Source organism: Apodemus sylvaticus, chromosome 2 (assembly GCF_947179515.1).
Source record: "Apodemus sylvaticus chromosome 2, mApoSyl1.1, whole genome shotgun sequence".
In the NCBI taxonomy this organism is placed as follows: Eukaryota; Metazoa; Chordata; class Mammalia; order Rodentia; family Muridae; genus Apodemus; species Apodemus sylvaticus.
The window spans coordinates 5139086-5417840 of record NC_067473.1 but is presented as its reverse complement, the minus strand read 5'-3'; the positions used below and the strand labels follow the sequence as shown (position 1 = coordinate 5417840).

At 52.4% G+C, this 278755-nt stretch overlaps 11 protein-coding genes and 1 pseudogene across 25 annotated transcripts; 5 read left to right on the top strand and 7 right to left on the bottom strand.

Moving 5' to 3' along the window:
- Positions 1-56264: 56264 nt before the first annotated feature.
- Kcnh2 (potassium voltage-gated channel subfamily H member 2) lies at positions 56265-88195 on the bottom strand. Of its 2 annotated transcripts, XM_052173041.1 has the most exons (15): positions 87733-88195; positions 84876-85106; positions 69248-69412; positions 68066-68515; positions 67327-67538; positions 62953-63381; positions 62108-62495; positions 61566-61765; positions 60939-61191; positions 59848-60041; positions 59452-59551; positions 58743-59021; positions 58443-58629; positions 58055-58232; positions 56265-56802 (listed from the first exon to the last, which is right to left on the bottom strand). In XM_052173041.1, exons 1-15 carry the CDS (start codon positions 87806-87808, stop codon positions 56653-56655), a joined length of 3492 nt encoding a protein of 1163 aa, XP_052029001.1. In that variant the 5' UTR covers positions 87809-88195; the 3' UTR covers positions 56265-56652. The 2 variants fall into 2 exon arrangements, with proteins under 2 accessions (XP_052029001.1, XP_052029002.1); XM_052173042.1 differs by lacking the exons at positions 67327-67538; positions 68066-68515; positions 69248-69412; positions 84876-85106; positions 87733-88195 and adding an exon at positions 65557-65988.
- Positions 88196-101327: 13132 nt separating this feature from the next.
- Nos3 (nitric oxide synthase 3) lies at positions 101328-121215 on the top strand. The gene is made up of 26 exons (XM_052173038.1): positions 101328-101532; positions 103226-103328; positions 103670-103818; positions 103947-104109; positions 105275-105366; positions 105447-105588; positions 106231-106370; positions 106480-106654; positions 107415-107516; positions 108096-108290; positions 108403-108476; positions 108635-108779; positions 109119-109223; positions 113777-113844; positions 114191-114307; positions 114402-114576; positions 116566-116698; positions 116808-116886; positions 117028-117215; positions 117663-117835; positions 118152-118362; positions 118442-118529; positions 119411-119532; positions 120150-120298; positions 120420-120614; positions 120708-121215. Exons 1-26 carry the CDS (start codon positions 101369-101371, stop codon positions 120867-120869), a joined length of 3609 nt encoding a protein of 1202 aa, XP_052028998.1. The 5' UTR covers positions 101328-101368; the 3' UTR covers positions 120870-121215.
- A 44-nt stretch (positions 121216-121259) lies between these two features.
- On the bottom strand, positions 121260-129219 carry Atg9b (autophagy related 9B). Its single transcript, XM_052173040.1, has 14 exons — positions 128670-129219; positions 128506-128549; positions 128285-128349; positions 127750-127911; positions 127065-127206; positions 124685-125439; positions 124383-124539; positions 123873-124052; positions 123210-123446; positions 122973-123106; positions 122724-122820; positions 122414-122537; positions 122193-122332; positions 121260-122039 (listed from the first exon to the last, which is right to left on the bottom strand). Exons 1-13 carry the CDS (start codon positions 129217-129219, stop codon positions 122208-122210), a joined length of 2772 nt encoding a protein of 923 aa, XP_052029000.1. The 3' UTR covers positions 121260-122039; positions 122193-122207.
- A 2493-nt stretch (positions 129220-131712) lies between these two features.
- On the top strand, positions 131713-146949 carry Abcb8 (ATP binding cassette subfamily B member 8). The gene is made up of 16 exons (XM_052173020.1): positions 131713-131889; positions 136612-136921; positions 137233-137388; positions 137468-137562; positions 137683-137788; positions 138459-138620; positions 138739-138824; positions 138933-139030; positions 139717-139822; positions 142656-142689; positions 143003-143139; positions 143302-143396; positions 143752-143885; positions 144380-144527; positions 145664-145914; positions 146446-146949. Exons 1-16 carry the CDS (start codon positions 131795-131797, stop codon positions 146593-146595), a joined length of 2163 nt encoding a protein of 720 aa, XP_052028980.1. The 5' UTR covers positions 131713-131794; the 3' UTR covers positions 146596-146949.
- Positions 146950-150737: 3788 nt separating this feature from the next.
- Asic3 (acid sensing ion channel subunit 3) lies at positions 150738-154719 on the top strand. Its single transcript, XM_052173028.1, has 11 exons — positions 150738-151274; positions 152406-152556; positions 152792-152919; positions 153073-153262; positions 153362-153418; positions 153517-153664; positions 153920-154011; positions 154087-154166; positions 154262-154333; positions 154461-154519; positions 154641-154719. The coding sequence occupies exons 1-11, from the start codon at positions 150738-150740 to the stop codon at positions 154717-154719; spliced, it is 1593 nt and encodes a 530-aa protein (XP_052028988.1).
- Positions 154720-156366: 1647 nt separating this feature from the next.
- Cdk5 (cyclin dependent kinase 5) lies at positions 156367-160852 on the bottom strand. The gene is made up of 12 exons (XM_052173037.1): positions 160720-160852; positions 160065-160153; positions 159921-159988; positions 159758-159818; positions 159597-159653; positions 158172-158267; positions 157946-158020; positions 157694-157790; positions 157448-157517; positions 156965-157025; positions 156781-156861; positions 156367-156643 (listed from the first exon to the last, which is right to left on the bottom strand). Exons 1-12 carry the CDS (start codon positions 160754-160756, stop codon positions 156557-156559), a joined length of 879 nt encoding a protein of 292 aa, XP_052028997.1. The 5' UTR covers positions 160757-160852; the 3' UTR covers positions 156367-156556.
- A 242-nt stretch (positions 160853-161094) lies between these two features.
- Positions 161095-178105, top strand: Slc4a2 (solute carrier family 4 member 2). 4 transcript variants are annotated; one of them, XM_052173010.1, is made up of 23 exons: positions 161095-161648; positions 164784-164897; positions 166670-166832; positions 166944-167188; positions 167274-167392; positions 168626-168858; positions 168951-169093; positions 170157-170337; positions 171473-171608; positions 171710-171875; positions 172005-172119; positions 172233-172417; positions 172539-172764; positions 172974-173189; positions 173270-173418; positions 173504-173698; positions 175917-176168; positions 176277-176366; positions 176434-176621; positions 176950-177203; positions 177293-177462; positions 177621-177794; positions 177887-178105. In XM_052173010.1, the coding sequence occupies exons 2-23, from the start codon at positions 164847-164849 to the stop codon at positions 177965-177967; spliced, it is 3732 nt and encodes a 1243-aa protein (XP_052028970.1). In that variant the 5' UTR covers positions 161095-161648; positions 164784-164846; the 3' UTR covers positions 177968-178105. The 4 variants fall into 4 exon arrangements, with proteins under 4 accessions (XP_052028970.1, XP_052028971.1, XP_052028972.1 ...); XM_052173011.1 differs by lacking the exon at positions 161095-161648 and adding an exon at positions 162548-162709 and having other exon boundaries at positions 171710-171863; XM_052173012.1 differs by lacking the exon at positions 161095-161648 and adding an exon at positions 162548-162709 and having other exon boundaries at positions 176455-176621.
- On the bottom strand, positions 175688-175788 carry LOC127679486 (uncharacterized; annotated as a pseudogene).
- A 91-nt stretch (positions 178106-178196) lies between the features above and the next one.
- Positions 178197-182281, bottom strand: Fastk (Fas activated serine/threonine kinase). Of its 4 annotated transcripts, none has more exons than XM_052173024.1 (10): positions 182096-182280; positions 180983-181393; positions 180396-180575; positions 180133-180272; positions 179329-179542; positions 179071-179230; positions 178884-178975; positions 178680-178815; positions 178488-178602; positions 178197-178413 (listed from the first exon to the last, which is right to left on the bottom strand). In XM_052173024.1, the coding sequence occupies exons 1-10, from the start codon at positions 182175-182177 to the stop codon at positions 178306-178308; spliced, it is 1638 nt and encodes a 545-aa protein (XP_052028984.1). In that variant the 5' UTR covers positions 182178-182280; the 3' UTR covers positions 178197-178305. The 4 variants fall into 4 exon arrangements, with proteins under 4 accessions (XP_052028984.1, XP_052028985.1, XP_052028986.1 ...); XM_052173025.1 differs by lacking the exon at positions 182096-182280 and adding an exon at positions 181559-182089; XM_052173026.1 differs by lacking the exon at positions 182096-182280 and adding an exon at positions 181841-182089.
- A 215-nt stretch (positions 182282-182496) lies between these two features.
- Positions 182497-185094, bottom strand: Tmub1 (transmembrane and ubiquitin like domain containing 1). Of its 3 annotated transcripts, none has more exons than XM_052173034.1 (3): positions 184982-185094; positions 183779-184194; positions 182497-183311 (listed from the first exon to the last, which is right to left on the bottom strand). In XM_052173034.1, the coding sequence occupies exons 2-3, from the start codon at positions 184162-184164 to the stop codon at positions 182960-182962; spliced, it is 738 nt and encodes a 245-aa protein (XP_052028994.1). In that variant the 5' UTR covers positions 184165-184194; positions 184982-185094; the 3' UTR covers positions 182497-182959. The 3 variants fall into 3 exon arrangements, with proteins under 3 accessions (XP_052028994.1, XP_052028996.1, XP_052028995.1); XM_052173036.1 differs by having other exon boundaries at positions 184972-185086; XM_052173035.1 differs by lacking the exon at positions 184982-185094 and adding an exon at positions 184491-184916.
- Positions 185095-189666: 4572 nt separating this feature from the next.
- Agap3 (ArfGAP with GTPase domain, ankyrin repeat and PH domain 3) lies at positions 189667-243348 on the top strand. 6 transcript variants are annotated; one of them, XM_052173013.1, is made up of 18 exons: positions 189670-190284; positions 215891-215949; positions 216320-216407; positions 216590-216675; positions 216755-216896; positions 217375-217509; positions 217646-217773; positions 219379-219537; positions 222984-223076; positions 228977-229081; positions 234178-234346; positions 238006-238170; positions 239392-239529; positions 240986-241140; positions 241245-241335; positions 241478-241700; positions 242346-242601; positions 242709-243348. In XM_052173013.1, the coding sequence occupies exons 1-18, from the start codon at positions 189957-189959 to the stop codon at positions 242913-242915; spliced, it is 2727 nt and encodes a 908-aa protein (XP_052028973.1). In that variant the 5' UTR covers positions 189670-189956; the 3' UTR covers positions 242916-243348. The 6 variants fall into 6 exon arrangements, with proteins under 6 accessions (XP_052028975.1, XP_052028973.1, XP_052028974.1 ...); XM_052173014.1 differs by lacking the exons at positions 238006-238170; positions 239392-239529 and having other exon boundaries at positions 189674-190284; XM_052173016.1 differs by lacking the exons at positions 189670-190284; positions 215891-215949; positions 216320-216407; ... (3 more) ...; positions 217646-217773; positions 219379-219537 and adding an exon at positions 219976-220097.
- Positions 243349-245540: 2192 nt separating this feature from the next.
- On the bottom strand, positions 245541-271512 carry Gbx1 (gastrulation brain homeobox 1). The gene is made up of 2 exons (XM_052173033.1): positions 270969-271512; positions 245541-246309 (listed from the first exon to the last, which is right to left on the bottom strand). The coding sequence occupies exons 1-2, from the start codon at positions 271495-271497 to the stop codon at positions 245759-245761; spliced, it is 1080 nt and encodes a 359-aa protein (XP_052028993.1). The 5' UTR covers positions 271498-271512; the 3' UTR covers positions 245541-245758.
- Between the last annotated feature and the right edge of the window lie 7243 nt (positions 271513-278755).

The window sequence follows — 278755 nt, the reverse complement described above, 5'->3', positions numbered from 1 at the left end:
CCTCCCTCAGATCTTTCCCCTTCGTCATCTCTTCTTCCTTTCTCCTCTCTCCCTCCCTCCCTCTTTTCCTTCCTCTCTTCCGATAGGAAAGGACACAGAGAGACACATATACAAAAGAAGTGCACGTAAAGATGGGGTGGTGAAAAGGCTCGGTCATTACGTGCACTTGCTGCTTTTACAGAAGGATCGAGGTTCCACTCCCGACATCACAGGCTCACAAATGCCTGTAACTCAAGTTCCAGGGGATGCAATGCACACCTTTTTGATGTCCTACGGCACCAGGCACATACGTGGTGTACACACATACATGCAGGTAACATACATGCAAATCAAATACATATAAAAATAATTTGTTTAAAGATGGAGACAGGCAAGCGCAGTAGCACCCTATTATCCCAACACTCAGAAGGCCGAAGCGGGGATTTAAGCCAAGCAGTAGCTATCTACTGAGCTCCTAGCTAAAAGAAAAATGAAAGTAAAAATGTCTTCCCCCTCAAAGCTCTGACAAGAAATTCCTGTTTCTATTCCTGCACCCAGTTTGGGCACCTTGAAATGATGCCCGCAGGAATCCAGTGTAATAATTCTAATACGTTAGATCAGATTAGTGGCTCGGCAGGAGTAGAGGCTGTGCTGTTAGGGGTTGCAGAGTGGACGGACATCAGGAGGCAGGTGTCAAGGTCCTTGGGCACCATGCAGTTCCAGGTCCCATGATGCCCCGGAAGGACTCAAGTAGAGCGACAGAGCCTAAGGGTGAGGTTGATCCCAGGACATTGGCAAATGTAGGAAAGGAAGGGACTGACCGGGAGAGCCCTGGAGCCCGGAGTCGGGCTACATGTGAAGCAAAGTGAAACTGAAGTGGGTGTCAGACACAAGGTTTCTGTGAGTTTGACAGGTTCATAGTCAAAAAGCAGAGGGAGGAAATGGGGGGATGGCCTGGTGGGCAATGGTAATTGTCACACAAGCTTGAGGACCTGAATTCTAGTCCCCAAGCATCTCCATAGAGATCTGGGTGGCCGTTTATGTCTGTGACCTCTGTACTGTGTGGGCGTAGAGACGAGGTCTGGGTAGCTGGTGTGGATGGCTGCTGGCCTAGATTCAGTGAGAGACTTTATCCCAAAGGGATGAACTAGCAAGAGCGACACGCTCAAGGTCCTCCTCTGGAGCGTTTGCGTGCATGGGTCTGGAGGAAAGAAGTCGCCGCACTTTAATGCAGACATGTGACCTTAGGGGACCTGGTCTCAGGATACAAAGGCGTCAAGGACAAACAGGCCAGGCATCCCAGGACTGACATCACAGCAGAGGAACAAACAGAGCAACGGACAGAAAGAGGGGGAGGTGCCCCCAAGGCCAGTGGTGCCCCAAGGTTACCAAGGGACATTGGAACCTTGTCTTCTGGTCTTGTCTGTCACAGCTGGAAGGGGACAGGAGGACCAGCTTCCATCCTGCTGCAGCAGGAAGGAGAGAGGCGTGGCCTGCAGAAGTCTGTCTCTGAAACAGAACAGGAGCCCGGAGGGGGAGGCTCCCGAGGTTAGAGTCTGAAGGCAGAGTCAAACACAGGTGACTGTGCATCACAGGAAGGTTGACTCGGTGCCCAGCAACCAAGAAAGACTGAGAGAGCTTTCCTTGGACTGCCCTGAACCTCCAAGGATTTGTGTAAACAGAGAAAAATCAATCACTTACTCCAGTTAAAGAAAGGTCCACCCATTCCTATCTGGGATACATGCCTGCCCCTCCCCTTTTATAAAGAAAAGCCCCAGACTGGGGGCCTATTAAGGCACAGGCTTGTTCAAGCCCTCTCTGCTCAGCCGCGTTCATAACCATGTCGCACCTGACAGCCCTCTGCCGCATAAAGCGCACCCTGTCCTCCCCCTCCCTCTCACCATCATTACTCTGTTTTGCTTAAGTCCTTTTTCCAGACTCAAAGGACCTGGACACTGTGTCACAGGTGACCTCCGGTATCATTTTAGTAGGCATACCCAGACCCAGTAACCCAGGTGGAAAGGGAGGGACAGAACAGCTCTGTCCCAGCTGACCCCAGGCTCTACTGCTCCTTAAGCAGGTTCAGGACCACCTGCCCCCAGACCAACTAGTCTCGGACAGGCACACCATCAGTGTGGAAACAAAGTCACACCAGTGGGTAAAGGCTCTGGGAGAAACTTCTGGCCATGTCCTTTGGGGTAACAGAGGGGAAAGGTCTTGGTCTGATGATGGCTCTGAATTGACAGCTCACAGGCCGCAGAGTGGGGGCGAGCAGGGGCAGAGACCTGGGTTACCTGGGACACATCTCTGTGTGTTTTTGGTTATAGACCAGAAGGCATTCCCCGGAGGGAGATCCTTGCTCAACACACAGCCACCCACCTGTGCCTCAACAGGAACAGAGACACTGTCCCCGGGACAGACACGCCAGTGTGCCACAAGCGTGGGAACACACGCTGAAAGAAACAGGGGGCAAGGCTACGCTATGAGAAGAGAGTGCCCTGCCTGCCCGCAGCCATCTTTGCAGAGATCCACAGACACCCCAGCCAGATGGCAGGGCAGGGGACGGAAGCAGGGGTGCGCCCTGCCCACCCACTCCCTGCAGCCCTGATCCACCCCAGCCCCATGTAGAGCAGAATGTGATTTTGTTTGTGGCTCCTCCGCTGCCAGGTGGAGATGCAAATATGAAAGCTGTTTTACATGAGGAAAAAGAAGCCATGTGGGCACGACCACCTGTTGCTTTAGAGGCCTCCGGGAGAGGGAAGGGAAGGAGGCTGTGACCGCCTGTCCTATGTTCGCCCAGACGGAAACCCTGGCTCAGCATCACCAGCAGGGATCGGGGCTCTGTACGAACCTTTCCTTGAGGGTGGAAACAGGAGTTCAAGCCCAACCTAACATGGAGACCCTAGCTCAAAACGCAAGGCAAACAAACATAAACTTGGTTATTTTAAGTACAAAACAAGATAGTGAATTTTGGAGCAAGGGCTGTGGATTGTCTGGGACCTAACTCCAGGGAAGGAGGACTGGACCCCGCAGCCTGTGGAAGGAGTCTGTCTCTACTAGGGCAGGAGGCTGACGCCGCCTAGCTCTGCATATTCACACAGGAGTCACATGATATCGGAGACCCCAACTTCTGTAGCAGGAAAATGTCTAGTTGACTTTCAAGTCCCCTCATTCCAGACTTGAAACGTATACTGCCTTGGTGGCAAATAGTTCCCCGTGTCCCAGGTTGGCTTCTCAGTGTCAGCTGAGACGGTGACCCTGTGGCCGCCCTGAGGCTTCCATCCAGGCCTTCCCAGCTCACCTTCTTCCTTGACAAACCACAGCATGGCAGGTTCTCAGGTTGTCCTTCCTGCAGATCCAGGCCCTCCTCCCACACACCCATGGAGAGGCCTTCGCACCACTAGCTTCTCTGATCACCAGTTTCTGCCCCGACTGGAAGATACAGAGTTGTCTCCTTGTTTCTCTCAGCTGTGCTTTCTCCAAGCGTCTCTGCCATCTTGTCTCTAAGGCTCGGAGCCACACTTAGACCAAAGCGTGGGTGGACTCAGGGCTGAGGGGGGCCTAGAACCCCGGGAGCATTAAGTGGCTCCCTTAACAAAGGGTCCCCCAAGGAGAAAACAACCCATCGCCTGCAGTGGCCAGTGCGGGTGGCAGCATGCGTGTCAGGTGTGGCGAGCCTCTCCGCCAACCTCTAAACCTTGAAGAAAAGTGGTGTGAACCATTACTGGCCATTTCGCGGTGTTTGTGTGGGACTCAGGCTACACCGGGCCCAATGGCAACGCCCCTTGCCTCAGTTTCCTAAGAGCTTAGATTACAGGCCTGAGCCACCATACCTAGTCCGGTTTCAGGCTTGTACCCAAGGACGCCAGAAGGAAGTATTAATAAGCTCGGCTACATTAAGGCCACTCCACCCACGGCTCAAACCGCCGCCAATCAATTCCGTATGAGCCGCTGCCGGGTCAGGCTCCCTGGGTGCTGATTTCCTGCTCCGGAGTCTCAGTGAGTCATCAGCCGCCTCCTCTCCACTTTAACTGTTGCTCTGAGACCTGAGTCTGCGAAGGGAGGTCACATGGCATCTTTATTTAGTAGCCGGTTCTCAACTGGCAGGAGGGGAAGGACAGCCAGACACTTCCTAGAAACAGCTGCCTCTCGATTTCCGGAGCTCACAGGAGCTAGGAAGCTCGATAGTGTCTCACATTCCCAGAGTCCATGTCAGGCCGCTGACATTCAAGACTTGGGGTGCTGACTAAAGGATGGGCTGGGGGCCGAGGCGCAAATTGCTGGACTTCCTGTGGGTGCCATGCGGCCACCAGATGGCGCCCAACACATCAAACTGCCAGCACCACCAGGCCGGGCTGGAGCCCTGTTAATCTCTCACAGATTAATGCAGAGGTGTTATGCCCCCAGGTGTGAGGCAGAAGCTTCACCAAATGCTGCAGAATTATCCTGCATTCATTTAGACCAAGTTCATGTGAATGTCACAAAAAAACTACATTAACAATGACTTTCACAGGGGACTTTTACTTACATGTAAAGGTGACCTTTACTTATATGTAAAACGCAGGTTTGGCTGGTATAGGTCTCCTCCCTCACAGCCTCCTAGACCAACATCTGAGCACCACACACCACATTTGAGAGGACAAAGGGCAGCAAGGTCCCACTAAAAGAATGAACAAGCACCTCTTGGGAAGATATCACATACCTATAATCTCAGTACTTGGGAGACTGAGGCAGGAGGATCACCACAAATTCAAAGCTACAACTGTGACCATGTTTTAAATAACAAGCAAGGAAGTCACTCTATAAATGATAGATTCTATCATCTATCTTAACTTAAAAAAGTTACAGTTCTGTACCTGAATTCTGTTAAATTTTAACTTGTAATACCATCTGAAAACTATCCTTTCAATTATGAGACTATAACTAGTCTTCAATCCAGTCAGAGATCTGAGAAGGAATTAAATATTATCTGAATATGTAGGACACACAAAGACATAGATTCCACACCTTACACAATTTGTAGAAACAGCTGACTGCCTAGACAGTCCCCAATATTCCTCATAACATTGGAGCACCAGTCTTCAGCCTTCTGGCCCAGAACCATCTGACAGACCTTAAGTGAAGCAGGAATTTAGAAAGAACAGCTCACCTTGTCTTGGCAGAGCTTAACAAGCAACTATCCTGCATCCAGTTGGTTCTTTTTGGGGCAGCATTTGTCTGCAGAATGAATTAAGGTATTTCTTACCCAGCGGCTAGCTTGCCGTAATTGATGCCACTCCCATTGGAGGTAGTGATGCTCAATATCTTCTTTGACGTGTGATGGGGGTACTGTCAGGAGCAGCCATGTCTTCTAGTCAAAATGTCTATTACAAATAAAATGATTTTAAATTCCATATCTCTGATGCTTTTGAAGACTATCTCTAGTATTATATATATATATATAGTATATATATATATAGTATTATATATTATATTATATATTGTGTATATGTTATATCTACAGTATATCCCCAAGTAATTTCAGGGTTCAGCTTGTGGAGGGAAAGAATGTAGGAAAGCACCAACATCCACCTCTCTGTTGAGACCACTGAAGATTCCTTGTGCCTGCCCACCAGTTTTCCTGAGGCCTGTAGCTCTCCACGTCTGAGGCCCTGCTCCCCTGCCTGCCTGTCTGTAATGATAACTCCTATGATTCGATGCTTTTTCCAGACTTGAGCATCGCCATCTGTCTCTGTGTCCCAGGAGAATCTCACCTTCAATGTGTCTAAGCCAACTCTCAGCCACATGCCAGTTCTGTGCTCCCTGAATGGAAAAGCCGTAATTGTTTCTTAGTTTTGTTTCATGCTGCTATGAATTTTTTTAAGTGAAAAAACGATTTATGGGAGAACTGGGTATATTTCAGCCCACAATTCAGGCTATAGCCCATTGTGTCAAGGAAATCAAGTACAAAACTAAGACACCTAGCTAGTCACAGCCACAGCCAAGAATGCCCTGTGCTCAGTTTGCTCTCTCCAGCCGTACAGCTCAGAATCTCCTGTTTAGGGAATGTCGACGCCCATGCTGGCAGGTCATCTGACACCAGCTAATGTAATTTCCCAAAACACATGCCATTCTTTGTGATGATACCTCATTAAGGCTTTTTTCCCCCAAAGGATCCTAGATAGTGTCAACTGGACAAAACTAACCATCGAAATGTCCCTGTTACCTGGCATAAGAACAAAAGCCAACCTGGGTACCCCTCACTCCTATATCTTCTTCCATCTTTGTCCTCTACACTACACCTTAAGAGTTAATAAGCACATTGTGAGAAACTAAAACAACACAAAAGACAAAGGTGTAGGCAGCACAGTTGGATGCATCCTTTCTGAGCATGCAGACACCTTGTCCATGTGGGATGGTGCTAAGCAGCAGGCGTCACCCTTGTCCACACAACAGAAATACTTACCCATTCAAAGTCCCAAAGCCGCAGGCGTGACCTCATCTCTTAGCAACTCCGCCTGAGTTTGAGCCTTCCTCAGTGTTCCTGGGGTCTGTGTTATCTTTCCTTTCCACAGTGTCCTGCTGCTCCTCATCCTAGGTCTGAAGACATCACAGGCCTGCCTCCACCAGACAGACCAGTCTCACTGTTGATCGCAGAGGGATCAATCCATGCCACCCTCCCAATGAAAGCCCCAGGGCTCCCCCAGCATCCTCGGGGAATAATGAAATCTAAATCCTTCACCAAGATTTATCAAGAGCTTCAGGAAAGGACCCATCTTTACATGCTCCCAAAAGCCATGCTGCGTGGGAACTGGTTTCCACATACCCCTTAAAACCACAGCCCATTAGCCTACAGTAGCTCTGTGGCAGTGGGTGGTGCTTGGAACTTGTAGTGTGTATTCTCTACTGCATCGTAAACTTTAAACCCCCCTTGACCTTGGCTTTGACCTTGACCTTCCACCACCAGAATGACAGGATGGGGGGAGGGGAGTGCAGAATACAGGCAGAAATGTCTGACCTTTGTGTGCTTACCTCTCTACTCACTCTCCACGACTCTAGGGTGAAAAGTACTTTATCCAGAAAATCACTGGCCTGTGGGCATAATGCTTTGTTCCCTGTGTGAAGTTTACCCTTGAGTTACTCAAATGCTGACTTCTTTACCCTCATATCTTCTTTCATTCCGGACACAGCATTGTCTCCTGTCTCAAGTTTGTGTAAACGGTTCTTATCATTTGCTCTCTATCTTGTCAATAAATGCTGATCACCCAATGGCTGGGCAGAATAGAGAATAGGGTGGGGAATCAATCCACCAGTGAGAGGAAAGAGAGGGAGGTTATGGTGTGCCCGGAGGATGGAGAGACGCGGGGGGAAAAAGTGTCTAGAGAGTCCAAAACAATATGCAAGGTAATGGGGGGGGGGGGGGAGGCCAGGTTAGCGCAGACACCCAAGGCACACAGCTATTGAGGTGCAGTTTAAATAAATCTCGGTTTCTCTGTTACGTTATTGGGAATTAGCATAAGGTAAATAAATACAGCCTCAGGATTAATTCACTGTTTATATTTTTATTAGTAATAATTCATTTACATTGGCCTATGCCTAGAGCCACTATGGGCTCTGGTAAAGTTCAGCTTTTCAAACTCACAGCCATCCTGAGACCACAAGTATGAAAATCTGGCCAAGATGTCTGTTTTCCAGCCACCTCAAACTGGTTTCCCCCTCGAGGCCTTTGCATGGCCGGATGAGGGCCCCCTGCCCTGGTCTTTTCATACACGATTTGCCCATCGGCACAAATATCCAGACCAAGTGAGATGGCTCAAGGAACAGAGGCGCTGTGGCCAAGCCTGAAGACCCGAGTTCAATCCCTGGGCCCCAGATGCTGAAAAAGGAAACCAATTCTCATGGACTGTTCTCTGACCTCCACACGTGTGCCATGGTGTACACAGATAAACCAAGGTAAAATTTAAATTACATTTACTCATTTTCCTCAGGGGCTTGCACTCGTGGCCTCAGGGGCTTGGCAACAAGCAACCATCACTGGCTGAACCACCTCCCCGGCCCAACGAAAGTTCTTTAATCCATGTGAGTCACGCCACTGTGGTTCCAGAGGGCTCAGTCCTTGTTTGCCTCATGTAGAACGTCATGGTAGCAGAAACGTGGGCAAAAGACATCTGCTCAGCCTTGTCTATCTCTGCCAGCTAGGCCCTAATTTCTAAAAGCCTCATAGCCTTCCAAAACAATATGCCCAGCATGAAAACCAGAGCCTGAGCATGAGCCTGTGGGGAACACTTCAATGTCAAAACCGAGCGCCACACCCTCGCCCCCAAAGCAGTGGTTCTTAACCTGTGGATTTTGACCCCTTTCGAAAACCTCTGTCTCCAAAAAATTAGCATTACTATTCACAACAGCAGCAAAATTACAGTCATGATGTAACAGTGAAAATAATCTTATGATTGGGGCTGGGGGTCAACAGAACATGAAGAACTGTATTGAAGGCTTGAAGCATTAGGGAGGTTGAAAGGGATCATGGGCCATCTCACAATGTCAATACATCCTGTTTACTTCAAGAATGCCCCCAACCTAAAAGTTTCAGAAGAAGGTGTCCAGAGAGCCCCCTGTTGTTAGAATGTGGACTGTGCCCCCACAGACTCCTATGCTTGGAAATGGTCCCTAGCGTTGGTGGCCCTGTTTTGGGTAGGTCATGGAGGGAAGCAATAGCACTACAATAAGTAAACGGCCCATCAAAGGTCATAGGTCCCACTTTGACCTCCTGGAGCCTGGACCTGCCAACTCTGACCCGTTTCTAGGCTCATTTTACTAAACCATCTCCTTTGCTGATGCCGCCACCTGCCTCTGTCCAGTACACTGAGGATTCCAGAGAGTCTGGAATCCTCAGCCTGTGCCCTCCAGTCTCAGATCTGCACCACGGCAGTGAAAGCTGAGCTAGGGCTTGGGGACACACCCTCAAAGGCCCATCCTCTTCCATCACCAGCGAAGGTGTCTTTTCAAAGCTCCGTGGCCTCCCAAGGAATCAGCGTCCAAAACCAGGAAGCAAACCTTCCATGCCTGAGCCTGGGGGGGACACTTACACCGTAATCGTGCAGCTGACACCTCTGCTACAGTCTTTCCCCACGGTGACCCCACCCCATGGCCAGGGCTGTGCACATCTCCACTGTCATCATCTGCGGTGCTTTAAGTCACATTTCTCCCGGTCCCTGGGTGCCTCCCCAAGACTGAGCATAGCTCTGTGATCCTTGTAACCCTCCTGGGTGTGCCTGCTGCTCTCATCTTTGCCCAGGTCTGCCCCTCCCTCCAAGACTGCAGACGCTGGGCTAGGACTCCTTTTGGTCTCTCTTCCTCCTTTCCCTGACACATAGACCCTGAGGGACTGCTGGCTCCTGTTCTGCCCCTTTCCAGCCTTCTCTCTGCACAGGCAGCTCTGAGGGCTGAGGGATCTCAGGTTTAGAGACACTTTTGGGAGGGGTCAAAGGAAGAGCAGCTCAAAGGCCCAAGTGGTAACCCAGGCCATGATGGGCTGTTCCCTCAATGTGCCCTTTACCTAAAACCTCATGTTTGCCTCCTGTTCACACACACACACACACACACACACACACACCATGTAGATGCCTCTACTACTCGGTATCTTCAGTGGACATGACTAAAATCCGCAGCCTGAATGAGGCTATAACACAAGAGCTGACAAGAAGACTTGTGGTTCTAGTGATGAAAGACCCCAAGACCCTGCCAAAGGGCTAGAACCCAGTGGGATGTCAGGAGGGGCTTGGTTGGGCCCTCCATCCACACTTGGCCTGAGCACGATGATTTCATTCACATCTGGACAAGATCTATCTCCTCGCTTGGAGCCCCTGAACACTGCAGGTCAAAATCCAAAGAGGCTGTCTCCGTCTTGGAAGGACAAGGGGCTCACCTGTCCTAGGATCCTGGATGGCAGGGGCAGGGGTGTCGGTGGGCGGGACTTGTAAGGATGACAGACTCACTTTTGAACCTATGACGGAGGAGGAAGGCTATGCTGGGACACTACAGAGCCCAAGCAGAGAAGCAGTAGAAGCTCCTCCCCACAGCTGCACACACCTCCTGTCTCCTGCCCTCCACATCTCTCATCTGTTTCGATCTCCCTGTCTCCCCGTCGTCTCTGCTTTAACCCCGAGTCTGCCTCTCCATCTTCTCCCTTTCCTTATGTCACAGTGTCTCGTTTTCTTGTCCTGTCGGTTAAGCCCTGTCTTTTTCTTAGACTTGGTGTCTCTCTCCAGCCCTGCATCCCTGTCTCTCTTCTCCCACTCCTCCTCTGCTGGTGCTCCCCTCTGCATCGCCCTCCTCCTTTCTCAGCCCTGTCTTTCCTTCAGTTCTGTGGCTATAGTTTATTCCCCTGTGTCACTTAAGATCCCCATGGCTACCCATGCCCAGAGATAAACAAAACACTGATCCTGAGGGGCCGGTCCTGTGCCAGACACACAGGCCCGTTAGGGGCATGCATTCCTGCCACTACAGCCAGACATTTGGCAGCCTTATCCCTTGATGAGTCACGGTGAGATTTTTGTTTCCATAAAAACATGTTTTAAAGATTTATGAAAGTAATACATTCATTGCAAGAAAATTTGGAAACACAGAAAAAGTATAAAAGAGGTCTTTTAAAAAAAAATCAGTAAGAATCCTCACATTCATTTATCTCCCTGAGGCTCTCATTCTGTAAGCTTCGAAATGTTTTACAACAAATGTTGGCCTCATCTGCATGTCCCGTTCCCTTCACCCCTTATCTGAGCATTTTCGTGGCCTTAAAGACTCCATGGAAAGTCTGTTTTCACCACACTGATGGCACTATTCCTTTTGTGGCTCCCCAGTACCAGCGCTGGGAGTCACCGTCCTGCCCTGTGCTTCCTCTGCCGATTGTGTCACTAACCCACGTGAGGCTTCCCTGGGGACCATCACTTTCCATGTTTTTCAAATGAGGACAGCAAGGGTTAAGGAAATTCAATAACTTATTCACGGTCATAGAGCTAGTAGGGGTCAGGTCCTAATTCAAACTCCAAAGCATTCTGAATCAGCAGATGTTCTCTACCTGCCACACCCACCTGTGCATCATGTGCCACAGCTGTGCCTAGAGGGTGTGCACACAATAGAAGGGTAGCAACCCTCTCTGCCTAGACTGCGCTGAGACCTTCCTCGATGGCGGAGAGGGGCTTCCTATAGTGACCTCTTTGCTAAACATCAGTATTTAGGCCACAGTGCTGTTCAAGTACTGAAGTACCAGCTCTCTGTAGGCTGGGGTCTGGGAGAAGGGCATCCCTTCATAATAAAATCCACACAAAATAATTCAGAAAACTAGAACATGACCAGAACCACCTCACTGACAACACTGTATACCAAACTTCTCCAGCAAAAACCACACCTAACAAAGGAACTCCAGAATCCTCTTCACCAGGGCTAACAGCATTGGATCTGGGCACAGCGGATCATAGTCTTAGAGGCTGCTACTCTGGAAGTCTCACAACAGTGAGGCCCCATTTCAGAATGCAAATCGTAAACTATAATGGGCACACACACACATACACACCGCTGTAGGCTTAGCTTGGTGACACAATGCTTGCTCAGGGTCTGTGAAGCCCTGAGTTCCATTCTCAGCACCAAAACACTAAGATGTGGGCAGAGAGATGCTTGTTTACATTGCTACTGTGTAACAAAGATCTAGAGACGGTAGCCAACATTACACAGCAAGAACAATGTAGAGAACTATGAACTGAGGGAAAGAGATTCAAAATGTCATTTGTGATCAAAGTGGAAATTTACACAGAAATTTGAACTATTAGAATTTCAATAAGGATGCTGGATATGTGTAACATCAACTTATAAAATCAATAGCACTTCCCCCACACCACAATAACCATTCATAAAACTGAAGAGAGAGAAATAATACCATTTCTGTGGCTACAGAGATGATCCAAGCATGAAGAGCTCTTGCTGCTTTCACAGAGGACCTGGGATCAATTCCCCACACTCACGTGGCTGGTCTCAGCTGTAGTTAGAATAATGTTTTTGTGTACTGTGTAAAGGTTATCCCTGTGTTGTTTAAATGCTGATTTCTCTGCCCTTGAATCGTGTTTCAATCCAGACATGGCACAGTAATGTTTATACCAAGAATCTCCTCTCTCAAGCTTGTGTAAACAGTTCTTCCATTTATTCTCTGCCTTGTCAATAAAAGCTGATCATTAAATGACTGGGCAGAAGAAAGACTAGGGAGGGACTTCCCACAGCCAAGGGAAGGAGAGAAGAGAGAGGGGGTGGGGTGGGGTGGGCAGATTGCACCACAAGGAAGGACTTAAGAAGTTCCTAAGAGCTCAGCTGGAGTCTGGAAGGCCATGTGCCATGGTGGGCTGTTGACTGGGAGGGAGCCAGATTAGTTTAGGGGATTAAGATAGATCAAGTGACTGCCCAGGTATTGAAGTGAAGCTTGAAAATAAATCTTGGTTCTGTGTGTTGTTATTGAGAAACTAGCTGAGTTAAAGGAAAATGGTTACCATATTAATTCACTATATAAATTTATATTAAAATTAACATTTACACTCAGCTATCCTAATTCTATCCTAATCCACACCCTCTTCTGGCCTTTGCATACCCTAGGCAAACACATGGTGCATACACATACATGCAGACAAAACATTCACACATATTAAATAAAAATAGGGGCAGGAGAAATGTCTCAGAAGTTAGGAACACTCTCTGTTCTCGCAGAAGACCCAGGTTCAGTTCCTAGCACCCACATGGTGGCTCACAGCTGTCCACAACTACAGTTCTAGGAGAACCAATGCCTCTTCTGAGCTCTGTGGGTACCAGCCACAAATGTGGTACACAGACATACATGTAGGCAAAACACACACACACACACACACACACACACACACACAGGCATATATACATATATATATATATATATATATATATATATATGCATGTATGTATTTATAAAATCTAAAAATTTACAATAAAAATACTTTTAAAAGATATAATTCCTGCTGGGTGGTGGTGGTGCATGCCTTTGATCCCAGCACTCAGGAGGCAGAAGAAAGCAGATCTCTGAGTTTGAGGCCAGCCTGGTCTACAGAGTTGAGTTTCAGGATAGCCATGGCTACACAGAGAAATGCTGTCTTTAAAAACCATAAATAAATAAATAAATAAATAAATAAATAAATAAACAAATAGATAAAAGACACTATTCTTAATGACAGCAAAAAAGAAAAAAACAAGATACAGTTAGTATTCTATGAAAGATACCATTACCCTCTATTAAAGGTGATGAAGGACTCTAAATAAATGAACTCATGTGGTTATATTTTTATGTAATTTCATACACTTGGTCATGTGAGGCAATTATAGAAATGTTGTTTCTAACTTGGCCTGGCAGCTGTGTCCATAATCCTGGCACTGGCTGCGGGAAACAGAGGAGTCTGGAAGTCAGTACAGTTATTTTTTCTGAATTTTGTAAAGATGGATGAAAGTTTCTACATGACTACTTTGATCATTAAAAAAGAAAAAAAAAGAACAAAGAAGAATTTTCCCACTAGACCATCAGTGTATTCCAAAGTCATAGTAATAAGCACCTTGCTATAATTATTATTATTGTTGGTGCCACAAGTCAAAGCAGACATAGGGCCTGTGCATGTCCAGAAACCTGGATTCCAGACAGGCGGTGGTGGCGCACGCCTGTAATCCCAGCACTCTGGAAGGCAGAGGCAGGTGGATTTCTGAGTTTGAGGCCAGCCTGGTCTACAGAGTGAGTTCCAGGACAGCCAGGGCTACACAGAGAAACCCTGTCTCAAAAAAACCAAATCCAAAAAACCAGAAACTTGGATTCCAACAAGAAAAGTCTCATACATCAGTTTTGGAGGGCAATATTTAGCAGATGGCTGCTGGGGAAACACATTCTTTATTTGGGGAGAAATGTGTTAGATCTACCACATGCTCTGGAGGACTCCAGGTGAGATACGGACCTAAGGTGAAAGATAATATTCAGCCAACAGAAACATATAATGATATATTTGATACCTGGAAATTAATTTGGGTGAGAATCCATAAACAACGGCTTATAAGGCTCAAGCCACATGACAAAAGAAATCCATTTTTAGCTTAAGAATTTTCAGTTCAGAGTTGGGTGTGGTGTACACATCTGTGTTCCCATCACTTATGAGACTGAGGCAATAAAGTTAAGTTTGAGACCAGCCTGGATTATGCAGCTAGACCTCATCTCAAGAAAACAAGAAGTTTCTGTCCGAAGAAGAGCACCACTGACAAAAATAAGCAACTGATGCCCAAATAGGAAAAATGTTTCCATCTTTTTGACCACTGTCCAGGCATCAACAAAAACACAAAGAAAAGGTAAAAGAGGCAAGGGGTGGGGGTTGGTGAAGGAACAGGACGCGTCACAGGAAAGAAGGATGAAGAGACAAGACCCACAGAGCCACTTGAAGCATACTACCCAGAAAACAAACTACATTAAAGTTCTTGAATCCCATCAGAGTTGAAAACCTGTGAGCGGTGTATAAGAGCCGGCTGTCATTCAAGGCTCCCCTAAAATCTTTCACACGTAGCTTCATTGTTGCCCCATCTTGGATAGTTCCCCTGCCCAAACCTCAAATTGAAATGTGATCACTACTAAGGTGGTGGCATTGGGAGGGGGAAGGGCTTCGGGAGGCCATCGGGACCTTGAGTTGAGTTAGCACCTTGCTCTCTATGGTGAATGAGTCGTTTCCTTCAAAGGACTGGGTTAATCTCCAGAAGAATGGCCGACAGAAAATGATGCCGCCCCTTGCTCCTGTCCCTTAGCATCATCCCTTCCCCTCAGCTTTCTGCTATAGTTGCAGCAGCTTGAGGCCTCAACAGAAACCAATCAGACGTCTGTGCCATGCTCTTTACCCAATCAGACATCTGTGCCATGTTCTATACCCAATCAGACGTCTGTGCCATGCTCTTTACCCAATCAGACGTCTGTGCCATGCTCTTTACCCAATCAGATGTCTGTGCCATGCTCTTTAACCAATCAGACGTCTGTGCCATGCTCTTTACCCAATCAGATGTCTGTGCCATGCTCTTTACCCAATCAGTCAGCTGTGCCATGCTCTTTAACCAATCAGTCAGCTGTACCATGCTCTTTAACCAATCAGACTTGACTTTTCGGCCTCCAAAACCATGATCCCAAATACTGCTCATTGTAAATCCCCCAGTCTCTAAGTGATTATGTTTCAGCCACAGAGATTAGGCTCAGCCAACAGTATGAATATTATCTTTCAAACAATGAATGGCGCTGGAGCCCATTTCCAAGCCTTGTTCTCACTACGGAGCAGACAGTGGATTTCGGCTCCGCTCCATGCACATCCCCACAATGCCTAGGTTTAGACCCCAGCTCTTTGGGGAAGAAGAAAAATGCAAAGCTCCCACAGTGGATGGTAACAGGCTTACCACACCTTTGGTGGAGGGAGCCGACTTGGCACGCCTTGGGAGCCAGTGGCTGTGTTAGCAGCCTTCGGACCACAGCAGAGGCTAGAGATAGCCAGCTCTGCTGGCAGACATTTCTGGAAGCTGCAGCTTAAATCTGCTTCTTCCTACCTGCCTGACTTGCCTGATTCCCTGAATAAATCATTTTTCTCTTTATCTCGGTTGAAGATATTCTGCAACTAACAGCACTGATCCTGCTGGATACTAAGAAGGATTTGTTTAGTCAGCAACTTACTACTGGACACCTACCAGATAGACAAACTGCCTGTCGCCTGAGAAAAGCCTTAGTTTGTGGAGACGGACAATACAGAAATAAGTACAGGCAGAGAGAGGGGACTGGTGTAGACATAGAGATAAAGGTTTAGAAATGCCCATCGTAAAAGCTAAAGGGGATCTGTCAAAGGTAACCTCAGCTGCTCCTTGGTCCCGAGGTCTTTGACAAGTGGACCTTAAGTCCCCTGCAGGACTCAAGGCGCTAAGGTTCTGAGGTAAATGGAGGTTTATGGTTTCCCAAACAGTGAGACAGCCTATATAGTTAGAGAGCCACACCAATCTGGCTCCCACCCACATAAGAACCCAGCTCATGCAAGTATGTACATGTGTGTGTGTGTGTGTGTGTGTGTGTGTGTGTGTGTGTGTACATGTGGCATGCACACTCTGCCACATGCCATGGGGTCAGAAACTGTCCTCACAAAGACACCTTGGAGTCATGCACCAAACTGAGCTCTTAAACTAGAAACGGGATTCCCCCTCACCACGGGTGACCCTGGAGGGTAATAGGGACTGAAATGGAAACTGAAGGGTTCTTTGGAGAGTCAGTTGTGTCAGTTGGTGTTTTTCTGGGGCAAACACATAAAGGAGTGTTTTCCTAAAGTGGACACAGGTGTGAAAGCCTAAGGCAGACCTGTGAAGGAACGTTTCACTGAAGCAGACACAGGAGAGAGAATGTTCTGCTAAAGCAAGCACGTGAAAGGACACGTGATGAAGGATTCATGGCCAATGACACGTATGTATTGGTCCACCTTACACTGTGTAGTTGATCTCCATTTGTCTGGGCTCCATAGAGAGAAACTCCTCTGGTGGTGTGCTGCGGCTTCTTGCCACGTCCATGAACTCAGGCTGATTGGCAGAGTGATGTCGTCTGAGACAGTCACACGGGCTGAGGCAGGACCTACTGAGGACACTTGATGTTTGGGGGGCATAAATAGGACTCAGCGGAAGGCGAAGGATACTGAGCCCGGCTTGCTGGTAGAGCTAACTGTGCAACGCTTGTGGGTCTCGCGTCTTGGCTGATCTCCACTTCTCTGAAAGAGGCACAGTTGAGAACTTCTCCTGGCATTCCTGTCGGCACTGGCTCCTCCCGATGACTCAAGCCAAGGCTGAGGCCTGGCTGTCTCTGCTAGGTCCTGCCACCTATCTACCACTGCTGATTCCTGTTTGCCCTCCCAACTCTACCAAACTGGACTGCTGGTGTATCCATGAAGTGTTTGCGGGTGGATGGAGCTGCTGCTGCTAGCCTGTGAGCTGAACTGCCTATTTCCAGACAACACAGATAGGAGTTGCTCCAAAGAACCTTTCTAAACAGGTCCACCTCCCCCATATCCTTTCTTTCCCACTGCCTCTGGTTGGTGGTAGGCTACAAGGAAAGTTAAAGTGTTTAAAAATCATCATTAAAAGTAGGAATTGAAACAATTAAAGTTACAATGGACTCTGCAGGAGGAGAAATGAAAACCACCAGAGGATACTGACAGCAGTGGGCAGAGACGAATCTAGGCCCAAGGAGGCTCTAATTTTATAGCGGTAACTAGAAATGTCAAGTAACTAGTAGGCCAGATGGAAACAGGTAGCAGTAATGTTTGCAGGAGAGGGGGAGGCAGAGTTGTTGGGAACAGTAGAGGGAGGCTGGCCTGGAGGCTAAACAGCATTCCCGGGAAGAATTTGTCTTTCAAAGGGACAGCATGTCCTGTCCTGGTGGATGTGGAAAAATTTACAGTCAACCCTGTCTTTCTTCTCGTGGGGGAAGGGCTGGCGTGCAGGTACATCAGGGAAGCAGCAAAGTGGTGAGCTGGCAGCCTCCGCAGCCATGCACTAATTAAATGTTGATTCCACCTGTCAATATATGGATTTCAAACCCATCACTGAGGCAGCCTGGTCCCTCACAGCTCAGGATGTCCTGGTCCCATCAGGTACTTAATGTGGTATTAAGTACCCCAGTGAGGAGGACAGGCACAGGATGTTCTTTGTTCTGACTCTGCTGTGGCAGTGGGGAGCTTTGCAGCTGGCTCCTTCACAGCCTCTCTTCTGGGAACACAGGGAGCAGCTACACTTCCCCTGATGAGGGCAGGGACATTGAAATCCATTGTCCTCCCTGTCAATCAAGTTGGGCAGAAAGGAGGAGCACAGCTTACTTAGACCAAGAGAGCAAAGCAGTACCTGGGTGGCATCAGTTTGCCACAAGGGTAGGGAGGTAGCAGTCAGAGCGCCTCAGCTTTCCAGAGTGTTCTTTCTCCACAGGGGGATGGATATCTAGAGGGGCACTTGTGGGGGGTCTGGGCACATGCAGCTTGGTTGGGAGAAAAAGGAAATTGTTTAAAAAAAAACTTGGTCCTTTATAGTCTGCCTTAATTAAAGCCCAAATGGGAAACTGAGTTTGAGTCCACCAAGAAGATAGTCTCCCTTGAGGTGCAGCACCGGGAGGTGGGAGTGTGGACACAAGGAATGTGAAGCAGGGACAGACGACAGCTCAGGTGCCAAGTGCTTGCCTAGCGTGCAGAGAGTCCTGGTCCCAACCCCAGGCCTGCAGAAACTGTGGCCGCTATGCCATGCCATGCTATGCTAAGCTATGCTATGCTGTGTTACATGTGGCTGTGGTGGTACATGCCTGTAATCCCAGAACTCTGGAGGTGAACACAAGAGAAATCAGGAGTTCAAAGTCATCCTCAGTTACATAGCAAGTTCAAAATCAGCCCCAGCTACAAGCCTATCTTTAAAAGTGTGAAAGAGCATATTGGCACATGCGTAGAGTCCTGGCACTGGGACGCTGAGGCAGGAGGATCACAAGTTTCAGACTAGCCCAGGAGCTAGAGCAAGGCCTTGTAGAAAGAAAAGGGGGAAGAGGTGCCAGCACTAGAATGTCGCCTGGCGGACACAGGAGAGGGAAGAGAAGACTGAACTCTGCTGGGCACCATCAGGAACCACTTGGAATCCCAAAGTCAGACTGTAGAAGGCCAAGTCAGCAGGGAATACCCACAGTTCAGCAGACAGGCACACATGCCAGGGGGGCAGCACAAGCTGGTGCATGTGTGAGACCAGCACACCTCTCTGACCCAATAATCCCATGCCCAGAATTTGCCCAGAGTTTGCTTTGTGGTGAGAGCCACAAAGCTCTCCAAGATGTTTCCCATAAGGCCCCACCAGGCCTATGTGCATTAACAAAATGGAGACACTGCTGACTGTTAAAAGCAATGAAGTAATGGTATCAATTAGCAATGCAGACCTAATGAGATCTGACAACAGGGTTCCCTGACAGTCACTGGAAAGGGTCCACAATGCAATCCAGTTTGTGAGAAAGGCATCACCTGCCTGACAAACCTCTGAGACCATTCTCCGGCAGTGATGCTTAGCCCCAGATAAATGGCTTAAGTGCTTTCCCTTTGTTCTCTAGATGTCATTGTTCTATTTCAGTTGTCACAAAGTATACAAGCTATACTCAAGAGCAGAAGAAAATGGAACCGTGTTCCCACCCAAGGCTGTCAAAGAACCCCGTGGAGGTGTTCCTGAGTTAACCAACTTCTAGGCTCGCTTTTCTCAGCTTTGCTAGCTCAGAAACTCCACGTGGTACCTGTGTGGATGAAGAATTTTCTCTGTTGCAAAAATAGAAAGCCCTGCCTGCCCTGGGTAGCAAGGATAATAGCTTAGTTGTCTACAGTGTTCACAAAAGGCGGCTCAGCGCTGGGACAGCTCTCCTGACAAGCAGGGAGCCAGGCCCCCCATCTTCTTCCATTGGCATCCTCTGTATGGCTTTCACCATTGCCACGGCTGCTCACTTCCAGTCTTCTCATCCGTGCTCTGTATACTAGCTATATGGACTAGGATGGCCTTGAACTCACAGAGAGCCATCCATATACAGCCTTCCATTATAGGGATTAAAGGTATGTTCCAGCACACACAGGCAATATCACTTTCTCTAGCAAGACTTAGACTTTGTTGTCCCAGGAATGAGAAAGAACACTATTCCCAAGGACTTTGACCTACATTGCATTGGCCCAAACTGTGGCCTGAGGTGACCTTAGCTGCAAGAGAGTCTAGCCCATGGGATTGTACTAACAAGCGAGGACAGAAAATGGACAGGAGTGGTAACTGTCCATAGTGCACAGCACCCGTGGGTGACCAAGCAGGGAACAGTTGACATTTCTCAACTTATTTAGACTGATATGTGAGCCAGCCCCTGGTATCACAATTCCCATTCCAGTCTCTGCAATTTTCACATTGGCTCCAACACATCCCCTCCCCTGAATTATCGTTCATCTGTTACTGTATAGTCAGCACAGGATTCAATGCAGGAACGTGGCTAATATTGAGGGACATTTCCCCGAGCTACCATGAGACCCCATGGCCCTCCCTGCCAAATGGTGAGTGCACTTGGTGACCTGACTACTCACATCACTAAAATTCAGTGTCCAGCTCTCCAGCCTGTACTGGGTGGATACTGTCAGTTTTCATCTCTCTGATGTCCATTTCGCAGGATCTCTGTCCCCAAGTCTTGTCACATTTCTCTTTCTTAAGGTCATCTCCTTGACTCATGTCTGGCCCAGAAGGCACCATCTCTTACCATTACCCCAAGTCTCATGCTCAAGCACCCCAAGACTTGTGGGGCTCATTTTTCCTCCCCCGCAGGGTTGCTTACCGCTTGAGCTCTGCAGACTCACTGAGGCCAGCAACTTGAGGACACTGCCAGGGCTGCTGGGCTGTTCCTTGTCAGCATCTCAGAATTATCTCCTTCAGCGTGAGACTGAGGTGCTGGGGGTGTCCTTCCTGAAGAGTGCGCCTGACCTGACATGTCTGAGTCACTGCCAGGGCTGGACTTACAGGGCTGATGGCAGCAGAAATTGGAAGAATGAATGAAGAAAAGTTGCAAGAAGACAGATTTAGCCCAAGAACAGACACTGTTCGGTAAAGCAGAGCCTACATCGGCCTCACAGGACCATTGTCCTAGGAAGTGGTGCAGAACCTTCAGGATTCACAGACTCATTGGAATAGTTATTGGTGTAGAGATTATGTTCACCACCAGCCTTCCTAGTACTTTAACACCTTGACCTCATCTTTTGCTCATCTACTTTAGAAATCTTTTGGAAGTAGCTTCCTAACAGCACGCTTACCGTCACGTTCCTGCCCTCTAGACAACCCCGGTCCTCCCCCAGCCCTCTCCTAATATTACTGCTGAGACAATGTCAGAATCCACCAAAGAGGTTGTTATGAGTTATCCATTCAAAGGATAATACAAAGGCAAAGTTATCATGCCGGGGGAGAGGCGTTGAAGAAGCTGGGGGAGGGTAGCAGAATACACGTGAGGTGAGGGGTAGGGGAGACGGCTGTGGAAGGCTTCAGGTGCAGATGGGAGCTCAGAGATGGGGAGAGGAAGAGTTAGGACTCATGTCAACCAAAATGAAATATGCATGAAAGCACCGTAAGGAAACCTGGAGCCTTATAAGCTAATTAAAAAATAGAATGTTTTAAGGTGGTATTGTGCTTGTGGACACATGAGTAAGCTCGTTCGTCTCCTCAGAATGCCTGTTAACTGCTTCTCTCCGCCTGTAGCAGCCACAGTTATGGACCACTCAGGAAGATGGCAGAGCCACCCGACACGAGAGTGTCTGTCCCTGCCAGGGGCGGACTGAGCTTCTGAGTTGTGGTACTTGTCTGCTGTGCAACTCACACTCCTCAATCAGGCGGGCACCGAGCTCCGACTGGAGGCTGCGAATGAGCAGAAGTGTGGGGCAGGGGAGTTGTCCCACTCACACTTGACAGATGCATGGTCGGCAACACAGCCAGCTCCTCAGAGCTCAGAGGGAGCACCAACCTGTCCATCTGCAAAGCGCGAGTCCACACCTTTCTGCGCAGGTCTCTCGCTCTAAGGGAAGGGCAAAGCTGGCTCTACCTACTGACCCTTCTTCCTTCCCCTTTGCCCAGCCTAGAGAACTCATTTCAGGATTTGCTTATATATGCAAAGCCCTCCAGTCACTAGTCTTCCGAACCAAGAGACACACCCAGAGACTCATCCCTTCACTCAGCTCATGACCTCATGGGGCTGAAAGTCTGTGGTTCCAAAAAAGGGTAACAGTGAGATTTATGTGAAACATATATAAAATGCTGTGTCATCAAAATAAGAGAAAGAACAGAATTGGAAACACAGAACGGTGACATGACAGTGTCACTCAAGCGCTTGCTCAGTATGTATAAGAGCCCACACAGGCTCTGATCTGAAAGGGATCTTAGAGGTTCAACCCACAACAGTTCGAGCAACTAAGTAATAATTGCACCAGATTATTAAGTAAACGGGCAAGTGCATAAAGTAGTCATTTAGCTGGGACGGTAGCCGGCACCTGTGGTCTCAGCACTTGGGACAGGGAAGCCAGAGGACCCTGAGTCGGCCTCGGCTACACAGTGAGACCCTGCCTAGAGGGGTGTTGTTGATGAGTGAGTGAAAATCATACCCAAATATTTCACCACAGTTTTTTCAGAGTTAATGAAGCAACAGCTCAAGCAAGAGCGAGTGAGGAAACAGGAGGGTTTGATACGTGAGCTGACGAGTTGCAGGAAGGAGTCAGAGAGAAACTAAAATTATCATAGAAACGAGGACAGCCCTGGGATGAGCAGTGGGGAGCACGGCTGGCTGGAGGGAGGGAGCTGCTCAGATCAGGAGAGCAGGCAGTGGGAGGAGCAAGCCAGAAGAAAGACACGCCCCACACAGCTTGCAGAGAGCTCAGGCAGACGGGATGAAGGCACTCACTTGCCTTCTCTGCAGAGACAACGATGTTCCACATGTTCCTTGGACACTCCTTTGCCCAACTCTTGCTAGTCCCTGTCATGAGGCAGTGTAGCCCAGGCTAGTCCCAACCCCTGCTTCAGCCCTTCAAGTGCTACGATTACAGATGTGAGTCACCACATCTGTAAAGTGGTTTCCTCCGCCCCTTTCTGTCGGTTTTTTATCTGCTTTCTACTATTTTTGAACAGGGTCACTGTGTACCTCTGGCTGGCCGATCAATTTGTAAAGATTCTAGAAGGTTCTAAATGGTATTTTTCAGGCTGTGTTCCAGACATCTTCAACTCTATAGCTTAGCTTTTTACCTCTTAAATATGTATTTTTAATAATTTTTGTTGTGGAAAATTTTAGATTTGAAGAGAAATATTGAAGATGTTACAGAGCTCTCTGAGCCCTTCATCCAGCTTCCCAGAGTCAGCATCATAAAGGACCAGGGCATCCGTCCAGAGAAAGAAACCAGCATGGTGCGGTACTATAAGGTACAGACAATTTGGATTTTGCCAATTTTCCACTGATGCTCCTCTGAGTCACACAGGACATCCGGGTCATCAAAACCCATTCGTTTCCCTCCTATAGCTGGTGATATATTTGTTTACCTCTTCTTCCTCTTGGTTTCTTTGCTCTCATGTTCTTTCCTATACATATAAAAACTCTTACTGAACAAGATTTCTGAGTCACAGAAGAGGATAGGGTTTGCGTGTATGTGTGTGTGTGTGTATGTGCTTGTCTGTGTGTGTCTGTGTGTGCATGTGTTTGTGTATGTGCATGCATGTGTGTGTCTATGTGTATGTATATGTTTGTGTGTATATGTATGTGTGTGCATGTATGTGTTTGTCTATGTGTGTCTATGTGCATGTGCATGTATGTATATGTTTGTGTGTGTGTCTATGTTTATGTGTGTTTGTATATATATATATATGTATGTGTCTATGTGTGTGTGTCTGTGTGTATGTGTCTATGTGTGTGTGTGCATGTGTGTTGTGTGTCTACGTGTGTGTCTGTGTGTGCCCATGTATGTGTGTGTGGGTATGTATGCTGTGTACACATGAGTGCAGGTGCCCACAAAGCACAGAAGGTGCTAGATCCCCAGAGCTGGAGTTATAGACAACTGTGAACTACCAGTGTGGATGCTGGGAACCAAACATCCCTCCTCCACAATAGCAGCGCTAACCACTGAGCAACCTCTCCAACCTCACCAGGAATTGGTTTTTGCATCCATCTAAGTCTTTAATCCTCAAATTAAACAAAGTTGCTATTTTTCAGAGATCTTGACACTTATGAAACCTCCCAGTTGGGTATTTGGTAAAATGTCCTTCAGCTGGCTTTTAGCTGGTATTGGGGATGTGCATTTTGGGAGGTTCCCTGCTGTAATGTGCCCTGGGGCTTGCTTGGAACCTAAGGCGTAGGCTAGTCCCAGGCAACAGCAACTTTGACCACTCAGCGGAGGGGGTACCATTAGGTTTCTCCATAAGAACATCAGTGCTTCCTGGTCCAAGCTCTGCCCTTTGGAAGCAGGTCCCTGAGTCTGGTCCAGACTTGGAGAACGACCCTGGAAGAGCTGGTGTCTGAATCTGCTGGAATCCCTGCTCTCGGTTGCGTTTAAGTATTTGATCATGTATTGGTTCATACCCATGTCTATTTACTTTATGCCTTAGCTTATAATCCAATGCTATCATTGTTTACTGTTGCTCAAGTTGTTCCTGCTTTAGACACCCAGCGTCCTTTCCAGTGGGATTCTGCCACCTTTTGACATTCCTCCGAGACGGTAGGAGTTTTGTTTTTTCCAGTTTTTCCTCAAGGCGTCCCTGATGAGCAGGCACGTGTGGTTTTGATACAGCTGCTGTGCTGGCCTCTCCCCCAGGGCCATGCTCACGGCCTGCCATTGCTTTCTCAAAGCTCCTGTGTTTTTCCTTTCACATACCGAGTGTGATCAGGAAGCATCTCACACAGAGCTTCTAGAAGAGGCAGGTTCTATTTCTGGACTGGGGTGCTGGTTGTACGGGTAAATTCAAGTTCCCAGAGACAGGCACATTCAGCAGTGAGAAACAGAACTATAGCAGCCAGAGTCGGGATGCAGGATAAAGAAAGAACAGAGATGAGAACTGGAGTGGTGCAGTCACTCTGCAGTGCTGTACCTGGCCCCTCACAACTGTGTGTGACTCAGTCACATGACTCCTGAGAGGTCACCAGACTAATCTAAGGACAGTCACATGGCCCTGGTAGGACACGGCACCCCCACTAGACTCTGGTTTGATTCTTTCAGTTCAAGAGCAATAGGGCTGCTATAATGAGATTCCCATCTCTACAGACTGTGAGTCCCTAGCTGCCTGTCACATTCTTGGTTTTTGGTTTTTTGATTGTTTGGTTGGTTGGTTTTATGGATTTGTTTTGGGGTTTTTTTTGTTTTGTTTTTTGGTTTTTTGATTTTTCTTTTTTGAAACAGGGTTTCTCTGTGTAGCCCTGGCTGTCCTAGAACTCACTCTGTAGACCAGGCTGGCCTCAAACTCATAAATCCGACTGCCTCTACCTCCCAAGTGCTGGGATTACAGGCGTGCGCCACCACCACCTGGCTTGCCTGTCACATTCTTAAAACCCAGAGAGATAGTATCAAAGGATAGGGCCAGTGTAGGGGCGAACAGAGACAAAGCAAAGTCTTCAGGACACCAGCTCAACATCCAACTCCAGTCAGACATCAAGCCAGTGAAGCCCTAGGCTCTTCCATTTTAACACCCAACAAATTGAGCCTTAGTACAAGCCAGGTTGAGCTGGGTTCTACAACTTGGAATACAAGACGTCTTGAGAGCAAAGCGTCCATTAATATGAGGAAGTGGGGAGATGAGCACAGCTGACCGTGAAGTAGAACAGTACTTTATAGAATGTACTAGGAGGAGAAGAAGGAAGCAAGAGCAGGGGGTAGCGTGGAAAGAGTGGGAGCGAGCTAAGAATAAAGGCAGGAAGTGGCAGGCCATCCCCGCACTCTCTCCAGACAGCCCCTTCGGGGTGGTGACATTTGGCACATCACGCAATCCTGAGTATTATCCATTGTTCCACTCTTTTATGTAAAAATTACTTCCTCCATTAGAAGTAATTTGGGGTGAGCTGGGCGGTGGTGGCACACGCTTGTAATCCCAACACTTGGAAGACAGAGGCAGGCGGATTTCTGAGTTCAAGACCAGCCTGGTCTACAGAGTGAGTTCCTGGACAGCCAGGTCTACACAGAGAAACCCTGTCTCGAAAAAAAAAAAAAAACAAATCCAAAAAAAAAAAAAAAGAAGAAGAAGTAATTTGGGGTCAATAAGACAGTAAACAGTCCATGAAAGTTGGTGAACCTATTTTTTTTTATTGAAAAAGGAAGTAAAAATGCTTTATGATAAAAATTAAAAGTTTACATGGAAAATATTTCAGATAAAATAGAAGAGATGCATAGAAAAACACGTTAAAATTGACAGTTTTCATGGAAAATTAAAGAGTAAAGGTTGGTGAACCTTCTGTAGGTAATAAAATGATTCCTGTACCTGTATTAGGAAGGAACTTATCTTCGTTATTTTTCTTTTGTTGTGAAGAAGCATCACGGCCGAGGCCATTTATAGAATAAGTAGTTTATTTGAGGCTTACAATTTCAGAGGATGAGTCGTGACCATCATGGTGGGGAATCACAGCAGCAGGCAAGCAGGCCTGGTGCTGGAGCAGTGTCTAAGAGCTCACATGTTGAAGTACAACTATGAGACAAAGAGAAGTAACTGGGCATGGTGTGGGCTTTGGAAATCTTAAATCTTGTCCTCAATAACATATCTTCTCTAACAAGACCACACCTCCTAATCCTTCCCAAACAGTTCCACCAGCTGGAGACCAAACACTCAAATACATGAGCTTGTGAGGCCATTCTCATTCAAATGAAAATGTTATAATGCTATGGTTTAAGCCTAATTACAATTTATCTCCATTAACTTTGGTGATCTCTAGCTAGTAAATAGCCTACCTCTTTGTCAGACCTAACATCCTGTTAAGTAGATACAAACTTTTGGAATGTATTAACTTAACAAAATCCTATCTGCCACCAATAGAAGGACCAGGAATAATCTCAGATAACATCTTAGGTCCTCAGTGGGAAATTCCCCCATCTTACTTTAACCAATCTCTCTGATGTTTCCACCAAAGTACATTTTAAATACCCTGATTCAGTTAGGGTGGTGGCTCACGGCTTTAATCCCAGCACTCAGGAGGCAGAGGCAGGCAGATCTCTGAGTTCAAGACCAGCCTGGTCTACAGAGTAGGTTCTAGGACAGCCAAAGCTTCACAGAGAAACCAGAAAAGCCCCAGTTCATAACATCCTTTGTTCTGTTACTGTAAAACTTCATGAGCCTGCTTCGTTGTCAGAACACACAGGGGCAGGATGACCTGGAACTGTGTTATCTGGGCCATGTCACTCAGGTTTTAGTTCCAGAATAAACTGTCTCTAACTTCTGTTGAACTGTGTTTATGCACTTATGACATTTACCTGATTACTGAGATCCTCCTCTGTACTAAGTGCTCACCTAGGACACAAAATCCATACAATTTCAAGGCCTACCAGATTCCTCCCTCAGGCTATGCTATCACCAATTGCCCATTTGTATCTTTCCCAGCTCTGAGCCTGGCCATATCTTTTCCATTGCCCATGAATTGCTACTGATCCACACTTCAAGCCATATCTTCTTCCAAGCAAGCACACTCCCATGCAGAGGAAGAAACAGCAGCAACTCTACCGTGAAAGATGCAGAATGCCTTGCGTGTGAGGCACACAGGCACGGTTAGGGCTTCCTGATCCTAGCTTGCAGACAACATGGATGGTCCTGGAATCGGCACGCTGGGTTTTTAAGAGGTTCCTTGTCAGTTCCTTTGTAGCACCAGTTCTTCAGTGTGGTTCTGGGAGGCAGACGCTGAGAAACAGATTCCAATTTTGAAGCAAGTTCCAAAACATCCAATTCTTCATCTTGAATTCCTTTTCTGATTTAAATTGCTATAGTTACTTCTATTGTCGGCAAGTTAGGTCTGCCTGAAACTTTTGCTAGAAAAGGGGATAGAAAAAAAGTAGACTAGGCAAAGCTATGTGCCACAGGAAGGGAGGAGGAAAGAGAAGGACTCTGGAAAACATGGACAGAAACAGAAATGTGAGGGAGATACAAGTGCACACACAAGGAAAGGGCATCTTCCCATGAACCCTGAAAGATGCAAATGAATTCTAAGAGGGCACTCAAGTGGAGACCTAGGAGTGGGATCCGGGAGCCAGGTGTGCACACCTGCAGTCCCAGCATCTGGAGACAAGAAGGGGCAGATCAAGAGCTCTAGGCCAGCCTGGGTTATATAGCAAGACCTGTTCCCCTCAAAAAAATGAAAGAAAAAGAGAAAAGGGGAAAGGAAGAGAAGGAAGGAGGGAAAGAGAGGGAAAGGGAGGGAAAGGAGGAGGGAGTAGGAGGAATGAGAAATTTCTCCCTGCATTGCTAGCCCACGGTCTAAGGTTGAAGGATGGCTTGATAATGAAACTGAAGGCTGATCTGCCACTAGGGTGATGGAAAGCTGGTAGGAGCTTAGTAGGAGACAAATGGAATGCTATTGAGAATTGTGGAAAGTGATCTGGCATAGGTGGAGAAGCATGACATCATAGATGGAGAAGCATGACATCATAGGTGGAGAAGCATGACATCATAGGTAGAGAAGCATGACATCATAGGTGAAGAAGCATGACATCATAGATGGAGAAGCATGGCATCATAGATGGAGAAGCATGACATCATAGGTGGAGAAACATGACATCATAGGTGGAGAAACATGACATCATAGGTGGAGAAGCATGGCATCATAGGTGGAGAAACATGGCATCATAGGCAGAGAAACATGACATCACAGGCAGAGAAACATGACATCATAGGTAGAGAAGCATGACATCCAAAGGATAAAGTGCTAGCTCTACCACTTAGGCTATTTTGGGTCCCAAAGACCAGAATGTCATTGGGAAATTCTCAACAGACTCCAAGTTCCTGGTAAAGCTTTTTTTTTCTTTTCTTTTTTTCTTTTTTTCTTTTTTTCTTTTTTTTTTGATTAAATATATTCATTTATATTTCAAATGTTACATCCTTTCCCAGTTCCCCCCTCCAAAACCTCCAACCCATCCTCTCACCCCTGCCTCCAAGAATTTGTCTCTCCACCCAACCCACTCCCACCTATCCCCCCTCGAATTCCCCATGCTGGGGCATCTATTGAGCCTTCATAGGACCAAGGACCTCTCCTCCCACTGATGCCCAACAAGGCATTCCTCTGCCACACTTTTGACTGAAATCATGTGTACCCCTTGGTTGATGGCTTAGTCCCTGGGAGCCCTGGGGAGTCTGACTGGCTGACATCATTGTTCTTCCCATAAAGCTGCAAACACCTTCAGCTCCTCCAGTCTGCCCTCCAACTCCTCCATTGGGGACCCTGCGCTCAGTCCAATCGTTGGCTGCTAGCATCTGCCTCTGTTTTTGTAAGGCTCCGGCAGGGCCCCTCCAAAAGACAACCATAACAGGCTCATTTTGGTACGAACTTCTTGTCATCCATAATAGTGTCAGGGTTTGGTGACTGTTTATAGGATGAATCCCCAGGTAGGACAGTCTCTGGGTGGTCTTTCCTTCAGTCTCTGCTCCACACTTTGTCTCCATAATTGCTCCTGTGAGTATTTTGTTCCCTTTCTCAAAGGAACCGAAGCAGCCCCCACTTTGGTCTTCCTTCTTCTTGAGCTTCACGTGGTCTGTGAATTGTAACTTGTTTATTCTGAGCTTTGGGGCTAATATCCACTTATTAGTGAGTGCATACCATGTATGTTCTTTTGTGATTGGGTACCTAACTCAGGATGACACTATCTAGTTCCATCCATTTGCCTAAGAATTTCATGAATTCATTGTTTTTAATAGCTGAATAGTACTCCATTTCATATATATACCACAATTTCTGTATCCATTCCTCTGTTGGACATCTGGGTTCTTTCTAGCTTCTGGCTATTATAAATAATACTGCTATGAACATAGTGGAGCATGTGTCCTTATTACATGTTGGGACATCTGCTGGGTATATGCCCAGGAGTGGTATAGCAGGGTCCTCAGGTAGTGCTATGTCTAATTTTCTGAAGAACTGCCAAACTGATTTCCAGAGTGGTTTTACCAGCTTGCAATCCCATCAGCAGTGGAGGAGTGTTCCTCCTTCTCCACATCCTCTCCAGCATCTGCTGTCCCCTGAGTTTTTCATCTTAGCCATTCTGACTGGTGTGAGATGGAATCTCAATGTTATTTTGATTGCATTTCCCTGATAACTAAGGATGCTGAACATTTCTTTAGGTGCTTCAGAGCCATTCGAGTTTCTTCAGTTGAGAATTCCCTGTTTAGCTCTGTACCCCATTTTAATAGGGTTATTTGACTCTCTAGAGTCTAACTTCTTGAGTTCTTTGTATGTATTGGATATTAGCCCTCTATCAGCTGTAGGATTGGTAAAGATATTTTCCCAATCTGTTGGTTGCTGTTTTGTCCTATTGACAGTGTCCTTTGCCTTACAGAAGCTATAGTAAAGCTTTTCTAAACCTTCAACAACGATGCATAAAGGTAAAGAGCCTATTGTTCAGGTACAGGGTCAGGACAGCTATGAAACTCAGCCCACATGCACTGGGAGTAAACTACTCTCAGCATGTAAAATGGATTGGTAGTTCAGTGTGTAGAGGGCTTAGTTGACACACCAGAGCACCTGCATTGCCCAGCTCTACCTAAAATGGGGTGGTAGAGGTGCACACACTTGTAATCTCATCCACTCCAGACTCGAACGCCAGAGGATAAAGAGCTGCTATCAGACTTACCCAGGCCCACCTGACTAAATTTCAAAAGCACATAAACCACCATCCACAAATAGTGCATTGGAATGGCTTTTGCAGCTTTTGTCAGTTGTTGTTCAAACGGACCAATGGGAAGGTTTGGCAATAGAACAAAGGAGGTGAGATTGTAATGATGCTATTTATAAGTCAGAAAACTTCCTTGGGATATTTCTAGACTATGGAGAACTTGGCAGACGCCCAACACAAGAGTGAGAACCTTGAACTATGTACGTGCAATTAATTAAAGAAGCAGAGCATCTACCCGTCCACCTGGCCTGGTGGACGTGACTGATTCACTTTGAGCTGCCAAGTAAGTGCCCATAGGCAGAGGATAATGACCACAGACGAAGGGCATTTATAACTCTTGGCACACGCTCTGACTCCTTGCTTCCTCCTCAACCTTCCAGAGGGTTTCAGACTTTCAGAAAGAAACTCATTTATAGGACTCAGTGATCAGAAAGAAGCTCTCCAGTTCTGCACATCCTGGTCTAGAGATAGCGGCTTCGCTCTGAAGGCTCCTCAGGTATATGGACTTCCTACGGGATGCCATAGAACTGTGCTCCCTCTGGGCCCAGTTTAGCTTCCAGCCTGAGGCAGCACCCATGAGACTAGTCCAAAGGACCAATTAGTCCAAGAACACAGTCAGACTTCAGGAAGAACCCAGAGCTGATAAAAGTGTTGTCACAATGTCCCTGGCACTAATGAGACACCCGAACCCGGCCTGATGCTGCACTTAAATTCCCTGGCATTCCTTGACCCACCTCTCTCCATGCATGAAAATCAACTCGGCATGGATCAAAGCCCCGACTGTAAAATGACAATCCATGACACTCTTAGGAGAAATTGTGACAAATCCTTCAAGACACTGGGCTGGACAAATACTTTTCCATAACACCCCAGAAGCACAGAGAACAAAAGTAAAAGTAGACAAATTGGAAGATAAAAAACTGAGAAGTTTTTGTACTGCAAAAGGAAAAGATGAGGGTGACAGGACAACCTGCAAAGTATCTCCAGACTGTTCACTGACAAGAGACTGAAATCCAGAGTCCACAGAATTAAAAATACTCAATAGAAAAGAAAATGATCTCATTTAGATGTCGATAAATTAAATAAGACCAGGAAACACAAATAGAACTACAGTAAGCTACCATCTCACCCCAACTACTGCATCAAAAGGACAAAGATAACCCATGCACTCGTGTATGTATTGGGTATTGGGGCTCAGTTCTCAGTATGGGAGTGTAAAGGGTGGTAGGCTTTTTAAGGGGTAAGACCTTGAGGAAAGTCCTTAGGTCAACTTGGTATGTCCTCTGAAAGGATTAAGGGGTTCTCTTAAGAATGAGTTATTGGACTATCACTATGTCTCAAGAGGTAAGGGTGCTTGCAGCACAAGGCTGGCAAGCTGAGTTCAAACCCCAGGACTTACAATAAAGGTGGAAAGAATAATGAACTCCACAAAGTTCTTCTCTGTCTTCCACATATACTCCACAGCACAAGCTCAGCCACACATATTACATACACAGCACGAAAAACAAGCTGTAGGCATGTCTCAGGGGTTAAGAGCACTTGCTGCTCTTGCAGAGGACCTGGGTTGAATTCCAGTACGCACGTGGCAGCTCACAACTATAGTGAACCATGCCACCAGACAGAAGAGCTGGTTCCGTTAGAGCAAAAGTTCAGAACCCAATAAAATTCTCAATCGAGGACAACAGAAGTTCAAACTAGCCCCTGGTCAGGTTCCCGTCCTGTAGCTCGTGACCACAACACCCCACTAGAAGGACCATGACAATCAGTGACTTAGGGAAAACACCTAAAGCCCTTCCCCATGCAAATAGGGGGGTCCCTAATTTCTCAGGATAATGAGAACATGTAGTCATAGATCCCACACTACCTCACAATGTTTGTAAGGTCCCAGTCCACAAGGAATAATGTGCTTGCTTCGTCTTACTGATTGCCTGAGGTGCCTGTCTTGTTGAGCTGTAGCGTTCCAGGGAAGAGCTTTTTCTCCCCAAACATTCATCACTAGGCCTCGGCCCCACGCAATAAGTCGCTGTGTGTCTTGCTGCATTGTGTGTTGCTCTGGCTTCCCCTCAGAGAGCTGCAACAGGTTGGTTGGTTTGGCCATGCCCAAGCCCCTTGAGACCTTTCAATCCTCCTACACCCAGGTTCACAAACCAACACACAGCCATCTGTAACTCCAGACCCTGGGGACACAACACCTTTTTCTGACCTCAGCAGGCACTACATGTGCAGTGCACAGACATATATACAGGCAAAACACCCATATACCATAGATAGATAGATAGATAGATAGATAGATAGATAGATAGATAGATAGATGAATTTTTGAAGAACAGAAAACAGGGCAGGGATGGTCAAGAGTCTACTCAGTGGTTAAGAGCCCTCACTGCTCTTGCAGAAAGCCCAAGTTTGGTTTCCAGCACCCACATGGAAAATTACAACCATCAATAACTCTAGTTCCAGGGAATTTGACACCCTCTTCTGGCCTCTGAAGGCATCAGCCACACATGTGATACACAGATATACATGCAGGCAGACATTCATACACATGAACTGAAAATAAATGTTAAAAAGACAGAGAAAGAATAACAAACTCCAGCACCATGGAGAATGTCTTCCACAGAGCAGGCTGCTGGGAGTCACAAGTCAGCATGACAGAAAACGATTGTGAGAGGGGTGAAGGGGTGACAACCCCAAAATACAGAGGGTATTGCAGACTCAAGTCATGGGTGAGAAGAAGAGAACCCCAAAGAATTCAAACTGTGTCAGAGGCACCTGCGTCCTCTGAGCCCCATAGGAAAAGCAAACAAACAAAAACAGCTTCTGTGTAACAAGCCAGAATGGTGAGTACAGGGCAGGTGGGGGCAAAGGAAGAGAGGGGAAGTGGGCCAGGCCTTGGTGAGCTGGAGGTGGGTTTCTGGAATCCTTCCTGGGAAAGACAGAGGTGCATGTCAGACAGTTCCCACAGCTCCCAGTCCTTCTGACCTCAGAGCACAGCCCTCTCCCATGAGTGGCAGAAAAGAGCCCAGCATGGGAGGAAAGTCCTGAAGAGTAGATGACATCCCCACAGACAAGAGAGCACATGAGAACACAAGCCCTGTCACCAAGGGAAGCCAGGGAGGAAGCTCCTGTCGCATCGCAAGTTAGAAGAAAGGAGACTATGGTAGGATCTGTGGGGGGATGTCACTCCTCTGTTAAATTTTTTCAAAACCTATTTTTTAATGGTTCTTAAATGCTTTAACCTCCCTTGTAGATCACCACCCACCAGAGGTAGTGGAAAAGGAAGGATATGAGGGAAGTGGATCTGTTTAGACATGACTCTTTGGAGTAACTCCCATCTGTGTTGTCAGGAAATCAACAGTTCAGTTCACAGGTCAGGACCGGCAGCTCGATCTATTCACAAACACTTCATGGATATATAGCAGTCCAGTTCAGTAGAGTCGGGATAGCAAACTCAAATCAGTAATGGTGGCACAACCTAACAGGAACAGCCAGGCCTTTACCTCAGCACAAGTCAGAAGGAGGGACCAGGGCCAACAGAAAATCCAGGAAAAGTTCTAAGTTGTGCCTCTCTCAGCAAAGCGAAGATCAGCAAAGGCATGAGACCAACAAGCATTGCACAGCTAGCTCTGCCAGCAAGCCTAGCTCAGCCTCTGTCACTCTCCACTGAGTCCTGTTTACACCCTCCACACATCACGTGTCCTCCATGGGTCTTGTCTCAGCACGTGCATCTGTCTCAGCTGACCTCACTCTGCCAATTAGTTCACAGAAGTGACAAAAAGCCATAGCACACCATCAGAAATTTTTTAGTGTGTTTCTCTCTATGGAGTTCCCAACAAATGGAGCTCAACTACACAGTGTAAGGTGGACCAATACATACATGTCATTAGCCAAGGATCCTTCATCACATGTCCTTTCACGTGCTTGCTTTAGCAAAACATCCTCTCTCCTGTGTCTGCTTCAGCAAAAGTTCCTTCATGAGTCTACTTTAGTCTTTCACCTGTGTCACTTCAGGAAAAAACGCTCCTTCACGTGTTTGCCCCAGCAAAACACCATGCAATACAACCAACTTTCCAAAAAACTCTTAAGTTCCCATTTCACCCATCAGAGGTGGGGTGGCTTTAAAGAGAGGAGATTAAATGAAAGGATGGTGGAGAAAGAAAAGGGGGCTCAGAGTAGAAAAAAAAGCAATGTTCTAGAAACAAAAATAAGATCAGAAGACATACAAGTGCACATAAACACATGGATTATAACATCTTTGGTCAAGTAAAAGGCAAAAACATTTCGAGCTGAGGCTGGAGGGTAGAGTGGAAAGTGAAAAGGATTTATGGGTAAGTAGCCAGAAATCAACTCAGAGGGTGGCATGTTCAATCCCAGGAGCCCCCACTGCACACGTAGTCACAAAGCACACTAATGATAAGAAGGGGGCTCCAAAACACCTCTGAAAACTGCACCTTAATGGGCATGCTTCATAGCAAGGCCAGACAACAAGGCCTATGTGCCCAGGGAAGCCCTAGACTTCAAATAGGAAAAACAAACAAACAAAAACCTTGCTCCTTGGGTCACGGAGACCACAGCTCTCACAAGTCAGCTCAACTATGGTCACGCATTATGCCAGAAGACAATGGGAGAAAACGGAAACCACAACAGCCTAGGTGGGAAGGACAGACGGATGTCAGTCATGAGTTCAGACTCATGTGAGCTCTTCCTGAAGAACCTGCTAGAAAACTGACTTCAGACAACAAACGTGACTGAGAGGGCATGAGCAGCAAACAGCAGTGAGCATGAAGCCACTGACAAAGACGTGTGAGGGAGACTGGGCAGGATCAAGGCGGAACATCGATGCCCAGAATCAAGAGACAGCTCTTGTAGTTGAGCACTTACTCTCAAGCACCAGGGTATGAGTGACATCCCAGGCATGGTGGCATTTGCGTGTAACCATAACACCACAACATCAGGACCAGAAGCAGGTGGATCACTGCTGCTCGCTAACCAGTCAGCCTAGCCTGACTGCTGAGCCCCAGGTCCCAGTGAGAGACACTAGGTGAATGGCTCCTGAGGAACTTGAGGTTGACCACTGAACTCTCCGTGTGAGTGCACACGAGAGACGCAACATTCTCAGAGAAGGGGCTAGAAAAAAGAACAAAGAACTAAGCCTGCTGATTACCACCAAAGGAGAAGAAGAAAGATTTGTGTTACTTCTGGGGGACACAGAGAGGAAGGGAGGAGAAGGGTTTACTTGCTAATTCTCACACTTCTGAGAAGGAAACAAACAGAAAATAGTCAAAATGTAGGGAGCTAACAGTACTGTCTGTATACAGGAATAAGACATGGGCTGGGGAGGGGTCTGCAGTTTAGAGCAGGGCTGCTCTTGCAGAGGACCCAGGTTCAATTCCTAGCACCCACATGGAGGACTCACAACTGTCCATAAATAGTGTCTGCTCTGGCTTCCATGGGCACCAGGCAGCCACGCAAAAAGTTAAAGTAAACAGATCTTTTATGACAAAATTATAAACCATCATAAATGCTGAAAGAGCAGAACTGAACCTGCAGACATTCATGATTGCAGATGTGCATCGCCCTATGTGTGATGACACCTGCGGCAGAGCTAAAGTCAGACATACAACATGTAAGTCATGCCAACCAACGTAACTGGTTCCAAATTCAAGAATCTAATCGTATGCTATATACCACATATTTCTAAAAACTGAGATTTACATAGGCAAAAATAAAAAGATTAATTTAAGGGGAAAGAACCTGAGGTCATGTGGGTAGAGAGGGAGGGAAGGCTCTTGGAGGAGTTGAGAAAGATGGAAGAAATCGATCAAGATACATTGTATGAAATTCTCAAAGAATTAATTAAAACATTATATAAACCAAAGGACATAAAATAAAAAACACAACCGAGGTGTGCAATAGGCAAAGAACAGGTAAAGAGAAGTTGTGTTGAGCCAGCATGATAGCTCAGGGTGCCTGTCCCCAAGCCCACCCACCTGAGCTCAATCCCTCAGACTTACAGATTCTCCTCTGACCTTCACACACACAGCAAACAACAAAATGTACTAAAAATATGTTAAAGCATGGCTACCATCATGACATCCAGCAAAGTGGAATTCAGACCAAGAAAAGGACACTGTCATGTCAATGACCGGCAAGTTGTGACGATTATTTAAGTGCTATGTGAGAACATGATGTCTGTCAGCAACCTTTGGAAGCAGAAAGCACGGTTGGAAAAACATAAAGAACACACATTAGAAACAGCAAATTTCACTCCAAGATCAATGAACCAAATGGCTGGCTGACTGGATGGATGAACTAGACAGACAGCAGATGTGAAGAGACATGGTCGTGGTGTCTCTTCACAGCAATAGAGCAGTGACTCTGAGACAGGGTAACACTGAGCTGCAAACATGGTAGTTAATAGTCTTCATTCTCAGAGCCCGTAAACTCATTCAAAAGTGCAGCTTCCACATTTAAAGAAGAATAGTACACACTAAAGACAAACATTGAGCAGACTCAACAATACAGGATTGGAATGGTCATCCACTGTGTGGGAGGCCCTAGACATGTGGAATCAGCACTGGTCTAGTATCCCAACTCTTTCTCCAAACCCCTAAGAAGTCACTTTCAAAACTAGATAGATGGCCCAGAGGTTGAGAGCACTTGGTGCTCTACCATGAGGACCCAGCATCCACATCTAGTGCATAACAAACGGCTGTAACTGCAGGTCTAAGGAATATAACATCCTTTTCTGATCTCCATGAATACCATACACACATTCACACATATTAACACACAATAAATCGATTTGGAGGGGGGGGGGTTCGAGACAGGGTTTCTCTGTGTAGTCCTGGCTGTCCTGGAACTCACTCTGTAGACCTTACTGGCCTTGAACTCAGAAATCCGCCTGCCTCTACCTCCCAAGTGCTGGGATTACAGGCATGTGCCACCACGCCAGGCACAATAAATCGTTTTAAAGCCATCTTCTCTACCATGTTTGGGAGCTGAGTGGGAACACGGTGAGTTCCTGGTGGGAACACGGTGCAGCTGTGACCTTGTGACAGTGCCTGGCTCCTGACCCCTCTCTCTGCCCCACTGTACTTACTGGGCAGCTGTCATTCTAGAAATGTCCCCTTTCTCTGTCACCTCTGCTACACAGCAGGGTGTGTTGCAGATTTTTACAGAGGATTTTCAGGCAACAGGATAATCTTGAAAAGAGAATTAGGGGCATAACCCAGCAATAAATGCCAACGCAATCTCCTTAAAATGTCACCTGACATTTCCACCTAAAAATAATGTGCTTCCCCTGGCCCTCAGTGTCTTCTGGGTCCTTTTTCCTCACACCAGACCGCCCCCCCCAACCCATCTCCCAGGATGCCTATAAAATCTCAAAGGTGATTACCATTATACTGTCTTTAGCCTGCCCTCACCGGGGCCACTATCTGGAAACTTGAAAAATCATCAGGGTCAAAAAAAATCTAAACAAAAGAACCTCTTCTTCCCACAATGCATATTCTGCCTCGATGATGTTCAACTCAGAGCCTCCCCTCTGCTGCTCGGAGCAATAGCCTCACTTTTAGTGAGAAGGTGTGGCAGGAGGGAATGGAATGATATTTGATAGTAACATCACACCCTGAAGACAGGTAGAGCAGGGCTGTTCAGCCACAGGCCTGAGGCCTGCTCACAAGTCAGGTCAAGTGTGTCTATGCAGAATCCTGTCTGGAGCCTCACAGAGTGTTTAGCAGCATGCAAGCCCTACCAGCCGGATGCCACCTCCAGCTCTAGCTATAAAAACCAAAGCTCTATCGAAACATTTTCAGATCTATGGAGGGGACAAGGTCACCCCAAGCAGAGCCTTGGTTACAGGAGGAGCGTAGCTGTCTGGACACAGGAGCAGACAAGTCAACCTAGCTCTGTTCCCTCTGTCATGAACGCATCCTCTCAGGTCATTTGAGGCTCTGCTGGCAAGAGCCCAAAATGGGGAGTTAGAGGAGAATGGGGGGAGGGGGAGGGGGGGACAGGAAAGCTAAGATGATGTGCTGTCATCCAAGGGATGGTGATGGAAACAGATCCCATTCCCCTGCTCCCAGGAAGAACATCACCTTCTGCAGTGCGCTAGCTACATTTCTGTCATTGTAATAAAACACCCTGACCAAAAGAAGAAGAAACCAGCAAGAACTGAGGAGAGGGTTTATTTAGCTTATAATTCTGCCTTAGTCAATGTTCTGTTTCTGTGAAGAGACACACTAGGACCATAGCAACTCTTAAAAAAAAAAAAAAAAAAAAAAAAAGGAAAACATTTAATTGGGCTGGCTTCCAGTTTTAGTGTGTTGTCATCAGAGCAGGGAGCACGGCAGGGAGCACAGCAGGGAGCACGGCAGGGAGCACGGCGGCAGGCAGGCAGACATGGTGCTGGAGAGTAACTGAGAGCGCTATATCCAGACCCACAGGTGACAGGGAGAGAGGCACCGGGACTGGTCTGGGATTTTAAAACCCCAAAGTTCACCCCCAGTGACACACTTCCTCCAACAAGGCCACCAATCCCTCTCGATTAGTGCCACTCCCTAATATCCAAGCATTCAAATCCATGAGCCTATGGGGGCACTCTTACTCCACCCACCACAAATTCCAAGTTATACTCTATATCAAGTCAAGGCAGAACTCAAGCACTGGTCACATCCCATCACGGTCAAGAGCAACGGGAAAATGCACACACACACACACACACACACACACACACACACACACACACGCTCGCTAGCTCGCTCCTCCCTTACGTTCTTCAAGAGCTCTTGCCTAGAGAGAGGTGTTGCTTAAGTGGCCTAGGTCTTCCTACACCAATTATCAAGCAAGCAAGACCATCCCCCACAGACACGCCCACAAGCCAGCCTGATCTAGATACTTCTTCGTTAAGACTCTCTTCCTAGGCTGTGACAAACTGTTAAACCTGGAGCAGCACGTAGGGAGAGGAGGAGGCACAAGCCAAGTGACTCAGGGCAAAGCCATGCTTACCCAGAGGAAAGCCCCAGGCTAGGCCATTTTGTGAGAAAACTGATCAAGTCTTACCAAGGCGTGACCAAGGCATGCTCCAAGGACTAGAAAGATCATAAGACCTGCATGCTAGACCTGACCCTACTCTTACTGGTCTATTTGACCTGGGACAACCACATACACACACACACACCCCAACTGGATCTCCATCCCTCCGTCTCTGGAATGAACAGACCAGACCTTGACTCTGAGGAGACTTGATCCCAACAGAACCACATAGCCCTCAGTTCCCTGTCACTCCTCAAGTGCCGATGGTATTCATCTTTGGTGAAATTTCCAAACGGCAATGGACATAGTGACAGCAATGGGCATAATCAAAACCTCAGGCTTCTGTTCGACACCCCGGAGAAGCGCCATCCTGTGGCTGGTTCGTGTGCCACCTTTAATGAGAAGCACACTCATGCCTTCGCCCCTTTGTTCCGACTGCAGTCTCAGACCTCGTGGAATTTATAGCTGTGTTAGGGAGACGAGACTCGCACTGTTCCTACTTTATTCTGCCGCTTCCCCACAACAGCCTTCGCCAAACTTGTCCCCAAATAACTTGGTTTCCATCAGGTCTGTTTTGCAATGTTTAACCTGTGCTTTAAAATTCTACAAAAAACAAAGAAAAAAGGAGCCTATGATTTTACTGCAGGTCTGTGGTCCCCATCTCTCTCCTGTTCCATCCACAACCATGCCGCGTGGGCTGTCCATCCTGGCCCTAAAACCTCCTCTTGTGGTTCCTGCTAGCTCACTGTCTTAGTCAGGGTTTCTATTCCTGCACAAACATCATGACCATGAAGCAAGTTGGGGAGGAAAGGGTTTATTCAGCTTACACTTCCATGTTGCAGTTCATCACTAAAGGAAGTCAGGACTGGAACTCAAGCAGGTCAGGAAGCAGGAGCTGATGCAGAGGCCATGGAGGGATGTTTCTTACTGGCTTGCTTCCCCTGGCTTGCTCAGCCTGCTCTCTTATAGAACCCAAGAGCACCAGCCCAAAGGTGGAACCACACACAAGGGGCCCTCCCACCTTGATCACTAATTGAGAAAATGCCTTACAGCTGGATCTCATGCAGGCACTTCCTCAACTGAAGCCCCTTTCTCTGTGATAACTCCAACCTGTGCCAAGTTGACACACAAAACCAGCCAGTACACTCACATACTTGCAAGCTGGTACAAGCGCTTTGTGCCCTGTCCAACCCTGCAGAGCCACACCTTAGGTGCCAGTATCAGTGTGTGACTTCAGTTGAATTTTCATCAGGCTGGCCCCTGAGGACCCAGGGGACCACTACCACTCCTGAGGAATATTTGCAGTTTTTTTTTTCTGCTGATGTCTTGATGTTGAACATCACTGACCCCCAAAGAGGCAGAGTGGAAGGAGCAAGGGTGATGGGAAGGAAGGTGGCATAGTCGTGGAGGAGATGCAACCCCTGGGGGTGGGACAGTTGGCCCAGCCCCTTCACTGGCTACAGCACTCTGGAGAGCAGGCCCTGTACCTCACTTGGGCAGCACAGCAAAGTTGGCTCTAGTAGTATGGGTGCCAGTTGCCCAGTCCTGAGGGCATGAGAGCAGGAGAGCCAGCCCTGCCCCTTGCTGGTTGAGGCACTGGAAGATAGCTGGGGCAGTGCTGAAGAGCTCCCCCTGGTGGTGTGGGCAAGTAAGAGCTTTGTACAAATAATGAACATTGATTGAAAAGCTTCTCATAAGAGCCGTGGTGAGCGAGGTCTGGCCACAGTCAGCCCACGTCTAAGTGCTTCCTGGAGAGAAGTAGACACATTCCTAGCGGACCTCCAAACAAATGTTCACAGAAGCTTTAGCAATAAATTTTTGAGTATGGAGGTCTCGGGAGATAGGTTAGCAAGTAAAAAAATAAAAGTTTTCCTTGTAAAAATCAAGGACTTTTAAATTCAACCTCTGAGACCGATGCAAATATGCCAGGTTTGCTGTAACCCCAGAACTGGGGACGCAGTGAGGATCCCTGAGGCTCTCCTGCCTAATTGGGGAGCTTCAAGCCAATGAAAGACTTTGTGTTGCAAAAATTCTTTCCCTTGGGGAAAGTCCTAAACAAAAAGTCAGGGTAAGCCAGCCCTCCGGTGTGAGAGAAGGAGAGCTGGCACTGTCCCTTGCCCACTGTAGCATTGGGTGAGCTGCTCTGAACAGTGCTAGAGAGCTTACCCTGGTGGCGTGGGTGCGGGAGAGCTGTAGGCTAACTTAGCTACCACCTAGGCCCAGATCCTTAGCATTGAGTTAGCCTGTCCCAACATCCACCTCAGCTATGAACTGCTGGAATGTGTGAAGGGGCCAGTTCTGTATATTCAAAGCCTCAGGATCTCCATGACACAGGGCAACAACAGGGTATCCTAGACGAGTCCCAGTGAGGACCCAGTTTTGATAGTTTAACAGAAGCCAGAGGCCTCAAACCAGACCAACAGTCACTGCAATGAACACGTCAAGTAAAGAAGTGTAAACTTACAAAGGCTGTACTACGGGACACATTGTGACATACTACAGCTCCCACAAGATGTTTTTTATGCGTTGATTTATTTTGTTTATTTTTATTTGATTTTGGAGGGAGATTGCAAAGTCAGATGAGAGGGACTGGGGTGCATGATGTTAAACTCACAACAAATCAATAAAAGCTTTAAAAGAGAAGAACACTCCTAGGTGTGTGCCCAGCACCAGAGTTTTAGTTAACCCAGATGGGATCAAGTTGTCAACTAAGAGCAATCATCATGTGTGATAACATCATGTGTGATAACATCATGTGTGATAACATCATGTGTGATAACAATCATCATGTGTGATAACCAAAAGCAACCTGGGGAAGGAAAGAGCTTGTTCCTGACAGCTTCCTCAGCTTGAAATCTTACTCAGGACCACCTACCCAAGGGAGGAACATCTACAGTGGGCTGCATCAATCAAGAAAATGCCCCAGCAGGCCTGTCTACAAGTCAGTCTAATGGAGGGAGATGACCTTGCCTCATGTCAAGTTGAAAAAAAAAAATCTAACCAAGTAAGTCTTGCCACCAAGCCTGATGACCTGACTTCAATCCCTGGAACTTACATGGTGTAAGGAGAGAACCAGCTCCCATACATTGTCTTCTGTCATGCATATATCCACTGTGGCACATAGACTGCTCTCTCTGTCTCTCTCTCTCTCTCTCTCTCTCTCTCTCTCTCTCACACACACACACACACACACACACAAATGCAATTGAATAAAATAAATAATCTAGAACAGACTGAGGAGGATGAGGAAGAAAGGAAGATGGTGCTCAGTGTGACAGAGTGTATGCCTACCATATACAAACTCCCATGATCCATCCCAGCACTGCATAAACCAGGTCTGGTATGCACACCTGCAATCCCAGTGCTGAAAAGGATCAAGAAGTCAAGGTCATTCTCAACTACAGAGGGAGTTCAAAGCCAGTTTGGACTAGAGCCCTTGCTTTTCTACTTCTCTCCTCTCTCCCCAACTATACTATAAGCTACTGATATCACCAATTATTTCTGCCTCCCACCAACTGTCCTTGCATCTGGCCAAGCTCCCAGCATGTTACGGGACTGAAACATATCTTCTGGCCATTCACTCTCCAATCTAGGGCAAAGATTATTGCTGTAGGATCTTTCTTGACTCTGAGGATCTAGATGGAGTTCATAAAAAACAAACATCAATCATCCTTTATTCCAACAGTAAGGTCACACAGAAGGCCTGGGGGACATGGAAGGTTAGGATGGCCACCCACTCAGCTCAGAGTTTACCTTGTTCCAGAAGCAAGCATCATTGTCACTGCTGCAGAGAGTAACCCCAGTGGGCAGAGAGTAACCCCAGTGGACAGAGAACCTGGAAGATGCACTGGAGTGAGGATAGTTGTGCTGGTGACTAAGGATAGTTGTGCTGGTGATACACACAGACACACACACACACACACACACACAGAGAGAGAGAGAGAGAGAGAGAGAGAGAGAGAGAGAGAGAGAGAGAAGCCTCAGCCAGAAGCAGGTGTAGCTTTTGTTTCAGCTTGGATATGAAGTGCCCCCCATAGGCTCATGGGAACTTTTAGGACTGTGGAACCTCCCTGAAGACATGGGCCATTGTGGGTGAGCCCACAGCCTTCCTCTGACCTCGGCTCCCTGCTTCCCAGCTATAACCAGCCCCCTTCATGCTCCAGCAGCCACAGTAGTAAGCCACTCCCTGCAGCATGCCTTACCACAGTAATAATCTGTACCCCAGCGCCAAGATGAGCCCTTCCTCCAACTCCAGTGCCCACCACCACCCACAGCCTTCTGCCAGCAAGGCCCTAGTTCTTGTTTTGTTTGGTTTTTCTAAATTTTTTTTTACTTATTCACTTTACATCCCATTCACTGCTCCTCTTCCATTCACCCCCTCCCACAATCCTTTCCCCTCCCCCCCCTCTCCTCTGAGCAGGTGGGAAGCCCCCTAGGTATCCCCCAGCCCTGGCACATCAAGTCTCTGTGAGGCTATGTGTCCTCTCCCACTGAGGCCAGACAAGGCAGCCCAGCTAGAAGAACATATCCTACATACAGGCAACAGCTTTTGGGATACACCCCCACCCTGCTCCAGTTGTTCAGGAAGACATGAAGACCAAGATATGCACAAGGAAACCTAGGTCCAGCCTGTTTATGGTTGGTGGGTCAGTCTCTGAGAGCCCCAAGGGTCCAGGTTAGTTGGCTCTATTCGTCTTCTTATGGAGTTCCTATCTCCTTCAGGGCCTGCAATCCTTCTCCTATTCTTCCATAAGAGCCCCCAAGCTCCACCCACTGTTTGGCTGTGGGTGTCTGCATCTCTCTGAGTCAGCTACTGGGTGGAGCCTCTCAGAGGACAGCCATGCTAGACCCCTGTCTGCAAGCATAACAAGAGTATCAATAATAGTGTCAGGATTGGTGCTTGTCCATGAGTGGGTCTTAAGTTGGAACCACTCCCTCAGTCTCTGTTCCATCCCTCCGTGCCTGAATTTCTTATAGTCAGGATGAATTTTGAGTCAAAAATGTTGTGGCTGTCTTGGTGCCCCTGTTGATTCACTGGGGCTCCTGCCTGACTACAGGATGTGGTCTCTTCAGGTTCCACATCCCCTATAGAGTAAGTCACAGCTACGGTCATTCTCATTGATTCTTGGGTACCTAACTTATCCCAGGTCTCTGTCTCGCCCTGGAGATGCCCCACATCGCCTCACCCCTGTCAGTTGTAGATCTCCATTCATTTTCACAGCCATCCGGCAATCCCTCCTGTCCCTCCCCACACCTGATCCCAAACTACGCCCATTCCCTTCCCCATCCACTCCATTCCCTCCCTCCATCTCGGCGACTACTGCTTAAAGGCTACACAGCTGTGCTACCAGCTGGGGACCACATGTTCATACACATAAATCTCTTGGGGATGCTGCAAATAGCATAAAGACACACAGAAGTGTCTTCATCCAACAGGCCTGGGTTAATTCCGACAGACTAAGCAATTTTGTCAAGAGCCTCGTGGCTTTTCTGCACTTGATTCATCTCCAAAGCATGCAGATAGCTACCCAAAACATTCATGTTCACAAGTCAGTTGACAGAACATTAGCCCGAAGCCTCAAGGCGCCTGGACTCCGCCAGCTGCTCTGGGAGCCTTCCTAGGAAGGTTCCAGCTGCCAGCTGGGGTTGTCATTGGCAATGACTATCAGAGTCTGTTCAGCCTTCACCAGGTAGGTAGCTAAGTCTCAGCCTGTGCCACTGCAGGAGAGGGAAATTTAGGCCTGGATGGAATACTTTCAAAGATCCCAGCTTAGCTATCCTACTGTTTGAGGCCCTGAGACAGCAGAAAACAGGAGTCACTGAAGTGAACCCAGCCTCCTCCTCAGTCCCACAGTAGACCTGGCTCTGGTGAATTCTCACATCCTGTCTGTTCCACCCTTTGTATTTTCCTCACCTCCTCTCAGTGCCCATCTCTGTAACTGGATGCTTCATTGTAATTCACTGGTGATTGTTTGCGTTGTTGGGAAATCAACTGCCAATAACCAAAACGAAAAGAACTGTAGCCCTTCTCCCTCAGAATGGCATGGTAAAATTCATCTCTGAGATGTGCTATCAGATGCCTGCACAGTGTCTCAATGAATCTGGGAGGGCTGGGAAAGAATCAATCAGTCAGAAAGTCACCAACAGCAAAGCTGCCAAAAGTCTGGGGCTGGACTCTCTAAGATCATCTCTTAGGTTGCTTTCTGGCTATCCAGGGAGATGACATCTTCAGGGACCATTATAACCTCCAGAGAAGTCACTGGCAACAAGCCTCTGGCTAGTGACATTTTGGGGTCATGAAGGATGAAGGGAGATCCAACTGAGCCAGGGGAGATGAAAGCAGGATCTGGGGTCTACAGAGCCACAAGTGGATTAGAGCAGAGGGCAGGTTTACTCCCTGAGCAGTCCCAGGGCAGGGGCAGCCATGGACATCCCTACTCTACATGGGATAGGGCTTGGGCCATTTTCTAATATCCACAGGGAGGATCACAATGGGATAAAGGGGTGCTAGGTCCCATCACTTACTCGTTGTATGCCTGATCCTTGCTGTCCTGCCCATACTCCTGCCCTATGGAGTAGCCCCCAACAGCCACTCAGAGACCTCCTTGGAGCAAAACTTCCCTGTAAACAGTCGCAGCCCAAGCACCCAGGGCAGCTTGACAAAGTGCTCTGTGGCCATTGACCACCTCTGAGCTCGGTTCAGCTGAGCCACCCCAGCCCAGCAGCCCAGCCTCATCTGGGAGGATGCGGCCCCTGCTCAGCGCTCTCTGCACAGCTCTCTGCCTGCTGTCACCTGGTAGAGCGAGGGAAGGAAGTGTCGCATATGGCAGGCACTCCAGGGACGTGCTCCAAACCGTCTCCCCAGAGAGAGCCTTCCCTGCCAGTTAGTACTGAGGCTTTTGCAGCCAGGCCTCTCTCGCACTGATGCTTATTTAAAGGAGGGATAAGACAGCGTACTGAACGCGTCTGTCTCCTGGCCAGGGCTCTTGCAGGCTTCCACCTCACTCACAAGGTGTGATCATAAAGCTGACTGTTCAAGCAGATGCCTCAGAAGATAACCTCGTAGTGGCTTCCTTTAAGATAAAAGCTAACAACAGTAAAACCTTGCTCTCTACCTGGACCTTCAGAGCATGAAGTATCAAAAGTATTGTTCTAGGCTGCCGGGCAGTGGTGGTGCACACCTTAATCCCAACACTCCAGAGGCAGGAGCAGGTGGATCTCTGAGTTTGAGAGCAGCTTTATCTATAAAACAAGGTCAGGACAGCCACGGTTACACAGAGAAACCCTGTCATGAATCTCACCCTCAATTATTACTTTTAAAAGACAAGAAAAAAGTTTTTATTCCTTAATAATATGTGCATGTATAACTTTAAGAAAAATGATTAAAGCATCTGGAGAGATGGATCATCAGTTAAGAGGTGAGGCTCTGAACTGACCTTACAGAGGACTTAAGATCCTTTCCCAGCACCTATATCAGGCAGGTCACAACACCAGTAACTCAAGCTCCTGGGTCTTCTGCTCTCTGTGTACACTCAGACACACATAGACACATAGGTTAAAAATAAAAATTAAATCTAAAAAGAAAGTAGTTTGAACAACTTTCATTTCATTTGAACCAGAATGACCCCTATAGGATCATTTATCTGAATAAACTGTTATTAGAACTGTTTGGGAAGGATTAGGAGGTGTGGCCTTGTTGAAGAAGGTGTGTCATTGGAGGTTGGCTTTGAGGCTTCAAAAGCTCATCTCTCTCTCTCTCTCTCTCTCTCTCTCTCTCTGTGTGTGTGTGTGTGTGTGTGTGTGTGTGTGTGTGTGTCCCTACAACTTGTGAATGATGTGAGCTCTTAGCTACTGCTCTAGCATCATGCCTGCCTGCCTATGGCCATGTTCTTTGCCATGATGATCATGGACTAATATAGGCATAATTTTCAACTTCTCCTCTTGCCCACCACCCAGCAGAGGTAGTGGTAGAGAGAGGTTATTAGGATTTGGACCTATTTAGCCATAGGTTTGGGAGGATGAGCTCAATCTTCTTTGTCAGAAAATATGAATCAGCAGCTTCAGTCCTCTCAGCGGGCAGACACCATGCACAAACCAGCAGCTGTAGTTCAATCATGAAGAAACCACAGGCTCACCAACCAGCCCAAGGCCGCAGTCAGGACAAGAACCCACAGGAACCTCAGGAGCAATTCTATGGAAGGTTTCTCTCAATGCTGGCCTTACCACAAGTTGAGCTCAACAACGCTATGCAAGGTAAACCAATACATGTGTGTCCTGCGTCATTAGTGAAGAATAGCGAGGCGGGGCAAGCTGAACAAATGCTTTTGCTCCGACTGGCTGTGGGGTCATAGTTACACATCCTTTCACCTGTGCCTGTGTCAGGAAGAATGCTTTCAAGTGTCTGCTTCAGCAAGAGATCCTTTTACCTGTGTGCCCCAGAAAAATATCACTTTACATAACTGTCTTTTCAAAGACGCTAGAAGTTTCCACTTCAGACTAACCCCTTGAAACTGTAAGCAGCACACAATTAAATGCCTGCCTTTATAAGTTGTCTTGATCACAGTGTCTCTTCACAGCAACAGAACAGTAATTAAGACAGAAGGTAACTAGCTCATCATTCATTTTTACATCACTCAAGCTTAAGATAGACAATTATCTAAAAATGCCCCAGAGTAATCACCTCAGAAGTCCTCCACTCCACATCTGCTTCAGTCTTTAGTGTCTATGAGAATGACCAACACTGAATCCTCACTGGCCCTTAGTTAGCGTGGAGACCCCAGAGTAGAAAGATGCCCTTCTAGAGGGCAGTGTGAGTTCTCACCAAATGGCAAGGCTGGCAAGGTTACATTGTTCATAAGACTGTCTGACATCTGGGAAGCAAAGTGGGTCCCATGGCCCCAAAGCCAGTGCTGCAAAGACCCAGGTATTAACACCTCTCCTCACTGGCCATCAAAGGACATAGGAGCCTCACATACAGAGCAGCCTGCTAGCTAGCACACAAAAAGAGGGTAGATCCAGTTACAGTTGCTGCCCCTACTATGGAGGCTTCTCCCATCCCAGGGTAGAGCCCAGACCTTGTTCTAAGACAGCACAGACAGACCCAAGGGTTCTATTTACAAAACGAACCCTCCTCCAGTCTCTTCCAAAGAGTTAATCAAGGTATTCTCAAAACACCAGCCTGCTTCCCGTGTGGTACAGTTTTCTAAAACTCGTCTGTGTCTGCATTTGTTAGTGGAGAGGGTAGAAGAGAGTCTATAGGGTTAGCATATATTACAAAGGGGCATTATGAGGTTGGCTTACAAGGTTTGCACTGGGCAGGCCAACAGTGACCGTCTGCCTTTGTGTTGGGGAGGCTAAGAGCTTGTAGCTGTTCAGTCCAGAAGGTTGGATCCATCCTCAACCCTGAGATCCTGGAGGACCCCAGAGAACTGCTATTCCCTAGTACACACTGGAAAGACAAAGAAGCTGGGTTTTATGTTGCATAAAATTTCAAAGAAGAGTATAAATTGTGAAGCCATGGAGACTTTTCATGACCGTGTATGCATAACAAGAATAATGAAACAGGAAAGGAGAAAAAGAGGAAAAAGGTGCTGGGTTTCAACGTCAGTGAAGGTTGATGGCTGCTTGTGAAGACTATCTAGACCCACCAGTCGCCAAGTAATGAAAGTTTAGCTTTAGCTTAAGCTTGTTCCCAACTAGCTCACATAACTTACATTAACCCATTTATCCCAACCTACATTCTGCCACGAGACTTGTTACCTGTCCTCAGTCCTGGCACCTGTTTCTTCCTCTGCATCTGGCTGGCAAATCTCCAGCCTCCGATTCTTTCCCGGAAGTCCCACCTACCCTCTTCTGCTATTGGCCATTCAGCTCTTTATTAAACCAATCAGAGGGTGTCTTAAATGAGTGAGGAAGGACAGAGACACATCCTCACCCAGTGTACAAACATGTCACTCCAACAGGCTACAGCAGCAACAGCAAGGTACAGGCTTGCCTCATGGAGAGAGATTAGGCAAGTGATAATGATAATAATAATAATAATAATAACAGTAATAACAATAAAGGCAGCTTTCCCTCAGATCTCGTTTCATCTTGGCTGCTGGAAGGCACTGCTCACTCCTCCCTCAGACTTGCACAAAAGCATGCCTGTCAGTTGATCCCAAATCTGATCAAATTGAAAACCAAGATTTAAGCATCACAGAATGGAAGCTGTGCTCCCTGTAGGATGGGGCGGGGCAGGCAGTAAGCACAGAACCCTGTCCTCCAAGCAAATGGCAGCCACCTTCATCAGATCATCGGTGCCTCTCATTTCCAGCAGCCATCAGGAACAAACCTGTTTACTGTTAGAATTCCCTCAGAAGAGAAGGATGTGGGGAGGATCCTTAGACCTTCTGCTGATATTCCTGCTGCTCCTCCCAACTTGTGTATGTAAGTCTGCCCCAATGCACAGCAGCCTTTTGGCCTCCTGGTTCTGGGAGATACTAGAGAATATATAAGCTGTAGGAGGTCCACTCACAAGGACCCCATTTATGTGACCATGGGAAAACCCGAGTGTTTAGGACCCAAGTGTAGTTCCCAAGTTTTCGTGGGGTGAGCTTTTAAGCACATAAACCACATGCTGGGTTGACACACCTCAGCTGGCAGGGACGGTTAGCCAGACGGAGAATTCCAGAAGGCAAAAGGCAAGGGTAGCACAGTCAGGAACTTTCCCAGAACTATGGACTTTGATGAATTGTGTCTTTGTTCTCATTTTGGCGGTGGTGCTGCCTATGTGTTGGTTGTCAAGGCCTGTTGGCTCCTCCATTACATTCCCCACTGGTTCAATGGCGTGAGCCAAATCATGGATTCCTCCGTGGTCAGGGGTTTATATCGCCTCCTTAGCAATACTAGTTTAGCAGAATTTCTTTCCTGTTTTACATAGCTAAGTAGGCAGTTGAGCAAGCAGGGTCCAACAGTGAAAGATAAAAGGAACTTAGCATAGAAGAGAAGTTAGCCCGGGGAACAGAGATCAGGACCAGTTGCTAGATTCTTGGCATCTCTCCTTTTTTTTTTTTTAGTCTTGAAGGTTATTTTTGACAGTGACTAAACTTTCTCTAATTATCCATGACTGATTGACATAGAAACAATAAGTTTCTCCCAGTGCTATACAGAGATCTCTTTGTCTCATAAAGAGGAGATTCCAGATATTACTGCTACAGAAGGAAAGCATCTAAGCCAGGCATAGTGGCACATGCATTTAATCCCAGCATCAGGAGGCAGAGGCAGGGAGATCTTGGTGAGTTAGAGGGCAATCTGGTATATGTAGTCAGTTCCAGGGCACCTGGAAATATAAACCGGTATAGCTGTTGTGGAAATTAGTGTGACAGTTTCTCAAAGGGCTAAAACTACAACATGACCTGGATATACCCCTCCTAGACATAGACCCAAAGGATTTCATGTCCTAGCACAGAGACACTTGCTCATTCATATTCATTGCTGTTATATTCATGATACCTAAGAAATGGACTCAACCTAGAAGCATCAACTGATAACTAATGAAAATGTAACATATGAACAATGAAACTGTTCAGCTATAGCAAAAAAAAAATGAAATTTTAAATTTTCAGAAAAATGAATAGAACTGAAGGATATTATTCTGAGTGAGGGAATATGGACCTCCCAAAAAATTAAAAAATTAAAAAAAAACCCTCCACATCTCTCCCATATGTCTCCTCATCTTAAATTTTTTATAGAGGTCCAGAAGCTGGAAATGAGCTGCTGGGACGGATGGAGGTCAGGTCTTAAGCCAGATGAAATAGTAGAACATCTGTGTACTGAGAACTTTGGTTTCTTTGAAAAACACAGAAATATTATGAGAATATGTTTTTTTTAATTCCAGGTATGGGGTGTAGGGCTGCTTCAGATTGTCCACAGTCTGACTATGATTTGCCTCATGCTCTAACAGGGATTAGATTTTGCCATCGGCAGATAGTTTTTGTGATTATGAGACATTTGGAACCCTGGGGACGTTCTAGAGGGTATATAAATGATAAGGCCCTAAGAGTTGGGTTTGGTGGTGGTGTGTTTACACTCCCAGGTCTACTGGGACTCACTAATCATCAGGAAGTCGCCTAATGCTAACATCATCCTCTTTTTTCTTTTATCCTTCTTTCTCACTCATGTAGTGTTAGAGGGGTTGAAAGGGTGGGAAAAGTGTATAAACCCATAGAGGAAATGGCCAGAGCTGAAGGAACGATATTTCTTTTCAGGACACCAGCAAAAAGTTTATCACAGCTTCTACCACTGGGATATCCCCCTCCTCTGCTCCCAGAAGGGATTTTCTGGAGATTTTGTTTTCTTTTCTTTTTCTACTCCCTATATTTAGTTTCAAAAAAAGGTTGGGAGAATGGCTGAGCAGTTGGAAAATTGCAGGTAGAAATGGAGGGGCCTGAGAAACAAAAGAAAAAATGGCTGAAAGGGAAAACAAAAGGGGTCAGTGTGCTCTCTGTTTTCTGAAAAGGGTCACAGAGTTGAAGGTGCAACTGGGAAAATTGGAGGTGGAAGCTTTTGGGAGGCAAGGAACACAGAAAAAAGAGAGAATAAAAGGGGCTCAGTCCTGGTGACTGAGCAAGAAGTGGGGGTCTCCCACATGAGGAAAGAGGGAAAGAAACTGTGCCAGAGGGCAGTTGGGTAGAGAAAGGCTGAAAGGGTGGGAGGACAGTCCGATAAACAGTGAACTTTGAAAAAAAGGGTTAATCTCAGCCAACTATCCCAACAGAGTTAGGGGAGGGGCGACTTGGGGTGAAATCATCATCAGCTTTCCTAGTAGTCATATAGTATGTGCTTGCTATGTACGATAAGATAGGATGTCGTCCTATAGAATTAATAGATCTACGACATATTGAAGAGGCTATGCTTTCATATGGGATGCACTCACCTTATGTGAAACAATTATAAATAACTGGGCTACTCAAGATAGAATTATTCCCCAATACTGGAATCGACATGGTGAAGGGAAGAAGCTTTGATTATTAAACAGCCAAGTAGAACTAGAGAATGAATATAATAACAGATCAGTGTTTGAGTGGAGGGTGGTGCTCTGATATACATGAGCAGATTCAATTTGATGAAACTGCTATAGAACAATGTCTCTTAGCAGCTGTAAGAGCTTGGGACAAAGTTGAGGAACCAGGGGAAAGGTCACTTTATTTACAAAAATTATAGAAGGCTCTGAAGAAGCCTTCACTAATTTTTTACAAAGATTAGTCTCAGCTGCGAACAAAGTCATATCAGACCCTGATGCAAGGCAGGTGTTGATAGAGACCTTGGTATTTGAAAAATGCAAATGCCAAATGTAAAAAAAAGTTATTAGAACATTAAAGGTTCAGACAGGGCCCATGGACAAATGGATAAGGACAAATGACCAATATCGGTTCTAATGTGTACCCATGCTAATGTCATAGGTCAAGCTATAGCTAGGAGTCTCCATTATCAAAATGCCCAATGCTTCAGTTGTGGGAAATTTGGTCACTTGCAAAAAGACAAGCCTCTAGAGGTCTCAGATCTCAAAATGCTGGTGCATTAAATACAATACTTTGTGCAGGAAAGGTGAAAGGCATCTCCAGGGATAACGGTTTTCCTAAATCTTAAACAAAAAGAAGGCCCAGGCTTTCAGGTGTGTGAAGATGATGTAGCAAGGGCTGCCATTGGACCAAAAAGTGTTGGCCAAGAAAGATACAAGGCACCATCAGGAAACAATTTTGGGAACCTGGTTTGAGGTCCCACAGCAAAAATTTCAAGCCATTTCAGACAAGAGCAACTGAGTCTCCAGGTTATAAAAAAAAAAAAATCTGTGGAATTAAATCATCCTATATACATGAGAATGTGTTAGCATCAGAATGGAAGCCTATAAAAGTTCTGCATTGGGGATGTGGATTGTTTTTATTTCCATAGGAAAGGAAAAGCTGTGGACACCATCAAAACTAATAAAGATTAGAATTGAGTGGGAGAGGTCTCCTGAAAACCCTGGTCACTGATCTGAAAAGTGTTTATTTCATTGAAAATCTGTTTATGATTTCCTGCTATACACAGCACACTTAATGGCTTAAAACAGAAAGGGAGAATGTAGTGAGAATTTTGGTTTCTTTAAAAAAACACAAAAATATTATAAAAATATGTTTTCATTTTAATCCCAGGTGTGGGATGTGAGGCTGCTTCAGATTGTCCACAGCAGCTATGATTTGCCTCGTGCTCTGGCAGGGGCATGAATTTTCAAGCTGCAGATATTTTCTGTGATTGTGCGACATTTCGTTGAATTCTGGGGACGTTTCAGAGAGTACGTAAATACTGTGGACCCGAGGAACAGGGTTGGTTGTTGGACATTGTTGGTCATAGTTTGTTAAGTAGTTGTACGCAAAGAAGAAGAAATTAGACATCCTGACAACAAAGATCAAACTTGCCTCAAGAAACTAATCAGCAGGAAGTAGTCTAATGATAATGTCACCTCCTTCCTCCCCCCATCCTTTCTTCTCTCCTATCTAGTGTTAGGGGGCTTAACGGGTAGTAAAAGGGGGTAGGAAATGGTGTAAGGAAAACGAACCCACAAAGTATCAAAAAACAAGTTACACAAATAGTATGAAGGGGCATATAGAGAGGAGGGAGACAAGGTCATGAGGGCAGGCACCAACTGAAATAGGGGCTACATGGAGAAGCAATGTGGAGGTCCACGGGATGGGTCAACAGGAAAGCGTGCTTCCTGCTCTTCCAGAGGACCATAGTTTGGTTCCCAGCACCCGAGTCATGCCTGTTAACTACAGCTCTAAGGGATCTGCTAACACATAAATTAAACAAACTTTTTTAATTTTTAATTATAGAAAATTGGAAGGGGGGAGAATTGTAGAAGCCAGAGGGAGCACGGAGCAGAGTCATCTAAGCAGGTCTCAGAGACTGAAGCAGCAGTCACCCAGCCTGCCTGGGACTGTGCCAGGTCCTCCGCATATGTTACTGTTGTGTAGCTCAGTGTTCTTGGAGGACTCCTAACAGTGGAGTATGAATGTCTTTATTTCGCCTGCTCTTCAGACCCTCTTCCTCTTTCTAGGTTTCCTTGTCCAGCCTTGATATGAGTTTTACCATAGCCTGTTATACCATGTTCAGTTGATAGTCCTGGGAGGCCTGCTCTTTTCTAAAGGGAAACAGAAGAGAAGTGAATCTGGGGGAGAGGGGAAGAATGAATGGGGAGGAGTGGGAGGAGGGGAGACTGTGGTTGAAGTATAATGTATGAGAGAAGAATAAATAAATAAATAAATAAATAAGCATTATGGAAACCTATTTCCCACTTTAGTTAAGCGCACTTGCACCCCAGCCTGATCACCTAAGCTCAGCCCCTGGGATCCAGCTGGTCAGAGAGAACTAACTTCCACGAGTTATCCTCTGATCATACATTACTATGGTGTACACACACACACACACAGTGTAAAAATATACATATTTTTAAAAGAAGAATTTGCCAAAAGGTACCATACATGGGCAGATAATGCTGTTCTCAGAAGCCATACATTATTTTTCTTTAACATTTATTTTGTTTTTATTTTATGTAAATATTCAAGTAGTTGCATATATGTCTGTGTACCACATGCATGTCTGGTACCCTCAGAAGTCAGAAAAGGTCATCAGACCCCTTGGAAGTGGAGTTACAGATGGTTGTGAGCAGCCTGATGTGTGTATGTATGTGTGTGTACATATATGTATTTAATAGATAGATGGATACTCAACAGACAGATCAAAGCAAAGGTATAATGTGTCAGGTAGAGAGGGACCAAGTGAGTCACAGAGCCTCTCTGACTGCTGCCCCACTCAGCCTCGACTTTGAAGTCATAAGCCTCCTCCTTTTATCTCTTCCCAATATTACCAGGCTCTGGTCAAGATGAGACATCCCTCCCTTCTTCCTGTCTGTGTGCTGGGCGAGTCTCCAGGCTGTTCTACCATGCTTGTCTTCAGAGTTAGCATACTCTTCTCAAAGGGACAGAGGAAGTGAGGAATCCTGAGACCCAGTCTGGGCAGCCCCTGGCAGCACTGTCACCTATAAGCAAGCCAGTCTGACCAGGCAACGCTCACCACTGCCTTTGACTGACACGTGGCAGGCATTGCCTCTGCAGGGTGCGTTCACGAGCCCAACAACACAAGCGCACACAAACCTGCACACATGAACGAGGGGAACCGTTCTGTCTGCTTTGACTTACTTCCAACTGAATGAGCCACCTTACAAACCTCCATCTTCTCAGCAGCTCCGCTTGTGGCCAACAGTCAAAAGGGACCAAGGTAATCAAGGTAAGATCCACATGGAGACTGACACAGGTGTGTGCTGGTCACAGTGGGGAAGCCAGTGTATCCAAAGCTAGACCCATGTGAGACCCAACTATACAGGGTCAACCTAAAGCTAATGAGGGTTCGGGACCCTCTGACCAAAGAGAACCCAGGTGAGTGTGATGCTGGACTTGGGAACTATTTGAGAGGGACAAGTTTGTGGTTTTATCAGTTGGGGACCAGTGCCAAGGAAGTAAATCAGCATGATTATGAAGGGTTGCACTCAGGGTACAAGTATCCTATCAGACTCAAAATAGCCCACCTGGCTTGGTTGTCCCAAATCCAGGACCATTTTGTCTGGCCCCAGAAAGCACTCTCCGTCTTTTATGTACATGGGTACACACACACACAGAGGAAGGGGGAGGATATCTGGTCACCCCTGCAGGTCTGGACATAGAGAGGGTCTGGCACTGCCACATAAGTCCATTTAGAACATAAACAGAAGATATAGAAGGTGATGGCTGAAGCCAACCAGCACCCTGGAGTCTCTCCTCAGGATAATTATTTATTATTCATAGTCATCAGCATCTTCATTAATTATTCATATGATCCTTAATTATTATCCTTAATAATAAGAGCAGTAAATAGCAGAAAAGTCCTTGAGGTGCCTAAGGCCCAGGGCCGGGTGCCTCCGGGCAGTTAGACCAGCTAATGCCCCCAGGGCAGTGGGGGGGACCACAGACCCCCCTGTCCACTGCCCAGCTCTGCCCCTGCCCCTCCCAGTGGGGCCCAGGGTACTGCAGGAGGAGATGCTGGTCCCAAGGGCAGGGGAGGAGGTGCCCCTGCACTGTTCTCCCTTCCAATCCAGGGTCTCCAAGGAGATCGGTCAGGTAATGCCCTGAACCCAGAGTGAGCCACGTGTCCACACTGGGCAGCGTCACTAACTGCCTGGATCTGAGCCATGTCTGTGCAGGGGCTGGGAGGTGAGGGCTCCCAGCTGGCCGGGCAGGGAGAGGCGGCGAGTGGGGCCATCTTGGGGGAGCTCTGGGGCTCCTGCAGGAAGCTCCTCAAACGCCACGAACTGGGAAACCTGCAAAGAACACCGGGCTTGAGCAGGCAGGCAAGATGCGGGAGGAGAAAGGGGCGGAGACAACATGGAGGAGGAGAAAGAGGCGGAGGCAACACGGGGAAGGGGAAAGGGGCGGAGGCAAATGGGGGAGGAGAAAGGGGCGGAGGCAAAATGGGGGAGGAGAAAGGGGCGGGGAAAGCAAAGCCAGGAGGAATGCAGGTCAGAGAGGAGGCTTAGGTGGGCAGAGCGGGACCTGAGGGGACAAGAAGGCTGCTACTGCTGGAAGTCAAGAAATGCACCTTTGTGGCAGGAGCCAAATGAAAGAGCTGAGAGCCACTGCACAGCCTCCCTGACAGAGGACCTTGCTCTGGACCCAGGGAAGCTGGATTCCAAGCTCTCACCTTTCCCTTCCCCAGGGAATGTGGCAGGGCAGCTGGAGCAGCCCCTACATGGAATTAGAAGTCCCTGCTTTGGGAAGGCAGCTAAGACACAGAGAGACAAGGTGCCTCCTCTCAATTCTCCAAAGAACCCTGGGGCCCGGGAACAACAGTGGGCCAGCAGCCAGGTCTCTGAGGCCAGGGAGAGCTCCAGGGCGGGCAGGAGGGGTTTGTGGGTGCTGACGTGTCTACTGGTGAGATCCCTGCGGGGGAGGCTGTGAAGGGAGACTGGCACATTCGCTGACGTGGGCCCTGGTGTCTGCAAACAGGAGATACCATATGGGGCAGGGGGCAGAGCAGGGACGGGAGTAGATCCCAGGCCACCTCTGGGAGCCACGGGAGCCCCCCCCCTCAAGCACCCATCAAGGCTGGAGCTGGCAGAAAAGACCCAGCTACAGCTGTCCCTCAGGAGGCTACTCAAAGAGAAGAGACGTGGATCAGGGAAGTTCTATCTCAGAGTCTTGATTTTGGTACCCTGGAAACGCCAGCAGCCTTCAGGATGCTCTAACTGCTAGAGTAAGAGCCAAGATGGGCTGCAGCAAAGCCAGGGGTGGGGTAACCACGGCAGGGACCACGCTGAGGCTGCGTCCAGACCCGAGCCCCAGGCTCAGGCACCATGCTCGCATCTGGCCCATAGGCCACTGCTGGCGGGTGCCTGGCCAGCCCTGCTCCAGCCCTGCTCTGCGCTGCTCGAGCAGTGGGAGGGGGAAGGCAGGGAGGGAGAAGAAGACGGGGAGAGGAGGGCTCACTCACTTCACACCCAGCGGAGAGGTAACAAAGCAGCTGTTGGGGGCAGACAGGGTGCAGCTGGGGCTGGGGTGAGCTCCAGACCGTACCTGAGAAAGCGAGTCCAGGGTGAGGGTGGGGACAGGGCCGACAGGCAACAACGGGGATGTGGAAGTGGGGCCGGGCCCAGGGGTGGTCACAGCACTGTAGGCAGGAGGGACCAGGGTCATTTGCCTCTGGAGCAGCTGTAGGACAGTGGCCATGTCTGCACTTATCCGGGTCTCCAGCCTGGGGCAAGGAAGGAAGATTTCTCTGAAGTGGAGATAGCTGGTCCACTCCAGGCTCCCACCTCACCCAGCTGAGGAAGGAGAGGGTCCACCCGCTGGCACAGCCAGGCCTAGACAGAGCACCCCTGAAACACCAGCAGAAACCCAAAGAGGCCCCAAGTCCCCACAGTGCAGCCTACCCCATGCCCGTTCCCTGGGCACCCCACTTTACCTGTTCAGCTGTCTCTGGAGTGCATCCAGCCTGCTCTCCACGTCGCCCCGGGACCGCCGACCAGGGCTAGACAAGGGGATGTTGAGGAGGCTGGGGGCCGGGGCAGGGCATCGAGGCAGCTCCTGGTACTGGCGCCCCCGACTGTCCCCCCAGAAGCTGAAAATATTGGACACCCCAGAGAAGGCACCTGGAGCCAAAGAGGAGTGAGGTCAGGAAGAAAGTCAGGCCCTGCCAATCCCTGCCCATCCCCCACACTGCCCATCCCCCACACTCACTCCCACCTCCAAGGTCCAGGCTTACCTGACAAGGGATTACAGGTGTCATTACTTTTCTCCCCATCCTCTGTCAAAGGCTCCCCCCCTGGGGGGTCTCCGGGAGGCCTGGGGCTGGAGAAGGGCACCAGGCGGAGGGGGCTGGAGCTGCGACCCGGGCCCTCGTCCTCACTGCTCTCTGGGCTGGAAGGGCCGCTCGATGGGCTCTCCCCCCATGGCCCTCCCGACTGTCCCCGGCAACTCGGCCCTGGCCCAACCCGGGCAGGGCCTTGCCCCAGGGCTGAGACCTCCCCTGGCTGCTCTGTGTCTGTGGGAAATAGAGAGCATACCTCAGAGAGAGGGGAGACCAGGGAATGGACGGGGAGCGGAGCGAGCCCGCGGAAAGCAGGGCGTGAGTTCATACAAAGTTGCTCTCTCGTCACGCCACGCCCCGGCACCCCCGGGGCACTGCTGACCCCGACCTCTGGAGCCCTCTGCTCATTCCTTTGTTCTCTCCGGCCACCTCCCTCCCCTCCTCTCTTTAAGGAAGGGGTCAAGGCCTGCTAGACAGCACTAAGGTATAATAAAGACCAAAACAGCCCAGCCTAGGTCCAGCGGAGGGGAGGCATGGGAGTTGGGGTGCACTGGAGGACCGCAGGCCTGTGTGCTGGGCAGGGGGTGGAGCCCGCCCAGCCTGACCCTGCCCTCACTCCCCTCCGCCCTCCACTCTCCTCCTGCCCAGCCTTTGACCACCTCACCCTTGTCAGTACGCCTGCGGAAGGACAGTTTGCGCTTGCGTTGCTTGTTAAAACCGCTCTCTAATTCTGCGCTGCCCGGGGAGCCAGGAATCATGTTGGTCTGCAACCAAGAGAAGAGTCGGGCCCTTAGGTCCGTCCTGCCGGGCTGGCCTGGGATATGGGGGTGGGGCAGACAACTGCACCATCCCATTACCATAGGGAGGTGGGGCTGTAGGGAAGAATTCTTCCCTCCCCGGACTCCCCTCCCCCATGTCGCTTTCCCCCAACAAGCTGAGGCCAGTCTGACTGTGATGACAGAAAAGCAGGTAGAGAAGCTGCACAACCAGTCACATAAGGGGCAGCCTGCCAATCATCCCCTCCTGGGGATAAAGGAAGTTCTCGGGATAGCCCACTCACATCGCGAAGGTTGAAGGTAATCTCCAGGCTAGACCAGAAGTGGTCTGAGAACTCAGGGTACATGTCCAGCACCTCCAGCAGATCGTCACGATGGATCTTGTGCAGGTCACAGTAGGTGAGGGCCCTCACATCCCCATTGGACTTTCCAGGACGAGCATACAGGTTCAGAGGCTCTCCAAAGATGTCATTCTTCCCTGGAGGCCATGGAGAAGACAAAGGCTTGAGCCCGTGGCTTCGCTGGGAGAGTAGCGGGCACCCTTTGGGTCAGTTCCACCCTGGACAGCATCTCTAGTCACCCAGCTCCCAGCCACACAGCCAAGGAAGCATGGCTGGGACATGTCCTCAGGGCTCTCAGCAGATGGGGCAACACCCATGGCCAGAGGTGACAGAGGAAAGGGCCAGGGATTTGGAGTCTCTCAGCAACTACTCAGCCAGAAGAAACCACCAAGGATGCCTACAGCCATGGCTTCCTTGGGACAACTCTACTTCTATCCTCAAATACCCTTCTAACAAAGTGCAGTTCCCTCCAAACTATAAATGGCCGCTCGGTGGTCAGTCAGAACCAGTTACTGAAAGAAAACAGGACAGCATAGCTTAGCGTAGCAAAGCACAGAAAAGACCAAATGTGCTCACACGTGTAGGAAATTTTGATTTAGTTGGGGAGGGAATAGGTTATGGAGTGGTAGACATGTCTGGGCTGAACTGTGAAATAAAAGTCTAAAATGTCCTACTATTAGCCATGGGCGAAGTTAGATGCATGTAGGAAAAAAAAAAAAAAAAAAAAAACCATGGGAGGGCGAGAAGCCTCTACCCTCCAAGTGCCGTCCTTGCACGCAATGGCCACAGGCGGGCATGAAGCTTCAGGGAACCGTGCCCATAGCCTCCAGCTTTAAGGAAACACTAGATGCCTTTCTGTGGACAGATCTCCAACAGCCCCATGTCCTGCACGGGACCTCTCTGCTGCCCACCTTGAAGGTCCCTCCTCAGATGAGTTAAAAGGAACCCAAGAATCCTGCCAGCAACCCCACACCCCCAGTGTATCCAGAGGGCTCAGGTCTCTCTGGGTTTCAGTGGGCATCCCCACCCCATACCCAAGATGGCCACCACGACATCACCCCGCAGGATCTCGATGGAGCCCCTGGAGATGAAGTAGAGGGCAGTAAGCAGGTCCCCAGCGTGCACCAGTGTGTCCCCTGGTGGTGCATGTGTAGTCTTGAACTTCATGGCCAGGGCCCTCAGGCAGCCTTTCGTGGCCCCTCGGAACGGCTTGCAATGCTGCAGCAGCGAGCGGTTCAGATGCAGGCAGATATCAGCCTGCAGGCACTCAGGGAAGCCCTTCAGCACCTGCAAATGGGGATGCTTCAGCATGATCTCTCTCAAGTCTCAGTCCAAACACCACTCCACTGGGTCGTACCTCTGGCTCAGGGAAAACCTCCTCTCAGTTCCGACCACTGCAGAACCCATGGGGGCCCAGAACCCCTTCAGCACCTGGGTTCCTACCCTGACCAAGTTCTTATCTGGAAATGCAGCAACTGATTTCCCATGTTCGTCTGTCTTGCATAGGGTGTGTGAAGAGCCTGGCCTCCCCCAGTGGGAGAACTCCAGATGGAGTTTCACGGTCAGAATACTATGTAATTCTCAGGTCCTTTAAGACTAACAACCACCTGAGGTACGCTGGCTGCACCACAAGGGTGCCTCCGCACCTACTAGTGCCTCACCGCGTTCATGTCGATACCGTTGGTGTAGGACCAAGCGTGCTGGAAGTACTCCTCGAGGCGCTGCCGTAGCGGGTTGGGAATCTGGTGGAAGCGGATAAACTCCCGCACCCGGAGCATCTGTGTGTGGTAGCGGGCCGTGCCCGAGTACAGCCGCTGGATGATGGCGGACACGTTGCCGAAGATGCTGGCATACATGAGGGCTGGGGGCGTGGGTGAGTGGGGCCGTCAGCATCCGCAGGGACCCCGCCCGCCCACGGGGACCCTCTGCTCAGTCCCCGCACCAGGTCAACGACACTCGCGGTCCGGTCACGACTCAGTCTGAGAGTGGACATACACATGCTCAAACACACGCCAACCTTCGGTATTTCCTGCCCTGGTGTCCCAGCCTCCAAACTGAACTGTGAGCCCAGGACTCTGGGGGGGAGGAGGAGTGGGGGCGGGGCAGGGAGATCTGACTGCCACTTTGCTCAGTCCTAGGACTTTCACTGCCATTTCTATCCAGCCATGGCTCCACCCCTCGCCCGCCTCCAGGACGCACTCACAGCCAATGAGCATAACACAGATGGAGAAGATCTTCTCTGAGTTGGTGTTTGGAGAGACATTGCCAAAGCCCACGCTGGTGAGGCTGCTGAAGGTGAAGTAGAGTGCTGTGACATACTTGTCCTTGATGGAGGGGCCTCCCAGGCCGCTGCTGTTGTAGGGCTTGCCGATCTGGTCGCCCAAGTTGTGCAGCCAGCCGATGTGTGAGTCCATGTGGGGCTGTTCCATGTTGCCAATGGCGTACCAGATGCAGGCCAGCCAGTGCGCTATGAGCGCGAAGGTGCACATGAGCAGGAAGAGCACCGCGGCCCCGTACTCCGAGTAGCGGTCCAGCTTCCGAGCCACACGCACCAGCCGCAGCAGCCTCGCAGTCTTCAGCAGCCCGATCAGCTAGAGGAGGGGACATGTTCGGGGTGAGGGGACATGAGTAAGGAACACTGCGGCAGACCGCGGACCGCTGAGCTGGGAACTCTCCCCATAATGAAAAGCACCTGGCACAGGGTGCCTCCCACGCTGCTCCCAGCACAGACGTCACTAATCTATAAGTCAAAGTGCCAAGGGTCTCCTTGCTGAGAATGAGGAAAGAGACACTCCAAATGGACCAACAGTTACCTCAAGGTGCTAGGCCAGAATTCTAAGTAGGAGGGAGCTTTTGTGTAAGTCAGAAAGTGATATTCCCACTCCCAACCAACTTTAGGGGGGAAAGTGTCCGGTCCAGCTCCTTACGACCCTGTGGGGGACTGAGCATAGATTTGTTAGGGACCCTCCCTTCCTGTGTGGCGCTTCTTTTACCCTGCGCCCTACTCCTTCCTGTTCTCTCCTCCTGGCTGCCTCCTGCTAAGCCCACCTCCTCAGAGCCGGAGCCAAAGATGAGCAGGTCGAAGGGGATGGCGGCCACCATGTCAATGAGGAACCAGCCCTTGAAGTAATGCACAGCGATGCGGCCAGGATGGCTGACCACCTCCTCGTTAGCGTTAACGTAGGTGGTCCGGAAATTGATGAGGATGTCCACAATGAACATGATGTCCACGATGAGGTCCACTACAGCCAGAGGCTGGCAGGCATAGCCGCAGTCAGGGGCTCGGGCCCCATCCTCAGTCTCCTTCAGCAGGAAGGCAGCCGAGTATGGTGTGAAGACTGCTGTGTAGATGACCAGAAGCAGAATGAGCCAATCCCACACTGCCTTGAAGGGGCTGTAGTGCAGGATGGTCCAGCGGTGGATTCTGGGAGCCTGCAGCTTATACTCAGGCAGCACGTCTGCTCCCAAGGACAGGACCTAAGATGTGGGTGTGAGGAAGGGTCATGGGACTTCAGAGCAAAAGTTGGTACTGTCCATACTATGAACAAGTAGAGCATATCTCCATTAGAATGCTCATCTTCAGCCAAGTAGCCATAGAAACTGACTACCCCAAACCTGGGCATTACAGTTCCCAGAATGCTAGCCAGCAGGGGGACATCCTGGCTGACTCCACACAGTTCTGACAGTACCCGAAATACATGAGCTTGGGTCATCAAGCAGGAAGGCCCAATATTGTTTCCACCACAAGACAGTCCAGACTGCACAATGCAACTCTCACCATACACTCTTCCCCCACAGCCCCAAAAGTCACACACACACACACACACACACACACACACACACACACACACTGTCTCAGTCTAGAATATGTTCCAAGAACTGCAGTTCCCAGCTGGGCAGTGAGCCCAGGAGCCCAGAGTTCCACATAAAATAGTCCTTGCGGCTCCCTCATTTCAGACCACTTGTCCAGGGACACCAATCGCCATCCTCAGGTCCCTTGGCCTCCCTGAGGGGAGAAATCCTCTCCCTGCTGCTATTCTTTCTCAGGCCTCTCTCTACCTCAACCCAGAGAAGCCTCCCACACTCTTACAAAGGGACACAAGGGACAGAGTCCAAGCCAGGTACCTCAAGAATACAGAGGGATGAATACCCAGGATGGCTCGGAGGTGCACCCTAGTTTTCAGACAGGGGAGGCAAAGGCAGGCCACCGCAGGGACAGGGTGGCAAGCACAGCCAGCGGTCTTGCTCGCAAACCTGCCCGGGGACAACGAGCTTCCCCAGGTGTCAGAGAGGACCCCTGCCCGCCACCCTGAGATCTCTCTGGCCGACATCTGAGTCAGCTAGAATCCCTTCCTTGGTCCCTCTAGCCTTGGACCAGGCCATGCCTGCAGCAAGACCCTACACCAACCCCAGAGTTTTTCGCCCTGTCCCAGAAGCCCTGAATCCCAGGGCCCTACAGCCTCAGGTCTCTGGGCTCAATGAAGTCCCAAAGAGTCTCGTGCATGTTCAAGTGGAAATCCCCTATGCCTGTCAGCATAGGCGGTGCTGTTTAGAGACCATCTTAGGGAAAGGGGCTGGTGAGAAAGGTGGATCTTGAGGGAAGGTTTCCCTCCCCACCCCCAATAGACACAGAGACTTCAAAGAAAAGAGATGGGGTGGGCATGAGTATCAGGCCCTGGTCAGAGGGGGTCCTAGGTCTGCCCTGCCTTCAGACCGAGGGCTTATTAACTAAAACACAGAGTTAATACACATGAGGTTAGTGACCTCTCAAGCCATCAGAAAACAGCAGGCTAGGACCCCACAGACAAGGGGAAAAGGGGTTGGCTGTTCCTCTACAGGACCTGTCTCTGTAGGTCCACCCCAGACAACAGTGACCCTGTTCCCCAGGTCTCCCCCAGCTCCAGTGCACATTTGCATTCAAATATCCAGCAAGTCTGGGATACAGGGCCCAAACCTGATAATGCAGTCCACCCAAGGGCCAGTCCTGTCTCTGGAACCACTGGCTTACCACATGGCTCTGGGCCAGGTCTATAATCCCTGTGATTCACTGTCTTACAGAAGACAGACTCAACCTTGGATCTTTACCTTGGAAGGGAAAACTCTCACCTGTGTCTGTTCCCCCGCTGGGAGGAGCAGATGAACCCAAACAGAGGGAGTCAGGGACAGCAGTGATGCTGGCAGGGGTGGGATTCTCAGAATCACCCAGAGCTCCCTCCAGGCTCTACAGCAGGAGAGCCAGTGGGGTGGAGGGCAATCAGCAGCTGATGGGACAGTGGAGGTGAGCCACGGCTTCATTTCAGCCCGCCCTCATTACCCCCTGAGCAGAGACCCACAAGAGTAATCCAGTCCTGCACTGCTGCCCACAGTGTCACAGGTCTAGCTGCTGCCTACTGGTTCCTGTCTCTCTCCATCTCCCCAGCATCCTCTCTGTACACACAACTGCTTCCTAGCATCTCTTTCTTTCCTTTATACTCTGAACTAGAAGACTGTGGGCCTTAGGAGCTGTCGGAAAGGGGTTGCCCAGGCAAGGGGAACCCCGGGGACCCAGCCAACAGCAGGGGGACAGCGGTGAGGCTCAGTGGTGGACCACACTCCCACCTGCCTCGGTGTCCCAGCCCAAGCAAAGAATAGGGTGCTGAGGGAATCACCTACCTCCTGGGCCACCAGGCTGGAGATGCGCACCGCCCGCCTCACCCGGCCTTTCTGGGCCCTGGGCTGCAGAGCCCCTGTCCTGCTCTCCTTCCCCGCTGGAATCGCCATGGAGGATTTGGCTCCCCCCAGCCTGATTGGCCTAAGGCCCCAGGGCTGGGCCAGGGCCTCACTTGTGCCCCAGCAGCAGTCCCAGCCCAGGCTGCCAGTCCAAGACTGGCCGACTGGCAGCCAGAACCGCCTCTGGCATGAAGCCAGAATGGCTGGGGCCGGGCCCTGGGGCTGGGGTCACCTAGGCAATAAACATGGACAGCTGCCTGCTTGGCTCTTGCTGCACATGACCCCTTGGTGCGGGGCCCCCAGCTACCAGGGTGCTGTGCTCTGCCCGCCTGCCGCCAGCCCAGCACCCGCGGTGGGAACCGCTTCTCCTCTGCCGGCCAGCCCCTCCTCCTGCCAGGTTCCCACCCCGACTCCACCACTCTGCCTCCCCTCCCCCACCCCCGCCCAGCCCGTGCCCTCCCTCTGCCCCGTGCCCGGCCAGCGGCCCCCTCCCTTGCAACCCGCTCTAGGCTCCTGCTGCAGCCGCTCCCGCAGCCCTAGCCCCTCCCCCTCCACCCGGCAGCCTGGCCTGTCACCGCAGATTAATGGTCTCCCCAACACCCCCGCCCCGCCAGTCCAGTGCTGAGCCAGCCAGAGTCAGGCAGAGACACCCAGAGATGGAGAGACGCCAGGTGACTGGCAGGGGCACCACAGGCAGTCCACAAACGAACAGGCAGAGAGACTCACACAAAGAAGGCATACGCACTTTGGGTCCAGGAACAGGGTAGACCCAGATGCCCAGGTGGGAAGAGATAGGTAGGACCCCGGGAGGGAGAAGAGTGAAACAGATAAAGGCTTCAGGGCGAGCGAGGAGGCATGTTCTGGAGGCAATGCAAAGAGGCAGCTGGAACCCAGAGAGCCAGCAGCACGGGGGCATGGCCAGAAGGCAGGCCAAGGGAGCCCGGAGCGGGGCAGCTCCCTCCCAGGGCAGCTGCTACGGGGGCAGCTTAGAACAACAGGCCCCTCTTCTCCAGGGATTCTCACTGCTAAGACCTCAGCACTGCCAACATGGGAAGCAGCTATGGCTCAGTAGGCAGTGGTCTTGTAAGTCACCACTGCTAGGAGGGACACGACCAGAGGAGCCCAGAAACAGGGCTACAGAAATCAAAAGCTGGTATTCTTCTCTGATCCCTTGATAGCTTTATACCCACTACCAGTGCTCCCCATCCCACAAGAAGGAAATCCCACTCTCCACACTAGGTGGACATGGCAGATACCCCAGGCCATCTGGTAGACCGCCCTGGCCTAAAAGAATCAAGACCATCCTGACCCTAATTTGTGCGGTCCTTTCTAACTGAAACCCCTCCTGTTGCCCCAGTGACCCCTCAGATGCATCCTTCTCATCCCTCTAGCTGCCATCTCTCACTCACCAGGGCCTTCCCAGGGTCTCTGCTTCAAGCCCTCACCTCCGCCCTGTCCCAGGGAGCCTCATGCCCTATCTATTGGTCACCCACACCCGCCCAACCTGAGAGCCTCCTCCCTCCCTCCCTCCCTCTCCAGTGACCTCGCTCTCCACAAGCCTTCTCATTTCAAAGCCCCTTCTTGTAGCCCAACCCTGGGCATGTTCCTCACCAGCCCCCACAGCTTCCCTCACAGATTAGCCCCCTAACCCCCAACTTTGATCACAACCTTGCCCCTCCTCCCCAGTGAGCAGACAGCACCTTGAATACCTACCTGGGTGACCTTCTCCGTGACATTGTGGGTCCGCTCTTTTATCTTGGGCGCTATAATTTCCCGGTCACTGGTGGGTGAGGCCAGGAAAGGGTCGCCTTTGAGGTCCACAAAGTTGAGCGTGATTTGGGGTATCTTGCTAATGGTTCGGTAGCGCACAAGGTCAGAGTCTGAGGTGGAGTTAAGCAGGCCGCTGCGCAGGGGGTGCATGGCCCCTGGGATGGAGACACAGAGCCTGGTCAGGTGGACGGGCCAGAGGATGATGGGAAGCCAGGCCATTGGCAAAAATACTACAATGACAAGGACCAAGGGGGTAGGATAACAAGCAAGAGGTAGCACAGAAGGCCCATGAAAACAAGCAAGGGCCAGACCTCACTGGGTTTTAAGGAGACATGCTACCATAAGAAGAAGGCAGGGGAAAGGAATAGAAATCAGATAGATTTAGGAGCCTCCAAATCTCTCTTGTCTCTTTCTAGTTCCATGGCTAACCCTGTTCCAGGATGTCCTGGGACAGCAAGGACTCTGTGAGTAGAAGAATGTAATGGGAGGAGTGGACATTTAATAGAGTAAAAGGCCACTTAATGAGATTAAATAACTACTTAATGGGATTTCCATCTCCCAGACTCCCAGGCACCTAAGAGGAAGGAGGCAGAGAGGAAATGACGGGCCTGGGGCGGTGCAGGCATGGCAGACAGGCAGGAGGCGAGGGGCTGGGGTAGGGATCCCAGGCCTATGCCCTCACCTGTGCTAGCGTGTCGGGGCGGAGGGGGCAGCGCCCCGGCCCGCATTGCCTCGATGTCATCCGCGGAAGATGCCCGGCGCACGCTAGCGCAGCTCTCACGGGAGCGTGTCCGGGCCAGGCTACAGCTGGAACCCGAGGCATCAGGGTTAAGGCTCTGAGCTCGCGGCGATGGGTGAGGCCCTCGGATGCTGGCTACTGGTGAAGCAGACCCTGGGCCCACCAGTGCACGTCTCTCTTCTGCAGGCCCAAGCCCTGCCACATGGTTGTCCATGGCAGAAACCTCATCCAAGGCCAGGGACTCACTGCTGGGTGCTGCCGGCGTCAAGTCCACATCTACCACCACTGCCCCGGGGGCTCCAGCACTGCCCATGCTTCCTGTCCGCACAGATGATTCCCTGGCAGTCAGTGCCAACAAGGCAGGCAGCTTCAGGCGGAAGGTCTTGGCCCGGCCTGTGGGGAAAGGGTGGCCTGTGGTGTATGGGGTGACCAAAAAGAACTGGGTCCCTAATAGTGGAAGGCCCTCACCCCACCCCATGCACAGTACTTGATTCCCCAAACCCAGGCAATTCTATCTAAAACCAGTCGTCCACACCCCAGATGCCATGGTTCTCCATGATTCCACAACTGCACTGGTTGAGAGGGTAACACATGCAGAGACTGAGCCATGCTTTGTGGAGGTCACTAAGGTCACACAGTAAATGGGGACCCTGTCACCCAGCAGCTGGCATCCATAGGGCTGGTTTGGGGGAATGCAGAGGAGCTGAGCCATTGGGCCAGCCAGGGGAGAGGCTGAAGCTCCTGCTTACAGCCAAGGCCAACATGGCTGCCCATCCTCTCTCCCGTTAGCCTCCACTCTCAGGACTTGGCCAGACCCCAGCAGAGCTGAGCCCCGGAGACAGAGCTCTCTAGCGAGCTGCTGCCTAGTGCTGCTTAAGCAAGCACCTATCATTTCTCCAGTGTGCTGCGTGGGGATCCAGGAGGCAAGGCTGGAAACATGCTGTGCCTGAAGAACCTGCGAGGCTGAGCCCCGCTGCTGCATGCATGTTTCTCCATCCTGGTCTAGGCAGACTGACCAGGTCATTCCTTGCTGTTCCTTGCACCCTCACACAAGCATGAGACTCAGAGAGACGAGACCTCATTTTGTGTACTCCTGAGCTGACTCGAGAGTTTGGCTGCACTTACCAGAAGCTAGCCAGCCGGTAGAGGGACCCCTGTGGTTGGTGTCATGAGCCGGGGACCCTACCATGTCCTTCTCCATCACTACTTCAAAGTTGAGGATGAACATGATGACAGCCCCATCCTCATTCTTCACGGGTACCACATCCACCAGACACAGGAAGCAGCTCCCTGCAGAGTAGGAAAGGCATGGGCCATGGTGACTCCAGATCCTCCTCCCCAAGTGTGCATGACACAAAATGACCAGGAAGGATGGACCTCTGAACCCAAAAGGGCCCATCGACTTCTACCACACCCCAATAGCCTACATCTGCAATTCCTGACCCTGCAGCTGGCTGTGCCAGACTGCCAGCCAGTCGGCACCTCCTCCCTCACGGCCCATGGCGTCTCTCAGCCTTCTTTCCCTGTTTCTCCTCCTCACCATCTTTCTCCAGCTTGTGAGACTTTCTTCGTCCGTGTTCTCATTGGTATCCCCATCTTTTCCCTCCTTCAAGGACACTCCCCATGCTTTATAAAGTCCAACATCTCCTGCTCCAGCCCCAGCGCTAAAGCTGTTCAATACCCTGTGCCTTGTTTTCCTCACCTATCAATGGAATGGTAGCCATTCTCCCAGGAGTTGCAAAGATTCATTAATTCCACACTTGTATGTGTATATGGACACTAAAGATTAGTGGATATTGTATCTGTTTTATATGCTGCAGGGCCTGGCATATGGGCACTATAGACAACTGGATACTGTATCCATCTTGTCTCTCTTCTCTTTAGTCTCCAGGCATTGTGTGGATCCACAAGTATGCAACTTGAAATCAAGAGTTTCAAAACTTTACAGCATTTTGGGACTGCCACAGTATCCAAGCACATGGTCTCCTATGCCATGGAAGTAGTGGACTAAGACCTGGCAGAAACCAAGAGCTCTGATCCCTCACCAGAGCCCGAGGATCACTGCCATGAGGTTTTTCTTTGTCCTCCTTATTCTTGACTCCTTCTCTCCATCCCCCAGAGTCCTTGGAGCAGGCCAAATCATCCCACCAGTTCCCTCGGGCTCTCTGAGGAACACACAGTCCAATGCCCTCCATGTTGATTTCTGAACTGAGGTAGAGTCACAGTGAGTGCTCCTGCCAGGACCAAGCTCAGGGTCCTGCCTGCAAGAAGTTCTCCTCGATGAATCAGAAGGGCACAGTGACATCCTGGTCCTCAGGCAGCCAGGCAGGTTGCCACCATCGTCCATTACTCATCGGACTTCTCGGCCTCCTGGAAGTCACATTCTTTCTGAACAGCCCAACACCTGGACTAACTAATGCACCTTGGAAGCTGGTGACAGGCCATGGTGTCGGTAGTACAGCAATAGTGACATGGAAAAGGAAATCAGGAGGAGGCTGGGAAAGAGGTGAGAAGCCACATGGTCTCAGGAGAGCCCTAACAGCCAGCCTTGGCCTTCCACTTACCTTCAGGGCCTGGAGCTCCTAGGTTCACCTCCCTGCCTCTGCCCCTCCCCTTGCCCTGATCCCTGGCCTGGCTGTTCAGGAGAGGTGGTGACTGGAGTCAAGGGAAGAATGGAACCTGGAGCTCACTTGATACCTGTCAGCCAGGCCTGAGTGGGTGAGCACTAACGGCACAGAAGAGGGCAAGCTGTGGCTAAGCCAGCTGGCCGTGAAAGGCGGGGCTCATGGAGACACTGGCCAACCCTAGTGCAGACATGCTGGTAGGGGACTGAGACCACAGCGGACAAGTGATTCCAGCAGCTGTGGGTTCCCCGGTCAAACGAGAGCCTCTAAGCCACTCAGACAGACAGGCAAGGCCCAGGAGGAGCCAGTCAGGAGCTACCCGCTACCCATGCACTCACCATAGCCAGGGCCCTCCGGCCCCTACCCAAGGGCCCTGACCTCCGGCCTCTGACACACAGCTGTGGTGTTGAAGCTGTGTGGGGTGGGGGTGGGGGTGCCTGGGCCCAGCTGGAGGCCGTTTGGCACCCAGACAGACAGCCTGCAGTTTATGCCCTAATATGGTGATGGCCAGCAACGGCCTGAGCAGGAACTGGCCTCCTCAGGACTACAGAGGGGCAGGAGAGCAGGAGACCAAGGCCAGAGAGACCCCAGCACCTACCCCCAAGAGCCCCAGAAATCCAGGCCCCAAGCCTCTATGCTCACTGGGACATGTGTCAAAGAAACTGGAGTCTAGACCCAAGATGACTCTGGCTCTTCCGGATGACTTAGGGACTCTGTCCCTGAAAGGGGCCAAGAAAGCCTGACCTGGTGTCCTCAGCATTCTATCCATTCAGCGCAGGCTCCTCAGGAAGAGAAACCACACGGCCCAGGACCCTGCATCTCAGATAGCTACGTCAGGCCTTGGCAGCTCAGACAGTGACCCTAGGTCCCTGCATCTGAAAATAGTTGTTTTTAATTCTCTCCAAGAGAAGCTTCAAGATGCACCCCTCTCACAGGACAAGCCTGTTTCCCACTTCCAGATACACAGACACAGAAGGCTGACACTCCCCCTTTGCTAGCATTTAAAGAATTTTTCTTTTCAAATATCCTGTCAAAGGCCTGGTTGTTCCGAGATGTGACCTGTCCCCCCCCCCCGCCGCCCCCCTGCCCCATGTGATCACTGATGGAAATAGATTGCAGTACCATGCATGGCAACAACGACCGCTGCAGGCCAGGCAGGCTCAGCTTTAGAGGGACCATCTCACGCGCCAACTTGGCAGAGTCTTCTGTGACCTTCCAGGTCACCAATCCCAGCTCTTTGGCTAGAAGTGTGGAGGGGGTTTCTGGGGGTAAGGGAAGGACAGCCAGGATGCAGGCAGGGCCCAGGGATGCTAGCACAAGACAAATAGCCTGTGGTCAGCTTTCCAGATGAGAAGAAAGGTTGTGAACAAGTGACCGAGCCGCCCCAGGGAGCCTGGAACACTGCCCGCTGCCCGGTCTCTCCCTAGACACCACGCCATTCCTCCCCCCTTCCCACTCGCCCTGTGATCCCACTAGTGGTCCAGCTCGTGTAAGGAGGAGGCAGCCTGGCAGAGGGCCCTGGGGCCAGAGCTGGCCAAGGCTGCAGTTCCACCCAGCACCACTCTGTGGCAGGCACTGTCCACGTTCGAGAGACAGACAGTTCTTGGAGCACTCCAGATCAGACGGCTGGGACGGGGTGGGGGTGGAGGGGACACTGAAGGGGACATCAGGGAGCACCATTCTCTTTCTCAAGAAAGATATGGCACAATGGACGGGAGAGTCGCCTTACAGAATGCTTATCTGTCACATGACATTGATCACACCTACTCACTGGGCCAAAGTCTGGATGAAATGACAGTTTATGACAGCCCGGCCCACGAAGAGAGCCCTACACACCCTGAAGAAAGACGAGCCTTTGCAGTTGCCCTCAGGACAGTCCGATTTAAGTGGCGAATAGCAAAGCACACCCTGATACCTCCCCCAGCACCAGCCAGGCTCTAGAGCCGCCATTTGGGTAGTGGGGCCTCCCTGCCCAGCCTAAGCCCGTCTTTGAATAGAAATAAAGAGGATGGCGGGCATGCCAGTAACCACAGACCTACAGGCTCTGGTAGAGCCTTTGGTCTTGATGACCCAGGCCAGCCAGCCTCCTAGCAAGTTCAAAGGTCATGCTGCTCACTGTAGGGATGCAGTGGAAGGGACCCTGGCATAGCAGGTTTCACTCATTCTGATAGCAGAAAAAGCCCCGTCCAGACTACAGACCCTGGCTTGCTGGGAGTCGATGCTGCATCACACCCTGCCTGGAGTCTACACTTACCCAGCTCAGTCGTGCTTCCCGTACATCAAAACCTAACTCCCCATCTCTGGGCACCACCGGCCCAGGCCTGCCTTAGCAAAAGTTACAGCTGCTGAGAGTTCGGAGAAGGCCTACAGATGACCTGGGCAGCCTTGGGCAAGTTGGTGAGGTCGCGGTCTCGGCTGTACAGCAGCAGGCTTCATGGCTTCCCCATTACCTCATAGTACCATTGAACATGCCACCACAGGTGAAGCGTCTGGGACAACATGACCAAGAAGAAGGCCCTGGTACCTAGTCTGACTGAGCCAGGGATTCCACCGGGCCTTAATTTGACATCTGGACAAGATAGAGCAAGACAGAACAAAGCGCACAGTGGGTGTGCCCTGGGAAATGAGGTGTTCTGCCCCCACTGTTAGGAGCCCCTGCTCTCCCTTGCTTTTGCTGTGTAGCTGCAGACAGGTCACCCACCTCTCTGAGCTTAGGTTCTCTGTGCATACCACGGGGACAAGAGATTTCTGCTCTGGGTGCCAGATGAGGTGACAGATGGCCTTCTAGAAGCATCTGGAGCTGTAATGAGGCAGAGTAGCAGGTCCCTGCAGGGAAGGTGACCTCCAGCACCCTCATCCTGGTCGCCTCCCATGCCCAACTCCAAGCAGGAGGAGCTGTGCCAAAATGAGCCCAAAGTCACACTGAGGGCAGGGAGGCTGAGGCTGCAGTTGGCCCTGTCCGCCCCCCAGGCAGAGGCTGTCTCCGGAGGAGCAGCCCGGGGCTGTGCAGTGTCAGGTTATATTTAGCCTGGTGGTGGCGACAGGAAGATGCAGCGGGAGCTGCTTCTGGCCAAGGGCCACCGTGTCGCTAACACCACTCTCATGGACAGTCAGGGGGGCTAGGAAAGGCCAGGGACATTGCGGGCTCAAGGGACAAGATGAGGGAGTCTGACAGGCCAGCCAGTCAATGGGTCTGTGTTCCTGTGTGAGAACATGTGTATATATGTGTACCAGAAACACAGACCAATCCTAGGGTCCTGAATCTAGGAACTGAGCTATACAGGGACCTGGGGGCACTCCCTGCCAGGCAGATTTGGGAAGCCACGAGCCAGACTCCAAGTCTAAAAGAAACATCACCTCTAGACTCAGTCCTCCACCACCTTGCCTCCTGCCGCCAATCTCTGTAGGGCCAGGGCCTCTGTGGCCATCTAATTTCCTGTTAAAACCAACAACCTACAGTATGCTTGGGTTACCTCACATTACAACTCCTCAAAAGACAATCTCCATCCAGGAAAGGCCGAGCTGGCTGAGCTCCAGGGTCATGGGGCCTTGCTACCTCCTAGCTTGTGAGTGAGAGTAGACCCTCTGTGTACCAAGGCCCTGAGAGAACGCAGTGGGTAATGAATGACACCTACCACCAAGCTGACCATCTGAGCTTAATCCGTGGTATCCAACATGGTGGAGAACTGACCCCTGCAAGCTGTCCTCTGACCTACACTGCCATACCACGATACATACATACACCACAGCACACACACTCATACCATTTATACACTAATATACATGTGGGGGGGGGTATGCGGGTGTGTGTGTGTGTGTGTGTGTGTGTGTGTGGTGATGTTTTTCTGAAAAGAAAGTAAGATGATGTCACATTGGCCTGGGGAAAGATGCCTCCACCCCCCCAACTGCAGCCTCAGCAGCACCTGTCCTGCTGCCAATCCCCCCATTCCCTCCATCCTCATCCCTTCCAGACCCCTCTGTAGAGGGTTTCCTGAATCAGGCTACATGGATAGCTTCCCTCTGGGAACTCATCCAGTACAGCACCCTTTGCAGAAGCTATGTCCACAATCTGACTTGTGAGGTGAGTCCCAGCCCTTGCATCCAGACCTGTACCACAGGGACTGCCTTCATAGCAGGTGTTCAGTACTTAGCTTTGGAAGGTCTGCTGGTGATCTCTGAATTGGTGACCTGCAGTTTTGGCCACTGTGGACACAGTGGCTCTACCTCTCACCTTCTAGATTCAAGGGTACTGACCCCTCAGTACAGAACTGCCCCCTCCCCATTCTGAGTGTGGACAAACAGAACCACCATGGAAATTTGGGTGTTTCTCCCAGCATAATGTTACATTTGGTCACAAGTTAATATCAAACAAGATGGCGCTTGGCCCTAAGTGGACTATGCATGTTGTACAATTTCTGAGCCTTGCCCGTTTCTGCCCCTTCCCTGTGACCCTGATCCCTGCATTTGCAGCTGTCACAGAGCTATCACCATCACTAGAGAATGAACCCTCTGGTCCCTGCCATCTTCCTGGGTCCTGCAAGCTCCTGTAACCATCCTCCACCTTGGCTCCCGAACAGGAGCACATGGAGGGCCTGGAGAGGCTGCACGGAGCACGGCTCTGCCATCAGCCTTCAAGCAGGCGCAGCTGCCTGTAATTAACTCGAGGACAATTCCCCATGGCTTACTCTCCCATAGGACACTGTGAAACACCCACAGCAAATACATTTGTCAGTAAAGTTCCCCTGAAAAGTCTGATGGCACATGCAAGAATAGAGGTGTACAGCCATGATGCAAACAAACACAAAACTGGCATTATTTTCTGGGTACAGAGTCGAGAACCCACAGAGTCACCAGGTAAGCACCAAGAACGGGGACAAGAGCTCCACCAGAAAGATCAGCCCACAAAACACAGCTTCGAACGATTAGGAAGTAGAGTCAGAAAACAAGACAGCACCAGCATAGTGGCCCACACTTGTGACCCCAGCACTCAAAGTCAGCCCTGGCTTCACAGTGAGGGTTTGAGGCTTCAGAAAACAGGGAAGGGCCAGCAAAATGGCTCGGAGAGTAAGAGCACATGCTGGCCAAGCATGAGGAGCTGAGTTTGCTTCCCAGAACAAGCAATAGAAAGAGAAGCAGCTCCCTAAAGTTGTCTTTTAGCCTCAGACAATCACATGACATGCATGATCACACAAGTTACATGACTGATTCCTTCTCTCTGTGCATATCTGTGTGTGTGCGCACACATCTGTGTGAGCATGGATGCACCTGTGCCATGATATCCACTTGGCTTTGTTTCACCTCTGCACATACCAGGCTATCGGCCCATGAGCTTCCTAGGATTACCCTGACCCACCTTCCATTTTATCTGGTAGCATATGATTACAGTCACTCGTTCCTGCATCCAGCCCATACGTGGGCTCTGAGGATTCAAACCCAGATCCTCACGCTTTTTCATCAAGCACTTCATCCACTGAGCCATCTCCCCAGCCACAAATTCTCTCGCTCAACAACAATGACTGTAGAGTAGCTAGGGATATGGCACATGCCTTTAATCCCAGCACCTGGGAGGCAGAGGCAGGCGGATTTCTGAGTTCGAGGCCAGCCTGGTCTACAGAGTGAGTTCCAGGACAGCCAGGGCTACACAGAGAAACCTTGTCTCAAAAAGAAAATGAAAAGAGAACACACAACCTCAGAACAATAAAACATATGGAAATGAGAAGCCTGTAGAGATGGCCCAGGATCTAATGAAGACTTATAAAGCTGCTAATTCTCTGAATTAAAAGCAAACCTAATATGACAGAGGCTTTGGTGAAGGCGGCACATGGTGCGGACTTGCTATCTGAACATGCAGAGGGCAGAAGCAGGATAGTGAGCTCCAAGCCAGCCCAGGATACATCGATACTGACTCAAAAACAAAAACAGGTGAAGCTAAAAAGAAGACGGGGGGGACAGCCAGGAATGACTGTTACCCCAGCCCCTGGGAGGCTGCGACAGGAGCATTACCACAGTTCAACAGAAGCATGGACAGCTGCATACATGTGAGTCCCAACCCGCAGTGTATGATTTTAACTAGTAAATAAGTAAACAAATCATTTTTTAAATTAAAAAAGGGGGGGAGAGCTGGGCAGTGGTGGCACATGCCTTTAATCCCAGCACTTGGGAGGCAGAGGCAGGCGGATTTCTGGGTTCAAGGCCAGCCTGGTCTACAGAGTGAGTTCCAGGGCAGCCAGGGCTACACAGAGAAACCTTGTCTGGAAAAAAACAAAAAATTAAAAATTAAAAAAAAACAAATAGAAGAATTCACTTTTTCGGTTACTGAGACATGGTAAGTAAACACTGTGTGTTTATCGTTGTTTTACAGTCCTGAGGGGCACACTGACAGATATTTGGGGCAGAATGCAGTGTTCAGAGGCAGATCCATGGTTACACAGCAAAGTAACCTACGCTAAAGGTGCCCCACAAAGCGATGGAAAAAAACAGTCTAGATGTGTTGGGAAAGTTGGCTCCTTACATGGAAAAAAATAAAACTTGATCCTTACTTGACACTGCATCCAGGGAGGGCTCAGTGGATCCAACACTCAACTGAGGAAGGTAAGCCCAGGGAGCCGGAAAAGAGACGCAGACCTGTGGGTCCTCAGCCTTTAAATAGGAGAGGGTCTCCAGGGGAACTTCAGAAGCAAGCGTAAGACTAAAAGTCAATGACTCATTTGTATCAAAACTAAGAAGCTCTGTTTTATCAACCAAGCAGAGAGCAAGAAGGAAAGGTTTTCACAACTTGAACAAGGAATTGACATCCAGAATGCATACTGTACTCATTTGTATTTCTACAGTACACAAGCAACCCCTGGAAAGTCACAGGATCAAAAGAGAGCAGTCGCACAGGAAGATAAGCCCTTCCTTAGCTTATCTCATGCCACTGGCAGGAAAGAAAGCTCACGTGGCTATCAAACCTGAAAGAGATGCTCTGACTTACAACGCATCAGGGAAACGCAAGCTGAAGCAGCCCACAAGACTGGAGAACATTAGGAAGGGAGCCGATGCCATGCATGGCAAAGGCAGGAGATCCTGAGAGGCTCCGCTCAGGAGACAGTCTACAGGTGCACAGTAGGGCAGCAGTTAGCTAAGAGCCCCACCTCCTGTGATCCAGCAATTTCACTTCCAGGTTATGCAGGCCACAGACACTCTCACAGGAGGCTGCAAAGGCCTGGGTCAGGTAATATTCAATGTGGCATTATCTCTGGTGACAGAGAGGTGGAGTGTATCTGGAGTCCTTCACTGGAGCAGAAGCAAGTAAACCAGGTAGATACATGCTCCAGGATGGGAAAGCACAGCCTGGGTACTCACTGGGAGCCAACCCACCTGCCCATACAGTCACGCTCCTGTGGATGCCAGGATACAATACACAGCACAATACCATTTGCATACATTAAATCCATATGCATCCATCCAGGCAAAATACACATTTGCAAGAACATATGTGAAAAGCATATTCATGGGGAGTGCATTTGAGTGGCTGCCCATAAGGAGTGCACAGAACTGAGATGGGAAATCAAGAGAAAAGGCAGACAAGAAAATGAGAGAGAAACAATAGCGTTAAGTATCAGGGCCTCGCTGACTTGAGGGGCAGAGCCAATAGGAACCTGGAGAGGGAGAAAAAAGACAGCATAGGGCAGACAACCTTTCTCCCTGCAGTCTGAACTGGGACCATGGGGTACTGCCTGCTGAGTGGTAATCAGGCGGCCCCCTGCATGGCATGCTACTGTGTTGGCACTTGTTTGGAGAATGCCCTCCACCCACCTCGCAGGGGACAAGCGATCTGATCCACTTCAGAAACGAGCGCCACTGAAGCCTTCAGATTCCAGTGAGACCCAGGCTTCCCGTCCTGAGCTCACCATACCCCCAAAGTAGAGTTTACGCAAGGCAGCCTATACAGGGTTCTAGGAAAGAGATAACTGAGCCCGAGGTCCAGTTTGGGTCCCCACCTGCTAGATGTGTCCCTTAGCCTACACAAGCAAGAGCTTCCCTTCCAGAAAATGACTAAGAAATTTTATCCACAAGAGGCTACAAGGACCAGCATTTGCAATGTAAAGTCAAGTCACCTGAGTCGTACGTGCTACAGTGCTACCAGGAGCTAGCTTCCAGCTCCCAGCCGGCTTTGCCAAAGCTCTGTTCCCTCTCAGGCCTCCCCTCATTCCCTCTGAGTGAAGAGGCTATGGGGCCTCCCACACTCAGCAGAGCGGGAGGGCACGGAGCTACTCCTCTGGCCTTCCACCCCCTCTCCCGCCCCTAGCATCCTATCACCCCAAGGTTTCCACACAATGGGACACTAAGGCCCAGAGATAAGAAATGATTTTCCCAAGGCCTCCCAGTCCATAATCAAGTTAGAAACCACCCACTGGTCATCTAATGCCAAGAATAAGGCTTCAGCCACACAGTACTGCCCCGCTTATCCATTCATTTAGCAAAAACATGCAAATATTGAGCTCCGACAACCTACTAAGCATGTAGATACAAAAAACAAAAACAAAAGACAAAAAAACCAAAACCACGCCACTCAGCCTACTGGGATGATGAGGCCTGCAAACTCATCCAAACCGAGGCAGGTACAGGTAAAGGCGGAGTGCTGCCCATCCTGCTGGGTACTGCCAGGCCAACTGACAAATGCCCAACACAGAATACAGCCTAGAGACCTTCATGGACAGCGAGGGCGGTCAGCCGCCACCAGGACCCTCCTGAGCTGGAACTTAGCCGAGTATCCCTCTGGCTCCTCTCTGACTGTACCTCAGATCTCCTGCATGTCACAGAGTCGCGTCTCATCCTCTCAGCCACAGGGGCCAGGTACCTCTGCGCTCTCGCCTGTACACAGGTGGGCGGCAGGTTCTAGAGGGGAAGGCCAATCTCTGGCGAGTGAATGTTCTCTAGGGTCAGAGGTTGGCACCCCAGGAAGGCTAAGAAGGAAAGGGCTGCCTCGGAACTCTCAGATCTCACTGCACAGGAAGCCATCCCAGCTTACCCACCTCCCACCACGGAGCGAGCCCTCCTGTTGTTCCAGTCCCCCTCCCCAGAGCCCAAAGCCACTGTCAACTCTGCTTCCACCGACAGCTCTGCACAAATATTTACATAGTTCCTCTGGGGCTTCGGAGACACCACACACAGGAGCAGGAGGCACCCTCCAGAAACTGTCCAGGCCCAGGGCCTCTGAGGAAACAGCACCTCTCTATCCTCATGGACAGGAAGCCTTCAGCAGCCCAGGGCAGCCCACCACAGGGAAGCTAGGAGAAAAGCGCTTAGCAGAGACAGAGAGACAGACAGACAGCTGGAGGAAGGCCCTGCCAGAAGCTACCACCTGCCCCAGGCTCCAGACTATACCAGATCCTGACCAGAAAAACAGGGATGTCTGTGCTCCCAGAAAGGAACACACCTTTAATTTTAGCAAGGCCAGCCTGGTCTAGAGTTAAAAGGAGGCTGAGGGATAAGCACTCCAATGCTTTGGCCACATGGAAAAGCTCTAAGTTTAAGGCCTTGGTTTCTTTTAGGAAGGCTGCTTCCCATGAACAGAGCACAGAAACAGCTAGGCACTGACCTCTGACCTCTGCCTTTCCCCTCAAAACCTCCCCCTTCAGAGAAAGCATCTTTTCACCTACTCAGAGGACACATGACTGGGAGGTAGGGGTGGGGAGGTGTCTGATTGGAGAGAGTCACAGCAGGGGCAGAGCAGGACCTCTGACCTAAGTGAACAGGGAAGGCAGAGAAGAGAGAAGACCAGAACAATGGCCTGGGTTGTAAAGGGCAATGGCATGCCCAGAGGTTGGGGGCTGGTACCACCAGGGCCAGCCTGGGCACCTGGAAGATCCGGGTGTGAGTCAGGGTCCAGCACACTGGGGAGCTGGCCCGGACTGAAGGTCCCAACCCATCCCCCCAAGCCACAGCATCAGCTGTAGCAGTGGGGACCCTCTGACCTTGTTGCCATAGCAACTGGACTACAGCTGGAGTGGAGAAGCCAATAGATTCTTCTCTAGAGACAACCCCATCTCCACCCACACACAGGCTCCTGGGGACGCGGGGACAGAGAGACAGGGCCAGGACAGTCGGAGGTATGGTAAGACAGATAAAGCCTTTGAGACAAAGGCCTGGGGCGTGGGGTGAGTAAACAGTATATGGGAGACATAAAAAAGTAAAAATTTGGTTCCAGGATGCTGAAGGATCAGAAGACACAGACAAAAGGAGAAGGAGGCAAAAATGGAAGGGACAGAAGCAGGCAGGCAGGTCTGAGACAAAGGCAGGGAGGCCTGAGAGTAGGGAGGAAGAGCTGTCAAGAGGAGGGGGCACAGCAGGCAGGCAGAGCACAGCAGGCTGGAGGGGGAGCAGCAGGGGGGTGGGAACAAAGAGCAAAGACAATAGAAGGGCCAGGGCGAGGAAGAGCTCCTCCTCCACACACACACCCCACCCGGGCAGCTAGGGCAAGGTGTGGACCCAGCCAGCACCTGCTGTCTGCGGTGCCTCCACAGAAATGTCACATCCTGCCAGACCTGCACTACAGGTCTGCTGTTCACAATTCCATTCTGATCCCGGGCCTGTCTCAAGGGGCATCAGCATCTGGCCAGTGAACTGGGCACACTATGTCTCCTCCTCCACCCACATGCCCCAGTCTAGCTACCCCACCTCCCAGCAGCCCCAGCAACTAAATAATGGGGCTGTCTGGCTCCAGACCCTGAGACTGCACAGAGCTGAGTTAGAGGCTCCGACACAGCACAGCTGTCCCGAGAGGCGTCTGCCAGCAAAAGGCCCCTCCTTCTCCCCAGCCCAGCTTCCTCCCTGGAGTTACAGCCCAAGGACCTACTCCCCAGGGCTGGCCCAGGCAGACACCCTAGAAAAGGTTTAGACAAAAAACAGGAGATTGGCATTAGCACATTTCTTCTCTGAATCTGTGTTCCACACGTCAACACACACACACAGACAACCCAGGTCAGGTGACAAAGATGACATGAGGAACTTTTTGTCACAAGGCAAGGGACAGAGAGGTTCAAGAATCTGTCTTCTCCATTGCCCTCAGCCTAGAATGCCAAGGTAAGTGGGGCCCCAGGCAGCTGAGGTCCTAGGCCAACCTGTTGACCACTAGGAGTTATCTGAACCCCATGGAAACTAGGTGAGAAGAAGGTGCAGGAGCCGGCAGCCAGCATAAGGTTTCCTAGGCCATGGCCCCATTTGGAGTAGTAACCTGGAGAAGGCACCACGTTTAGGCTTGCACGGGGACCTGGATCGCAGGCCCATTCCCTCCACAGATAACAGCACCGCCGCCTGCTACCCAAATGGCTAGGTCAGGTGGCCCTTGAAATTCCCCAGGTTCCACAACACGGCCTTTTCAGAACTCTCCCGAAGGAGGTAGCATGAGCCAAAAAGACCCACACTATTTGAGAAGGCTCCACCCTTGCTACTGCCAAAGCCAAAATCAGTCCAACCTCTCTGATGCCAAATCCACAAACACAAACAGTATCCACCATGAGACTGGAGTGTACTCATGATGGGAAGACCCTGCACGTAAGCATTTTCTCAGACATTCAGCCCCTGTGAACCGAGTGATGCAGGGTTATCATCTCAGCTACTTCGGAGGCTGGAAAAGTTCAAGACCCACCTAGGTTATGGGGTAAATTCAAGGCCAACCTGGACAACTTAGTGAGCTACTGTCTCAAAACAAATAAACTTAGGTCCAGATGCAGTGGCGCACGCCTGGAATCCCAGCACTTAGAGCACAGACGCTGGTAGATCACATCAGAGTCAAAGCAAGCTACAGCCACATAGTGTGAGACCCTGCCAAAAAATAATAATAATAAATGAGAGAGGAGAGGGAGAGGGAGAGGGAGAGGGAGAGGGAGAGGGAGAGGGAGAGAGAGAGAGGGAGGGAGAGAGTGCACAAGCACAGGCTCAGCAAGTAAAGGTGTAAAGGTGTTTCCCATACACACCTGATCCCCAGAACTCCTGTAAAGATTGAAGGAGAAACCCAACTCCATAAATTGTCCTCTGACCTCAACACACACACACACACACACACACACACACACACGGTAGCACTCACTCCCATCACACACAGCCCTGGCCTTGATCTCCAGTTCTGAAGAAGGAAAAAGGAATCCCAGCAGCCCAAGTTCCCAAGCAAGCACTGAAACAAAATTGTGGAAATCAACCGATTTGGCTGGTGGAAGATTCGGAACACATCTGACCCCAGTAGTTATGTGTACACATGCACATATAAACTTGTGGTTTGTAAATTTAAATTTGTATTTGTGGGAAGCACAGACAGACTCCTTAGTTCTCTGGTGTCCTTGTTAATGCATGACACAGAGCAGGACAGCAGGGCATGGCTCTGGTCAGACAGACATGAACTCCCCTCCAAGCATTGATGCTTTCAATCAATGTGGTTCTCTAAGCTTTAGTTTCATCATCCTTAGGAGATAAAGGGCAGTATTGAGAGGTCCAAAAACCCTGGGAATAAAATATCAATTTCCCAGGAAGCAAACTGGGCTCCTCAGAGGAAGCCAACAATGGGGTCATTGATCAGTGACAACCCTGACTAGGGAGGATAAGTCAGAAACTGAGTCATCTCCTGGGACACCTGGCTAGAGAAGATAACAAGGCCACAACTGAGCTGGTTTCTGAGATTCTTCAAGGTTTCAACAAATCTAGAGAAACTAACATAACAGCCAATCAAAATTGTACTAACCACTGATTTGGCCCTAGCAATCATATTAGAGGTAACCTAACCCTTTAGAAAATTCCCTTAGCCTTGCATAAAAGGGGGCTTACGAGCCCCTCGAATCTTCAATATTTTGGTGACAGTTGACCCCACATGCTGGATGTTCTGCAGAATAAACGCTCTTTGCTTTTGCATACTATCTGAGTCTGGGGTCTTTCCAGACTCGATGTTGTTGACCCTAACAACGGGGATGCTGTGAGGATTACACAAGGACACACAGCCCAATGAGCTTCCCACCCCTTTCTCCCCTACTTGCTAGCAAATCAGAACTGCAATTTGTGCAGTCAAACTCTCTCTCTCTCCTCCCTCCCTCCCTCTCTCTCTCTTTTACTTTTTTTAAAATTTATTTATTTTTGGTTTTTCGAGACAGGGTTTCTCTGTATATCCCTGGCTGTCCTGGAACTCATTCTGTAGACCAGGCTAGCTTTGAACTCAGAAATCCTCCTGCCTCTGCCTCCCAAGTGCTGAGATTAAAGGCCTGTGCCACCACTGCCCAGCTTGCAAACAAACTCTCTAGCAAAGAGCTACTAGTCGTGCATACCCTCCGAGTGTTCTCCAGGAAGCTTATGAAATACTCATTGATGAATATTCTGGACCCCCTTCTGAGCCCACCACCCCATCATTTCACTGACCTCCCAGAGCAGAGCCCACCCAGCTGCACAGGCCTAGTGAGAGAACAGCTCCACCCACCAGTGTGTTTATCCGCTCTCCACTTTGCTCTCCGGAAGCTCAGAGCAGCTGGCTTGGGAGGTGGTGGCTGAGCAGAGACACCTGGCAAGGAGGGAGTTGAGGGGAGGAGCAGGGTGTTTTGCAGACCAGACAAAGGTAACTGAGGTTGTGGGAAGAGGTGTCGTCAAACTCAGAGAGAGGAAGGCAAAAGATGGCAGCAGATACAATTCTTCTGCCCCGCGCTCCATTTCTTCCAGAAAGTCACCTGGCTCAGGCTGCCATTCAGGTAGCTAGAATCCTGTGGCTAAGAGCCAGCGCCGGCCCCCATCTCGCCCTATTACCACCATCCACGCACGCACCTACCATCCCAGCTTAAACAAATGTCAGCCTACCAAGCTCAATATAATGGCACCCGCCAAGGAGTAAAGGGAGAGGTGCCAGGCTCCCTTAGCCTTAGTACCTCCAAGGCCATCCGGAACGCCCACCCACCAGAGTTGAGACTAAGGCCACACCCACTCCCAGACATTGGGCCACGCACACGCCTGGGGGGTCCCGCCCCCAAGGGACCCGCGACGTTCGCCAGCCTCCAGCAACGACAGATCCCACCCCCCTGCCCGCCCCTCCCCACTGCTCCCCCCCCCACCCCGCATCCACGCTCATTCTCTCGAAGCCCGGCCCCTAACCGCAGCCACGCCCCGGCCCCGCCTACCATCTTTCCGGTAGAAGGCAATCTCCACTTTGCGCTCCTCCGCGCCCAGCAGGGCCTGCGCGATCTGCGCGGCGGCGCGGCGCTGCGTGCGCGGCCCATGCAGGAAATCGCAGGTGCAGGGCCGCTGCATCACCTCGGCCCGCGAGTAGCCGCACAGTTCGCAGAAGCCGTCGTTGCAGTAGATGACAGCACAGTTCTCTACGCGGGCGTTAGCGATGATGAACTTGCGGCCTGGGGGGGGGGGGGGGGGCGGGGATGAAGGCGCACGTGAGCGGGGACACTTGTTTTGGGAGCTCCCGGCCCTTCCCCACATTCGCTCGCCACACACTACCGTCCGACACTCCCCCGCACCAGGGAGGGGTGCCCAACACCTGCTGAACGCATCTGTGCAGTGACACAGGTGCCTCCACCGGGCGCGGCCTCGCGACACACCCCCTACAGCCCCGGGCCCGCCGGCTGGCTGCGTGGCTTTCCCCGGGCAGAGAGCCAGCGGCCAAGGCCGGCCTGGGCGGGTGTCAGCAACGCGTGTCAGCAGCCGCGGCGGAGGGATAAACACAGCCTGGAAAGGGAGCCTGGGAAGGGAGCCTGGGAAGGACTGGAGATGGCGGCCAGCCTCCCCTTTGCACCAACTCCTTTGGCTTCTTCCTCTTGATAAGGAACTCTTCCTAGAAAATCAGTCCCTCAAATACCGTTAGACTCCCTCCCTCCGGTCAGGGCCTGCTATGACTTCGCATCCTCTCCACAGACAGTCAGAAGCTTAGGCGGAGGTAAACCAGAGGATGAGGGAGCGAACTTACAGACTGGACAACCCTGCAAGGAAGCTGTTAGTGTAGTCATTTTATGGTTCAAGAGAAATTCATCTCAATGCCCCAGTCTGGCAGCTCATTTACAGTGAATCCAGCTTTTGAATCTCATCTGGCAGAAGGACAGCTGGGGGTCACAGGCACAAGTCCAAGGTCGTCAGAGCAAGGGAAACTACCTGCAGTTCACACCCCGGAACTCCCTAGAGTCCAGAGACCGGCCCGAGACGCTGGCCCACTTGTGGAAACCAAACCTGGGGAAGATTATGTCCTCTAGGGATGTGAAGCCATCCTCTGTGACCCCATCAAAGGGAGTTCAACAGACCCACTTCACATAGACTGGCTGGTCCACTCCACACCTGAGCTAAAGGCCAGGCAGGTGGATGAACATCAAGTCAGGGCACCCTCGGGGCACCTCAGAAACTCAGTCCATTTTGAGGTTGAACCTGTCTCCTTCCCTCCTCACTATGCAGTCTTCAGGCTGCAGCCCTGCACAGTCCTGCAAACCCCAGGTGGCTGGCTGCAGCAGGGTTCCCTGCAGCAAGGCCAGGCTGCCAGCTTCCGGCCTCCCGACTTCAGCCATCTTGCCCCTGCCCTCCAAGAAGTTACTTTTGAGAGCTGGGTCATCTTTAGGTCAGCTCCCAAGGCCTTTTGGAACTCCCAAGCAAGCATCAACCCCAGGTCAGAGCTTCTTGGCCTATGCAAAGACCTTCTAACTCTGCCTCCACCCCACTCAGCCTAAGGCAAGCCAGAGTACCACCCACCCGCAGGAGAAAGGTGACCTCCTCTCCCCACTCCCAGACTAGGAGAACAGAGCAAGTTCCTCTGAAGGCAAGCCCCACTCTACCCCACCCCTTGTCTGAAGCCCTAGAATACAGATCCTGACGAGACCTCAAAAGCCCTATAGTTTATCACCTTGTTCACAAATGTGGAAACTGAGGCTTAGAGTAGGAAGAGTCACTCAAGGTCATCTGGCAGTCAGTGGCAAAGGTGGAGCCTTAAGCCAAGCCTTTAGGACCCAGTCCAAGATCTTCTCAGATTCTGCCCCTGCCTACCTAACTGGTAGGAAAAGAAAGCCCGAGGGCCTGCCCCCTGCCCCAGGCCTACACCACCCCCTCAGGATCATCCTGTTCTCTGTCTAGGGACAATGCTGCCCATTTAACTGACCCCTCCCTCCCAACACAGTAGAGCACACGTTGTCCTGTGTGCACAGGGTCATGGGCAAGGAATGTCACTCTCCCGCTCCAGGGGCCCTTTGTAGTCACACCCTCTGAGGCACATGCAGCCTTGAGGACAGGCACACCAACACATTCACCTAGCCTAGGACACATTTCTGGAAGTCTCCCTTGCCAAGTCAGAATAAGGGGAGCTGTCATCACCCCAACCCAATGGGGTTTGGGGTACCATTCACAGCAGGAAAGCCCACCACACTGGAGGTCCACAGCCAGCCTGTTAGCCCCAAGGCCAGCTTCAGGTACACAGCAGCCTCTCAGCACCCGGCCCACAGTCTTGGGGACTTGCTGGAGTCGCCTCTCCACTGCCCATGCAGACTCAAATTCATGAGTGACACAGGGATTTGCCCATATACTTGTCACACGCTCAAGAGCAGATTTGGTCCACTGATCCGACACCCTTTGCTTCAGTCTGTCACATACAACACAGCCAAGACTGGACCGTGCAGTGTACTTTTAGGGACCAACAGCTTGGGTCATAATATACAGACTTACGGCAGCACACACACAATCCCATCAGCTCCAGGCATTCAGAGTTGGAAACACCTACATATCTCATCCCACCTCCCTTTCCTGCACATTTCAGGTGTCACACACACTCTCTGACCCCTGGCTGCAATACTAGGCCCCTTGGTCCCATGCTACTGATCCCCCTGGCACCAAGCCTTGTCCCCCCTCGGCTCCTGGCATAAGTCTCAGGGCCCACCAGCCCTACTGACTCACATTTTGCACTGCACACGGCCCGGGCACGCCCCCCATCCACACTCAGCAGGACTGGACCCACCCCCCAAGCCCCCTCCCCGCCTTGCCCCCTCCCCCACTCACTCTGGCCCTCAAACTTGCGGATGATGGTGTCGAGGAAGGTGTTCTGCGGCGCGACGTGGCCCCTCCGCACCGGCATCCTGAGCCCATGGGCGGGCCGGGCGGGCCCCCACCCACCCCGGCCCGGCCCGGCCCAGCACTAGGCTTCGGGTGGCCTGGCCGGGCCGTGGTCTCCGCACCCCGCGGCCAAGCTGAGTGCGGGCGGGGCCGGAACTGGACTGAGGGCGCGGGATCCCCGCTCCGCTTAGCGGCTGCCGGCTCCGGACCCTGGGCCGGGCCTGAAGCTGCTGGAGCTGCGGCGCCGGCACACCTGTCTGTCGCCCCGGGCTGGTGGTGCCACGGGCCCCGCTGCACCTCGTCCCCGCACCGCGCCGCGCTCCGCCCGCTCGAGCGCCGGGCTCCGGGCTCACGCCTGCGAGCCTTCGCCGCACCGACAGCCGCTCCAGCGCCCGCGGCTCGGGCAGCGCCTGCGGCTCGGTCCGGAGGCTGAAGGGTTAATGCGGCGCGCGCCCCTCCGACTCCGGCCCCCGCCTCCCGGCCCCCTCCTGTCGCCGCGCGCCGGCAGCGCCGCCCTCTCCCCGCCACCCCGAGCGCCCGCCCTTCTCATTGGCTGAGCCGGGCGAGCGCTCCCCGGGTCCCAACCCCTCGCTCCGCCGGCGAGCCCCCGGGACTCGCGCTCCGCAGGGAGGGGGAAGGGACCTTTAAGTAGGGGAATGGTGAGGACAGGTGCGACTGTCGGTTTGGAGGTGACCGGGGAGAGGGGCTTAGAGATACCGCCCCCTCCCAGACTCAGGACTGGGAAACCCGGTTTGATGGGACAGGACCAACCCTTTATCCCCTGCTTCCCGACTGAGAGAGCCTAGGACAGGCTGAGTGGCACAGCTTGCTGTCAGAATGTGCACTGGGTGACCGGGTCGAGTGAGGCCTAGGCTCTGAGCTGAGCCGCCCCAGGACCCGGGGAGAGCCAGGGAATGGGAAGAACAGAGAATGTGGAAGCTGTGAAATTCGGAGACAGGGGTGGGCGAGCCGTAAGAGAGGCACGCCTCCCCTGTCTCCAGGGGGTTATAACCTCTCGGGTTATCCGAATCTCTTCAAGGATGACCCGCACAGAGAGACCGCCGACAGGAGTTGCGGCCTTTTAGCCGTGAGAGCAAAGGAAGGTCCTTCCTTGAGTGCGAGGTCCCAGCCAGGGGATCCCCGTGTGCTAGAGGCCTTCCCTCCTGCTGCAGTGCAGGACCGACCTCACAGACCCAATCGGAGGGCTTGGGGCCCTGGGCGGCCCGGGCGGCCCAGCCCCTCGGAACACCCTGGCCTAGCCTCAGGCCCCTCCCTGCCAGCTGGCTCGCTGCAGCTGCAGCTCCCTTATTTAGGCAAGGAGGTCTGAGGATGCTCAAGGGCAGGCCGGGTGTCCACCAGCCGCCTGCCCACTGCCTGCCCACCGCCTGTGGGGGCCTGAGTAGGGGGCTTCGGCCTGCCGAGGTGTCCTTGATTGGAGCAGCTCAGCACCGCCTGGGGCAGGGCAAGGCCGAGACGCGAGTGTTGACAGCTGAGCAGGCCTGCTGTGGGGAGGAGCCGGCAGCTGGAGTCGAGGCGGCCTTGAATCCCCTCCCCTGCCTGCAACCCAGATCAGAGGCCTGCTTAGATGGATGGGGCCATGTGGGGGCTCCTGAGGGCTTGCAGCTGCCTCTGTCCTTGCAGCAAGGGGCTGGGTCTTGTCACCAGCGGGAACTGTCAAGGAATTGGGGGGGGGAGGGGGCGGGGGAGGGCGACAGGCGGACAAAGGTTGAAGAAGGAAGCCGGTTGCAAAGAGGGAGGCCGGATGCAAGAAATGTCGCCATGAGACCACCCCAGCCCGACTCTCACCTTCACTCCAGGAGCAAAAACCTGAAAACACTCAGGCCAAACAGGGCCACTGGCCAGGAGATGACACTCTTCTTTGTTTGCTAGTGGGTGGGCAGTGACTCAGGGAGGCAGCCGGTGGGAGAGAAGGAGGTGGTTCCACCAGCTGATGCTAAAAGTGGCCAGAGACTCCTGCACAGTCATCCCTCAGACCCTGTCGACCAACCGTGGCTTCCTCACACACACAGGATGCCCAGGGCCTTCCCCAACTCGTAGCTTGGCCTGAGAGGCATCAGCGCATCTGGGTTCATGACTGGTCTGGCTCTTACCCCCCACACCTGGCCTGTGTGAGTGGGGAGTCCTCCTTTCCAAGCCCGGGGGCTGAAAGTGAGAGAAACGGAGAGTGGCATGGAAAGCGAGAGCCAAAGGAAGAAGCCTCTGGGCCCCTCTAGACTGAGGCTTCAGGAAAGACGGGTCTCCAAAAGAGGGGACTCCTCATCTGACCGGCCAGCAGTCCTTACCACAGGGAGCCACTTACTGAGGAAGCCTTTTAGTCTTATTATCCCAGAGGGAACACAAGGCCACTGAGGCCCTTTATCAGGCCAGTGAAAGGGGAAACCAGATACAGAGTAACTCTCCTAAGAGAGCTGCCTTCTTCCTCAGGCTAAAGAAAGCCAAGTGAATTCTCTCTCTCTCTCTCTCTCTCTCTCTCTCTCTCCCACACACACACACACAGACACACAAAACCACTACCACCAGCAGCAGAAGCAGCACCAACAAGCAACACACAGAGAAAGGTGTGTGTAGAAGCCAATAGCAGACTCTAACTCCCTAGGAAGCTCAGAGAGGTTCCTGAAGGCAGGCCTACAGACAAGCTCTCCCCAAGGCATCATTTCTGGAGTTCTAGTATCAGACACTGAGATGTCTGATACCTTATATAGAGGTCTTTCTGGTCTACCTTGCCCCAACCTTCCACTTCCAGGTGCAGACAAGCCTAATCCCCACAGCAACCACAGTCTGCCCCACCTCCCAACAGGCCCCAAGGGTCATTCCTGGGAAGAGCTCTCCCCCACCCTGCCTGTGACTGAGGGAAGGGAGAGGCTGTATTTATAGTGACACACATGTAGGCTCTACTGCGCTCCCAGAAAGAGACAGTTTGGGGAGAGAAGTCTGCAGAAAACATCCTACCCACCTGACTCTGCTCCCGCTCTGCCTGGGGGGTGAGGACGACTTCTAGAGAATAAAAGAAATGGAAGTTACCCTTGCTGGAGTCCCTAAAGGACCAGGCCAGCAGAGAGACACAGCCAAAACCAGACCCAGGAGAGTCAGTGACACTCAGCGGGGACTGGCAAGCAGTTCCCTCAAACAGACTAGAACTGATAGACAGCTGCTGGAGGATGGATGGGCGCTTGGGAACCCCAGGGGAGGGAGAGCAGCAGCATTGTCTCCATTTCAACAGCAAAGGGATTTGGGGATTCACAGGGAACCTTATCTGTACAACTGGGTTTTCAGAATAGTGGTGGTTTGGGATATGAACTGGAGTTGGAGGGAACAAGCCAGGGGCAATATGCCCCGCCCCCAGGAAGAGATCCTTAGGGCCACTGAGAGGAAGAAAAGTGAGATGGAGGGAAAGGGGGAAGTCAGTCAGCAGAAGGGGGCACACTTCAAGCACACAGAGGCTGAGCTCCTTGGCTCTGCCATGCCCCCGCCCACCCCACCCCATGGTCTTTTTCTACTGACCTGATACTTACCCTTAAAGACATACTCTCCTGAGTCCTTGGCCCAGAAAGTGGGTAAAGTGCTGGAGGCTGCGCTCAGGAGACTGTCTTCCGATTTACAGCTACCAGCCATACCAACGAGTACTCCCTGGGGACCTCCTGTGTTCCTTGTGCCAGATGCTGGGGGGCTGGGGACAGGAGGGCTGAGCCAGTGTCCCTCCTCCAGGGAGTCACAGTCTAGTGGTATCTGGGAGAGGAGGTGGGCAGACTGAACTGTAGTCTGGAGCGATGCTGTGGGATTACAAGGTGCAGGCTCATATCTACCGGAGGAGATTAAGGAGGGGAGGAGGCTTTGGTGCGGACCCTTGAAAACTGAGGTGGGCAGGGAAGACCTGTTACCGGTGGAAGGGAAATGAACCAAGGTATGGGGACTGGATCAGAGGATCAGATCTCAGGACTAAACAAGTATAGCGGGGGAAAGCATTTGCCTCGTTCTACGGTTGCTCTTTAGTCTGTACCCACCAAAAGAACTGTAGTAGCAGCAGCTAAAATGAATAGACTTACATAGCCGATAAAGGTTTGGTGAATTAATGAAACATGTAGAACAGTTCAAAGAAACTAAGATAACAGGAAATTGTACTAACTGCTGCTGCCTTATGGCCACTTTCAGAATGACGTGAGCATCTGTTCTGTTGATGGACCCACAGGTTCAGCCAGGAGCAGGTGACTGCTTCCCATACGTAAGAGTGGGACCAGAAGCCGGGCAGTGGTGGCGCACACCTGTAATCCCAGCACTCTGGGAGGCAGAGGCAGGCAGATTTCTAAGTTCGAGGCCAGCCTGGTCTACAGAGTGAGTTCCAGGACAGCCAGGATTATACAGAGAAACCCTGTCTCAAAAAAACCAAATCCAAATCCAAATCCATAAAACAAACAAACAAAAAAACCAACAACAACAAAAAAACAAAAACAAAAAAAGAGAAAGACTGGGACCAGAAGGCAGCCATGTTTGATTAGAGGTTGGCTGTCATCAGGACCTCAGATCAGGCTGAGGTCAGATATCCCATGAAGCCTTTCCACATGACTACCTGACTCCCTCACAGCCTAGCTGCTGGGTTGCAAGGATAAATGTCTCAAAGAAGGATCCAGCCAGAACTGAATGAGCTGTAAAGACTAACTTTTGAAAGTCCCACCAACAACTCCTGCCATCAGCATAGCCCATCAGTGTGAAGCCATGACCCTAATTTGACCCCGGTTCTCAATGAAAGAATGTCACTGCCGTGCGGAAGGAGGCATGTGTGGTGGGGCATATTGGCATGACCACCTTGGGAAAACAATCTGCCAATTGAAGCTACACAACAGTCCAAGAGAGACTTAGGAGAGGCCAGAGTGCTGCCAGGAAGCCTGTTTGTTGTATAACTCTAAAAGCAGCCCTAAGCCTCGCTTTCCTTACCTGCAAAATGAGACTAAACAAGGCGGTCTCTGGCAGTGAGTGGTTGCTTGATTCTTCACAACTTACAGTCCTGGATGGCTTTAAACCATCCTGCAATCCCCACTCCCAAACCACCCTTCATATCTCTCTCTCTCTCTCTCTCTCTCTCTCTCTCTCTCTCTCTCTCTCTCTCTCTCTGTTTTTTTGTATTTTTGTTTTTTGGGTTTGTTTTTTTTTTTGAGACAGGGTTTCTCTGTATAGTCCTAGCTGTCCTGGAACTCACTCTGTAGACCAGGCTGACTTCGAACTCAGAAATCCTCCTGCCTCTGCCTCCCAGAGTGCTGGGATTACAGGCGTGAGCCACCACTGCCCAGCCTTCATTTCTCTTGATAACCACCTTACAGCACCTTTGGCCTCTGCTACTCTATCCTGTGTGACCCTGAAGCCAGCGGCTACTTCACAGACAACGTCATGAACCATTTGACATAGTTGTTCCAGATTAAAAGTAAATATAGTGGGCTGGAGAGATGGCTCAGCGGTTAAGAGCACCAACTGCTCTTCTAGAAGTCCTGAGTTCAATTCCCAGCAACCGCCATCTATAATGGAATCTGATGCCCTCTTCTGGTATGTCTGAAAACAGCTACAATGTACTCATAAGTAAAATAAATCTTTTTTAAAAGTAAATATGGGGGGGGAGGGTAGATGAGAAGCCTCTAAGATTCATCACTCCCCCACACCGGCTAGGGCATATCACTATGGGGTCTACAACAAGGAAACATAGGAAATGGCTCATCTAACAAGGGATTAGATGTCACAAAGGAATTTGGTGCATCTGGCTACATACACATGAAAAGAAGCTCAAATCAGAGCGCGTTCTGCATGGGTGAGCAGCCAAGAGGACTTCCCGGGAAAGCTGGGCCCTGCCAGTTGGTAAGGATTCTCCCGGGCACACAGAAAGATGGTTAACAGATTCATAAAGCCAGATGCCATTGGGACTCAGGTGTGGGTCTTCTCACCACTTTATTCTTGGTCCAAATGAAAAACTGAAGCTGCTAGTGTGCTGTCTCTGGCTGAGAACCTGTCTGCCATCTGTCCCTCTGAATTAGGGACTGCGGCTTCCCACACACAGAATGAACCCCGAGAGGGCTCCGGAACTCAGTGGGTTGTAGAGGTAAGCTCAGATGGCCACGTGAAGGTGGGTGACTGGGCCGAAGGTGGATGGGAGCTCTCATGACAAAGAAGCTGGACTTGACTAGAGTCTGCATTGGAATGTGTTCCTTCCAGAAGATAGGTTGATTTCTGTTGTCTGCTTTGGTCTGGTCATTTGTTTGAGGGATTTTTTGCCTGGTTTGGTTGGTTTTTGAGCCAGATCTCACTGTGTTACCCACTCTAGCCTCCTGCCTCAGCCTCCCAAGTGGGTGTGCATCAAGCGCAGAGCTTTTATCATTTAAATGCCCTTTGACAAACAAATGCTACTTTGACTTTGGGCTTATGTTGAAATTACCTTAAAGGACTGAAAAATAATCAGGACTGCACCATGCTCAAGCTGCCCTGCCAGGGAAACTGTCTTAGACGAGGCTCTGAGCCCTCTTTTCAGTGCAAAGCCTCAGCTGGACTGAACTCTGCCTCTGTCCGAGGTGCTGAAAGTCCTTCCTGCCAGGCTCCGCAGGAAGGCAGAAGGGCAACCCAGGTAACCAAGAGGAGGGCCCTCTTCTGGACACTGCGAACTCAACAGCTTCCCCAAGCCATTGAAAATCCTCCAGAAACTATACAGTGGCTCCACCGGGCAGCCAATGACACAGTAAGACCTGGTTTTCCATGAGTGATGAAAAGCCCACGTCTCATACACATAGGCTGTCCTTCCTCTCGCCCACCCTAACCAACACCACAGAGCAACGTGCCTCTGCCCTGGACTTTATACACGAAATTCTCCGGATTCCACTATGGGCTGGGGGGTTGACACTTTAAGAAACATCAGAGCAGGAAGTAAACACTTTCTTATTCCAGATGTCAGGAACACAAAATTACAGATTTCCTGGAGATTATACAAATTAGTCGTAGAGCTAGGTCTCCTGGACCCAGGTCAAATGATCTGACCACCAGAACAGGGCAGGTTATGGCTTATACACCACATATATCAAGAGCTACAAAAACTAGGGAATTCAAGGAAAGGAGATGGGGTGAGAGCAGGAATATGAGCTAGAGAGATGGCCACTTCAGAGGTGTCTGAAAGTGGGCAAGACTCAGAGCCAGGCATAAGGGTGAGAATACTAACCACCCCTCGCTCTGTGTCCTGAAGAGAACCATGCTTTCTCCACGGGTCTCTAAGCATCAAATGCTAACGACCACAGAAGAGATTTAAGATCCAATTTGAGAACCTCTGACCCGGTCATCTCCTGGCTTACAATTACCTATCACTTCCCAAAATATCGTTGCATTCATTTACTTATCAGTGTGTGGATTTTCGTGTTAGAGCCCACATGTGCAGCTTAGTGATCAATCTGCAGGAGTCCTTTGTTTTACTGCTTGGGTCCCAGGAATCAGACTTAGGTCACCAGGCTTGACAGCAAGCACCTTTACCTGCTGAGTCATCTTATCCACCCATAACTGCCCATGTGTATACTCTATTATGCAAGTCACCTATTGAAACATGAGGTCTGCAGTCCATCCCCTGACCTTGAAGAGTTGCAGTCGATTAGGAAGAAAAAATATTCATGAATGAAGAGAATACTGTGAGAGCCAAATACAAACTCCCTGTGATGAGAGAGCTCACATTGTCCCCACCTGGTGAGGCTAAAACTGGGGTCAGGACTCCATTTCTTTTCTTTTGGAAATCCGTGAGCTTCCCAGTGGCCATGGGAAGGTGACAGCAGAAACCCACACAGTGAGGAGTTAAGTCTTACCCTGAAAAGGAAAGACCCCAGGGCACTCTGCCTTCAGAATCCAGGAGACATAATTCTTTTTATTTCAGATTCCTCTAGAAAAGGGGCCAGAGTAGTCTGGATTTAGGAAACTCAAGCTCGAAATGGGAATCCAAGGAAGACCTAAGCCTATCAGCAGCAAACACAACAGGACTACATAACTGGGAGTCTACTTGAAAGGACAGAATGGGAACCCCAACAGTACCTTGTCTCTCAGCCACCCATGAAGAACAGCTTCGTTCCATCATATCTGTGATTTACTATCTGGCCACCAGCATAAAGCAATCAACAAACTAACAGTGGACTGGAACCTTTAACACCATATGGCAAAATACACCTTTCCCCTAAAAACTGAGAGACAGCAACTTCAGGATGATCAGAATTCCTTCATGTCTGTGGACTCAATGCCCCTGTCTTTACACCTTCAGGGCTTCTAAGTAATGTTCCTCCCTCCTTAGTGTGGAAAGAGGGCTCAGCCCCTCCCGTGGGTACCTAGGAAGCCAGGACGCACCCCACCTCCCAGCTGATCTCCAGGGCTGGTTGCTACGGAATTTCCATGCTTGGCATACTTGATGCTTAAAACCCTGGTTCCCAAGGGACCCAGCACCACAGCAACCACACCAGGAAACTGGGCCAGCCTGGGGGACTGGGGGAAGGAGAGAAATGGAGAAAGCACAGAGCTGTTGAGCGGGTCCCTGACAGCTGCCCGGCTCGGGTCTGAGTGGGTCCTGGAGCCTTGCACTGGCAAGTGGTAGAGTTCCACTCAGGGTCCCCAAGGCCCGAGACAGAGATCCTGCCAGTCAGCACTCAGGAAATGTCAGCCTGGCCCCAAACACTCATTCTCACACCAGATACCAAGAATGAAGAACAGGTTCAGGTCCCTATGAGTAGTAAAAATTCACATTCACATTCTCAGCAATGGTTTTTGGTCCAAATAAGTTTGAGAGAGCCCAAGGATATACTCATTGGTCATGGGCACATACATGTGCTTGCATATATATTACAGCCTCTCTCTCTGTCTCTCTGTCTCTTTTTCCCTCCCTCCCTCTCCCTCCCGCCATCTCTCTCTCTCTCTCTCTCTCTCTCTCTCTCTCTCTCTCACACACACACACACACACACACACACACACTCACATACATATATACTTTTGCACACACATACACTTTTGTCTTTCACCACCACCAGACTTTTGTTCTGAGATCCTGGTTCCTAGTGTAGCATCTTAGCTGGCACTGGTGGCACATACCCGTAACCATAGCACTCTGGAAACTGAGGCAAAAAGATCTCAAGTTCAAGGCTAGCCTGTGCTATAGCTAACCTGGAGCTACAAAGTAAAACCCTGTCCCTCAAAAGAAAGGAAGGCAGCAGGTTCTTCGGGCAATGACTGTCAGTGGCCGTGATGGTGGAGCACCTCTCAACATAAGTATTGTCTCTATAAAACAGACCCCAGGAGCCCTCAAGCTAGTGGTTACTGCCAGGACAGGTACAGAGGATTCTGAGAGACTCTGTGCCACAAGACTTTCCCATGAGGCTGAGAGCCATAGACAGATATGGTTCCAGAGCATATTGGGTGAGAACCAGAAACTCACCAGGCTCTGCCCTAAGGAGCCTACCAGTAGGATAAGGATGGCTCCAAGCGAGGGTCTATCCCCAGCTCCCTGGGCTGCAGAGACTGCCTTCTCTTACAGGAGTCATGGTGTCTGATGCTTCACACTCCTAGCTGTGGCATACACATGGCCCCTGTGCTCCTGCCTTGCCAGGCTCTGTGAGGATTTATGCGAGGAGGAGGGCAGGGAGAGATTTATCCTCAGAGGGACCCTTGCTCCCTTCCTCTGTGAATGCAGATAGAGTCACCAGCAGGACCTTTGGCCAAGTGAGTCACTTCAGAAGGCCATTGTGGATACACCGGTTAATCAGAGCCCCAAGGCAGCTGGCTGGTCTGTCCAACCTGGAGTCTTATTGGCACAGATCATTTCTCTTTGGCTCTCTGCTTCCCTCATGTGGCTATCTCAGGAATCGCAAAGGCAGCTAGAGGGCGCCCAAGGCCAACAACGCAACCCTTTTCAGACCAGCAAAAACCCCTTTCTGCAGTCAGCACCTGCAGCTCCTCGGCTCTTACCCCAAAGTCCTCCCGAAAGCCCAGCCCCACCTTGAAATCTCGAAGCAGAGCAGAGCAGACCTGCCCCCACACAGCATGAGTTACATCCTGCGTGTGAGAGAGGCGTCCCGGCTTGCAGACCCTCCTCCCTTCCCTCCTTTTCTCTACGCTCCCCACCCAGTCCTTGCCAGCAAGCAGGAAGGAAGTTGCTCATAGTGGGGAGGGAGGGGCACTTCCAGCTCACACTGAACAACTTCGGGTTGGGCTAGAAGTACTCAGAGCCTTCTGCTCCCGCCCCAACCCTTGCCCCCTAGAGCCCCTCCACACACACCCTGGACCTTCTCCAACATAGAAACCCCACGATCCACAGCGATCACTCCCCTCCCAGGCTTGCACAAACATCTGGTCTGAGCTAAAATGCAAAACTGGAGTCTGGGGGTGGCTGGAAGCAGTGCAGGAAGTACAGGGGGCCCCAGAGACCTAGCCCTCCAAGGCCCATAAAAGCCGTCTGTCTCTCTGTCTACCAGGACCAAAGATGATGGAGGTCTGGGTTAACCTTCCCACTATCACTGCCACCAACAGGAATGGAGGAGCTGGGCTCCTAACCAGATCATCAGGAAAGCCTCATGCAATCTGAGGCCCTACAACTTAAATCTGGGAGTTCCTTTCAAGGAGATACACCTTCAAGTTTTTCAGATATTACTCTTTAAAGTGCAGGCATTAAAATAAATACAATAGAGCTGCCCATTTAAGCAGCCAGTCACTAAGATGTAAAGCATTAGGTACCACAGGGCTGCAGGCAAAATGGCAGACACAGAACCTCTGATGGCCAGGAAGAGGGACGCCTCATCCTAGGGATGGAAGAATCAGGTTCTGCCTCTGACTGTTGGGGGTGTGTTTTTCTTTTCCTCCAGCCTGGTATGTTCTCCCGCAAGCAGAGACTATCTACTCCACATCTACTCTTGTGGCTGAACAGTACTCCCTCTTAAACCCGTCCCTTCGCCAACCATGTCACCCTTGCCACACTGATCCTGACAGCCTCTTCCCTTAGCTTCCAAAACACAGCCCTGGGAGCCTGATGGCTACACACGTTTGCGGCAAAACTGAAATCGGAAGCACTTATTCTGCACAGGGGGGGTCTACACCCAGCCAGGATCTCAAGCAACAGAAGGGACTCTCACCCAGAGCAAGCTGCCTCGAGTCCACAAACCAAGGGCTGGAGAGCCTGCCCCGTAGTTTACAGTGCTTGTTACACAGAAGCCAAGATCAGCTCTCAGCACCTGCTTAGTAGCTCACACCCAGATCTAGGTGACCCATGGCCCTCTTCTGACCTCCCTCTAGGCACTGCACGATGTGGTGCGCAGACACATCTGTGCAGACACTCTTACACATGAAATATAAACTAACAAACAAATGAAACCTACAATTCCAAGGAAAGAGATGTTCTCAGGGCCTCGGTCAGGATAACAAAGAACCTTAAGGAGCACATAAGAGAGGTGCTAAAGAAGGCAGAAGCCCCTGGGGCTGCATAATGGTCAGGATTTCTAGGAAGCAGACATCAGGGCATTGGGAGTCTAAGAGAATTACTGCAATGCCTGAGAGACCAGAAAAGAAGCAACAGAGGCAGAGGAAGAATCTAGAACAAGATTCAAGTCTACATATAGGAAAGTCAGAGCATCTGAGAAGGCCTCAGACAGCATGAGTTCAAAGCAGCTCAGCCTGTACATCGGGGAACCCATAATGAACCCCCATACCTTCCTGGGCCTCTGTCCAAAGCCTTGGACTGAACACCAGGCAGATTCCACAGAAACACATCTAGATGTCAGCCACCTTCCTTGCATCTGCCTCTAAGAGGCAGGCGGGTTGGCATCTCCAAGGCTACATCTGGCCCAGGAAGAGTTGGGAAGATTTTCTCTGGTCTGAGAGGAAAAGCAAGGATGGGGAATAGTGTAAACTGAGGCCTGGAGGCACAAAAGCCTGGAGTGTTTGAGAAAGCCAGCTTATCCTGGGAGCAATGAGCTAGAAGACTGGACCGGCGGCATTCAGACTGCCCTGCGTATCGAGACTATGACTAGTGGTACCCCCACTAGTCATGGGGTGTCAGTATGTGGTTCTGGTTAGAATCTTGACACCGAGGCTAGTCACAGCTTCCTTAGCAGAAAGAGTCCTTGGCTATCAACGAGTCAAAGTTATAGCTGGACATGGTAGCCAGGAGGAGCTGGTCTATCCAAGGTTCTGTGAAGACGGGATATCCAGAAGTAGGGGCTAGATCCCATCTCCTGCCTCTCTGAGGATGCAAGTCAGTAAGGACAGGCAGGAATCTCAAGGCCAGGGGCCTGAAAGAAAACTGGTGTAAGAGCTGCCCGCTGACCCGCTGTTCCCCACACACCCCACCCTGTGAGGAGCCCAGAGCACTCACACCCCAGGACAGGCTTCTTCCTATTTGTGAGGCGCCTTCACCTCTACCTGCCCTGCCCCAAACTGGTGGACCCCACCTTCTTAGTAACCCCAAAGATCAGCACAGCCCATTCCTTCCGGCTATTCCTGCCAGCCCCCCACCCAGACCCACCCCAGTCTTATCCTCCCCTGCTTTTCAAGAGTCCAGCCAACACAAATCTACGTGTTTGTTTGTCTGCCTGTCTGCCTCTCCCAGTCTCTGCCTCTCCCCGTCTCTAAACTTCTGGGGAGGTTTTTTTTGTTTTATTTTGATTTTTTTCTCATAGTTTCTTTTTTTTTGGGCCTCTGAGGTTTCAAACTCACAAGGTTCCCACTCCTATACACTCAAATATCTATCTCCTAGCTTTCTGTCAGCTGTAGATAGTACAGAACTACAAACTCCAACATGCATGTCTGCCTAAGGTGCCCAAAACATGCTGGTATGTATCTCCCTGCATTCTGGGAGTTGTAGTTTGCCTAGCCCATGCTCAGTGTCCACTCCCTCTACCCCTCAAACTCTCCCCTATGGGCCATCTGCCTCTGCCCTAGTGGCTAGGTCTCTCCACTGACCTGCTGCCCCAGGGAAACATGCGTCACTTGACAGGATTGGGGGTGGAGGCCCTGGATGGCGGCTTCCTGCCCCTTTATGTCCCCCATTTGAGTCACAGGGTGGGGGGGGGGCTGTTCAGGAAATTGTGATGTGAATGTCAAAGATACCCTAATGCCAGGCACAAGGACAAAATGTCACTGCATCCTTGCTGAACCCAGGCTCCCAAAGGAGAGGAACAAGGGGGCAAGAGGAACCTGGAGATCTCTGTGGTCACAGGAATATGATACTCCATTGCTCTGGTACTGACCCAGTGCTCAAAGCCCTCCCACTACGGCCTAGCACCACCAAAGCATCTTTCCCACCCTCTAGTAGACAGCCTGCTGTTCCCTAACAGACACCTGGGTTCCCACTTATCAGTTCTAGGCCTCATGACGGAACCCAGGCGTCCGGCCCCCCACCCTCTGGGTCAGCGGGCATGAAGCCGAGGTTTTAGAGCCTCCCTGCCGGCCTTGTTCCTGTCCCATTGTGTGTGGGACAGGGGCGGGGCGAGGGCCAGCATCTGAGAGCCCCCTCCCACCCCCCTCCCTGCTTCCTAAGGAAAAGGCCAGGACTCTGCTCGGCAGCCGGCAGAGCTGAGGTGACCTGGCATGGGCAACTTGAAGAGTGTGGGCCAGGAGCCTGGGCCACCCTGTGGCCTAGGGCTCGGGCTGGGCCTAGGGCTGTGCAGCAAGCAGGGCCCAGCCTCTCCAGCACCAGAGCCTAGCCAGGCACCGGCACCTCCATCCCCAACCCGACCAGCACCAGACCACAGGTGAGGGGCACGTGGCTATGAGCAGGTAAGATCTGTGAGTTAAGGGGTGGCTCTAGGAAGAGCCGGAAGGACTGGGCTACCGATGCCAAAAGCTCCTAGTGTGAGCAGAACAGGACAGAACAGAATGAGACCGCATGGCTGAGGAGAGGCCAGAAGCAAGGCCGCCGGGTACTAGGTAAGAGGAAACAAGAGGCTCTGTGTGGATAAAATGTGGACTCAGCAGCACTCACCTCTTGGGTCTGCAAGTTTCTAGTTCAATGGAAGCCGCTACAAACAGTGGTAATGGCCACTTGACTGGAGAAGACAGGGGCAGGTGCACCCGAGGTGCGGGGTTTCACAGAACAGGAGAGAGTTGGGGCCTGAGATCCAAACTCTTTGTGAGGATGAGGCAAAGCTGCTAGGCCCCTTTCCTGCTTAAGGACTCCCTCCTCACAGCCCTGAGCCACAGACAGCCCTGCAGTTCTAACCCTCAAAAGCTTCCCTGGGCCTGAGGCACCTGAAGAGAAGAAGATGAAAAATCCCAGTAGAGTATCAGGCCAAGGGGCTCCTGCCAAGCCTGAAGGTCCAGTGCTGCTGCTCAGGGCCCCAAGTCCCTCCCTTCCTCCTGCACAGGCAGGCGGTTCTGGGAGGAAGTGATAAGGCCTCGGGCTTCCCTTCACACTAGGGCTGCTGTCAAGAGGGTTGTGAATGGGAGCAAAATCAGAGCAGAGGAATCCCTGCAGGGGGCTTCCCTCAGCTCAGGCCCCCAGAGCAGGGCCAGCACCTACTCCATTTCCAGTTGTCAAAATCTGATCCTTAAGATAGAGTAACATGAAGAAGGGGGGGGGGCGCCTAAGAGCCAGCGTGGTGACGTATGACTATAATCCCAGCAGCTGGGAGGTGGAGGCAGGAGAATTCTAGCCATCCTCAGCTATACAGAACTTGAGGCCAGCCAGGCCTGTCTCAACACGCCCCAGCACACACACACACACACACACACACACACACACACACACACACACACACACACACACGAGAGGTTATTACACTCAAGGTTCGGAAACCCGAACAGCTCTGAGCATGGCACAAGCACCTGCTCTGCTAAGGACGTCATGTGTCATCTCAGGTGAGGTGAGGTGAGGGGAGGGGAGCTGAGCTGAGGTGAGGCATCCCAAGGTGAGCACCGGGACCAAACAAGGAGGCCAGAGAGCAAGAAAGGTGCTCCACTAGAAACCAGGGGTCCGCCTGCCACTGCGGGAGGAATGCGCCAGCTCTCCATGCTATCACAGCGTCCCAACTCCTCTTCACTGGGATCCAAACTTTCAACTTGTAAAGCTAGGAACCACATGCAAACTGAAAGAGACAAAATAGGCTCGGTGCAGGGACTGAGGACCAGTCTGGGCCAGCGCTCCAAGCCTAGAGAGTGGCCCCGTGACTGGGCACTGGGAAACCAGACAGTGGCTCACAGCACAGCTTCCTCTCTTGTATTCTCTTGCTGGATGTGTCATGAGGCCTTCGCAAGTGGGGGCACGGAAGGTACTGGCCGCCTCCTCCTGAGGCTGTTGTGAGAGTTGACTGGTGTCAGGAAGCAAGGGGTGGGTGACAACCCTGTGGGGGTCACTGATGCTGTATAGCCTGCCCTTGAACTGCGATGGGGAGGCCTAAAGGTGACAAACTCCCTCCCGTGACTCTATGCATCCCTGGCCCACAACAGCCCCCCGCTAACCCGGCCCCCAGACGGACCCAGATTTCCTCGAGTAAAGAACTGGGAAGTGGGCAGCATCACCTACGACACCCTCAGTGCCCAGGCTCAGCAGGTAAGGACAGGCCCCGCCTGCCCGTGTTTCTAGGGCTGGGAAGGGGTTGACAGAGGCCTAGTCCCACGTCAGGACCCAAAGCAAGAAACTCCACTTGGTTCACATTTGGCTCTTGTCTGCAGAGAATAGTGAAAACCACGAAGGACCAGAGGGGTCAAGGGGCACTGCAGGATTTCAGCAAACTTTGGCCCTAAGCAACCAGACCTCACTCCATTTCCACACTCAGCCCCGGTCTGAGCCCATGCTTTCCCGAGCCTGCCTCCTCTACCCTTGCTAACCATAGCTCGCTCATCATGTACTCTGACCTGACCCTGGCCTTTGTGTCCTCTGTTCTGGCTCAGGATGGGCCCTGTACCCCAAGACGCTGCCTGGGATCCCTGGTATTTCCAAGGAAGTTACAGAGCCGGCCCACCCAGGGCCCTTCACCCACTGAGCAGCTGTTGGGTCAAGCCCTGGACTTCATCAATCAGTACTATAACTCCATCAAAAGGTGGGTCCCCCTGCGCCCCAACACCCTGACACCTGAGTGGAGAAGCCTCCAAATCGCCACTCACACCTCATTCTCCAGCTGTCTCACTGTCCTGAAACCAAGGCTTGTGGTTTCCCCCTTCTCCCCAGGAGTGGATCCCAGGCCCATGAGCAGCGACTTCAGGAGGTGGAGGCAGAAGTGGCAGCCACAGGCACCTACCAGCTCCGGGAGAGTGAGCTGGTGTTTGGGGCCAAGCAGGCCTGGCGCAATGCTCCCCGCTGTGTGGGCCGGATCCAGTGGGGAAAGCTGCAGGTATCACCGGCTAGCACATGCCAGGATAGGGACTGAATGAGAGGGGGGATCCAGGAAGCTCCTGTGGCTTCCCTGAGGGACAGAGGCGAAGCGGTGGAAGGATCCTTGTCCCACATTGCCTAAGGAGACCAGCTCCCTCCTGGCACTCCTGGCTAATCCTCAGCCTATTGGCTGACACGGGGCAAGCACACGTGTGATCTGAAGCAATTAGATCACTGAGGCTCTCCGAGTACGAGAGGACCACTGATAGAGAGGAGCAGACGCGGCATCAGGAGAAACTAACAGAAGGTCTCCTGCCAGGCCTTCAGCTCACAGCCACTTCCCTGAGGTCGCCCACGGCCTCAGTCCCACACCCTCCTTCCCACTAGTACGCACTACAGAACCAGCCTGGGTTACTGGAACAGCCTCGGCACTAACAGAAGCCAAGGATCTACAGGGGAACTGGATCCATGACCTGTAATCCCCGGCTGTAAGTGGCTGCTAAAGGACATGGAAAGCAAGCCACAAGCTCAGTGATGCCAAAGGCGGCGCCGATAAAATAGGAGCAGTCTGTCTGCCACTTGCCCCGCCCTTCAAGTGGCTCAAAGCTTTAGTTCAAAACTTTGAACCCATCAAGCCTCCATAACAGGCTCCACACACTGCTGTGTCCCTTCCTTGACCATTGGTCACCACTGCCACCCCCTACCCTGTCACAAACTGCCTTCTCCCCCAGCCTTCTCCTCGCACACGCACACGAGGAGGGTCCCTAGAGCCGTCTAATGCAGCCATCTCTTCCCGTTCCCATCACGGTTCTGGCTCAAGGGAGCTGGATGCTTCCCTGCCTTGGTATGAGCACTCAGTATCAATACCCCCATCAACTAGGAAGCTTCCCCGGGCACCAACTCGGCAGTAAGCAGGTGCCCCTTGGTGCTAGTTTTCAAGTCTGCCCTGAGGGGAACGGGGAGATGGGACCTGGGGAAATCAGGCTGTGTTGGGCAAACAAGGCTGTTAGACAGAAGAGGGTCAGTAGGGAATGAATGGTGAAAGCACTGGGTCACGTGGACAGTGTGTAGCTCCTCCAGACCCCGCCTCCTTCCCAGCATGCCCCATGCCAGTACTCCTCTAGAGCTGACAGTCAAAACCTCATCTCTTTCCTACATCCTTGGACCGTCTTCCGTGGGCCCAGGTATTTGATGCTCGCGACTGCAGGACTGCACAGGAAATGTTCACCTACATCTGTAACCACATTAAGTATGCAACTAATAGAGGCAATCTTCGGTGAGTGACCCCGCCCTGGGCCCAAGCCCTCCCCAGGCAGCAGTCAAGGGGCTCTAACTAGCTTCGTTCCCCCATGTCAGGTCAGCCATCACAGTGTTCCCCCAGCGCTGCCCTGGCCGGGGAGACTTCCGGGTCTGGAACAGCCAGTTGATTCGCTATGCGGGCTATAGGCAGCAAGATGGCTCTGTGCGAGGGGACCCTGCCAACGTGGAGATCACTGAGGTGGTGAACTACTTTGCTTTCTAATGCTGTGATAAAACACTAACCAAAAGTAATTTGGGGAGGAAAGGGTTTCTTTCTGCTATCAACACATAGGTTCCTCCATTACTGAAGGAAGTCAGGGCAGGAACTCAAATAGAAAGAAATCTGGAGGACCTGGCCTGCTCAGCTAGCTACAGTGTACACAGCTCATGGCCAGCCCCACAGTGGCCTGGGCCTCCTACATCAATCAGTAATCAATAAAATCTTCCATAGGCATGGCCACAGGCCAATCCAGTAACATTTTCCCAGGCACGTCAAGTTGGCAGCCAAGAGTAGTCCTCACAGGTGGGAGTCAGGGCTTGCAAGGACAGATGGGGAAGACAGGGGGTACTGCATGGGAGTGCAGAGATCAGTGAGCAGAAAGGGGGGCCTTCCTTGAGATGAAAGTCCGGCATGGTAGTACGCTCCTATGATCCTTGACGGGAGAGGTCCAAGCAAGAGGGTCGGGAGTTGAGGGCAAGTCTTGGTGACAAGAACAGTGGGTATAGAGACCCAGCCGCTGAGGACTCCCTGAGGTAAAGAGTGGGCAATGGCTAATGGTGAGGATTCCCGGTGAGGTCAGGGGTCACAGCCCTTGACCCCACCTCTACCTGCTTTCCACAGCTCTGTGTCCAACATGGCTGGACCCCAGGAAATGGCCGCTTTGATGTGCTTCCCCTGTTACTCCAGGCTCCTGATGAGCCCCCAGAACTCTTCACTCTGCCCCCAGAGCTGGTCCTCGAGGTGCCTCTGGAGCACCCCACGTGAGCATGACAGGCTGAGGGAGGGATGAGGCTACCTAAAGCCCCTTGAGGGGCAGTGGGAGGCACCTGGCAACTCTACACAGAAGCTAATGCAAGGCCCTACCCCTAGGCTGGAGTGGTTTGCTGCCCTTGGCCTGCGCTGGTATGCCCTCCCAGCCGTGTCCAACATGCTGCTGGAAATCGGGGGCCTGGAGTTCCCTGCTGCCCCCTTCAGCGGCTGGTACATGAGCTCAGAGATTGGCATGAGGGACCTGTGTGACCCTCACCGCTACAACATACTTGAGGTGAGGGAATGCTGAGGAAAGGGGACATGAAGCTGTGTGCTGCCCCCACTCCCACCCAGAGTGCTGGCCATGGCAGCTGGCCATGGCAAAGTGTGAGCTGAGTCACACCCAAGGATGTCAGGGAACTCCGGAGCTGCAAAGGTGGGGGAGGGGCGCCAGGTGAGGAAGCTTGAGAAAGATGGATTCCATTGGATTCTCAAAGGAGCGTGTGTGCGCGCCTGTGTGTGTGCACGTGTGTGTGTGTGCGTGTGTGCATACATGTGTGTATGCACACACGTGTGTGTGAGTGCACATGTGTGTTCATGTGTGTGAGTGCACATGTGTGCAAGTGTACATGTGCATGTGCCTGTGTGTGCACGTGTGTGCATGCACATATGTGTACGTGCACATGTGTGCATGTGTGCACACACATGCGTGCACATGTGTGCGAGTGCACATGTATGTGTGCACGTGTGTGTGTGTGTGTGTGTGTGTGTGTGTGTGTGTGTGTGTTGTCAGGCTGACCACAAACATGGTAACCTTTCCTGCCTTGTCATCCCAAGTGCTAGAACTATAGCCTTGAACCACCATGCCTGGCTAAAGGGAACCTTATCTCAGAAAAGCTCCACTTCAGAAAAGAGAAATGAAGGCTGGGGCTTAGGAGAGACTCACCATCTCTGTTCCAAAGTACCTTTCTGGACAAACAACTGACCCAACCCAGTATTCCTCTCAGCCCCGCCCCCTCAGCACTCCCTTGATGTGTCTGTTCAACTTGACACAGGACGTGGCTGTGTGCATGGATCTGGACACCAGGACAACCTCATCACTGTGGAAGGACAAGGCAGCGGTGGAAATCAATGTGGCTGTACTGCACAGTTACCAGGTACACAGGCCTAGCTGTGACGTTAGGGGACACAGACACTGAGCAGAGCTGAGACATATTGTTGCTCCTGTGTCATGGGGCAGGCTGTGTCTGCAACTCTGGATACACAGGCACTGTGCTGGGTGCTATAGTATGCTACCTGAGTTCCTGCCAGAAACCTTGCTCAGTAACTGGTCCCAGGGCACACTGTGGGACCCACTGGCATCTGGACTCTCTAATGCTGAGTAGAAAACATGGTGGGTACAGGAGTGTCATAATACAATGTGTGTGAGGTATGATGTGGTTTGAGGAATACCGCTGTGGAATCTAAAAGGGTTAAGAAAGGACTGGGGAGTGTGGCTCAGTGGTAAACGTGAAGGCCCAGGTTCAATCTCAGCAGCCAGCACTGGTGGCAAGGCACACAGACACTGGAAGTCTGGGCTGCTCTTACCCACTCGTCTCAGAGCATGGCTATGGAATCTGCTGGAGATTTGAGAGGACACAGAATATGTCATTTGCAGTGTCCCAAGGCACAGAACAGGCTGTGTTTGCAGTGATAAAGGTGGACTCTATAGAGCACTTCCTCTGCCCATACCTCAGGTGGCCAAAGTGACCATCGTGGACCACCACGCCGCCACAGCCTCCTTCATGAAGCACCTGGAAAACGAGCAGAAGGCCAGAGGGGGCTGCCCTGCCGATTGGGCCTGGATCGTACCCCCCATCTCAGGCAGCCTCACTCCTGTCTTCCATCAAGAGATGGTCAACTATTTCCTGTCCCCTGCCTTCCGCTACCAGGTACCCAACCCGCTTGGCTCCTGCCTACCTAGTGCAGGTCTGGGCAACCCACAGGAGCTGCTAACTTTTCTCCCATGCTCCTCCCCTCCCCCACCCCATCACTTTTTTGCAGCCAGACCCCTGGAAGGGAAGTGCATCAAAGGGTGCAGGCATAACCAGGAAGAAGACCTTTAAGGAAGTTGCCAAGTGGGTACCCTGGGACTGCACCCCTTCCCCACACTCTAGGGGAACAAGCCCCGTAGTGGTTGGTGCTCCAAGACTTTGCAGTGATGAGGTCTGGGCTCCTCCCTGGGAGGTCTGGCCTCTGTGCACCTAGGATGCCCTAATCTCACCCTCGCCTGCAGTGCCGTGAAGATCTCTGCCTCACTCATGGGCACAGTGATGGCGAAGCGTGTGAAGGCAACCATCCTGTATGGCTCAGAGACTGGCCGGGCCCAGAGCTACGCACAGCAGCTGGGGAGGCTCTTCCGGAAGGCGTTTGATCCCCGGGTAGGTCTGGAGCCTGAGAGGCAGTGGGGTAGAAAGAGAGTCTGCCCACCTCTTCAGAGGGACCTAGGGGACAAGGGGCAAAAGGCAGGACTCATTTCAAGTCCAGCATGTGGCACGTCCCTGTAACCCCAACACTTAGGCCTGGGCAGCAGAGTCAAGGGGATCAAGGGTCATCCTTCGTTATGTAATGAGTTCAGGGCTAACCTGGGCTTCAGAGACCCTGTCTCAAAGAAATAAAAGTCAGCGTCCACAAAGCCAGGTGCAGTCAGGCCTTGTCTTGCCTAAGTGAGGGCAGAGACAGGAGGAAGACGAGTGCCAACGCCCACCTTCTCGCCGCAGGTCCTGTGCATGGATGAGTATGACGTGGTGTCCCTAGAGCACGAGGCACTGGTGTTGGTGGTGACCAGCACATTTGGCAATGGGGATCCCCCGGAGAATGGAGAGGTAAGGCTTTCAGGAACGGGAGATTGAGAAAAGATTCAAAGCAGGGCCAGCTGGGCAGGTGGACGCAAGCACACGCGCGCACACATGCACACGTGCACACACACGTACACGCACACACACACATGCGTGCACATGCACACACACACACACACACGCGCACACATGCACACACACGCACACATGCACACACACACGCGCGTACACGCGCACACGCACACACTCATTCATTCGCACAGTCACATGTGTACACTCTCTCTCTCTCATACACAGCAGGATAGAAAGTTAATATGCTGAAGTAACCCCACTTCCTGATGAACTGGCTGCTGGGAACCTTGACTCCTGTATCCCCGGCCATCTCTATCGTCTGTGCAACTCTTTTGAGATGGGGAAGGCACATCCTGGCTGACCAGAGCACTCCCAGGTCTTGCCCACTGAGAAAAATAAGGATTCCCTGCTCACTTCAGCATTTTAACTCTCCCTTTCCTTGTTTTGAAAAAGGAAGCATGTGTACTCTCTGGGCTAGCCTGGACGGAACAACCTCACTTGTTCAACATGTCCTAAAAGAAACAGAAGCCGAGGCCATCAAACGCCTATGGCTCCCCATTCCCTCCCATGCTACGCCTCCGAACCCTAAGTTTGATTCATTTCTACCTGCTCATCTGTCTGTTCCAGCTTCGGGTAGCAGGTCCCTTATGAGTGCTGAGTCCCTCCTCTAGAATTCATAGTTAAATGTGCACAGCAAGCTTGAATTCTGACAGAAGCCCTTTCCCTAATTCTCATCTGCTTTAAAAACAAATAAACAAAACCCCCCACTTGAGTCAGGTGTGGGATCCCCTATAATCCAAGCACTTGAAAGGCACAGATAGGAGGGTCAGGAGTTCAAGGCTGCCCACAGCTGTACTGTGAGTCTAAGACCGGTGTTGGCTTCAGGAGACCCAAAGCAGGAACGTCTTAATGCCAGGACTAGGGAGACAGGCAGGCGGGTCTCGGGCTAGCCTTATCTTCATAATGAGGCCTGGTCTCAACAAACAAAACAAAGCAGCAAACAAACAAAAACTGAGCCAGGTGAGATGGGCCGACTCGGCACTAGCCTCACGCCTGAGGCCCTTCCATCTGCCTGGACCTAGGTAATAGAAAGACAGAACCAACTCCAGCAAACTGCCCTTGACCTCTATATATGTGCCATGGTGTGTGCACACGCCACACACACACACACACACACACACACACACACACAACTAAGTTAAAAATAAAAGCCATAAAAAATTAAAATCAAACAAAAGAACCCAAACACCTGTCTCCACATCTGCTCAGTACCTGACGGGGCCTCCTTGTGCGTCATGACACGTAGAGGGCATCACATGGCAGGCAAGACAGTAGGACAGCTCCAGGGAGGGCTGCCTTTATACCAGGGATCCCCAATACAGCCCCATTAATCCATTAATCCATGGATGGATTAAACCACTCAGGAATGCAGAGCCCTCTCAACTCAGTGATCTCCACAGGACTGGCCTCCAAATGTCATTAACACAAGATTGGAGGTACAGACACTGAAGCCATAAGTGGCACCATGATTTAGCTTTGGGCATAAAAGTAGAGTGTGTGACCCGCAGTCCTAACAAGACAGAGCCTTTCATCAGCCTAGAAAGCCCATCAGTTTCTCCAGGTCAGTCCCCTGTCTCAGCAGATGGCTTTCACCTGCCCATGAGTGGGAGCACAGGTGCCCTGGCCTCAGCCCCTTCGGAGGCTTGTCCCTGTCCCTGCTGTGAGTCAGCGCTTCCTTTCCCTGCTGAGTGGTGCTCGCTGCGTGAACAGCGGAAGCTTGTTTATTCATTCTTCTGTTGATAGACACTTGTACTGCTTCCAGTTTAGGGTTATTAGGAATAGAACTGTTAAGAATATCCTTGTAGCAGGCTTTTGTGGGCTTATGTTTTCATTTATCTTGGATAAATACCCAAGAGTAGAATTGTTGGGCAATAGAGAAGATGTAAGTTTAACTTTTTTTCAAAAAACAAAAAACAAAAAATAAAACCTGTCAGATGGTCAGATTGAACTATACTTTTGAGATGTGAGAATTTTCGGTTTTACACCCCAATTTCTGAAAGGGAGAAATGCAGGAATATATCCCACAGAAAACAGAGTAAACACACCAAAGATATGAACAAGAATATTTATATTTATAGCAACACTGCTCTTAACACCCACACTGGAAACAATTCAAGTGTCAATCAACAATAAATTGGATAAACAGTGATAAATTCACATGCGATTTAGCAGTGTGAACAAATCACGCAACACAGTGCAGACAAGAGGGGAAAGCAGGCCGTGAAAATACATGGGATACAATCCACTTTGTCTGAAGTTCAAAACCAGGCAACCCTAAGCCAGGGGTGAGCTTGCTCTAGGGAGCAGTGTAAGATACAAAGGTGATTTCAGGATGCTGCCCGTATTTCCACGAGGCTGCTGGCCACACGCATCTGGTGTGTGAAAACATACATGACGGACAGCTACTCTAAGACGTTCACAAACTGAGTTCAGAGGGGACAGGAAAGCCAGGGGGACGCTTGGTCAGCATGGCAAGGCCATGGATTTGAACCCGGGCCTGGAATTTATCAGGTGTGGTGGCGCATATGTAATCAGCACTCACGAGTTGGAGGCAAGAAGATTAGAAGTTCAAGATCATATTTTTGGCAATATAGCAAATTAGAGTCCAGCCTGAGCTACAAGAGTCTCTCTCTCTTTCTCCCTCTCTCAAAAAAAAAAAAAAAAAAAATCCTGAAGTTCTCATGTACTGACTACAGACATCCCACCCAGCTGACCTATAGTTTGTATTTAGAAGCTGTGTTTTATGTCATTTCTAACTTGTTTCCTTTGGTACCAAAACGTGAAACAGCCTTCTGGGTGGACCACTTAAGTGATCGCCCTGGAGACAGGAAACTGCAATCAGGCCCTAAAGCCTGTGCGCTCCCTAAGTAACTAAAGTGCGGGGGGTGGGGGGGCTGCTCATGTCCAGGGGTGGGGTGGTGGTGTGGACAAGCCAAGCTGCCTTCTATCTGCCACTCAAGGAGGGTTTGACCACCCCACCAAGTTCTGACTGTGTGCATGTGCATGCATGTGTGTGTGTGTGTGTGTGTGTGTGTGCGCGTTATACTAGCTATGACATGTGTGTGGAGGTCAGAGGACCTTTGTGGAGTTGGTTCTCTTTCCACTTTTACATGGCTCAGGGTTGAAACTCGAGTCCCTACCCTTTTACCAAAAGTTGCTGTGCCCTCTCACCAGCCACCACCTTTTCCCTTTTGTTTTGTTTGAGATAGGACCTCACTATGTAGTCACTGTGTAGACCAGGCTAGCCTCAAATTCACACAGTTCTACCTGCTGGGATTAGAAGCATGTGCCACTACACCTGGCCCTTCACTCAGCCTCCTCACCCTAAAGACCACCTGAACGAGCTGTACAAAGACGTGAGGCCCGAGTGTGCGCACGCTGGAGAATGTCACAGACTACCCGGCACCCAGTGTCACAGGGAAGTCATACACCACCGTACAGCAAGTATCAGACTAGGGTGTGGCCAACCTAAACTATGAGTCTGAGGCCTAGAGAGATGTCCTAGCAGTGAGCCTGCTCGTCCAGTAGACTTTAGTTTGATTCTCAGCGCCTACGTGGAGGCTCACAACCGTCCGCAACGCCACTTCCAGGGCATCTGACACCCTCTTCTTGTCTCCACAGTTACTAGGTATGCACATGATGCACAGACATACATGCAGGCAAAACACTCATGTGCACAAAATAAATACATCGAGAGAGAGAGAGAGAGAGAGAGAGAGAGAGAGAGAGAGAGAGAAAGAAATAAGGCCAAACCTGAGGTGTTGGCCTAGAAGGATGTCCACATTGGTCACTGATAAAAAGCAAGCAAGAACTACCTGGCTCTGTTAAACAAAACAAAACAAAAAACTATATGCATCTATGTAAGTACCAACAGCCCCCAATTTAGAGTGTATTTCTATTTCAAGTGTAACTGTTTACTCTGTGACCATGGGAAAGCAGTAAGAGTCCACTAGAAACTGTCTTGCAAATCTTAAACTAGAAACAAGGAGTGGGTTCCTGTGTCTGGGTTGTTGGGCAACTCCCAGTTAGCCAGACATTTGTAGGGAAACAACCAAGGAGGCAGTGAGATCCCTTGATGAGATTAGATGTGAGAGAGCAGGGTGCTGACACTGGTTAAAACCAGTGGGTGTGTTGGGATGTAACCCCACTGTGAGTCAAAGTGTGCATGCTCATGGATACAGGGCTAGGAAGTTTCCACCTGTCAGTAGTACACACACACACACACACACACACACACACACACACACGGTCAAGTGTCAAGAGAGAATAAGATTAGGCTTCCTCTTTTACTGTATACATCTCTGTAGTGTGATTTTTCAAAAGGCAAGCTTTTGAATTTTCAAAACAGACGTTACTAATGAAGACCAGTAAGGGCCAGGCAGCCTGGTTTTACGGTCCTGTATAGTATAAAATAAAACTAACCGTCATGCAAACTCTTCCCCGCGCAGAGCTTTGCAGCAGCACTGATGGAAATGTCAGGCCCCTACAACAGCTCCCCTCGGCCTGAACAGCACAAGTGAGTGAGAAGAGGGGACAGGGGACATCTGGAGACCCTGAAGGAGCCCTCTCAGGGACCTGACCCTCGTCTCTGAAGGCTTTCCCAACAGGCTGGAGAACAGAGAGCACGAGGCCCGGGCACCAGTGCAGCCAAGGCCTGCCTTCTCTGGGGACCTGGCCCTGCCAGGCCCAGGACCCCCCTCTACAATCCTGAGGTCTCCAAAAGGAGAGGCAGAGCAGAGGCCTCCACCACCACAGCCCTTCTCATCCCAGGAGTAGAAACCCCAAAACTATTCCTTGGCTGGGCCGGAGCCAGGTCCCCAGGTCCTTGTGACAGATACCCTGTCTTTATCCTCTCTTGCCAGGAGCTACAAAATCCGATTCAACAGCGTCTCCTGCTCAGACCCCCTGGTATCCTCCTGGCGGCGCAAGAGGAAGGAGTCCAGTAACACAGACAGTGCAGGGGCCCTGGGGACCCTCAGGTTGGGGACCCTCACTAAGGAGGGGAGAAGACAAACTTTACCTGGGTAAATTTGGGCTGGCATGGGGACTCCAGCAAGGCTTCCTGTACCACAGGTTCTGTGTGTTTGGGCTGGGCTCCCGAGCGTACCCCCACTTCTGTGCCTTTGCTCGAGCGGTGGACACGAGGCTGGAAGAGCTGGGCGGGGAGCGACTATTGCAGCTGGGCCAGGGGGATGAACTCTGTGGCCAGGAGGAGGCTTTCCGAGGCTGGGCCCAGGCGGCCTTCCAGGTGAGCTCCCCAGTGCCCTGTGTCTGACCTGGGTCAGGCCATCTGACTGCGACCAACCTGAGAGCCCACACACACATACACACACACACACAGGCTTGTGTAGTTGAAAGCTGAACTGTTGAGGCTGGAGACTCAATAACTTCCTAATCTGGTTTTCTGGCCATTCAGACCTTTGTAAACACGCCTTCATTTGCCACTCCATAGCTAGCTCTTCCAGAATCAGCCCCTACAACCCTGTTGTAGTGGACAACAGGTCCTACCAACAGAAATGCTACCCAAAGCAGAAACACAGAAAAGGGTAGAGGCAGGGCCTACAGTCATAAGCTGGTGCTAAGAGCAGGAGCACAAAGGAAAATGGTCAGGGCATCAGGGCCCCTTCCCAAGGCAGCCAAGAAGGAAGAAGAAAGGGGGTACCCAGAGGGTCAGAGGTCAGGGCAGGAGCTGAGCCTGGAGAACCGCCCAGGTGCCTAGAGGACTAGTTCTGGACACACAAGTATCTCAGGGAACCTCCTCGGGACATCGTCACATTGATGTGTCTCACTTGGTGCAGAGATCCCCCACATCTGTCTGTCCATCTGGGACTTAGTTTTCGCCAGTCAGAATGCAAGGCAAGAAGAGCAGGGCCTTCTTTAGAGGTGGGAGAACTGGAGGGTTTGCTTAAAGGAGAAGGTTGAGATTGAGAAATGAGAAACAGGAAATCAGAGCCTGAGAATATAGGCGAATGGAGATGCTAGAAGTTTCTGAGCCAGGTGAGACCACACAGCATGACGTTTTGGTGAGATGCTGCAGATGGAGGGAGGCATCTGACAGGGGCTCACTGGGACCTCAGTTAGCAGTGAGGATCCGAAGGAAGGGAGAGGGCTGGGGGAGGAAGGAAGGACGAGATATAAGGCTGCACTCACTAGAAAAGAAACAGTAACAGCCTGGAGCTAGGACCCAGCCATTCCTGGCTGAGGAAGGAAGGAAGGACGAGATAAAAGGCTGCACACCCTAGAAAAGAAACAGTATCGGCCTGGACACAGAACCCCGCCCATCATGGAGAGCCCTGGACCTCAAGGCTGGGAGAGCAAACTGCTAGTCAGCTTTTCCCTGACCGGAAGCAAAGCAGGCTCCCTATTCCTCCCACACTAAGATGGCACCGGCCCTCTGCACACTACACTAAGAGCTTTGCACAAAGTACCTCAGACAAGGCTGGGGCGTAGCTCAGGCAGTGGTGGCCCAGCATGCACTAGCCCTGGGTTCAGCCCTTGGTATTACAAAAAAAACAAGTGTAGGCCAGGCAGTGGTGGCGCACGCCTTGAATCCCAGCACTTGGGAGGCAGAGGCAGGCGGGATTTCTGAGTTCGAGGCCAGCCTGGTCTAAAGAGTGAGTTCCAGGACAGCCAGGGCTACACCGAGAAACCCTGTCTCGAAAAAAGAAAAAAAAAATACAGTGTAGTGGTACATTTGTGTAAGGCCAGCAGCACTTAGAAGGTAGAGGCAGAAAGATTAGAAGTTCAAGGCCATTTTTTCTACATAGCAAGTTGGAAGCCAGCCTGGTCTACATTTTTAAAGATCTTGCCTTTAAAAATGAAAGTATCTTATTTAATCAAGATGAGAAAGTGAGGCATAAGATGGTAAGTGCAGACAGAATCCAGTGCAGGTCTGGGTTCATGGCTGCCTTTTCTGAGCCTAACTGTGCTCTTAGGGACAGGGACCAGTACTCAGACAGGGATGACAAGTCAGGGTCCCTATCACAGCAGCCAAATGAGCTAGAAAATAAGGTGTCATCAACAACAGCCTCAGCCTCGGGTTCTTACAACTTCATCCTCTGTCTTGCCAATTCGGGGGCCCGACCCCACCGCTAGGGATCAGGCTGCCCCACTCGGAAAAGAGATTGACGGATAGCTGGAGGTCGAGCCCTACCTCCCTTGAAATGCCCCTCCCCCCACTCCTCACTGAGGCCCCTGCTGGCAAGCAGCCTTAGACCATCACCTGCTCATCCCGCAGGCTGCCTGTGAAACCTTCTGTGTGGGAGAAGACGCCAAAGCTGCGGCCCGAGACATCTTCAGCCCCAAACGCAGCTGGAAACGCCAGAGGTACCGACTGAGTCCCCAGGCTGAGAGCCTGCAGTTGTTACCAGGTGCGACCCGACCTCAACCTGACCCTTGAGTGGGGCTCCTAGGATTCTCCCTCACGGAGTGGCCACGACCCACTCAGGTGCTCAGGTCCCTCTGCCATCTGCTTCCCAGGGCTGGCTCACGTGCACAGGCGGAAGATGTTCCAGGCTACAATCCTCTCTGTGGAAAACCTACAGAGCAGTAAATCCACGTGAGGAATACGGCTCACCCCACTCTCTCACTATTAGGATTCCTCTTCATCCAGAATGTAGTAGGCCCTTCCTTCTCCCACAGTCTTCCTTCCTCCTTGCTGGCTTCTGACCTCAATAACCGCCCCCTTCCACACCCCTAGCCGAGCCACAATCCTGGTGCGTCTGGACACTGGAGGCCAGGAGGGACTACAGTACCAGCCAGGAGACCACATAGGTGTGTGCCCACCCAACCGGCCTGGCCTAGTGGAGGCGCTGCTGAGCAAAGTGGAGGACCCTCCGCCATCCACAGAGCCTGTGGCTGTGGAGCAGCTGGAGAAAGGCAGCCCTGGTGAGGCTCATCGGCTGGGGCAGTAAGAGCCGGCTGCATCCTGACACGGGGCTGCCACCGGCTTTCCCCTGGGTCTCGCCGCCGCTCCAGCCAAGATGGCCTACTGCATATCCAGAACCCACCAAGCACCCTAAATGCCTTCTCCCACAGCCTCCACCTCCCCACAGTCTAGTTTCTCTGCAGTTGGCCTAGCTTTTTCCAAAACAATGCCTGGAGTTAAAATAACTTGGTGGGGTTAAGGGCGGAGGAGATCAGACTAACCTAGCCCAGCCAGGGTTCCCCAAAGACACCAAGGCTACACAGACAATCCCATGCCACCATTCAAGGGCAGACATTTCCAATAAGACACAGTGACTCATGGTTAGCCCCGCCCCCACAAGAGTGCCATCAGCTCAGACCAGCTCCAGGGGGCCTCTCTTCTCAGAGCTCCCTGTGTACCACCCCTAGGTGGCCCTCCCCCTGGCTGGATACGGGACCCCCGGCTACCCCCATGTACGCTGCGCCAGGCTCTCACTTACTTCCTGGACATCACTTCCCCGCCCAGCCCTCGCCTCCTTCGACTGTTCAGCACCCTGGCAGAAGAGTCCAGCGAACAGCAGGAGCTAGAGGCTCTCAGCCAGGTGGGAGCCATGGTTCCGGAAGCCCCTAGGGCTGGATAAAGGAGGATAGGTAGGGGGACATTTCATGGCAGGAGGTGCCGTGCGCGTGCCAGGTCTTCTCTGCACTTGTTTCTCCTAGCCATCATGCCCAGGGCTTTAAAGCCTGTTCCCAGGCTGACCCGCTTCATCTCTGTGTGCTGAGGGTCTTCAAGTAGAGTGTGTTGGCCTGAACTGAGCATGGATGGTTGCTAAGGAGGCTCAGCTAGGTAGGGGCACTCTGGGAGGGCAAGTCACCCCGAGGACTGTGGGGCTCTCAGCTCAGCACGTCTGCCTCCAGGACCCACGTCGCTACGAAGAGTGGAAGTGGTTCCGCTGCCCCACGCTGCTGGAGGTGCTGGAGCAGTTTCCCTCGGTGGCGCTGCCTGCCCCGCTGATCCTCACGCAGCTGCCCCTGCTCCAGCCCCGGTACTACTCCGTCAGCTCAGCGCCCAGCGCCTACCCAGGAGAGATCCACCTCACCGTGGCTGTGCTGGCATACAGAACCCAGGGTGAGGCGGGGAGCAGGAAGAGCCTGGTCTTGGCAAGGCTAAGACAGACCTCTGAACGATGTCTCCTCCAAACCCATAGATGGGCTGGGCCCTCTGCACTACGGTGTCTGTTCCACATGGATGAGCCAGCTCAAGGCAGGAGACCCAGTGCCCTGCTTCATCAGGGGGTGAGTGAGGCCCTTAGGGAGGGAAGGACACCTAGAGGAGGCTGTCTGTGTCCAGACGGGGGTGAGAAAGTGCTGTCTGTATGCATGGCAGGGACAAGTGAGAAATGTATATGTGCGCATGGGGGCGGGGTCGCACAGCACTGACTGATAAACACGGAGAGCCTATTATGACATCAAGAACAGTGGGTCTCTCTCTGGGTCACTTCCCAACTATGGCTGAGCGTGGGCCTCGATAACTTGGTGCAGGGTCCTGAAGCCACAACTACAGCAACAAGTACCTTAGACAGTAGCCCCTACAGCACTCTCCGTTTCCTTGGCTACCGCCTGTGCTAAAAGGCTGGTGTTCTCTCAGGCATGGTGGTACACACCTTTAATTCCCCACACTCAGAAGGCAGAAGCAAGTGAGTCTCTGAGTTCAAGGTCAGCCTAGTCTACAAAGAGAGTTCCAGGTCAGCCAAGACTGCATAGGGAGATCCTGTCAGAGAGAGAGAGAGAGAGAGAGAGAGAGAGAGAGAGAGAGAGAGAGAGAGAAGGAGGGAGGGAGGGAGGGGGAGGAGAGGGAGAGAGGGAAGAGGAGGAGGAGATGGAGACAGAGAAATAGACTCAACTAGGCAGTGATATCGGCATGCCTTTAAACCCAACATTTGTAGGCAGAGGCAGGCAGATTTGAGTTTAAGGCCAGCCTGGTCTACATAGTGAGTTCTGAGATAGCCAAAGCTACACAAAGAAACCCTGTCTGGAAAAAACAAAAACAAACAAACAATCAAGCAAACAAAAGAGACTCATTTGTCATTGATCCTTGGGCTTTCCTGTCTGTGCAGCCATAGCTTGGTTGGTATGTCACGGTGATGTAAAGGGGTCTTGATGGACTCTCTGGCTAGGGCTCCCTCCTTCCGGCTGCCGCCCGATCCTAACTTGCCCTGCATCCTGGTGGGCCCAGGGACTGGTATTGCACCCTTCCGGGGATTCTGGCAGGACCGACTACACGACATTGAGATCAAAGGTGAGGCTGGGGGAAGGGTGAGTGCACTTGGAGGTCAGAAGGGAGCCACGTGGAAAATCAATTGACTGGAAGAAATGACCATAAAAGAAGCTAGGTCCAAAGGTGAAAAAAATGTATTTAATGGGAAGGGGAGGGCAGTGGAAGTCTGGGTCCTGTCTGTCAGCCTTCCTGGTGCTCCCTCCCTCAGCATATAGTATAGAGAAGGGAGGGACAGGCAGGAATTCAAACAGGAAACAACACCAGGTCGATTCCTTACTAAGTCAGAACACGTCTGGGCTGAGCCAATCTATAAACTGACAGGGTGTTCAGGTCAGGCACAGAGGTGTCAATCAAAGAAGGTTATGTGGGATAGAACTGGAGCGAGGAAAAACACCTGGGATGTCACACAAGGCTCTGGGTACGGAACGGAGTCCAGGAGAGCAGTTGCCTTCTAGAAATCAAAGGTGTGCAAGGGTCTAGGCAGGAAGCATCCTATTTTGCCCCTAGAGGCTGAACAGACAAGATAGTGGTTGTTCCAAGCCAAACGTCTGGCTGGCACCCTGGGCAAGAGTAGCTTGAAGGCGGAGTTACCAGGACTGTTCAGAGGAAGGGGCTCCAAGCCTCCATGTCGCTCACAGGGCTACAGCCTTCCCCCATGACTTTGGTGTTTGGCTGCCGATGCTCCCAACTCGACCATCTCTACCGGGACGAGGTACTGGCAGCCCAGCAGCGTGGGGTGTTTGGACAAGTCCTCACCGCCTTTTCCAGGGATCCTGGCAGCCCCAAGGTACCAGGGGCGGGTGTAGAGATGGCGTGACAAGGCCGTTCCCAAGCCCCGCCCCTCCCAAATCCATCCTACCCGGGCACGCCCCTGGCCTGGGAGTTCTCACAGCACGGCCCGCCCCTAGACCTACGTGCAAGACCTCCTGAGGACAGAGCTGGCCGCGGAAGTTCACCGCGTGCTGTGCCTCGAGCAAGGACACATGTTTGTCTGCGGCGATGTCACTATGGCAACCAGCGTCCTGCAAACCGTGCAGCGAATTCTGGCAACAGAGGGCGGCATGGAGCTGGATGAAGCCGGTGACGTCATCGGCGTGCTGCGGGTGCGAAGGGGCAGACCTGATCCGGCTGGGGCAGATCTACGCCGGCAGCCACAGTTCGGGGTCCGAGCCATTGAATTCTTTTCCTCCCTGCAGGATCAGCAACGCTACCACGAGGACATTTTCGGACTCACATTGCGCACCCAAGAGGTCACAAGCCGCATACGCACCCAGAGCTTTTCTTTGCAGGAGCGACAGCTGAGGGGTGCAGTGCCCTGGTCCTTTGACCCGCCTGGCCCAGAAACCCCTGGTTCCTGACAATCTTCCCCTCCAGTTCCGGAGAGAGGGATTGCGTCCGTTTGTTCGGTTGGCCAAGGCTAGCCACCCTCGCTGGAGAATGCCTACAGCATCGGTTGCAAGGCTGCCGATTTAAGAACTCTTCTCTCTCCAGATTGCCTAGGCTGGGAGGGGAAATCTTGAAGGTTCCTCCGGCTGTGGTATTTCGGGCATCCTACTGCCCTCTTCATATGCTTTGATGGACTGTAGTAGACTCCCTTCATCCCTCTCTGGCGTATCTTAGCTTCAAAGTCTAAGTCATCCCGGTATTTATTGAAAATTTATCATAAAAGATCATGCCAGATGCCCAACCCAACTCTTATGAATTACAGAGATTGAAAAAGAAACTTGTTCAATGCTTTAATGTGTAAAGATGTCGGGATAGTAATTCTTTGACAGTGAGTCCCAGGCAGCTCTCTAACCCAGCACTTTGAAAAACAGTTTCTAACCAGGTACAGACAGTTCTGTGACTGAACAGGTCCAGCCCCCGGCTTCCAGGAGCGGAGCATGCCAGACATTCCCATGGCAAAGATGTGCAGCGCCACCATGAGCAATTTCTGCTGCTTGTTTCACACAGGATGAGGAGCCCCACCCACTTCCTCCTGATATCACAGCGGTGCTGAAGTCCACAACCAGCAGCCCTCTGGATTTTCCACTCACCCGTCTCCATATTTCCCACCCCTAGTCCCACAGGAACTCAGAGGGGAGGTCGACAGGAACAGCGTCCCTGCCCTTCGGGCCTCTCTGTGCCTCACACTGAGCTCCCTCGCACTGAGCTCCCTCACACTGAGCTCCCTCGCACTGAGCTCCCTCACACTGAGCTCCCTCACACTGAGCTCCCTCACACTGAGCTCCCTCGCACTGAGCCTGGCCCTTGCTCTACCTTGAGGGCCTTCTTCCCAGGCAACTGCTCCACAGCTAGCCGGGCTGGCGTCCTCTTAGCCTTACTTGCGGCCCTTCTCTAGGCTTCCTCGGCTCGCAGTCATCTCCTACTGTTTCACTGTTCTCGGGCAAGCGCCTCTGTGTCTCCCAGATATGGCCAGCTGAAATATCCTGGGCCTGTCATCTGAAATAGGAATGGGGCTCAGAAGACAGCTCCATGTGTCCTTCCATGCCACCCATCCAACGTCCTGCAGCTGGAAAAGCCAGAACCTGTGAGCGGAAAGGACTGTCAGCAAGCGCTCCAGGCACCTGGATTCCAGAGGCTGCCCTACCAGCGCAGATCTAACTAGTGCCCCACCCACCAAAGCTGGCCCCAAGCTAGGTTAGCCTTGCTTGCTTGGACCCCATGTGGACAATACCGACCTGAGACATCCTCCGTCAGTGCGAGGAGCCTGTTAGGGGCTCCTTCTGGGCATCTGTGGTCTCCTGGAAACCCTTTGGGAGCAGATTCCGGGCCCTCTGGGTGCCCCACTGCTGTCTTGGGCTAGAAGCAGGACTGGAGCCTGGAGAAAAATGGCATTGGCTGGGCAGGGTCATGATGCTCAAGGAGCACCAGGGTCTTGGCCTATCCCTACCCTCCTCACCATCACTTGACCAAGATGGCTTCTCCTCCTCAGGGGAGCCTGGCTGTGAAGGGCTTGACCAGGGCCTGGACGGGGAGGGAGCTGAAGCCTCTCCCCATAGTTCCTGCTGCTGCTGTTGATGAAGCTAGATGGTGGAAGAAGGAGGAGGAAGAGGAGGACTGGGACTCCCTCACATGTGGGGGCGGGAAGCAAGGCCAAGCTCCTCCCCTAGGCGCCGACAGCTCACAGTTCCTGTGAGGAACGCCTTAGAGTCTGCCCCCTTCCCTATCATTCACGTCATTCCTTTTCTTCCCATAGTCCGTCTACACACCTGATGCAGGTAAATGGCGTGGAGGCTCATCTCAGCAGAAACAAGCTCTGGGAGCTGGGTCAGCTTCTGGCCCCCAGTGCCTCCTGGGGACACACAGCTAAAACAAGAAGTACCCAGTTAAGAGCCCCCTCACAGAGGAAGGCAGCCCACGCTTCCCCTCACCTTCCAAGCCCCCTCAGCACCCTAGTACCCTCTCCCAGAGAGTCACCACCAAGCCAGACTCCCCTGCCCCTCAGGTCTCCACCTCACCTGGGGTCCTGGACCATTCGTGAAATAGAGGCGAGGAGGCTGGCTGTGGCTGCAGCCGGGCAGGGCGCTGTGGGACTCAGGTCCCTCTGGGGTGGCCGGGGATTCACCAGGAGGTTGGCCAGGAAGGCTTCTGGCTGAACGAGAGAGAGCCAGAGAGTGGAGACGGGACTAACGGGAGGTCCACAGGGCGACACAGAAAGCCAGGAATGCCAGGGAGAGATGGAGAGTAGAACTTACCAGAGGGGATGTACAGTCACTGAGCACGCCTGGCGTGGGAGGACTCCGTGTCGAGGGAGCACCCCAGGCAGCTGCATCTTGTTGTACCCGGCCCCTGAGGTGTCCAAGGAACTTAGAGCTGTGCCCTGGTGGCCGCCATTGCGGGTGTGCCAGGGAGAACCGCATTAAGGAAAGTTCGGTCTTTCCGTCCTCTGCACGCTGAGAGAGTGAGGCCTCTGTCTGTCCCTCTGAAAGCCACTGTAAGGAGAGTCCTTCTGGTGTTAGGGACACCAAGACACAGGTAGGCAGGATAGAAAATACTGCCCCATGTTCCAGGTGAAGGCTGCAATGGGAACTCCATAAAGATTATCCAGGAGTGGGCAGTGGAGGCAATTGGTCTGGGAGACAGCTAGCTTTGACTGTTTGCCCCCCTGTGCAGCCCAAGGTCCTAAGACAAGCCTGTACCCCACCCTTCACCCACCACCCGGCCCTCTTTGTAGGCAGGGAGCAGTCTTTGCTTCCATTTATTTATTTATTTTTTTTTTTTTTTAAATATACCAGCAACCCTGCAAAGGGCTCTGTAGACCTGGCGTGCTGTAAAGGGTTCTGTAGACCTGGCGTGCTTTAGCGAGGCAAGCAAATGCCTGTCCAGTCAACGTCACAAGGTCAGGGAAGGGCTCTAACCTGAGGATGCCCGTGACGCTTCACATCCATTAAGGCAAAAGAACAGATGTCCCCAACACCAGCCACATCCACGGTGAAGTGATGAAAAAAGTCAACAATTTCCAGAGCACGGGGGCGGAACCAGAAGAGCAGAAACAGCGGGGTCAGGAGTGGAGACAGGAGCTCTTCCAGGAGGGAGACCTGAGGAAGCAGGGAGAGGCTGAGCAGGGATCACACAGAAGAAACCTGTTCCAGATGAAGGCTGCGGTGGGAACCTACAAGTGATCAGGGTCAGGGCCTCCAGGGACACTCTCTAAGGTCTGACGATCCCAACCACTCATTCTGAAGCCTCCTCGTGGAACAACCCCGCGCACCCCCTCCCCCACTCACACCAGCACCACCAGCACCAGCACCACCAGCACCACCAGCACCACCAGCACCACCTCCCAGCCCATGTAGCCCACAACTTCTCCCAGACTAATCATTTACATAGAGACTATGCCGTAGCTCCCTGCAGTGCCCGGTACTCACTGCTCGGTACTGAAGCAGCTGCGACATCTGCCAGTAAGAGCTGGCCCGAGCACCTGCTGCACCAGGCTCCTCAGGGAGGTAATGCATGTGTGCCAGGGCCGCCTGCAGCAGGAGCTGGGAGGAACGCCCCTGACATTGCTCCTCTGGAATGAAGGACCTGGAGGGCAGGATGTGGGGTGAGGGATGTGGTTAGGAGGACAAGCAGGTGGGGCAAACGCTGATGGAGACTTGCTCGTTTGCTAAAGAGAAGGGGCGCACACCAGTATCTCTCCCCCCCCCCGCCCCCATACATGCCATCTAACCTGGCCACGGTGGCTGTGACCCCGAGCGCCGTCATGGTCGTGAGCACATGCTCCACGGCCAACACGTCCTCATCGTAGATGGTGAGCACGAGCAGCGCGGCAAAGAGCGCTCCGGAGAAGAAGACGAGCTGGCGGGCCAGCAGCGCGCGCAGGGGCGCGGGGGGCTCGGCCGCGCGCAGGAAGGCGGCGGCGGGCCGGTAGGCGCGGCCCAGGCGCGCACGCAGCTCGTGCGGCAGCTCGTTAAAGTGGCGCAGCTGCAGGCGGGCCAGGCGAGACCAGCGGCGCGCCCCGAAGGCGCCGGGCTCGCGCCGCAGCAGCTCCACGTGGCTGTAGAAGGCGTGCAGTACCTGCCAGGCCAGCACCAGCGGGCTCAGCGCCAAGTTCACGGCGGCCAGCAGCAGCACCGTGCGCCGCCAGCGGGTGGCCAGGACGCCCCGGAGGTCGCTGCGCTTGTAGGCTTCGGGAAGCTCCCAGCCCCCGCGGAAGAGCGAGAAGGGACCGCGGAAGAGCAGCAAGTCCACGTTGAGCGCCAGGCCGCGGCTGAGGAAGGCGGCGCTGCCCCCCCAGGGCAGCGGGCAGCGGGCGGGCAGCAGCCCCTTGTTGGCCAGCGCCACCTGGTAGTTGGTGTAGCGCAGGATGCGGTGGTGGACGTCCAGTTCCGTCAGCGGCCGTGGCTGCACGCACAGCCCACCGCTCCTCTGCAGCTCCAGGAGGCGAGACTGCACCTCGGCCCAGGGCACCGAGCTGAGCTCCTCCTGAGGAGAGGGGACAGGGAAGCCTAGGGACCGGTGTCCCCCTCCACAAGGCGCACAACCTCCTCGACTCGCTGAGCTGCCTGCGAACTCTAGCCCTGGTGGCCTGCCTCCCCATCGTCGGGTTGTGCCTTCTGGTAACAGAAGCGCTTCTCCATTATTTCATGCTGTAGCCATTAGTCAGTGATAGGCTAAGCCTGCTGTCACCTCTGAAGTGAACCTCGGGGACTGGGACCTGGCTTCCTTTTTTGAGCATTCTTTAGTCCCATATATAAAAAGAATGAGACATCTCCCATCTCGATGCTTTCTGCGAGCGCAAACTTAAGAACAGAGACAGTGCTCACCCCCACCTCAAGTCCACTTTGTACAGTCACATGATTAGCTTCCACACAACCCTGCCTGTGTGTGTCTGCGGGGACAAAATGCTCCCATACTTCCTTTGGAAAGACCCATGTGAGCTGCAAGCTTCACTTTAGCCCGGGCTCCCCAGTCCAGTTATTTCCTCAGGACCTGCCTCCACAGCTCCTCTCAGCACCTTCCCCTCTGCTGGAGGACAGAGAAAAGGAAGGGCCCCATGGCCCCAGCAGTGGCTGTGCCTTGTGCCTCCCTACTCTAAATGCTCAGGACTTTCAAGGAGAAGCAAGACGCACAGACCGATATTGTTAAGATTCAGTCTAAGCTCCACCCCACAGTTACCTGGCAACAGCCAGGTATGCCCCTCCCCACAGTTACCTGGCAACAGCCAGGTATGCCCCTCCCTACAGTTACCTGGCAACAGCCAGGTAGGCCTGGCCTAGTATAAAAGGGCTGCTCAGCCCCCTCCCCCCCTTACAGCTCTTGCCCCTCTAATCCTCACACTCTGCTAGCCTCTCTCTTGCCCCCTCTTGGTCTCTCCTCCCTTCCCAGTCTCTCCACAAGATCGTGGCCGGCCTCTGCTTCTCTACTCTCTCCTTCTCTCTGCCTTTCTCTGCCTCTACTACCCTCTTAACCCCCCTCCCCATGCCGCGAATAAACTATTCTATGCTATAGCATCGTGTGTCTGGTCCCTCATGGGGGAGGGAGGGATGCCTCGGCATGGGCACCCCCTTCCCCCACACTGCCGTAGAACATATTCTCACACCTATTTCTCTTTATCACGACAGATATCTTAACAAAAAACTTAGGGACAGAGCTAGAAGGAACTAGGAGGTAGTGAAGAGACCAAGAGAGTGGCTTCCATTCCAGGTGCCTTAGAAGGCTCTATTTCCGGCAAGCAAGCCCAGCTCCACTGCCTGCAGGCATCCATGTTTTCCTCACTTCCTGCCCAGAGCCTTGGGTAGCCCTCCCCTCTGGCCTGACCTTCCTCAACCAATCAGGATGCCTCCTGATCTCAAAGGGCCCAGTCACAGCCCTTCCTATAAACAGCCATTGTTTTTATCACCCGCATGTGACTGTAAGTCACTGTCATGACCCATCAGTGAGGGAAGGTTCACCCGGGTCAGAGCCAAGCTTGCTAGGTGCTTGAACCTGCGTTACTCCTGACAGACATTACTCCAGGCCTAGGACAGGTGTCACTCTGCTTCCGTCTTTTTGCTCTCCTCAGTGGGTTCTTCCATCTGTGTGACCCCATGATGTCACAGCAGGCTTACTTGGGGAATGTGCAGGGCCTCCCTGTAAAACACCTGGATGTCCCAGTAGCTGAAGAGGTTGCAGACCGAGCGAAGCAGCTGGAACAGCCAGAAGCCAGCAGCCAGGACTAGGAGGAAGACCAGCAGGGGACTGCCGTGGATCCTGCAAGCGGTTGCACAGAGAGGGCGACATAAAGGTGGGAAACCCACAGGAGGGAAATGGTGGTGAAGACCCTCCGGTGCCAATAGGCCGAGGAGGGGTCCTCGGTGAGCCCTTGAGAAGTGCCCACAAAGTCAGCTCTTCACAAAGGACATTCATGCCCTCTGCTGTTTGGATGCTCAGTCTCCCACGAGTGTACAGTGGGCTTTTCCAGACACTACAAGATAAGTGAAGATGTCACATCATCCTGACAGCCCACGTAGCGTGCACTGTGCATTCCTAAGTTTTAAAGTTGTCCCTAAGGCTAAGAATGTGGCTGAGTGCTTGCCCAGCATGCCAGAAGCCCTAGGTTTGCTCCCCAGCACCAAAAATAAACAGTTGTCCTCACCATTAATTTCTAGTAAGGTAAATAGACATGTGACTCATAATTCAAGGCTCTTTGTGATTCCCCGTCGACTTGGGGTATGACTTTAAACACTGCGAGTTGGTCGGTCCCTCTCCCTATCCTTTTCTGAGTCTGGAGGCGGTGTCTAGACTGTCACTTACCTCTCTGCACACTGGGCCGAAGGTAGAATGGCATCTGACAAGGTCACTTTGCTGTGCACTGGCCCAGGTCTTGTATTGTTCTTTGGTTGGTTGTTGAAGAGAACACTGTAGTCCACGCAGCGAAGGAGGAAGGTTGTGAAGGTGACGATGAAAATGAACTGTCTGAGGAGGCATGCAGGAGAGGTCTGGTCAGGCTGGGGGCGTGGCAGACTCCTAGCCCAGTCACCAGACAAGCTGCAGCTCTAGATGCCCCCTGACTCTTCAGAGCCCCAAGCCTAGAACTGAAACGGAGAGCTGGGGCATAGCTCGGTTGGTAGAGTGTCTGCCTAGCATATGTGAAGCCCTGGATTTCATCTCCATGCAGCACGTAAACTGGGGACAGGAGTATGCCTATGATTCTAGCACACAGGAGGTAGAGGCAGGAGGGACAGCAATTCAAGTCTAGCCTAGGATACATGAGACCCTGGATCAAAAATAAATAAACACTAGAAACAAGGAGAGGGAACAGAGCTTAGGGACAGGACTGGGTTCTCACCCCAGTTGGAAGACATCCTCCAGGAGGATACAGCCAAAGCCATTCCGCTGATGATAGCTGTAGATGTGGCAGGTTGGTCAAGAAATATGCCTAGGCCTGTGTATGGACTCTCCTGTAGAAATTCCGCCCACCCTTCTCTGCTCCACAGTTCTCCCCCGCCCCCACGTCCCTCTGCTCCACAGTCCCCCCACATCCCTCTGCACGCTAGGCACAAAGGATATCTTGGTGAAGAAACTGTCCAGGTTCTGGATGTGATGCCAGGAGCCTAGGCACAGAGAAAGTGTCAGGACTTGACATTGTCCCATTTGTGATTAATTTCTCTATCAAACCCAAACCTGCCTCGAACCCCCAACCCACCCAACCTTCCGTATAGCCACACACTCACCGCGGAGTCCTTCAGGAACGTGAAGCAAGGGTTGATGGTCCTCCCCATGGGTGGGTGAGTCTTGAGACCCCTCAGGGTCACAGTCCTCTAGCCGTTCATAATCCTGCTCAGGGATCAGAGGGCCTATCCGCAGCCCAGGATGGTCCTGGGGGCACCGGCAGGAGGGAGGGGGAGTAACCGAGGCCAGGGGTGGGGTGGAGTGGGACCCCCATGAGGGGGAAGCAGAGGTGTGTGTCACTGTGGGATGGGCCTGTGTTGAGGGTGTGGCTGGGGTGGGTAAGGCATTGTGTGGAGGCTGAGAAGCCCCTGCCTCCTGCATCATCAGGCAGGGAGACCCTGAGGCAGAGGGGATCACTGAAGAGGAGGAGCAGCTTCTTGTACGAGGGGCAGGGGACAGAGAGAAGACAGAGATCCTTCCTCCCCCGAGTCCCCGACATGGAGAAGCAGGCAGAGGCAGTGCCATAGGGAGCAGAGGCACTGAGCTGGGCCCCAAGTCTCCCCACCGCCCCCGCTGCCTCCTGCTCCCCCCCCACCCCATTCGTCTCACCATTGGGCGGCAGCTTCTTGTGAGCGGCTGAAGGGACCGGACTGCTGTTGTTTCCACAGAGGCTGGTAAAGCTGAGCAGAGACTACAACAAGGACCAGGACAACAACAGCACCAGGTGACTCAGAAAGGGCAGGTCTCAGGCATGCCAGCCCTCAGCCACCGCTGTGATCACTCACACTCCTTGCAGGGCAACCTGGGGCCAAGCTCCATGCCCAGGAGGGACACCAGTTTGGGAGGCAGGGGTTCAAGAGCTATTGGGACTAGAAGAGACACCTATGCTAGCTGCATTCAGTCCTCGAGGGCACAAGTGGTAAAGACATGGCAGCTGCCGCAGAAATGATAAGCACAGAAAGCAAACTCTTGTCAGAGGGCTCTAGAGTCTGGGGATGGAATAGTCAACCTCTCATTCCTACAGTTACACTTCCTTCCCTTCACACCTTTGGGTACCTATGGGTAGAGAGTGATTTAGGGCCACTCGCCCAAAAAGATGGTCCATTCAGATTTCCCAGCACTTAGGAGAAGACAAAGGCAGCAGGATCAGGAGTCTGAAGCCATTCTGGGCAACATCTCACCCTATCTTTAAAAAAAAAAAAAAAAGCTACATATTTCTTTCTCGGGAAGCTTTGCAGTCAGCTAGGAGAAAACAAGAAGCAACGAAAGAAGGCAGCACTAGCCATCTTGGATTTGAGGAGAAAAGCCTGGTTCCTTGAGAGTTCCATTATGTCATCTTTATCCTCTTGAACCCCGATATGCTCTCCTCCATGTCCTGACCTGGTGTTGGGGTCTCCTGAGAAGTGTCAGCAAAGGAAGGTGGGACGAGGCGAGGGCTTTGGAAGATAATTGGGATATGCTGGATGGACTGGCTCAGTTGAGTTCTTTGTTGTTGCCTCACTGGGAGGAGGGGCCCAGGTGGCTGGTCTGATGGCTTGCCCAACGCCATTCCCAAGGTCCTGAGTCACCAAGTGCCCTACTGAAGCCCGTGCCTGAGATGCTGACTTAGCAAGCAGGTGTCAGGGCCTTCAGCGATCAAACCAGTGTTTCAGAAACAAACGGAGAGGCAAGCAGTGTTTCCTAGAACATTTCCTGGAGGAGCATGGAGGACATCCATGGAGCATCTCACAAGTTTAGCCCAGACTGCCTGGTCTTCTTATATAACAAGAGCTCGTGACTTCCATACTTTTGTGGCTGAGTAAGGTGCAAAGCTATGCTTTGTGGCAAAATGGAATCTCAAGGAAGTGGGGGTTGAGAGGGACAGGAAATTCCCATGACCTTTCTGAGACCTCCAGAGAGATAAGGTAAGTGTAGCTTTAACTGGTCCCTACCTCTGACGTCACTTACACAGCATTCTTTGTAGTATATACTTGTTTAAGACTACCTCTACACACATCCTGATCTCCTCAGCCCCAATCTAAAACAAACTCTGGCTCATTGCTCTATCTAGTTTCATTCTACATTCTCATATCCAGAGCATCCCTTTGCGCCCCTCAGCTCAAGAAAAACAGAATCCCGGAAGCACCGCCAATAAATGACAATGATACTACTAACACTAATAACAATGTTCAAATGTCCAGAGAGCAGATGCAAGCCAGAAATGGCGCCCCCTGGTGGGCAGTGGGCAATAGCGTGCCTTTCCCTGACAGAAGCATGAAGGGAAAAAGGTATGAGTCAGAGGCAGTCCCACCAAGAAGCCACAACCCAGTGGAGGAGGCAGTTAAAAAATAATGACACAGAAGGCATAGTGACTCAAGACTGTAATCCCAGCACTGGGAAGGAAGGATGGCGAGTTCAAGACAAGCCTGGGCTATAAAGAGAGTCTCAGGCCAGTCAGAGCTCTGTGGCAGGGGGTACTAAGGGAGATAATTATAGCCAAGAACAAGCTTAGCCCAACTACTGCACCAGCTATTCGCGTTTGAGCTGGAACCTTGGCCAGTGATTCAGACCCAAATGAGAAAGAAACCTAAAGGTTAGATCTTAGGTTGCACTTTGATAAACTTCAAGACCTACATACTAATAATTCACAATAATTTAGTGTCAGTAGCAGGATCACACAGAGTTTTTCAATGCATTGAAAAACTTTAATCTCCAGGAGTTTGAGTCGCCAGTGGTGGCATGTCACGCGCATGTATGTTTTTGTTTGGTTTGGGTTGAGGTGTGGGGGTGGGGGTTGGGGGTGGTGGTGTTTTAACTCCATGATCCGTTTTCACTCATTCCTTCTCACGGAACCACCACTCTTCACTCCCTGAAGATGCCAGGGCACATAGAGATTGTCTGGAATAACTCTATAGAAACGGCTCGGGGTCAGAAGCGCCAGGCTGTCTACCAATGTGAGAATGAACGTCACATAACCCCCGACCCGCACCCGCCTAGGCCACTGGTAGCTTGAGCTGCTTCTGCTTGGTCCCGCCTACAGCCAACATTTTATCCAATCACAGACTGCGATAAGACTGATATGTCTTTCCTCCAATCACCGCCGAGATGAGAAGGGGTTGTCGGGATGGGGGCCATAGCTAATATGGAACCCTCGGTAGGATAAGTGCGAGATTGCCGTTGCTCGCTGCCCCTGTTTTATTGCCTCAACATGTTAGTGCACTTATTTCGTGTCGGAATCCGGGGTGGCCCAGTTCCAGGATGGTCGCTACAATCCCTGCGCTTCCAGACGTTCTCAGCCGCCAGGTAAAAGAACAAGAGCAACTTAGAGTGGACCATTGACCGGCTGGCAGCGCGCGGGGCCCGCCGGGAGGTGTAGTTCTGGGCTGGCGCGGGGCTTGCTGGGAGCTGTAGGCTAGCCCGCAGGGTGTGGAATGTCACTCTCCAGGGAATTGACCTCAATTATTCATGATGCATTGTGGGTGCCAACAGGAGGCTCCGCAGGTCTGCATCCACTAGCAAGTCTGCATCTACTAGCGGTCAGGACTCAGCCGGACTCCAGGGCGCTGGCCACACCTAGTCACCTCTGCCCCCTTAAGGGACGCCACTCGCTGCTCTCATACACTCTCTGGTAATCCACCTGTAGATCTGTAATTGGTGTTCATAGACTTTACTATTGATGGTGCTTCAGGATTAGCCGAAATTTTAAATGATCAAAAGCGATTCCTGAGCTGGCGAGATGGTTTAGCAGGTAAAGCCACTTGCTACCAAGCCTGAAGACCTGGATTCTACTTGAGAACTCATTGTAGGAGAGATGCAATTTCGGCAACTTACTTCCACTGTCCCAAATCCACTAAATAAATAAACACATCCGTACATTAAAAAAAAAGTTAATCCCTAGCTAGGATCTATTGTGACTTCAAGGCCAGCCCAAGCTACACAGTGAAATATCAGCAGCATCCGCCTTAAAGCCCGAGAGTTGCTGGAAATTTGAAGCCAACACAGACTACATAGTGAGTTCTGAGTGAACAAAACAAATGAGGAATTGATTCTTAGAACTAGATGTATCATCAGGAATCAAGTCAGTCTGAACAGGGCCTAGTATCCATTTACTCAGGAGATTGAGTCTAAATCCAATACACAGCGGAATGTATAAACGTTGTGAGATCCTGTATCAAAATAAAGAGTAAAAGGGCCATTCATATGATTCAGTGGGTAAAGATAGTGTCACCAACATGATCCCCTGAGTTTGTCAGTCCCTGGGACCTACATGTGGAAGGAAAGAACCAACTCAAGCTGCCCTTTGACCTCCACTTACTTTGGAGGGCAAGTGTGTGTGTGCACACACTCGCACACACACACATGAATAAAATGTCATGAATTTTAAAAATAAAGAGTAAAAGTAGATCTGAGGACATGGCTCAGTGGTAGAATTTTATCTATTTATTTATTTATTGGTCAAATATGACTCAATTCCTAGTACCCTGGATGGAAAAACAATCTGATTTTTTTTAAGATTTATATATTTTATTTTTACATATGTGAGTATACTGTAGCTGTACCGATGGTTGTGAGCTGGGAATTGAACTGTGGTTGCTGGGAATTGAATTCAGGACCTCTGCTCGCTCCAGCCCTGTTCACTCTGGCCTAAAGATTTATTTTATTATTATATCTAAGTACACTGTTGCTGTCTTCAGCCACACCAGAAGAGGACATTAGATCGCATTACAGATAGTTGTGAGACACCATGTGGTTGCTGGGAATTGAACTCAGGACCTCTGGAAGAGCAGTTGGTGCTCTTAACTACTGAGCCATCTCTCCAGCTCCTGATCCATTCTTGGTAAGATTAAAAAAAAAAAAAGAAAAGAAAAGAAAGAAACAAAAAAACCTAACCCACATTGATCCAGAGAGAATAATGGGTTGAAAGCATGCAAGAATCTAAAGTCTCTTAGTAATTTTTTTTTATTTTTTATGTACAGTGGTATTTTGCCTGCATGTGTGTCTGTGTGAGGGTGTCAGATCCCCTGGAACAGACAACTGTGAGTTTGCAGGTAGATGCTGGGAATTGAACCCTGGTCCTCTGAAAGAACAGCCAGTGCTCTTAACCACTGAGCCACCTCTCCAGCTCTTTGTTTTTAGTTTAGTTTTTGGGTTTTTTTAACATTTATTTATTTAATATATGTGAGTACACGTATATAAGAGGGCATCAGATCCCACAACCGCATTGTAGATGGGAACTGAATTCAGGACCTCTGGAAACGCAGTCAGCACTCTTAACCACTGAGCACTATTTTTAGGTGTTTGAAGACAATGTTTCACTCTGTAGCTCTGGCTGGCCTGGAGCTCTCTATGTAGACCAGTCTGACCTTGAACTCATGGCGACCCCCCTACCTCTGCCTCCGAGTGCTGGGATTATAGGAGTGCCCTCTACCCAAAACCTAGAATTTAACCGTAAATAATCTACAAGAAGCGACTGTTTCCCTGACAGGTCCAGAGGAAGGTTTCCTAGGGTGGGTATCTGGGAGGCCAGCCCATCTGCTTGGTGGAAGGAGGAGGGCTGGCCAGGGAACTCGAACTGGTGCTGGGAAGTTTTCCACCGATGGTTGGCAGTCCCCATGGCTTCTTGGTTTGGAGGAGCTGAAATAAGCTAGAAAGTAGCCATGATACATTATTAATGGTTTGAAAACAGTCTTTAAAAAGACTGAGGGTGTTGATAATATTTGAACCATAAACAGCACAAGGTAAGATCAGATAAATGAATGTGTTCATTTTAGTTCGTGAAACAAATTTAGCAGATCAGGGTTATTTTGAAAGGAATATAACAGAAACTATCAGAATATTTGGTTCGTAATGAACATATTTTGTGAAACCTTTTTACTTTGGCATTCACACACACACACACACACACACACACACTTGGTACTGGGTTGTACTAAGTGCAGTGCACCATTTCAGCGACAGTAAATCTGTATGTTTGCAAAAATTGCAGTGGTCTGCCTTACAGCATATCTAACAAGGGCATATACAGCTCAGCAAACATCTACTCAATAGATATCTTATATCCCAGAGTTTCCTAAGTTCTGGAATATAAAATATGCCTCTGCCCCCTGAGTAAGTCTGCTGGAAAATTAAGACAGTAGTACAGGAAGAAAAGAGAGTGAGTTTTATCTGGATACACATAAGGCATAGTGGGGGGTGGGGGAGAAAAACTAGACATCTGTTAATTATGAGTGTGTGTGGGCACATGGGCACAGGTGTCAGGACAGCAGCGGGGCGCGATCCGCTCCAGCTTCCTGACCGACATGCTGGGATCACCGCAGGCCCTGTGTAAGAGCGCGCCCGGACTGCTCAGCCATCTCTCCAGCCCCTATTTTATTTTATTTTAAAACCAGGTTTCACTTTGTAGCCCAGACTGGCTTTGAACTTGAAATCTTCCAGTCTTAGCCTCCCAAGTGCTGGGATTTCAGGAATGCACTGCCACACCCGCTTACATATTCTTTCTTTCCTTCTTTCTAAGTCTTTCTTCCTTGCTATATTTTGAGCACTGGTCTGTGTACTTTTGGCCAGATAACTTCTGCTCCAAACTGGTCTCCTCTGTCCGGTCCTTCCCCTCTGACTCCTCCCTATTATGACCTCTAATTATTACCTTATCCTAAAAACTGCAGATAGCCTTAAAAACCCCTCCTGAGAAGGTGGCCTTCTCAGGTCCCAGAGCTTTGCAGACTGGAATCAAAGGCCTCCCAAGGCACCTGTTTCCTCTGCCTCCCCGTGCCCTGTCAAAGCCACGTTGTTGCTCAAACTCTTCTCTCACGTGGGCCCTCCCTAGGGCTCTGGTCTGCCCCACCTCCCCACCATCCCCAGTGTGGATTTAGTGAGTGTCTATTCACCAGTGCCTTTTCTGATGCTGCGGTCAAACCCAGTAGCGCCTACCCTCTGAACCCTGTGCTTCTCCACCCCACCCTCACCCCAACCAGCATGACCCCCGGGGAAGGAGATCACGTCCGATTTGGTCAGCTCCATATTCTATGACACAGTAAGTTTACAGGTATTTTAAGCAGCCAAATCTACATTTCCATTTTATACACATTGGACCTGAAGGATGACAAAAATCAGTCCTTTGTGTTTTTCTTTGTTTCCTCTGTCAGCAGTCCCACAGCAGTTTAGAGGAACATATGGCCCACCTCATTCCTGGGAACAAATAATACCATCTCTCACTCAGTTCTTCTCCTTACCAAGTGAGAATAAGGGCATCTTCCAGGTCCAGAGCTGTGGCCCATTAAGTCTCTCTCGCTAGGTCACGTCTTCCGTGCTGATCACCTTGCACATGTGCAGGGGTAGGCACAGAGAAGAAGCCCACCCCCAGGATTCTCTCGGAGCCTTCCTCTAGAAAGCCTTCTTGGTCTGTCCCTGTAGGCTGGAGATCTGCATTGACTAGGTGGCTGGAGGCTGCATAGGGTTCTTGCTGGCTGATGTGGGCTAGACAACAGTGCTAGAGGCAAAGGCTCTTAGGATTGTACTCTGATAGCCAAACATTCCACAGCTGCTCCACATGTGAGCAGGTGTCCTACAGATCAGCAGTGCTTAAGAATGTGCTAAGGTATTCTTTCTGGGTGAGGTAGCACATGTCTGTAGTCATAGCTATTCAGGTGTCTGAACCAAGAGCAAAAGTTGAAGGCCAGGCTGGGTAATATTGGAAGATATTATCTCAAAAGAAAGCTGGGCAGTGGTGGCGCACGCCTTTAATCCCAGCACTTGGGAGGCAGAGGCAGGCGGATTTCTGAATTCAAGGCCAGCCTGGTCTACAGAGTGAGTTCCTGGACAGTCAGGGCTACACAGAGAAACCCTGTCTGGGAGGGTGGGGGGAGGAAAGTAAAATAAAAGCATCTGTGCATCTGTGGGAGAGGCTGCAGATACACTGCTGTCCCAGAAAGCAGCCCAGCCCTTCTGGGGGGGGGGGGGGGAGGTGCGGGTGTTAGTCTTTTGAAGGGCAGCAGGCCCGGGGCTGTCAATGCCTTTTTCTACCTGCAGGTCCTCAGATGACTGGATCAGTTCACGCCTCCTGCGGGCTGTAGCCCAGTTCCGGTCACAGCTCCGGGCTCACCTCCCTCGAGGCCCACCAGCTTCCCACCGGAGCCCCTCTGCCTGGTGTTGGGTTGGAGGGACCTTAGTAGTCCCCGCAGTCCTGTGGCAGCATCCCCGTCTCTGCCTTATAGCACGATGTGAGGCCAAAGGGTCCCCTCCTGCCCAACCCAAACGTGCTTCGGAGCTGCGCTTTAACTGGAAGCTATTCTGGCGTTTCCTTCACCCCCACCTGTTGGCCCTGGGGATAGCCATTGTGGTGAGGCTTTCCCTGCTCCTCCATGCTCAGGCCAGGAAGGGCTAGGCAACTCCAAACCTGAGCTGCACAGGGGTAGCATTCCTGCCTTGTGGTGATGACAAGGACAGCCTAGGCTCTGGGGCATCAGGATAACCTGTGCAAGGGGCTGAGTCTGTGGGGTATGAGGTCTCAGAGGGGCACTTCTGTGACCACATGGGAAGCCACAGTGTGGACAAGGCAGGGCTAAGGAGGGGGAGAGGAGAAGCCAGAGCCGGGGAGGGGATGAATATGGCTTCCTCTCCAGGTTTCTGTCCCCTCTGTCCCTGTCCCAGCTGGCCTTAGGTGCAGCACTGGTGAATGTGCAGATCCCCTTGCTCCTGGGCCAGCTGGTGGAGATTGTCGCCAAGTACACGAGGGACCACGTGGGGAGTTTTGCGTCTGAGTCCCGTAAGCTCAGCATCCAGCTGCTCCTACTGTATGGTGTTCAGGTACAGCCGGGTAGCAGGGCCTGGGCTCACAGCAGCCTTCTTGGAGTGTCCCTAAATGCCAGGCCTCCCTCTCTTACAGGGACTGCTGACCTTTGGATACCTAGTGCTGCTGTCCCGCATTGGTGAGCGCATGGCCGTGGACATGCGGAAAGCCCTTTTCAGCTCCCTGCTCCGGTACTAGCAGCTGTAGTGGGTGGGGCCAGGGTAGACAGGGTAAACCACGAGGTCTAGGGGGACAATCCTGAAGTACCATCTCCTCTTCCTTCACCTGCTGCCGTCATGTCTTACCACCAGGCAAGATATTGCTTTCTTTGATGCCAGAAAGACCGGGCAGCTGGTGAGTCGCTTGACGACGGATGTGCAAGAGTTCAAGTCGTCCTTCAAGCTTGTTATCTCCCAGGTCAGTGGTCAGGCCTGTGCGGACGCTGCGGGCCAGCATCGCCTGCCCCAGCCCTGACATCCTGCCCAGCTCTTAGTGTAGACTGTCTGAGGAAGGTATGAGAGACAGGGAACAAAGAGTTCGGACAGACGGAGGCGCTGGGAAAGTGTCAAGGTCAGGACAGACTGCTGCTCCATGCTCTGAACCCTGCCGCCCCCAGAAAGCCATCGTGAGGCATTTATGAGTGACCCTGACAGAAGCAAACTCACCTGACCCAGCATGACCCCTTAGCACCCGCCCCCACCTGGCGTCTAACTCATGCCTGACTGCTGCACACTGACAGCCCACCCTGTGCACCCCTCCATCACCTGGTCCCAGGTCTGGCAGCACCCTGGCCCTAGGCAGTCTGTATTCCTGTGCAGTCCAGCGTGTCCAAAACAGACACAGTGCATTTGTCTAAATAAAAAGGGTCTGACCTGTGAACATTCTCACCTATCCCTTTTGAAACTGATAATCAGATCCTGGCTGGCCAAGAAAGGAGCTCATTTAGGAGCCCGAGACTGCCCCTTGACCTCCAGGGCTCACACCGCTGGCCTAGGCCTCATAAGCCCAGAGCTGTGGCCAGCCTGCCGCAGAACACTCACCATCAGGTGCCAATGCGCCGACATCCTACCCTCCTCTTACCACTCAGGGTCTGCGCAGCTGCACCCAGGTGATTGGTAGCCTGGTGTCCCTGTCCGTGCTGTCCCCGCGCCTTACACTGATGCTGGCTGTCGTCACACCTGCCCTCATGGGAGTGGGCACCCTGATGGGCTCAGGCCTCCGAAAGCTGTCTCGCCAGTGTCAGGAGCAGGTACTGGAATTCTTGACTTGTCCCGTGGTTCTTCGCAGCATCTCTGGTCCTTCCTCCTTGCCCTTCCTTCTGCCTCTTCCTGTCTGCAACTACTTCCTATTTCCCTGTCTCCATGCAGATTGCCAGGGCCACAGGTGTAGCAGACGAGGCGCTTGGCAATGTTCGGACTGTGCGGGCCTTCTCGATGGAGAAGAGGGAGGAGGAGTAAGTCCTGGGACAGCGGAGCATGAAGTAGGCCCTGCTCACCCCCTCCCCCGCCCCGGCCCTCGGCCCAGCCTCTTCCTGCGTGCCCAGCCTGGCCTCTCTTCCCAGACGCTATCAAGCAGAACTGGAGTCGTGCTGCTGTAAAGCAGAAGAGCTGGGCAGCGGCATTGCCTTGTTCCAAGGGCTCTCTAACATCGCTTTCAACTGTGAGTGAGCAGGGCCCTGCCTGGGAGGGGAGGGGGCGCGGGCTAGCGGCAGACGGCCTTCACATGCCCAGTGCTCCTAACGCCGAGGACCACGTCTGTGAGAGGTCCCAGCTTCTGACTCCTACGGGATGTTAAATGACGTCATCCCTTAGCTTGTGGAGAATGCTGCAGGGCCCCCTTAAGGAGTGTGCTGTACACCCCGATGTTAGGAAGCCATTCTGTTTCTCCAGCCCTTTATGTTTTCATTTATGTGTACATGTGTGTCTGTGTGTGGGTAGGTGGATGTGGATGTGGTACCTACGGAGGCCCCAGAGCGGGAATTGCAGGTGGTTGTGAGCTGCCGCTGTGGCTGCTGGGAACTGACTGGTCCTCGGCATGAGCAGTGTGTTCTCTTAACCACTGAGCCGTTGTCCCGGCCCTTTTCTTTTTAAATAGAGCCTCACTAAGTTACCTAGACTAACTTCAGACTTTTTCTGCATCCCAAGCTGCCTTGAACTCATGAATCTCCTGCCTCAGCCTCATAAGAATTGTTATAGGCCTATATCGCTCTACCTGGCCTGCCCATCTTGTTTAGCAAATTGGAGTTGAGGGCTGAGAGTCAACTGGTAGCAGTGTAGGGGTGAGACTCAGGACTCAGTCTTCACCCCTGCACTTCCCGCCTCACTGCCTGGCCCCTTTCCATATAGGTATGGTCTTGGGCACCCTATTCATTGGGGGCTCCCTTGTGGCTGGACAGCAGCTGAAAGGGGGAGACCTCATGTCCTTCCTGGTGGCTTCCCAGACAGTGCAGAGGTGAGTGGGGACCACTGTCACCTCTCAGGAGAGCTCCCCGTACCCATCCCACCCTGCCACCCTTCCAGAACCTCACTCACTAGAACAGGGATGTCAGGATACGTGGGGGAGGGGCTGCTGCCTAGCACCAACCCTGGTCCCCCAGGAAAACATAGCAGGGTGGATCCTCCAAAACCTCCACAGGAGCCTTCTGAGGCGCCACTGGGCCTCCAGTCAGGGATGCAGCAAGTGTCAGACAGCTCTCAAGCGTCCCTGAGAAGCCTTCAAAAAAAATTAATTGTGGTGAAATCGACAGTGGAAATGTAATTGCCCTGGCCATTGTTAAGTGCACACTTTGGAAGTGTTACACGCGGCCCAGTGTTGTCAGCCCCCACCGACACCCATTACTAGAACCTTGTCTTCCTTTAAACGTTAGCTCCCTGTTCCTCCTCAGCTCTGCACCTCCTTCCGCTTCCTGCGTCCTCTGACTCTGAGCATACTGAACGCCACGCAGAAGTAGTCCTTCCCGTATTGTCCTTCCCTTGGGGCCTGGATGGTTTCACCCAGCACAGTGCTTGGGGGCAGCCCTTCGTGTGGTGTGGCTTGTCTCAGGACTGGATACCCTGTGGATACCTCCCTAACAGGCTTTTTAAGGGCTGCCCCGGCCTCAGGCCTTTCTTAGCATGAGGCGAAGACCCCTGCCCACAGGCAGGTGCTGCTTGTGTAACTCCTGCTTAGCTGAGCCCCATCCACCCTGTGCGGCCCACCTGGGGCTCGTCTGTCGTGTTGGCCACAGGTGGCCTCAGTGGGCTGCCTCAGTGGGCTACCCCAGCAGGCCCCAATTGAATCCTTTCTCTCTCAGCGAAACCCAAGCACTTCCTACTGTTGTTTCTACCTTGCTTTCCCCAGACGTAGCAAATATTTCTTTTAAAAAAGCATTAAATATATGTTATGATAAACATTTAAAGAGTGAGAAAGCTGTAATAAATAAAAAGCAAAGACATGTTAGCCCCAACCACATCAGGAGTTCTCCCCTTCTCAGATTGGCCCTTCCCTACAGAGGGGACACTCCTCGTCATAGTGGTGCCCTGTCCCTGCCCAGCTTCCTCTCTTGCCATTGCTGTAACTCCACGTTTCTTAGAGAAAGGCCCAGTGTCTGGTTGCTACTGTCTAGTGTGAAGTGAGGCCAACCTGGAGATGGTAGGACAGTCTTGTCCGCAGCATAGCCAGGGGACTACAGAGCAGAGGACGCTGGTTCCCAGCTACAGGAGCACTGCCTTTGCTTCCCTTTCTGCTCCACATCAAAGACCCTCAGACCTCTGGCCTCGGAAGCCTTATCTGCCCAGTGGCCCCGCAGCTGACCCTCCCTGCCTGTGCTATCTAGGTGCTCTGATTGTGAAAGAGGTGGAGATCGCCGTGTCCTTCTGCTGCCTTGCCTTCCTTGTGCTGACCTAACTCCCTGGTCAGTGTGGGCCCCAGCTCCTGATGACGTTCTAGTCCTGAGGACTCAGATGAACGACTCGGCTCTCTTCCCTGGGCATACGCCTCCCACCTTCATGTTGTTACCTGCCTATTGCACTGTACAGGCCTAAAGAGCGCTGTGCTTAGAGTACAGGGCCACCCAGAGAGTAGCCTTTGCTGTCTCGGGCCCTGGCCAGGTCACCATCGCCAGCCAGCAGTGTTAGAGGGCGTGGCCTCCTTAGGAGCTGCTGTTTCTCTCTGCCTCCTGCTGTGTATCCAAGGGCCCATGTGTCAGGGCTGGGGTCCAAGGGAGGGACGAGCGGGGCCTCACAGCTCAGCTAAGTGTTCCTGTTGGCAGAGAATGGATGGTTCCCAGGTAGGGAATTTGCCCAAGCCAGTTTACTTCATGGTAATCCAGGCTGGCCCTATTGTCCCAGCTCTCAGAGCGAGGTCAGAGCACTCCCATGAGTCATGTGTGTTTTGGTTTTCAGTTGTGGTTGGCCCCTTTGCCAGGCTCTCATGGATTCCTGGTTTCCTGTGAGCTGGTCACATCCACAGATAACTCACCCACTTAACCCTCCCTCCACGGCCTTCCTATTCCTGCCAAGTGCCTACTGCCCAAAGCCTGCCATAACTGTTTCCGTGAGGGCTTTGGGGGGCTTACCCGGCACTGAAGGAGTGAACTCAGTCCGTGGCTTGTGGGACAGCAGTCTTTCCTCTTCTCAGAAAGGGCCCATTGCACTCGGTGAAATATCAAGTGGGTTGGCTGCCCCACTGGGGACCGTGACTCATCCTCCTTCTTAGCCCTCCGCAGGCGCCCAGCCCCAGCCCTGCCAAGACAAGGGAGGTGACCCACCGTCTAGACAGATAAACACATGGCGTCACCTACACATGCCCACTTGTAGGGCAAGCCCACAGTAAAATCTATGTCAGGAAGTTTGCTTTGGGGGCGTCCCTTTTAGTCCCCTGTCTCTATTTTTCTTCTGAAAGGGCTTAACTTTTTCCACCTGAATTTGAAAGTAAGTCCAGCCTTAGATCTGACCTCCCACTGTGAAACTATCCTATCCCTGTGACCTCTGTCTAAGCATCAGCTGGTGGAGACCACAGGATCAGTTAGGACCCCCGGTGGGCCATCTTCACCCTGGTTACTGAAGGCCTGGGAAGCACGTGGGCACACCACTGAGTCCCAGTCCTTCATCATCCGCTGCTGCCTAGCGCCTCTCCAGATCCTGGCTCTGGCAGCAGGCACTGTTAACTGAAGAGGGAACAGCAGCTCAGGGATCGGTGTCCCAGGGTCCCAGGGCTCATGTGAGCCCTGCTGATGCCTTCCCAACACAGCCTTCCCTTCTCTCTGGCTCTTGTTAACACCTCTTCCCACTCTTTCCTCTGGCAGGTCTATGGCCAGCATCTCTGTCCTGTTTGGTCAGGTAAGTGAGATTGTCCCAAGTCTGAGTTAGAGTCCCCATCCATCACTAGAGAGGTGTGAGCCCTGTGTGTGCGTGCATGTGTGTGTGTGTGTATGTGTGTGTGTGTGTTGCTGCTGTTGCTGTGAATGCTGCCTATAGTTGGGGGTGGGCAGAGGAAGAACAAAGAACAAGTTTTTTTGAACCCCAAGACCACAGTCTGGCTCCACCCTACTATGAGAGATTCAAAACACAGTGCAGCCTTCTGGTAGCAGAAGCCCCCCTTCCATGGGAGCCCCAGTTTTTATCTCAACCACAAACTGGACTCCTTCTGCAGGTGGTGCGTGGGCTGAGCGCAGGAGCCCGAGTCTTCGAGTACATGTCCCTGAGCCCTGTCATCCCATTGACCGGGGGCTACTGCATCCCCAGCAAGGATCTTCATGGTTCCATCACTTTCCAAAATGTCAGCTTCAGGTCAGCATTGGTGGGTAGGCTAAGAAAAACGGTCTTTTGGGCTGAGAATGAGGGGAAGTCAGCTGAATGCTTCCTGTGAACAAGGCCCTGGGAGGTAACAAGGCCTTAAGGAGGTAAGGGCCAGGAACCTGATCTGACTGGGGCTCTCTTGGCCACCCCCAGCTACCCCTGCCGACCTGGCTTCGAGGTGCTCAAGGACTTCACCCTGAAGCTGCCCCCTGGCAAGATTGTGGCTCTTGTGGGCCAGTCTGGGGGAGGTAAGAGAAACCTCGCCATCTTCCATCCTCTGCTTCGTATTCTTTGGTAGCCACTTGGAGCAGGGCTGGTCGCCAGCCCTCCATGGTTCCTGCTGCTGCCTGGGATGGGCATCCTCCAGTGCTACCAGGGTCTGCCTTTAGCCGGGCGTGGTGGCGCACGCCTTTAACCCCAGCACTTGGGAGGCAGAGGCAGGCGGATTTCTGAGTTCAAGGCTAGCCTGGTGTACAGAGTGAGTTCTAGGACAGCCAAGGCTACACAGAGAAAGCCTGTCTCGAAAAAAAACAAAAAAAAAGGGTCTGTCTTTGCTGGGCAGTTCTTCAAAACCCTCCTCTCCACATCTCCCCCTCTCTCCAGGAAAGACCACAGTTGCGTCCCTGCTGGAGCGCTTCTACGACCCTGCTACTGGCACAGTGACGCTGGACGGGCATGACCTGCGCACTCTTGACCCCTCCTGGCTCCGGGGTCAGGTCATAGGTTTCATCAGCCAGGTGAAGAGCAGAGCTGGGCAGGGTCTCAACAGCAAGCCTGGGGCCCTGTTCCTCTGAGGACGTCTGTGGTCGTCATGGTTCCTGGCCGTCCTCTGGATCCCGGATGTCCCTCTCCCTCTGTAGCTTTGTCCTTGAACTCCAGAGCGTAGACACAGCTCCTGTGGGCTGCAGGCTTAGGATCCCTAAGCAGCAGTTCGAAGGCTGCCAATAGCCACACGCAGGAGAGGCCAAAACTCACATGGCCTCCTATTACTGTAGGGCCTGCCCATCATCACCTTTGGTGAGGTGGTCTGTGTCCTCTTTGGGGATGCGGGGGTGGGGGGACTCTGTTTCCTGTTAATGAGCCACCCTGCCCTCACGTGATTAGCATTTGGTTTTGAACTTCAGACCTGCCCTGCAGCATGGTCCTATGCACATGTGCCCAAGTTTTGAGGCTAGCTCAGAGTATAGCCTGTAGATCTATTTCTGTGTCTACATTCCACTCAACCTTGCAGGAGCCAGTCCTGTTTGCAACGACTATCATGGAGAATATCCGCTTTGGGAAGCCGGACGCGTCCGATGAAGAGGTGTATGCAGCTGCACGACAAGCCAATGCCCACGAATTCATCAGCAGCTTCCCTGAGGGCTACAGCACTGTGGTTGGTGCGTCCCTTGACGGGAAGTGGGTCAGCAGGGCAGTGCTGAGGCTCAGGAGCCATGGTTCTACTGGTGTAGACTACTCAGCGTGATGCTTGAGAGGGACAGCTAGGAGTCAGTCAAGCCAGGAAAGACCAGACCGTGGCTGGGGGACAAAGATGGCTTTATGGAAACAAAAGAACCTGAGCCACATGGCTCGGGCATAGCAGACTAGACGGCTCTGAGAGGAGGCGGAGATTAGAATAGCAGATGTAAATGGGAGGCCCAGGCCACAGGCACCGAGGACTCGTGTGCTCGAACCTACCACAGCCCAAGACAGCAACTAGGGCCCCTCTTAGAACTTTTCACGTTCTTCTGGTTCTCTTGCTCTTCAGTGGCATCCCTCAGCACCACAGGCTGGTGTCCTGTGAAGGCCTTTTCTGTCTTCAGGGTACTGGACCATACAGTGGCACACTAGCTCATGCCTGTGACAGCCTGATCTGATGTACATCCCCACAGCTCTTCTGTCGTCTCTGGGGCTGTTTGTACCATATACAAGTATGACTGTCCAGCTGTCTGACTGTGCTGTGTAGAATGTTCCAGCACCTCCTGGGGTTTCTCTGCTGATTGACAGACCTTTCAGGCTGCACCCATCTCTAGCAGCTCCCCCCCCCCCCCAAGCCCTCACAGCTGTGCTCACATGCCCAGGGCTCTCTGCTGCTCTGATGGGTGGCCCTTGTCACCTCTTGGTGCTGCTCTAATGGCGGCCCTTGTCACTTCTCTCGGTGCTGCTCTAATGGCAGCCCTGTCATCTCTGGTTGGTTCTTCCTTGCTTCTTCAGTTCTGGTGTGTCCCTCATTACCGACCTGTGACCCTGCCACCGCTTGGCAGTCCCTCCCAGGTTGTCCTCTGTGGCTTCAGATCCCCCTGTGGTTAACATCTGTGTGCTGCGCAGCCCGTTCTCGGGTGCCGAGTGGTCGTACTGCAGCCAAGACCAGAATGCAGGAGATGGCTGCCACTGCAGGACCTGGTGGGAGCTCGTCTCGGGAGGCCCACCTCCATGCGGGCCACTGGTGCCTGAGTGCACTGTCGTGCTGGAGCACTCAGACGGACAAGTATGAACACTAAGAATTACTTTAGACCCTGTCCTGTCCCCTTCCTAGGTGAGCGAGGTACAACCTTGTCTGGTGGCCAGAAGCAGCGCCTCGCCATCGCACGCGCCCTTATCAAGCAGCCCACAGTGTTGATCCTGGACGAGGCCACCAGTGCGCTGGATGCAGAGTCTGAGAGGGTGGTGCAGGAGGCCCTGGACCGGGCCAGTGCTGGCCGCACCGTGTTGGTCATTGCCCACCGGCTCAGTACTGTCCGTGCGGCCCACTCCATCATTGTCATGGCCAGTGGCCAAGTCCGTGAGGTCAGTCGGGCTGGGAATGGGCAGCGGCTCGGTGGCACAGCTAGGCTAGATGAGCACCTGGCCTGCTTCCAGGTGCTTGAGGTCATGTTCTGGGAACAAAACCCCAGCAGACCAAGGTCTTCCTATCCTTGGATAAACCCAGACTGCTACTCTCTGGGAAGGTAGAACCATAGGCTCCCAGGAGCAGAGGATGTGTGTATTGTTGGTAGAGACTGAGGCACAGCTGGCCGCCCAGAGGCTAAGATGCAGAGAGGCTGTCTTACAAACTTGTGGGAGCAGTCAGGCAGAATCAGAGCACACAAGCGTATCCCGCAGCCATAGCCGAAGGAGACCTCTCAATGTCTCCTGAGCAGAGGTGGCATTGGCTGATAAAGCTGTGCCCAAGGTTGTTCCTTTCCAGTGAGCACAGAGTTGTCAAGTGTCCCTAGAAGGGTCATGAGCTTACGTGGCTGTGAGCCTCACATTGATAGAGATCAGCCCTGTTGGGACTCTGAGTTTAACTCTGTTGAAATGACCCTCCTCTGTCTTCAGGCCGGGACCCATGAAGAACTCCTTAAAAAAGGCGGGCTCTATGCAGAGCTTATCCGGAGACAAGCCCTGGATGCTTCACTGACCTCAACCCCACCTGCAGAGAAGCCTGAAGACCCCCTGGGGTCAGGTCACTGCAAGGCCTCGGCCTGAGCCTGGAGCTCTGCTGGGGACAGAGTCCTTGAAGACCAGTGTGCTGGAGTGTGGCCTATACCACCGCTCCCTTAGAGGGGCTGGGCCCAACAGCTGGGTGGGAAGTGGCTCTCCTCCCACCTGCTCCGACCATCCTGACTCTACTCTGTGGTCACCTCTGGGATGTACACCTCTGCTTGATCCTCTCAGGCTGACCCGTCTGCCCGACGACACTCAGTTCAGGTCCTCACTCCAGGGGACTGCCAGGCCTGTAATCCCAGCACTTGGGAGACAGAAGTGGGAGGATCAAGAGTTCAAGGCTATCCTGGGCTACATAGTGAGACCTTATCTCAAAAAAAAAAAAAAAAAAAAAAAAAGGAAAGAAAAAAAAAAACTAAATAAAAAAAGACAAATGTAAGAGAGGCTGAGGCTGTAGCTTGGCAGCAGGATGCTTGCCTGCCATGTGTGAGGGGCACAGATGCCATCCTTAGTCCTGCAAATGAGAAAGAAAACCAGGGCTACAGGTAACCCAGGACCACGCAGGCTCTGCCTCACCGTACGTAGGAGCACACATCCCAGCTTTACTCTTGCATTGAAATGCATCTCGGTCAGTCCTCCACACCTCCGACCAGGCTGTGCCGTTTGCCTCAGTCAGACCTGGCGAGACTACAGAGCCAACGGCTGCTGTGCCTTGTGTCCACACAGATACAGTGCCAGCAAGTACAAAGCCAGCACGGTGTCTACCTGTAATCCCTCAGATGGGAGCTAGCGGCAGGAGGTCATCCTTGGCTACACAGAGGTTGAGGCTAGCCTGGCCTTTGTGAGAGTCTGCCCCAAAGGTGGAAAGCACAATTAGTATGCAATGCAGTGTGAGACTGATCTGAGTAACCATAGGATCATGGAAGCGGTGGGATGGCGGCCTCGTCTTGAAAGGGAAGCTGGCAGCCCGCGGTCCCAGAGCTGGAGCCTCTGCTGGCTTCTCGGGTGTTGTGCAAAGCACATGAAGGGCCCTGCAGACAGCACCTATGCTCCCAGAGCCTGCTGCTGCAGATGGAGCCTCTTGCTGCTGCAGATGCCTCCCCCGATGCACGCCACTGAATGCCCAGAGGGCGACGCCCCTAGCCTTGGTACTGTAGGCCACTTCCTGCTGCGAATCTGTCCCTGGCCATCCACATCCAGGTTGTAGGACTCTGTACAAACCAGGGAATGGGTCAAGGGAGGGGCTGTGACTGCATGGCCAGCCAAGCATTTTGTATGTGGCAAAGGGTGACATTGCCTTTCAGGAGTGACAGGTGCAGAGGGCAGAAGCAGCTGCTGTTGCCCTGTACAGGACCACATACACTGCTGTGGGGACAAGGGACCCAAAAACCCTAGTCCCTAGTGCCCTGGTTTAGTGTAATCCTGGAATGTGACTGGAATGGCCAGGGAAGTAGAGTGCTGGGGTGGCTTCCACTGCACCCCCCAACCCCAAGTGCAGCTTAGAGCAAGGCCTCTGCTTGCCATGCGCGTGTCCCTCTGTCTGGCCTGGGCCATAGTCTCCCTCACCGAGCATCCAGGCCATTGGCTCCACATGCAGTCATCAGGCTACAATGCACACACAGATTCTCAGTCCCCTGACAGCAGTCACAGGATGACTGCCCACCAGCGAGGGGACCCTATGGTGAGTGGCCCGTGTCCCCAGCCCTGTGGTATGTTCACCCTGTCAACCTAGCCTGTTTCCCAGCCCCCCAGTAGAGTTCAGCTTGGCTGCACTCACTCCTAAGAGCTTCTTCCAAAAGTCAAGTGGCACGTGTTGGAATCACACCCTTAAAACACTCAGTGCAATAGCCCTATAAAGTCACATCTGTACCACAAGCCTTCTAGTCACCTGTCCTTCCTAAGATGTTACTTGCCTAGGCTGTGCCACTAAGCCACTTCTGGGACTAAGCCCCGAGTACTTGCTAGGAGGACTAGTGTCCATACAGTCAGAGCCAGCATAGTGTGACCGATTGATTGGTCAGTGGAATTCTGTCTCTACCACTCATGGCCAGAAGCCACCAGGGTGAACCAGGCAGTCTCCAGTGCTTTCTTTTTGGCTGTCCTGGAACTCACTCTGTAGACCAGGCTGGCCTTGAACTCAGAAATCCACCTGACTCTGCCTCCCAGGTGCTGGGATTATAGGTGTACTTTTCAAAGACATGAGGCCAGTGATATTATTGCTCAACAAGTGGGAAATCTGCTGCCAGATCTAAGGACCCATGTTTAGTCCCTAAGACTTGTAGATGAGCAACTTCTAAAAGTCACCATCTGACCTCCACACATGTGTGACACATATACACAATAAACTAATAAAACAGCAGAGAAAATTATGTAAATAATGGATTTGTCTGATTACTCTTGAGCATACTAAGATTTTGCCTAATTCCTAGATACATAAGGGTAGACGAAACTTTATCCAATATAGAACATGATAAGGAACCAGGCCTTGTGATCCCTGTGCAGATAGCTGTCCTTGGGCTACTGGCCCCTCGTCCTCGTCCCTGTACTCCTCCAGGACAGCTAGCACTGAACTTCTGGGTGGCTCCTCCAGCACCGGAAGCACGTCCCATCCCCAAAGCTCTGTCCTCATCTTCCTTTCTGCATTCCTGGAAGTAGCTCCAGGACTTGATCACGTGCTGCCTTTGCCCCATGGAGGGCAGAGTGCAGGGAGATGACTCGGAGGCCTGGTGTCCCTCGAGGCATATTCCCGATCAAGACTAATAGGAATGCAAAATAGCATTCCTGCGATTGGGGTGGGAGTGGGGGTCTGATGACATCTATCTAATTAGTAATGCAGTGCTCTTAATCCAGAAACTCATTGAGGGAGTTTCTCTATGACATCAATAGCAAGCTGGTATTGAAAAGCTAGAAACCGAAAAATAAAAAAAACAAAACAACAACAAAAGTCAGGCAGTGGTGGTGCATGCCTTTAATCCCAGCACTTAGGAGGCAGAAGCAGGCAGATTTCTGAGTTTGAAGCCAGCCTGATCTACAGAGTGAGTTCCAGGACAGGACTATACAGAGAAACCCTGTCTCGAAAAACCAAAAATACATGAGCACCTCCACATGGACTAGTACCAGTATTGAGGGTGCTTTCCAGGTTCTGGAGCTCATGATCCCTAGAATACATTCATTGAGAGAGGAAGATGTGAACTAACAGAGTACCCTGGATAACTCTAGGGCAGTAGGAGAATCCATGGTCATTGGGAAGGAGGATAGCCTCACCAACAGGAGGGAGGGGCTGAGAATAAAGTGGGGTCTGGGTGTCCGGGCAGAGAAGGATACTCAGAAGACAGAAGGCCACTGGATACAGAACCTGAAGAGGGCCCTGGTCAGGTAGTATATAGCTAGGATGCTAGGGGCATAAGAAGAGATGTGCCTGTGCCAAACCTCCCACCACTCTCCAACTTGGTCAGAAGCCAAGTCCACTCTGCAAAAGAACAAATGATGTCAGGAAGGTTCATGGAAGGACAGGAGAGGCAAAAGGAGAGGGGATAGACTAAGAATCAGCCGCTGACCCTCAGGTCGGCTTTCAGGGGCTGTGACCGGGAGCCTAAAAGGCCCCAAAGGCATCCCAAACCCAATGTCTATCTGGGTTTCCTTGAAGCCCTACCATGGGCCGCTGTGGTTTCCTCCTGGCGCCTCTGGTCTCTGACATCAGTGACTCCCCCCATGCTGCACTAATGGCTCAGCCTGGGCCCCCAGGGACCTTCCCTGCCCCCCCCCCCCCGACTGCTCTGCTGGCCCCCCAACCCCCCTCGTGCTGAAACCTAATCCTCCGCAGCAGCTTTAGCTCAGTCCTGCTCTGCAGCCCCCGCCCGCCTGCCTGCCTGCCTGCCTGCCACTACCTCCTGTGCCCTACTTGGTCTTTACTGCAGAGACCCAGCCCCGCGGAGAACGCCTGTCTGGAGAAGGCAGAGCTGGACCCACGTTCAACTCATCCAGTTCTATCAGGCCAGTACTTCCACCTCTGTCTTGGCTCCTCCCTTCTCTCCCTTCTCCTCTTCCCTTCTCCCTATTCCTTGCTGAGCTACTTGAGTCCCATCTCAATTCCCACCACTGCCCTGCTATCCCTACAAAACAGCTTCTGCACTCTTTAGAAGTCCTGTCCCCAGTCAGCAGCCTCCCTGCTCCCTGCTCCAGTCATGAAACCTCCCTCCGGACCTGAGGAGGCCCAGCGGCGACAGGCCTCAGACATCCGGGTGTTCGCCAGCAGCTGCACGATGCACGGTCTGGGCCACATCTTTGGCCCTGGAGGTCTGACCCTGCGCCGTGGGCTGTGGGCCACAGCTGTGCTCCTGTCGCTGGGGGCCTTCCTCTACCAGGTGGCTGAGCGGGTTCGCTACTATGGAGAGTTCCACCATAAGACCACCCTGGACGAGCGCGAGAGCCACCAGCTTACCTTTCCTGCTGTTACACTGTGTAATATCAACCCACTGCGCCGCTCGCGCCTCACACCCAATGACTTGCACTGGGCCGGGACGGCGCTGCTGGGCCTGGATCCTGCTGAACATGCAGCCTACCTTCGTGCCCTGGGCCAGCCCCCTGCACCACCCGGCTTCATGCCCAGTCCAACTTTTGACATGGCACAACTCTACGCCAGAGCCGGCCACTCCCTTGAGGACATGTTACTGGATTGCCGATACCGTGGCCAGCCCTGTGGGCCTGAGAACTTCACAGTGGTGAGCCGGTTGCCCTAAGACCCTGTTTAATGACTACACTCCTCAGCCTTATCAGTAAGGAGACCTTAACCCCCCTGCCTGGCTATCCCCCCTTCCTTCCTGCTAGCCACAGCCCTCCATCCAAGACATTCTGTCTAGTCCAAGAAGCAGCCTGGGGAGGCTATCTCTGTCCATGTCAGTTAGACATCTGTGCACCTGGCTATGCCTCTCAGTCAGGACACCAACCCAAGCAAGCTTCGGAGACAAGGGTAAATCGGTGGAGAGACCGCTACCCTTGTTCTTAGGGTAGAATGTAGTACCCTAGGACTATTCTGGGGCAGGAGAGCCCTGTTTGCCAAAAGAGGACCTATGTCCTCTGCCTCCTCTGAATCTTGCCACCCTAAAGGAGAGCAAGAATGCATCCAGTTACCCCTGTAGGGGACTACTGTCAGGGCTTTGACGAGAGGCGGAGAAGTTACACTGAGGCAGGAGGCTTCCCCACTCCACATACCTACATGTGAGGCTAAGGACATCAAGATGAAGGCTTTCAAGTTCCTTCATGGGAGTGGGAGAAGTTGTTTCTTTGCATGAGATCCAGTCTCAAGAAGTCCAAAACAGAAAACAAGCACAATGGTGCATACCTTTAATCCCAGAAGCTGAAAAACAGAGGCAGGAGGATCCCTGGGAGTTTGAGGCCAGCCTCATCTATACAACATAACAAATTCTAGGACTACATAGAGAGATTCTGTCTCAAAAAAAAAAAATCCTAAGAAAATGAGGACAGCGTGGAAAAAGTCAGCTAGATCTCCTAGACTCTGTCACCTAGGCACCCTAGGTGCTTAGGCAGCACATCCAGGGAAAAACATCCTTCCCAAGGTCTACCGAACTTGGACATCTGCCTCCAGATCTGGAAGGACTTGTCACTGCTCTGGTGGTTCTTCCTGTGATCCCAGCACCTGGCATTGGGAACCAGGAGAATCGGGAATTTGAGGCCAACCCAAGCCCAAGCTACATAAGAATTTATCTCAATCCCTGCCCCTCCCTCCAGAAACACAAAGGATAAAACAAAGAGAAGGGGCTCAAGGGGGAGTGTGGCCCCATTCCCAAGGGCTTGTTTGAGAGAGGGACTGTCCCTTTCTGCTGCCCCCCCAGATCTTCACTCGAATGGGCCAATGCTACACCTTCAACTCTGGTGCCCATGGGGCAGAACTGCTCACCACCCCTAAGGGTGGTGCTGGCAACGGATTGGAGGTCATGCTGGACGTACAACAAGAGGAGTATCTGCCTATCTGGAAGGACATGGGTGAGGGGCACAGGGCCATTTGCCCGTGAGGAGGGTAAGGGTAGAGGCATGCCTGAGGCTGGGAAGTCGCAAAGACCATGGGAGGGAGAGAGGCGGGTGTGTGGGGAGGAGTCCCAAAGCGGGTCATTTTGTAAGAAGAGGCAGGCTGGCTCTTCCAAATCCTGAGGAGAGGGACTGCCAAGAGAGTCTCTCCTGGGAATGCAGTGTCTGGGGCCTTAAAGGCCCCTCTTTGCAGAGGAGACCCCGTTTGAGGTGGGGATCAGAGTGCAGATCCACAACCAGGAGGAGCCCCCGGCCATTGACCAGCTGGGCTTCGGGGCGGCCCCAGGCCACCAGACTTTTGTGTCCTGCCAGCAGCAGCAAGTATGTTGGTTCAACTGCCTGTGCCTTCCACCCTCTCCAAGCTCCTACCCTTCCTAGAAAACCCTCAGACTCCAAGCCACAGTGGCTCAGCCTGACTCTGGGGGCCTGGCCCCCAAAACCTCTATTACCTCTGTAACCTTGTCCCTCCAACAGCTGAGTTTCCTGCCACCTCCCTGGGGTGACTGCAATACCGCGTCTGTGGATCCTGACTTTGATCCAGAGCCCTCTGATACCCTGAGCTCCCCTAGCCCCAGCCCTCCTTATAGTTTAATCGGGTGTCGCCTGGCTTGTGAGTCCCGCTATGTGGCTCGGAAGTGCGGATGTCGAATGATGCATATGCCTGGTAAGGGACTGACTGGGCTCTGTTGGGAGTAGGGAATCGGGATACCCCAGGGGGCGCTCTCAAGCTCCCGGACCAACCGGTCTTTTCTTCCTATCCTAGGAAACTCCCCAGTGTGCAGCCCCCAGCAGTACAAGGACTGCGCCAACCCAGCTCTGGGTAAGGCACATTTCTTCAGCCTCCCTGTCCCCATCCATTCAGACGTTGATCACAACCCTCTGGCCAAGTGCTCCTGAGCCTTGCTTTGTGGCCTGCAGACGCTATGCTGCGAAAAGACACGTGTGTCTGCCCCAACCCGTGCGCCACTACGCGCTATGCCAAGGAGCTCTCCATGGTGCGGATTCCCAGCCGCGCTTCGGCTCGCTACCTGGCCCGGAAATACAACCGCAGCGAGACCTACATCACGTGAGCAAGGCTGGCGGCACTGTACCTGAGTCTAGGGGCTCCTAGTAGGGAACTGGACCGGAACCCTTTTGCACACAGCGCAGGCTGGATTCCTCTCTACATAACGTGTTCTGGGACTTGGGCAAACTGCTTAAACTTTCTGACTTGGGGGATGGGAACAACCCGAGGTTCTTGAAAGGGGCCAGAGTGCCCACACCTACTTCCAGTCAACACCAGGTAGTGCCCAGCAAGCAGTTCCTGCTTCTTTCCCTTCAGGGAGAATGTCCTGGTTCTGGATATCTTCTTTGAGGCCCTCAACTATGAGGCAGTGGAACAAAAGGCAGCTTATGGAGTGTCAGAGCTGCTGGGTGTGTACGGAGTGCCCGGGTCTGCAGAGGTGCAGCGGGCAGGCGATCAGGAACTGACAGCACCTGCCTCCACAGGAGACATTGGCGGACAGATGGGACTGTTTATTGGAGCCAGCCTGCTTACCATCCTCGAGATCCTTGACTACCTCTGTGAGGTGGGGTAGAACTCCAGACACCATGGGGAACAATCCGGCCACCAGTGTCTAAGAAGGTAGATGTTGGCCACCTTACTCCTGCCTCTTGTCCCCAGGTTTTTCAAGACAGAGTCCTGGGGTACTTCTGGAACAGAAGGAGCTCTCAAAGGCGCTCTGGCAACACTCTGGTAACACTTCCTTTGTCCCCCCTCCCCCAACATTGTAGGCCTCACCCCAAACCTTAGACATTTGGTCCAGGAGCTACAGGTGCAGCCATCTTGGCTGGTCTCCACCTGACTCTCCCTCTTCCCACAGCTCCAAGAAGAGCTGAACGGCCATCGAACACACGCTCCCCATCTCAGCCTGGGCCCCAGGTAACATGAAATATTCCCCACAATGGGGACAGGACAGGTTGTGAGGAGGAAGCTCAGGTCTGGGACAGAATAGAGCAGACTGTGGAGGGGTCCTGCCCAGTGCTGTGGGTTGTTCCACCAGGCCGCCTACCACTCCCTGTGCTGTCACCAAGACACTCTCTGCCTCCCACCGCACCTGTTACCTTGTCACAAGGCTCTAGACCTGCTTGGCTACACCGTGACATCTTGGACATGTCCAACCTGTACATCTTTGCTGTCTTCACCTTAATAAAGCTCTAGTGCATGTGCCTCAGGTGTCTGCCTTACAGATCAGACTCTAGCAGAGTTGATGACAGCCCCCAGCCTCATTCATTCTCCAGCTGAGACCTAAGTTAAACTTAACAATTCTCTTGAGGTAGGGGTGGGGTAATTTTTTTTTGTTTGTTTGTTTTGGTTTTGGTTTTTTTCGAGACAGGGTTTCTCTGTGTAGCCCTGGCTGTCCTGGAACTCACTCTGTAGACCAGGCTGGCCACGATCTCAGAAATCCGCCTGCCTCTGCCTCCCAAGTGCTGGGATTACAGGCGTGCGCCACCTTGCCCAGCTTGGGGGTGGCATTTTAAGACCAAGATCAGTCAGGCGCACCTTAGTGAGAAGTAATGAGCTTCTCAAACCCATCTTTTTTTAATTTTGTTTTTCTTGAGTACTGGGGACTGTACCTTGAGTCTGGAGGACACCCACTATGCGAGTGCTTTCCCATGGAAGTATCCCCCATCAATAATTTTGTCCTGAGGCAGGGTCTCATATACCTTCAGCTGGGGTTGTACTACGCAGCCAAGGATTATCTTGAACTTCTGACCTCTCAAATGTTGAGATTATAGGTACATACCACCATGGTTGGCTTCCCAGACCTTTTTATATTTTGTTTATTTAGAAACAGAGTCTCACTAGGTTGTCCAGATTACCTTGAATTCACTCTGAAGCCCGCACTGGCCTTGCAGCACTTCTGCCTCAGACTCCTCAGTAGTTTGGAATACAGGCCTATACCACTAGGCCCACCTCCTGCCAACGTCTAAAAAGGTGGTCTCTCTGTGCCCAGAGCCTAGGTGGTGGCCTGCAGTGGGCATGCTCAGTAGGTATTCACTGCACCGACGGTGGAGAGCGCCAACAAGGCTCTAACTAGCTCAGCAAGATGGTGGAAGGGGTAGGGTTACACAAGGAACTACTCCATGTGCAAGAATACAAAGTGGTGTCCTGCCTTTGAAGGTTCTCGCCTTTCCAACCTCTCCACAGGAGCTGCCAGCCTGCTGAGACAGTGGGCCAGAGAGCCCTCCCTTCCCCTTCCTGTCAAGAGGGCACCCTGGAGTTCTGCCCCAGGTCCAGTTTCCTACTCTCACTGTACCCCAACCTCTGGAAACTTGGCTAACGGGAACTGGGAAGGGCTGTTCTTATGGAAGAGACCCACACAGATCTGGGTCTCTCCTGGCCCAGCTGACAACCCCAAGTGTGAAAAGACTTGGGGTTGATGTGGAGGGTTCTATATAGGATGTAGAGCTAGAGAGGCCTGGCCCATTCTCCTGACCTGGCAAAGGCTCAGCTTCGCACTTAGGCCAGGGGCATCCTACCTCAGGACTGTATCGGGCCCTTCTAGGCAGAGGAGAAAAGTGTGCAGGAGTATATAAGCTGCGTGCGGAGACAGGACTGCCAGGACACAATCAAAAGAACGGGGACCATGGCCTCCTGGCCCTGATCTCAGGATACGTAAAGAGACAGAGCAGACACGAGCAGCTCATTGCAAAGCTGTGGGACAAATCACAGAGCAGGAGTCCCCAGTCACCCTCCAGAGCCACCCCACCGCCATATCATCAGACTGTGGGAAAGGAGCCAATTTATGAAATTAAATAAAGTCCACGGAAGGGAGGGAAACCCGCGGGCCAGGGTAACTACCCTGGCTGGGCCCAGCACAGCTGGCGCTCAGCATCCCACACCCACTCTTCCACCCTCCTGGGAGGACGGCTTAAATAGGCCAGGCCCCAGCCTGGCCACCAGAGGTCAGAGAGCCTACGGGGGACAGAAGTCAGAGAAGTAGGGGTGCTGCAAGGCCTCCTCTGCTGAGATGCGCTGCACAGGGTTACACTTCAATAGGTTCTGTAGGTGGGAAGAAAGGCAGAGGTAGCTCAGGCTAGGACAGCCCACCATCTTTTGACCCTCTGGGCAAGCATACAATCCCCCATTTCTAGTCCTGGACAGGCAAATGGCCCCCTCTTTTACCCCCAGGCACCTACCTGCAACAGGTCTCTCCCTGTGGCATTGAGCTTGGGTACGACGTTCACCAAGGACGTTGTAGCTGGGTACATTGGGTAGGGCTGCAGAGGAAGGCCAGGCAGAGTCAGGCCAGAAGCACGGATCACAGAGTTGGATAGCCAGAGGGGCCTCTAACGAACCAAGTGCTCCCGCAGCCAAGCACACCTTATAGTCTGGCAGCTTGGTCATGGCAGGCCACTGCTCCTCAGTCGGCGTCCCTAGTAGTGTGTCCATGTGGTCAAGGGTCACTTGTGGGGAGGGTTACACCTACACACTCCCACCTGCCCTTCTCTTACACCACCAGGCTCTATTCCTAGCCCAGCCTGAGATGAACCCCATTTTGTGGTGTTTACAGTAGAATAGGAACATCCAACCCCCAATGCTCGTAGTCCCAACAAACGAGTCATTTTACTCCAAGAACTGTCTTCTTTCCTCCTAAGGCTTACTGGAACAATGTCTAATGGCTTCATCAGGAGTGCCATCCTTACCAACAGACCACACCTCTTGACAGTGACTCCATCCATGCAAGGACAATATGATGGGCAAGCAATGGCTAACTCTCACCCCTCACCCCTGCTCAAGGCTTTCTGCCCACTCCCTTTCTACAAAGAGGTGAAGGAGTGCAGGCTAAGGGCCCTGGGAGGATATCGGAAGATCCTCTTCAGCTGGTCATCCACATCATTGCCAGGGAAGAGAGGTCTCCCTGCATTAGCCAGCTCTGCAGAAAAAAAAAGGGATAAAGCAGTACATGAAGGACCCATCATTCTGAGGTGCCCCGGGCCTTCCAGCCCCAGCCCCAAGAGTTCCCTCTCCCTTCCTTCACAAGATCCTCTAGACCCTATTTGTTACCCCAACTGAGAAAGAGAGTACCTCCGCAGAACCCCAATGTGTCACCTGCAAAGATGCAGCCGGCTGACCACATGTCGATGGACGTGGAGTACAGCTTGGCCCCAAAGAGGACATCCGGTGGGCGGTACCACAGCGTGACCACCTGGAGAAGACCCCACCCACAGGGATCCCCCTCCCACTTAGAGAGCTGGAAGGAGGTCCAGGAGGAGTCTCAGAGAGCAGAGGAAACAATGTGGTGTAGAGAGGCCACTGGGGGACTCCCTCCCTTCAACCTTACATACCACTTCCCAGGCTCACCTCAGCAGAGTAGCAGCGGACTGGGATACCAAAGGCTCGGGCCAGGCCAAAATCAGCCAATTTCAATTCCCCATTCTGAGGGGAGATAGCACAAAGAGAACATGGAGAAGGACTTTTAAATGGTTCAGGGCAGGATCTGGTTTCCTTCTCCCTATCCTGCTCCTCCTGGGCTCCCCACTCCTGGCTCGAGCTTCTGCATTCCCATTCCCTGTTCCCAGAGCAATACCCTGTTTATGAGCAGGTTCTGAGGCTTCAGGTCCCTATGTAGCACGTTGCGACTGTGACAGAATCCCAGGCCTTTCAGCAGCTGGAAGAGGAATGACTGGAGAGAGGTAAGGGAGACAGAGTCAGACCACTGTGTCCTATGTCATGTCACTTGCTGCAAGTGGAGAAGTCCACAGAAGTAAGTGTGCGTGTGTGTGTGTGTGTGTGTGTGTGTGTGTGTGTGTGCACTCATGCACATAAGCATAAAGGAATGGTAAGATCCCCTGGAACTGTGAGCTTCCCAATGTGACTTCTGGGAACAGAGTCCTCTGCAAAAGCAGCAAGTGTTCTTTGTTACTGTTTTGCTTGTTTACACAGAGGGAGTCTCTGTGTAGCTCTGGCAGCCCTGGAACTCCAGCTATAGATCAGGATGGCCTTGACCTCAGAGATGCACATCTTGCCCAGCTTGACAAGTACTCTTAACAACTGAGCTATCTTTTCAGCCTCTCATCTAGTTACTTTTGAGAATCTGCTATGCAGGCACTAAGGGTGTGTGGGGGAGTACAACAGTAACCAAGTTGTCCTTGCTTATCACAGCTTTCTGGTGGACCTTCCTGTATTCCCAGTCCATGCTGGTCTCTTCTACATAGCTGCAATTGGGTACACACACCATAAGTATCAACACAAATACAAAGCTATAGTATTACTCAGGACCCACTTTCCCTAGAACTTGGGCCAAGGCACTTGGTCTTGGGCCTAGAATAGTGACTGGTACATAGCAAAACCTTCAGCAAATACTTATTTTGTTGGCTTTTCCTCTCTAAGATTTACTTTATTTTTTAGTTATATATGTATGTATGTATATGTGTATGTATATATACATGCATGCACATGTATGTCGAGGGGAAAAAAGTGTGCACATGAGTGCAGGTGCCCTTGGAGGCCAAAAATGGGTACTGGATCCTCTGGGTCTGGAGTTACAGGTGGTTGTGAGCTATGTCAAGTGGGTTCTCGAAACTGAATCTACATCATCAGCTAGAGTAATATGCATGAACTGCTGGACCATCTGCCCAATCCCGTTTGTCTTGATTTTACTTTGATGTTTGAGACAAGGCCCTGCATTGTATCTCAGGCTGGTCTTAAACTTGAGATCACCCTGCCTCAGCCTTCTCAGTGTTCACGTTGGAAGTATGGGGCACTATGCAGGCCTGGTATTTGTTGAATCCAGGAGATAGTCTCTGGTGTGTCTCATCTCTGGAGTGCAAATGACATCACTGAAATCAGATACTGTCTGTGCAAGCCAAAGGCAACCATATAACAAACGTTCACCAAGACAAGTAGTCCTTGGTGGGAAGAAACAGGGTTCCCCTGGTACCCCAGGCCCCCAACCTGGCAGTCAAAAAATGCCACCCAGGCGCCACAAATCCCTAGACATCCTTCTTCTCACCTTCACAATCTCAGGGTCCAGGTCACCATTGCAGCTGTCAAAATATTTCTTCAGGTCCTAAGTAGAGGTGGCAGTGAGGAGAAGAAGACCAAGTTCAACCTAGTCTGGCCTCCTATACCCTCCCAGGATTCATCCCCCCCCCACCCAAGCCCCTCGTTCACCTGATCACAGAACTCAAAAACCAATGTCAGCTTCTTGTCACTATGCAGGACATCATGAAGCCTAGGGAAGAGGAAAGGCTTAGCCAGATCCCCAGTTGGCCTCTAATATCCCAGCACCAGCCCAGCCTAATGAGGAGGTTCCACCTTCTCCAACAGACCTTACCTGACGATGTTTTTGTGCTTCAGTTCTTTGAGTAGACAGATCTCCCGGAGGGCTGAACTTGGCACACCCTACAACATGCAAGGGGGTGATAGTCACACACAACCCAAGACAGGCTTTAGCCTTCCTCCCATGCCCTGGGCCTACCTCATCGTCATCATCCAGCCTGACTCGCTTCAGAGCCACAATCTCATGGGTTTCCCGGTTTTTGGCCTTGAACACAGTTCCATAGGTGCCTAGAGGAAGGTCAGGGGTGAGGAAAGGATCCTTCTCAATATCTTAGTGTGTAAGGGCGATTTTTCCGGGCAATGGCCAGATATGGAGTAGTTTTGTGAATGGGGATACCAAGGAGAAGGTGCCTAAAAAAGCTCAAGGCTTAGCTGCAGGAGAATCAGCCATAAGCTCCAGGGTGGAGGGTGGGGTCGGGAAGTAGCGAGGAGTCACCTATGAGAGAAATGACGGCCTGCAAAAAGGTTAAGGTTGGAGGTTCTGCAATGAATTGAAGCAGGGATTCCAGGTGAGGTTTGCAAGTGATGCTGAGGCTAGGGACGAGAAATGCAGGAAGTGCCGCGGTTAGGAAGGCTAGTCCACAGAGACTGCTAAGGCTAAGAGCAAGAGTTTGCCGCAGATGCTAACACTGGGTGAATGGTTGGTTTCTGCACTGGGTGTTGGGCTCAGCGGCCAGGGCTTTTGGCCAGTGCTGAGGTCGGAGCCTGCAGGTATAGCTGACGGTAAGGGAGCCGGGACTGCAAGTAGGGTCTTCAGAAAAAGACCTTGCAGGAACATCTCGTGGTTCCATTACCTTCCCCAATCTTCTCCAGTTTCTCGTATTTCTGCATCGCAGCGGCCGCGGGGACCCCTGCGGGCCCTCGGTTCTAAGACTCCCGGCCCCGGCGTTGCAGAGGAGGTGGTACCCACAGCTCCAGCCCCGCCCACCCTCTCACCACGCATTGGCATCTGGGACTTGTAGTCCCGGGGCGGCCATGTTTCTCAAGAATGCCTGTGGCGGAGGACTCGCGGACTACAAAGTCCAAGAGGCTGTGCTCCGGCTCTCTGCAGCGATCAACTCCAGGGACTCGTTTCCATCGCGGAGGCAAACCTTAAACTTCAACTCCCAGGAAGCATCGCGTGTCCGCTTTTCGGGCGTCTCCGCCAAGGCGCGGAGGCTCCCAGTGTGCCCCGCTCTTGTTATTATTCCTTTTCTGTGCTCACAGCCTTCCAGAAAAGGGCCGCTCCGGGACTACGCGTTCCAGAATACAGTGAGGGTGGGGGTGGGGTGCTCTCTGCTTGAAGTTTGCGTTTGACGGCCTAGATCCCGAGCGCTGTTGTCCCGGCTCTGACCTGGTTGGGTGTTTGGAGTCACCAGCGACCTCCTGACAGCTTCAGCACTAGTTTCCACCTCTCCCTAGGCCACCTGGTGACCCCAGGACTGATTGGGGAATGATTCTGAGCGATGTCTTACTGCTGATGACCTCACAGGGACCAGCTGACCACAGGGCTGGGCAGCGAGACAGGTGTGCCCCGTTAGAGTCTGGATTTGAGTGGAAGGACACACGACAGAGTCCCCTCTTTCTGCTGGGCCCAATTTATCGCCTTGAAACCCACCGGACTCCAGCGGCTCCACTTTGACATGCCGAGGCCAGCTGACTGGAGCCTGGGTGTCCCCCAGATCTCAGTCTTAAGAGCAGGCCCACTGGAGTCAGCCAGGGTGTGGCCCACGAAGACTGGCAGGTCAGTTACTTCCCTCAACAGACAAGACCACAGACAGATGCTACACTTGCAGCAAGCAGCCTTTACCTCACCCTATAAAGGAGTTGATTATAGATTTTCTTGCACTACTCTCTAATTGTCTCATGATTGCGTTCTTGAGGGCTGTGAACCGGGCGAAAACGGCCCCAAACAGCATTCCTCAGCGCCGGAACCAGAGTAGGCGCTAACCGTTTGTTAATCAACTCACTTAAATCTGAGTGCCTTTGCATAAACAATATTGTGATTTGCCCACGTGGCAGACTGAAGACGCACAACGTGTATTCTTTATCAGAAATAATCGATAATTTAGTCGAGAAAACAAGATGACACGCAAGGGTCTTTACAGTAGAGGTGTCGGCTGTGAATAGGGTTCCTTCCATTCGGCGCGGAGGTAGTTTTAGCCAACGTAAGGAATCTTCAACAAGTTGTCTTGTTTTTCATCAATTCAGGGTCACGGCCACCCAACTCCGGCGTCGTTGCTCCTCACATTCGCCTGCCACCCGTTCTCTCAGGCAGACACCGGGGCTTTCTTGGAGCCAGTGGTGCTATTTGGGCGGGGGCCCTGCAGAGCCTTAACGTTAAAAAACTCCGTAGTTCAACTCCCTGTGCCTCAATTTCCTGGCCCTACTCCACGCCCTCGATCCCCAACGTGAAGCTGGCTTCTTTCCTCACGGAGGTGGCTCACTAGAGCCAAGAGAAGGCGTCCCCGGAGCCTCGCCCCGGGTGTGGGGGGGGAACAGCCCGGGTGCCGCGCCGGCCGGCGGTGTCGGGCTGTGCCTGGGAACGCGCCCCCGCCGCGGACTCTCAGCGTCCGCTTTCCGCCTCTCAGCTAGCCGCGCCGGGGGCGCGCACGGCGCTGCGGGGGGCGCGCACGCTGGAGGCTGGCCTGCCCGCGGCGCGGGGGAAAGTTGAGTTGGGAGAAGTTGGGAGCGGCGGGGGCGCGCCCCGGGGTGGGCACCGGGAAATCGTCGGGAGCGCGCGAGGGTTCCGGAGGATCAGGGGAGACCCGGAGACCCCCGGGACACGAAATCTAGAGCTAGCGGGTAAGCAGTTAGGTGGCGGAGAGGGAGGGTGAGGGCCGCGGAGGAGGGGGTGGGGGGGGACTGGAGACTCGGGCGCCGAGAGAGTGGAAGTGGAGGAAAGGGCGGGGACTGGGGCGCAGGGAGCGAGGTCTCAGGGAGAAGGATGGGGAGGCGAGTGGGCGTACGGGTCGGAAGCGAGATTCCGGGGTCCGCCTCTTAGAGTTACCTAAAGCCAAGGTGCCGCGCCCCCTGTCACCAGGAGGAGGTAGTCTCAGGGAGCTGCTGCCTTCAGCTCGCTCTCCCACTCCCGGGCGGGTTCCAGACGCCCCTCTGCCCCAGAAACTCGCCAGTTTGGGGGTTGCCTGGGACCGCAGCCCCCCGGATCTCGGGGTTGAGAGGTGGAGCCGTGAAGAGGGTTGGCGGGTCAGATCAGGACAAGAGGTCAGACAGAAGGGGGAGCAGCTGGGTGAGGGTGGGAGGGACGAGCCTGAAGTTTGAGTCCTAGGGGGCTGCCTTCTCTGTAAGGAGCTCCTTCCTTGGGTGTGGAGGGAGCGCTGCCTCAAATCTGGGTCCATTTTATCAAACTCTCTCCGCCCCCACCAGCCCCACAGCCAAGAGCTGTGGAATGTACGAATTCACTTGGGGAATGGTTAATGCCCAAGTGGGGGTCCGCACGGCTAATCCCTTGGGCTGGGGGAGAGATGCTAATCCTTCGGGCCCGTCGGGGCTGGTCCGGGGAATGTGCCCCCACTAGGATTATCGGTACCGATGTCCTGGACAGAGGCTGCTTTGTATTCTACGACAGCAGGGAGGGGGGCATGGGTAGAGGGAGGAGGGCTTGGTGGTGGAGCACGCTGAGGGCAGAGCCTGGAGGTGGAAGTGAGCGCCTGCAGGTGGTGAACACAGACTCCCTATACCCTGCTAGTCCAGGTCCCTCCTGACAGCTCTCCCCACACTGACGGGCCCTGGCTGAAGGCCTGCTTAGGGGGGAGGTGGAAAGAGCAGTCAGCTGAGTTGGAGTTCTTGCCAGGAATGTGTGGCCCAGACTCCCCACTCTGGCCTGATCCCCCCAGACCTCTATTATTTGACCCTATGCTAGCCCATCGCATTGCCAAGGTAGCCATAAATCAGGCAACCTCACATTCCCAGCAGCACTTAAGCAGCGCACCATGGTTACCTTCAGAGAGCATTGGGAGGTGCCCTCACTGTGCATGGGCACCCCGTTTGCACTGGTTGGGTTCCCCCTACCCCGTCACAGCTCTCAACCTACAGTCATCGTCAGGACGGCTGACCTGCCACTCAGATTTTCCTGGCCCAGGGCTAGGGCGGGAAGGGATAGAGAGACTGCCCCTTCAGGGTTTCTGTGCCCACCCCCCTGCCGGTGTCACGTGCCCCTCCCCCATTATAAGGCCTCTGTCCAACTCCTCCGTTCTTCCTACCGAGAGTGGAGTCAGGTTGTGGGTCTGCACTGGGGGCCTGTTTCTGTCTTATGTCTAGGGGGTGCTGCTTGTCTGGTTTGCCTTGTGGGGGCGCCCTTTCTGGACTCGCAGGGCCCTCCCCCCTTTCCCTTTTGGGTTCTCTCCAAAGTTCTTTCTAGTCCCTCTCCTTTCTGTTTGGGAAACCAGCTGCCCTGGCCTCCACACCCCTCTTGCTCCGTGGGGTGTCTCACTCCCTACCACACCCCTTTCTGGTCTCAGGCTCACCTCCAGGGGCCCCATTCCTGTGCCTGTCTGACCCTTCCCTCCCCATCTTCTGTCCCTTATCATTCCCTCCCTCATGTCTCCTGCCTTCTCTCCGGGGCTAGGCCTTGGCTCCTTCCTGCCTGCCGTGAGCCTCTTCCCGTTCTGCCTCTGCCTGCGCTCTCATCTGTCTTTGGACCAGCCGCTTTTCATCGCCCAGCTCTGGGCTTCTCTTCCTATACACTTTGCTCTTTGTTCTCACCACCTCTGAGGGGCCACCGTGAGGCCCTTCATAGTGTAGAAGGGTCTTGTACGGCGGGAGACACTGCAGTGGCAGCCAGCCAAGGCCCTTCCTGAGCTGGGCTGGGGGCTGGCCTCCTCCTCCCCGATGGTGACTAGCCCTTCCCCCCACTCAGGTTATGCCTCCACCTTGTTGCCCTGAAAGCCGAAGCGACAGCGAGAAAGGCTAAGATTTGGCCATGAGCAGCGCCCCCAGGCGCCCCGCCTCGGGCGCAGATTCTTTGCACACGGTAAGCACTGCCCGCAGGTGAGCTGGCCCAGAGAAAGAGGTGGGGGGTGGGGGGTGGGGGTGCAAAAACTACCAAAAAAGAGAGACTGTGTTGGACTGAGAAGCACAGCCATCCACACCCACGCTTTGCAGAATGTGTGAGGATGCAGAAATGGGGAAGGGGAGGGAGAGGTGGCCTCCATTTGTTTGAGGAGTTGAGGACAGTTTAGCTGCAGTTGGAGTTTGAGGACTTTTAAACCCTGTTAACTTTGATTGGGTCTTAACCGCATAGGCCCCCAAGGAGGTCTATACATACACACACACACACACACACACACACACACACACCAAGGCTCTAGTAGAGCTTGCCAGTGACTGGCCCCGCCCCTGACCCACGTGCTGTCCAGGCCCGCCCTCCTCCCATCCCCAGTATAGCCACTACCCCACATGGCCCTCTTCTGATTTTCCTAAGAAGTCTAATGATTAACTCCAGTGGTACAATCAGCCGCATTATATTGGTCACTGTGGCCCATCGGGGCACGTGACTGGGAAGGGACACTGGCTGGTGCCCTCCCCCTTCTTCTAGGTTCACCCCTGCCGCCATGGACTTCCTCCTCCGACCTCAGGTTCGAGGAGGTGACCCGTTCCCCCTCCCCACAAGCTCCTCGGTGCCGTTCGAGTTTCCCAGCTCCTCACTGCTGGCTCCCTCCTGCCCAGCGCTTCTCGTGGAAATGGGGCGGGGGCTGGGGCTCGTCTGCTGGAGCTGCAGCGATGGGCTAGGCAGGACCTCCCTTCTCCAGTCCCCTGTCCTTGGCTGCCCTAGGTGTTTGGGTTTTTTTTTTCCTGTGTTCCCCACTTCTACCTCTGCATGTCTCCCCAAGACTGATCCTCCTCCCTGGCTCTTCTTTGCTGTAGCAGCTGGCACTGCCACGGAAGGGGCGGCATACCCTGGCCTTTGGAGGTCCTGATGCCCTTCAGGTCCTGGAGCTCTTGAGCAAATATTTGGTGGTGGCGCCTGGAGCTGAAACCTGCAGGGGGTGGGGTGGGCAGGGGGCTGGACCAGTGCTGCTGGCCCTGCTGGGCCAGGCTGCTGGTCGGATAGCCAGGCTGAGCCTTCCCGCAGTTCTGGCCTGCGCTGGCCTCGCTGGTGCTGTCAGCTGCTGCACTCCCGCAGGATGACTCAGGTGGGGGGAGTGGGGGTGGGGGCGGGGCGGGGCTGGCTGGCTGGCTGTGAGGGGAAGGTAGTGCCACCGCGGTGGCCTGTGTGTGTGTGCAGCTACTGTAGGGCATGGGGGCTTTCTGGGCAAGCGAGAGCATACATTCCTGTCCAGGCAGGGATAGATTTGACTCAGATCGACTCTGGGGCACTTAGCATAAACGCCTTCAGAAGTTACTTTTAAGGCTCAGCAGTTATCCTCCAGCCAAAGGAATTTCTTCTGCCACAGTAACAGGGAAGTTCACATTCTGCCTGGTTGCAGAAGGGCTGGATGGGGAACTCTGTGGTGTCATCTAGTACAGGCCTGCCCTGGGTTGATTGGGCCCGACTGTACACACAAGGGTGTGTGTGGGGGGGATGCTGGGGAGCTAGGTCCCTGGCTTTGGAGATCACAGCTGCCGAGGATGTGGGATTAGGTCCCTGCATTGGAAGGGATAGGTTGCTCGACATGGAGATTCAGTTTGTGTGTTGGAGATTATAGGTTGCTGGCATTACTGGATGTCAGGTTCTGGGCAGGTCAGGGCTTTGGGGTACAATTCCAAGTGAACCCCATGTGTTTCCCCTTCGCTTTCTTACAGCCAGAGCCAGAGAGCCTGAGCCCCGGAGCACCTGGGTTCCCTGAGCAGGAGGAAGATGAACTTCGTACCTTAGGTGTGGAACGGTTCGAGGAGATCCTCCAGGAGGCTGGATCCCGAGGAGGAGAAGAGCCAGGCCGCAGCTATGGAGAGGAAGACTTTGAATGTGAGGAGGCAGACGGGAAGGGAGGCTAAGGAGTGAGGTTAGACTGTCCAACAGAGTAATAGTGGGAGGGGGTGCTGGGCCTCCCTGCAGTCAAGCCCCTCCTCCTTGCAGACCACCGCCAGTCCTCCCACCACATCCATCATCCACTATCCACCCACCTGCCTCCTGATGCCCGCCGCCGCAAGGCTCCCCAGGGCCCAGGACGGAAACCTCGGAGGCGCCCTGGAGCCTCTCCCACTGGAGAGACCCCCACTATTGAGGAAGGGGAGGAAGACGAGGACGAAGCTGGTGAAGCGGAAGGGTTCAGAGCTCCTCCACAGCAACCGTCTCCTGCCACTAGCCCCTCTGCAGTTCAGGTAAGTGGTACCTAGGCCCCTGGGAGGGGAGCCATCTGCAGGCTTCTGGCCTGGCCTTACCTTTCCGTATGGCTTCCGGTTGCAGTTCTTTCTCCAAGAGGATGAAGGTGCTGAAAGGAAGGCAGAGAGGACCAGCCCATCGCCCCCCACACAGACGCCCCACCAGGAGGCAGCTCCCCGGCTCAGCAAAGGGGCACAGACAGGGTAAGTGCAGTGTACTTGAACTGTCCCGGCAGACACCCCTCCTAGAGCAGGGAGGAGGAGTGAAGGAAGGAGGGTCTGAGCCAGCCAGGCTAGGTCCCAGGCCTGCCTCTTGGCAGCAAGGCCATGGGCTGAGTGGATGCTGAAGGGACAGCATGGCAGGATGGGGCTCACTGGCCTTGAGAAGGATGACCACGTGGCTTAGCAAGCTCAGCTGCCCCCGTCCCCAACACTGGCTTAGGCACTGGGCCAAGGACAAAGGACCTGCTGCAGCCCCCTCTTGTTTCTGGGAGTTGGCAGTGTACTCATTGGGAAAGCAAATGTCACCACGTGAAGTGGTAGCGAACACCACTATACCTCTGGTAGAGTCAGTACCAGTAGTAGATCGGAGTTTGGGGCACTAGCCAGAGAAGGCTTCCAGGAGGAAATGACTTTGAATGAAAACTCAAGGTTACGACTATCACTGCCGGACCTGTTGTTTTCTGGGTACCAGGCAGTGTGATGTGCTATGGACATAAAGGGCATGGTGCCCCTCTACAGAGGGAGTGCATAGGCTCACTGCATGCCAGGCCGGCAGGGGAACAGGTGGCAGCCACAGGGAAAGCCTGGCACTGAGGTACGAAACAGGCAGGACTGGCGCAGCAAGGCCCTGGGCTGAGTGGATGCTGGGGCATTGGCAGAGAATTTGCTGGAACGTCTGTGAGGGACAAAGCATTGGTATCTGCTGCAGTTCAAAGCTCACTTCCAGGCTAAAGGGGCAAGGGAGTGAATGAATATTGCTAAATACTAGGTTAAATCTCACCTTCTAAAACACCAAGTAGTGCTGGCCTCTGCCCACATTGTGAGGAGGGTTCTGTCCGGATAAGCCTTGTGGGATTGCTGGGGCTGTATAGCCATGAAAGGCTGGTGCTGGGCTCCAGATGCTGGCCCTGGGCTCCAGATGCTGGCCCTGGGCTCCAGATGCTGGCGCTGGGCTCCAGATGCTGGCCCTGGGCTCCAGATGCTGGCGCTGGGCTCCAGATGCTGGCCCTGGGCTCCGGATGCTGGCCATGGGCTCCAGATGCTGGCCATGGGCTCCAGATGCTGGCCCTGGGCTCCAGATGCTGGCCCTGGGCTCCAGATGCTGGCGCTGGGCTGTCAGGAGCCTTCTGAGAGTAGAAACCAGGTGGGCAGAGGTGCAGAGCTTCTGCCTAGGAAGGAAGCTGACTTTGGGGCTCATGGCTCTTCTGTATGCAGAACTCTGGTGGAGGAGATGGTGGTGGTGGCCAGTGGCACAGCTGGAGGTGACGACGGAGGTGCTGCAGGGCGTCCCTTGACCAAGGCCCAGCCGGGACATCGAAGTTACAACCTTCAGGAGCGAAGACGAATTGGCAGTATGACGGGGGTGGAGCAGGCGCTGTTGCCCAGGGTCCCTACTGATGAAAGTGAGGCTCAGACGCTGGCCACAGCCGACCTTGACCTCATGAAAAGTGAGTGCTGTGGGGCCCAGACAGTCTGTTCCGTGGTGGGACACAGGGTAAGAGGAGTAAGGAGCTGATCCTGGTTCTCTGCTTGTCCCCAGGTCACCGATTTGAGGATGTTCCTGGGGTACGGCGACACTTGGTGAGGAAGAATGCCAAAGGGTCTACACAGGCTGCCCGGGAAGGTCGAGAGCCTGGTCCCACCCCTCGGGCACGACCACGGGCCCCCCATAAGCCCCATGAGGTATGCCTGTCTACTGCATGTCTTCTATCTCCTCCCCTTCCACCGAGCAGACATGGTGCCCCAGAGCTGCCTCAACTAGGGGTGGCTGCCCACTGCACCGCAGGGCAGTGTCATCTCATGGACAGTACCTGCTTCACAGCCGAGCCTTCAGTGAGCTGGGAGCCATGGCCACCTGCTGGTCGGCCACAGTAAATGGTCTGCAGGGGAACAGAAGCACCTTCAGGCTCCTCCATGTAACACTTCATTTTCAAAGCCAAACCTCCCTCTCAGTTGACCCTTCCAACAGCTGGCGAAGGCGGTAGGCCAGCTGGTGTCCGCCATAAACCAGCTCTGTTCCTTGGCCAAGGTTACTTTATTATTTAGGGACACTGCCCATCTTAGTGTGGGGCTCTGAACTTTAACACAGTGTGTGCTGTTTTTAATGCTTTTATTGAAGTAGAATAGCACTATAGTAAATCGCACCTGTACTGAGTGCCTAGTCCAAGGTCATGCTGTACCCACGCCACCCAGATGGCCACTGCCCAGCTAGAGCTGTTCCGACCCTCAGCAAGTCCTTCCCTGCACCGTCCTGACACTGGCCTAGACAGGTGACTGTCCCCTGGCATTTTTATTTGCTGTTTTTCAGGGAGGGAGGCTGAAAAAGATGAGGGTCTCACTTTGTAGTCTAGACTGTCTTGGAATTTACTATGGAACCCAGTCTGGCCATAAACTCAAGGCAGTTCTGCCTTAGCCCTCTGTGCCTTGGCATCTCAAGGGCTGGGACTACAGAAATACTCTACCACTCAGCGGCTGCTAGTCTTGTCAGTCATGTGTAGGTCTCCAGAAGCCCATGGCCCCCTCACACGGTGACTCCACCTGGCTCTGAGTCCTGGTCACAGACCTGACTCAGTCCTCTGTCTGCCATGGAAGACAGGAAATTCACGACTGATTAATCAGTCATGAATGCCTATGGACCATCACTGTGGCCCACGGTCGCCTGCCCCTTCTGATGCTGCTTCTCCAGAGGTGGTTCCCAGTATCCTCTGACGCTGTTTCCCGAAGCACTGTCTCATCTTGTCCCAAGGTGTTTGTGGAGCTGAATGAGTTGCTGTTGGACAAAAACCAGGAGCCTCAGTGGCGGGAGACAGCTCGCTGGATAAAATTTGAGGAGGATGTGGAAGAGGAGACTGAACGCTGGGGCAAGCCTCACGTGGCCTCACTGTCCTTCCGTAGCCTCCTGGAGCTCCGCAGGACGCTGGCCCATGGTACGCTTCAGTTTACCTACTTCAAGAAAGCTTTGCTTCCAGCTCCAGAACTGAAGCTTTTCCTTTTAAAATGATTTGAGAGCAAACATTTTTATGGAAAAGTACTGAAATTCTTGGCGCCTTGTTAGCATGTTTTATTTTAGAGATAGGTCTCAAATGCCCTGGACTAACTTTGAACTCACTGTGCAGCTGACCCTCACCTTGACCTCCTTATCCTCCCGCCATTGCTGGAATTACTGGCATGTACCACCACGCCCAGCCTCTGCTAACCTCTTAGAGGATCTGGGAATATTACCTAACCTGTAAGACTGTCTAAACTACACTAAAAAAACCCACAGGTGCAGGGCTCCAGAGTCCTTGCTTCCTCCTTCCTATTGGGCAATCACTCCCAGTTGTTCTTTGAAAGGTTTCTAAGCAGCTGAGGACTGAGATCTCCTGGAATTGTTTCCAAACAGAAAGCAAACAGGCTGCAAGTGAGGGCTCTGGGCTTTGGGTGAACCGCCTGAGGAAGAGCTTTATCTCCTAGGCTGTTTTGGCTGCTCAGAAGCACTTTATTTATTCCTTAGTCCTTTGTTCTGGAAAGTTGACCTTGCCAGATAAGTGTCTGGTGGCTTTTGAAAGGTGTTTCATTTCTATATGTATTTGAGTGACAGGGCAAGCTCCCTTGGGCTTGCAGAAGTGAAGGAGGAAATCTGGGAAAACTTTCCAGTGACCCCAGGTTGCCGTGTGTACAAGGCCATAGGCCAGCTGGAATATGAGGGCGATCTAGGACCCTGGGAACATCATGGGGAGTCTGCACTGTGGTTAATAACAGGAATAACTTTCTAACGCCATAGGACACAGCTAGAGTGGGTGCCTGGGCGGCCTAAGCTGGGTGCTCCTGGGATAGGGCATTAGATAACTAAACCGTGGTAGTCTCAGTCAGCCTCCTGCAGTATTCCTAGGAGGGGAAAGGATGGGGACAAAGAGTAAAGAAGATAAATTGGCAGAGGCTTTAGGAGCAGATCTGGCACTCAAGTTCAGGCCCTGTCCTACACTACCTGGCTGCCCAGCCTGTCCTCACTCTCCCTCCTGTCTGCTCCCTACTGTTGCTGCTGGTTCTGGGGTGACAAGTTCCCTCTACCACCTATGGCAGGAGCTGTGCTCTTAGACCTCGATCAGCAGACCCTGCCTGGGGTGGCCCATCAGGTGGTCGAGCAGATGGTCATCTCTGACCAGATCAAGGCGGAGGATAGAGCCAATGTGCTCCGAGCCCTTCTTCTGAAGCACAGGTAGGGCTGGTCCTCAGGCAGGAGAGCCCAGACACATCCCCACCTGCCTGCCCCTAGCCCTGATGCGGCCTTCCTGATGCTCATTGTCCTCTGTTCACTAGCCACCCAAGTGACGAGAAAGAGTTCTCCTTCCCCCGGAACATCTCAGCGGGCTCTCTAGGCTCTCTACTGGGGCATCACCATGCCCAGGGGACTGAGAGTGATCCTCATGTCACTGAGCCTCTCATTGGTGGTGTTCCTGAAACCCGACTGGAGGTGGATAGAGAGGTGAAGGGGATGGGTCCTGCCTAGGGGCTGGCAGGAGGGTCTGAGCAAACCCAGTGTGGAATGCAGCTAGGGAATGGGAGGTGCTGCTTGGACTGAGTCCTGTCCTGTTCCTCCCGTCCCAACCCTCAGCGGGAGCTGCCACCCCCAGCCCCACCTGCAGGAATTACACGCTCCAAGTCCAAGCACGAGCTGAAACTGCTGGAGAAGATCCCTGAGAACGCGGAGGCCACAGTGGTCCTCGTGGGTACGTGAGGAGGAGCTAGTGGGGGTTAGAAGCTGGGCCTTTGGGCCATCCAGGACTTGGAAAGTGGAGGGGCCTGCAGCCTGCTTTTGCCCATAGTGGTTCCACATCCCTAGGCTGTGTGGAGTTCCTCTCCCGCCCTACCATGGCCTTTGTGCGTCTGCGGGAGGCTGTGGAGCTGGATGCAGTACTGGAGGTGCCTGTGCCTGTGCGTTTCCTCTTCTTGCTGCTGGGCCCCAGCAGTGCCAACATGGACTACCATGAGATCGGCCGATCCATCTCCACCCTCATGTCTGACAAGGTCAGCTATTTCTCCTTCAACCTTCTCCTGTAACCCTGTCCCGGCCACTAACCTTGTACAGCCCTTGTTCCCAGCCTCTGCCCCCTCTTGTAATCTCCCTGGTCACTCTCTGCTTGGGCAGCAATTTCACGAGGCGGCCTACCTGGCGGATGAGCGAGACGACTTGCTGACTGCCATCAATGCCTTCCTGGACTGCAGTGTTGTGCTACCGCCTTCGGAGGTGCAGGGCGAGGAGCTGCTGCGCTCTGTCGCCCATTTCCAACGCCAGATGCTAAAGAAGCGAGAGGAGCAGGGCCGCCTGCTACCCCCTGGGACTGGGCTAGAGCCCAAGTCTGCCCAAGATAAGGGTACGCCCGCCCGTCCGAGTAGGCCTGGGCCAGGTGGCATTACTTAAGGAGGGAGCTCATGGCACTGGATGGCCTGTAGGCACCTGACCAGAAGCCAACTGACTACATTGTCTCTGTCTGTAGTCAGTATGCTCTGCATTCACGGAGGAGGGCCTGCTGGGGTGGACGGGAGGGTGCCACAGGCGCCCTGATGGAGGCCTGGGTTGCAGCACTCCTGCAGATGGCAGAGGTAGCAGGTGCAGCTGAAGATGACCCCCTTCGGAGGACAGGCCGGCCCTTTGGGGGGCTGATCCGTGATGTGCGGCGGCGCTACCCCCACTACCTGAGCGACTTCCGCGACGCCCTTGACCCCCAGTGCCTGGCTGCCGTTATTTTCATCTACTTTGCCGCCCTGTCTCCTGCCATCACCTTTGGGGGGCTCCTGGGTAAGGAGAGGTTTTAGTGGGAGCGGCAGATGTGCACGGGCCTGGCCACCCGGTGCTCAGCTTGCCCCTCTCTCCTCCAGGGGAGAAGACAAAGGACCTGATAGGCGTGTCAGAGCTGATCATGTCCACAGCACTCCAGGGAGTGATCTTCTGCCTGCTGGGGGCCCAGCCACTGCTGGTGATTGGCTTCTCTGGGCCTCTGCTGGTCTTCGAGGAGGCCTTCTTCTCGGTAAGAGCTCCTTCTGTCCTCCTTGACCGTCCTTCCCAGACGTGGCTCTTGGCGCCCCTAAGGACTCCCCACCTTTCCTGCGCAGTTCTGCAGCAGCAATCAGCTGGAGTACTTGGTGGGCCGAGTGTGGATCGGCTTCTGGCTGGTGTTCCTGGCCCTGCTCATGGTGGCCCTGGAGGGGAGCTTCCTGGTCCGCTTTGTCTCCCGATTCACCCAGGAGATCTTTGCCTTTCTCATATCGCTCATCTTCATCTATGAGACCTTCTATAAGCTGATCAAGGTAGGCATGATGGGTACAAAGGAACGTGGGGCATCCTGTCGTCCTTAATTCATCCTATTTATTATCTGTGTGTACACAGATACATTCCATTATCTGTGGGTGTGGAGTTGGCTCACTCTTTCCCCTTTGCATGGACCTCAGACTGCCAGGCTTAGCATCAAGCACCTTCACCCACTGAGCCCTTTGGCTGGCTTCCACCCACCCTTGCTTTCCTCATTTAATGTCTGTATATGTCTTGTGTCTTGGTTCTTCCTTCTGGACTGCAGGCCAGGCTAATTCTGACATCCCCTGGAGTCTGCTCATGAGCAGAGTAATATGGAGTCAAGAGAGGGTTGGAGGTGGTGGGTAAAGCAGGAAGCCCATTGGGAATGTGGCAGAGTGAGGCACAATGCTACAGCTGGCCCACCCCACCCTGCTCTGCCCCACCCCGCCCTTCCCATGGCGGCCTCATCACTGAGCATCACATCAACCTTTTACAAACTCACAGGTTTTTAAAAAAGATTTTATTTTATGTACGTGAGTACACTGTAGCTGTCTTCAGACACCCCAGAAGAGGGCATCAGATCTGTCACAGATGGTTGTGAGTCATCATGTGGTTGCTGGGAATTGAACTCAGGACTTCTGGAAGAGCAGTCAGTGCTCTTAACCACTGAGCCATCTCTTCAGTCCTCACATATTTTTAATAACAAGGATAAAATACTTTAACAAGGATAAAAAAGAAACTTTTTTTTTTTTTTTTGGTTTATTGGATTTGGTATTTTTCCAGACAGGCTTTCTCTGTATAGCCCTGGCTATCCTGGAACTCACTCTGTAGGCCAGACTAGCCTCAATCTCAGAAGTGCTGCCTCTGCCTCCCAAGTACTGGGATTACAGGCGTGTGCCACCACTGCCTGGCTAAAAATACACTTTCATTAGAATCTAAGATTGTAAAAATGGCCGGCTTCTGAATATTTTCTTAATATTTACGTGTGACTATGAAAACATTTGGCATTTTTAAAACTCTGATTCTGCCGGGCAGTGGTGGTGCATGCCTTTAATCCTAGCACTTGGGAGGCAGAGGCAGGCGGATTTCTGAGTTCGAGGCCAGCTTGGTCTACAGAGTGAGTTCCAGGACAGCCAGGGCTACACAGAGAAACCCTGTCTCGGGAAAAAAAAATGTAATTTAGGTTTTTTTGGGACTTATAAAATTAGCTGAGAAACTTGTGCTTAAGTACATTAAGAAATATTGGGGCGGACTGGAGAGATGTCTCAGCGGTTAAGAGCACTAACTGCTCTTCCAGAGGTCCTGAGTTCAATTCCCAGCAACCACATGGTGCCTCACAACCATCTGTCATGGGATCTGATGCCCTCTTCTGGTGTCTGAAGACAGCGACAGTGTACCTACATATAATAATAAATAAATAAATCTTTAAAAAAAAAATATTGGGGCTGGGTGCAGTGGGGTGCCTTTGATCCCAGCACTCTAGCAGAGGACACAGAGACTGGTAGATCGCTGTGAGGTTGAGACCAGCCTAGTCTACATAGTGAATTCCAGGCCAGCCAGGGCGGTCTCATAAAGGGAAAATGGTAGAGGCCAGCAAGATGACCCACTGGGTGAAGTTACGTGCCACCAAGCCTGACGACTTGAATTTGATCCTTGGGACCCACCTAATAGTAGGAGCACTGGTTCCCAAAAGTCATTGTAACCTCTACAACGGGTGCCATGGGTGGCACAAACATGCCCCCCCCCCATATATACACACACACCTATGTGCATACCTGTATGCATACATTCACACACTAAATAAATGTAATGAAGTAAAAGAAAAAAGAAATGTTGGTGCAAAAAACCATTGAACTAAGTTAAGTGAAAGTAGTTTCCACACATAAATTTCACACCTTGTATATCTATGGTCAGACCCTGTGCATGTGAACTTGTGATGGTAACATTATTTTTTTTTTTTTTTTGAGATAATGATTTAGTGTTAAAATAGACTGAATCGGGTGTTTAAAAATATGGAACACTGGAGAGTTGCATATCATCGCTTGCACAGGGCCATTCTGATCTTCTCTGTATCTAATTTTAGTACATGTGCTACTGAAGCAAGCACTAAGTCATTTTCTTAACCTGGTAAGACAAGTTTCTAGAAGGCAGGCTGGCCTCTGCCAGAGTCCCACTGTAGCCCGCCAGCATCCAGCCTGGCCCCGCCCTGCCCATGTCTCTGTGATTCCTTTCCAGATCTTCCAGGAGCACCCCCTCCATGGCTGCTCAGTCTCCAACGACTCAGAAGCAGACAGCAGCAGTAATAATATGACTTGGGCAGCAACCACACTGGTATCAGACAACAGCAGCACACCTGGGCAGCCCGGGCAGGAGAGGCTCCGGGGCCAGCCCAACACAGCCTTGCTATCTCTGGTGCTGATGGCTGGCACTTTCTTCATTGCCTTCTTCCTGCGCAAATTTAAGAACAGCCGGTTTTTCCCTGGCCGGGTATGTGGGTTTGCAGACTGGAGGAACTGAAGTCAGGAAGGGGATGGTTTGGAGTATCGGGAATTGCATGGGACAGAAGGCCTCTGAGCACGGTGCTTGCCCTCTTAGATCCGGCGGGTAATTGGGGACTTTGGGGTACCCATCGCGATCCTCATCATGGTGCTTGTGGATTACAGTATTGAGGATACCTACACCCAGGTAAGGCACGCGCTGTTTCCCCCCCCCCCGCCCCCCACGGTTCTGGTGTTCCACTGAGTCTCCTCAGCACACTGTCTCTGCCTTGCAGAAGCTGAGTGTGCCCAGTGGATTCTCAGTGACAGCCCCAGACAAGCGGGGCTGGGTCATCAACCCCCTCGGAGAAAAGACCCCCTTCCCTGTGTGGATGATGGTGGCCAGCCTGCTGCCTGCTGTTCTGGTGTTCATCCTCATCTTCATGGAGACACAGATCACCACGTGAGCTATCCTAGCTAAGGGGGCAGGGTCCTCAGCCAGACTCAGGGGCATGGAACCTATCGCCATTGGGCCCTGAATGCCAGGCTAACTAGCTTCTTTTCCAGGTAACAGAAATGTCTCTGGCGTTAGCCAGGGTTGGACAGGGCATAGGCATTGCAGGCTAGCCTAGCAGGGCTTTCCAGGAGAAATCCTGAAGGTACAGGCTAAGGGCACAAGCTCAGCTCTGTGATGGAGGTCCAGTCCCAGTGGGATGGACAGGAGCCCGCAGAACCATGCCTACTGTCTCTGCGGGAGGAGCCTGGGTTTCACTGTGCCTCCCTCCTCCCAGGCTGATCATCTCCAAGAAAGAGAGGATGCTGCAGAAGGGCTCTGGTTTCCACCTCGACCTGTTGCTCATTGTAGCCATGGGTGGCATCTGTGCCCTCTTTGGCCTGCCTTGGTTGGCTGCTGCCACTGTCCGCTCTGTCACTCATGCCAACGCACTCACTGTCATGAGCAAGGCTGTGGCACCTGGGGACAAACCCAAGATTCAGGAAGTCAAGGAACAGCGGGTGACAGGGCTGCTGGTGGCCCTGCTCGTGGGTATGCTGTCTATATTCTGAACCTCACCTTCCATGGGAGGTCCCCAGGGTTCCCAACCGGAAGGGACCAACTCTTCCTTCCCCTCCCAGGCCTCTCCATGGTCATCGGGGACCTACTGCGGCAGATCCCCCTGGCTGTACTCTTCGGCATTTTCTTATACATGGGAGTTACTTCCCTTAATGGGATCCAGTTCTACGAACGGTTGCACCTGCTACTCATGCCACCCAAACACCACCCAGATGTTACCTATGTCAAGAAGGTTAGTTCCTGCACTGAAAGCCAGCCTTGGCCAGCCTGTTTGCCTCCTCCCTGTACAGCGGAGCTCTGGAAATCCTGTAGTCCTTTATCTCCCAGGGAGGAGGAGGACACTTGTCCTCGTGCGGGCTGGGTCTAGGCTCACCTCATCTCTGCCTCCAGGTTCGGACCATGCGGATGCACCTGTTCACTGCCCTGCAGTTGCTCTGCCTGGCCCTGCTCTGGGCGGTCATGTCCACAGCTGCTTCCCTGGCCTTCCCGTTCATCCTCATCCTCACAGTGCCTCTGCGCATGGTGGTACTTACCCGAATCTTCACTGAGCGAGAAATGAAATGTGTAAGCACCTATCGCCCTCGTCTCTTTCTCCCTACAGTCCTCGCTCCCCTGAGTCCATAAAGATCAACCCTCTCCTTCCTTTCTCTTCACAGCTGGATGCCAATGAGGCAGAGCCAGTGTTTGATGAGTGTGAAGGTGTGGATGAGTACAACGAGATGCCCATGCCCGTGTAGCTGCTGTCTGGAAGCACAGCAGAGGGAGTGAGGGCTGGGGGCTGGGGCTCCCCTCCTCCTGCCCCTCCTCATTTTTATTTAAGTGAATAATTTAAAGCCCCCCTTCTCCCCATCCTGCAGTAAAGTGCTTCAACCCCACCCTGGGCTTGGTCTGTGTCTTTGGTGGTGGGGGTCACGAGTGGAAAGAGGTGGTGGCCCAGCCCCGTTATCCCAGAAACGAGATTCATCATCAGGAAGGAAAGGGATTTTAATGAAAAAAAAAATAACAGGGAGCCAAAGTGCAAATTGTCCACCCTCCTCCCCATAGGGGATCCTTCCTGAGGCCTGTGTGCACTCCCTCACCCACCCTCAGGTCCCCAGCGAAGACCTAAGGCCTGAAGCTTTTGTCTTAGGTAGCTCTTGAGCTGGGGCAGGCCTCTCTGAGACTCCAGCTCTTCAAATGGCAACTGTGGAGAGAAGACAGGTTGCAGTGGGTCGGCTGTAAGAACACACATGGATGGGGCGGGACAGACTTTCTCACCGGCAGGAGTTGGTAGCCCAGTAGGCCCAGGTGCCGCTCCCTCAGGGCCCGAGAGCCCAGCAGCACCCTGCCATCTCGGCAGAAATGCCAGCGTTCTCGCAGCATCAGCACCACCCTGGAGAGCAGGGGACTCAGCTCAGGCTGCTGGTGGACTTGCAGCCAAGGCTCCCAACCCTGTGTTGTTTTCCTTACCTCTGGGTAGGATCTTGGGTTGTGGAGTCAAAGTTAGCCTGGTCCTGTTGGCAGGACCGTGGTGGGTAGGGCAGAAAGGGGTCCTGTGTCCTCATAGGTAGCACAGCACCAGAGCTACCCACACAGAGGAGAAAGTCTGCAGGACAGATAAGCCTTAGCCTTCCTACAGCTTTAGGCTGACCACCCATACCATGCACACCTCACCTGTGCAGTAGCCTGGAGGTACGGTCAGATCCTGACGGTATTTTTCTTCCCCTAATAGCTGGCGCAGCCCCTCAGCTACCATGTCCTTGTGACTAAAAGGACAGCGGTAGAGGAAAGTCACTCTGTTAGGAAACATTGGCTCTGGCTTTCCTCCTCTGCTCCTGGGGCTGTCCCTCCCCTAGCCCACCTGTATTTGCAGCGTGCACGGTCAGTGATGAGGGGCTGTGGGAAGATGGGCACTCGCTGCCTTTGGGGAAGGCGGGGGCCTTGGTACCCCGGGAGCTCAAGCTGCACAGCCGTGTCAAGTAGAGAGAGGTAGCGTCGCACAATCAGAGAAGGAGGGGTGCCTGTAGGGAAGCAGGGACTGGGGGACACTGGGCGCTGACACCCGGGCGTGCCCCTGGCCCTACAGCCCGCAGCCCCAGCGGCCACTCTGTGTGCATACCATTGATGTGGCTCATGAAGCTGGGGGAGAAGACAAACTGCAGGGCTCTGAAGGGCAAGCGCTGCAGCTGGCACAGTGACATCAAAATGTTGACTGTGGCCAAGGGCGCCACCCCTGCTTCCCGAGCCAGGATCCTCTCGAGACAGGGCATAAACTGCTGTTCCAGGGGCATGTAGTTCAGCCTCCCAAAGGGCAGGACCAGCTTCTGTACCACCTGCAGAAAAAGGCAGCCTTACCCAGCAGGAAACACTGCTGTGTCTATCTTCTCCCATTTGAGACAGATCTATGTCTCTAACGCTAACCTGGAACTTGCTATGCAGACCAGGCTGGCCTCAAACCCAGAGTCACCTGCCACTGCCTCTGCACCAGGATTAAAGGCACATGCCACCATGCCAAGGTCTCTGGCAGGTTTGATTGGTACAACCACAGGGAGGCCTGGTTCAGTCAGTAACTGCTTTCAAGGCACAATGCCCAAGGCATGTGCCTGTCTCAGCACACGCCCCAGTTCTGCAGTGTCTTGAGCTACACAGCACAGTAGGAAGATAACTGTGGGTATGGCCCACAGCACTGGGGCAGAACTAGGCAGCTATGCAGGAGCCTTGGAACGCTTCAGGGCCCCAGACATACTACTCTACTGATGATGGGAGTTGGACAACCAGTGAGCAAGAGACAGATGTCCTGGGGGAACGAACACAGACAGCTGGAATGCTTGTCCCAGGAAAAGCCAAACAAGTTAGATAGGGGCTGGGCCTAACCGAGTCCCTGAGGACAACTCAGAGACATGGAGGGTGGGGGCCAGCCCACCTTGCTGTTGAGCTGGGCTTCCTGAACCACCAGGAAATGAGCAATGGCTTCCAGCAGCTGGGGTTCCCGCAGCCGGTGCCGGGCCAGGTGCTGCGCCAGAAGCACCATTACATGAGGAGTCAGTTCTTCTGGCCTGGCCTCTGTGAAGAACAGCCCGTCATACTGCGCATTCAAGGAAGACGCGTGGCTAGACTGTGCCCCAGCCTGGGTGGGTCACCCCAGTGGCTTCCTCATATCCCTTGCCGCCCTTTAACCCTTGGCACCTGCCAGGCTTCTGATCAGATGCTGACGAGGGTACCGCAGGAAACGGGGGCAGCTCAGGGCCGCTTCCAACCTCTGACCGCCATAGATGGCAGGCTGATGTGGGGAGGAAGGCTTTGGAGGGAGACGGGCCCTTCGCTGCTGCTCGAGGGCACACAGGAGTGGTCCATCCGACGGAAAGCCTGGGAGGGAGAGGGGTGAAGACCATCCTGGTGAGAGCTGGGTATGCTGTCTTGCCAAGTGGAGCGAATGAGTCCCCAAATTCCTTGTCATTTCTTGAATGGGAAAATACTTATTTCAGTGGAGTGATATGGTATCATGTGAGCATGATGTGTCAACAGTGTGGGGAAAGCCTTACACAAGTCATCTTGTGCCTCTGGGGCTTCCTGGAGCACTGTGTTGGGGAGAACCTAGTACCCTCAGAAAGGTGCTGCTTGACTTGATCTCCACCATGCATACAAGAGAGAAATCAACACGTGTGCTTGGGGAGGGGCCGCCACTGGATGGGAATCTGAGTTATCAATGGCTTGCTTCTGTCCTCCACTGCTCTCTCTTCCCTAAACACCCACACCTCCAATACCCTCCTCACCAAGTAAGACTGCAAGGTGTAGACACACATGGATGGTGTGAACGTCAAAGGAGGGGCAGTTTCGGATGATGAGCTGACTCAAGTCCTGCAGTGTGGCCTGCTCCACAGGAGAGGGCCTAGGCTGAGAGGCCAAGAGCTGGCCCAGACGACGGAGTGCCACGGGGTAGTGATGAGCTCGCACCTTGGTGGGGTTCTGGCTCAGCCATCGCAGTAGCTCCCCAGGGTTCCGTGCCTGTTCCAGAAGCCGTTGAAGGCCTTGCACAGGGCCTCCTCCATAATGCCGGTCCCCAGCCTTGCCGGGTCCCAAACAACAGGACTGTACTGGCGGGATGAGCACCAAACCAGACAGCCGAGTAGGGGAGGTCTGGGCAGAGAGCAGGATTCGAAGCATGGAGCTGGGTGGTGGAGACCCTGAGGGGTGGGTCAGAAAACCGGGTCAGGTTTCTTCCAAGGGGAAATATGCTATCTAGTCCTTACCTGACTGCTCTGGCATTCTTCCCCACCCTGCCTCTCTTCCCCGATTCCTTGAAACAGAAACCCTCATTCTTTAAGTGTACTCAGTGCGACTCTATTCACATTTCACATGCATATCGCCTTCGATGCTCCGTGCAAGCTGATGAGGAGTCGCAGGGCTGGGATTACCTCATTTCACAGGTGGAGAAACAAGGCCCAGAGCGGCGGAGAGGTTAAGCCTGAGGTCATTCACAGGGCTAGTGGTCGCACCCAGCCTGGAGCCCCGGTGGTCCGGGCGACGAGCCCTGACGACCACCTCTCCCTCCCGCAGGAGGCGGCGGCGGGGTGGGTGGAACGCAGGCTCTGCAGCGGCTGCTGGGTCCCATGCTGGGCGCTCCCACTTACCAGCTGCGTGACCTTGGACTAATGTCTTCGCCTCTCTGCCTAAGCCTCCTCACTAGTGAAATGAGAACACGGCGCAACCTCGCAGGGCGCGCGCCGAGCCCGAGTGAGCCATCGGCCAAGGCGCGGAGTTGATGCTGTCCGCGGGAGGGGCCCCACACCCCGGCCCGGCCCCAGGAGGCTAGCAGCCCGTGGCCGCCACCACTAACACCAGCTCCCGCCGCCCTCCCGAGGTCCGCCCCGCAGGCGCCACCCTACATGACTCCCCGGGCCCCGCGTAGGTCACTCTCTCAGTTGGTCTCGGGGCCCGGGAGCCGGGCTCCACCCGCGGCCTCCTCATCAGCGGGCCACCGAGTCCGCCATCTTCCCAGCAGCCCCCGGATCGCCCCCAGACGCCAATCGCAGCCCAGCGCCAGGGCAGCGGAGACGTGGCTCCCAGCAGGCGCTGCGAGCAGAGGAGTCTCGAGCCCCGCCCTCCGCTTCCGGGAAGTGCGCGCGCCGCGGGGGCGGGGCCACATAGCTTGTCCTGAAAGGTGCGTGGAGCAGCGGTCCGCTGTCCAGCCCTGGGGTAGCTCGCGCACTCAGGACCTAAGTAAGGCAGGTCCCATTCTCCTGGAACAAGGCCTCCCCACCCTCAAGCTCTACACAGACACACTGGGTGTGAAAACGTCACAGTTTCTTTAATCTGCACAAATTCCAGAAAACAACTCTGCCCCTCTCAATTCCCCTTCACCAGTCTCCCAGTCCACCAGTCTCCAGCCTAAGCAGCTCTTTGAAACTAGATGTATCTAGATCCTCTGTCAGCACACTAAGATGGGCCCTTTGGTGTGGCCTGGCTCTGTGCCGGGCCAAGGCAGCGACAGCAAGTGCCTGATTCAGAAGAGCCCACTGTCAGCGAAGGCTGGGGGCCAGCAGCCCCGGGAGATGGCCCAGAGCTATGAAGATCACACGGAGCGGCCTCCGATAACACCCGGAGTCCTCTGCGGCGCAAAGCTGGGCTCCAGGGTAGTGGGAAAAGACAGGCAGCGGGTGAAGTGGGCCTGGGCAGACAGCAGCTCCCTTTGCGCCTTGGGGAATGAGGTCCGGAGGGGCTGGCTACGCTGCCAAAAGCCCGTGGAGGCACTATGGCCGATACATGGCAAAGGCCAGGAGACTGAGGAGCAGGGTGAAGCCGGCCAGGCCCAAGGTAGCGGTCAGGGGAAAGAAGGGCCGGTACTGGATCTGGCAGTACCACAGCAGGAGCAGCAGCAGAAGCAGCAGGGGCAACAGAAGGCTGCCGATTTCCAGCCCGGAGGGGCCGGGATCTGATCCCGGTGGGCAGGGAGGATGTGGGGGACCGACTCTCGTGGCCACGTGGCAGTGGAGAACGCAGTTGGGGGGGAGGTGGAGACTGCCCAGTGTCTGGGTGTCGTCTCCTAGCAATTGGCCTTGGTAGATGAGTCGAACCTGCTGTTCCCGGCCTGGAAACTGGGTCCTGAGGAGAGAGGGACCTGGGTAAGAGAGCAGGCCTCAGGCAATCCTGGTCCATTGTTCAGAGGACCAATCCCAATTTTCACCCACCCCCTACACCTGACCACCTGTCTGGGGGACAGGTTGGAACAGGTTAACAGGTATGGCGTGTAATGTGAGGAGAGGAGACAGTTTTCTCAAACAGAAAAAAAAGAGCTTCATGGGGTTGGAGAGATGGCTCAGTGGTTAAGAGCACTGACTACCCTTTGAGAGGTCCTGAGTTCAAATCCCAGCAACCACATGGTGGCTCACACCCATCTGTAATGAGATCTGATGCCCTCTTCTTGTGTGTCTGAAAACAGCTACAGTGTACTTTAAATAAACAAATAAATAAATAAATAAATAAAAATAAGGGAGAGCTTCATAGGGTGGCCCTTCTATAGTCACCCACCCCATTTTTAGCATTTTGTTTTTACCCTCTTCCCAGCTTACCTTTTTAAGGAGCCAATGGTGTCCTGAGGCCAGGCCCTGGCTACCTGCTCGGAGTCATTGAGAAATTTCAACCGTAGCAGTAGGGGTTCCTGTGGCGAGTCTGGAGGTGTTGATGCTGTGACCCCTGTGTCAGGCTCTGGCTGTGCAGGTGGACCTCTGTGTCTCAGGCTGGGACTCTCGGGTCCTGGGGGCTCCTCTCTGATGCTGTCAGTAGCTGCCATGGCTTCACTGGGCTGTGCTGGTGTTGTGGTCCCTGGCGGCTGTGGTAGGGGGTCTGTACTCTCAGTGGTGTGTGTTGAGACCCAGGCGAGGGCCAGCACCAGAAGGCAGGCAAGCACCGCGAAAAGGACAGTCACCTCATCGCCTACGCCTTCAATCAAGGCCATGGCACCCGTGTTACCAGAGGTGCTAAGGAGCTAGAGAGGTAAAAAGGATTGTTGAGGGGCTGCTTTCTGGCCAGGAGCCATCCCAACTTCTACTGTCCTAGTTAATTCTCTGTTCTGGCCCACTAAGGATGCAGTATATAATCACAAACTTGCCTATTTGCTAAGTCCCTTTCATCACCAGATTCCAAGTCCTAACTTTGCTATCTGAGTTCTAGATCTTCATTCAGCTCTCATTCACCCAACCCTACATTCAAGAAAGGGCCTTGCTTTTCTAAGCAACCCTCCCCTGAAAGTTAACCGTCATTAAACTTTACCCAGAAGCTTACCTATTCTTTGGTCCACTTCATCCCAAAGTTTACTCCGTCACCTATTTATAGCAAAGCTTATCTGATGCCCTGTCGCTTAGGTTTCTCTGACAAAAGGGTCTCTATAGCCCCCTGACCTCCCCCTTACCATTTACCCAAACCCCACCCACAACACAGCTTCCCAAAGCTTCCTAGACAACCCTAAATGTCAAACTCCGCCCTTGGCCAATCTGGAGTCTAGGGAGCTCGGCCCCTCCTCGGGTCCACCCAACGCCCACCCCGCAGCGGTCCAACTCAGTGCCTCCTGGGCGCCAAACCCAGAGGCCTCCAGACTCTTGATCCTCGGGGAGAACCTAGACTTAGCCCTCCCCACGCCCGACGGTTCCATCACTCCTCCCATCTGCCCGCCCCCCAGAGCTACTGGAGGGCACCAGCGATCTCGGGGCGGGGCAAGCAGGGCCCAGCTGTGGCCTGGGGCGACCGGGTGGGCGCGGCCACGCACAGCGACTCACCGCCCAGCTCCACCAGCTCCATTTCGGCTCCTCGGGCACTTCCGGGCCGAAGGCACCGAGGTCGCAGACACCTGAGGTCCCTCTCCTTCCCTGCTGCCGCGGCCCGGGAGCATTGTGGGGATTGTAGTCCGCCCTGTTTAGTTCCCGCCCTCCGCCCTGTGAACCCACGTGCTGGGCTGGACCAGATGTTCCCGCTACCGTTGGATCGTCGATGGGCCCACGGGGAGGACCCTGGGGGTTCTGCTTGTACACAGAGGTTTGGTCAGTAGCAAGAAACTCTATCTCCGCTGCCAGCTGCTGGAGCATCTGTCACTCCTGACACCAACGTCAGCCTGCAGCACGTCAGAGCACCCGCGTTGGTGATGCAATGATGAAGGCTCTTGGGAGAGCAGGTGGCCACTACCCCAGCCTAGCCTGTGTCACAGTGGACGTCAAAAAGCAGCTTGGTTTTCTAAATTGACTGTGTAGCCGAGAAGGTGTAGGTTGCCTGCCCCACTTGCTGGGGAGAGTGCCTGACCCCGGCTGTCTCCTGGCCCCTCCTCCGCTGTGTCCCTATGAGATTGTAAAGATGGCCTAGACTTTGGAACCAAGCATGTATCCTGAGGTCTCACGTAGACACTCATCAGTTATATAATCTCTGTCGGGCAATTTAATCTCTGAACAAGTATAATTTTTCTAGGTTCGTTGGAAAGAAGAAACTTGTTTTATAGTAAATAAGTATGACAGCTCTGTAAAATATGTGCCACTGTATTTAGCTTGCCTACTGTTAATGCGTTGACCACCAAAACTTAAACTGAGAAACTAGCTAAGTATGGTGGCAGGGCCTTGAAATCCTAGCACTGGGAGGTTGAGACTACCTTTGGCCACTTAGATGCTGTTTTTCTCCCCACCCCTAAAAAAGTGTTTCCGCATAAAGGATATATCGATGGATCTGTGACAGATAATTTCTGTAGATTTTTCCTTATCCTCTGAGTCCAATATCTGCAGAAATCTTGAATCCTGGATTTTACAGACCAGTTTTTATTTGGGAGTTTGCACATGCATGTGTGTATATGTGATGCATACATGTGAGTATACACATACAGGATTTGTCTCTGCTTTCTTATGCTAAGGTTACAGGCAGAGGTTTCCATGTCTGGCTTTTGACATGAATACTGAGGAGTCAAATTGAGGTCCTTATGCTTGCAGAACAAGTCCCTAATTATTTTTTTAAAAAACAAGGGTTTGTGTATTATATTCATATGGGTGTTTGCCTGAATCTATGTAAGGACACCACACTCATGGTGCCTCTGGAGGTCAGATGCAGGCATTGGCACTGCAGTGGAAGGCGTTTGTAGGAGCCATGTAGGTGTTAGGAACCGAATCAGGGTCCTCTGCAAGAGCAGCAACCGCAACAGGTACAGCGAATGCTCTTAACTCCCGAGCCATTGCTCTAGCTCCACCCAGTCCAGTCTAATTAAAAGTAATCTACTCTGGCCTTCTCGGGATGTACCTCTGTTTCACTACTTCAGTTTTCAGATGAAGGCCAGTTTAAATACTGCCTTGGGCACATCAGTTTGGGTTTATAAAGTAAGGAACTAACTTCTCTAGTTTTTTCGTATTTCTTCATTTATGCTATATTTGAGTTTCTATGTTTTATTGCTAGGTATTGTGCAAGATACTGGACATATACTGCTTTCCCTCCTTGCCCTCACTGATAATACAGTAATAGAAGAACAGATCTGTAGACAGACGATCAGTGGATGCTAAGGCAGGCGTGTGCTGGCAGCTGGGGCAGCTCTTTGGAGCTCTTCCCTGTCAGGAAGTCCTGGGGGACTTCTCACTGCTAAGCATCTGACAGAGATGCAATAGGTTTGTTGGTTTGTAGTTTTGTTTTCTTTTTCTTTTTTCTTTAGATTTATTTATTTATTATATGTAAGTACACTGTAGCTGTCTTCAGACACACCAGAAGAGGGCGTCAGATCTCATTACAGATGGTTTTGTGAGCCACCATGTGGTTGCTGGGATTTGAACTCAGGACCTCTGGAAGAGCAGTCAGTGCTCTTAATCACTGAGTCATCTCTCTAGCCCCTTGTTTTATTTTTTCAAGACAGGGTTTCTATATTTAGCCCTGACTGTGCTAGAACTCTTGATGTAGAGCAGGCTGGTCTTGAACTCATCTGGCCTTCTCGGGATGTACCTCTGTTTCACAATCCATCAGCCTCTGTCTCCTGAGTGCTGGGATTGAAAGCATGCTCCTCCATCACCTGGTCAGAATATTGGAATTATAAAGTAGAACTATAATTTTTTTATGAGAAAAGCTATTTTTTCCTGTTTAAGTATTTCAGTTTTCAGATTAAGACCAGAAAGTTTACAAGATATTCCTAACATCACACAGATAGAAGCTCGAATCACTCAATAGTCTGAGAGGTCCTGGAGTTGCTTGGTTTGTGCCTGGTCCTTTGGAAACTAAGAGAAATGTAGGAAGGTGTGTAAAACGTCAACTACTAGGCAATTTTATTTTGGGAAAAAGTCCAGGTGGAAACGAATGTAGAAAAGATGACACGCGGACTGGAAAGATGGCTCATTGGTTAAGAGCAGTGGCTGGCCGGGCGGTGGTGGTGCACGCCTGTAATCCCAGCACTCTGGGAGGCAGAGGCAGGTGGATTTCTGAGTTCGAGGCCAGCCTGGTCTACAGAGTGAGTTCCAGGACCGCCAGGGCTACACAGAGAAACCCTGTCTCGAAAAAAACCAACAACAAATAAACAAACAAAAAGAGCAGTAGCTGTTCTTTCAGAGGACTTTGGCTCATTTCTCATTACACCACAGGGAAACTCAAGAGTCTCTGTAACTCCGGTTGCAGAGAATCCTGATCTCCACAGACATCAGGTCTGTACACAATACACATATATACACACAGGAAATCTCCATACACATTCATAGCTATGTGTAGAACATTTGCCCAGGATGGTTAATAAGGTCCACCTGTCCAACCTAGGACCAGAAGACAGAAGGGGGTGCAGGACATGCATCAGTGGTGAAATGACTCACTTAAGATATTATCGACCAGCCGGGCAGTGCTGCCCCACGCCTGTAATCCCAGCACTCTGGAGGCAGAGGCAGGCAGATTTCTGAGTTCGAGGCCAGCCTGGTCTACAGAGTGAGTTCCAGGACAGCCAGGGCTATATAGAGAAACCCTGTCTCGAAAAAACCAAAATCCAAAAAACAAAAAACAAACAAACAAAAAGATATTATCGAACACTATGTTGATTAAGTTAATTAAAAGTTTTAAGTTTTTATTGATGGTCAAACCAAGAGTTGCTTCGTGTCTCTGAAGTCTGTTGGTGTCCAAGCTCAGGAGTACAGAGGCAAACCCTACAAATTCCATAATCTACATCAAAGTTAGATGAGGGTTATAGAAACCTTGAAACATTTATGCCTGGCAGAGCATAATAATTATTTCAGACATAATATGAATTTTCTTTTTTGTTGTGACAGGGTTTTTCTGTGTAGCCCTGGCTGGACTTGAACTCATGGATCTGCTGCCGCTGCCTCTGCTGGGATTAAAGGTATGCACCTCACCACTGCTTTTTGTTTTTGAGACAGGGTTGGTGATCTGCTTTCCTAACACCGGGACTTTAGGCATGTACTCATATTCAGCTGGTTTCATTTTTAAGAACAGTCTCATATAGCCCAGGTTGGCTTTGAACTCCCTACATAGCCCAGGCTGCCCTTGAACTAATCCCCCTAATCTATGGCCCCTGTGCTGGGGTAACATGTACATCATGACACCTGGCACCCTCTAGCAGATTTATTCCACAGGGTCATTCCCTTGCACGTGCCAGCTCCTGGAGTGTTGAGGATCTGTGTTGGGGATGTGGGTTACCATAGTTGAAGACAACTTTGATAAAGGGAATACAGAGGAACTGGGCCATTGAAGGGCTATCTCTGACCCTAGGAGGGCATAGGATAGACAAGGGGATAGGACAAGAAAAATGATGAGACCCGTGTGGGTTCTGGTAGTTTCTTTAACGAACCAATGGACCCATTTTAGTACGGTAGGGAGTGTCTTTTGGGAGAGGGCTGACACTGGGAGATAAAAATCGAGATGCAGTTGTTTCAAGCTTGCAGGGACCCTCGGGTGAAACTCTCAGGGAGAACTGGAAATAGGAACGGAGAGCCTGTCCCAGGCTCTGCGGTGCAGCCAGCAGTGGAGATCGGGACAGAGAACCGAGGAAGAGAACCCTGGTGTGATCCCCAGGGCTGACCTCGAGGCCTGGAGACCGAGGAGCGGGTGCAGCCTAAAAGAGGGTGGCGCCGCTGGGCCTGGGCGAGCCTCTCGGCCAATCAGCCCCATTTATCAGCCCCATTTATCAGCACCCTCCGGCGCAGGGAACTGTTCCGAGTAGCCCAAGGATTCCACTCGGGCCTAGAGCGACATAGAGAGGTAGAAATGACAGCTGGCCGGACATGGGGACCGCGTGGTCGTGTCCCCAGGCGGGAGGCCCTCGAGGCGCCTAGCTTTGGGGCGGACGAGAGGGCGGAAGGGCCTACGCGGGTGGGTGGGGCCGCGCGCCGGGCCAACGCGCGGCTCTGGGGGGTGGAGGCTGAGGCGCCTGCGAGCGAGCGAGCGAGCAGAGAGGGGCGGGGGCGGCTGGGAGGGGGGCTCGGCTGCGTGAGCCGGAGCCGGCGGGGGCGGCGGTGCGTGCGCATGACGCGGGGGGAGGGCCGGGCCGCGCGCTCCCGGTCCCGTTGTTGTTGCCGCTGGAGGCAGCTCCGAGGCGGCGGGATCTCAGCGCCGGTGAACGCCGGGCGGCGGCCCCAGCGTGCGCGGCCGCGCCTTTTGGCCTCGGCTGCGGGCCTCATGCGCTAGCCCTGCGCCGCGCGCTTCGTAGTTAGGGTCCCGCCAGCCCCGCGCGCCTGCTTCTGCCGCCGCCGCCGCCGCGCCGCCCCAGGCCCTGGCTGGGCCCGCTTCAGGCCCCGCGCCTCCGGAGCCATGAACTTCCAGGCGGGCGGGGGCCAGAGTCCTCAGCAGCAGCAGAGCCTGGCGGCTCCGGGGGGCGGCGGCGGCGGTGGCGGCGGCGCGGGGGGCGGCGGGCAGTTCGGCGGCGCGGGGCCCGGAGCCGGGGGTGGCGGCCCCTCGCAGCAGCTGGCCGGCGGGCCCCCCCAGCAGTTCGCGCTCTCCAACTCGGCCGCTATCCGGGCCGAGATCCAACGCTTCGAGTCGGTACACCCCAACATCTACGCCATCTACGACCTGATCGAGCGAATCGAGGATTTGGCGCTGCAGAACCAGATCCGGGAGCACGTCATCTCCATCGAGGGTGAGCGGAGCCGGGGGGCTGCGGGAGCTGAGGCGCGGTGGCTTTTGCAGCGCTGGCCGGTGGCGGTGGGGGTCCGGGGGTCCTCCACGGCCCCGGCCCGGCCCTTCTCTGGCCCTCAGGGGTCTTATGGAGCTGAGGTTCATGGTTTGCCTATCGCCACTGCAGAGCCCTGGTCTAGGTTTTTCCGTGTCTGATACAGAAACACTCTTTTTAGGGGCGGTGGGTTCGGTCCTGTGCCAGTGGACACATTGTGTGTGTGTGTGAGTGAGAGTGTTTTCTCTTCGTGACCTGGGATGTGAAGATGGTTGTCGCTCCAACGACTGACGCGCTGAGTCGCCAAGGACTGGGAGGGCCTGGGGCCACATCTGGCTAGGCACGGTCAGGCGCGATGGGTGCGACGGAAGACCTAGGTGGGTTGTGAAGGTGGGGCTAATACTTGAGAGTAATCTTAACTGCTGCCCTGGCCCAGCCAGGCAGTAGGGATGGAGAATCAGAGCTTCGGGTTAGTGGATGGCAGCCTTCCTGGGCCTCTCCTGCAGGCTTTGGAGGGTGTCTCTCCCGACGCACACCCACCCCCACGCTTCTGCGGCCTGGACGCAGGACTGGGGAACTGTGGTCGCGTGGGGGGCTCTGGATGATCCCTCTGCCGGGCCAGTGCCCTCTAACCCCCAGGCTGTCAGGATGCTTACTGATCTCCAGGTCGGGCCTGGATCTAGAGGGACTAAACCCCAGGCCACCGCACTGTACCTTCCTGTGGGCACATGGCCCCTGAACTCTGGCAACTAAAGGGCACGTTAATTGGGGGCACACTGCTGGCAAGAAGCCCCACGACCTTTGGTGTAGTAGAGGCTGGCTGGCAGCAGCAACGGGCACCCCAGTGGCAGTGTTGACCTTCTAGCAAGCTTGGACAGATGGGCCTCGCCCTGGTCCATCTGCTTCCTTTTCCAGCTCTGCTTGAAGGGGGACGCCCACCAGCAGGTGGTGGGCTCTGCCTTAGTGTCAGTGCAGGGGGCAAGGCCATTTGCTGCCGGCTTGGAGCCGGGAAGGGCATGCCCACTATTTGGGCCCTTCAATTTAGCTCCTGTTCCCATCTTGTGTGAGGCTTTGGAGCCGTCTGTACTTGAACAGCCCTGTTTTGCTTTTGAGACTCATAGCTCCGAGTCTCCCGATATTTTGTGAGTAGAGCCCCCCTCCACCTTTAGATCCGGGCGCTTTTGTTGTAATATTCCCAGCTGTCTTCCTTTTGATCTTTTCCCAGCCTGTTTTCTTCTCCTTCCTTTCAAGGCAGAGTTCACTGTGAACTAATTAGGTGACAGAAAAAACTCATTAACACGGATTTGAGTAAATGGCTTGGAGTCACTGCTGTGGCTGGAGATTGGGAGGTAGCATTTGTGTGAGCCCAGGGTCTTCAGAAGAGATGAAGTGGTTTTTTTCCCCCCTTAGATTCTTAGAGGGTGAGGCCAGAAGAGACTGTTCTCTGAGCTTCCTTGTTCCTAGAGGAAGTCTGAAGTTCCTCATCAACTCCCAAGATGATTTCCCTGAGAAAGAGAGAGAAAGAGAGAGAATATGAATGTGTGAGCAGGCTCCACCCCTAATTCCTGTTTATTAATGTTATTTGTGACCTAAGTCATCTCTACTCACACACCAGATTGGGCATCTTCTGTGCAAGTCATGGTCCCAGAAAGTACTTGGTTTGATTTTGATTTCTGTCCTAAGCAAAACATGATAGGCAGCATTTCCTAGAGCCCTCCCCCAGACCAACTTCCCCACTGAGGTTTGGAAGTACCCCGCCGTTCCATCTGCTTAGCCTGGAAGCCTTGTATCACCATCATGAAATCCTGGATCCTGATGATCATTGTCACCACACTGACCCAGCTGTTCCCCATGCATGCAGGGCCCTCAGCTCTGCTGTCCCCACCCACCCCTGCCCCTTCTGTCTGGGCTAGCCTCCAGGCGCCTCTTTCACCTTCCCCTCCCAGACCTTTCCTGGGAACTCAGGTTTTTTTTTTTACCCCCACCCTACTGGCTTTCACACTTTTGTCGTCCCAACTTTCCCACTGTTGGCAGGCTAGAGATTAAAATAAAATAAAATTAAAAACAAGGTTAAACCTAACCAATCAGACTCTTTCTGCAGTGTTCAGCCCTTTGTGCTTCCTGCAGTAGAATTCTCCATCTGCCTAACCATATCGATCTGTTCTACAAGGCAGTGTTCCCACCTTGCCCAGGGAAGGGTGATAACAGCAGTTTGGTCTTTCTATTTGAAGTCAGCCCCTGAGCCTAGCAGATGTAGGATGTTACATGAGTTGCCAGGAGCCTGTGCTACAGAGGTTGAGCTTCCTTCTACAAGGGGCAAACGTTTCACCTTCCTTCAGTGAACGGCTTGTTCTGTATTATCGAAGATGACTGCCAGGACCATTTAAAACACTGGAATTTCTTTCCTACTCAAGAGGGAACACCTGTCCAGCACTTAGCCCCAGGGAATGAAAGCAACACCGCCCGAGCTTGAGCTTGAGAATGGATGCATGCAGGACCTCTGAGCCATTTGGCCTCACCTTTGGGAAACCAACCCTCAGAAATGGGAGGGACCAGTGTGAGCCCAGCCTCTCCCTTCCTGAGGAAAAGTGAGTCTCTTGGTCGCAACTGGGGCTGCGACCTAGAAAGAAGAATGCACTGACACCAGGGTTTCTGTTGATAGCAGTGAGTGGGGGAAAGGAGACTCGGAGACCTGGCCATCCAGAAGCCCACAGAAGATGTTGGGAGGAGCAGTTCTAGGGGTCTTTGTACGTGAGGCCAAGTGGGTATATGTCTGCCAGGGATGGGACAGTGGGGCCTGCAGCCCTGCAGTCTCTGCTCTGAGCTCTGGGCTGGCAGTGGACAGTCCTCTGCGTGCATGCCCTGTGACTGTTAGCATGTATGCAGGAGCCCAGCTTTGTCTGCTGCATGAAACTCCTTTGTGCTTCCTGAGAGAGGGGGAAGGAAGTGCCTTTGAGCACCCTTCCTCTCGCTGGATTGTTCCCAGCCTCATTCATGCAGTTCCCATTCTCCCTGCCTTCCTACCCAGGCTAAGGGATATCCCACAGGAATCGGAAGGAAGAGATAGGGGCTTCTTCCTGTTTGGTTCAGGCTGAGACGGGGCCAGGAGTTTGGGGAAAGCCAGAAGGAGCAGTAGGAAAAGGGTTCCAGCCACAGTCTCTGCCTGAGCAGCCTGGGGTTAATGTGCTGGCTGCATTTCCCCATTGCTCTGAGAGTTCTCTTGCCATGTCCCTGTCATAAGACAAGGACATGGAAGCCCCTGAGCTTCTGACTTTGCTGAGTGTTCAGGGTAGTTTCCACTCTGGCCAGGATTCTTGCCACAGGATCTGCTGTCTTGTGCAGTGCCCTAGCTAGACTTTTCCTAGCGGCCCTAACGTAGGTCTGGAATGGGCTGGAGCCTGCATCTGTCACTGTGATCCCCACAGTTAGCTATTTCTGTGGGGAGGGCCCATTGGGGGCATGGTTGCTTATGTAGGGCTTTTCACACAAGGGTTCTAGGAATTCTGAGAAAGGATACCATGTGGGGTGCTGGTAGGCAGCAAAAAGGGTATTTGTTCCCAATTCATCTCTTTAACTCCTACTAGGTGGCCCAGTTGCATCTGGAACCTCAGAACACAGGAGAGCAAAGGGGAGGAAGGGAGAAGAGACAGAGTAAGGGCTAGCCCAGCCACCCTGGGGGATGGCTCAGCAGGCAGGAGGTATCAGAGGGCACCTGGAGTGGTGGTAATGAAACTGGCTTTTCTGAAACTAGGGCAAAACTGGGAGGCCTGCTTCGGGGTTAGAAAGGACCATGCTTTCGGACTATGACCTCAGGACAACCTGCCTCATATCATTGGCTCTGGGGTCAGTGCCCGTTACATCTTCCTCATCAGGGAAGCAGACTGTGCCCCAAAGGACCACCTGCTGTCACTTCCCAAGTGTGAGCTTGGCCTGCTGGTTGAAGGGTTTCCCACCCACAAGGGACAAGACTGTGTTAGGAGTGGTCTATAAACATACATATGGTATTCAGGGTATATAGCAAGCGAGTCTCTCTGCCTTTGTTCATAGGGGACAGTTGATGGGAGAAATGAACCCTGGGGAGTGAAATTTGTTTAATTGAAAAAACCGCCGGGCCGTGGTGGCACACACCTTTAATTCCAGCACTTGGGAGGCAGAGGTAGGTGGATTTCTGAGTTCAAGGCCAGCCTGGTCTACAGAGTGAGTTCCAGGATAGCCAGCGCTACACAGAGAAACCCTGTCTCAAAAAAACAAAAACAAAACAAACCCCCCTTTTTTTGGTACAGTATATTTTGATCATGTTTTACCCCTATTTCTATTTCTTCCAAGTCCTCCCCACTTCCCTACCCACTCAACTTAATGTTCTTTTTCTTGCCTTAAAGGAACAAACACACAAACCCCTACCAAAACAGAAACTAAAATATACAAGTAAAAGATCAATAAGAAAATAATTCCCGAAGAAAACAAAATGAGGCAAAACGGCTGCAAAAATAGCATTGAGTTTGTTTGACTGACCAGCTTCTTCTGGGCATGGGGCGTGCCCCGAAGTGTGGTTAATGTACTCTATTGGAGAGAACAGAGTTCTCTTTTGCTGGGGACTATCAGTTGTAGATGGCTTCTTAGTTAGGGGTGGGGCCTGCGTCCACTTCTGCCTCTTCGCACTGGACCCAGCGCTCTGCCTCTGTGCAGGTCGCGGCTGCACTCTCAGTCTCTGGGTCCATGTGCATCCGGCACACTGTTCTCTTGCACTCACCCATGGCCTCTGTCTCTTACGCTCAGTCAGCCTCTACTGTCCGTAGCTCCCTGAGCCTTGAAGGAAGAGCTATGATACAGACGTCCCGTTTAGAGCTGAGTGATCTAAGTCTCTGCACACTGTCTACAGGTGTTGCTCTCTCCTGTAGTTACTCATTTCCATCTCCTAAGATCTCAAGAAACCGTGGTAGTTGGTACTTCCTTCTGCAGGACATAGGTGTCCCGAGAGGGTTCAGGCAAGAATATGGAGTATTCTTCATGAGAGTAGGTCCCTCGACATGTGCCTTTGAGTCCTTGACCAGCTGTTAGCACATGTCGTGCAGCCCAGGTGCAGGGGAGCTCTGACTTCTTAGGCAGGTGTCACTAGGGAAGATGGGTTCTTGGAGACAGCTGCCTCCCTGCTCCTCATCACCTGATCATCAGCCTGTATTGCCACACTCTGTGCTGTCAGACCGACTGAAGGCTGGGTGGGGCAGGGAGGTAAGCAGGTGTCCAGGGCAGCAGTGTGGCCTACTAGCTCTCCATGCGCCTTGGTCTTCAGCTGTGTCCTAAAGGCAAGTCCAAGACTTCCTCAGTGTTGCAGAGTTCCCTGGTTTTCCCAAAGTGTCCTTTCCATTTAGTACATGAGATGGCCCGGGGCTTAGAGTCCCAACTACAAGCCACAGAGCCAGGACCTTTTTCTGGAGTTCCTGGGCCTCACTTGAGCAGTTTGGCCAGGTGGGCACATGGTTGTCCACATAGATGGCTTCAAGGGAAGCATTTGAAGGCCAGGCAGTGGTGGCGCACGCCTGTAATCCCAGCACTTGGGAGGCAGAGGCGGGTGGATTTCTGAGTTCGAGGCCAGCCTGGTCTACAGAGTGAGTTCCAGGACAGCCAGAGCTACACAGAGAAACCCTATCTCGAAAAAACCAAATCCAAAAATACAAAAAAAACAAAAAAAACCCCAAAAAAACAAACAAACAAACAAAAAAAAACAAAAACCAAAAGGGAAGCATTTGAGATGCAAACTGCCCTCGCTCGCGGTTAACCGTGTAGATTATAGTACAGTGACTGAAGCCTCCCCTCCCTGGTGGAGCCTTTTTCTGGTTACTTGAATCCCCATCTGAAGCATGGCACTTCAGGGTATCCCTTCCACTCAGCTGAGTGCATGGAGAATAGCGTACATGCATCAGAAACATGATAGAATGTGTTCCTCATGTGAGGGCAGGAGAGATGGCTCAGTGACTAAGAGCACTAGCTGCAACTCCGGAGGACCCAAGTTCAGGTCCCAGCACCCAAATGGTAGCTTACAACTGTCAGTAACCCCTGTTCCAGGAGTTATACCCTCACACAGACATTTATGCAGATAAAACTCTGATGCACATAAAATACTAACAATGGATGAAACTAGAAAATAGCATCCTGAGTGAAGTAACCCAATCACAAAAGAACATACATAGTATGCACTCACTGATAAGTGGATATTAGCCAGAAGCTTAGGATACCCAAGATACAATTCACAGACCACATGAAGCTTAAGAAGAAGGAAGACCAAAGTGTGGATACTGCGGTCCTTCTTAGAAGTCGGATCAAAATATGGGAGTAAATACAGAGACAAAGTATGGAGTAGAGACTGAAGGAAAGGCCATCCAGAGACTGCCCTATCTGGAGATTCATCCCATATACAGTCACCAAATGCAGACACTATTGTGGATGCTAAGAAGTGCTTGCTGACAGGAGCCTGATATAGCAGACTCCTGAGAGGCTCTGCCAGAGCCTTACAAATACAGAGGCAGATGCTCACAGCCAACCGTTGGACTGAGCACGGGGTCCCCAATGAAGGAGCTAGAGAAAGGACTGAAGGAGCTGAAGGGGTTTGCAACCCCATAGGAAGAACAACAACATCAACCAGCCAGACACCCCTGAGCTCCTAGGGACTAAACCACCAACCAAGGAGTACACATGGAGAGACCCATGGCTCCAGCCACACACGCAGCAGAGGATGGCCATTTCAGGCAGCAGTGGGAGGAGAGGCCCTTGGTCCTGTAAAGGCTCGATGCCCCAGTTTAGGGGAATTAGAGGGTGGGGAGGTGGGGGTGGGTGGGTGGGGGAACACCCTCATAGAAGCAGGGGGAAGGGAGATGGGAATAGGGGGTTTTGGGAAGTGGGGGACCAGGAAAGGGGATAATGTTTGAAATATAAATAAAGAAAATGTCCAATAAAATAAATAAATAAATTACAAAAAAGCCATTTACGAATTCTTATTTGCGCCATCATAATGGTGCACACTTTTTTTTAATTCCAGCGCTTGGCAGGCAGAGGCAGGTAGATCTATGTGAATTTGAGGCCAGCTTGTGTAGAGAGAATCTCTTGTAACTGTATGGAAGCATCATCTATTAGTAAAAAAGCCTATGGCCAATGAGTTGAGGCAGGAAATAGGAATAGGAAGTGGGAGTTCCAGCAGAGAGACAGGAGGGGGCAGGAGAGAGGGAGAGACAGAGATTGAGGTTCTGATAAAGAATCTGGCAAGGGCTGGGCGGTGGTGGCGCACGCCTTTAATCCCAGCACTTGGGAGGCAGAGGCAGGCAGATTTCTGAGTTCGAGGCCAGCCTGGTCTACAGAGTGAGTTTCAGGACAGCCAGGGCTACACAGAGAAACCCTATCTTGAAAAACAACAAAACAAAACAAATCAGACAGGAGACAGAAGCATGAGACTGAGGAGAGGTAATCAGGTAGCAGAACTCAGAATAAATTTGTAACTAGTTACAATAATACGCCCAGTTTGAAGAGCTGAAGGAACGTCCCAGCAGCTGAGAGTACTCGGTGCTCCACAGTTGTGCAGTCTGTGCCCCGGTGCCCCGGAGGTGCCAGTCACGCCCGTGGCACACGTGCATGCTGCTTGCGTTAGGTTTCTGTTGCTCTGATAAACACCGTAACGAAAAGCAACTTGGTGAGGAAAGGGTTCATTTCATTGTGCAGCTTATATCCCATCTGGAAGGGAGCCGAGGACGGTTACTAAAGGCAGGGATCGGGCTGGAGAGATGGCTCGGGTTAAGAGCACTTGACTGCTGCTCTTCTGAAGGCCCTGAGTTCAAATCCCAGCAACCACATGGTGGGTCACAACCATCCATAATGAGGTCCGACACCCTCTCCTGGTGTCTGAAGACAGCTACAGTGTACTTTGATATAACAATGAATATATCTTTGAAATAAAAGAAAAAGGCAGGGATCTGGAAGCAGGAGCTGATGCGACTGTGCAGGGCTGCCCTCTGGCCTCCAGTGCTTCTGCTCAGCTGCCTTCCCACTCCACCCCACCTCCTCTGTGTTGTTTTCATGACAGGGTTTTTCTGTGCAACCCTGACTGTCCTGAAACCAGCTCTGTAGACCAGGCTGGCCTCAAACTTAAGAGATCTGCCTGCCTCTTCTGGAATGAAATGTGTGCACTGCCTTGCTGTCTGCTGCCCCTGCTGCTACCACCACTACAGCTTCAGCTGCCTCTCTTCTACCTCCCAGGTCCATCTACCTAGGATTGGAACCACCTGCAGTGGACGATGCTTACCCGCAGGCCGATCTGACTGGTACATTTTATCAATTGAGGTTCCTGATACTCTGGTGACTTTCGGTTATTCACAGAATAACTATTCAGCACACGGATAAAATACATACGCAAAAATCCTTCTAAAAGTCTCATTTTAATACATGCTTATTTGCTGAGAGTGTGTATTCTATACAGCCAGCTCATATAGCAGGAAGTTTAACCGTGCCTGTCCTGCCTTCCTACCTGAGGTTGCTGTCAGAGTCTGCCATGCCCTCTTCTAGGCTCTCCCCTCTGGATTTCTGGTGGAGTTTTGTATGCTGGTGTTGACAGCAAGGTTAGAATGTTTTGGCTTAGTTTTGTGGGTCTGTGTGCATGTTTACATGTGCACGTTAGTATGTCTGCACTCACAGAGTAAGAGTTTCAGCACTGAGTGTCTCCCTCAATTGATCTCTGACAGGTTTTGAGATGGAATCTCAATGAACCTGGCCTCACTGATTCAGCTAAGCCGGCTGGCCAGCAAGACCCAGGGCTTCTCCTCTGTGTCTCCGTGCTGTGCCTACCAGCCAGCCCCATGCTCAGCCTTCCTATGTGGATGCTAGAGATTGAATTCACACCCTTACACTGTGCTTCTCTGAGACTCACAGTGTCTGCTGGCCTGGGCCTGCTATGTGATGGGGATGACCCTGAACTTCTGTTTCTCTTGCTTTGTCCTTCGCAAGATGGGATTGTAGGTGTGCGTGTTGGCTTTACACTTTAAAAGAAAACCTATTTATGTGCACGAGTATTTTGCCTACATGAGTGACTGTGCACAATGTATGCATGTCCCAGAGTTATGGATAGTCCCAGCTGCCATGTGGGATGCCCAGCCCTCTGTAGCAAATGCTCTTAACCGCTGAGACGTCTCTCCAGCCACCCTACCACAGCTTCTGTGCTTGGCTTTTGTTTTGTTTTGTGACAGATGCTGTGGTGGGAGAAGAGGAGTTCAGATACTACAGCAAGAATCATTTGTTAATTGGCAGCCCCTTGGGCGGGGAGTAAGGACGCTGGGTCCTTGTCCCTGTGCTCCTGCCCAGTCCAACAATTTAGGCAGTTCACTGCATGGCTCTGTGCCTATCCTCCAGAGTCATTTCAGGTGTGTCCACCCAACAGCTGTACAGTTACAGTACTTACGATCATTTCAGGTGTGTCCACCCAACAGCTGTACAGTTACAGTACTTACGATCATTTCAGGCTTGGCTCTCGGGATGGGTCCTAGCTGCCAAGTATGGAACTGAGGAGGACTCTATGCTCCGAATAGAGCATAGTCTTGTGGCTTCTAAGATGTCTCACGTTAGAGCCTGCAGGGACCTCATCAGTGGAATAGAGCTTGTGGGGGAAGGAGAGCTTCTCTGCCTCAGTTTATGCATTTGACATGTCTTAGTCTTGGCGGTCTGAGGACAACAGGATCACACATGAGCTAGGCTGGTGCCTGGTACATAGCCAGCCCATGTTGATGGTAGTCATTATTCCAGACGGCTGTGCAGAATCCTATTTACGGTAAGGGCACACTGTTTATTACCTAGTTGTGCATTTGTCTGATCATTTCCTTTGGCCGATTTCCCAGATGAAGATGGTAAGATACAGAGTTTGCACATTTTAGGGCCTCTGCCACTGTTCCAACTCCCAGGGGTGAGGTAGCCTTTTCTCTGCCTACCCCTGTCAGATGAGAATAAAAACAAAAAGAAAAAGATTAAATGGCTTTCCGTGTTTGAACCTGTATTTCTTTGATTATGCCTTATTTTTCTACTTGATTGACTTTAGTAGTAAGAATCATTAAAGTTTTGTTGGGCTGAGGGTAGAAAACTTGTTTATCAAATAGAGTGCTGGCTTTCATTCCTGGCATAACATAGTGTGTGTAGCACATGTGCGTACGCACTCAATATCATTTATTCTCATTTGAGTTAATTCTGCTCCTTTTGTAGGTTCCTTTGATTCGTTACTCCAGGATCTGTTCAGGCTTAAAATAAGTTTAATCTCTCTTAGTATAGATTTGTCTTAATCCTTTGTTTCTTTTTGTTTGTTTGTTTGTTTGTTTTGGTTTTTTGGATTTGGTTTTTTTCGAGATAGGGTTTCTCTGTGTAGTCCTGGCTGACCTGGAACTCACTCTGTAGACCAGGTTGGCCTTGAACTCAGAAATCCGTCTGCCTCTGCCTCCCAGAGTGCTGGAATCACAGGCCTGCGCCACCACCGCCCATCTAATTGCTTGTTTCTGTGTTCCACGAGTCAGCCCCTCCAGCCCCCTCCAGCCCGCGCTGTTCTCATCAGCGCTTGGTCCATTGCTCTAAGCAAGGCTGACAGGGCTGGCCCCTGATGTGTCCGAGGCCCTGTCCCTGATCATGGTGGTGCCTGGTGCTTTATTTGACAGTTGCTTCTCTTTCCCCAGGCCCCCTCCTTGCCACAGGTGGGTACCGCCCACAGTCCCCACCTCTTGCTTTTGAATCTGATGTGGCTGTGGCATTTGTACCTAAACAAAGATGGAGGGTGAGGGGAATCTAGACCCTAAGGTCTTCCTGCTGTGCTCCTGCCAGGTAAGGCCTCAGAGGCAGAGTGTTTCTGGGACCCAGGTATCACTCTTATTTGGAGGGTACTTCCTGTTGGAGTCTAACTACCCCACAATCCTTGTTCTGAGGAAGCTTGCAAAGGCTTGTCTGCTTTCAACCCTCAAAGCCCCGCTGCTTGGCTCTTGTCTCAAGATTATTCTTGACTTTCTACAGTGGAAGAAGTAGCCAAAGCCTGTAAGGAATGGAATTAAGAACCATGTTCCAGCTGGGCCTGGTGGCGCACATCTGTGATTCCGGCACTCAGGAGGCAGAGGCAGGCAGATTTCTGAGTTCAAGGCCAGCCTGGTCTACAGAGTGAGTTCTAGGACAGCCAGGGCTATACAGAGAAACTCTGTCTCAACAAAACCAAATCCAAAAAACCAAAAAAAGAAAAAAAAAAAAAAAAAAAGGAAAGAAAGAGAAAAAAAAAAAAAAAGAACCACATTCTAGAGCTGCTGAGGTTGTTCAGTGTTTAAAAGCACTTGTTGCACAGGCCTGGAGGATTCTACTCCTGAGAACCCACAGTAGAAGCCAACTCCTTAAAGTTTCTCTCTGACACCCCTAAAAGATATATTTGTGACTGCGGTGCGAATGTACACACACACACACACACACACACACACACAGATAAAATAAGTTACTCAGATGGCTCAACCAAACCTGACCACCCAAGTTTAACTCTTGGGATCCACATGACAGAACCAACGTTTGCAAGTTAACCCTCTGACCTCTCCAGTGAGTCCTGTGACTGTGCATGTGTGCATGCATGTACACAAAATAAATACATAATTTATGTAAATTAACGAACAAATCAATAGACCTGTGTTCTGGAGCTAGACTGAGTAGAGTTGAATGTCACAGCTCTTCTTCCACTCTGCAGTAACACTGTAGATGGTGCCTTCAGCCTCTCTGTTGGATTTATCTTTGAAAAGATGTGGGTAATTGGCATCTGGTTTATAGTGTAGTTAATGAGTTTTAAGTAAGTAAAAATAGGTGAAGCTAGGGACACAGGAGCCAGGAGGCCTTTGTGGAAGCATGGGCTACGAGTCACTGGTCTTGGCAAAGCTGCCAAGAGGTAAGGGCCAAATGAGATGCTCAGGGTAAATGCTCTCCATTCTGCCAGGCAGTTTAGGGTGGCCCAGGTGGGACAAGGTTCCACTGATAGGTGCAGACCCAGGAGCATGGGTCAGCTAGCTGGGTTCTGTGCTCTGTTTATGTGCCTGCAGCACTTGGGTTTTCTGGTTTTACCTCTAGATGGAGGCCTCTTTAATCCAGTAATGTCAGTAAGGCCTCCGAGGCTGTCCTCAGGCCAAGGACGCCTTGACATCCACCTCCCAAGTACTGAGGTCACAGATGAACACCACCATGCCTTGTTTATGTGATACTAGAGATTGAACCTAAGACTTTGTGCATGCTAAAAAAGTATTCTACCTAATGAGCTACATCCCTCGTGCTGAGTGCTCAGTAGATAATGTGGCTGATCTTTCATGGTACAAGAAAACAATGTATTAGCTACTTTTCTCCTGCATGATAGAACACCATGCCCAAGACAACAAGGAAGAGGTTATTTGGACTTATCCAGAGCATGAGAGTCCATCATGGTGGAAGGCAGGACAGCAGGAAGATGGGAACTCGCCTCTTCAAACCCAGGCACAGAGCAGGAGGCCCCGAGTAGAGCTGTGATGTCAGAGCCCACTCCAGTGACACACTTTCTCCAGCAAAGGTGCACCTCCTAACCTTTCCCAAACTACACCACCAGTTGGGAACATTTCTCATTCAAACCACCGTACTATGGTACTTACAAACTATAAAATAGCATATACAACTTGGCTGTGAAAATTGAAAACATAAGTGTTGTTTTAATATACCCTCTCAAAGCCTTTAATTTAAAATGCAAACATAAATATGTCTTTTCTATAAATATCCATTTTCATTCAGTCATTTAATTAGTTTGTTTCTTTTTTAATTTTAAAGGTTTATCTTACTTTTATTGTGGGTGTCTGTGTAGGCTTGAGTGTATGTGAATGGACGTGCATTGGGGTGCAAGTAAGTGTTCATGGAGGTCAGGAATGGGCGTGAACTCTCCGGAGTTATAGGAGGCCGTGAGCTGCTCCGAGTGAGACCAGGAACTAGATTCAGGACTTTTGCAAGAGCAGCCATTGCTCTTAAAACCACTAATCTTTTTTTCCATCTTCTAATAAATATTTTTACTTACTTTTATGTTGGGAGGACAACACAGGGTCTCCCTACTTTACCATTTATGGCCTCCACCACAAAGCCCACATAGCCTTCCTGCCTCACTCTTTCAAGGGCTTGGAATTACAAGCAGGTGCTACCATGCCCCATTTAATAAATATTTATTTACTGAGCACCCACCAAGGTGACAAATGATGAATACATTCACTTCAAAATATTACATATACTCAGTAGGGTTTTTTTTTTGCACGTATTTGTGTGTGCGTGTGTGTACACATGTGTGTGCACGTGCAGAAACAAGAGAACAACTTTGGGGGCCAGCTCTTTGTTTCCATTGTGTGGACTGTGGATTTAATTCAGATCCTCCCGGTTACCTCTGCTGAGCCATCTTGCCACTCTCCTTTCCCCTCCCATTTTATTTAACTCCGTATATTTCCTGAAAGCCTAGAAGTATGACTTGTCACTCACTGGTTCTCCCCAGCCTCAGTTATAAAAGGGCAGAGTATACAGCCGGGAAAACAAGTGTCCCAGAGTGCTGCAGCAGTAAATGCAGATGCTACAGGTAACTCCTCTTGTCTCCCCATATTGGAATCCAGGAACCAACCGGGAGCCTGTGGATGAGTTGGACCCTGTTGTCCTTGGCCATGTATGACACTTGACATGACACCCCAAGTCTCCTTCAGCCCATGTTGATGAGGCTTGAAGTCATCATTTTGTTAACTTATTTTCACCTGTTATTTGTTAACTTATTTGTCACTGTTAGGGGAAGATGCTGTTCTGAGCCTGTTTTAATAGACTCAGACCTCAGTCTGGTCCAGAGTCTAGAGCTAGCTTCCAGACAGATCTAGCAGGCCAGAAGATTCTTGGTGCATCCTCTTCTGTGTAGGTCTTGAGCCCTTAGAACAACAGAACAGACTGGCCCTTTTATGTGTGGGAGGCGTTCTCTGCGAGTGGCTGCACCTAGTCCCAGGGCACTGTTAGAATGAGCCTGGCGCTGGCCAGCAGCAGTGCTCCCCCTCCAAGTCAGTCTTCTGTTTTCTCATCCAGCCCCTTGTTCATATCAACACATTGCCTTAGCAACCCTGCTCACCGCGGGTCCCATACAGTTTTGCTCCTTCTGGCGGCCCCTTCCTCAGCTGGGTCCACTTTGCCCACGTTCGCTCCTCTCTCCTCGCAGTAGTAACCTTCCCCTTTCTGTACTCTCAGGGACCTGGAGCAGCTGCTGCTGTTCCTAGCTGGCATGTGTTATGTGCTTGTGTCTGTTTTACTTCTACTTCCTGATGAAGCCTGAGCCCTGTGCCTAGGGCAGAGCTGCCCAGGCCATACCCAACTTCCCCACCCAGTATCCTGCCTGATGTGATGAGTTCTTGAACCTCCCAGGAACCTTCCTCATTCCCTATTGGGTCAGAAAAGCCTGTGGCTCCTGAGCCTGCTCCTGTGGCTCAGCTGAGGAGAGGCCTAGATCAAGGGCCAGGGCTGCTCTGGAGTAGTAGAGAGGGCTCCATTCTGGGCAGCGAGCATGGGCTTCTCCGGGCTACCAGGTCAAGGGCCTGCACATCACTCTTCGCTGTGGGCTGGAGGCAGAGAGACTGTTCACGGTGGCCTGTGTGCTGTGCTGAAGCAGCAGGTCTTATGACTCACGCCTTCTCTGTGGTGAGAATGCTGAAACAACCAGTCATACAGTTTTTTGTTTGAGACAGGGTTTCTACATAGCCCTGGCTATCTTGGAACTCACTCTGCAGACCAGGCCGGCCTCAGAATCAGAAATCTGTCTGCCCCTGCCTCTCAAGTGCTGGGATTAAAGGTGTGCGCCACCATGACTGCCATTCTTGAGTTTTTGACTAGCCTAGGAACTGTGGTCCATCTTAGGCAGGACCAGAGGCTAGGGACAGATAGTACCATGAGCATCCTCTAAGGGGTCAGAATGGGGACTTGGAAATCACAAGAGCCCTGCTTTTGACCTTGGGCCAGCCCAGGCCTTACGTTGGTACTGGGAGGAAAGCTTGTAGGAAACAGGGTGCTGGGGAGGGAGGTGAACAGGGGGAGGGGGGATGAGATAGGGAGTTTTCAGTGGGGTAACGTGGAAAGGGATTAACATTTGAAATGTAAATAAAGCAAATATCTAATTAAAAATAAAACCGGAAACCGGGTGCTGCCCTTGTTTGGTCCCTAGCTACGTGGAGATGAGTAAGAACCTAGGAGCCCTGGGTCAGGGGCTCAGGTGACTGTGGAGCTATCAAGAGGAGGAAGGAAGCTTACAGAATCAGAATGGCGTGATCTTTCTGTGTGGGGTGGAGACATGGAGTCCCACAAAGACCATCTGAGTATATGAGTATCAGATGGGGAGGGGACCACCCATGGCCTCAATCCAGGGAAGAGGCATAGAGACCAGGCCCAGACTCAGGTCCTGGTTACACTTGCACCCTCATAGCCCTGAAGACAGCACGAGGCCGTCTCAAGTGTATGCTGCCATCTTCCTTTCTCTGAGCGGTGAGATCTGCTTTGATGCACCATAGGCCTGCTGATGGGGGATACATCTCATGGGCCTTGTTAAGCAGTAGACCTTGATGGTGTTTGGGGTAGGATAGGGAGGAAAACTAACCCTAGAAGAGGACTAAATTCAGGAGGGTAAGGACAGCATCTCAGGGAGCTTGGCAGAGGTCAGTTCCTGGATAGTCTGTTTGACCATCCCTTTCTGCCTGGGAGCTGAGGTGGACTGTACCAGCTCAGGAAGAGGGGACCATAGGAGAAACAGGGCTGGCAGAGTTAAGGTCTAAAGATGGGGACAACAGTGTCACAGCCTTTTCTTTCAGGATGCCCCAAATGTGACCAGCAATACAGTCTGTTTCTGGGACAAGCCAGGTCCCCAGTTGGAAGTGGGTCGTGTGGGTGTGAGTGATTTCCCATTGCTGTAAGCAGGAGATGAGCACACGTGTGCAGTGTGATGGTGAGCTGGCCGTCAAAGAAACACTGTGCTTTCAGAATCCCAGGGGCCTGGGGTTAGGGCTGGGAATGGGGGCTGGGGCCCTGCTGGCCCTGAGGAGGATGGCTGAGGAGATGTGGCAAGTGGCTGCAGCACTCACTCCCTGCTGCTCTGACAAGCACCACTAGGCAGCTTTCCCAAATGTGCTGTGATTGTGAGAACCGCTGCTGCTGCCGTGGTGTGTTACAAGCCATATAAACGCACCGCCCTCACTCCAGCACCATTTGTGATGGTGCTGCGAATGTCACAAGATTGACAGCTCTTGCTGTGGGTAATGAGGAGCTGCAGGATTCTGAGCTGTGGCTTCAGGACCAGCCTCACTACCTCGGGCAGCAAAGCAAAGGGAGAGGGACTTTGGTCTGGTACCTGTGGTAGCCCTGATACTGCCCACCTGTCATTCTCCTAACAGTGTGGGTTTTAGATTTCCCAAGGTATTTTTGACCCCATTTTGTAGGTGGGGAAACTGGAGTATAGAGGAAAAAAAAACCAGTACTTTAGGCTCCTTGGTCATCGTGTCAGAGCATCCTGTGTTAGAAAGCTAGGCTGTAGAAGGTATGGCCACACCCTGAAGTCAGGTATATACAGTCCTTCCCCCGTGGCAGCAGTGTCCTGCCTTGTGTCTGTAGTCCTGCTGGGTGTCAGTGGACAGACTGCTTCTCCTTTCCCTCAACACATACTGCTCTTGCCTGGCGGGTGGCTGGCAGTAGTGTTCATGTGTTCTAATCCATTATAAGCCTGTTGTATAATTACATCTCTCATCACACAGTGTATGTGTACCAGATAAGCAGCTAACATGTGCCCTTCTGCAGAGTGCTCCTGCAAGTTGTTAAACAGGTTTAAAAAACCCAGGAGAAAAGCAGGCAAAGAACAGGATGAGAGAGACATGAAAAACTCATGTAGTCAGTCACCATGAGAAGATGTTCTCCTAGCGATCAAACAAACACAGGCCCAGTGAGAGAGAGCTACTGTATACCCTACCCACAGAGCAGAACTAGAAAATTCTGTGGTGTGTGTGTGTGTGTGTATGTCTGTCAGTCAGTCATCTGCATGTCTGCATGCACCTGTAGCAAGGGTGCAGGCTACCTTTCTGGTGGATGACTGAGTGAATCCCATATCTGTGTAGCTGGGAATCACCTTGAACTGATTCTTCTGCCTCTCAAGTGTTTTAAGTATATGCTATTATCATGGAGGGTTTATGGGGTGCTAAGGGTGGGGTTGAACCCAGGTCTTTGTGCATCTAGACAAATGGTCTGCCAACTGAATTCCAGCCTCACCTGCAAACCCTCCACTTTTTGAGACTGGGCTCAAATAGCCATGACTGTCTTGGAACTTGTTACTCTGTCTCAAAAATTACAAACAAAATGAAGAGATGATAAACAGAAGGGTTTAGAAACCCATTGAAACTGACAGTTTGGCGGTAGAGTCCTTGCCCAGGATGCATGAGACCCTAGGTCAGAGGTCCTGATGCTGTGGACTCATATGGTGACCCCAAACCATAAAAATTATTTTCATTGTTACTTCATAACTGTAATTTTGCTACTTTTATTACTCGTAATGTAAATATGTGTTTTCTGATGGTCTCATGGGGCCCAGTGGTGTGAAAGGTTCATTTGACTCCAAAGAGTTACGGCCCCCTGTTTGAGAACCACTGTTGTTCAATACCCAGTGCCAAAGGGAAAAAGGAGACAGAAGCGCCCTCAGCTGAGTGAAGCGGGATTTAGTCAGGGAGCGGCCACCCTTTTAGAGACAGTCGTGGCACCGGCCTCAGCTTAGGGCCGGCAGGGTTAGGATTGTAGTATGAGCCCACAGCTGGCTGCTGTGTGTTCAGTTCTGAAGGAAGAGACCTTTTCTAAAAAGCATAGGGAAGAAAGAAACAGGTGAGGGTTGCTGCTGCAAAACCACTCTCTTCAGGATCAGGAGGATCTGGGACAAAGAGGAGCCAGTGGGCTGGTCCTAGCCCTCTACCTCGAGAACATGCGTGTCTGTGGGAGTGCATGTGGAAGCGAGTGAGTGAGAGGTGTGTGTGTGTGTGTGTGTGTGTACATGTACTCGGAAGCCTGAGGCTTGACCACAGAATCTTAAGTTTTGGGCCTATTCTGGGCTTGAGCTCCCACAGGCTGTGCATTCTTAGATAGTTCACATCCTCTCAGAGCATCATAGTCATCACCTACAAAGACTAGGCTGTAGCCTCTAGTGAAATCCTGCCAGGCTGCAGAAGCCTCCAGAACCGTCCCACCCCACCCCAGCTCAGCGTTTTTTCTATAGGGTCCTTTTGTACTTTCCTTGGGCAAGTGGATCATGGCATGAGCCAGAGAGCAATTTATCATCTTATTTCAGGAATGCAGAAGTCTGACAAAATCAACGTGCCAGCAGGGCCACACAGTTTCTGAAGGTACTTGGAACACATCTGCCACAGGCTTCTCCTTGGCTTATAGATGGCCATCTTCTCCTTGTGTCTCTGTTTTTAAAGACAGGGCCTTATGTGGCCCAGGCTGGCCTCAACTCACTATGTAGCTGAGAATGGTCTTGATCTTTTAACTTTCGAGTACTGGGGTGCCAGGTGTGCCTCCGTGGCTGGTCTGTGCTGTGCTGGGGTCAGTCCCAGGTGTGCCTCCGTGGCTGGTCTGTGCTGTGCTGGGGTCAGTCCCAGGTGTGCCTCCGTGGCTGGTCTGTGCTGTGCTGGGGTCAGTCCCAGGTGTGCCTCCGTGGCTGGTCTGTGCTGTGCTGGGGTCAGTCCCAGGGCCACGTGCATGCTGAGCAATCGCCAGAGCTGAGCTGCACCTCTGGCTCCAGTGTGAAGGTTTATATCAGCATTCCTCTGCACGCTTAGGCCAAACAAATGTCAGGACAGATGCCCACCCCACTGCAGTCTTAAGTACAAGCACAACACGGCTGTTTCCACATGTTATGTCTGAGACCTACATGGAGGGCCTCAAATCTCCAGCGCCCCAGCTTGGAGAGTAGAGGGGACCAGCCTAGGCTCGGCTGGCCTGGCCCACGTGAGCTGCAGCCCCTGGCCTGAGTCTACCTAGCCTATTGGGCATATGGTGCTGGTTTCAATAACTCGTGTTTATACCACCCTTCTTTACCCAGTGGGGCGGCACTGGGTACTGATCACCTGCTGCCCACCAGGGTCCAGGACCCTATCATTGCTCTGTGTACAGCTTGAGCTGGGAAAGGGGGGTTTCTCTGTTTGATACACCATATCTGAGGTTCAACAAGATTGCTTTGTGGTCATACAGCTAGTAGGTGCCTATAATTAGCTGCTTTTTGTGTTTCTGTGACCAAAAAGCAACTTCAGGAAGGAAAGATTTCTCTTGGTTTGCGTTCGACTGTACTGTCTGGTGTAGTGGAGGAAGCAGGAGGCCGGAATGTGGGCAGCTGGTCACATTGCATCTGAAGTCGGGAAGCAAGAGCGGCGAAGTCCAGGACCCAGCCTGTGGGATGGCACCACCCACATTCAGGGTGTGCCTTTCCACCCAGAGGCTTCCTCACAGATGCTCAGAAGCTGGACCCCTGGGTGGTTTTAGGTCCTGCCAAGTTGATGCATTTAGTCCATTGCAGTGCTGGAGGGTGAGTTTGAGCCCAGGTGGTGCTCTTCTGTTTTGGGTTTGTGTGTCTTGTGTCTTACCATCTCAGCTGACTGTCCCCACCAGGAACTGCCTCCTTAAGGAAGAGCCCTGGTTGCACATAATTCTGTGTTGCCAGAACTCTAGTGAGGTTCTGCTGCGAAGCAGGATGCACACGAGGAAGGAAGGCATCGCAGGGTGGAGAGAGGTCAGTGATGTGACAGGGCTCACTTGAAGGAAGGGGCTGTTCCACGGAGTTCCAGGTGATCCAAAGGGTAAGGGGTGGGTAGATACTGTAGACTTAAGTAGTTGGTGGGGGTGGGTGAGATCAAGCAGGGTCAGGGGCACAGAGACATGGTTGGATACAGTGTCATGGACTCAGGGCTCTGAGGGCAGTGACAAGATCATGGTTTTAACAGATTACAGACATCTTCATGAACATGAATACTGACGTCAGTGTAGTAGCAGATGGAAGAAAACCATTAGGAAGTTGATGTGGTGGCGTAGGTGGTTAGTGGACAAAGGATCCCTTTTTGAAGAGAGAGGCAATAGAATGGTCTGGATCCTTATGGAGGTGGAGGGAACTGAGTGTTTTCAGCCCAAGGGCCCTGGGCTAGCATAACTGGTGCAGGAAGGTGCTCTACTGCCACCTGGTGGCCAAAGAGAGCTCTGGGATATACAGGCCACACCTGAAGACACCTAAAGCCTCACCATTCCCTGGGAAGCCAGGTGCATGTAAACTTTGGTGTCCAGGCAAAAGCTGGTCCTTGTAGAAGGACAGCTGCCATTTCCTGCGGATGATATGGGCTGTGGCAGTCATTGTGATTGTCAGTGCATTAGCAGCAAGCAGCAGAGACCAGATGGGGGCCTGTGGGGTGGCACACAGCTGCCCTGTACCTCTGCTAAGGAGCAGGTGTTCTCTCCCATGTGTCTGTCGTCCCTGCTCACAGGGTCCTCTTTCTTTCCAGAGACTTTTCTCTGTTCCTGTGCCGCTGCAGGGGGCTGAGGCTCAGGCTGGCCAAGGAGTCAGTTGTTCATCCTCACCTAGAATGCGTACTCAGGACTTGAGAGATTCATCACTAATCCTTCAGAAACTTCCAAAGAGCCATACCCATGGCCCCTGTGGAACAGATGCAGCACTTGAGAACCAGCTGCCCTGAGAGGGGTTGGGTCTGTGGCTCTGGTCCTCCTGAGCAGGTCCAGCACAGCTTTGAAGGCCAGCCTCACTGTTGTTTGTAGGTGATGGCTATTGGGACACAGTGACATTTGGGACAGAGTGACATGGCCTGACCCATGCAGCTCTTCTCACGCTGCTAAAGAAGCGCATTGGGTACCTTGTCCTCAGACACTGGCTTCTTAGCTACTGTCCTGTGCTTGGGTTTTCATTGGGAGGACATGGGGCTATAAGGGGCAGTCCTGTTCTTTGATGGAAGAATAAATAGTTCCTACACGTGGGATAGACAGGACAGATGATGGCAGGGAACTGTTTTAGTTCTGTTTGCTTTAACAGACATCATGACCATAACCAACCTGGAAAGGAGAAGTCTTACTTTGCTTACACTTTCCTGTCACAATCAGTCATCAGAGGAAGTCAGGGCAGAGATGTAAGCAGGGTGTATGCTACTTACTGGTCTGTTCCTGGGGCCTGCTCAGCCCACATTTTTTTAAATTCTCTCACACATCCCTACCTCAGTTTCCCCACGCTCCACTCTTTCCAGTCATTTCCCCTCTCATCAGATCTACTCAAAAACCAGAACAGACCTCCCAGGGATATCAACCAAACAAAGGTATAACAAATTAAAACAAGACTAGGCACAAACCCTCATATCAAGACTGGATGAGGCAGCCCGTTAGGAAAGGGGTCTCAAGAGCAGAGGCAAAAGAGTCAAGAGACACCCACCCTCCACTCTCAGTATTGGGAGTCCCACAAGAACATCAAACTGCACAACCATAACATGCAGAAGACTTAGCTCAGGCACATACAGGGTCTGTGTGTATTGCTTCAGTTTCTGTGAACCCCTGTGAGCCCTGCTCAGTTGATTCTGTGAGCGTGTTCTTGTGACAGTCTTGACCCCTCTGTCAGCCCACTTTTCCTGTAGCTTTCAGGACCACATGCCCAGGGATTGCCTGGGCGGGGGGGGGGGGGGGGGGGGGGAGGTGGGGGGGGTGGTCAAGGAAATGCACGCCCCCCCCCCACCTGGCAGTTTTGTTTTTTCTTTTACATTTACCTTTATGTACATTGTGCTTTGCCTGTGTGTGTGAGGGTGTCACATCTTAAAATTACAGATCATGGTAAGTTACCATGTGGGTAGTGGGAATTGAACCCTAGTTCTCTGGAGGAACATTGTGTACTCTTAACCGCTGAGCCATCTCTCTAGCTCCAACTTGGCAGTGTAGCTAAGAATGTTGGCTAACTTACATTAGAAAATTTAAGTCAAGAGTGCAAGACTTTTGACTGTCCCTGGGCCTTCCTGAGATCCTGGGACAGGCTTCTGTGTGGAACTACCTATTACTTCTGTTACAAGGGGCAGGGAAGCAACTATCCTCTCAACTCTTAATAACTAGTCCCACAAGAAAGCAGATACCAGAGAGATCCAGCCCAGGACTTGGAAGTTCCCAGCTCTCTCTTCTCCGAGCACCTTGATTGGAGAGCCCTGCCTTTCCAGGTCTTCCCCCTAACCCAGGCCCTCAGGAATGTGCTGCTTTTTTTTTCAGTCTGCTAGTTCTCACTGAGACCGTGGGGTTCTGAAGCTGAAGAGATATGGGCTGGGCTGCGTGGAGGCATCCTGGGAGGATGATCAGTCTCCAGGGACACTCAAGCCCTAACCTAACCTGGTCTCCCCCAATCTGTTGCTGGTGCCAGTGGTTGTCTTCTGTGGGTGATGGAGGCTGTTGTCCGGGCCAGTGGTGAGGAGGCAGTGCAGGATCAGTTGTAGATGGGGCTTTACCACATCCTGGGCTGAACCTGAGCTATCTGAGAAGAGTGTGTACCCCACACTCCTGACGCCAAAAAGACACTGGCTAAAATTAGGGGTGTTTCAGTTTGCAGGGTCAGCTCAGGCAGGTGAGTACCACAAATTCTCTCACTGCTATACCTGGACCTAGGTAGGTTGCAGGAGGCTCAGGAGTTTCTTCTGGGCACTCAAGTGTACCTTTTGCTTTTTTTGCTGCCCTTTGGCCTAGTCCAAGCAAAGTAGTGTCTTCTGAGTTTTATAATCTCCAAAGAAAAAGGCTTCCTCAGTCATCAACAGCAACTGTTGTAGCATCGAGCACCTCTCAGCCTTAAGAACATCAGAGTGGAACTCTGAAATAGGATCACTTTGCTAAATTCTCCAGTTGACAGACAGAAGTCTGAAGCTCAGAGAAGGCACAAGATTTGCTTGTCTCCTGGCTCAGAATTTGGGCTTCCAACGAATCTGGATGGCCCTGGAATCCTTGGTTTTGGTCCTCCCTCTTTGGAGAAAGCGAAAATGGTTCACTTTTCTGCAAAAACGGTCTCTTTTGAGGTGTGCTTGAGGACTGTTATTTATTTGGCCTGCTCTTAATGACAACTCCTCACCTACCTGCCCAGTCTTAGGAGGAGCCCTGGCTGGAATTTCCTGTTTTCCGAGGGCTCCCAGGGGCTGCCCCAGCAGGCCGGCCGCCCTGCACCGCCGTTCCTGGGTGTTCCAGGCCAGACTTGCCGCCTCTCCAGGTTAGGCTGGCTCCAGGCCCTACCAGGTCTGGGCTTGCAGGCTCAAGTGGAGAAGTCGAGGGACTCTATCGGCCCGCACCAGGTGCCCAGAGGCCGGAGGTCCGTGCGCCCCGGCCGCGGCCCCGGCCCGGGCCCAGCCCCGCGCCCCTCGCCATGGGCCTGGCCTTCGCCTGTGGGCCCTGAGCATGGAGCGGGGCTGGTCGCCCGGGGAAAGCTGCTGCGGGGAGCGGCCCTCCGTCTGCCGCCGCGCCCTCAGCGTCTGCGACTCGCTGGACCTGCACAGCGCCTCGGCCGACCGGACCGCCGCCGCCCTGCAGGCCGCCTTGTGCGCCGCACGCGAACAGCCCGCGCGGCCACGGAGCGTGTGCTCCGGGACTCCGGGGTCGGCGCCCTCCGGCGCGCGCGGCCTGCTGCTTGGTCTCTTGCGCCCGCGCCACGGCCGTCGGGGCCCTGCGCCCTCAGAACGGCTCGGCTCGCCGCCGCCCAGCCCTGAGCTCAGCCCGGCGCCTCTCCGGCGCAGCCGCGGTCCTGGAGAGAGGGCGTCCAGGCCGCGGCCCACCAGCATGACGTTCCTGGAGGTGAACCGTCTAGAGCTGGCGGGGACGGAGGCGCCGAGCGCAGGGCTTGGCCGCACCGGGAGCTCGGGCTTCCTGCGGGGAGCGTCCCTGTGGAGTAGCCAGCGCTGGCAGGTGTTCCGCGGTGGTGGCGGCCGCGGCACGGAGAGCCCCCGGCGCGGGCTGTCTGCCCTCAGGAAAAGTTTTAGCTTCCGTTTGCGCCGCGGCCAGGAGATCCGGCGCTCTGAGTCCGGGCTGCTTGCCCGGCCACCCCGCGCGCGCACCCGCAGCGACGGCGACGCCAGCTCCCTGGGTACCTTCCCCAGTCGCCGAGATTTACTGGGCGCCGATACCCCGTGCGCGCCGCCGGAGCCCGGCCGCCCCCGCGCCGCCGCCAGCCTCTGGAAGCTGCTCACCAGCCGCTTCCGCCGGAGGGAGCCCGCGCCCTCAGCGTCGCTGTGGAGCCGCCGGGCAGCCGCAGCCCCAGGACTCCTGGGCGCGCCCAGCGGTAAGGGGGAACGCAGTGCACCGTCATGGTGGCCTCTGGTTGAAATGTGGCAGAAAACACTGTGTCAGAAACCTACCTGCTAGAGACCGGTGGGTGAGCACTGCCTGGACTAGCTAGGTCTGGGCCAAGTGCCCTTACGCGCCAGTCAGTGTGCTTAGGGTTGTTCCAAGTGTCCAGAGCAGATTGAGGGCAGTGGCAGAGGATTCCAGGCAATGGCTCTGCCCATAGCATCCTGGCGTGGCATCCTAAGAGACTGGGAGGACCTGCGTTCCAGTGCCGTCCTCTTCCTCTTTCTACACGGTGCCCTTTCTATACATCTTCTTTCTAATACGGCATGGCTCAGTTTAGCGCTCAGGAAAGGAGTGCTAAACTAGACGAGAGAATTTTTTACCTAGGGGCTGACCTCTCTCCCTCGCTGCCTCTGCAGCTGAGGTCAGGGACTGACTGTGGCCTTGAATGAGATAATGCGGTAAAACCTCTGTGGGCCGGGCCAGTGAGTGGGAGCTTGTCAGGGCTGCAAGGACTGCCCAAGGCCAACCCTGGCCAGGCCGTCCAGAACTTGCAGGGGAATAAGAGATGAGTGCTGCTTGTCAGGTCAGGGGCACTGAGCAGCAAGCAAGAGGCTTCCTTCCCCCGAGGACCTTGTCTGAGTCTAGAGGGCCAGTGGTGCGAGTGCGAGTTCATGAGAGGGAGCCTGGAGGCTGGCCTCCTCTGAGGTGCTGAGGAGAAGGCCTGGCAGGGCAGGGCCTGGTAGGTGGGCCTCATTGGACCTGCCTCTACAAAGCAGGGCCAGGTGAGGCTCCGCCCTCTTCGCCCTGGCTCAGGAATGTAGTAGGTGGCCCCACCCTGCCCAGGGTGAGCTGTTCCTACTCGCAGCAAGGGGACTGGTCCCCCTTGCCAGGGCCCTGCCCATTTTGGGTCTGGTCTGAGACCTGCTGGAGTAGCCTCTCATCTGGGTGAGCGGCATCCGGGCTCCAAGCCAGGTGAGCTCATGGGGACCATAAAGAAGAGGGCAGAGACCTTACAGTACAGGAGGACGAGCGCCAGCTCCCAGGCCTGCCCCACGACTATCTGTGCTCTCAGTGCCCTAGGGAGCTAGGGGTGACGGTCAAGGTCCCACGGAGGACAGCAGTCTCCTCTGGCCTTGACTAGGAGGACTGTGGGTGGCAGCTCGGCGCAGGCGTGTGCACCCCTGTGCCCTGATGGCTTGGCTTTGTCTTGCAGACTCATTTGTGAATAGCCAGGAGTGGACCCTGAGCCGCTCCGTGCCAGAGCTTAAAGTGGTGAGTGTGGGTCCTGTGTCTGGGTGGGCCCAGGGCTTGCGGTTCCGCCCTTTCCTCTGTGGCCTTGCTTCCTCTCCCTGGCTTTTTCTAGGCCTTTCTATACTGTTTCAACTCGCATATTCCTCCTTCCTTCCTCATTTTTTTTTTTTTTTTTTTTTTTGAGACAGGGTTTCTCTGTGTAGCCCTGGCTGCTGGAACTCACTCTGTAGATCAGGCTGTCCTCGAACTCAGAAATCCGCCTGCCTCTGCCTTCCAAGTGGGATTAAAGGCTTGTGCCACCACCACCTGGCTCCCTTCCTTTCTCTTAAGCATAGTCTCACCTTTTCCTCATGCCTTCTGACCACTGTTTTATCCACTTCTTCTTCTGCAGGGCATAGTAGGGAACCTGTCTAGTGGGAAGTCAGCCTTGGTTCACCGATATCTGACAGGGACCTACGTCCAGGAAGAGTCCCCTGAAGGTGAGCAGCACAGGCTAGGCTGGCCGTAGGTGGCCTCTTCCTCTACCGTTGTGTCTGTGTGGGACTCTCGTCCCTCTCCTGGCCCATTCTCTTCCCGTCTTCCCTGGGCACCCGGGGCTTCTGCTGTCACACACCCATGTTACCCTTCTGTGCATTTGGTCTTGACCTCTGCTCTGTCCTAGGGGGTCGGTTTAAAAAGGAGATTGTGGTGGATGGCCAGAGTTACCTGCTGCTGATCCGAGATGAAGGCGGCCCCCCTGAACTCCAGGTGATGCGCCTGTGGACTTGCCTGCCTAGTGGCCGAGTTCGTCTGGGCCGATGGGTACTGACTCTGTTTCCCTCCCTAGTTTGCTGCCTGGGTGGATGCCGTGGTGTTTGTGTTCAGCCTGGAGGATGAAATCAGCTTCCAGACAGTGTACAACTACTTCCTGCGCCTCTGCAGCTTCCGAAATGCCAGCGAGGTGCCCATGGTGCTGGTGGGCACACAGGGTGAGGCAGGGCATGCCGTATGGCAGGGTGTGGGGGTGGACTAGTGAAGTCTCCATAGCCGACCACAAGACCCCAGCTTCGACTTCTGCCCAGCAGTGCCAGGCTCTTCTCTACCATGGACCTTAGACACAGGGTCTGTAGGATTATTGTGTCCACAGTTGTCATCATCATTATTGTTATCATCGAAACATGGTCTCATTCTGTAACCCAGTCTGACCGTGTCTTAGCCTCCTAAATCTAGCATTTTAGGCATGTGTCCCAACACTGGGTTGTGTCCACATTTTGTGTTCAGGGTTTGAGCAAGGAGTCATTAAGTCATTGGTTTGTTTTCATTCACAGAGACAGTAATAGAGTGAAAAAGGATCCAGGCCCCTGAGGTCTCCGGGCTGTGCTTCCCACTCAGGCCTCTGCTGGCCCAGCAGTGTATAACCCTCTATTGCTTCTCAGCCAGCTGAGTGATTCTCCCATCTTCCAACAGATGCCATCAGTGCCGCCAATCCCCGGGTCATTGATGACAGCAGGGCCCGCAAGCTGTCCACAGACCTGAAGCGCTGTACCTACTATGAAACATGCGCCACTTATGGGCTCAATGTGGAGCGAGTCTTCCAGGACGGTAACTCAGGACCCCAGAGCTGGGTGCAGGGTGGCTCTGTGGCAAGCAGTTAGTGTGGACTGTATCTGGGGGGCTGCCCACCTGGACTTGGAACCCCTCTCTCCAGCAAGTAGAATTGACTTTGCCATCCCTGCAGTGGCCCAGAAAGTGGTAGCCTTGCGGAAGAAGCAGCAGCTAGCCATCGGGCCCTGCAAGTCCCTGCCCAACTCGCCCAGCCACTCGGCCGTGTCTGCTGCCTCCATCCCAGCTGTGCACATCAATCAGGTACGGCCCCTCCCTGGCTCCCGGCTGCCTGTGTCCAGGCCCCCGCCGCATGCTCACCTTGGCCCAGCTCTCCCAGTCCCAGCCTGCTTGTGGCTCAAGGCCTGTTGCTTGCGTGGTTGGCTGCAGTCTGGCCGTCTCCATGTGCTGATGCTCCTTGTCCTGTTTCTGTTCCCTTCACTCCACCGTCTTCCCTCCTCACTACTCTAAGATATGACTAACGTGCTCTTGTGAATACCATCTCAGTCTCCTGTGGTACTGCTTATGGAAGCCTGACTCAGCAGGCATGGAGAAAAAAGAAAGCCCTTTCCGGTGTGCTCAGCCCTGCCCTTCGTAAGCAGGCATGACCCCTCTTCTCTAATGGGCAAACACTTCCAGCTAGATGCCAGTGCAGGGCCTTCCTCCCAGAGAGGAGGGGGTAGTTGACAGCCCCAAGGCCACTAAGCTCCTTAGCGGGTCCTCTGCCCTGTGGCAGTCTTTTTGTATCAGAAGGGCAGCACCCCTTATGAGGGTGTTTGTACTTGAGCGCTGCTTGGGATGTACAGATTCTGAGCCAGCTCCTACATTGAATTTGGACCCACCATGTCTATATCCGGGCCTGTCACTGGCTTAATTTTTTGGCCCTGACATAGAGACCAATGTTTGGTTCCATAGCTGCACACCCTTCCCACTCTACTTCACTGCCCCTTGCTGAAGCACAGAGTCATCCTTGGTGGTCCGCGGTCAGCCCAGTGCTTCCCAGTGAGTTTGACTTTGGTGTCAGGACCCTCATTAGGACTTGTGAGAAGACACAGGAACTCTTATACCAGTCCTTAGTGAAAGGAGGAGGGAGGGGGAGGGTTGAGCAGGAGGCAGAGAAGAAGGTCTTTATGTCTTTAAGTGGTACATTTGCTTCACCAACAGGCCAAGGCCCTGGCCCTTTGCAATGGGCCCACCCTTGGGAGGCTGCTGAGGGCAGGGTTCATTGAAGGCCGGAGGCCAGTTTGTGTTGGAGATGAGGCCTGGTGCTCTAGTGAGACCTGAATGCACGCACTGTCTGTCTGGTCTTGGGAAGACACTTGGGTATATTCTGTCCCCATCCTATAAGTGTTTTTGGTTTTTCTCTTTCTCCTCCTTTTGCAGTCCCCATTTGTAGCTTACTGTACCGAGAAGCCTTTGCTCTGTTCTGTACCATACACCAGGCTGTTCCTTCTATGTCATGTACTTTGTCAAAGCAAACCTCAGATTGCCCAACACTCTGAGCCCAGCCCCAACTCATGGAACCCGTCCCCAACCCCCCAGCCCTGATTTTGGGAATTCAGAAAGGGCGGCCTGCTTCCTTGTCCCAGGCCACACGCAGACCTGGGTGCCATCATTTGTTCACTCTCAGACCATGTCGTTGTTGTTAGCACTGCTGTGCTCCTGACTTAGCTCTCAGACTGGCACCGACACATCCCCATCAATCCCTTCCAGAGCCCTGGGACAAAGGTGCAGAGTCCCTCATGGTGACCGTTGGATTCTCTTGACCTCCAGGACATGCCAGCTCCCCAAGGCCACCTTTATGGCCCTTCTGTGCACCCCACCTCCACCTCGCCCAGGGTCACTCTCAGCAGCCCTCTCTATTCTTAGGCCACGAACGGAGGCAGCAGCGCCTTCAGCGACTACTCATCCTCAGTCCCCTCCACCCCTAGCATCAGCCAGCGGGAGCTGCGCATCGAGACCATCGCTGCCTCCTCCACCCCCACGCCCATCCGCAAGCAGTCCAAGCGGCGTTCTAACATCTTCACGGTACGTGCCCCGTCCTCCTCCCTGCCCAGCTGACATCACCGCACAGGCAGGGCTGCGCCGAGCTCCCGAGCAGGAGGGCAGGCAGCCCAGGTCAAGAGGATGCAATTTCTCTCACGCTTAGACACACAGGGCTCCTAGAGGTTCCTCCTTGGACCCACAGCATCTTGCAGGCCATACATCTGAGCCCCGAGGGGCTTCCCTCAGGCCTTCCCCTGTGCACATGCTCACCCTGTAGCCTCCCTCCCTCCCTCCCAAGCCCTAGAGTTTCTGTATCAGCTTGAAGGGATCTTTGGACGCGGTGGCCTAACTTCCCTGACCCCCTTTGATTCAACAGCTAATGAACCGGAGGCCGGAAGGCTGTTTGCCCAAGGCGACACAGAGGGTTAGCTGGCCGAGCTAGAGTCCCAGCCAGGCCTCCCAGTCCGCCTTCCGGCTCTTTTTCCGTTACCCCACTGCCGAGGGGAACATTCATGCTTCCCACCCACCGCTGTGATTGGTTTAACAAAGGCTTAGCCATCTTTTCCTGGGCTTCACCACGCTGCCTCGTGCCTCCCGCTCAGGTTTGTCCTGTCTCCTTGTGAGCTCCTTGCCTTTCCCTACCAACCTCATGCCCCTGCCTGGGGTCCATCGACCCTGCCCGCTCAGGGCCAGCCCCGCAACTGTTTGTTCCCCGAGCTTGCTGCTCCCATTCCAGTGTTTGCACTCCACGCCCTCCCTGCTCCTGCTGTGCCCTTCTGTGGGGCTCTGGCCGGACGGTTCCAGGAGCTGTGGGCAGAAAACAGGTGGGTGAGCAGCCCGTCCCTCTGCATCACTCCACACCTCTTTCTGAGAGCCAGGCCTTGGCTCTTGGCCTGGGCCTGTATCCCTCTGGCCAGGCTAGACTTTCTGGACCCTGCCCAGACAGAGCCAGTGCCCCTGGACCTCTATCCTCCATCCTCACATGTGCCCTGCTCGACACCTCTGCCCTGCATCCCTTGTCTGCTGGCCCCTGCTGTGCGCGCTCACTGGCCTCTTTCTGCTGACTGCTGACTGCTGGGGTGCACTGTGCTTACACTCCAGTCCTCCTAGACCCACGGCTTTTCCTTTCTGTCCTGGTCCATCCACTGAGATACGCAGGGCCTTGGTGGTTGCCTGCCTGCTCATGTGCACACCTGCTGCTATTACTGCTTCTGTGAAGCCCTTCTGTGAAGGCCTCTGTCACAGTGACCACATTGGTACCCTCCACAGCCTGTTTCCCAACATCACCATCTTGTCTCACCACTGCCTTGATTCCATTCTTAACATCCTCCCATCTTCCCCCACTGGCTGGATTAGCGTCAGGGCACCCCGCCTCCCTGCTTGGCCTCCTTGCCACAGCACCTTCGGACCCTCCATGTGTACTCTGCTGCCTGCCTGCCTCAGCTCTGCTGCCTCGCCCCACCACACCCCTTGCTGCTTAGAGCACCGCCTTCCCCCCAGGCCCTTCCATTGTCTCCATCTTCACAGTGGCGACCTTATTTTCTTTTCATCGTTTCCATGGTGACTTCACTTGCGCCATTGTCCCTGAGACAGCTTCAAGGCATGGTCAGCTCTATGGGTGTATCTTGGGAATTCACCCCATCATGGCTGTTGGGGTTGCCCTCCCTTCATCCCTCCTGGAGGAGACACACCTGCTCCGGGGGTCCCGTTGTGTGCTGCCTGTTCTGTGACTGGTTACTCCTCGCTGGGCATGGTGTGGCATCCCCAGTCTCCCCTCATGGCTCCATGTGCTCATTTGTTGCCGCTCTTGCCTTGGTTCCAGTGCCCACCCTTCATGGAGAGAGGTGCCACTCTGGGCTTCTGGGGTTTCTGGTAGCTGGCAGCCCCTTGGCTGACATCACACTCATCCTGACCAGCAATTCAGTCTGGAGTCCCAGGGACAGTAATCCCATCCTCCCTTCTGGGGCCAAAGGGGCAGAGGGCTTTAGCCTTGTGCCTCAACCCGGGAGGGTGTGGAGGCAGGCTGTCTGTGGAGCTGCTGGGCACCAATGTAAATGCTGTTTGGCCCAGTTCTTTCTGCTCCCCCTGCTGGGCTTTCTCCCACATTGTAGGTGCAGCCCTTTGTCCCGACCTACCCTGTGCTGCTGACAGCCTGGGAACACAGGAGGGATTGGCCGGGAGGGCCGCAGAGTAGTGAACATTCCCTGCTGACACGAATGCCCAGCAGTTGGTGGCCTCCTCCTCCTCCTCCTCCTCCTCCTCCTCCTCCTCCTCCTCCTCCTCCTCACATCCTCCTCCTCTTCATCCCGCTACCGCCTCTCCCCAGGCGCCTGGGTCTCTGCCCTCACCAGTGCTGACCGACTTTTGCGGGGCTTAAGTATAACTTGCCAAAATCTTTATTCTTTCGATATTTGCAGATATGTGCCACTGTTTCCAACTTTTCATCAACAAAAAGGCCTTTCCAACTCCTTCCAAATTAGAAGACCAGGTGGTGATACACAGCACCTCTGGACATTCCCCTGTGCGGGCCGGAGGCGGGCCGGGCCCTGGGACTGCTCTCAGATGAGAAGCGGCCGCCGAGCTCCCCGCTCCAGAGACCCACAGGAACCTTTGTAACTAACCCTACCCCCAGGGAAGGCTAGGAACGCCGGAGCCCGCGCTGGGGGCTGCCGGGGACCAGGCCCGGCTGGATGCTGCGCCAGGCTCGCTGAATGGAGAAGAAGGGAGCTCGGCCCACGCCGGCCGGCCAAAGCGACGAGGCCCAGAGGGGCGGGGGCACTCAAGCCCGCTGGCCCAGCTGCTCCTGGGGGGAGCTTTCCTGCCCCTCCCCTCCTCTGCTCCTTCCTGCATGGACTTCTGCCGTTCCTGCTCCTGCTCCGGAAGCCGCCGCCACCGCGCTTGCCTTGCCCCCTCTTTTTGGCCCCTCCCCCCTGTTTCCTAGGATCCGCATTTGGGTGGACTCTGCCCCAGGAGCTTGGCAGGGTGCAGGCCCTCTTCTGGCCTCTCTCCTCTCTCTCTCCATCCACTGTGCCCCTCGGGCCACACCGACATGCTCGGTGCCATGTGGTGTCTGTGCCGCAAACGAGCACCTGCCCGCTCACTTCCGGACTTTGCTATTCCCTGGTTGTCGTGCCCTGTGCTCCTGGCCAGCCCTCAGCCCCACCGGGCCACCTCTCCTTGCCCCTCCCTTCACTTAACAAACTCCAGACCCTGGGCTGCGCACTCATTGCGCCCTCCGTATTTCATGTCCTTGCTCTTTGTGAGGGGCGGGCCTGGCTCAGTGACCTGTGCTGCTCTGTATGGTGCCGTGTGTAAGAATAAACCCATTGGAATACTCGTGTCTCGGTTCCTTCCCGATCCGCCGTCCAGGCCGGACCCAGTGTTAGGGCTGCCCAGGAGAGGGAGGAAAACGGGAGGGTGGAGAACAGCGGGCAGTACTCGCCAAAAAGGCCGCAGGCCTCTAACATGCCTGTTCTTTTCTCTTTCAGTCTCGAAAAGGTGCTGACCTGGACAGGGAGAAGAAAGCTGCAGACTGTAAAGTGGACAGCATTGGGAGCGGCCGGGCCATCCCCATCAAGCAGGTCAGCACTCGGCCACCGGCCCAGGACATGGGTCTCCTTCCCGGCCAGGTCTTAGGCCGGCCTTACCAAGGGACAGGTGATCCTCCTGGTCTGAAGCTTAAGGCCTAGCAACCCTGCCCCTAGACAGCTGCCTTCCCTCTTCCTTACCACTGGAGAGCAGCAGAGAGCCACCTGCGCCCTTTATCTGGCTTCTGGACCTGATGGTTCTTTGGTGCTACCTGGAGAAGGGGCCTCCTGGACTCTGAGCTAAGGAAGAGACTTAGGGGCAGTAACATGGGGCTGGATATGATGGGACATGTCCTGCCCAGGACGCTGGAGGCAGAGCAGGAGTATCTATAATTTGAACTCACTTGGGTTGTTTAAGGAATCCTGGGTCAGGCTCTGCAGCATAGCAAGACTGTGTCTCAGAAACACAAACCAAGCAAAAAAGAGCTTGAGTAAAAGACAGCACTGAGGCTGCTCGCACTGATGCCAGTGTACCATTGTGAGCATCTCTGTCTCACACACACACACACACACACACACACACACACACACATGCTTTCTTGGTAAGTACATCTCGCCTCTGATCAAAGTAGCTTCCATTTGCCGCAGATAAGAGTGAACCACACCTGGACAAAACAGAGAGAAACGATTATGGCAGGAAGGTAGAGAGGCAGCCCAGGCAGCACTGGCTGCTCTTCCAGAGGTCCCAGCTGGCACTCAAGGCAGCTCTCAAGTGTCTGTAGTTCCAGAGGATCCGACACCCTTACACAGACATACATGCAGACAAAACTCTGATGCACATAACAGGAAATAAATCTTTAAATGAGCATAGATTGCCCATCCTTAATTGCAACATCACTAACACAACCCCTGCACTTAAGGCCTAGGGAACTACAGAGGGGAAGGACGATAGAAGGGGCCAGATGACCAAGGTAGTGCCTTTTGGACATGTCAGGGACGGTGCTGCAGAGGAGAACCAGTTTTGTTCAGGGAATAACCCAGGTAGGTTGCCTAAGCCTAAGTGCGCACGTGTGCGCGCGCACACACACACACACACACACACGTAGGTTTAAGGCTCTAGTTGTCTGTAGCTCCAGAGAATATATATATCCCCTTTGCCATGGGTGCTGGGACCTCTGGAAGAGCAGCCAGTGCCCTTGCCTGCTGGGCTGCCTCTCTACCTTGTGCTCTCTGTTTTGACTGGGTGTGGTTCACTCTATCTGCTGCAAATGGAAACTGCTTTGATTAGGGGTGAGATGTACTTACTAAGAAAGACTTTCTGCACCCTCTTCTAAAGGAAAAATTTAGTGGTGTCACCACAATCTCTGCCACTGCTTTTCCAAGTTGCTCCCTGAGAGCACTAGGCCAGCCAAGCCTCCTAACGGATGCCTGTGCTGGAAAGGGCAGGTGCAGGTGTCACACATGGGCCAATACAACATGTCACAGAGGAGCTCTGTCCAGGGTTAGTGTGTGTGGGTGACAGCATCTGCCAGGAGTTGAGTGTGCTAAATGGACCCTTTTTGTACTAGTGTAGTACAGGTCGTCCCAGTATCTGCTGCCTGCAGAGGGACAGATCGCCAGGTTTTGGCCAGAGCACTAGAGCTGGCTTTGGCCGTGGCCTGTGAGCAGGTCTAACCCTTCCAGGGACTGGTGGGTCTGTTGGCAGTGGGAGCTAGTGGGAGCAGGCCAGTCCCCGAGTCAGCCTCGTGTGTCAAGGTTACGGAGCTCTGATGCTCTGTGAAGGTGCATTTAGAAGGAAGCATCCCAAGAAACTAATGCGGACCCAGAGTGGAGGCTGGGGGCCACGCTCACGCCCACTTCCTCCTGTCTGCTTGTGTTCATCACTCTGAATGGAATTGATGTCTGTTGGGGACCATTCCAACTGAGACAGTCTCTGGGAGGAAGTCACCTGAAAAGGCTGCAGCACAGAATGGCTGTAGTGAAAATCCTCTTCCTCCTATCCCTCAGTGCCAGTGAGGCTCCAGGAGGCCAGGGCCTTCCTTCTTTCCTTCCGTTGCTGGTGCACTGGATTCAGCCTGAGTGAGGTGGGGTGAGGATGGCAGGTGCCCTCTGAGTGCTTGCACTGTTGTTATGCCCACCCAGACACAGTTGATGAGTGAATGCCAACACCTGCTGGCCTCAGTTCCCACTGGCTCTCCTGTCTGGTGCTGGAATCCTGTCTGGGGGCTGGATTACTTGTTCTGAGTCCCCCACATGCAAGAGTAAAAGGGAAAGGGTGCCCTGTCGACTTGGCAACCTTGAAGTCTGGGGCATGCTCCGGGTTAGATTCCCTGAGCGTCTCAGGAAAGCCCCTCCTACGTTAAGGCTCTAGTAGCTGTCAGATCTGTGTCTGCCATTTGTGCTGGAGATTCGATTAGTCCACCTGAGGGTGGGGGAGGGGCTGCCTATTAGGGAAGCTCCGCCCATGAAGGTTGCGGAGCTGCACCCTTATCCTGACCTTACCCGCCCCTTAGGTGTCATTGTGCCCCATTCGTGGCTCCTCCCCTTTCCCGCCCCCTTGTCCCGTGCTCCCCGTTTCTGTACCTTCCCCTCCCCCTAGCTCCTGCTGGGAGTAGAGATTGCTTTTCAGTTGCCATTTGCATTCCCAATCAATCCGGACTCCGCAATTAAGTCGGCTGGCGGAGCTGGGAGGGAGGCGGCGGCGGGAACGGGTCCTCTGGGGGCTGTCGCCTCCGCACCGCTCCCATTCCGCCCCAGATTGCTTCCTGCTCCGCGGCGCGCAGCCGGCCGGCCAGGGAGGGGGCGGGAACCCCGCAGCTTCTCTCCTCGGAACCCGGGTTGGAGGGTGGGGGCAGCAAGGCTGGGCAGAGGGCCGGGGGCCAGGGTCGCTCTGCCGCCCCCTAGCCTGCTGGGCGAGCTCTGGGCGCCCCGCCTACGCCCCTTGCTAACGAACGTCATGAAGCGAAGGGGAGCCGGGCGGGGTGCCGGGCGGGCGTTTCGTCAGGCGGCTGCGCTCCTGAGGTGCCTCGGCCGCAGACTGACTTCTGACCCCCTAACTGGCTGGAGGAGGACCCGGGCAGGTCCCGAGGTCTTCTGGCAGCTCTGGTCCAGACAGACTGAAGCTTTTCCCATGGACCTAGCCAGCTGGTGGCTTGAAGGGGAGTTGGGCCTGGGGCTTAGAGGCAATGCCTGCCGTTGGTGACAAGAAGTTCAGGTGTGAGAGGCCTGGAGCTGGCAGAGAGGAGGGCCTCGGGGTGACCAACATCAAGTAGTTAATCCGCTGGGTGTCCAAGGACATTCTGTAGCCTACTGTTTGACTTGGCTTCCCTCCCTCTTCCTGATGGTGGTCTGTCCTCAGAGACCTCGTGCCCTTGGACCGCTAAGGGTCAGGGAGAGGGGGTAGTTTGGCTCTCCTGCTTCTGCAGCTTGCCTGTGGCAGGGACACGTCAGCCACAGACAGGGCACCAGGCACTCTCTTCTGAGCCCTTCACATACTGTATGACTGGGGCACTGATGGCCTTTTTGTAAAAGAGAAATCCCAGGCTCTCTTCAGAACCTCTTTATGAAGGCAAGGTCTCACCATCAGGAGGCCGGGGAGGCCTGGATGATGCACGTATTGTTGCACCTACTGAGATGACATTGGTTTCTTGGGGGTGGGAAGGAGTTATCAAGGATATGGATGTGTCAGAAAGTGGGAGCTGGAGGCTAAAGCAGTTCCGGCTCCCTGGCTGAGCACCCTGCCTCAGCTCCAGTTCGCCTCCTAGTGGCCAGGGCTGAGATCACTTGTAAGGTCTTCCGCCTTTTATGTAATCTAGGCTGGCTGGCTGGCCTACTTGCCTTCTGCCTCAGTCTCTCAAGTCCTCGGTCTCCAGGCATGTGTTACCACTCCCACCTCTTAATCACATGTTTTCATGTCATCCATTAGGTCAAGAAGGACTCAAAGGGAAATGTCTGGCTGAATCTGATTCTTGGCCTGCTCATTGGCATTCCCCCATGGCCATCTTACTGGCTGGCTGAGGGCAGGCCTGCTTTGGCCTCCACATATGGGCATTATCACCCTTTATCCCCACGGACGGCCCTGAATATACCTTTCTCCCATATCAGCAATGCCTGTCAGAACTCCTCTCGCCAAGTCCCAGTTTGTAACTATAACCACATGCCTCTTCCCTACCTACTGAGTTGGAGGCTTTGAGGGACCAGCCACAAGGCTCCGTCTGTAGTGCTCCGGTCCCTGCTGGTTCTCCTGTGCTATGACCTTGGAGTGATTCAGAAGACGTCTTTAAGGAACTATACAGAAGCTGGTTTCTCCCAGAGAGAAGGAGGGATGCTGGGGGTAGGGGTATTGCCAATCAGGTTCTGTGGGGTAGGGGTATTGCCAATCAGGTTCTGTGGGGTAGGGGTATTGCCAATCAGGTTCTGTGGGGTAGGGGTATTTGCCAATCAGATTCTATGGGGTAGGGGTATTGCCAATCAGGTTCTGTGGGGTAGGGGTATTGCCAGTCAGGTTCTGTGGGGTAGGAGTATTGCCAATCAGGTTCTGTGGGGTAGGGGTATTGCCAATCAGGTTCTGTGGGGTAGGGGTATTGCCAATGAGTCAGGTTCTATGGGGTAGGGGTATTGCCAGTCAGGTTCTGTGGGGTAGGGGTATTGCCAATCAGGTTCTGTGGGGTAGGGGTATTGCCAATCAGGTTCTGTGGGGTAGGGGTATTGCCAATCAGTCAGGTTCTATGGGGTAGGGGTATTGCCAATCAGTCAGGTTCTATGGGGTAGGGGTATTGCCAATCAGGTTCTGTGGGGTAGGGGTATTGTCAGTCAGGTTCTATGGGGTAGGGGTATTGCCAATGAGTCAGGTTCTATGGGGTAGGGGTATTGCCAATCAAGTTCTGTGGGGTAGGGGTATTGCCAATCAGGTTCTGTGGGGTAGGGGTATTGCCAATGAGTCAGGTTCTATGGGGTAGGGGTATTGCCAATCAGGTTCTGTGGAGTAGGGGTATTGCCAATCAGGTTCTGTGGGGTAGGGGTATTGCCAATCAGGTTCTGTGGGGTAGGGGTATTGCCAATCAGATTCTATGTCCTGCCTTCATCTCTTGACAGCCACACAGCACAGGCTTGGGAACACTTTCCAATTCTTCCAACAGACACTTCTGAGCATCTGCTCTGGCCCAGGTGCAGTGCTGGGTACTGAGAGTTATTAACAGACAGCCTACACAGATTTTGTTGTGCTCACAGGCCCTGCTCTTGCCCTGGCCTGTTGGACCTCTACATTTCCAGAGCATATCATGCTAGGCCTTGTGGGTAGGCTTGTAATCTCAGCTACTCCAGAGGCTGATGCAGGAGGATAACTGGTTCTAGGCTCACCTAGAAGATAGAGTGAGTTTGAAGCCAGTTTGGTCAGTCTGGTGGAGCCTGTTGTAAGAGGAAAACTGGGGATACAGTGTGGTGGCAGAGTACTTATAAACCAAACAGGTACTGGGGGCCAGAGACGTCTCATTGGCTTGCATGGGCAGTTTGGTGGCTGAATGGGAGACTCGGACTTCTTGGTGCCTAGCATGAGGTCTGGAGCACTGCTGGGACAGGGTGTTTCTGCCTGGAGCTCCCTGGGGGGGGGGGGGGGGGGCGGAGCCTCCACCCGTTGTTCTCTCTCGTAGAGCCTTCCAACCTAAGAGTGGCTCAAACTGCCACCTACTGTGGCCAGTGGGAAGATGTGCCCTCCTGCTCTCCCTAGTGCGGCCATAGGCCCTTAGCCCCTCTGCTCAGGTGCAGTGCTTTCTGCAGAAGCAGGCCAAGGAGACCTGATCACATGACATCCCGTGCTGGGCCAGCCCCAGCTCCGCTCAAGTCCCAAGTCTCAGGCGTCAACCGAGAGAGCTGGGCTGGTTTCTGGTTGGAGCCCTGCCCCTGGGGCACAGTGAGTCAGACTGACTCCTGATCTGTGATTATACCTCTCTTCTTAGGGGATCCTGCTGAAAAGGAGCGGCAAATCCTTGAACAAGGAGTGGAAGAAGAAGTATGTGACACTGTGTGACAATGGGCTGCTTACTTACCACCCCAGCCTACACGTAAGTTCAGAGGGCTGACCGAGGGACTGACCGAGGGACTGACAGAAGGCCCCTGGCCATCTCAGGGTCCTGTGAGAGTGCCCCATACTTTAGTAGTTTACAAAAGGGCGTATGAACTGGAATCTGCCTTCCCTGAAGAGCCAGCTCCCCACAGCTGTGCTTAGCTGGTGCTGCTGGGCTGCCATGCCAGCCTGCCCAGCCTGTGCCAGCCAGGCTCTGTTTCCCATGTGCCTACTGAACTTGTGTAGCCAAGGGCATGGATGTTATGAACAAGGATATAGAGCTGACTGTGGCCATGAGGAGCACTAGTCTCCCGGGCCAGCAGTGATGGGGAGCCAGGATGTTGAGCTTGGCCTGAGGAGGAGTAGAAGGGTCTGGTCTGAAGAGCACATGCCTGTGCCCCAGCAGTGGCAACATGGGTGTTCCAGGAATAGTAATGTGGCCCCTGTGGCAGTTCCCCCTGCCCTCCTTCCTTCTCCTTCCCTCACTGCGTGGCTCCAGCACACAGCTGTCACCAGAATCCATCTCTGTCACCACCCCACTGTGGGGCTAATGAGTTCTCCTGTGAAGCCCCTCGAGCACAGCACGTGGGCCAGCCTCACCTCCCCCCGACCCCCGCCCAGAGCCTCTGGGCTAGCCTCAGGGTCCCCTAGCCCATCTTTAAATCTGCACAGTGTTGGGGAGGCCATGCCTGACAGGTGCCAGGGCTTTCATTTCCTGGCCATTACCTGGTCCTGCCAGGCCTACCCAGACAACCTTCCAAAAGCCGCGGCATGGACATAGGCCCGGGCAGAGCAGGCCTCAGGAGGCCTCCACTCAGCCAGAGTGAAGCCTGGGCTGCCTATTGGTCGTCCCCTTTACTGACTCCTCCAGCCACTGCCCTTCCCCTGCCTTGGGGAACTCTGGTTAACTCTTAATTCCTGTGCGGAATGCCAGGTTAGTAGTGAGCCTGAGAGACAGAGGGTGCATATCTATCAACTGCAGCGGGCTCTCTTCTCACACAGTCCTCGGCCTTCTCCCGTGTCCTCAAAAGGCGGTGATGCTACCTACAGAGACAGAAGGTGTCTTAGACCAACAGAGTGCCCTCTGCAGATACAAGGCCTCTCCACGGAGCCCTGCACCTAGGGAGGCTGGAGGAATATGTGCTAGTGGATTCATGGTTGTCTTCTGCAAAAGGATCTGAGGTCTTCCCTCGTCTCAGGAGAAGCTGGGCTGTGAGCTGAGGCCCAGAGCGCACAGCACCTGCCAGCTCTCATGAGTCTGTGTCCCTTCTGTCCACCAGGCAGGCTGATATGTTCTCTGCATGTTTTCATCTCAACCAGGGAACTTGTAAACTAGCTAGCTCACCAGGACCCCTCCTCCCTCCTGTGTGGATGGTCTCAGCCTCCTGCCTACTTCCTCAGCAGCAGCTTTCTGTTGGTGCAGCTGTGGCCGACTGTGGAGGCCCATCCCTTTTGCTCTTCCTACTGGAGAGTGAAGGGAAGAGGGATGGAAACCTGGAGGGGCCAGGTCAGTTGCATCAGGCTAGGTTCTGGTTTGGAACTGAAAGAAAAGAGGAAAGGTTGTGGGAATGTTATCTCTACAGCCACAGCTGAGAAGTCGTGCCTAGTGGTTCTGTGACATGTTAAAGCTGCCCAGCTAGTAAGTAAGCTAAAATGTGGGTCCATCATCAACATCACCCAGATTTGCCAATGTTTGCTGAGAACACCTACTTCTGAGACTGACTGGAAGAGTGAGAACAGAGAGTGAGTTAGGGAAGCAGCAGAGGCCTGGCTGGGCGTCGAGTCTCCTGGGAAATTCCCCTCAGCATACTTGGGTTTTTTTGTTGTTGTTTTTGGGTTTTTTTAAAGACAGGGTTTCTCCGTATAGCCCTGGCTGTCCTGGAACTCACTCTGTAGACCAGGCTGGCCTCGAACTCAGAAATCCACCTGCCTCTGCCTCCCAAGTGCTGGGATTACAGGCGTGCGTGCCACCGCTGGGCCTCATCATACTTGTTGTGCTTTGTGCTTCAGGAACGTCCAGGCCTGTCCTGAAGCCCTTGCAGGGTGAACTCTTTCTTCATCGGTGACAGCCAGCCCAATCACCTAGCCTCTTGGTTTCTAGCCCTTTAGGTCCACTTGGGATTCTGTGGCCATTGAACCCAGTAACTGGAGTCTGGGTCATCAGCTGCTCCTCAGGCAGCCAGAAAAGCAGGCCCTTCCCCCCAGGTGTCAGGACCAGCAGCAGAGCATTCGGCGTGGCCTTTCCTTCTCATCAGAGTTGCTAGCTCTCTTGAAAGCTTCCTGTCAGACATAGCGTGGGGCTGAGAGCTGTGTTTTCAGGCCTAGTTCATTCCTCTGCCCTTCCTTTACGCTTCCCCTGGCCTGTAGCTGGTTTGCCTGACTCCGCCTACTGCTGGTGCTCACATCTGCTTCCTGTTTGCCACCTCTTTAGCGCAGCAGCGACCTAGCAGTCTAACCTGCGAGAATCGAAGGTCCTGGGTTGCTCGAATCTTAACAGTAAGAGAATGAACGGCCTCTCATCCTTTTAGGCAAGATCAAATGGGAGAAAGGGTCTCTAGTCCCTACCGAGGCTCCCTCAAGGCTTGGTCCTACCTGACTCACCTAAGAGGCAGTACCACAGTGTCTGGCTGGACCCAGCATGTGGAACACAAGTCAGTGGGCGGGCCGCAGGCTTCAAGCCTGGAGCCTGAATCTCGCCTGGCCCAAGAGAGCCTGCCACAGCTTCCCCCATTTTGCAGCCAGCGGAGCCATTCACACAATCACCTTCTGTTAATTCTATCTGCAACATCAATTAAATTGTTTGTAGAAACTAATTGAATGTGGCTTAATCACACATCTTAATAGCTTTCCACGCTCTGAACTCGTTGTTAATTCCAGTAATAAAACGAGATGAGAACGCTGGCTGGGTAATTAGCGAGGAGGCTGGGGAAGAAATTGCTGTTTGATGGTGGGTAATAAAGGCAGCCGTGGTGACCGCTCTCCTGAGCAGCCGCTGCCACCACCGTGCTCCCCTGTTCTGCTGACGGAGGGAAACACTATTGCTCTCTGCCTGAGGTCCCTGTTGTGCTGCCTCTCCTCCAGGGTCCTCAGGGTCCCCCTGGGCCCAGCACTTGGCCCAAACTTCTACGGGTATCACACTGCTGGACCACAGGATATGGTGTGATCAGATGCAGAAGTTTGACAGGCTCTCTCTGCTAGGCAGCTTCTAGCTCCTTGGCCCTGGACAGAGTCCCTCTGTGCAACTCTTGTTCTTGGCCTAGGGTCATTTTCTCATACTATGTGCCAGCTTTGGGCATCTCAGAGCTGGAGTAGGCCTAAAGACTGACAACTGCTGTGACCTCCTTGTGAACTGGAGCAACCCAAGCCCTCCCTTAGGAGAGGGGCTACAGTTGGGCCTTTGGCCAGCCAGCTGGTGACACTTGTCTGCAGCAGCCAGTACAAGATGTGGTCTGCAGACTGATGGTGCAGATGAACAGGAACCAGAGATGAGATGCGCCAAGAGAGAAAGGTTGACACAGTAACGTTACTTCTGGACATGAAAATAAGGGCCAGAGGACCAGGACAGTGCCTGGCGTGGCAGAGAAGGGTCAGAGGAGGCAATCCTTGGGAGGACACCAAGGAGGCCGTGGGCTCCGCTGCACAGCCAAGCTCTGGATCCCATGCTGTTTATGGAGCTGATAGCCTGGGATGTGACGTGTGGTGCAGTCCGGTGCTGCTGAGCCAGGACTGCAGCTGGAGCTCAGTGTGTACGCACCACAGTTGTCAGGGCCTTCCTGGGTGGAAAGCTGTATTCTCTGAGTGCTCAGGGATCTCTCTATGGAGTCAAAAAGATGAACCAATTCTTAGAGCAGGTCTCTGAGTCAGACCCCATCACAGGACTAGACAGAGCAGGGAGGATCTCTTCAAAAGTCAAGATGCTGGGAGCACTCAGGGCAGGAATTAAAGCTCCTCCCCAAACACAGCTTGTGAAGAAGCAGGTGTCCAATGGTTCTGAGCCTTCTGAAAGGTTGTCTATCTGGAAAAGTGTCATGCCCGTCTTAAAAACCAAGATGACTGCAAGCGCAGGCTTCGTGGGTCTGTATATAGGCAAAGGGCTTATGCAAGACTTTCAAGAGCTTTCATGAGAGATCTGACTTTATATCTGATTAATATAATCCTAGGTTCTTCTCTCAGAAAGTTATTTAACACCAAAGGAGGGAGTTTTGTCCAATAGCATGGAGATGGGGAGGTTGCAACTGTCAGTGAGCTTGCTGAGGATGTGGAGAGAGGCAGGACCTGTAATCAAAGCCAGCTTTAGCCAGGAGCTGCTGGGACAGAGGGCTCTGTAGACTTGCCAGCAAGTCGAGGCTTCTGGCTGAGGATGTCATCTGTGAAGGACAGCCTTGGGAGTCTGCAAACCTGGGTGTGGTCCAACTCCACCATGACCTTGAGTCGACTATCATTCCTTGATCTCAGCTTCTTCATCTCCAACATAGAGTAAAGAACACTCTGGAGACTGAGACAGGAGGATTGTTGTGAGTTTGAGATGAGTCTGGAAACTCTTCACTCAGCTGGTTATGATTTGAAATGTACTGATATATGGTTATTGTACTTAACACGCAACCCAGGGATGGGCAAACGGCAGTCTACTGACAGGAAATGCGTGCCATGGTGTGTGTTCACACAGTCCCAAGTCCACCAAAGAGAACCAACAAACTGGCCTGGGGCTGTCTGGAGGGCTGATTGCTCCTCAGTTCCCAGGTGTGGATGGCAGCCACCGGGTACTCTCCCCTAACCCTCTCTTCACCACCTAAGCTATCTCTGGTGGCTCTGAGCCTAAGTGTTTGCTTCCAGAGCCTTTGCTTGCTCTTCATCTTGTCTTCATAGCTGAATTCCACCTCTTTGGACACCATGGAGACTTGAGCATAATTCAAACTTGGAGATTTGGTTGGCTTCAGAGATCTGCTTTTTGAGACTAAATGCCTCCCCCAACACCCCTGTCCCCCAGTTAGCAGAGAGAGAAGAGGCCTAGACAGTGAAGGGGAGTCGGTGCTGGAGACAAGTTGCTGAGGAGAGCCTAGCCTAAAGCATCTTCTGTCATCTGTACACCTTTAGGATTACATGCAAAACATCCACGGCAAAGAGATCGACCTCCTCCGGACGACGGTGAAAGTGCCAGGGAAGCGCCTGCCCCGAGCCACGCCCACCACAGCCCCAGGCACTAGTCCCCGTGCCAACGGGTTGGCCATGGAGCGGAGTAACACGCAGCTGGGTGGGGCCACAGGTGAGGTGGCTGCTGTGGTGGAAAGTGTGGGAAGTTTTGGAACTTTGGGGAGTGGCTGTGCATGGGCCTAGCAGGACAGGCTGCTTCTCGGCCTGGGCGTCAGAGCTTCATCCATGCTCACTAGCCAGTGTCACACTTGACGATCCTCTCCACCAGGAGTCATGGCCAAGATGCAGGCCTAGTAGAGCTTGTTGAGGTAGCCTTGGCTATCAGGTGGGACTAGGGTGTGGGGACAGCTAGTGATCCTAGGACTATCTCCTTGCAGTTTCAGCTAAGGTAGGCCAACAACTCAGCTCAGCACAGGAGAGGGGCAGAGTAGCCTGGTGTCATCAGGAAACCCTCTCAGGTCTGTGCTGCATGCATGGTCTCTGCACAGGAAGCACTGGCTCTCAGCCCAGTGGTTGGGGGGCAGGAGAACTGTCCTCTGCCCACCGTGGAGAATGGGGAATCAGGGACCACAGGTGGACAGTGGTGTCTGCAGCTTTTCTATGACTATATTCTTATGTCTAGTGTGTGTATATGTGTGTGTGTATGAGTTTTCTGCATCTTTCCATGTGTGAGAGTGTGTGTCTGTGCATGAGTGTGCGGGAAGGTGTGAGTGCAGGTGTTTGTAGGGGCATCAGATCCTCCCAGGCTGGAATTACAGGCACTTGTGAATCACCTGATGTGGACGCTGGGAATCTGACGTCTAGTTACTGAGCCATCTTCAGGCCCCCTGCCTTTTGTGTAACAGTGTGTGTGTTCTCAGACGGCCATCTGCCTGCCCCCAGGTTCATCCTCCTGGCCCTCTTTCCCTCCCCTTGCCCAGTCAGTGTCTTTGCTCCTCAGCCTGTCCTGGGCTCCTGGAGGGCCAGTGTCCCAGTGTCCCTACAGCGGTAGCCCCTGAAGCTTCTGCTCAGGACACAGGTCTCTTCCCAGTGCGGAGCCTGTGCCCTTCCATAGACCCACTCACAGCAATGGGGATTTTACCTAGATTGCCGCTTTGCCTAGGGACATCTAAGGGACAGGGGAGGCATCACAGACACCGAGTAAACACGGATGTGCCTAAAGATTCTGAGTCCCGTGGACTGGACAGGACAGACCCCAAAATAGAAAGTTGTTTCTTGTACTGGTGGGATTCGAGCCCAGAGCCCTGTGCACACTAGCAAGCGCTCCATTGCTGAGGGTCCACCCTCTGAGAGTGCTGCCTGTTTGAGGAAGTGCCTTATGTGGCTGGTCATTCTGAGTGGGCCAGAGGCGTGGGAAAGGTACAAGAGGGGTGTGGCTGCATCGGTTGATCTGTGCCGGCGTAGCAGGTGTCTCAGGGCCAGGTACAGGGCCACGGCAGCACTGTGCAGATTAGTCTCCTGCTCTCATGAGGAGACGACAGCTCTGGGGCTCTCCATTAATATGTCTATAAAATCCTACTGGACATCAGGGTCTGGAATGGACTTTCTTGCTTCCTTTAAACCACCTGAGCTGGGAGTGGGAAGCTCTTGAGGTGTACTCCAGGAAGGCTTTGGTGGACAATGGGAAGAAAGCAGGCCAAGGGCGAGGCACTCCGCCCTTGAGAATATGCGTGAGCCTGGCCTGTGTGACAGGAAGAATGGCTCCTATGCTGTCCTCAGTGCTGAACCGCAGCTCTTCCAGAAGTTCTATGCAGGGAGCCCATGTGGAAACCTCAGCCCTATGGGAAACCTCAGGTTTCTTATCCTGGTACCACAGGAGGGAGTAAGGTGGCCAGAAAAGCACACCTTTCCTCAAAGATGGGTAGTGAGAGGAAAGCTGGGATAGCTCCCAAAAATGGGAGAAGCGCCAGGTGGTGGTGGCGCACGCCTGTAATCCCAGCACTTGGGAGGCAGACGCAGGTGGATTTCTGAGTTGGAGGCCAGCCTGGTCTACAGAGTGAGTTCCAGGACAGCTAGGGCTACACAGAGAAACCCTGTCTCAAAAAAACCAAAAAAAAAAGAGAGAGAGAGAGAGAGAAGCAAGATGCCTCTGGCTCTCCCGTCCCACCCTGGGCCCACCTAGCCTTCACCTGGGGTGCCGCTGTGGCATGCGGGAGGGAGTCCCGCAACTTGCTCCTGTAATTACAGCACCCACACATGGAAACACACGGAGGTGCTTCCCAAGCCCGAGTTCCTGCTGCCGCACGCTGACACCGACCCTCACGCACTCACACATGTCTCTCGCTCACCGGGCGATGTTAACATCTCATTATCTTTGTTACTGTAATTACATTATCCGCTGCTTTATGCAGAATTATCCTCGGAGGACTAATTGATGGCTCCATGTTTAATTCATTAATCATTAGCATCAAATTCGACAATTACAGTGCACACTGATTGTGGGATTGCAGGCGTAATGAGGGGAGAATTAACAAAGAAAAGGGAAAGCACTTTCCCTCCCTCAGGGTTTTGGGTTGGGGGGCTTGGGGAGGAAGTTGGGCCTGTGATGCCTTGGGTTGGGGCAAGGGACAGGGCAGGGAGTCCTGTCTGGAACATAGGAGGCGTAAGGAGGGAAGAGGAGAAAGTCAGCAGGACGCCTCCGTGGCTTAGGCAGGGTTGGCCCAGGGCTGGACGGCAGCTGAAGTGGGGTGTCATGTGCGGTCATTGTGGGGGTATGGCGTCACAGGTGGCTCAGCTTCGGCTCTCATGAGGGCTGCTCTTGGGTCATGCGGAGGGGGGGCTCCCTTCCCTTCCCCTCCCCTCCCCTCCCCTCCTGCAGCTGCTTCGGCTCCCTGCCTCCCTGTGCATCCGGAAATCCAGACTGGCACGCGGCTTGCCTGCTGGGCGGCAAGGCCTTCTGTTTAGCCATCCCCGGTCGGTCCGGCCACTGCTGACCTCCTGCAGCTTTGGCTGGTTATCAGTCTCCACACTGTAGCTTCTCAGGAGGCCTAAAACCATGCGGCTTTGGCCTACCTGTCCTAGGCTCTCTGTGACTCTTTCTTCCTGGCCTCATCACCACCCTGTCTCAGGGACACTGAAGAAGGTGAAGGGAGCTAGAGTTCCTGGTCCCTGGATGTGACCCTGGCTCTGAGGCCCATGGCTGCTCCGGACTGGGCAGGCGGCCCTTGACTGGGCCCTGCGTGAGGTCAGGGAGAGCTGAGCATCCATCCTCCTTGCCCACGGCGGGCTGCGCCTGCCCAGCCTTGGACGCCTCACGCCTTCCAATCCCCTTGGCTCTGCCATTCTTCCCTGATGGGAAACGAAAGATTAATTTTCTCCAACCCAACAGGATAATTACTAATACTAATTAGACATAATTACTTGAATTTGATACACTTATTTCTCGTCAGAATGGCAGCAAAGCTGAGGCAAAGCAAATGACATATGTGGACTGAAATGTTAGATGCAGGGACCTAGGCGGGGTAGGATTGAGGGGAGTGGCACTCGGCCTCGGCCCTGCCTTGCCCAGCTCATAGTCATAGTGTGGTCTTCGTGGTCATGGAGAAAGGAGAGTGTTGAAGGCTTCGCGGTCATGGAGAAAGGAGGGTGTTGAAGGCTAGAAGTGTCCTTCCCGTGTGCAGTCTGCAGAAGACCTTGGTACGCCCCAGTGACCCTTCTTTCTGGTCGCTGTCTTGCTGGGGTTAACTCAGGCTCTGCCCTACAACCTGTTCAGCTATCTCTATGCAACCCCCACCTGCCCCTCCTCCCAGCCTGATCCTTCCCCTCCCCCAGGTGCCCCCCACTCGGCCAGCAGTGCATCCCTGCATTCTGAGCGCCCTCACAGCTCAGCCTGGGCTGGCTCACGCCCAGAGGGGTTGCACCAGCGCTCCTGTTCGGTTTCCAGCACTGACCAGTGGAGTGAGGCAGCTGCCCTGTCTGCCAGCATGCAGCACCCTGGTGAGTGGCGGCTCAGCCGCTTCCCACCACTTCTGGCATCTGCTTAAGCAGCCGAGAGAGGGAGTCCAGATGCCCAGGAACCTGGGGGACTGATGGGGAGGGCGCAGAGAATCCTTCAGCTTGTTCCTGGTACTGTGATGCGGGCCTACATACCTGGGGCTCAGTCCTTCTTTAGCATCCAGTTCACCAGCTTCTCTGGTCCCGGGCCTAGGCCTGGACCCTCAGCCAGGATTACAGACTTGCCCCTTGTAACTCCTCCTTCCTGGTTCCCAAGCATTGATGGTGGCTCTGCTGTGTCCCCATCAGCCCCCTGTGCAGTCAGCTCCTCAGCCTCTCGGCAGGAGGACAGGGGGAGCAGAATAGACTAGAGGCTCCAGGCTGTACGCAGTACACGGTAAGAGCCATGTCTGGGGTATCACTGGCCTCCTGTCATGGAGAGGGTCCTAGTCCCTCCCTCCAGGGATGTCCTCAAAGGTTCTCTTCCCGTGTCCTGCTCTTCCCCATGTCCCGCTCCCCTTGATACCGCTCATGTACCATTCCTATGCTCTTCCCAAATCTTATCTCCTCTACCCCATAACTTTTTGACCATAGACCCTTTTGCCCTGTTTGCCCATCCCCCTGAGCCCCCTCCTCACTCAGGGTACTTTTGATTTTCTCCCAGGGGCCTTTCATAGACACACAAACACATACCCGCTACATGTCCCCACCCATGACCAAGACCACCTAGGGGTCAGGGGCCATCCCCTTAGGTCATGGACCTATGGCCTGTCTGCACTGCAGAGGCCCCTCTGTTGAGTCTGGAAGGAGTTAGTCAGGGAGGGAGGGAGTGTGTCTGCCTCTAATGAAGTTTGACATTTAGTGGTGAGCGCCGGGCGGGGTGTGGGAGCGGAGCTTGATTAGCGTGCTCTAATTGACAGTAATTAGGCAGCTCCCTGATTGTTTCTAATTCTGCTATTAATTGTGAGGAGCGGGGAGTGTGATTGAGGATAAATTTGGTGCGGAGCTGCTGGGGCTTCAGCTCCCTGAGAGCTCCCTGAGTCTTCCACCCCTTCAGGTTACAGGGGCACTCACCTCCCTCTGCCTTTATCCTGCTCTGCTAAGTTTCCAACTCTTCCAGGGCAGGAGGCTCTGTGGCTGGGAGGCCTGGGCAGCCCTGGCCTTCCCCACACTCTGCCCAGCTCCCCTCCCTCCTCCCATACTGTCCACCTCTCCCCTCACCAGCCAGTGGCCCAGCTGAGTCACTCAGTTCCAGCCCCAAGCTGGAGCCTCCCCCATCTCCCCACTCCAACCGGAAGAAGCACCGCCGGAAAAAGAGCAGCGGGACCCCCCGACCAGACGGCCCCAGCAGTGCTGCTGAAGGTTAGGGGGACCCAGAGGTGGGCAGTGGGACCCGGGTGTAGGACCCTAAAAAGCACAGTTGTCTCCATGGTAGACGGAGGAAACACTTTGTGTATGAATGATTTCTGACATGAGTAACTCAGCCCTCTGAGATCCTGGGCTCTTTTCTTACTCAATTCCTGTGGAGTTTAGTTTATGTCTGTCATTCCTGAAGAAAGGCAGGCAGCAGGACGCTACCTTAGCTCTTCTAAGCCTTGCTGAGCAGGGGACTGTGGTAGGTGCCTCATGACACATGTAGGGTTGGCCAGTGCTCTCCATAACCTTCTGGGAGCAAAGGTATTCCAGCTCAAGATAGTCTTCTGGCCTTTCTCTTGGTGTCTGTCACCACAACGCGGCTCGTCCAGTGTCTCCCCGCACCCCCACCAGGGGGTTTCTTGGTCCCCACATCTATTGCAAGTTCTCTTCGCTGTTCTTACTGCTGTGGGGATGGACGTGGGTCAAGTGAGCCTCTGACCGTGATGCAAAGTCGTGTGGTCCAGAGCCCGCTGTGGCCTCGGGAGCCAGGACCCCTAGGGGTGAGGAGCTCAGCCAGGGGGACAGAGAGAGGAGCTACTGGTTCACATGTAGGCACAGACATTTTCCTGAGGGTCCTCAGAGGAGGAACCCAGCAAGAAAAGATTTTCAAGGGTGTGGTGTCACTGAGGCGAGAGGCTGCAGGGACGGAGAGGCTGCAAGAGCCTAGCATCAGGGACGTCCCTGGTGGGACGCATGGCGGCTCACCCTAGGGCCGTATGAGCACTGTGTCTCTCTAGCCCCCATGGCAAGTCACACTGCCCATTGACAGTTGTTCAAGGCTAGTGGCCTCTGGGAAAAGATACGTCTGAATGTCTTTCAGGGGTCCAGTGGGCAAGCACAATTCCCCAGGGTCCCAGTGCAGACCCCTGTGCTTACCGCCACAGATGTCCTTGGGCTCCTGTTGGCTCCCGTCTTCCAGCTCCTGGAGAAGCCATCTCTTCCCCACTCACTTGCCCTTCCTGCCTGTCTACGCCAGGGCAGTGGGGGAGGGGCCCAGCTCCCAGGAGCCCTGTGCTGACGCCGGCCAGAATATTGGGTTTAATGAGCTGCAAAATGAGGAGGCTGCAGCTGACATGTACGGATGGTGCTCGCACCCGCCTCCTTGCCCAGCATGCGCCTTCTAGCGCCCGCCGCATCCCTCTCCAGACATTCAGCTCCTGCTTTCCCAGGATGCCTCCTCATGGTGTCCGTTCCTGGTACTGATTAGCAAGCCAGGCACAGGACCCACCATTCCCTGGTCCCACAGGTGGTTACAAGTGGACGGCAGAGATTCATATTAGTCTTGTGCATTTCTGAGGAGGATGAATGTTGTCAGAGCAGGGTCTGGATGGAGTTGTGGCACTGCTGTGCCACTGGGCATGTCCCTGGCAAGGAGCCCTGACAGTGTGCCTTCCCTCCCCAGAGGCAGAGGAGTCCTTTGAGTTCGTGGTAGTGTCCCTCACTGGTCAGACCTGGCACTTCGAGGCCTCAACAGCGGAAGAGCGGGAGCTATGGGTGCAGAGCGTGCAGGCCCAAATCCTCGCCAGCCTACAAGGGTGTCGCAGCGCCAAGGACAAGGTTGGCATGGGTGGTAGAGCCTGCTTGGAGAGCCTGACTAGGGGAGAGCCAGTGGAGGGGGCTTGAGACTGATCAACTACTGTTCTCTCTCCGGCTCATGGCAGACCCGGCTGGGGAACCAGAACCCAGCCCTGGCTGTGCAGGCCGTCCGCACTGTCCGTGGCAACAGCTTCTGTATTGACTGCGAAGCCCCCAGTGAGTACAAGGCCAGCAGAGCTGGGAGCTGGGGGTCTGGGTGCAAGTGGCAACGGAAGGGGGACAGTCTGCAAGGGGGTGGCCTTCTAAAGTGATTCCCTCTCGGTGCCACCTGCTGTATCTTCTCCCTCTGCCCACCTAGATCCAGACTGGGCCAGCCTGAACCTGGGCGCCCTGATGTGTATCGAGTGTTCAGGGACCCACCGACACCTGGGAGCTCACCTATCCCGAGTCCGCTCCTTGGACCTTGACGACTGGCCGCCGGAGCTGCTCGCGGTCATGACTGCGATGGGCAATGCTTTGGCTAATAGTGTCTGGGAGGGGGCTCTGGATGGCTACTCGAAGCCAGGCCCCGAAGCCTGCAGGTAAGCCAGTGCTGCCCAGGAAGAAGCCAGCCAGCCCCCACTGTGGGGCGGATAGAACCTGTGGCAGTAGCAGCATTAGAAGGGTTAAAATGCTGTTGCTCTGCTTGGCAGTCAGACCCTGGGGATCCCCCTCTGCTGGTGCCTGTCACTCAGGCCCCTCACAACAACAGGGCCTTTTCTGAGCCGTTATCGCAGGTCAGGGGCCAGCAGGAGACGCATGCGCGGAACCCATATCACTGTGCCGCTCCTGCATCCAAGCCCGCACACTGAGATGGGGAGAATGGGTGGTAGATAGGGCGGCCGTCGCCCTTGCAGGCTGTCACCTGCTTTGTTCCAGTGCCACCAATCGCAGAGTTCAGACGGCTTGATAAGCTGCCACTCATGCCCGCTTGGAATCCTGCTCTCTACGCCCGCATATCCCCGCTGGCCCCAGAGGTCTCCCCTCAATGTCCCTCTCATCTTACTCAACGCCACCCAGTTTCTGTGATCCACTGTCCCTCTGAAGGCCCTGGGGTCCCTGGGGCTCCTCTGCCGTCCTTCTCATCATGGGGATCCTTCCTGTTCCCTGCCTCCTTTCTGCCTCTTGACACACAGTTTGGACTGTTTCCTTCCTTGCCTCATGCCTTGATGGACCTGTACTTACAGAGAGGAGAAAGAGCGCTGGATCCGGGCCAAGTATGAACAGAAGCTCTTCTTGGCCCCGCTGCCCAGCTCAGATGTGCCCCTGGGACAGCAGTTACTGCGGGCTGTGGTGGAGGATGACCTGCGGCTGCTGGTGACGCTGCTGGCCCACGGGTCCAAGGAGGAGGTGAACGAGACGTATGGGGACGGGGACGGGAGGACAGCCCTGCACCTGTCCAGTGCCATGGCCAATGTGGTGTTCACACAGCTGCTCATCTGGGTGAGTCTGGGTGCTTCCTACCTGGCCTGCTGCCCCCTTCCCGGCCTTCAGAAGCCGAGGCCTTGCCTCCCGCGTCATGCCAAGTAAGGATGTGCTTTCTCCTGCAGTACGGCGTGGACGTGAGGAGCCGTGATGCCCGAGGCCTGACCCCGCTGGCCTATGCCCGCCGTGCCGGCAGCCAGGAGTGTGCAGACATCTTGATCCAGCATGGGTGCCCCGGGGAGGGCTGTGGGTTGGCACCCACTCCCAGCAGAGAGCCCGCCAATGGCACCAACCCCTCCGCAGAACTGCATCGCAGCCCTAGTATCCTCTGAAGCTCAGGAAGAGGGCAGAGGGACTGGAAGGACTCCACGGCCTGGAGGAAACTGACAGAGAAGCAGGGCTGTGCAGGAAGAGGGAGTGCCGGGGGTCCAGGGGTGGTGAAGAGGTGTGCGATTGAGCAGCCGCAGAGCAGGGTGGTGTTCAGCCCTCAGCCCTATGGTGCCCTTAAAGGACAGAACCCTTTGGAGGTACCTGTGAGGAGAGGGGGGCAGGACCTCTCCCTCCTCCAGAACCCTGCCTCCTCATGACAGCTCCCACAAGCCTTCCCTGCAGTGGGTGGGGAAGGACAGGACACAGGATGGGGTGCCAGGTGAAAGACAAGGGGCCGGTCTGAGTCCCATGTAAAATTTGTACATTGGAGTATTTATGTTGTGTATATACGTGGTGTGTGTATGATGAGCCAATAAACAGGCTGTATGTGTGGCCTCCTCTGTCCTGTGCCTCCGCACCCTGAGCTGCACAGCGCCCTTCCTCCAAGCTCTGCTGCTGTCTCTGTGTTAGGGTTGCTGGCCCTGCCCAGTCACCTCCAGGCTTCCTCAGCAGGGCAAACATGCCTGACAGGAGACCGGCTCTGCTTCCTGCTCTGTGCAGCCTGCCCCTGCCCCTGCCCCTGCCCATGTCTGAGAACTCCCCCTTGCAGCCGTCAGCAGTGCCCCACGTGGCAGCCATACCCTGCACAGGCCAGTGTTGAGGGAGGCGCTAGCTCTCCAGCACCCAGGAGTGCGTGGAGGCTGCCCTGGGGTGATGGAGGGGCGGGGCGAAGCGATGGAAGGGCAGGGCGGCGGGAGGGCGGGGCGCTGGTGGCCCCGAGTCTCCGGCATCCAGGAGGGTGCCTTTGAAGCTTACCCTGCCGAGCTGAGCTGGGAGAAGAAGCCTCCTACCCAGGGAAACGCCTCTCTTAGTCTATGAAGGATGGGATACTAAATTTGTTGTTGGATCTGCTTCCTGTTCCTGGAACCACCTTGCTGAGTTTTCGGAAACACCTTAAACAGGTGTCCATGTGGTAGGCGGAGCCGTGCCTGGACACACCCACATGTCGGGTAATAATCAACGCTATTGAGAGGAAACCAGGTTTTATTTTTTGTTTTTAATCCACATTCCCCTTTTCAAGTCTATTAAGATCCTTACAGGGCAGAGTCTGGGCAGTACCATGTAGGTAGGTACAGGGCAGACGAGCCCCAGACTCCTTAAAGACCAGTTGCCTGGGCTGGCTCCCTCTGCTCAGCACTGTTGTGGCTGTGTGGGAAGCCTGCTGGCCGCCCCCCCCTTTCCCCAGAACCTGGACAGCAACTCTGAGGAAGAGGTAACAGTTTAGCCTCCACCTTGGCTTCTCCTAGTAGATCAGAGAGTTGACTCTGAGGTAACCCTGGAATGCATTGGGCCTACACTGACCTAGCCTGACCAGAGCAAACAGCCTGGTCTAGATGTGTGTCCTCACTAGAGAAATGCTTGGGGAAAGGGAGCTGCTGGGGCAGGGGCCATCTTGGTCTCACGGCTGCCAACAGCTGATTGAATACGATGTTGCCTGACTTGCTGCCCAGCTCACCAGGGGCGAGCGCCTGTAAGGCAGGTCAGGAATGCGTGGGTTTGCTTGCCCTCCCTTGCTGGCAGGGCTGTATCCATAGCTGCTTCATCCTTACTCCTCTCTACCTAACCCATGCAGGTGCTGTTTCTCCCCAAAAAGTTAGTTACCGCGACAGCAGCACAAGTGGTGTTCTCTAGCAGTCGTCTTCCCTTAGCTCTCTGCAGATACCTCGAGCCCTGCTTGTGAGCTCGACTCATCTGCCCATGATCTCTGCCTCTATCCTTCCAGAACCTTCCAGGACTCACGCTTGTCCTCTCTATCTGACAGTGGCTTCTTTCAACCTTTTTCTGTAATGGAGAAGGCTGGTGGGAGCCCGACTTCACAATGTAATAGACTGGAGAAGACACAGCTAAAGTTACCAGAACAGGCAGTAGGCCTCTGCCCGGGCCCTAGCGTATAAACTAGAGGAAGGCAGAGCTGAGGCTGTGCCCCTGTCTGCCTCAGGTGGTGGAGGGAGCCTCCTGTCCTGCCTTCCTCACCTTCAGGACAGCATCTTCTATGTAGATAACTTGCATGTTCTCCAAGCTAAACTGGGGTCTCCCATCAGTGCAAACTGAAGCGTGTCTTTCCCTGAAGTGTGACACTTCTCCCAGAGAGAAGACACCAGAAGCAGACGGGTTTGTTCACGGATGTGGGGACACAGTAGCCCACTGGGAACCGCAGGTGTGAGAATACACTGTGGAGGGATGCTTAGGAGAGGCCAGGGAGCTGCTGACGACCCCATATTGGCTATGACAGTCCCATTTCATGTCCTTGCGTGTCCTTAATGCTAAAGAGCAGAGAAGTGGGGGAGGGGGGGCAGGGTGGGTGAAGTTCAAGGAAACGACTCCCCAGTCGCCTTTCGGGGGACAGACGGACAAAGACAAAATAGGTCCATATGTACAAACTTTACACAAAATAAATAAGCAACTATGGCCCCAGGCTAGTATCACCAGGCCCTCCCCACCCCTGTCAGATGTTGCCCCCTCAGGTCTTAGCCACGGAACCCTCTGAGCCCTGGGCATTTCATATCCCCACTTCAGGAGTCCATTTCTGCTCCAGAAGCTGTCCTGGATCAGAACAAACGCTGCATCCCCGAGACCCCTAATCCTGAGGTCTCTAGAACAGTCTCGGGCCAAATAGTCATGTGTCCCGGGAACACGCTGGCCTCTCCAGAGCAGGGTCCCCCAGGTCCCTCTAGGCTACAGTACCCAGTGAGTCTTGGGCAGGCACAGGTTCGCTTCCTTTGACTTCCGGTTCCCGGGAGCTGGGTCAGGGCCGGCTTCCCTGCTCCATCTGTTGGTGCTGGCTGCGCACAGCAAACCTGTTGACGTGCACAGGTATGGGCACCACGATCTTGGGGTTCCTCACGGGCTCCCCGGAACGGCTGCTCACATTGCCAGCCTTGATGCGCTTCCACTTGGCCCGGCGGTTCTGAAACCAGATCTTCACCTGCACCTCGCTGAGCTTGAGGGCGTGGGCGATCTGGGAGCGCTCGGTCAGACTCAAGTATTTTTTGCAATGAAACTCCTTCTCCAGCTCCAAAAGCTGCTCGCTGGTGAAGGCCGTGCGTCGCCTCCGGCTTTTCCCCCCAGGCGTGGTGACCGCGGTGGCCACTGGTGTCCCCTCCTCAGCGCCAGTCCCCAGGCTGCCCTTTAGCTTCGGTTTAGGTCCCAGAAGAGCCCCTGGGCCCCCTGCAGAACTGTCCAGGAAGCTGTCCTCGCTGTCACCGCCTGAGCCCTCTTCCTCCTGCTCGCTGCCTGCTGCGTCTCCTGCTGGGGCCTCTAGCTTCTCCTCATCTGAGCTGTACACCTTTCCCTCTGCTGTAGGGTAGAGAGGGTGGGGTGGAGAACAGAGATGGAGAAGGAAGGGCAAGGAGAAGGTCGTGTGGAATGATCAATCGCCAATAGGAAACAACACATTGAGGGAGGAAGAGATGGGTCAGGAGACAGGATGGCATCCAGTGGGCAGCAGGAAGAGGTTTAGGAGAGACAAAGAATGGGGAAGAAAGGTTTTTAACCAGCAGACTTCACTATGGAAAAGTAGGGAGGCGCCGTGTATGGCCCCTGAACGTCCCCACCACCCCATGCGAGCGCACCTCTGCCCCCCAGGTACCAAGTGTGGTACCTCTCCAAGGCCCAGGGCTGCGCTGACACCAGGTCTCGTTTCCAGCTCCATAGGCCCAGGATGAAGGGATGTGGGAGCTGGCTGGGAGGAGCTGCTGAGCCTTGTGTCCTCCCAGGAGTCCTCTACAGCCCAAGAGCAAGAGGCATCCTGGCTCTCAGATCTAGGTCCCAAGTCTCGTCTACTTGGTTCCTGTTCTTACCTAAACCGCCCTGGTGGAAAAGTCCCCAGCACCGCCACCTCCTCATCTGTGGCCACACCTCTTCCCTGTCACTTGTCCCCCTGGTCCCCTGGCTCACCCTTGATTTTCGCACACTAGCATCTCTTTCCTGCTCAGCACCCCCCCCCCCCCCGGCCAAGGCTGCTTGCACAGCACCAATGGAAGCCTCTTGAGCCTCCATACTAAGAGCTAGGTGTGCACAGGGAAGGCTGAGGGGGCAGCAGGAGGCAGAGGCAGACAGGTGAGAAGAAACTAGAGAAGGGGATGTGGGAAGACGTTTGACTCCTCGTGGGTGACTTCTCCCAGGGTATAAGCATTTTATCTACAATCAGTTCTAAAGGTAAAGCAATCAATGGCTTTATCATAGCCACTGACCGTGACTGCATGCATAACATTTCAATGCTTTCAGGGTTGGGGAGGTGGCTCAACAGGCACTGCGTGCTGGACAAGCACAAGGAACTCAGGTTAGATCTGCAGCACAGGTACAGAGCCACAGTTGGTCAGGTGGTGGCACACCCTGTAACCCTAGATGTATGTAAGACAGAAACAGGCAGATCCTGGGGCGCCCACCGATTAGCCAGTCTGGCTGAAGCAATAAGCTCTAGTTTCAGTGGGAGACCCTGACTCCAAGGTGCTAGGATGACCCTGGTGCTGTTGTATTTTGATGCTAATTCCACTTTCCCAGGAGGGGCTGTCAGGACCAAGGAATGAGTCGCCTACAGGTGACTTCTTGTGAACCATCCCCTAATGAATAAAGGAATCAATCACTGGGCGAGTAGGTGGGACTTCCAGGTTGGACAGAGGAAGAGAGGAAACAGGAGAGTTAGGTGCTTTTTGGACAGAGATAGTGACAAGACAAGATGTAGCTACTGGTAGTCTTCTGGATTAGATGGTGGATCTGCCAGGATTGGCCACTGGAGGATTTAGATTTAATATGTTTTACAAGACTAGGATTTCAGTTGTTGCGCCCAGCAATTGAGTTATGATTGTCCCTGAACCAAGGTGGTGTGGCATTTCCCTTCACTAGGTTCAACTGGGTTCCAGAGACAAAGGTACAGCAGCAAAGCGTGGGTTTGCCAGATGTGCGTCACAAAGGCCGTGGGGCTTTTGAAGCATGGGGCTGGCATGGTAGCGACCTGCCAGGGGGAACTTAGTGAGCTGGGGGGAGAGATTTTGGAGCTGTGAGTCAGAGTCTCCAGGAGATAAGAACTGGCCGGCCAGACTGTCAGGGCTGAAAGTAGCTGGGTGAAGCTCGGGAACTTGCCGTGCTTTTTAATATTTCCCACAACACATAGAGAGAGAGATAGAGAGAGAGAGAGAGAGAGAGAGAGAGAGAGAGAGAGAGAGAGAGGGATAGAGATAGAGACAGAGACATAGAGAGATAGAGGGATAGAGAGAGAGAGAGAGATAGAGATAGATAGATATAGAAATATCTATCTATCTCTATATCTATATCTACATATATAATATACATTCATATCTGGCTATATCTACATAGATATCTATATCTATCTCTATCTACATGGCCTCTGAGGCCATGTCCCGTGACTCTACCACTGCAGTCAGCATCTCCGTGTTGCCTCTGCCCCAGCTCCCAGCAGCCCAGCCAGACTCCAAACTGCCTCTTATCTTTCCATAAGCAGCTTGCTATTCAGGTGTCTCGTGCTGTCTAGAAAAATCGCCAACCCCCAGGGATGTCCCGACATGGATGGTCTCAGCCACGCTTCCTCTCCTACCTCAACCCTGGCCACAGACATGGCAAGATTTCGGGCCTGGAAGCTGGAGAGGTGGCTCAGTGGTTAGAGCACTGGAGAGGTGGCTCAGTGGTTAGAGCACTGGCTGCTCTTGCAGAGAATCAGGGTTCTATTCCCAGCACCCATCAACGAGGTGGCTCACAGCCATCTGTGACTGTTGCTCCAAGGGATCTGACGCCCTCTTCTGTGCCTCATGGGTACTGCATGCACACAGAGCACAGATACACATGCAGGCACTCACATACGTATCATGGAATAAAAACCAGTTGATCTCCTGTTGGAGATTCAGGACATGGTGCACCCCTTCCTCCTGCTAAGGCGTCCTGTTCACCTTCTTCTCATCTCCACAGACTCAGATTTCTCAAGTCCCAAACGGAGATCTCAGCCTCCTTCCACCTTCCTTCCATCTTTGCCATGCGTCCCCATTTCAAACTTGTCATGACACCACGAGAGATGTTCATTCTCCCTCTTGTGGTCCCATCCAAACCCCCACAAACCTGCCTCTCAGATCCGCCCAGAGCTGGGCCCTTTCTTGTCACCTCTTCACCAACGTGGCTCCTTCTAAAGGTTTCCCTGTCTTCTGTCCGCATCCAGCCCTCTCTCTCAGGAACATCCCACCCTTGAGACTGAGCATTGGCTCCGCCCTCCAGCCCCTGAGACTGGGGCTCCGCCCTCCAGCCCCTGAGACTGGCTGGCTCTTCGTTCTTCATCCTCTTGGAATTAAGATGCTTCCTGGACTTGTCTGCTGCCACATGTGACATTAATGTTATTTGCTTTATTTTCAACATCTATGTCTCGAGCTGGAGAGATGGCTCAGTGATTAACAGCACTGGCTACTCTTCAGAGGTACTGAGTTCCATTCCCAGCACCCACATGGCTGCTCACAACCATCTGTAATGGGAATGTGCTTTTCTGGCACACAGGTGTACATGCAGACAGATCACTTATACATTAGTAAATTTTTAAAAATCTAAATAAATACTATGCCTCTTCCTATTAGAATATAAGCTTCATGAAAATATGGATTTCAGTCATGTCTTCTTCACAGTTGTGGATTTGGTATCTTAAAAATTTCCTATAAAGTAGTCACTGAATAAATACTTAACATAGCCGGTCAGTGGTGGCTCACGCCTGTAATCCCAGCACTTGAGAGGTAGAGGCAGGTGGATTTCTGAGTTCAAGGCCAACCTGGTCTACAAAGTGAGTTCAGGACAGCCAGGGCTACACAGAGAAACCCTGTTTCAAAAAAACCTATATATATATATATATATATATATATATATATATATATATATATATATATATATATATACTTAACATAATAAAACAGCTATCTCCAGCATGTGCGTGCCTCCCCCATCCATTTCCTACTCGGTCTCTTCTGAGATACCTGCTTCAACTCTACCCATTCCCAGCACCAGAACAGAGCCCTTCTCTTCTTACACCACCCTACCCTCTGTCCAGTGCGCCTCAATCCTTCCCATACATCGAGGAATACCACAGGATCTTCTGGTGCTAAGAGTGATGGTACTGGAAATTTTTCTTCACTTCTAAGTCCTGTGGTTTCAATTTTTAAAACACACTTTGTAGCAATTCATAATATGTTAACAAAAATGTAGCCCAATAGTGCAGTGTTTTAAACAGTGTTAAAACGGCAGAAACTAGATTTCAGGGCTTGAAGGATGGAATCATTTAGTACAGCGCCAAGACCTCAGGGGGCGTCCAATAAATCTAAATTGATGATGATTGAGAGGAGGCTCCCAGCTCCTCGGTCGGGCAGAGCCCTCCTGAGATCATCTCATCCATCCCTCTGTCTCCAGACAGACCCAGTAACTGCAGCCCACACAAGCAGGCCACCCTCAGTGCGGCTTTTAAAGCCACACATGGAGTGAGGGTTCATGGCCTCTCTCTGTTTCTTGATCCCGGTGGGACACTGAGTGGCAGGGGCAAGAGTTTCTGTCTGCGCCTTTATGATCGTGACATTGAAGACTCTGATAAGCTACCTCTAGATCAGGGTGGGGGTGGGGCAACTGAGAGGAGCACAGAGCCTCCGGCCTCAAAGGACAGCTTTGGGAACAATGAGGAGATGCACAGCAGCGGAGAAGGAAAGGAAACCGCGGGCAGCGGAAGGAGGCTGAAGCCAGAGAGAAGGGGCAGAGACATAAAATGGTGGGCCAGGCAGTGAAAGGCTGGATTTCAGAGAGACAGATAAGATGCAGCGGGGGGGGGGGGGGGGGGGGTTAAACAGCACCACCCGACCCCCGTACTGACACGCGTGTGGCTGTCGCTTGCTCTTTGCTCCACCAGAAGAGGGCGCACTGAGAGTCGGGCTGGAGTCAGCAACCAGGAATGAATGAGCTACTCAGCTACCCAGGGAAGAAAGGCAGGCACGCTGCCCTCATAGCTTACCATTTCCACAGAACAGTGAAGAATGACATGCAGGCGCTGGAGAGACGGCTCATCACAATCACTCACAACCCCAGGCCTAGGGCATCCGATACCCTCTTCTGACCTGGGGCACCAAAGATGTACGTGATACACCCACACACATGCAGGCAAAACACGCACACAAAATAAAATGAGTAGTCTCTCTGACCCTTTTCTCTCTCTCCCCTTCCCCTTCCCACCCCTCTCTCCAGATGTTCCTGCCCCCCGCTGCCTCTGCTCCCACTCCCATGCCCCCAAATAAATTCTCTTCGATGCTACAAACAAAACAAAACCAAATAAAATGAATAAATCTTTTTTTAAAAAAAGAAAGAAGGAAAAGAGGAAGGGAGGGAGGGAGGGAGGAAGAAAATGCACCTGGGTGTGGTGTCATGGGGGCACACACCTTTCATCCCAACACTTGGGAAGCAGGGGCAGGCAGATTATGAATTCAGGGCTAGTCTGATACTCACAGTGAGTCTCTCAGCCAGGACTGTAAAATAAGACCCTGCTTTTAAAAAGAAGAGAAATGCAAGCTAGTTCTGTTGATCTGCTTTGTAATGAACATTAGTGGTGAAAGTGTCAAGACAAAGAACCCCAACAACACATTTTTGTTGATGACTGGAAACTAGCAGAAGCGATAAGCCTGTCGCTCCCTCAAGATCCAGTCTCTCTCAAGGTGCTTGGCCTCCAGCATGCAGGCGCTGGGTTTACTGTGCCTGGCTGTCAAGCCTGTCCGATAAACTTTTTATTTGCAACATTTGGTTTAGAGAAATTGGACTAGATAGGTGTCAGATCCACAGAAGTCGATTTCCAGCTGAAAATGGACTTAGTGGACAAAATAGAACACCATTGAATGTCTTTTTAATTATTTTGTTGTTTTTTGTTTGTTTGTTTTTGTGGTTTTGTGGGGTTTTTTTGTTGTTGTTTTTGTTTTTGTTTTTTTGGAGGCCTTCTCTCTCCAAATAGCCTGGCACTTTCTCTTAGACCAGGCTGGACTCAAACTCATAGAGATCTGACTGCCTCTGCCTCCGCAGTGCTGGGATTAAAGGCATGAGCTAGCATGGCTAACTTCCATTAGCATCTTTTTTTTTTTAAGATTTATATATGAGTACACTGTAGCTGTCCTCAGACACACCAAAGAGGGCATCGGATCCCATTACAGATGTTGTGAGCCACCATGTGGTTGCTGGGAATTGAACTCAGGACCTCGGAAGAGCAAAGAGTGCTCTTAACTGCTGAGCCATCTCTCCAGCCCCAGCCCCCTAACATCTTATAATGGAAATGATTCTTGTGGAGGAAATCTTCAACAAAATGAAAAAAGATTTTCAAGTGCGGGTAACCTAACTGTGCTAGGGAGATGGCCAAGCAGACAGAAAGGTCCTGACCTTGGGTGTGACCTTGGGTGTGCTAGGCTCCCTGTGGGTTCGGAGCCTGTGGAGTAACCTCTGTCTCTGGCTGGTTAGTTGGAAACAGGAAGAGTTCACGGGACAGCTCCTCATGGCGTTATCGTCCTGGGACTTGGAAAGCACAAAGCTTGGACTACAGTCACACAGAGAGCTGCTGCGAGAGCGCTGCCCCCACGCCCACCCCCTGGATCCAGACACCGCACTCAGGCTGCACGGCATACGTGAGTGTGGGCCGTGGCTGCTTCCCACAGGAAGGGCAGCGGCTCCAGAGACAGAGGAGTCCCATGGAGGGAAAGCCCCCCCCCCCCCCCTCCGCAAAGAACAGCAGGCAACCAAGGAGTGCTGAGAGAAATAGTCTCCAGAGAGGAGCACGCCACTGGCTAGCCAGGAACAAGCAACGAGACCTGAAAGCACACATCCGTGTGTTGTTATACACACCAAGCAGGGTATTTAGTAATATGCATGACTGTACATGTATGAGTGCATAATAATTAATGAAAAGAGGTCGGGAATCTGAAAGAGAACAAGGGGGTATATGAGAGCGTTGGGAGGAAGGAGGGAAAGGGAGATGTGGTGTAATTATATGATAATCTCAGAAGTAAATGGGAAACCGATTCAGCGGGGCTAGAGGGGGCCTCAGCAGCCACACAGCACCTGTGGGGGGGTGTTTCCCCTGGGGAGTGAACACACAGGCCAGGGCGGTGCATGCCTGAGACCCTGGCACCAGGGAGGTCAAGGCTGGATGGTAGCGAGTTTGAGGCCAGCCTTGGGCAGCCCCAGACTTGCCTGCTAAAGAGGGGAAGTGCACTGGAGTCACCAGGGGTGGTGGGATGAGGAACTGTCTCCAGACTTCCTCCCAGGAACACTCCCAAGACTGAGCCTTTCTTTTTCCTTGCGGTCCCAGCTAAGGCTGTGTGATGGCTCAGGGGAGAGGCGCTGCCCGCGCGATAGGAAGAGCCCAGCTCTCTTCCACGGGAGAAACAACCAGCACTAACACTTCCCTACTCAGTTCCCAGGACAAGGGCCATCCTCCTACTCCACAGCCACTGTCCCAGCAAGTGGGGTCACTTCTCTGAGGACACTCTCCAGTCCTCAGGGCGTGGCCAGACAGGTGCTGTGACTGAGCCCTCTCTTTGCAAGCCAGGACTGTCCCCATTTGTGACTCACCGGACTCCTTTCCGTTCTTTCTTTGCTTGTCCCTTGGATTTGCACAGAGTCAGCAAGCCACGGTCTCTCTGGAACTTGGTATGTCACAGAGAGCATCCCTCACCCCCATCACTGTCTCCCGCCCCTCCACAGTCCTTGCTTCACATAAACAGAGGGCGTTCACTAGATCACTGCCATCCTGCCTCTCACAGCTTTGTGACAAGCTCAGGGTAGTTCCGAGTCCCCACGCGTCCCACTTAGTTCTTCTATTTTGACACAAGCTAGAATTGTCTGAGAAGAGAGAATTTAATGGAGGGACTTCCTACATTAGATTGGGCTGTGTCTTGAGGATATTTTCTTGGTTAATGATTGACAAGACACAGACGGCTTTGGCCAGTGGTACCCTTGGGCAGGCCATCTTGGTTCAATAAGAAAGCAGGCTGGGCAAGCCAGGAGAAGCGCTCCTCTGCGGCCTCTGCCTCTGCGTCTTGACTGAACTCTTGTCCTGGCTCCCTGACAATAGAGGGCCATTAGGCCGCATAAGCCATACAAACCCTTTCCTCCCCAAATTGCTTTTGCTCAGAATGTTTTATTGCAGCATCAGAAAGCAAGCCAGGCCCCCAGGCCCTTCCGGAGCCGGCAGCCTTTTAGGGTGCTCTAACCCCACCCCTACCCAGAATGCTCTTGTGTAACCTTGGGCTTTCCCACGCATGTTTTCTTTACCTGGAGCCACTGATGGACTACGCCGCTCTCCTCTATCAGCACAGAGGTAGAGTCACTAATCTCGTTTCCAGGTAAGGAAAATGGCGTTATGGTGAGATTAAATGGTTTTCCCAAGTCCCACAGCCAGAGACATTGTACCATGCCCCTGCTTCTCAGTTCTGGAATCCCCTGTTCTCAGCCCACCTTCCGCCCCCCCTTGAAGTCACAGCTCTTTCCCAGTTGCCTCCACCCAGCAGAAAATAGTTTTAAAGTTTTTGTTTATTTTTATGTGTGTGTCTGTTTTGTCTGCAACCATGTCTTTGTACAAAGTGTGTGCCTGACGCCCAAGGAGACCAGAAGAGAATCCCAGGTATGGAGTTACAGACAGTTGTGAGTCACCATGTGGGTGCTGGGAACTGAAGCCAGGTCCTCTAGAAAAGCAGCCAGGGCTCTCGACTGCTGAGCCACCTCTCCAGCCCTGAAGAACCTTCTTATCGAATTCAAATGTAAGCCTGATTCCCTTCACATACACACAGGCTCTAATTTAATTACCAAATCACACCTAAAGCACTCACAGACGGTTCCTGAAATTGCCACAGAGAGGGCCCATCACCAAACACCACAGTGGGTTTTTTTGTTTGGTTGGTTTTGTTTTTGTTTTGTTTTGTTTTCCGAGACAGGGTTTCTCTGTGTAGCCCTGGCTGTCCTGGAACTCACTCTGTAGACCACGCTGGCCTCGAACTCAGAAATCTGCCTGCCTCTGCCTCCCAGAGTGCTGGGATTACAGGTGTGCGCCACCACTGCCCGGTTTATCACAGTGTTTTTAGGAGGTGAGTTCTCCCGACATTCCCAAGGCAAAATTTTCACCAAATTGTTCTTGCCCTTACTAGCTTGTGAGATGGAATCTTACCAGTTAGCTTTCCTTTTCTTTGAAAGTGTATTTCCTAGATCTGGAGAGGTTGCTCAGGGGCTAAGGGCACCTCTTACAGAGGACCTGAGTTCGGTTCCGAGTACCCACTCAGGTGGCTTACAATGGCGGGGTCCAGGGAGGTCCCCTGTGGGCATCTGCACTCATGTGCACACACACATAAGCACACACACAAACTCTCATGTAGTGGTTTTGTGGGGGTTTTGTTTGGTTTGGTTTGGTTTGGTTGTTTTCGAAACAGGGTTTCTCTGTATAGCCCTGGTTGTCCTGGAACTCACTCTGTAGACCAGGCTGGCCTAGAACTCAGAAATCTGCCTGCCTCTGCCTCCCAAGTGCTGGGATTAAAGGTGTGTGTCACCACCGCCCGGCTCATGTAGTGGTTTGAATAGGTTTGGCACCATAGACTCAAGTGTGAATATGCTTGGCCCAGAGAGTAGTACTATTAGGAGGTGTGGCCTTGTTGGAGGAGGATGGGCTTTGAGACCCTCCTAGCTAGCTGCCTGGAAGAAAATTCTTCTCCTGGTAGATTACATCTTCTACAAGAAGACGTAGCACTCTCAGCATCTCCAGTGCCATGTCTGCCTGCACGCTGCCATGCTTCCTACTTTGATGATAATGGACTCTGAACCTGTGAGCCAGCCCTAATTAAATTTTGTACTTTATAAGAGTTGCTTTGGTCATGGTGTCTGTTCACAGCAATGGAAACCCTGACTAAGACACACAGACTCAGCCAGGAGGTGGTGGCTCATGCCTGTAATCCCAGCACTTGGGAGGCAGACAGGCAGATTTCTGAGTTTGAGGCCAGCCTGGTCTACAGAGTGAGTTCCAGGACAGCCAGGGCTATACAGAGAAACCGTGTCTCGAAAAAACCAAAAAAAAAAAAAAAAAAAAAAAAAGACACACAGATTCACACGCACATAGATACACACACACACATGCACACACACACACACACAATTAAAAGTTTTTAAAAAGAGAAAGTGGTATGGTGGAAGCTGAAGAAGAAAAAGGCTGAGTTTAAGGGCTAGCCTGAGCTACAGAGTAAGATTCTGTCTCAAAACAGGGGCAGGAGCTGGGCTGGAGAAATGGCTCAGTCCTTAAAAGCTAGACTCATAACCAAAAAAACGGGGTGGGGTGGGGAAGACCGGGGTTGTAGCATATTTAGTAGAGAATTTGAGTGGTGCACATGAAACCCCCAGTTTGGTCTCCAGCACTGCATGGAACCACATGTGGTAGCATGTTTCACTACACGTGAACTGAGAACCAGTCAGGAATACACGAGTCCAGAAGGGGAGCATGGGGATTGGAGCAACAGTTAAGAACATTACTCTTTCAGAGGGTTTGGGTTTGGGTCTCAGCGCCCTTGTTGGGTGGCTTCCAACTGTGTTAGCCCTCCTTCCAGGGATCTGACGCCATCTGTTGGCCACTTCCAGAACCACACTCATGTTGCAGACACACACACTATAAAAATTTAAAAATGTAAAAGCTGGCTCACTTGGGTATCAAGTTCTGTACTTTCTCTTACTCTGTCTCAGCCTTTGAGGGGCAGAAGTTTTCCAACTCTGCCTTCCTCATTGTGAGTCTGTGTCTCAGAGCCTCCCCATCTCCTCTCAGTCTTCCGCTAGCCCCTGAGGAACCCAAGCTCCTTCCCACCAAGACACACCTAGATTAGAGGTTCTTCCTGTCTTATTTCTAGGCCAATCCGACTTTGTGATTGTCTCCCTTCTTTTTCACACTTTCTTTAGGGCCTTCTCTCTCCTGGGCTGCCCGGAACCAGGGAGCCTGTCAATCACATTCCTCGGTGCTTCTGAGCTCAGGTTAGCCGTGGCTGGATGGGACCAAGAACACCATGATTTCCTTCCTCTGAGCCCCCAAATATCATCCTGAGTTGTACACTGGGGATTTTAGGCAGGGATGGTGACAGCTGAGAGAGAGGCTGGTGCTGTGCCCTCCCCACATCTCTCTCTAGATGAAGACAGCGCCTTAAGGAAAGAAAGAAGTGAAGACAGAGGAGACCAAGATGGAGATCGGAAGACCTAACACCGTCTGCGCTTTGGGATGTACCCAGGCTCTTTGCAGGCACAGCAGTCAACGAATGACTGTTTGTTAAGAGCAGTGCCTCAGTGGTTAAGAGCACGGCTGATCTCCTGGAGGTCCTAGGTGTGGTTCCAAGTACCCATGCCCGGGGTCATGTCACACCCATGTCACAAGTCTGGTTCCAGGGGATCTGATGGCACATGGAACACATACACACTCAAACACACACATACATATAATAAAATAATAAATGAATAAATATTTTTAAAAATTGAGGTTGAGCTATCATTACAAGGAGTCCTCGGAGCGTGGTTAAATAAATGCTGTCACAAGCCTTTAATCCCAGCACTCAGGAGGCACCTGACCAGGCAGGCAGATCTCTGAATTCGAGGCCAGCCTGGTCAAAAAGTGAGTTCCAGGACAGTCAGGGCTATACAGGGAAAACTTGTTTAGGTGCAGGAGTGGGGTGGGGCGGGCTTAGCAGGGGGTGCTCTCAGGAGAAGCAGCAACAATCACCAGACTGAAGACAGATGAGCTCCAAACCCCCACGGCCCAAACCCACAACATTCCATCCAAAACAACCCCGCCCCGGGCCCTGGAGCTGTTACTACGTGCACCACCTCATCTGGAATTCGTGTAGACTTTAAACCCACCAGGCTATGAGCTATCCAATCAATAGCATCAAACTGAAGCACACACCTAAGAGCATAGGCATGCTGATGAAGAGGAAGGGCTGGAAAGGAGGAGAGACCAGGTCCCAGTGGGGCACAGGAGAGAGATGGAGGCCAAAATGGGAGACCAACTAGGAAGCCTACAGAAAAGAGAAGGCCAGACATCTAATGAGCACGGTGGCTCGCATCTGTGATCTCAAAGCCTGGGCCAGGAAGACCATGGCTCAGGGCTAGCCTGGGCTATAACTTCAGTCTCTGTCCCATCCCCACAAGGCAAGGGAAGGCAAGGGCAAACTTGAACCTGTCAGAGTGGGCATGATACTCCATCCTGCCTGTCTCCTGCAACATCCTCAGACTACTGTGTCCACCACCACCCCAGAAATAATAACGTTACCTCGTTCTATGCCACTCCCAGTAAAGAGATCTCTCACAACAGAATTTTGTAGAAAGCTACCATCTAAAAACTAAGACGATTTTTTCCTTTTATTTTCCTTTAATTAATTAATTTTTAATTTATTTTTCTGTGTATAGGTGTTTTTCCTCAATGAATATGTTTACTACATGCATGTCTGGTGCCCATGGAGACCAGAAGACAGTGTTGGATCCCCGGTATTGCAGTTACTAAAGTTGTAGCTATAATGTGGGTGATGGGAACTGAACCCTGTGCTCTTAATTGCTGAGCCATCTCTCCAGCACCCCAACCCCTGCAGGTTCTCTTATAGCTCTAGGCTGGCCTCAAACCCCAAGTTTACTGTTTGTTAAGGATGACCTTGAACGTCTAATCCTCCTGTCAGTATCTCCTCGGTGCTTAGATTCAAGGCGTGCCCCGCCACACCTGGTTCTGGGCATCTGGCCGGGGCTCTGTCCATGCCGGGCAATGGATCCGCTGCCTGAGCTGCTGCAGTAGCCCTCCTGGGGCACTTCTGTTCCGTCCAGGACTCAGCATAAGGACTTGTCTCCTTGTTTGTCTGCTAACTGCGAGGTGACACCACGGCCCTCATTTCCCTGGTGAAGGCCACTGGGGAGTCACGGGTTAGCCTGGGCTCTCTTTCTCAAAGAAGTAGCAACTCTGGCTCTGAGCCCTCATTTCCAGGCTCAAGGTGTCCTGGCGCCTCAGTGCCTCCTTTGCTAATACTCTGTGTAGAAACGACGTCCCAGTGTTCTCTGACATAAAGAATAAACTTCTTTATTCTTTATTCTTTATGACAGGCAGCCGTGGGTAGGCCAGGCACAGACTCCACAGCTGGCTTCTCCTGCTTCACACCAGGTGCATGCGGAATCCACATCCGGTTTTCAACGGCGCAGCCTGGCTCCACCTCCCCAGTCTCTGATGGTAACCCAGTCTTAAACCCAGGCCTAGCGTCACCACACTGTGCGCACAGCCAGCCTTCTCACGGCCACTCCACACTCGGAAGCACAGAGTTCTCAGACCCCTTGTTCAGGGTGCCTTTAGTATAAATTAAATATTACACGCACACACGTGCACATGCGCACACACACACACACACACACAAGCCCATGGGTATCAGGAATGAGATCAGGTCGTCTCAAAGAGTTGCAGGCAGTTGGGAGCAACCACATGGATGCTGGGAACTGAGTCCAGGTCCTCTGCAAGAGCTACAAGTGGCCAAGACATATCTCCAGCCCCCCCCCCCCCAATAAAAGAACAGTTCATCAATAAAGGTATCCTTAAGGATCAAGCAGGCTTGTAAACCAAACTTGGTGGCTCCCACTTCTTTTTTTTTAAAGATTTATTTATTTTATGTATGTGAGTACACTGTCGCTGTCTTCAGACACACCAGAAGAGGATGTCAGATCTCATTAGATGGTCGTGAGCCACCATGTGGTTGCTGGGAATTGAACTTAGGACCTCTGGAAGAGCAGTCAGTGCTCTTAACCACTGAACCATCTCTCCAACCTGGTGACTCCTACTTCTAACTCCAGCAAATTGAGAAGATAAGACAGGAGAATTATGAGCTGTGGGCCAGCCTGGAACTGTGAGGCCCACATGATCTTTTAAATAAATAGACTAATAAACAAGCAAACAAATAAACAATAAACTCAAGCACATTAAAAAAACAAACACTTGCCGGGCAGTGGTGGAGCACGCCTGTAATCCCAGCACTTGGGAGGCAGAGGCAGGCGGATTTCTGAGTTCCAGGCCAGCCTGGTCTACAGAGTGAGTTCCAGGACAGCCAGGGCTACACAGAGAAACCCTGTCTTGAAAAAAAATCAAATCCAAAAAACAACAACAACAACAAACTGAAAAAACAAAAACAAAACAAAACCAAAACCCACTTGTACAGCTAGAAATGGCCTTAACGATAACTTAGTTCAATGCCCTGATTTTACTGATGAGGAAGAAGAGAGGTGATGTGGTCAACATCATACATAGACAGGTATAATACACAGGATTCTGGCCCTCGGGGCTTTGCACGCTCTCTCCCCACAGCTCCCCATGAAAGTTCTAGCTTTGCCGGAACCCCTATTCTGACCCCTCTTTTCTGCGATTCACGCTGCTACCCAGGTCAGAAAAGTTTCTGTTTGTCTCATCCTTTGCATGGTGCTTGAGGCCAACGTGGCCAAGGTCCCCACGGCCGGGATCTACCTCACACACAGATGCTCCGTGCCACAGGAAGCCCTCTCTTCTCCCCAGGGGCCAGTGGAGACCCTGCTTGGTGGCTTTGACCAGCATGGGATGTCTCTCCTGAGGACACCTGAATTCAACCTGCTAGCCTCACTCCCTTAACCTGCCTTCCCCCCAAGCACTCCCCAATCAATAGTGCCTCCAAATCCCTCCAAGTTCAGAGTGTGACTGCCCACAAGTTCACCCCGTGTGACAAGGGCTGCCAGCCCCTCCCCCACCCGTGCAGCAGGAGTCCAGGCTTCCCCAGTCAGGTCACACAGGCTCCCACACACCTCCACCTCTAACTCCAGCTCACACACAGCTGCTTTCCCCCACACCCTCTAAGTCAGTGGTTCTCAGCCTTGCTAGTGCTGTTCCTCACGCTGTGGCGACCCCCAACCATAACATTACTTTTGTTGCTACTTCATTACTGTAATCGTGTTGCTGTTGCAACTCCTAAAGTAAATATCTGCTTTCTAAAGATCTTAGGCAACCTGTGAGAAAGGGTTGTTCAACGCCCCAAAGGACGGAGACCCAGAGGCTGAGGACGGCTGCCCCTAGCAGTGTTCTCACCTCCACTGCAACTTGTCTCTCAGCACACCCACACCCACGTCAGTCTCTTTCTTTGTACACCTGATTTGTATTTCCTAATGTCAAGTCAGCTTATGGAAAAAGACTCAACTACCTTTGAGGGAGAGTCCTTCAGCTTCTTCAAGCAGTCTTTAGCACAACACAAAGCACTTTGCTTATAATATAATTATATCCTCTCATCTTTCCAACTGAATATTTTCATCACCATCATCATCATCATCATCATCGCCATCACCATCATCATCACCACTACCACCAGCAGCAGCAGCTGTAGCATTGAGACAGAGGCTTGTTGTATAGTCCTGGCTGGCCTGGGACTTTCTACATAAATCATCCTAGCCTTAAACTCACAGGGACACCTGCCTGTGTCTCTGTAGAGCTGGCATTAAAGACACGCTCCACCATGCCCAGTCATATTATTGCTATTATAACTACATCTCCTCTCCTCCCTCCTCTCTTCCCACAATGGGAGAGGCAGGACACACATTCAATCTCAGGCAGAGGCAGGCAGATCTCTGAGTTCGAGCCCAGCCTGGTCTACAAAGTTAGTTCCTGGATGGCCAGGGCTACACAGAGAAACCCTGTCCTCAAAGACCAAAAGGAAAAACAAACAAACAAACAAACAAAAGGAAAGGATTTTTCTTCCCAGTCTTCCATAATCTATGCCTCCACATCTGTGAGTGCCACTGCAGAAGCCACTTGTCCCCCACACAAGCCCAGGCACCGCAGCGCCATTCCAGGCCCCCAGAAACGAAACGTTGAGATTTGTCCCTCCTTAGGCTCTTCATGACCTTTGTACCATGAACTCCCCGGCAGGTGGGCAAAGGCAGCCCCTCCTCAGCCGTGAAGCAGAGTTCACTTTTAGTGAGGGGGCTGGAGGATGGCTTGGGACCTGTTTACTGCTCACGGGGAGGACGGAGACTACTGCTCACGGGGAGGACGGAGGTCAGTTCCCACAGCATGTGTGGGAGCTCGCAAGTGCCTATAACTCCAGGCCCAGAGGACTCAGATATTTCTTCTGCCTTCAGAGGCTGTATTTGTGTGCAGATACATATTCACACACATATCCATGTCATTAAAAATAAAATTGTTTTATTTTCATTTTATTATGTTGTAAATTTGTTTGGTTTTTTTTTTTTTTGAGGCAAAGTCTCTCCAAAGAATGTAAACTTTCACAAAATTATGTTTCTATCCATGACAAAAACTTCCTGTATTGCTACGACAATCATGATTTTTGTTCCACAATCATAAATTAAAGGACATGTGTGTTTTGGTTAGGAGTTGGTAAAAGCCATGGTGTTGATCTCCCCCATCTCGACGGATTCCTGACAGGAGGTCCTGGGTGGTCAGACCCCTCCTTTAGACACTTGGTCAGGAATTGAAAGGAACATCAAAGGCCTGGGTGTGGCACACACCCTTAGTTCAGAGGCAGGTGGATGAACGTGAGTTCAAGGCCAGCCTGGACTACATAGCAAGTTCCAGGCCAGCATAATGAGTTTCTGTTCCCAAAACAGACAAACAAACAAAACCCCAGCCAAACAACACACACACACACACACACACACACACACTTTCATACACACGTGCACACACACATGTGCACACACTTTCATACACACACGTGCACACACTTTCATACACACACATGTGCACACACTTTCATACACACACATGTGCACACACTTTCATACACACACGTGCACACACTTTCATACACACACATGCACACACTTTCATACACACACATGTGCACACACTTTCATACACACGTGCATACACTTTCATACACACACATGCACACACTTTCGTGCACACACATGTGCATACACTTTCATACACACATGTGCACACACTTTCATACACACATGTGCACACACTCATACACACACATGTGCACACACTTTCACACACACATGCACACACTTTCGTGCACACACTTTCATACACACACATGTGCACATACTTTCATACACACGTGCATACACTTTCATACACACACATGCACACACTTTCGTGCACACACATGTGCACACACTTTCATACACACATGTGCACACACTCATACACACACACATGTGCACACACTTTCACACACACACATGCACACACTTTCGTGCACACACTTTCATACACACACATGTGCACATACTTTCATACACACGTGCATACACTTTCATACACACACATGCACACACTTTCGTGCACACACATGTGCACACACTTTCATACACACATGTGCACACACTCATACACACACATGTGCACACACTTTCATACACACACATGCACACACTTTCGTGCACACACTTTCATACACACATGTGCACACACTCATACACACACATGTGCACACACTTTCATACACACACATGCACACACTTTCGTGCACACACTTTCATACACACGTGCATATACTTTCATACACACACATGCACACACTTTCGTGCACACACATGTGCACACACTTTCATACACACACATGTGCACACACTTTCATACACACATGTGCACACACTCATACACACATGTGCACACACTTTCATACACACACATGTGCACACATTTTCATACACACATGTGCACACACTTTCATACACACACGTGCACACATTTTCATACACACACGTGCACACACTTTCATACACACACATGTGCACACACTTTCATACACACACATGCACACACTTTCATGCACACACTTTCATACACACACATGCACACACTTTCATGCACACACTTTCATACACACACATGTGCACATACTTTCATACACACACATGCACACACTTTCATGCACACACATGTGCACACACTTTCATACACACATGTGCACACACTTTCATACACACACATGTGCACACACTCATACACACACGTGCACACACTCATACACACATGTGCACACACTTTCATACACACACATGCACACACTTTCATACACACATGTGCATACACTTTCATACACACACATTCACACACTTTCATACACACATGTGCACACACTTTCATACACACACATGTGCACACACTTTCATACACATACGTGCATACACTTTTATACACACATGTGCACACACTTTCATACACACACATGTGCACACACTTTCATACACACACACACACATACACGTACACACACACTCAGATGAGGAGAGTAAAGCCTAAAGAAGTCACAGGACAGTGGCTCTCCCGAAGGGTCTTAACCACGCCCACCCTACGTCACACAGTAACACAGGCTCTAATTGAAGCAGGTGTCTTATCAAAATTACACAGCAAATAAATGACAAAGCTGAGATTGGAGCCTGTGTCAGAGCTGCCAAGTAAATGTTCCTTAGTCACTGTAAGCTAAGGCATCATTCCTCTTTTCTAATTTTTACAGTTACAGTGTTTATTTAGTGTGTCTGTGCGTATATGAGCATGGATGACATGTGTGTACATGAATATGGATGACATGTGAATGCATGAGCACGAATGACATGTATATAATGAATATGAATGACATGTGTGTATATGAGCACAGATAACATATATTGCATGAACATGAATGACATGTGTGTGAATGAGCAAGGATGACATGTGTGTGCAGGAGTACGGATGACATGTGTGTATATGAGCACGGATGGTGTGTGTACACGAGCATGGATGACGTGTGTTCATGAACACAAATGACATGTGTGCACATGTGCATGGATAACATGTGTGTACATGAGCATGGATGGTGTGTGTACATGAGCACGGATGACGTGTGTGCATGAACACAAATGACATGTGTGCACATGTGCATGGATAACACGTGTGTACATGAGCATGGATGGTGTGTGTACGTGAGCACGGATGACAAAGGACAGCTTTTGAGAGCTGGCTCTCTCCTTTCACTGTGTAGGTCCCAGGGGTTAAAATCAGGGCTTCAGGCTTGACAGCAAGAGCTGGTGCCATCTCTCATTTGTCTTCTTTTAAAAGTCAGTGGAGTTCTGACCACGGAGACACACGCCATCATTGCCAGCACTGAGGAGCAGAGGCAGGAGGAACTCTGTGAGCTGAGGCCTGCCTGGTTCCAGGTCAGTCAGGGCTACGTGGAGAGATCCTGTCTCAGAAGGGGAAGGGAGCAGAGGGGGGGCAAGGGAGGGGAGGGAAATCAGGCTGTGGTGGTGTGCATGCCTTTAATCCCAGCACTTGGGAGGCAGAGGCAGGTGGATTTCTAAGTTCGAGGCCAGCCTGGTCTACAGAGTGAGTTCCAGGACAACCAGGGCTACACAGAGAAACCCTGTCTCGGAAAAAAAAAATGAAAAAAGAAAGAGAGAGAGAAAGGAAGGAAGGAAGGATGGAAGGAGGGAGGGAGGGAAGGAAGGAAGAAAGGAAAGAGAAGAGAAGAGAAGAGAAGAGAAGAGAAGAGAAAAGAAAAGAAAAGGAAAGAAAAGAAAAGAAAAGAAAAGAAAAGAAAAGAAAAGAAAAGAAAGGTGAGTGGAGGGTTGTCTGGGGCTAACGTCAGAAGTTCATGATCATCCTGCACACGGTGAGTTTGCAGCCAGCCTAGGAAAAATAAGACCTTGTCTCAAAATAAAAAGCAAAAACAGCTGGAGAGTTGGCTCAGTGGTTAGGAACATCCACTGCTCTCCTCCGCACACATGTCAAGTGTCTCACAACGACCTGTCACTACAACCTCAGGGGACCCAACAGTCCTCTGGCTTCTGTACACACATATGTACATAATTTACAAATAAAAGTAAAATGTTTTGGAGAGATAAAACAAAAATAAAACACGAAAAGTCAATGGAGCAAGCCGATCGCGGCGGCTCGCAGTCTGAGTGCTAACACCTGGAGGAGACTCAGGCGGACGCAGTGCTGGGAGCTACACAGAGTCTGAGCTCAGCCCGGGAAACACAATGACAGCCGGTTTTAAAAAACAAAACACAGCAAAAAGCCCGTGGAACAGTCACTCTCTCTGTGTGCAGCTTCTTGAAAGTTCTAGGAACATATTCTCTGGGTCTTTGTCACCTAAAACAAAACATTCCCCTCTTATTTTGAACGGCAGAAGTCTCTGGCTCTACAGCACACCACTTCCCATTTCCCTCTCACAGGTAAATATCATATCGTGACAGTCATAATGGGCACCTATTCAGAAATTAATTAGCGGTCATCTAAAATGTTCCCTAGCCACAATCAGGTGCTCAGCTTAGCGCAATCAGCCCTTGACTGGCACACTCCTCTGAAGTTCCCTGGTCTCCTTTGTGATTACCATTATTACTACAATCTCCATTCGGAAATTAACAAATCCTTTCTGCTCAGTTTTGAAAAGACGGTGCTCAGGACATGGCGCCTCTCAGGCTGGTCCCTCGCATGCTGACACCCTCTACACTACCCTAGCTACACAAATTCTAATTTGTCCAGCATCCAACCCGGCGTCCTGTCTCATGCCAGTCTCTCTTTGTGTTTTTATCCCCCATCTATTGGTTATACACGGCGCACCCACCCCCACTCGCTGTCTAAGCCTTCAGGTGGTCTAACCTTCCAGTAGAACACTCCAAATATTCTCATGTTGAAGCCTTATTCCCCCAAGGACAGATGTCCCCCTGCCCAGCACTCTCCAGCAAGTAGCGTCCAGTCCAGTGAGCAGCTGAGGGCTGCAGTCTTGCCTTATCTGGCACACAGGTTAGCTGTGACTGACTACACCCAGCTAGAGCTCGCACATTTCCTCAGACCCTTAAGACCAGCTCTGACCCGCCCAGTTGGGGCTGAATCTGGTCTTGTCCTTGGGAGCTCCCTGCAGTCTTCTGCATGTTTCCTGGGGTGCTGAGGAGCTGCCACCCCGTCTCCGTCCTCCACCACTCGCACAAACCTGTCCTTTCAGACCCTCAGGATGTGTGGAGATGGTCACCATCGGCTCCTGAACCATGGCTGGTCTGAAGAGAGCGGAGGTGGGAGTGTAGAATAGCGGGTTTCAAACAGTATAAAAAGAGCTTACAAAATATGCCTTTCAAATATTTATATAGATCAGTGCTGAAGCGGCTATTTGAACGTGTTTGGTTAAATAAGGACTGTTATCACCCATTGCATCCTTTTCTTTCATTTTTTATTATTTTATTTTTTATTATTTTATTTTATTTTATTGGTTTTTTGAGACAGGGTTTCTCTGTATAGCCCTGGCTGTCCTGGAACTCACTCTGTAGACCAGGCTAGCTTCAAACTCAGAAAGCTGCCTGCTTCTGCCTCCTAAGTTTAAGCTGGGATTAAAGGTGTGCGCCACCACTGCCCGGCTTCTTTTATCTTTTTAATGTGAGTAGTGAAAACCTTTAAAGTGCACATATTAATGCGCGGCTTCCTTAATGTCTCTGGTAGTCAGCTGCACTACTTTGGATTCTTCTGTTGGCATGTGCATGTGGGGTAATGTGTGTGTGCGCATGTGTGCATGTGCATGTGCGTGTATGTGTGTGTATGTGTGTGCATGTACATGTGCATGTGTGTGTATGTGTGTATGTGTGTGTATGTGTGTGTATGTGTGTGCATGTACATGTGCATGTGTGTGCATGTGTGTGTATGTGTGTGTACAGAACTCAATACCTTGACCTGTGCTCGGGACCCTTTCTACCACCCCAGCCTCTTGACGCACATTTAATCCCCAGCGCCCATTCCCAGCCCTCGTCTTTGGTAAGTGCCCATTAGCCCCTCCCCCCCACTCCAAGCCTGGCACTCTCTGCCCCCCACTCCAAGCCTGGCACTCTCTGCCCCCCACTCCAAGCCTGGCACTCTCTGCCCCCCACTCCAAGCCTGGCACTCTCTGCCCCCCACGCCAAGCCTGGCACTCTCTGCCCCCCCACTCCAAGCCTGGCACTCTCTGCCCCCCACTCCAAGCCTGGCACTCTCTGCCCCCCCACTCCAAGCCTGGCACTCTCTGAACCTACCACATGCAGTGCTTTTTATCCATCATTTCTTCACTAATCTTCTTTTCATTGCTAACATAGCTTTCACCCCTACAGTCACATTATAATGCATTTCTGGGCCTCTTCTTCCTCGGTTCCCAAAGAATGACATCTTATTTAATTCTTAACTAGTTGAAAAAATTTCCTGTGATTCCCAAAGAATAGAACTTTACATTCTCGGAACTGGCCTATCTTCACTGTAAGTTTTTCTTCTTCTCTTTCCTTTCCTTCCTTTCCTTTCCTTTCCTTCCCTTCCCTTCCCTTCCCTTCCCTTCCCTTCCCTTTCCTTTCCTTTCCCTTCCTGTTTAATAATAGGGTTTTAGGTAGCCAGCCTGTCCTCCAACATAATATGTAGCTGTGGTTGGCTCCAGCCTCATCCGCCGGCCTCTGCCTCCTGGTTACAGGTGCCACCACACTCAATTATCCCATTCAACAAGTGGGGATGACCAACCACCCGTGCCTACCAGGAAAGCGCCTCTTCCTCTGTCTCTTTAAAGATGGCACTGCTCCCAGACTCTTTTCTGTGGAGGCTCCTGTTCTGTCACACACAGCAGAGACCCGTGTTGCCCAACGCCACAGCCTCCAGGGCCGTCCACCCATGCTCGTGTCTCACCACCCTCAGTGGCCCCGTGCTCTCATCCCCTGGACTGATTTTATGCCTGCCATTTCAGTGACTCACATCTACGAAGGTAGGTGAGTGATCAAAGGGCTGCGACAGCCATACTGAGGGAGAAGTCACAGGCCAGGACTCCACCCTGTGACCCTCGGCTGTCACCTCTGAAGCCTGCCTTCTTTACTGTTCTTGTAGCAGCCACAGTGAGACTACCATAGATCTTCCCAGGGGCAGCAGGCCTCAGCACAGAGGCTGTCAAAACTCCACTTTGAGGTCTCTTTCCTCATCTGCCAACATTATAGTGCCAACAAAGCCCTTTCTCTATGCTCAACAACAGCAGTACACACACATACACACACACACACACACACACACACACACACAACTCTCCTCCCTCCTCTCTCTCTGTCTCTCTGTCTCTCTCTCTGGATTACATTTTTCTTAGGCCAGGAGATGTGTTCTTCCTCACTTTCTCTGTGTCTCCAGTCACCAATCGCCCTGAAACCCCATCTAGAGCTAATGCTCCTGGCACTGAAACCCAGCCTGCTCCGGCGGGCATCTTTCTTTGGCTTTCTTCAAATGACAGAGCTCTCCTCCTCACACACTTTTCTCAGCGACATTGATTACTTTTCTTTCAGCCCAGCCCAACCTCCTCTCCCCACCAACAGCCCATGCCCTACTCGCCATCTACAGACCGTACCCCCACCACAGGTCTTTGTATTTCTCTTCTGACCTTTTCCTCTCTGTCCATATATTTGGTTTAATTGCCGGTGTTGGGCTTCTTTCAGAAAAGAACCTCCATTACAGAGAGGCAAGCACGGGGAGCCTGGCAGTGTGGGCATGAGGACTGGTCTCCTGTGGTAAGGACACACCCTCTCAGTTCAGTTCCACCTGTGGGTTCCTCCCACCTCCCTCAGCCCTGGGCTTTCTTCTGTGTGCCTGGTTTTGTCTCGTTCCCTGTGGCCTCCACAGCATCTCTTCAGTGTCCAACCCTGCTCTCTTCCCTGCATCTGAACTATCCCAATCCTCCCTTCTTAGGAGCCTCCTACTGGTTTCTGTCCTCCAAGCTCTGCCCTGCCCTCTGGTCTTGAAGATCCTGTCTCCTATCTGGGAGCTCTCCTCTGCTTAAGGTCTTCCTAAGGAGATGCTGCTCTGACTTCCGATTCTCTTGGGCCAACCAGTTTGGAAAGGGAATTAACGGATGAATTCCCAGAGCCAAAATGTCCAGAGCCAAATTAAAACATAGAAGGCAGGCTTCTTGACAGCCACAGGCATCTGAAAGAGCGAGCCAGCCACACTGAAGGCAGTTTCACAGCAGGGATTTGTCATCAGGAATCGCCTGTCCTAGCCAATGATTCTTGGACTCTCTTCTTGCCTCTGCTGTGGTCAGCCTCTAGATCCTTCCAGTCCTTCCCATGCCAGCCTATGTGCCACCGACTGTGAAGCAGAAGTGGACACATCCTAGTGTGAAGCAAGTTTAAGCCCTCTACCCTTGCACGGCTCTCTTTCTTAATTAGAACTCACCAGATTGCAGAAGCCTTGATCTCGGCACACCTGGCTCTGCCTAGCTAGGAAAACGTTTTTAGAGTAGATACTGAGGTCAGAACAAGAGGGCTTCAAGGGAATGGATTCTGCTGAGGGTTCGGAGTTCATTTACTACACCCTGTCTCTGTGGAGAAGGCGTCCTCCCGGGGAGAGCCCAGGTCTCTTCAATGATAGCTCAGCCGAATCTTACCAGGATTCTCAACTCCAAGTCGTTATGCCACACCCAACTCTGCCAGCCTTGAGCACCTCCAGTCCTGGCCAGCCCTGGTCCAGCACCCTACCTGGTTTTCCAACGTTTAGATTCAGTTAAAAGGAGAACTTGAGAGCGACCTCTGCTAAGACGAAGCCACAGGCTTACCAGGCCCTCCTTGTGCCCTGCATCGATAAAGCCCATGCCCACCTTTGAGTGTTTAGGGGTCCATTCAGAACGTGTCCCCACATACTAAAATGACAGCTGCCCTAACATGCTGTCACCCCAGGGTCTTGCTGGGGTCCTCAGGAATACAACCCTTGAGAGGAGAAAATCGAAGGGATTATGAAAAAGAGACAGGGTGAGGCTGTGGACTACAACAGCCGTGAGAAACATGTTGCCGGTGGGTCTTCGGGCGCCCCGGGGCCAGAGCAGGGCTTTGGGACCTGGAGATGTTCAGGATTGAACACCGCGTACGATCTGGAGTCCGACACTCCAGGGCTCCAAGCGGATGGCGGGAGTTTTGGACCGGGCTCGGGTCTGGGACTTGCTGACGGTCGAAGCCGTGTCGGTCCCAGCACTTACCCGGTAGACTCGGGAAAGTCTCTGAGAAGTGCGGAGGCGGGGGCGGCGGGGGCTCAGTCACTTTCTCGCGCGCGGGCAGCAGCTCGTCTGCATCCAGCGCTCCGTCCGTGCGCCGGGCTGCGGGCTCCGGGTTGCTTCGCGAGGCGGTGGAGGCGGCGGCGGCAGCGGCGAGCTCCGGGGGCCCGTAGTAGGCGTCGGGGGGCTCTGCGAAGCTGGGCAGCGCAGTGGTCAGCGCCACCATCGAGGGCACCGCCTGGCCCAGCCCCGCGCAGAAGGTGTTGCTCAGGCGGCCCGCGAACGAGGCGAGCGGGGCGAGCGGCGGCAGCCCGGCGGGCAGCGGCGCAGGGGCCAGCGCCTGCGGCAGCACGAGCGGCCGGTAGGGCATGAACATGGGGTAGCCGGTGTAGAGCAGGTGGCCCGAGCGCGGCGGCGGCGGCCCGATGAGCGAGTCGATGGAGAAGGCGGCGCCGGGGCCGCCGCTGCTCCCGCCGCTGCCCCCGGGGGCGCCGCCGCCCGCCGCTCTCTGCATGGCGCTGCCCGGGCCCCGCCGTGCGCCCCGCGCGGACACGCAGGGCTCGCTGCGGGCGCGCGGGCCGAGGTGGCGGCGGGGCGCGGGCTCGGCGCAGTGTGGCTCCGGCGCCGCGCTCTCTCGCTCATAAGGAGGGAGGGGGCGGGCGGGCGGGCTGGGGGTGTCGCCCTCCGGACTCATCCATCTTCCTCAAATTACGCTTCACTTGCTCCCTCCGCCCGCCGCCGCGCCCGGCTCCCGCGCCCTGCGCCCCGCGCCTTTTCAGTGGCCCGGCCGGCCCGGGACCCCGCCCGCCCCCCGCGGCCCAACCAACTATTATTAATGCAGATTGATGAGGCCGGACCCGACGCTTTGTGAAAGTTTGCGGCGGGCGAGGAGGCGGCGGCGGCAGCTGGCCACGTCCCCTCCCCGCGCCCGGACCTGCTCCCGGCTCAGCCCACGCGGCCCGGGCTCGGCGCGGCTCGAAGGTCGAGAGGAGCGCGGCAGGGCGAGGCGGGGGTGCGCGGGACGCCGGGAGCGACTCGGGGCGCTCCGAGTGGCGATGCCCAGGAGCCGGGACGCGGCGCGGGGCAGCAGGGGGCGCGCTCTCCGCCCAGGGCCCCGTGCGCGCCCGGGGCCACTCGTGGGCGACCGCTTTCCTACTGTCTTCCCAGGCCCTTCGCACTCTCTGCCCGGGACTCGATTCTCTAAGCACTGGCTCTCGCTCCTTTTCCCTCATTTCTCCATCTCCAACTTCTCGCTTCTGCGGGAATTCCTGGGCGCACACACAGGGCCGGGTACTTACCCTTCCCTCTCCTTCACCTTTCCCCCTCCACCTCTCTCCCACCCTTCCCATGCTTTTTCTTCCACTCACTCTTTCCTCTCCTTTTAAATTCCTATTCCTCTCCTTTTGATTCTCTATCCCAGTCTATTTTCTCGTTCCCTGCCTCCTCTTCTCTCTCTCTCTCTCTCTCTCTCTCTCTCTCTCTCTCTCTCTCTCTCTCTCTCTCTCTCTCTCTCTCTCTCTCGCCATTAATTTCCCTGATTGGCTCCCTGGCTCCAGTGCGTCTGATGAGCCCTATTCATTCTCGGGCCTGACACTCTCGACCTGCCCTGGCTGATTGCTGGGGGCTGGCCCCAGGAGCGCTGATGAGCCCCAAGGGTCAGCAGCGCTAATTATCTGCTAATTGCAGATGACTCTGCTCACCTCCCCCACTCCGCCTTGACTGTCCCCCTCCTCTGATTCCCAGCAGCAGACTTGTCGTTCTGGAGGCAAAAGTCATTGGCTTTTGGCTGCATAAGCACCTCAGGTCAGAGAATAAGAACAAGAAGAGGGGCTCAGAGCTGCAAATGGAGGGCAAGCCCGGGCCAGCGGAAGTGTAGCCTTTGGACTAGGGACTGATTCAGGTGCGGTCAGGACGATCCTAACGGTTAAAAGGAACGATAGCAAAGCCAGGCAAATTCAACAGGGTGTAGTTTAGGAGTGCGAGTGGTCCTACTTAGATACCGAGGAAAACCCACAGCGCTCCCACAGAGGACAGAGCTGGGCCAAAGGGACTGCTGGGTCTCTGACGTTTGTCCCAAGCAGAAGTATTGTGTTAGCTAGTGAGCAGAGCTATTGTTACAGTGATGCAGCAGGGTAGCACCAAGGCAGGATTAAGTAAGATAAGGTTTGAGCTGGTTTTGTGGTAGCTCCTGTTGATATTCAGAAGCAGGAAGATGAGAAATTCAAGGTCCTCTTCAGCTATCCAGGGAGTTCTAGGCCAGTCTGAACCCGAGGCCAGGCCAGCCACGGGTGCACAGTGAGACCCTCTGAGAGGGAGGCGAGGAGAGAGGTGCTACCTTCAGAATCCATCGGAGAAGTGAAAAGAAGGTGGGGTCATGTCTGTGCAGTCCTGACATACTTTGGGCTCTACATTCTTCCAATGAACACAGGAGACTAGGCTGGGGGATGCCGCCTTAGAGAAAACACAGGTGCTTTGCTTAGCTCTGGGAACTCCAGCTCAAATAAACAACTAGAGCTCATCTTTGGCTAAAGGTACTCTTGCAAGCAACCTTTGTTAAGTTAGCCAAGCCTTCCATGGTACTGATGATGAAGACCAGATTTGAAAAGTGTATTGTACTCAAGGAGGGAGAGGTCAAGAACTCGGTTTGATAGCTTTTACAGTGTTGGATACATAAAAGAGGCTTATTGACTTGATGAATTATGGAGGAAACTTTGAGCTACAATTACTGCAATTAAAGCTGTATGAACAGCTTCCGCACCAATCAAATAACACACGGAGAAGAGCCATTTTTAAAAGTAATTGCATTCATTTTTTGCATAGGTAATAGCATCACATGGAACAAAATTTCAAAAGCTCAAAAGGATATATGTTGAAATATCTCTGTCCCAAAATTCTGGTAGTACATGCACACTTTAACAAGCCTACCCTTCTCTGTGGCACAGAGATCATGCCACAGGGTCATCTGCCTCAAGCCAGAGCATACTGTCCGGCACTCATCCTCGGAGCAGAAGACTGTCCGCTCAAGCTGGCAAAGAGGTGGAGGCTTATATTTTGGTACCAATAAATCCCAGCGTGCAACCCTCTCACAAATGTGTGCCAGATTTCACCAATCCACCCCTTGCCCTGCTGGGGCAAGCGTGCTTGTTTCCATCTTTGATATTCAGTATATAGTGTCACAAGTTCAGGGGTGACTGCTGCAGCCCACTTTCTATCCCTGCCCTTCATTTGGGGGTGAAACTCAGACCACACTATAAATGGGGGAGCACTGTCAGGATTAAAAAAGAGTTGGAAAGGGCTGGAGCGATGGCTCAGCTGTTAAGAGCACTGACTGTTCTTCTGAAGGTCCTGAGTTCAAATCCCAGCATCCACATGGTGGCTCACAACCATCTCTAATGAGATCTAATGCTCTCTTCTGGAGTGTCTGAAGACAGCTACAATGTACTTACATATAATAATAAATAAATCTTTAAAAAAAAAAAAGAGTTGGAAGAAGCCCTGACCTCCCTGAGCCATGGCATGGCCTCTGTTTGACGCCTCAGAGCTTGAGAGAGGAAGCACGTTATCCGCCCTGACTAAGAAGCAAGGACTTTGCCAAGCAAGTCTTCCTCCTTCTAAATGAGTTCTGCAGGGAACAAAGGAGGGAAGGACACAAGGAGGGAAGGACACACCTGCCCAATCAGAGGGGCCCCACCTACCTGTCAGCAGCACTTTAGCACCAAGGACAGAGGCCATTGCTGTCAATCCCACAGAGTCTGAACAAGCAGAAAACGGTTACTTTGTTACTGAATACCTGAAGGTCTATCTAGTAGCGGGTCTCCTAAAATGGAGCCAGGGAGATGGAGTGATGGTTCTGCTCTTAAAGAGCACTTCCGGAGGACATGGGTTCTGTTCCCAGCATGCACGTGGTAGCTCTCAACCTTCTGTAATATCATATCGGGGAATCTGACCTCCTGGGGGCACCAGGCATGCACGTGGTACATATATCTATATGTAGGCAAAACACTTGCACACATAAAAGTAAGTCTAAAAAGACTGAAAATAAATGATAAAATAACATGGGAACTGTACTTGAACCCTGAGTTGGCCTACTCTTATGGCACATAGCCTTGGAAAATGCTCCTGCACAGGAATTATTTTTTATTTTGTTTTCATGTCTTTGTTGGACAGAGAGTCTTAAATGTGTTGTTTACTTATCTGATTTTTAAAAAAACAAAAAACAAAACAAAACCCAGGGCATCATTATGTGGCCTGGCTGGTCTAGTTCTTGTATATAGACCAGTAAACCAGACCGGTTTCAAACTCAGAGATTCCCCACCCCGCCCCCAGGCATGTACCTCTACAACTGGATAAATCATTTGATCTACCCTTTTTGCCTGGTCCCATGCCAGGCCTCATCTTCCGGCCTCTCCTTCATGGGCTGCAGTTACACTTAGACACAAAGAATGAGCAAAGTGTTCTGAAGCCAACAGGTCCACGTCTGGGATTCACTCAGGCTGGAGAATCCTCCCACCGTGGGCTTCATCGGCTTCTGTCCGCGGGTACCCTCTGGTGGCACTAGAACGCAACTACAGTTACGCGAGGGCAGCATGGAGTGGCGCAGCGTCCCCTGGCGTTAGTCGGGAGTGGTGCCAAAGGCGAAGGAACTGGAATCAGGTAAGCGTTCCAAGCTTGCTTGCTTCTTTCTCCACTGTGAGAGGTTCAGCGTGGGAATTGTACGCAGAAGTCTTGAAGTCCCGTGTGCATGCATGTAGGCACGTGCGACTTTATTGTGGCAGGATTCTCAAACTCGGAGTATCGGTTGTGTTGAACGACTGTGGTATGTGTGAGCCCACCCGTTCACAGGCTCGTAGGATGGTAGTAGGGAGGTCCGCGCCTCCATTGCAGGGCGGAGTCCTCACGGAGGCGTGAAATTGGTTTGGAGCAAACGCATTATGGAAAGCAATTACCAGGGAGAGGTTCTGGGCCCGCGGGACCATCAGCCAGGAGGCTGGGGAGGAGGCTTGCAAGTGTCTCGATGTCTAACCCCAGGAAAGGCCTTCCTAATGCTGCTCCCTCAAGGGGTGGGCACGAAGGCAAGCACCCTTACTATCACCGTCCTGTCTTCCTTTCTTGGATCCTTGAAAAGGAGTCCCATACCCAGTATTCCCCAGATATGTCGCCTCTGATGTGTCAACTCCTTTGCGGAGCCTTCTCAGGCACGCTTACCCTCCATGTAGACTTTGCGTTTTGTATTCTAACTAGCTCACATGTGTTCTACCATAGCTGTGAGGCTGTATTGATAATTCTCTGAGGGCAGGACCGTGTCTCACAGCCTTAATTTTGCTACCTTCAGCCCAGCAGTCAGGGAGCATAAAATGAACTGTGTGGAAGGGATAAAACAGACGCCCACAGAACCCAGAAACAGGATGCACAGGAAGCTGTGCCTCAGGAAATAAGGTCCTCTTGAAAGGGTTTCAAATTCATGCACTTCAATCTTATTGGCCCATCCGGCCTTTGAACACACCTTCTTTGACATGTCTGACAGGTTAATCTGGCTAACACAGACCTCTCCAGCTTCCTTACCTTAGTAATTAGTACCTCCACCCCTAGTTGTTCAAGGAAAAAAAAACTTGGGGCGGGTCCAGCATGTAGTAGTCCATCAACAAGCACTCTCTATCCGTCCCAAAAATTCCAAAGCTAGTCCCCCCCCCCCATGTCCCCCTCTCATCTCAGGATGAAGGCTTAGCCTCCAACCATGTGGATTCCCCATGCTTCCTTCCCCTCTAGGCAGTCACTTGCAGCTAGGCAGCCTGAGGGACGCTGGCCCAGTTCCTCTTCCCCTCCCATTCTCCGTACATGCTGGCCCCGGCTCACCATCCAGATCTCAGGTTAAATGCCAACCTCCTCAAAGAGGTTTTCACTGTCACTGCATCCAAAATAACTCTCTGTCTCTGCACTTACTACTGGGCGCGACCTTTTCTTGTGTGCCTAGTGTTTTCAGCAGAGTAGTGGGGGACAGAAGCATGTCCCCCCCCCCAGCCCTGTGCTTGCCCAGCCTAGAGCACAGGAAGTGGGTATGGGCAAATAAATGAACATGGGACACCCTCCTAACTCCTCACCTCAGAGCTGAAGACAGCATCTCCAGGGAGACCGGTCCAGGATGGTGAAGCATCTTCTGCAATGGGTTCCCTGTACCTCAGGATCTTCAGACCCCAACCTTTATCCTTGCGAAGTACAGGCCTATAGGGCCCAGACAGTTGGGCTTTTCCGCAGCTAAAGATGCAGGAAACCCTGGGCGCTCTGGTCATGCCAGAGGCCTCTCGCCAGTCCTTGCACTTGAAGCCCAAGCTGGCCACTCTGTCCAAAGTTATGGTAAAACCAAGTCTGGAGGCCAGTCCATCCACCTCCAATCCACTTGACTCTACGACCTTCTTGCCTCTCCTCCAATCCCCCCCCCCCACACACACACACACATAGTCTGGCTGTCTGTAGCTGGCTGAGAAGTGCCCTGAATCCTGGGAGCCCTTGACATCACAGCCCACAGCCCACTTGCTTGGGGACTCTGCAGCTGGGTTCCTGCTCCTCCCCCTCCCAGTTCCTCCCTCCCTCACCTACACCCCCATGGCTGCTGCAGCCTCCGGCTCAGCTCGTAGGATCCTGGTGCCTTGTGGGCAGCACTGCTCCAGCTGATCTATCATTTTACAGACAGGGAAACTCGAGTCTAGGGAGGAGACGTCTGTTCCACAACAAGCGAACGGCAAAACGCAGATCTGGTGACAGGGCCACGCTCTTGCCACCACCACAAAGCTGCATTTAAAGAAGTGGATTAAAGGGGTTGAAATAAATGATGGTTCAGAAGTTAAGAGCAGTGGCTGCTCTTTCTAAGGACCTAGGTTCAGCATGGCAGCTCACACCCATCTGTAACTCTTTTTTTTTTTTTTTTTTGGTTTTTTCGAGACAGGGTTTCTCTGTGTAGCCCTTGGCTGTCCTGGAACTCACTCTGTAGACCAGGCTGGCCTCGAACTCAGAAATCCTCCTGCCTCTGCCTCCCAACTGCTGGGATTAAAGGCATGTGCCATCTGTAACTCTTGTTCCAGAGGATTCTACTTTCTCTCCTGGCCTCTAAGGGCACCGGGCATGACAGTATACACACACATCTATTCAGATAAAGTCTTATATAGAAAAATTAATAAATTAGATTGGAAAGAACATGATCCAGATGTGCACCTAGTGATGTTTCTCGAACTACAGATGGCTAAAAATGGTTGCTTTTTTAACCCTGACACTCCTCCAAGCCCTGTGTACCTTCTCTTCCATATCCATGGCCCCTGGCCCAGGGCTTTCCCGGCTCCTGACCGCTGTCACACACCTCTGCCTTACCTACCCTTCAGGCCACACATTCTGATAAGTTCTCCCTCCCTCCGAAGTTATTAACCCTTGCGAGTGAGGAGAGAGGCAGGCTGGCCTGGTACTGAAAGGAGAGGTGAGGCAGCTTGCACAGGGCTAAGCTACCCTGAGTCTGTGTGAGGGAGTCACATCAAGGCAAACGGAGGCTTGCTGGAGACAGTACCAAATCACACCAACTGTAGACTTTTTTTTTTTAAAGACAACGTCTCACCACATAGCACAGTCTGGCCACTCTCCACCGTCCTGTCTCTGCCTCCCAAGGGCTAACACCTGCACCATTGCTCTGGGCTTCAGCCTAGAGATTTCTAATGCCCAGCCCGCACAGGTTTGCACAGGTGTCCTCTCTGCACCACGACCGGCTGGCTGCTGATCTGGCCTCTTGGATC

Excerpts from the sequence above, each read along its gene's own strand:
- Fastk (XM_052173024.1), bottom strand. The coding sequence starts at position 182,177 with ATGAGGAGGCCGCGGGTGGAGCCCGGCTCCCGGGCCCCGAGACCAACT. Across the intron at positions 178,976-179,070 it reads CGTGCACGCTGCAAATACAG|TCACAAGGACATGGTAGCTG; the intron begins GTGGGCTAGGGG and ends CTGTCCTTTTAG. Across the intron at positions 178,603-178,679 it reads ACCCAAGATCCTACCCAGAG|GGTGGTGCTGATGCTGCGAG; the intron begins GTAAGGAAAACA and ends CCTGCTCTCCAG.
- Cdk5 (XM_052173037.1), bottom strand. The coding sequence starts at position 160,756 with ATGCAGAAATACGAGAAACTGGAGAAGATTGGGGAAG. Across the intron at positions 159,819-159,920 it reads AAGCACAAAAACATCGTCAG|GCTTCATGATGTCCTGCATA; the intron begins GTAAGGTCTGTT and ends CCTCTTCCCTAG. Across the intron at positions 158,021-158,171 it reads AGAACCTGCTCATAAACAGG|AATGGGGAATTGAAATTGGC; the intron begins GTATTGCTCTGG and ends ATCTCCCCTCAG.
- Slc4a2 (XM_052173010.1), top strand. The coding sequence starts at position 164,847 with ATGAGCAGCGCCCCCAGGCGCCCCGCCTCGGGCGCAGATTCTTTGCAC. Across the intron at positions 166,833-166,943 it reads TGGAGAGGAAGACTTTGAAT|ACCACCGCCAGTCCTCCCAC; the intron begins GTGAGGAGGCAG and ends TCCTCCTTGCAG. Across the intron at positions 171,876-172,004 it reads GACTGGAGGTGGATAGAGAG|CGGGAGCTGCCACCCCCAGC; the intron begins GTGAAGGGGATG and ends CCCAACCCTCAG.
- Atg9b (XM_052173040.1), bottom strand. The coding sequence starts at position 129,219 with ATGGTGAGACGAATGGGGTGGGGGGGGAGCAGGAGGCAGCGGGGGCGG. Across the intron at positions 127,207-127,749 it reads TCGGCCCAGTGTGCAGAGAG|GATCCACGGCAGTCCCCTGC; the intron begins GTAAGTGACAGT and ends AACCGCTTGCAG. Across the intron at positions 123,107-123,209 it reads GTGACTGTACATCCCCTCTG|CCAGAAGCCTTCCTGGCCAA; the intron begins GTAAGTTCTACT and ends TCTCTCGTTCAG.
- Gbx1 (XM_052173033.1), bottom strand. The coding sequence starts at position 271,497 with ATGCAGAGAGCGGCGGGCGGCGGCGCCCCCGGGGGCAGCGGCGGGAGC. Across the intron at positions 246,310-270,968 it reads GACTTTCCCGAGTCTACCGG|CAGAGGGAAAGGTGTACAGC; the intron begins GTAAGTGCTGGG and ends TCTACCCTACAG.
- Asic3 (XM_052173028.1), top strand. The coding sequence starts at position 150,738 with ATGAAACCTCCCTCCGGACCTGAGGAGGCCCAGCGGCGACAGGCCTCA. Across the intron at positions 153,665-153,919 it reads CGCAGCGAGACCTACATCAC|GGAGAATGTCCTGGTTCTGG; the intron begins GTGAGCAAGGCT and ends CTTTCCCTTCAG. Across the intron at positions 154,167-154,261 it reads TCCTTGACTACCTCTGTGAG|GTTTTTCAAGACAGAGTCCT; the intron begins GTGGGGTAGAAC and ends TCTTGTCCCCAG.
- Tmub1 (XM_052173034.1), bottom strand. The coding sequence starts at position 184,164 with ATGGCCTTGATTGAAGGCGTAGGCGATGAGGTGACTGTCCTTTTCGCG. Across the intron at positions 183,312-183,778 it reads ACCATTGGCTCCTTAAAAAG|GACCCAGTTTCCAGGCCGGG; the intron begins GTAAGCTGGGAA and ends CTCTCTCCTCAG.
- Nos3 (XM_052173038.1), top strand. The coding sequence starts at position 101,369 with ATGGGCAACTTGAAGAGTGTGGGCCAGGAGCCTGGGCCACCCTGTGGC. Across the intron at positions 113,845-114,190 it reads CCTCGGCCTGAACAGCACAA|GAGCTACAAAATCCGATTCA; the intron begins GTGAGTGAGAAG and ends CTCTCTTGCCAG. Across the intron at positions 120,299-120,419 it reads GGGATCCTGGCAGCCCCAAG|ACCTACGTGCAAGACCTCCT; the intron begins GTACCAGGGGCG and ends GCCCGCCCCTAG.
- Kcnh2 (XM_052173041.1), bottom strand. The coding sequence starts at position 87,808 with ATGCCGGTGCGGAGGGGCCACGTCGCGCCGCAGAACACCTTCCTCGAC. Across the intron at positions 63,382-67,326 it reads TCACGGAGAAGGTCACCCAG|GTCCTGTCCTTGGGAGCAGA; the intron begins GTAGGTATTCAA and ends CCCACATCTTAG. Across the intron at positions 60,042-60,938 it reads TGTCGTGGTGGCCATCTTGG|GGAAGAATGACATCTTTGGA; the intron begins GTATGGGGTGGG and ends CATGGCCTCCAG.
- Abcb8 (XM_052173020.1), top strand. The coding sequence starts at position 131,795 with ATGTTAGTGCACTTATTTCGTGTCGGAATCCGGGGTGGCCCAGTTCCA. Across the intron at positions 138,621-138,738 it reads CTCGCCAGTGTCAGGAGCAG|ATTGCCAGGGCCACAGGTGT; the intron begins GTACTGGAATTC and ends GTCTCCATGCAG. Across the intron at positions 143,886-144,379 it reads TCATAGGTTTCATCAGCCAG|GAGCCAGTCCTGTTTGCAAC; the intron begins GTGAAGAGCAGA and ends TCAACCTTGCAG.
- Agap3 (XM_052173013.1), top strand. The coding sequence starts at position 189,957 with ATGAACTTCCAGGCGGGCGGGGGCCAGAGTCCTCAGCAGCAGCAGAGC. Across the intron at positions 216,676-216,754 it reads GCGGCCCCCCTGAACTCCAG|TTTGCTGCCTGGGTGGATGC; the intron begins GTGATGCGCCTG and ends TTCCCTCCCTAG. Across the intron at positions 229,082-234,177 it reads CTTACCACCCCAGCCTACAC|GATTACATGCAAAACATCCA; the intron begins GTAAGTTCAGAG and ends GTACACCTTTAG.